This window comes from Manis javanica, chromosome X, assembly GCF_040802235.1.
Source record: "Manis javanica isolate MJ-LG chromosome X, MJ_LKY, whole genome shotgun sequence".
Taxonomy (NCBI): domain Eukaryota; kingdom Metazoa; phylum Chordata; class Mammalia; order Pholidota; family Manidae; genus Manis; species Manis javanica.
Genome location: NC_133174.1, coordinates 53,419,030 through 53,706,008, shown reverse-complemented (window position 1 = coordinate 53,706,008; position 286,979 = coordinate 53,419,030). Strand labels below are relative to the sequence as shown.

General features: G+C 37.9%; 1 protein-coding gene across 3 annotated transcripts; it reads right to left on the bottom strand.

Annotated features, from left to right (window-relative positions):
* Positions 1–81,530: 81,530 nt before the first annotated feature.
* On the bottom strand, positions 81,531–205,311 carry HEPH (hephaestin). 3 transcript variants are annotated; one of them, XM_037017061.2, is made up of 20 exons: positions 205,132–205,311; positions 203,241–203,485; positions 202,053–202,265; positions 201,171–201,353; positions 199,830–200,084; positions 197,517–197,685; positions 196,200–196,336; positions 181,534–181,665; positions 167,027–167,238; positions 159,568–159,718; positions 157,098–157,310; positions 139,755–139,968; positions 138,015–138,154; positions 125,595–125,726; positions 100,775–100,881; positions 99,505–99,730; positions 90,342–90,481; positions 89,326–89,488; positions 86,393–86,434; positions 81,531–84,100 (listed from the first exon to the last, which is right to left on the bottom strand). In XM_037017061.2, the coding sequence occupies exons 1-20, from the start codon at positions 205,305–205,307 to the stop codon at positions 83,868–83,870; spliced, it is 3,483 nt and encodes a 1,160-aa protein (XP_036872956.1). In that variant the 5' UTR covers positions 205,308–205,311; the 3' UTR covers positions 81,531–83,867. The 3 variants fall into 3 exon arrangements, with proteins under 3 accessions (XP_036872956.1, XP_036872958.1, XP_036872959.1); XM_037017063.2 differs by lacking the exon at positions 86,393–86,434; XM_037017064.2 differs by lacking the exons at positions 99,505–99,730; positions 100,775–100,881.
* Between the last annotated feature and the right edge of the window lie 81,668 nt (positions 205,312–286,979).

Sequence of the window (286,979 nt, the reverse complement as noted above, 5' to 3'; positions counted from 1 at the left end):
CTCCAAAGGGCAGATGCACTGGACAGAAAATAAATAAGGACACAGAAGCACTGAACAACACACTAGAACAGATGGACTTAACAGACATCTACAGAACTCTACACCCAAAAGCAGCAGGATAGACTTTCTTCTCAAGTGCACGTGGAACATTTTCCAAAATAACCCACATACTAAGCCACAAAAACAGCATCAGTAAATTAAAAAAGATTGAATTTCTACCAACTAACTTCTCAGACCATAAAGGCATAAAACTAGAAATAAATTGTACAAAGAAAGCAAAAAGTCACAAAAACACATGGAGGCTTTAAAACATGTTCCTAAATAATGAATAGATCAATGACCAAATTAAAACAGAGATCAAGCAATATATGGAGACAAATGACAACAACAGCATAAAGCCCCAACTTCTGTGGGACACAGTGAAGGCAGTTCTTGTTTAGAGAAAAAAACACTCAATTTGGAGGCCTCACCACCAGTTGACATCTTTCTCAGAACGAAGTCTCCCTATGTCCATAATAGGCTACTTGGGCTGATGCCCACTCCTTCACAGTGTGTCATATTTGGAAGAAAAAAAGTGCTGAGATGAGTGAAGCAATTGTCTCCTTTGGTAGCAGCCTGTATAGTCCAGAATACTGGGTGTGACTTAATCTGTAAAAACCAAGACTAGAGATAGGCTACAGTTATCCTGGGATGGGAATGCTGAAATTTCATACATATGTGGGTACAGTACTTTACAGTTTGCAATGTGTGCTCACAGCCTTCATCTCATTGGATCTTTACACAGACCCTGATGTGGGCAAGGCAAGGTTGTCATCCCCAGTTTTCAGATGAGGAAACAGACCCTGAAATGGAAAATGACTTGCCTTAAGTTACTCAATGATATAGGGATGACTAACAAGTTAGGTGCCTCCCTAATATTTTGAAGTCTTCATTTTTCTAGAAGACAGTGTTTTACAGTAGGAGGATTTGGGTTTTCTGGTGTATCTGCTACAAAAAACAACTCCAGATTGGTAAAGAGGACGTTAAACTGTCACTATTTGCAGATTACATGATATTGTACATAAAAAACCCTAAAGGGTCCACCCCAAAACTACTAGAGCTAATATCGGTATTTAGCAAAGTTGCAGGATACAAAATTAACACACAGAAATTTGTGGCTTTCCTGTACACTAACAATAAACTAATATAAAGAGATATCAGGAAGACAATTCCATTCACAATATCATCAAAAGAGTGAAATACCTAGGAATAAACCTAACCAGGGAAGTGAGATACCTATACACTGAAAACTATAAGACACTCTTAAGAGAAATTAAAGAGGTCACTAACAAATGGAAACTGATCCCATGCTTGTGGCTAGGAAGAATTAATATCGTCAAAATGGCCATCCTACAAGCAATATACAGATTCAATGCAATCCCTATCAAACTACCAACAGCATTCTTCAATGAACTGGAACAAATAGTTCAAAAATTCATATGGAAACACCAAAGAACCTGAATAGCTAAAGCAATCCTGAATCCTGAGAAGGAAGAATAAAGTGGGGGGGGGGGGACAGACCATGAATGCTCTACATTTTAATTACTGCTCAATGTTTTATGCTTTTAATGTCACAATTTATATATTTTTATTTATGTATCTATTAACAAATTATTGTATTTATTGTTATTTTTATTACTTCTGCCTGTATCCTTCATACTATTTTTAAATGATTAACCAACCAGCTGTATATTTGATTACTTTTAATTTTGCTAAATATTTACCTTTACTAATGAGATTTATACTTTCATATGCTTTCCTATTGCTATGTAGTACCCCTTTATCTCACTTTCAAGAAGACACTTTAAAAGTTCTCATAAGGCTGGTCTATTGGTAATGAAACTCTTTGGCTTTTGTGTGTCTAGAAAAGTCTGTTTTCCTTCAATTATGAAGGACAACATTGCTAGGTAGAATATTCTTGGTTAACAGCTTTTCCTTCTTTCAACACTTTGAATATATTGTGCTTCTCCCTTATGGCCTTTAAATTATCTGTGGAAAAATCTGTTGATTGTCTTATGGGGGCCCATATGTATATAAAATTTGTTTTTCTCCTATTGCTTTGAAGATTATCTCCTTGTATTTTAACTTCTGACATTTAATTCAAATGTGTCTTGTTGTCATTCTCCTTAAGTTTACTTATTTGAAAAACACTGGAATTCCTGAATCTGGATATCTGTTTCCTTCCCAAGGTTATTGAAGTTTTCAGCCATTACTCATTCACATATGAATTCTTACACTTTTCATCACTTTTCTTCTAGGACTTCTATAATGCAAATATAGGTTCATTTGTTATTTTAATAGAAATTCTCTAAGTTATTTCATTCTTTTTTTCTTTTAGTTTCACTCATTAGATGGGTTCCACTTTCCTGTCTTTAAATTCACTTATATTTTATTGTGCTTTATTAAGTCTTCTGTTGAACATGTCTATCATATATCTCAGTGCAGTTATTGGTACTTTATTGTTTTCTCTCTCTGTGTTGAAATTGTCTCTTTGCTCGTTCACTGTTCTGCTTTTTTTTTTTGACAGGGTATCTCTCATATTTATTGATCAAATGGTTGTTAACAACAATGAAATTCTGTATAGGGGAGTCAATGCTCAATGAACAATCATTAATCCACCCCAAGCCTAATTTTCGTCAGTCTCCAATATTCTGAAGCATAACGAACAAGTTCTTACATAGAGAACAAATTCTTACATAGTGAATAAGTTACATGGTGAACTGTACAAGGGTGGTCATCACAGAAACTTTCGGTTTTGATCACGCATTATGAACTATAAACAATCAGGTCAAATACGAAAATTCTATTGATTTTTATACTTGATTTATATGTGGATATCACATTTCTCCCTTTATTATTATTAATATTATTATTATTATTAAAATGCTGAAGTGGTAGGAAGATGCAAGGTAAAGGTAGAAAACATAGTTTAGTGTTGTAAGACAGCAAATGTAGATGATCAGGTGTGTCACTGTAGACTATGTGTTAATCCAAGATAGACAAGGGCAATAAAACATCCATGGATGCAGAATATTTCTCTCAAAACAGGGGGGTGAGGTTCTAAGCCTCACCTCTGTTGATCCCTAATTTCTCACCTGATGGCCCCCCTGCGACTGTGCCTGTCTTAGGTTGTTCCTCCCTTGAGGAATCTTACCCGTCTCTGGCTAACCAGTCATTTTCTGGGGCCATACAGGGAAATGTAAAGTTGGTAAGTGAGAGAGAAGCCTTATTGTTTGAAAAGGCTAACTTTTTATTTCTTTTCATATTTATGCCATGTGCCTTCTATGTCCAGCATTTGTCATGAGGTATCTTTACCACTTGGAAGAATTATGATACTCGGTAAATTCGATATAGGCATGCATTCTATTTAGGGGTTGTAATTAGGAAGGAAGAAGAAGAGCTATAGAAGTAGCAGGTGAAAGAAAACATGGGAAGATTGATTATTTCTTTGACATATCTTCTTGTAGAGTAACTTCAGCATTTATAGGTTTTAAACTACTAATTAAATTGCACACACACATTAACATAGTAGGAGTACAGTTACATAACCAAAGCAGACCTATAATTACCAGCCATCTCCAGTGAAACCAAGAAAACCAGTTAGGCACCTTAGGCATTTGTGAAAACGTATCTATGATATAGTGGATATTGTCCAACTGAACTTGAACAGTCTGAGAGAAATCAGACAAATTAAAACAACCCATTCCTGGGGACTGTTCACATCCCATATGTTCTTTTAACAGTAGATAATCTGTAGTTGTAAGATTTTGGAGCACTACAATTTGCACTTCTCCTAATTCTTCGTTTAGTTCCAACAGTATAGATCCAGTCAAATTTGTTGTTTTACTGTATGCACAGGCCAGCTTTATCTCCTTCTTCATTCCCATGGCAAGTCCAGGAACCAGTGGGATGAGTGCATCTACAGCTGTAGCAGTGTGTGGATCATTGTTGGGGTTTTGTGATAATCATCTTCTGGTATGAGTCTTCCAGAGAGTGCTGATGTTGGAAGTTCTTTTACATGTCGTATTCATTTTCTGGGTAGCCGCTTTGTTCCTCTGTATAAACACAAACAGACCCTTTGCCTACATTTTTATATGCCCTTTATACCATTGTGTAGAACTCATTGGAGGTCACCACACAGGAACTGCTTTTTTTTTTAAGAGAAAGGAATATTATCATAAAAATGTACCTCCATAGCTGATCATCTGACACCCTTTAAATGGTCAAAATTAAGGATATTTAAAGCATGCATTAATCGTTGATATACAGTAAGTTTTATCCTATCAGGGAGTAATCCCCCTTTTCTTTCTTTCATATTTATTGTTATCATTAATCTACACTTACATGATGAGTATTATGTTTACTAGGCTCTCCCATATACCAGATACCCCCTACAAACCCCTTTACAGTCACTGTCCATCAGCATAGCAAAATGTTGTAGAATCACTACTTATCTTCTCTGTGTTGTACAGCCCCCCCTTTCTCTCAACCCCCCTTGCATGCTAATCTTAATACCCTCCCTTTTCTCCCTCCCCCCCCCGTTATCCCTACCTACCCACCCATTCTCCCAGTACCTTTCCCTTTGGTACCTGTTAGTCCATTCTTGGGTTCTGTGATTCTGCTGCTGTTTTGTTCCTTCAGTTTTTACATTGTTCTTATACTCCACAGATGAGTGAAATCATTTGGTATTTCTCTTTCTCCGCTTGGCTTATTTCACTTAGCTTAATAGCCTCCAGTTCCATCCATGTTGCTGCAAATGGTAGGATGTGCCCTCTTTTTATGGCTGAGTAGTATTCCATTGTGTATATGTACCACGTCTTCTTTATCCATTCATCTATTGATGGACATTTAGGTTGCTTCCATTTCTTGGCTATTGTAAATAGTGCTGTGATAAGCATAGGGGTGCATCTGTCTTTCTCAAATTTGATTGCTGTGTTATTAGGGTAAATTCCTAGGAGTGGAATTCCTGGGTCAAATGGTAAGTCTGTTTTGAGCATTTTGATGTACCTCCATACTGCTTTCCACAATGGTTGAACTAATTTACATTCCGGCCAGCAGTGTAGGAGGCTTCCCCTTTCTCCACAGCCTCGCCAACATTTGTTGTTGTTTGTCTTTTGGATGGCAGCCATCCTTACTGGTGTGAGTTGATACCTACTTGTAGTTTTAATTTGCATTTCTCTGATAATTAGTGATGTGGAGCATCTTTTCATGTGTCTGTTGGCCATCTGTATTTCTTTCTTGGAGAACTGTCTGTTCAGTTCCTCTGCCCATTTTTTAATTTGGTTATTTGTTTTTTGTTTGTTGAGGCGTGTGAGCTGTTTATATATTCTGGACGTCAAGCCTTTATCAGATGTGTCATTTTCAAATATATTCTCCCATACTGTAGGGTTCCTTTTTGTTCTATTGATGGTGTCTTTCGCTGTACAGAAGCTTTTCAGCTTAATGTAGTCCCACTTGCTCATTTTTGCTGTTGTTTTCCTTGCCCGGGGAGATATTTTCAAGAAGAGGTCACTTGTGTTTATGTCTAAGAGGTTTTTGCCTATGTTTTTTCCAAGAGTTTAATGGATTCATGACTTACATTCAGGTCTTTGATCCATTTTGAGTTTACCTTTGAATATGGGGTTAGACAATGGTCCAGTTTCATTCTCCTACATGTAGCTGTCCAGTTTTGCCAGCACCAACGGTTGAAGAGACTGTTATTTTGCCATTGTATGTCCATGGCTCCTTTATCAAATATTAATTGACCATATATGCCTGGATTAATGTCTGGATCCCCTAGTCTGTTCCATTGGTCTGTGGCTCTGTTCTTGTGCCAGTACCAAATTGTCTTGATTACTATGGCTTTATAGTAGAGCTTGAAGTTGGGAGTGAGATCCCCCCTTCTTTGTTCTTCTTCCTCAGGATTGCTTTGGGTATTCAGGGTCTTTGGTGTTTCTATATGAATTTTGAATTATTTGTTCCAGTTCATTGACGAATGGTTCTGGTAGTTTCATAGGGATTGCATCAAATCTGCATGTTGCTCTGGGCAGGATGGCCATTTTGATGATATTAATTCTTCCTAGCCTTGAGCCTGGGATGAGTTTCCATCTGTTACTGTCCCCTGTAATTTCTCTTAAGAGTGACTTGTAGTTTTCAGAGTATAGGTCTTTCACTTCTTTGGTTAGGTTTATTCCTATGTATTTTTTTTTGATGCAATTGTGAATGGAGTTGTTTTCCTGATTTCTCTCTCTGTTGGTTCATTATTAGTGCATAGGATAGCCACAGATTTCTGTGTGTTAATTTTGTATCCTGCAACTTTGCTGTATTCTGATATCAGTTCTAGTACTTTTGTGGTAGAGTCTTTAAGGTTTTTTATGTACAGTATCATGTCATCTGCAAATAGTGAAAGTTTTTCTTCTTTACCAATCTGGATTCCGTGTATTTTTTGGTTTTGTCTGATTGCTGTAGCTAGGACCTCCAGTACTATGTTAAATAACAGTGGGGAGAGTGGGCATCCCTGTCTAGTTCCTGATCTCCGAGGAAAAGCTTTCATCTTCTTGCTGTTCAATATAATGTTAGCTGTGGGTTTATCATAAATGGCCTTTATTATGTTGAGGTACTTGTCCTCTATTCCCATTTTCCTGAGAGTTTTTATCATGAATGGATGTTGAACTTTGTCAAATGCTTTTTCAGCATCTATGGAGATGATCATGTGGTTTTTGTCTTTCTTTTTGTTGATATGGTGGATGATGTTGATGGACTTTCGAATGTTGTACCATCCTTGCATCCCTAGGATGAATCACACTTGGTCATGGTGTATGATCCTTTTGATGTATTTTTGAATTCGGTTTGCTTATATTTTGCTCAGTATTTTTGCAACAACGTTCATCAGAGATATTGGTCTGTAGTTTTCTTTTTTGGTGGGGTCTTTGCCTGGTTTTGCTTTAGGGTGATGTTGGCTTCATAGAATGAGTTTGGGAGTATTCCCTCCTCTTCTATTTTTTGGAAAACTTTAAGGATAATGGGTATTATGTCCTCCCTGTATGTCTGATAAAATTCTGAGGTGAATCCTTCTGGCCCAGGGGTTTTGTTCTTCGGCAGTTTTTTGATTACCGCTTCAATTTTGTTGCTGGTAATTGGTCTGTTTAGATTTTCTGTTTCTTTCTGGGTCAGTCTTGGAAGGTTGTATTTTTCTAGGAAGTTGTCCGTTTCTCCTAGGTTTCCCAGCTTGTTAGCATATAGGTTTTCATAGTACTCTCTAATAAATTTTGCATTTCTGTGGGGCCCATTGTGATTTTTCCTTTCTCATTTCTGATACTGTTGAATTGTGTTGACTCACTTTTCCTCTTAATAGGTCTGGCTAGAGGCTTATCTATTTTGTTTATTTTCTGGAAGTTCTGGCTCTTGGTTTCATTTATTTATGCTATTGTTCTATTCTTCTCAACTTTATTTATTTCTTCTCTGATCTTTATAATGTCCCTCCTTCTGTTGACCTTAGGCCTCATTTGTTCTTCTTTTTCCAATTTCTATAATTGTGACATTAGACCATTCATTTGGGATTTTTCTTCCTTTTTTAAATATGCCTGGATTGCTATATACTTTCCTCTTAAGACTGCTTTTGCTGTGTCCCACAGTAGTTGGGGCTTTGTGTTGTTGTTGTCATTTGTTTTCATATATTGCTGGATCTCCATTTTGATTTGGTCATTGATCCATTGATTGTTTAGGAGTGTGTTGTTAAGCCTCCATGTGTTTGTGAGCCTTTTTGCTTCCTTTGTACAGTTTATTTCTAGTTTTATGCCTTTGTGGTCTGAAAAGTTGATTGGTAGGAATTCAATCTATTGTAATTTACTGAGGCTCTTTTTGTGGTCTAGTATGTGGTCTATTCTGGAGAATGTTCCATGTGCAGTTGAGAAGAATGTGTATCCTGTTGCTTTTGGATGTAGATTTCTATAGATGTCTATTAGGTCCATCTGTTCTAGTGTGTTGTTCAGTGCCTCTGTGTCCTTACTTATTTTCAGTCTGTTGGGTCTGTCCTTTGGGGTGAGTGGTGTGTTAAAGTCTCCCAAAATGAATGCATTGTATTCTACTTCCTCGTTTAGTTCTGTTAGTATTTGTTTTAGTATGTTGTTGCTCCTGTATTGGGTGCATATATATTTGTAATGGTTATCCTCTTGTTGGACTGAGCCCTTTATCATTATGTAATGTCCTTCTTTATCTTTTGTTACTTTCTTTATTTTGAAGTCTGTTTTGTCTGATACCAGAATTGCAACACCTGCTTTCTTCTCTCTGTTGTTTGCATGAAATATCTTTTTTCATCCCTTGACTTTAAGTCTGTGCATGTGCTTGGGTTTGAGGTGAGTCTCTTGTAAGCAGCATATGGATGGATCTTGTTTTTTTATCCATTCTATTACTCTGTGTCTTTTGATTGGTGCATTCAGTCCATTTACATTTAGGGTGATTATTGAAAGGTGTGTACTTATTGCCATTGCAGGCTTTCAGTTGGTGGTTACCAAAGGTTCAGGGTTAGCTTCTTTACTATCTTACTGTCTAACTTAACTCGCTTGTTGAGCTATTATACATGCGGTCTGATGATTCTTTATTTCTCTCCCTTCTTATTCCTCCTCCTCCCTTCTTCATATGTTGGGTGTTTTGTTCTGTGCTCTTTTTAGGAGTGCTCCCATCTAGAGCAGTCCCTGTAAGATGCCCTGTAGAAGTGGTTTGTGGGAGGCAAATTCCCTCAACTTTTGCTTGTCTGGGACTTGTTTAATCCCTCCTTCATATTTAAATGATATTCGTTCTGGATACAGTAGTCTTGGTTCAAGGCCCTTCTGTTTCATTGCATTATGTATATCATGCCATTCTCTTCTGGCCTGTAGGGTTTCTGTTCAGAAGTCTGATAACAGCCTCATGGGTTTTCCTTTGTAGGTAACTTTTTTTTTCTCTCTGGCTGCCTTTAATACTTTGTCCTTCTCTTTGATCTTTGCCGTTTTAATTATTATGTGTCTTGGTGTTGCCCTCCTTGGATCCCTTGTCATGGGAGTTCTGTGTACCTCTGTGGTCTGAGAGGCCATTTTCTCCCCTAGTTTGTGGACGTTTTCAGCAATTATTTCTTCAAAGACACTTTCTATCCCTTTTTCTCTCTTCTTCTTCTTCTGGTACCCCTATAATGCAGATATTGTTCTGTTTCTATTGGTCACTCAGCTCTCTTAGAATTCTTTCATTCCTGGAGATCCTTTTATCTTTCTCTGCATCAGCTTCTCTGTGTTCCTGTTCTCTGTTTTCTAGTCCATTAATGGTCTCTTGCATCTTGTCCATTCTGTTTTGTAGTCCTTCCAGAGCTTGTTTTATTTCTGTATTCTCCTTCCTTAATTCTTGCATATTTCTCTGCAAGTCCGTCAGCATGGTTATGACTTTTGTTCTGAATTATTTTTCAGGAAGACTGGTTAAATCTATCTCCCCAGGTTCCTTCTCAGGGGAAGATGTAGCAGATGCCCAAGCTGTCTGGGTTAGTCTTGTCTGGATCATATTTTTTTGCCTTTTCATGTTGACAGGTGCTACTGACTGTCAGCTCAGAGGGCCAAGCTTTTCATTTGCTACTGGCCTTTCTTTACTGGGACAACTGCGACCCCTAGTGGCTTGTGTTGGGTAATTTTGCGTATACTGGGTCTTTGTGTCTTGCACGGCCAATATCGAAAAAGCTCCCTTTCTGAGGGCGGGGCCTGCCTTATGCTGCTTCTCTGCTTTCCAGCGCCCAGAGGGTTAATGGATGGGGAGGGGGGGCTGTTTGGCTGTTTACCTCCGTGAGGGGTCTCAGAGCAGTTGCCCAGGCAGTTAGTGCACCCAGTTTTCCCTGTAATTTCCAGCCACTGGGCTGTGACCTGTGTTGTTTCTGTCCAGCTGTTACATCCGTGGCCCTTTAAGACTTTCAAAAAGCACTCGCTTTTCTTTGTCACAGGGGCATCAGCTTTGGAACCCGCTCAGAGGTCTTGCTGCCCTGTTTCCCTAGTTTCCAGACCTCCATGCATGCACTGTGTCTGCACTCTGGTGCAGGTGGCTGGGGCTGGGTGCTTAGCAGTACTGGGCTCCCTCTCCCTCCCTGCTCCGACTCCTCTCCTCCTACCGGAAGGTGGGGTGAGATGTGCTCGGGTCCCGTCAGGCCGGGGCTTGTATCTTACCCCTTTCACCAGGCGCTGGGCTCTCACAAGTGTGGATGTAGTCTGGCTGTTGTCCTGTGTCTTCTGGTCTCTCTTTTAGGATTAGTTGTATTTGTTGTTTTTTCAAAAATATATATGTTTTTGGGAGGAGATTCCCACTGTCCTACTCATGCTGCCATGTTGGCTCTGCCTCTCCACTGTTCTGCTTTTTATTAGTATCTTTATGACTATTATTTTAAATTCTTTATAAAGTAAATCAATTATCTCCATTTCATTAATGTCTCTTTCTGAGGTTTTATCTTGTTCTTTTGTTTGAAACATACTCCTTTATTTGACTATTTTCCTTGATTCTCTGTTTCTATGCATTAGATAATACAGCCACCTCTCCCAGTCTTGAAGGAGTGGCCTCACTTAGCATATTAACTTTATCTTTCAATCCTGCTCTAGCTCTTAGTTATTTCTCAAACATTTGTGATTGTCTAAGCAGCCTATTTTAATTTAGTGACTCCCAGTAGTTGACGGTGTGCCAAGACCTGCCAGTGTCTCAAGGAGGTCTTAGCACCTAGATTCAGGCTGAACGGAAGCTAGACCCTCAAGCAGCAGCTTTTAAAGTATGAAAATTTATCCTTTTTTGGAAAATACTGGGAGATCATGATTTATTTGCTTCCTCTGCTCTGAGCTCTGATATGGTAGCTATTTAATAACTCTTTCCTTGTTTGCTATATTCCCATTGAACATGCATCACAAGTTCTGCTGGTCAAAATCAGGCTACCAAGGTATGTATCTTCTGGGTCAGCAGCCACAAAAGCCAGTGTTCCAGACAAGTACAGAAGCTCCTTTCTTAAAGATACTGATTTCATGGTATAGGATAGTAGGGGAAAACAAATATGATTTCTGCCATCTTACCCTGTCTCTGGACATGATTTTAGTCAGCACCTAGATGTGTGTTTAATTAGAAACTTGCCACTCAGAGCATAGCTGTAAAGATATGATAATAGACTTATTTAACAGAAAGACTGGGAATGCTTTTCCATTTGCTGTCCTGTATTGTGCATGGGGAAGAAGGCTGGTAATGAATAGTTTCTTAGTTTTGTTATAGTCTTACATGATTGATGAAAATAAGTCTTCCTGGCCACCAGAGCCAGGCTATAAAGGGTGTTCCTAGGGTATTCTACAAAATACAAAAAATTAGTAGAGAATGCTACAAAAAATTAAATGCTAAAAAATTGGATAACCTAGAAGAAATGGACAACATTATAGAAAAATACAACTTTCCATAGCTGATCCAGAAAGAAACAGAAAATCTGAACAGAACAATTACCAGCAATAAAATTGAATTGATAATTCAAAAAAATACCTAAGAACAAAACCCATGGACCAGATGGCTTCACTGCTGAATTTTATCAAATATTTAGAGAGGACTTAATAACTATCCACCTTAAAGTTTTCCAAAAAGTAGAAGAGGAGGGAATACTTCCAAATCATTCTATGAGTCCAGCATCACTCTACTACCAAAACCAGGCAGACACCACAAAATAAAGAAAATTATGGACCAATATCCCTGATGAACATAGGTGCAGAAATATTCAACAAAATATTAGCAAACTAAATTCAAAAACACATCAGAAAGATCATTACACATGATGAATCAGGACTTATTCCAGGGAAGCAAGGATTGTACAATATTAAAAAATCCATCAATGTCTTCCACTACATCATCAAAAAGAAGGCCAAAAACCGCATGATCATCTCCATAGATGCTGAAAAAGCATTTGACACAATTAAACATTGTGTGACAAACTCACAGCCAACATCATACTTAACAGCAAGAAGCTGAAAAGTTTTCCTTTAAGATCAGGAACAAGACAAGGATACCCACTCTCCCCACTTTTATTCAACATAGGTCTGCAGTTCCTAGTCATGGCAATCAGAGAAAACAAAGAAATAAAAGGCATCCAGATTGGTAAAGAAGTTAAACTGTCATTGTTTGCAGATGACAGGATATTGTACATGAAAAAGACCCACAAACTACTATAACTAATAGCTGAATTCAGCAAAGTTGCAGGATACCAGATTAATTCACAGAAAACTGTTGCATTACTATACACTAATGATGAGCTAGCAGAAAAGGAAATCAGGAAAGCAATTCCATTCACAATTGCATCAAAAAAAATAAAATACTAAAAAATAAAAAAATAAAAAATAAAAAATAAAAAGAATAAAATACCTAGGAATAAATCTAACCAAGGAAGTGAAAAACCTATACCCTGAAAACTACAAGACACTCATGAGAGAAATTAAAGACAACAATATATGTAAATACATCCTGTGCTCATGTATAGGAAGAATTAATATTGTCAAATGGCCATACTGCCTATAGCAATCCACAGATTCAATGCAATCCCTAACAAAATATCAATGGCATTCTTCAACAAACTAGAGCAAGTAGTTCTAAAATTCATATGCAACTGCAAAAGACCGTGAATAGCCAAAGCAATCCTGAGAAGGAAGAATAAAACTGGGAGGATTATGCTCCCTGACTTCAAGCTGTACTACAAAGCCACAATAATCAGGAAAGTTTGGTACTGCCACCTGAACACATCTATAGATCAGTGGAATAGAACACAGAGTCCAGATATAAACCCAAGCATACATGGTCAATTAATATATGATAAAGGAGTCAAGGATATACACTGGGGAAATGACTGCCTCTTCAACAACTGGTGTTGGCAAAACTGGACAGCTACATGTAAGAGAATGTATCTGGATTATTGTCTAACACCGTACACAAGAGTAACCTCAAAATGAATCAAAGACCTGAATGTAAGTACCACCCCACACCAGTTAGGGTGGCCAACATCCAAAAGACAAGGGACAACAAATGCTGGTGAGTATATGGGAAAAAGGGAACCCTCCTACACTGCTGCTGGGAATGTAAATTAGTTCAACCATTTTGAAAGCAATATGGATGTTCCTCAAAAAATTAAAAATAAGAAATATCATTTGATCCAGGAAATCTACTCCTAGGAATTTATCCAGAGTAAACAAGATCTCAGATTCAAGAAGATGTATGAACCCCTATGTTTAGCACAGCACTATTTACAATAGCCAAGATGTGGAAGCAACCTAAGTGTCCATTAGTAGATGAATGGACGAAGAAGAGGGAGTACATATACACAGTGGAATATTATTCAGCCATAAGAAGAAAACAAATCACACCATTTGCAACAACATGGATGGATCTAGGGAGTATTATGCTCAGTGAAATAATCCAGGGGGAGAAAGACAAGTACCAAATGATTTCCCTCATTTGTGGAGTATAACAACGAAGCAAAAACTGAAGGAACATAACAGTAGCATACTCCAAGAAGGAAATAGTGGTTACCAAATGGCAGAGGTGGAGGACGTGGGTTAGGATTGAAGGAGAAGGGGATTGGGGGGTATTATGATTGGTACACATAGTGTGGGGGTTCACAAGGAAGACAAGTAGTGACTCTATGGTATCTTACTTATGCTGATTAACAGTGACTTAAGTGGGGTATAAGGGGACTTGATAATATGGGTGAATGTAGTAACCACAACGTTTTTCATGTGAAGTGTTCATAAGAGTGTATTTCAGTGATTCCTTAATAAAAAAAAAACAGAAAATAAAATAAGTAAATAAATAAATAAATTAAATTAAATTAAAAAGAGATAAACAAATAAGCTTCTTTTACACAGATACTGTACACTTTTCATTTGACTGCCTCTGTGTGGAGCCCTAGGGTGGATTAGTCTGCATGGGCCCTTTAGGAACTGTTTTTTGGGCCAGTGTAACCTTGTGGACCTTGTGGATGCATGGCTCTTTGGTATTCAAAGCTTGATGTTTTGAGGAATTCTCCCTCTTGTGTAGGTTTGTAAAGTTTGGATATCATATTTGGGATTCAAACCCTTCATTCCTCAAGAAGATTGAGGTTGTGCCTTCCCTACTAACTGTGAATCACTACACTAGTGGTGTGCTTTATGGTCAGATTGTATCTCACCTTTAAAACCCCTTTCAATGTGGGATTTTTTCCTTATTCACTCAATGTGTAGGTGTCACTCAGCTAGTTTTTAGGTTTCTTACAGAAGAAATTGTTCCATACGTAGCTTTAGATTCCGTGTGTCTATGAGATGTGAGTTCAAGATCTTCCCATACCACCATCTTGAACCAGAACTTTCTCCAGTCATAACTTTCTGATTCCTTTTCCAGCTTGTATTAGAATGGCTTATTGGAAATATTATTTTTAATCTCTGCATAGTAGAAGTTGGCAGCAGTCATCAGAGTCCCTTTCTAAGTAGTGTCAGCATGACCAAGAGAGAATCTGCTCTCCCACCATCTACAAGGCAGAACAACGAAGTTCTCTGATTCTCCCTCCTGAGTGGTTCTAGTAGGGCTAAGTGGGGAATTAAACTTCCACTCCCCAGTGGGAAGAAACAGGTAGCTCTATGAGTACTCTCTTAAGTTAGTGTCAGTGGAATTCAGTGTCAAATTGAGCCTACAAGCCCACACAGAATCCACTAGATTTAATTAAGGCATGTGAAGTGTGGCTTTTCACCTCTAGACTTCAACCCCTACCCTTGTTTCAGTTTCACCCAATGGAAAGAAGCCTCTACTCTCACTCAGCATCACTTATAATAAGATACTGTAAGTTTGTTTTAGAAAGCATTGCACTTTCCCCATGATTCTGATGTCAGCAAAACCAATTGGGTAGTTGAACCTCCACACCTAGTACATGAAGGAGGTATAAAATGGTGGTGCCAGAAGAGTAGTTGACATTCTACTTCCTCCTTCCTCTGAAGAAAATGTATCCCAGAGGGGAACTGAGCCTTCAATCCCACCCAGCATCAAAGGGAACTATGCAGTGAACACTCAACTACCTTCTTTTCCTGGTGCAGCAGTCAGTGGTTAGCTGAACTTCTGCCCCTATCATTCCACAGAAAAGCAGTGATAATCCTCTATTTCTCCTTCCCATATTGTCATGAGGCCAAGGAAGTAGCTGATGTTACAACTTCAAATAGAGGCAGGGAGAAAGTGCAAAGTGGTGTCCCATTTTCACTGAGAAACTATTAGCAGATATGGGGAGCAGTTGAACTTACATTTCATTTAACTGAATAAAGGCAATACAAGTCAGGGGCCTACTTTGCAAATGCAGTGTCAGTGGGGTTCAGCAATAAATTAGCATTCACCACCATTCACACCTTGGGCTGTATCTCAACAGGGGAACTGCTTGCTAAAAAAGACTAAGTAGAATCAAAGGTCTTATAATATCATATCTAAATAATTATGGTTATAACGGAAATTCATTCATAAAAAGAAAAAAAATCACCTTCTGATTGAGAAAAGGCAATCCACAGATGCCAGCACCAAGATAACTCAGTTGTTGGAATTATCAGGAAAGGATTCTAAAGCAACCATCATAAAAAATTTTTCAACAAGCAATTATGAACTCTCTTGACACAAAAGAAAAAATAGAAAATCTCTGCAAAGGTATAGTAGTTAGAAAATAGTACAAATGAAAAATACAAAATAGAAAAAAATTTTAATTAAAAATTCGATGGATGAGCCAGACAGGAGAGTATAAATACCATGGCATAAAATCAGAGAAATTGAGGTTATAGCAATATAATTTATACAGTGATCAATAGTATGTAGGTTGAAAATAAATGAGCAGAGCCTTAAGTACCTTTGGGACAATAAAAAAGCAAACTTTTGTAGAATCAGTGTACAAAAACAGTAAACAAAGAAGAACTGAGAAACTATTTATAGAAGAAATGACTGAAAATTCCCAAATTTGGGAAACTACATTAAGCCCATTTATTCAAGAAGCTGGATGAGTATTAGATACAATAAGGTCAAAGAAATCCACACCAATGTACACCATAATTAAACTTAAAAATACACTTAAACATCTTCAAAGCAAACAAAGATATTTTCCTTAAGTAAAGACATATTCTTTACATAAGAACACCATTTGGAATAACAGTGGATTTCACATCTGAAAACAGGGAGACCAAAAGGAAGTGGCACAACCTTTTTCAAGTGCTGAAATAATATATCTGTCAACTGTGATTTGTTATCTGATGAAAATATCTTTTTAGGTGAAGGGGAATTCAGGCATTCTCATATGCGGGAAAACTAAGAGAATTTGTTGCTAAAATAATAAGAAGGTTTACCTTAAAGGAGAGAAAAGAGAAGACTTGAAGTTCCAGAAAGGAAAGAATATCTGAATAGGTTAAAAGTAATGGTAATTATAGTAGACTAATGCTATTTTAATTAATTTCTGAAATAAAATTTGATAGAAGAAGCATAAATTATCATACCATCTGACACAGCATTAATTGTATACAGAGGAAATATTTAAAATACTTTTTTCAAAGAGGGAAGGTAAAAGAACCTAAATGGAAGTAAGGCTTCTACAGTTCAATCAATAAAATGACAACAGACTTTGATAACTCATGTATGTATATTTCAATATTTAGGCAACCAGTAAGAAAAATTTACAAAATATTATACACAAAAATACTATGAATATACCTAGATGTAATCATAAAAGTATTTTAAATGATGCAAACCATAAGAAAATAGAAACAAAATTAAAAACATAGTATAATCAGAAAACCAAAACTAAACTGTTAGAGTGAAGCCCTACTATATCAATAATTACCTTAATGTAAGTATCTAAGTACACCAATTCAAAGACAGAGGTTGTCAGAGATTAAAAGTAAAGCATAATCCAGTAATATTAAGTCAATAAGAAACTCACTTCAAATATATTTTGGTTATATGCATGATGAAAATACAGAAAACACAGAGGGAATGTAGCTCAACAAATAGAGGCCACATACGACAAGGCCAAAGGTAACATCATAATGGTGAAAAGATGAAAACCTTTCCTCTGATATCAGGAACAAAGCAAAGATGCCAACTCTGTAATCACTTTTATTCAACCTAGGATTGGAGGTCTTAGCAAGACAATTAGGCAAGAAAAAGTAGTAAAAGGCATCCGTATTGGAAAGGAAGTAAATATGTCACTATTTGCAGATGACATATACATACGGAAAATCATAAACAATCCGGTAAAAAATATGTCAAAACTAATATACAAACTCAGTGAAACTGCAGGATACAAAAATCAACATACAAAAGTCTGTTACATTTTTATATACTAGTAATGAATAATCAGACATAGAAGGTAATAAAACAAACCCAGTTATAATTGCATCAAAAATAATAGAATACTTAGGAGTAAATTTAACCAAGGAGGTTAAAGACCTGTACACTGAAAACTATGACACTGATAAAAGAAACATAATATACATAAATGAAATATATACCATGCTCATGGATTGGAAGAATTAATATTGTTAAAATGTCCATACTACCAAAGCTGGTTCTCCAAGAAAATAAACAAAATAGATAAACCCTTAGCCAGATGTATCAAGAAAAAAAGAAAGTCTACACATATAAACAGAATCAGAAATGAGAAAGGAAAAGTCACTACGAACACCACAGAAATACAAAGAATTATGAGAGAATACTATGAAAATTTATATGGTAACAACTGGATAACCTAGAAGAAATGGAAAACTTTCTAGAAAAATACAACCTTCCAAGACTGACCCAGGAAGAAACCGAAAATCTGAATATACCAATTACAAGCAAATAAATTGAACTGGTAATCAAAAAACTGCCTAAGAACAAAGCTCCTGGACCAGATAGTTTCACTGCTGAATTTTATCATTTAGTAAAGACATAATACCCATCCTCCTTAAAGTTTTCCAAAAAGTAGAAGAGGAGGGAATACTCCCAAACTCATTCTATGAGCCCAACATCACTCTAATACCAAAACCAGGCAAAGACACCATCAAAAAATAAAATTACAGACCAATATCCCTGATGAACATCAATGCAAAAGTACTCAATAAAATATTAGCAAACAAAATTCAAAAACACATCAAAAAGATCATCCATCATGATCAAGTGGGATTCATCCCAAGGATGCGAGGACAGTACAACATTCAAAAATCCATGAACATCATCCACCACATCAACCAAAAGAAGGACAAAAACCACATGATCATCTCCATAGATGCTGAAAAAGCATTTGACAATATTCCACATCCATTCATGATAAAAACTCTTAACAAAATGGGCATAGAAGGCAAATACCTCAACATAATAAACACCATATATGACAAACCCACAGTAAACATTATACTTAACCACAGAAGCAAAAAACTTTTCCATTTAGATTGGGAACAAGGCAAGGATACCCACTCTCCCCACGTTTATTCAACATAGTTCTGCAGGTTGTAGCCACAGCAATCAGACAACACAAAGAAATAAAAGGCATCCAGATTGGCAAGGAAGGAGTCAAACTGTCCCTGTTTGCAGATGACATGATATTGAATATAAAAAACCCTGAAGAATTCACTCTAAAACTACTAGATCTAATATATGAATTCAGCAAAGTTGTGGGATACAAAATTAATACACAGAAATCTGTTGTATTCCTATACACTAATGATGAAGTAGCAGAAAGAGAAATCACAGAAACAATTCCATTGCATCAAAGAGAATAAAATACCTAAGAATAAGCCAAATCAAGGAAGTGAAAGACTTATACTCTGAAAACTATAAGACACTCATGAGAGAAACTAAAAAAGAAACCCGTAAATGGAAACACATCTTATGCTCATGGATAGGAAGAATTAATATTGTCAAAATGGCTATCTTGCCTAAATCAATCTACAGATTCTATACAATCCCTATCAAAATACCAAAAGCATTCTTCAATGAACCAGATCAAATAGGTCTAAAATTCATATGGAACCAGAAAATACCCCAAATAACCAAAGAAATCCTGATAAGGAGGAATAAAGCAGGGGGAATTGTGCTCCCTGACTTCAAGCTCTACTACAAAGCCACAGTAACCAAGACAATTTGGTACTGCCATAAGAACAGACCCATAGACCAATGGAACAGACTAGAGAGCCCAGATATAAACCCAAGCATATATGTCCAATTCATATATGATAAAGGAGCCATGGATATACAATGGGGAAATGACAGCTGCTTCAACAGCTTATGTTGGCAAAACTGGACAGCTACATGTAAGAGAATGAAACTGGCTTATTGTCTAACCGCATACACAAAAGTAAACTCAAAATGGATCAAAGACCTGAATGCAAGTCAAGAAACCATGAAACCCTTAGAAAAAATATAGGCAAAAATCTTTTGGACATAAACACAAGCAACTTCTTCATGAACATATCTCCCCAGGCAAGGGAAACAAAAGCAAATATGACCAAGTGGAACTATACCAAACTAAAATCCTTCTGTACAGCAAAGGGCACAAGCAGTAGAACAAAAAGACATCCTACAGTATGGGAGAATATATTTCATGAATAACATATCCAATAAAGGGTTGACTTCCAAATTACATAAAGAGCTCACGAAAGTCAACAAACAAAGAGCAAATAAGCCAATTAAAAAATGGGCAGAGGAGCTGAACAGATATTTCTCCAAAGAAGAAATTCAGTTGTCCAACAGGCACATGAGAAAATGTTACACATCCATAATCATCAGCAAAATGAAAATTAAAACTGCATTGAGATATCACATCACACCTGTTAAGGTGGTCAATATCAAAAGACAAACAACAACAAATGTTGGTATGGTTGTAGAGAAAGGGGAACTCTCCTACCCTGCTGGTGGGAATGTAAATTAGTTCAACCATTGTGAAAAGTAGTATGGAGGTTCCTCAAAAACCTCTAATATTAATACCATTTGACCCAGGAATTCCACTCCTAGGAATTTACCCTAAGAATGCAGCAGCCCAGTTTGAAAAAGACATGTGCACACCTGTTTATTGCAGCACTATTTACAATAGCCAAGAAATGGAAGCAACCTAAGTGTCCATCAGTAGATGAATGGGTAAAGAAGATATGGTGCATATACACAATGGAATATTATTCAGCCATAAGAAGAAAACCATTCCTACCATTTGCAACAACATAGATGGAGCTAGAGGGTATTATGCTCAGTGAAATAAGCCAAGTGGACGAAGACAATTACCAAATGATTTCACTCATATGTGGAATATAAGAACACAGAAAAAACTGAAGGAACAAAACAGCAGCAGATTCACAGAACCAAAGAATGGACTAATAGTTACCAAAGGGAAAAGGATTGGGGAGGAAGGGTGGGAAGGGCGGGATAAGGAGAAAAAGAGTTATTCCAATTAGCATGTATAATGTAGGGGGTGTAGGTGGGGAAGACAGTATAACACAGAGAAGACAAGTAGTGATTCTCTAGCATCTTACTGTGGTGATGGACAGTACTGTAATGGGGTATATGGTGTGGACTTGATAATGCGGGATGTCTAGTAACCATAATATTGTTCATGTAATTGTACATTGATGATAGCAAAATAAAAAATAATCATCTATGCCAAAATAAAATAAATTAAATTAAAATAAAATAAAATATAAATTAAAATAAGTTGTGTGGAAAAAAAATGTTCATACTATCCAAAGCAATCTTCAGGTTAAATGCAATCCCTATCAAAATTTCAATGGCAGTTTTCAGAGAAACATAACAAATGATACCAAAATTTGAATGGAACTGCAAGACCCCAAATAGCCAATACAATATAAGGAGGCATAACACACCCTGACCTCAGACTATATCACAAAGCTATAGCAATCAAGATATTATGATATTGGCATAAAAACAGACACACAGAACAGTAGAACAGATTTCAGCGCCCAGAAATCAACCCACACATATGTGGTCAGCTAATTTTTTTTTTTTTACCACATCTTCTTTATCTATTCATTTATTGATAAACACTTAGTTGCTTCCATATCTTGGCTATTGCAAACAGTGCAGCAATAAGCATAGGGGTGCATATATATTTTTGAACCAGGGATTTTGTTTTCTTTGGGTAAATTCCTGGAAGTAGAATTACTGGGTCAAATGGTATTTCTATTTTGAGTTTTTTGAGGAACCTCCATACTGCTTTCCACAATGACTGCATACCAGTTTACATTCCCACCAACAGTATAGGAGGGTTCCCATTTCTCCACATCCTTGCCAACACTTGTTATTTCTTGTCTTTTGGATAGTGGCCATGCTAACTGGTGTGAGGTAACATTTCATTGTGTTTTTGATTTGCATTTCCCTGACGATTAGCAATGTTGAGCATCTTTTTGTGTGCTTGTTAGCCATTTGTATCTTTTTTTAGGAAAAATGTCTGTTTAGGTCCTCAGCCCATTTTTCTTTTTTTTGAGAGGGCATCTCTCATATTTATTGATCAAATGGTTGTTAACAACAATAAAATTCTGTATAGGGGACTCAATGCACAATCATTAAACCAATCCAAACCTAATTCTCAACAGTCTCCAATCTTCTGAAACATAACAAACAAGTTCTTACATGGTGAACAAATTCTTACAGAGTGAATAAGTTCCTACATGGTGAACAGTACAAGGGCAGTCATCAAAGAAAATTTCTGTTTTGATCACGCTTTATGAACTACAGACAATCAGGTCAAATATGGATATTCCTTTGATTTTTATACTTGATTTATATGTGAATCCCACATTTCTCCCTTATTATTATTATTATTATTATTATTATTATTACTTTTATTTTTTATTTTTTTATTTTTATTTTATTTTTTTTTGAGAGGACATCTCTCATATTTATTGATCTAATGGTTAACAACAATAAAATTCAGTATAGGGGGGTCAATGCTCAATGTACAATCATTAATCCATCTCAACCCTAATTCTCATCAGTCTCCAATCTTCTGAAGCATAACGAACAAGTTCTTACATGGTGAACGATTTCTTACATAGTGAATAAATTCTTACATGGTGAACAGTACAAGGGAATTCATCACAGAAACTTTCGGTTTTGATCATGCATTATGACCTATAAACAATCAGGTCAAATATGAATATTCGTTTGATTTTTGTACTTGATTTATATGTTGATCCCACATTTCTCCCTCTATTATTATTATTATTTTTATTTTTAATAAAATGCTGAAGTGGTAGGTAGATGCAAGATAAAGGTAGAAAACATAGTTTAGTGCTGTAAGAGGGCAAATGTAGATGATCAGATGATCAGGTGTGTGCCTATGGACTAAGTATTAATCCAGGCTAGACAAGGGCAGCAAGACATTCACGGATGCAGAAGATTTCTCTCAAAGCAGGGGGGGTGAGGTTCTAAGCCTCACCTCTGTTGATCCCCAAATTCTCACCTGATGGCCCCCCTGCGACTGTGCCTGTCTTAGGTTGTTCCTCCCTTGAGGAATCTTACCCGTCTCTGGCTAAGCAGTCATCTTCCAGGGCCATACAGGGAAATGTAAAGTTGGTAAGTGAGAGAGAAGCCATATTGTTTGCAAAGGTTAGCTTTTTACTTCTTTGCAGATTTATGCCCTGTGGCTACTATGCCCAGCACGTGTCTCGAGGTATCTTTAACACCTGGAGGAATTATGATACTCGGTAAATTCGATATCAGGCACGAATTCTATGTAAGGGTTGTAATTAGGAAGGAAGAAGAAAAGCTATAGACGTAGCATATGAAGGAAACATGGGAGGATTGATTATTTCTTTGACATATCTTCTTGTATAGTACCTTAAGTATGTATAGGTTTTAAACTACTAACTAATTTGCACACACATATTAACATAATAGGAATACGGTGACATAAACAAAGCAAATCTAAAATTACCATCCATCTCCTGTGAAGCCAAGAAAACCATTTAGGCACCCTAGGCTTTTGTGAAAATTTATCTATGATATGATGGATATTGTCCAACTGTACTTGAACCATCAGACAAATTAAAGCAGCCCATTTCTGGGATCTGTTCACATCCCATATGTTCTTTTAACCATAGATAGTCTATAGTCATGAGATTTTGGAGTGCTACAACTTGTACCCCTCCCAACTCCTGGTTGAGTTCCAACAGTACAGATCCGGTCAAATTCGTTGTCTCACTGTATGCACATGCCAGCCTAGACATCTCCATCCTCATTCCAATGGCAAGTCCAGGAAACGGTGGGGTGGATGCAGCCACAACCGCAGCATCGCCCGGATCCCTGTGGAGGCTTTCTGATGATCATCCCCTGGCACGAGACCTCCAGAGAGTGCTGATGCTGGAAGCTCCTCGTCATATCGTATCTTAGTTCATTTTCTGGGTATCCAAGCTAGGCCTTGATCTTCTGCATAGAAACAAACAGACCCTTTGCCCACACTTTGACATGCCCTCTATACCACTGTGCAGAACTCTTTGGAGGTCAGCACACAGTAACTGCTTTTTTTTTTATTAAGAGAAAGGAATATTATCAGAAAAGAGTACCTCCATAGCTGATCATCTGACACCCTTTAAGTGATCAACATTAAGGATATTTAAAGCATGCATTGATCTTTGATTTACCAATAGTTTTATCCTCTCAAGGAGTAATCCCCTTTTCTTCCTTTCTTTTTTTTCTTTTTTTTTAATTTTTAATCTACACTTACATGAAGAATACTATGTTTACTATGCTCTCCCCTATATCAGGTCCCCCCTAACAACCACATTACGGTTACTGTCCATCAGCTTAGCAAAATGTTGTAGAGTCACTACTTGTCCTCTTTGTGTTGTGAAGCCCACCCTCCCCTTTCTCCCTCCCCCCCATGCATGCTAATCTTAACACCCCCCTTCTTCTTACGCCCCCTATCCCTCCCTGCCCACCCATCCTCCCCAGTTCCTTTCCCTTTGGTACCTGTTAGTTTATTTTTGGGTTCTATAATTCCGCTGCTGTTTTGTTCCTTCAGTTTTTCCTTTGTTCCTATACTCCTCAGATGAGTGAAATCATTTGGTATTTCTCTTTCTCCACTTGGCTTATTTCACTGAGCATAATACTCTCCAGCTCCATCCATGTAGCTTCAAATGGTTGGATTTTTCCACTTCTTATGGCTGAGTAGTATTCCATTGTGTATATGTACCACATCTTCTTTATCCATTCATCTACCGATGGACATTTAGGTTGCTTCCAATTCTTGGCTATTGTAAATAGTGCTGCGATAAACATAGGGGTGCATCCGTCTTTCTCAAACTTGACTGCTGCGTTCTTAGGGTAAATTCCTAGGAGTGGAATTACTGGGTCAAATGGTAGGTCTCTTTTGAGCATTTTGATGAACCTCCATATTGCTTTCCACAATGGTTGAACTAATTTACATTCCCACCAGCAGTGTAGGAGGGTTCCCCTTTCTCCACAGCCTCGCCAACATTTGTTGTTGTTTGTCTTTTGGATGGCAGCTATCCTTACTGGTATGAGGGGATACCTCACTGTAGTTTTAATTTGCATTTCTCTGATAATTAGCGATGTGGAGCATCTTTTCATGTGTCTCTTGGCCATCTGTATTTCTTTTTTGGAGAACTGTCGGTTTAGTTCCTCTGCCCATTTTTTAATTTGGTTATTTGTTTTTTGTTTGTTCAGGCGTGTGAGCTGTTTATATATTCTGGACGTCAAGCCTTTATCGGATGTGTCATTTTCAAATATATTCTCCCATACTGTAGGGTTCCTTTTTGTTCTATTAATGGTGTCCTTCGCTGTACAGAAGCTTTTCAGCTTAATGTACTCCCACTTGCTCATTTTTGCTGTTGTTTTCCTTTCCCAGGGAGATATGTTCAAGAAGAGGTCACTCATGTTTATATCTAAGAGGTTTTTGCCTATGTTTTTTTCCAAGAGTTTAATGGTTTCATGACTTACACTCAGGTCTTTGATCCATTTTGAGTTTCCCTTTGTATATGGGGTTAGACAATTGTCCAGTTTCATTCTCCTACATATAGCTGTCCAGTTTTGCGAGCACCATCTGTTGAAGAGACTGTCGTTTTGCCATTGTATGTCCATGGCTCCTTTATCAAATATTAATTGACCATATATGTTTGGGTTAATTTCTGGGGTCTCTAATCTGTTCCACTGGTCTGTGGCTCTGTTCTTGTGCCAGTACCAAATTGTCTTGATTACTATGGCTTTGTAGTAGAGCTTGAAGTTGGGGAGTGAGATCCCCCCTACTTTATTCTTCTTTTTCAGGATTGCTTTGGCTATTCGGGGTTTTTGGTGTTTCCATATGAATTTTTGAATTATTTGTTCAAATTCATTGAAGAATGTTGCTGGTAATTTGAGAGGGATTGCATCAAATCTGTATATTGCTTTGGGCAGGATGGCCATTTTGACGATATTAATTCTTCCTAGCCATGAGCATGGGATGAGTTTCCATTTATTAGTGTCCCCTTTAATTTCTCTTATAAGTGACTTGTAGTTTTCAGAGCATAAGTCTTTCACTTCTTTGGTTACGTTTATTCCTAGGTATTTTATTCTTTTTGATGCAATGGTAAATGGAATTGTTTTCCTGATTTCTCTTTCTATTGATTCGTTGTTAGTGTATAGGAAAGCTACAGATTTCTGTGTGTTAATTTTGTATCCTGCAACTTTGCTGTATTCTGATATCAGTTCTAGTAGTTTTGGAGTGGAGTCTTTAGGGTTTTTTATGTACAGTATCATATCATCTGCAAATAGTGACAGTTTAACTTCTTCTTTACCAATCTGGATTCCTTGTATTTCTTTGTTTTGTCTGATTGCCGTGGCTAGGACCTCCAGTACTATGTTAAATAACAGTGGGGAGAGTGGGCATCCCTGTCTGGTCCCCGATCTCAGAGAAAATGCTTTCAGCTTCTCGCTGTTCAGTATAATGCTGGCTGTGGGTTTATCATATATGGCCTTTATTATGTTGAGGTACTTGCCCTCTATTTCCATTTTGCTGAGAGTTTTTATCATGAATGGATGTTGAATTTTGTCAAATGGGTTTTCAGCATCTATGGAGATGATCATGTGGTTTTTGTCTTTCCTTTTGTTGATGTGGTGGATGATGTTGATGGATTTTCGAATGTTGTACAATCCTTGCATCCCTGGGATGAACCCCACTTGGTCATAGTGTATGATCCTTTTGATATACTGTTGAATTCTGTTTGCTAATATTTTATTGAGTATTTTTGCATCTACATTCATCAGGGATATTGGTCTGTAATTTTATTTTTTGGTGGGGTCTTTGCCTGGTTTTGGTATTAGGGTGATATTGGCCTCATAGAACGAGTTTGGGAGTATTCCCTCTTCTTCTATTTTGTGGAACACTTTAAGGAGAATGGGTATTATGTCTTCTCTGTGTGTCTGATAAAATTCCGAGGTAAATCCGTCCGGCCCCGGGGTTTTGTTCTTGGGTTTTTTTTTGATTACTGTTTCAATTTCTTTGCTCGTAATTGGTTTGTTTAACTTTTGTGTTTCTTCCTTGGTCAGTCTTGGGAGGTTGTATTTTTCTAGGAAGTTGTCCATTTCTTCTAGGTTTTCCAGCTTGTTGGCATATAGGTTTTCATAGTAGTCTTTAATAATTCTTTGTATTTCTGTGGAGTCTGTTGTGATTTTTCCATTCTCATTTCTGATTATGTTGATTTGTGTTGACTCTCTTTTTCTCTTAATAAGTTGGGCTAGAGGCTTATCTATTTTGTTTATTTTCTCGAAGAACCAGCTCTTGGTTTCCTTGATTTTTGCTATTGTTTTATTCTTCTCAATTTTCTTTATTTCTTCTCTGATCTTTATTATGTCCCTCCTTCTGCTAACTTTAGGCCTCATTTGTTCTTCTTTTTCCAGTTTTAATAATTGTGATGTTAGACAATTCATTTGGATTGTTCTTCCTTCTTCAAGTGTGCCTGGATTGCTATATACTTTCCTCTTAAGACTGCGTTCGCTGCATCCCACAGAAGTTGGGGCTTAGTGTTGTTGTTGTCATTTGCTTCTATATATTCCTTGATCTCTATTTTGATTTGTTCATTGATCCATTGATTATTTAGTAGCATGTTGGTAAGCCTCCATGTGTTTGTGAGCCTTTTTGTTTTCTTTGTAGAATTTATTTCTACTTTCATACCATTGTTGTCTGAAAAACTGGTTGGTAGAATTTCAATATTTTGGAATTTACTGAGGCTCCTTTTGTGAGCTAGTATGTGATCTATTCTGGAGAATGTTCCATGTGCACTTGAGAAGAATGTATATCCTGTTGCTTTTGGATGTAGAGTTCTATAGATGTCTATTAGGTCCATCTGTTCTAGTATGTTGTTCAGTGCCTGTGTGTCTTTACTTATTTTCTGCCTGGTGAATCTATCCTTTGGGGTGAGTGGTGTGTTGAAGTCTCCTACAATGAATGCATTGCAGTCTATTTCCCTCTTTAGTTCTGTTAGTATTTGCTTCACATATGCTGGTGCTCCTGTATTGGGTGCATATATATTTAGAATGGTTATATCCTCTTGTTGGACTGAGCCCTTTATCATTATGTAGTGGCTTTCTTTATCTCTTGTTACTTTCTTTGTTTTGAAGTCTATTTTGTCTGATATTAGTACTGCAACCCCTGCTTTCTTCTCACTGTTGTTTGCCTGAAATATGTTTTTCCATCCCTTGACTTTTAGTCTATGCTTATCTTTGGGTTTAAGGTGAGTTTCTTGTAAGCAGCATATAGATGGGTCTTGCTTTTTTATCCATTCTATTACTCTATGTCTTTTGATTGGTGCACTAAGTCCATTTACATTTAGGGTGACTTTTGAGAGATATGTACTTATTGCCATTGCAGGCTTTAGATTCGTGGTTACCAAAGGTTCAAGGTTAGCTTCTTTAGTATCTTACTGCCTAACTTAGCTGGCTTATTGAGCTGTTATATACACTGTCTGGAGATTCTTTTCTCTCTCCCTTCTTATTCCTCCTCCTCCATTCTTCATATGTTGTGTGTTTTGTTCTGTGCTCTTTTTAGGGGTGCTCCCATCTAGATCAGTCCCTGTAGGATGCCCTGTGGAGGTGGTTTGTGGGAAGCAAATTCCCTCAGCTTTTGCTTGTCTGAGAATTGTTTAATCCCACCATCATATTTAAATGATAGTCGTGCTGGATACAGTATCCTTGGTTCAAGGCCCTTCTGTTTCATTGCATTAAGTATATCATGCCATTCTCTTCTGGCCTGTAGGGTTTCTGTCGAGAAGTCTGATGTTAGCCTGATTGGTTTTCCTTTATAGGTGACCTTTTTCTCTCTAGCTTCCTTTAAAACTCTTTCCTTGTCCTTGATCCTTGCCATTTTAATTACTATGTGTCTTGGTGTTGTCCTCCTTGGATCCTTTCTGTTGGGAGTTCTGTGTAATTCCATGGTCTGTTCGATTATTTCCTCCCCCAGTTTGGGGAAGTTTTCAGCAATTATTTCTTCAAAGAGACTTTCTATCCCTTTTCCTCTTTCTTCTTCTTCTGGTATCCCTATAATACGAATATTATTCCTTTTGTATTGGTCACATATTTCTCTTAGTGTTGTTTCATTCCTGGAGATCCTTTTATCTCTCTCTGTGTCAGCTTCTATACGTTCCTGTTCTCTGGCTTCTATTCCTTCAATGGCCTCTTGCGTCTTACCCATTCTGCTTATAAATCCTTCCAGGGATTGTTTCACTTTTGTGATCTCCTTCTGGACTTCATTCCACTGCTCTTGCATTTTTCTCTGCATCTCATCCCATTGCTCTTGCATTTTTCTCTGCATCTCTGTCAGCATGTTCATGATTTTTATTTTGAATTCTTTTTCAGGAGGACTAGTTAGGTCTGTCTCCCTCTCAGGTGTTGTCTCTGTGATCTTTGTCTGCCTGTAGTTTTTCCTTTTCATGGTGATAGAGATAGTTTGCAGAGCTGGTACAAGTAACCGCTGGAAGAGCTTCCCTTCTTGTTCGTTTGTAGCCTTTTCCTGGGAGAATAGCGACCTCTAGTGGCTTGTGCTGGGCAGCTGTGCACAGACAGGGCTTCTGCTTCCTGTCCAGTTGCTATGGGGTTTATCTCCGCTGTTGCTGTGAGCTTGGCCTGGCTGGGGCTCTTCCTCCAAAATGGTGGAGCCCTGTTGTAGGGGGAGCGGCCGGGAGGCTACTTATCTCCGTAAGGGGCCTCTGTGCTCTCTGCTGCCCAGGGTGTTAGAGTGCCCAGAGATCTCCAGATTCCCTGCCTCTGGTCTAAGTGACCTGTCCTACCCCTTTAAGACTTCCAAAAAGCACTCTCCAAACCAAAACATCAATAGCAACAATGAGAGAGGGAACAGAAAGAAAAAAAAGGAAAAAACACGTGATTTTTTTTTTGTCCTCAGGTGCCAGTCCCAGGCACCCACTCACTGGTCCTGCTGCCCTGTCTCCCTAGCACTAGAGTCCCTGTCCTTTCAAGGCTTCCAAAAAGCACCCTCCCACCGGTCCCACTTGGAAGGAATGCTCGATATTCTTTGTCCTCAGGTGCTGGTCCCAGGCACCCACTCACCAGTCCCGCCGCCCTGCCTCCCTAGCACCGGGGTCCCTGTCCCTTCAAGGCTTCCAAAAAGCACTCACCAAAAAGAGAGAAAAAAAGGGGAAAAATGCGCGATTTCCTCCATCCTCAGGTGCCGGTCTCAGGCACCCGTCCACCGGTCCCACAGGGAAAAACGCGGGATATTCTTTGTCCTCAGGTGCCATTCCCAGGCACCCGCTCACCAGTCCCGCCACCCTGCCTCCCTAGCACCAGGGTCCCTGTCCCTTTTAGGCTTCCAAAAAGCACTCGCAAAAAAGAAGAAAAAAAAAGGGGGCTAAACGTGCGATTTTCTCCGTCCTCAGGCGCCAGTCTCAGGTACCCGCCCGCTGGTCCCGCAGGGAGAAACGCTGGATATTCTTTGTCCTCAGGCGCCAGTCCCAGGCACCTGCTCACTGGTCCTTCCACCCTGCCTCCCTAGCAACGGGGGCCCGTTCCTTTAAGGCTTCCAAAAAGCACTTGCCAAAAAAAAACCGCTCCGGTTTCTTTCCACCCGCCGGGAGCTGGGGTGAGGGGCGCTCGTGTCCCGCCGTGCCGGGGCTTGTATCTTACCCCCTTCGCAAGGCGCTGGGTTCTTGCAGGTGTGGATGTGGTCTGGATGTTGTCCTGTGTCCTGTGGTCTCTATTTTAGGAAGATTTTTCTTTGTTATATTGTCATAGCTCTATGTGTTTTCGGGAGGAGGTTTCCACTGCTCTACTCACGCCGCCATCCTGGCTCCGCCATCCATATGGTCAGCTAATTTACTACAAGGAAGGCAAGAATATACAGTGGGGAAAAGACAGTCTCTTCGATAAATGTTCATAAAACCAGACAACCACAGGCCACATAATGAAAGTAGACTATCATTTACCATACATAAAAATTAACTCAAAATGTTTCAACATAAGGTATGACATCATAAAACTCCCCAAAGAAAACATAGGCCCACTTGATATTGGTCGTGGACATGATATATTGGATCTAAATCCAAAAGCAAAGGCAAGAAAAGGAATAATAAATAAGTGAGACTACATCAAGCTAAAATGTTTATGCACAGAAAAGTTAACCATCAAAAAATGAGAATGCAAGGAAATCTAAACAGACCAATTACCAGCAACAAAATTGAAGCGGTAATCAAAAAATTACCCAAGAACCCCCGGGCAAGGTGGATTTACCTCAGAATTTTATCAGATATACAGGGAAGAAATAATACCCATTCTCCTTAAAGTTTTCCAAGAAATAGAAGAGGATGGAGTACTCTCAAACTCATTCTATGTAGCCAACATCACCCTAATACCAAAACCAGGCAAAGACCCCACCAAAAAAGAAAACTACAGACCAATATCCCTGATGAACATACCAGATGGACAGTGACTGTGAAGGGGTATGTGGGGGGGACTTGGTGAAGGGGGGAACCTAGTAAACATAATGTTCTTTCTGTAATTGTAGATTAATGATACCAAAATAAAAAAAGTTAAAATACCCCTAAAATATGCACAGTGTTTTCTATGTATAAGAATTGTTATATGCACTTACAAGAGCTTCTGTGTTTCTATCTCATTTAGTCTTTGTAAACCCCTAATGCATATATGCTTTCACCCATTTGCCGAACATCCATTAAGTGAGTTAATTGTTCAGATTATATTGATGGATATTTTTCCAGGTGTTGGAATATGTCAGTGAACCGGCAGTTCCAGAGTTTGTATTCCTATACTTTTTACTACCAATGGAAGAATATGAACCCTCACAGTTGGAAAACATGGCTTCACAGCCTCCCCAAAGCTTGTTGGAGCATAGCATAAAGTTAAGGACACTAGATCAATCTCAGGAGACTTGATTCTATGGGACTAACTCACAGCTATGTGACCTTTGTCAAATTACTTCCCCTTTTTGAGACTTGCTCATTCATTGAGAAAAATGTCTTGTTTCCCTTCCAGAGATATTAGAAGAATGATATAACAGACTTGAGGGGCTTTATAAGTTTCAAAGTACTATACATTTCTTTTTCTAGAGGCTATACTGTTTAGATCACCTAAAAAGGATAAGAAGGACCATTTCTTGTTAGTCCTGGTTGAGGAATCCTGCCCAAGTAGCCTTAGCTGCTTGTGATGGAGATTACATACAGAAAGAGAGGATGCAGATATCCTTTGTGCTGCCTATTCCTAAGGTCAATAATGTTACTGTCTGGGCTGTTCTGCCTTCCATTTGGCTTCCTACTTTTCACCTTGAAATCATTTTTATTTTTAGATACCTTACTTTGGAAAAAAGAAAATGGGTGCATATAATTTATGCCACTGGGAACTGTAATCTTCCTGGGTTTTCTGATAGGAAAGAAGAGCAACTGGAGCCATAGAACCTAAGCATGGTTCTAATTGTGGAGTATGGATCTGAATCCCAATGGAGGTAACTAAATATAAACAGCTGAGACATATTGAAAATAAGGGAAGGGAAAAGAGAAAAATGAAGAAAATATGAAAAGACCTACTCATTTAGAGCTCTGAGGCTTTGAAAGTGTGTAAGTGCCAAGTGAACCCCTTGATATTTGTTCTATCCTCCACAGTACGTTCCTTATTTTTTATTTTTTTACCTCCTCCGCTGGCATGTTTTTGTATCAATTCCATTTAGACCTTATTAAAGCCTATCAGTCTGAGATCAAACTGTTGTGAAGAGGACCTGCTTTCCTTCCATTTCTTCCCATCCTTGTTTCATCCATCAAAATTTACCTCCCTTATTCACTGGTGAAACTCATCTGAGAAATTCATCTGTGCTGACATGACCTAGCATAGACTGTAACACAAAGTATGTGTTCAATAAATATTTGTTGGGAGAATGATGGACAAAACATAATCTTAAAAACCCTTAAATAGATTAGAATAATTAGCCCCAGAGGGGGAAAACGACCTGCTTAATTTCACACATCAGGTTTCTTACAAAGCAGGGATTAATATCATGGTCTCTTGAATCTCATTCTGGTGCTCTTTTTACTACAGTACACAATAGGAAAAAGTGAAAGACTCATGCTTGGTCCAAGTTTCTTCTACATTCCAATCTTACCTCCCATCTCTGGGCCTGAATTTCAGTGAGGCTTTGCTCAAAGTGTTGAATAAATGCCCTAGGCATAGTTGTACAATAGCAGAATTGTGACTTTAGAGAAATATGACCTCCATTCTTCCCTCCACATCTTTCTGTGGAACAGGAATAAAGCTTTGTCTCTAACTTGCTTATCTAATACAAGTTATACCTTCTCAGTTTCTTCTAATATACAATTAGGAACTTGAACTAGATAATCTTTTACGTGCCTTTCACCTCAAATATTCAAGTACTTTGTAAGTCACATCATCATGGCTGTCAATGAACTTAAAAGAAATAATCTTGTCTCCACAATGTCATCTTTGAGAAACTGCAGAGAGTGGGATATGTGCCAAATAACTGTAGCTGTGCAACTGTTGTTTCTGTTTTCCAAAAGGGGTGAAATGATAATTCCAGAAGGTAATGATCAATGAGCTTGATGTCAATTGCTTGTAAATTCTTAAAAATGATTATTAAACAGATGGTTTGTGAGCAGTTGGAAAATCAATGATCACTGGAGATTCAAATGATTTCACTAGAAATAAGTCATGCCAAAACAATCACATTTTTTTTGTTGATGGGGTACATATACTGGTAAATGAGAAATAATGAAGAATTTGTGGCCTCCTGAATTCAGGAAAATATTTAACAAATTTTCTTATTGCAGGCTAGGGGAAAGTGGGCAGATTCTTATGACTGATGAACACAAAAGCGTTTGATTGAGGATTTTCCAAGTGGCAAACAATTTTAGACTTTGGCCCACTCTATTGACAATTTCTATCAATGATTTGGAGGAAGGCATTGAAATCTTGCCTGTCAAATTTGCCTCTGACACAAATCTAGGAGGGAGAGCTAATCTAAGGAATGGTAAAATTGGGATCCAAAAAAGATCTTGACTGAGACAAAAGACCAATTCTTACAAGATGAAATTTAATAGGAATAAACGTAAAATCCTATACGTCAAAAAATCAGCTAAGTACAGGATGGTCAAAATGTGGTTTATGGTCAAGATACTCATGTGAAAAAGACCATGTGAATTAAGTTTGCTGCAAAGCCTTCTATGAGCCAGGAGTGACACATTTTCTAAAAAAGCCAATATAGCTCTTCAAATATATTAATGAGGAATAGGGTCTATTCTGGAAAATGTTCCATGTGTACTTAAGAATAGTGTGTATTCTTCTGCCTTTGGGTGTAGAATTCTGTAGATGTCCGTTAAGTCTGTCTGCTCTAGTGCATTTCTCAGTGCCTCTGTTTCCCTACTTATTTTCCAGCTGGTTGATCTGTACTTTGAAGTGAGTGGTTGAAGTCTCCTAAAATGAATGCATTGCATTCTATTTCCTCCTTTAATTATGTTATTATTTGTTTCACATATGCTGGTGCTCCTGTATTGGGTGCATATATATTTATAATGGTTCTATTCTCTTTTTGGACTGACCCCTTTATCATTATGTAATGTCCTTCTTTATCCTTGTTACCTTCTTTGTTTTGAAGTCTATTTTGTCTGATAATAGTACTGCAACAACTTCTTTTTTCACCCTATTGTTTGCATGAATTATCTTATTCCATCCCTTCACTTTTAGTCTGTGTTTGTCTTTGGGTTTGAGGCGAGTCCTCTGTAAGCAGCATGTAGATGGTTCTTGCTATTGTATCCCAAAATGCGAAAGGAAAAATGAACAAGTGGGACTATGTCAAGCTGAAAAACTTCTGTACAGCAAAGGATACCATCAATGAAACAAAAATGCATCTTACAGTAGGGGAGAATATATTCATAAATGACAGATCCATTAAAGGGTTGACATCCAAAATATATAAAGAGCTCATGCACCTCAACAAAAAAAAGCAAATAATCCAATTAAAAAATGGGCAATGGATCTGAACAGACACCTCTCCAAAGAAGAAATTTGGATGGCCAACAGGCACATGAAAAGGTGCTCCATATTACCTATCATCTGTGATATGCAAATTAAAACCACATTGAGGTATCACATCACAGCAGTTAGGATGGTCAACATCCAAAAGGCAAACAACAAGAAATGTTGGTGAGGTTGTGGAGGAAGGAGAAAGCTCCAACACTGCTGGTGGGAATGTAAATTAGTTCAACCTTTGTGGAAAGCAGTATGGAGGTTCCTCAAAATACTCAATATAAGAATACTATTTGACCCAGGAATTCCACCCCTAGGAATTTTTCCTGACAATGCAGCAGCCCAGATTGAAAAAAGACATATGAACTGCTATGTTTATCACAGCACTATCTATAATGGCTAAGAAATGGAAGCAACCCAAGTCTCAATCAGGAGATGAATGGGTAAAGATGTGGTATATATACACATTGATATATTATTCATCAAAAAGAAGAAAACAAATCCTACCATTTGCAATAACATGGATGGAGCTAGAGGGTATTATGCTCAGTGAAATTAGCCAGATGGAGAAAGACAAGTATCAAATGATTTCACTCATCTGTGGAGCATAAGAACATAGAAAAAACTGAAGGAACAAAACAGCAGCAGACTCACAGAATGCAAGAATAGACTAACAGTTATCAAAGGGAGGGGCATTGGGTAGGATATGTGGGATGGGAAGGATAAGGGGGAAAAGGGGCATTATGATTAGCACACATGACGTAGATGCATGTGCACAGGGAGGGCAGTGCAACACAGAGAAGACAAGTAGTGATTCAATAGCATCTTACTAATCTGAAGACAGTGATTGTAATGGGGTATGTGGTGGAGACTTGATGTTGGGGGGGTCTAGTAAATATAATGTTGCTCATGTAAATGTACAATAATACTACCAAAATAAAAAAAATTAAACATTTTTAAAAAGGCAATACAATTTAAGGGCCAGGATGGCGGCGTGAGTAGAGCAGTGGAAATCTCCTCCCAAAAACACATAGAGCTATGAAAATATAACAAAGAAAAATCTTCCTAAAATAGAGACCACAGGACACAGGACAACATCCAGACCACATCCACACCTGCAAGAAACCAGCGCCTTGCGAAGGGGGTAAGATACAAGCCCCGGCCCGGCGGGACCCGAGCGCCCCTCCCCCCGGCTCCCGGCGGGTGGAGAGAAACCGGAACAGTTTTTTTTTTTTTTTTTGGCAAGCGCTTTTTGGAAGCCTTAGAGGGACGGGCCACCGTTGCTGGGGAGGCAGGGTGGCGGGACCGGTGAGCAGGTGCCTGGGAACAGCGCCAGAGGACAAAGAATATCCCGCGTTTCTCCCTGCGGGACTGGCGGGCGGGTGCCGGAGACCGGTGCCTGAGGACGGAGGAGGTCGCGCGTTTTTCTCCTTTTTTTTTTTTTCTCTTTTTTGAGAGCGCTTTTTGGAAGCCTTGAAGGGACGGGGACACCAGTGCTAAGGAGGCAGGGTGGCGGGACTGGTGAGCGGGTGCCTGGGACTGGCGCCTGAGGACAAAGAATATCCCACGTTTTCCCTGCGGGACCCGTGGGCGGGTGCCTGAGACCGGCACTTGAGGACAGAGGAAATCGCGCGTTTTTCCCCTTTTTTTTTCTCTTTTCTGCGAGTGCTTTTTGGAAGCCTAAAAGGGACAGGGACCCCAGTGCTAGGGAGGCAGGGCGGTGGGACGGGTGAGCGGGTGCCTGGGAACAGCGCCCGAGGACAAAGAATATCGAGCGTTCCTTCCCTGCGGGACCGGTGGGTGGGTGCTTTTTGGAAGCCTTGAAAGGACAGGGACCCTGGTGCTAGGGAGACAGGGCAGCAGGACCAGTAAGCGGGTGCCTGGGACCATCACCTGAGGAAAAAAAAAAAAAATCGCTTGTGTTTAGCTTTTTTTTTTTTTTTCTTTCTTTCTGTTCCCTCTCTCATTGTTGCTGTTGTTGTTTTGGTTTGGAGAGTGCTTTTTGGAAGTCTTAAAGGGGCAGGACAGGTCACTTAGACCAGAGGCAGGGAATCTGGGGATCTCTGGGCACTCTAACCCCCTGGGCAGCAGGGAGCACAGAGGCCCCTTACGGAGATAAATAGCCTCCTGGCCGTTCCCCCTCCAACGGGGCTTCACCATTTGGAGGAACAGCCCCAGCCAGGCCAAGCCCACAGAAACAGCGGAGATAAACTCCAAAGCAACTGGGCAGGAAGCAGAAGCCCTGTCTGCGCACAGCTGCCCAGCACAATCAACTAGAGGTCGCTATTCTCCCAGGAAAAGGCTACAAACGAACAAGAAGGGAAGCTCTTCCAGCGGTCACTTGTACCAGCTCTGCAAACTATCTCTATCACCATGAAAAGGAAAAACTACAGGCAGACAAAGATCACAGAGACAACACCTGAGAAGGAGACAGACCTAACTAGTCCTCCTGAAAAAGAATTCAAAATAAAAATCATGAACATGCTGACAGAGATGCAGAGAAAAATGCAAGAGCAATGGGATGAGATGCAGAGAAAAATGCAAGAGCAGTGGGATGAAGTCCGGAAGGAGATCACAGATGTCAGGAAAGAGATCACAGAAGTGAAACAATCCCTGGAAGGATTTATAAGCAGAATGGATAAGATTCAAGAGGCCTTTGAAGGAATAGAAGCCAGAGAACAGGAACGTATAGAAGCTAACATAGAGAGAGATAAAAGGGTCTCCAGGAATGAAACAACACTAAGAGAAATATGTGACCAATACAAAAGGAATAACATTCGTATTATAGGGATACCAGAAGAAGAAGATAGAGGAAAAGGGATAGAAAGTCTCTTTGAAGAAATAATTGCTGAAAACTTCCCCAAACTGGGGGAGGAAATAATCGAACAGACCATGGAATTACACAGAACCCCCAACAGAAAGGATCCAAGGAGGACAACACCAAGACACATAGTAATTAAAATGGCAAGGATCAAGGACAAGGAAAGAGTTTTAAAGGAAGCTAGAGAGAAAAAGGTCACCTATAAAGGAAAACCAATCAGGCTAACATCAGACTTCTCGACAGAAACCCTACAGGCCAGAAGAGTATGGCTTGATATACTTAATGCAATGAAACAGAAGGGCCTTGAACCAAGGATACTGTATCCAGCACGACTATCATTTAAATATGATGGTGGGATCAAACAATTACCAGACAAGCAAAAGCTGAGGGAATTTGCTTCCCACAAACCACCTCTACAGGGCATCCTACAGGGACTGCTCTAGATGGGAGCACCCCTAAAAAGAGCACACAACAAAACATACAACATATGAAGAATGGAGGAGGAGGAATAAGAAGGGAGAGAAGAAAAGAATCTCCAGACAGTGTATATAACAGCTCAATAAGCGAGCTAAGTTAGGAAGTAAGATACTAAAGAAGCTAACCTTGAACCTTTGGTAACCACGAACCTAAAGCCTGCAATGGCAATAAGTACATATCTCTCAATAGTCACCCTAAATGTAAATGGACTTAATGTACCAATCAAAAGACACACAGTAATAGAACGGATGAAAAAGCAAGACCCATCTATATGCTGCTTACAAGAGCCTCACCCCAAACCCAAAGACATGCACAGACTAAAAGTCAAGGGATGGAAAAACATATTTCAGGCATACAACAGTGAGAAGAAAGCAGGGGTTGCAGTACTAATATCAGACAAAATAGACTTCAAAACAAAGAAAGTAACAAGAGATAAAGAAGGACACTACATAATGATAAAGGGCTCAGTCCGACAAGAGGATATAACCATTCTAAATATATATGCACCCAATACAGGAGCACCAGCATATGTGAAGCAAATACTAACAAAACTAAAGAGGGAAATAGACTGCAATGCATTCATTGTAGGAGACTTCAACACACCACTCACCCCAAAGGATAGATCCACCAGGCAGAAAATAAGTAAAGACACACAGGCACTGAACAACACACTAGAACAGATGGACCTAATAGACATCTATAGAACTCTACATCCAAAAGCAACAGGATATACATTCTTCTCAAGTGCACATGGAACATTCTCCAGAATAGACCACATACTAGCTCACAAAAGGAGCCTCAGTAAATTCCAAAATATTGAAATTCTACCAACCAGTTTTTCAGACAACAATGGTATGAAAGTAGAAATAAATTCTACAAAGAAAACAAAAAGGCTCACAAACACATGGAGGCTTACCAACATACTACTAAATAATCAATGGATCAATGAACAAATCAAAATAGAGATCAAGGAATATATAGAAGCAAATGAAAACAACAACACTAAGACCCAACTTCTGTGGGATGCAGCGAACGCAGTCGTAAGAGGAAAGTATATAGCAATCCAGGCAAACTTGAAGAAGGAAGAACAATCCCAAATGAATTGTCTAACATCACAATTATTAAAACTGGAAAAAGAAGAACAAATGAGGCCTAAAGTCAGCAGAAGGAGGGACATAATAAGGATCAGAGGAGAAATAAACAAAATTGAGAAGAATAAAACAATAGCAAAAATCAACGAAACCAAGAGCTGGTTCTTTGAGAAAATAAACAAAATAGATAAGCCTCTAGCCCAACTTATTAAGAGTAAAAGAGAGTCAACACAAATCAACATAATCAGAAATGAGAATGGAAAAATCACGATAGACTCCACAGAAATACAAAGAATTATTAAAGACTACTATGAAAACCTATATGACAACAAGCTGGAAACCTAGAAGAAATGGACAACTTCCTAGAAAAACACAACCTCCCAAGACTGACCAAGGAAGAAACACAAAAGTTAAACAAACCAACTACAAGCAAAGAAATTGAAACAGTAATCAAAAAACTACCCAAGAACAAAACCCCGGGGCCGGACGGATTTACCTCGGAATTTTATCAGACACACAGAGAAGACATAATACCTATTCTCCTTAAAGTGTTCCACAAAATAAGAAGAAGAGGGAATACTCCCAAACTCATTCTATGAAGCCATCATCACCCTAATACCAAAACCAGGAAAAGACCCCACCAAAAAATAAAATTACAGACCAATATCCCTGATGAATGTAGATGCAAAAATACTCAATAAAATATTAGCAAACAGAATTCAACAGTATATCAAAAGGATCATACACCGTGACCAAGTGGGGTTCATCCCAGGGATGCAAGGATGGTATAACATTCGAAAATCCATCAACATCATCCACCACATCAACAAAAAGAAAGACAAAAACCACATGATCATCTCCATAGATGCTGAAAAAGCATTTGACAAAATTCAACATCCATTCATGATAAAAACTCTCAGCTAAATGGGAATAGAGGGCAAGTACCTCAACATAATAAAGGCCATATATGATAAACCCACAGCCAGCATTATACTGAACAGCGAGAAGCTGAAAGCATTTTCTCTGAGATCGGGGACCAGACAGGGATGACCACTCTCCCCACTGTTATTTAACATAGTACTGGAGGTCCTAGCCATGGCAATCAGACAAAACAAAGAAATACAAGGAATCCAGATTGGTAAAGAAGAAGTTAAACTGTCACTATTTGCAGATGATATGATACTGTACATAAAAAACCCTAAAGACTCCACTCCAAAACTACTAGAACTGATATCAGAATACAGCAAAGTTGCAGGATACAAAATTAACACACAGAAATCTGTAGCTTTCCTATACACTAACAACGAATCAATAGAAAGAGAAATCAGGAAAACAATTCCATTTACCATTGCATCAAAAAGAATAAAATACCTAGGAATAAACATAACCAAAGAAGTGAAAGACTTATGCTCTGAAAACTACAAGTCACTTATAAGAGAAATTAAAGGGGACACTAATAAATGGAAACTCATCCCATGCTCATGGCTAGGAAGAATTAATATCGTCAAAATGGCCATCCTGCCCAAAGCAATATACAGATTTGATGCAATCCCTCTCAAATTACCAGCAACATTCTTCAATGAATTTGAACAAATAATTCAAAAATTCATACGGAAACACCAAAGACCCCGAATAGCCAAAGCAATCCTGAAAAAGAAGAATAAAGTAGGGGGGATCTCACTCCCCAACTTCAAGCTCTACTACAAAGCCATAGTAATCAAGACAATTTGGTACTGGCACAAGAACAGAGCCACAGACCAGTGGAACAGATTAGAGACCCCAGAAATTAACCCAAACATATATGGTCAATTAATATTTGATAAAGGAGCCATGGACATACAATGGCAAAATGACAGTCTCTTCAGCAGATGGTGCTGGCAAAACTGGAGAGCTACATGTAGGAGAATGAAACTGGACCATTGTCTAACCCCAAATACTAAGGTAAACTCAAAATGGATCAAAGACCTGAATGTAAGTCATGAAACCATTAAACTCTTGGAAAAAAACATAGGCAAAAACCTCTTAGACATAAACATGAGTGATCTCTTCTTGAACATATCTCCCCGGGCAAGGAAAACAACAGAAAAAATGAGCAGGTGGACGTACATTAAGCTGAAAAGCTTCTGTACAGCGAAAGACACCATCAATAGAACAAAAAGGAACCCTACAGTATGGGAGAATATATTTGAAAATGACACATCCGATAAAGGCTTGACGTCCAGAATATATAAAGAGCTCACACGCCTCAACAAACAAAAAACAAATAACCCAATTAAAAAATGGGCAGAGGAACTGAACAGACAGTTCTCCAAAAAAGAAATACAGATGGCCAAGAGACACATGAAAAGATGCTCCACATCGCTACTTATCAGAGAAATGCAAATTAAAACTACAATGAGATATCACCTCACACCAGTAAGGATAGCTGTCATCCAAAAGACAAACGACAACAAATGTTGGCGAGGCTGTGGAGAAAGGGGAACCCTCCTACACTGCTGGTGGGAATGTAGATTTGTTCAACCATTGTGGAAAGCAGTATGGAGGTGCATCAAAATGCTCAAAACAGACCTACCATTTGACCCAGGAATTCCACTCCCAGGAATTTACCCTAAGAACGCAGCAATCAAGTTTGAGAAAGACAGATGCACTCCTATGTTTATCGCAGCACTATTTACAATAGCCAAGAATTGGAAGCAACCTAAATGTCCATCTGTAGATGAATGGATAAAGAAGATGTGGTACATATACACAATGGAATACTACTCAGCCATAAGAAGTGGAAAAATCCAACCATTTGCAGCAACATGGATGGAGCTGGAGAGTATTATGCTTAGTGAAATAAGCCAAGCGGAGAAAGAGAAATACCAAATGATTTCACTCATCTGAGGAGTATAGGAACAAAGGAAAAACTGAAGGAACAAAACAGCAGCAGAATTACAGAACGCAAAAATGGACTAACAGGTACCAAAGGGAAAGGAACTGGGGAGGATGGGTGGGCAGGGAGGGATAAGGGGGGGGAAGAAGAAGGGAGGTATTAAGATTAGCATGCATGGGGGGGAGGGAGCAATGGGAGGGTGGGCTGCACAACACAGAGAGGATAAGTAGTGACTCTACAACATTTTGCTAAGCTGATGGACAGTAACCGTAATGTGGTTGTTAGGGGGGACCTGATATAGGGAAGAGCATAGTAAACATAGTATTCTTCATGTAAGTGTAGATTAAAAATTTAAAAAAAAAAAAAAGAAAGAAAGAAAGAGAAGGGGGATTACTCCTTAACAGGATAAAAGTATTGGTAAATCAAAGATCAATGCATGCTTTAAATATCCTTAATGTTGATCACTTAAATGGTGTCAGATGATCAGCTATGGAGGTACTCTTTTCTGATAATATTCCTTTCTCTTAATTAAAAAAAAAAAAAGCAGTTACTGTGTGCTGACCTCCAATGAGTTCTGCACAGTGGTATAGAGGGCATGTCAAAGTGTGGGCAAAGGGTCTGTTTGTTTCTACGCAGAAGATCAAGGCCTAGCTTGGATACCCAGAAAATGAACTAAGATACGATATGAGAAGGAGCTTCCGGCATCAGCACTCTCTGGAGGACTTGTGCCGGTGGATGATCATCAAAAAGCCTCCACAGGGATCCAGACGATGCTGCGGTTGTGGCTGCATCCAGCCCACCGTCTCCTGGACTTGCCATAAGAATGAGGGGGAGATGTCTAGGCTGGCATGTGCATACAGTGAGACAACAAATTTGACCGGATCTGTACTGTTGGAACTCAACCAGGAGTTGGGAGGGGTGCAAGTTGTAGCACTCCAAAATCTCATGACTATAGACTATCTATGATTAAAAGAACATATGGGATGTGAACAGATCCCAGAAATGGTCTGCTTTAATTTATCTGATGGTTCAAGTACAGTTGGACAATATCCATCATATCATAGATAAATTTTCACAAATGCCTAGGGTGCCTAAATGGTTTTCTTGGCTTCACTGGAGATGGATGGTAATTACAGATTTGCTTTGTTTATGTCACCGTATTCCTATTATGTTAATATGTGTGTGCAAATTAGTTAGTAGTTTAAAACCTATACATACTTAAGGTACTATACAAGAAGATATGTCAAAGAATTAATCGATCCTCCCAAGTTTCCTTCATATGCTACATCTATAGCTTTTCTTCTTCCTTCCTAATTACAACACTTAAATAGAATTCGTGCCTCATATCGAATTTACCGAGTATCATAATTCCTCCAGGTGGTAAAGATACCTCGAGAGAAGTGCTGGTCATAGAAGCCACAGGGCATAAATCTGCAAAGAAGTAAAAAGCTAACTTTTGCAAACAATATGGCTTCTCTCTCACTTACCAACTTTACATTTCCCTGTATGGCCCCGGAAGATGACTGGTTAGCCAGAGACAGGTAAGATTCCTCAAGGGAGGAACAACCTAAGACAGGCACAGTCGCAGGGGGGCCATCAGGTGAGAATTTGGGGATCAACAGAGGTGAGGCTCAGAACCTCATCCCCCCTGCTTTGAGAGAAATCTTCTGCATCTGTGGATGTCTTGCTGCCCTTGTCTAGCCTGGATTAATACTTAGTCCATAGGCACACACCTGATCATCTGATCATCTACATTTGCCTTCTTACAGCACTAAACTATGTTTTCTACCTTTATCTTGCATCTACCTACCACTTCAGCATTTTATTAAAAATAAAAATAATAATAATAATAGGAGAAATGTGGGACCAACATATAAATCAAGTACAAAAATCAAACGAATATTCATATTTGACCTGATTGTTTATAGGTCATATTGCATGATCAAAACCGAAAGTTTCTGTGATGACTGCCCTTGTACTGTTCACCATGTAAGAATTTATTCACTATGTAAGAATTCGTTCACCATGTAAGAACTTGTTCGTTATGCTTCAGAAGATTGGAGACTGACGAGAATTAGGCTTGAGATGGATTAATGATTGTACATTGAGCGTTGACCCCCCTATACTGAATTTTATTGTTGTTAACAACCATTTGATTCATAAATATGAGAGATGCCCTCTCAAAAAATATATATATATAATTTAAGAAGCATTAACATCTTTTTAAAAATATGGACAGTACTGTTAGGAGACCTCTTTGGAAGTTGCACTAGAAGGCACTTTTCTTTTTACAGCCTATATTTTTTACTGTCTGAATTTTAGTAGCACGAAAGTATTTTTTTAAGCTTCAATAAAATAAAGTTTAAAAATAAACATTTTTGAATTTTGAATTGGCAGACCAAACATACATATTTCTCCACATTCCAAAATCTTACTGAGAAGGCAGAAGAAAAGAAAAATACAGTAGAAGATTAATCATCCAGGAATCCAAATACCAAAAGCTTGCAAAATAAAGGAATTGCTCTAAAAAAAAAAAAAAAAAGGCAATACAACCTTTCTTTTTGAGATTCTCTGGACAGGGATCAAAATCTTGCATATACAGAAAAAGTTCATTAATTTTTGTGGACATTGTTGTTATAAATTCTCTCTGAAAATACTCATAGTCATCTTGGGGCTAGAATGCCTCAATTTCTCCATCTAGCCTGCACCCCTGTCAAATCATAGGGCCTGGCCTTATTTTATGATTCTCAGCCTTGTCTCATATTAGCATTCCCAAAACTTCATATACTCTGGCTCAATCTCAACCCTTAGACCCATACTAAGACACAGTACCCCTATTTCAGGATATAGCAGAGCAGGGAGTCATGGGGAAGTGAGATAATAGAAAATAACAAAAGGGGGATCATGGGAAGATGGCGGCATGAGTAATTCAGAGGAAATCTCATCCCCAAAGCATATATATTTATGAAAATACAATAAATACAACTATTCCTAAAAGAGACACCAGTGGATGCAGTACAGCAGCCAGGATACAACTACATCTGTGAGAAGTCAACATCACACGGAGAGGGTAAGATACAAGCCATGGCCTGGTGGGACCTGAATGCTCCCCCACCCCAAAACCCAGCAGGGAAAAAGGAGTCATAACGGGGAGGAAGTGAAAGCCCAGGAGTGCTAAATAACCAGCTCTAGAAATCCACGCCAGGAACGCAGACGCAAGGTGCACGGGGTGCTGGATATTAGAGAAATGGAAAAGCAAAACCTGTGGGCAGTTCCCCGCAACTGGTGCCCCTGAGACAAAAGAAAAGTGAGTGATTTCTGAAAGTCTTAAAGAGACAGGGACCCCAAAGCTGGACGAACCTGTCACAGCACACTTAGCCAGCAGCTGGAAATTATGGGGAAACTTAGGCACCCTAAATCCCGGGGAGGCAGTGCAGCTCTGAAGGCCCTCATGGCACTAAGCAGCCTGCCAGTCATTCCTCCAACTGGCACGGACCCCGACACACCGGACAAGTGGCAGGAGAGTGGCAGCGCATGCCAGGGAAGGCAGCGATGGAAGGGACAGGGAGTAGATCTGTGCACCAATGGCACAGAAGGGGACCAGTAGAGGCTTGTGTGAGCCCGCAGTGGCATGACCGAACAGTCCCGGCATGGCTCAGGACCACCAGTGGCAGTGGAGACAGAGAAGCCCAGAGCCAGAGGGAGCAGGAGCACTCCCAGCAGCCGACCGGAATCCCAGCCCAAGGCACAGCTGCCCGAGCGAGACCCAAAGGCTGCTGCTGGCACAGAGCTGCCCAGAAGGGCCGCTGCAAGCATGTAGGAGTGCACCTGGCATGGCTGCTACTCCCTGCAGGGCTCCATGCTGCTCGGATGGAGGCCCCGCCCACAGAAGCTTAGGGGACTAACCTGGTGGCTGCTCCAGGAGTGTGGGTAACCATCACAGGCAGTGGAGAAGGGTAAGGCATCCAGCAAGCATTAAAGGACTTTCTTCTCCCAGCTGACACACCCGCAACCTGCCTACAGCCACTACTATCAACATGAAAAGGCAATAAAAATTTAGTCCAGTCCAAGATAGTTTAAACAACACCTGAGAAAGGTTCTGCAGAGGTAGAACTAAACAGTCTCCCTGAAAAAGATTTCAAAATGAAAATCATAAACATGCTGACAGAGCTGCAGAGAAATATGCAAGAGTTAACGGATGAAGTCTGGAAGGAGAATACAGAAATGAAACAAACTCTGGAAGGATTTATAAGCAGAATGGATAAGATTCAAGAGGCCATTGATGGAATAGAAACCAGAGAACAGGAACACATAGAAGCAGATGCAGAGAGAGATAAAAGGATCTCCAGGAATGAAACAATATTAAGAGAACTGTGTGACCAATCAAAAAGGAACAATATCAGCATTATAGGGGTACCAGAGGAAGAAGAGAGAGAAAAAGGGATAGAAAGTGTCTTTGAAGAAATAATTGCTGAGAACTTCCCCAAACTGGGGGAGGAAATAGCTGCTCAGACTATGGAGGCACACAGAAATCTGGAGAAATGTGACCCAAAGAGGAAAACATCAAGACACATAATAATTAAAATGGCAAAGATCAAGGACAAGGACAAAGCATTAAAGGCAGCCAGAGAGTGCAAAAAGGTCCCCTACAAAGTAAAACCCATCAGGCTATCATCAGACTTCTCAACAGAAACCTTACAGGCCAGAAGAGAGTGGTATGATATATTTAATGCAATGAAACAGAAGGGCCTTGAACCAAGGATACTGTATCCAGCACGATTATCATTTAAATATGAAGGAGGGATTAAACAATTCCCACACAAGCAAAAGTTGAGGGAACTTGCCTCCCACAGACCACGTCTACAGGGTATCTTAGAGGGAATGCTCTAGATAAGAGTACTCCTAAAAAGAGCACAGAACAAAACACCCAACATATGAAGAATGGAGGACGAGAAAAAAGAACAGAAAGAAAAAATCATCAGACAGTGTTTATAACAGCTCTATAAGCAAGTTCAGTCAGACAGTAAGGTAGGAAAGAAGCTAACCTTAAACCTTTGGTAACCAGAAATCAAAAGCCTGCAATGGAAAAAATTATATATCTTTCAATAATCACCCTAGATGTAAATGGACTGAATGCACCAATCAAAAGACACACAGTAATAGAATGGACAAAAAAGCAAGACCCATCTATATGCTGCTTACAAGAGACTCACCTCAAACCCAAAGACATGCACAGACTTAAAGTCAAGGGATGGAGAAAGATATTTCATGCGAACAACAGAGAGAAAAAAGCAGGTGTTGCAATACTAGTATCAGACAAACTAGACGTTGAAACAAAGAAAGTAACAAGAGATAAAGACACTACATAATGATAAAGGGCTCATTCCAACAAGAGGTTATAACCATTATAAACATATATGCACCCAATACAGGAGCACCAATATATGTGAAACAAATACTAACAGAATTAAAGGAAGAAATAGATTGCAATGCATTCATTTCAGGAGACATTATCACACCAATCACTCCAAAGGACAGATGCAAAAGACAGAAAATAAGTAAGGACACAGAGGCACTGAAATACACACTAGAACAAATGGACCTAATAGACATCTGTAGAACTCTATATCCAAAAGCAACAGGATACACATTCTTCTCAACTGCACATGGAACATTCTCCAGAATAGACCACATACTAGACCACAAAAAGAGCCTCAGTAAATTCCAAAAGATTGAAATCATACCATCCAACTTTTCAGACCACAAAGACATAAAACTAAAAATAAGTTGTACAAAGGAAGCAAAAATAATCACAAACACATGGAGGCTTATGAACATGTCCCTAATATATCAATGGATCGATGACCAAATTAAAAAGGAGATCCAGTAATATATGGAAACAAATGACAACAACAACACCAAGCCCCAACTTCTGTGGGACGCAGCAAAAGCAGTATTAAGAGGAAAGTATATAGCAATCCAGGCATATTTAAAAAAGGAAGAACAATCCCAAATGAATGGTCTAATGTCACAATTATCAAAATTGGAAAAAGAAGAACAAATGAGGCCTAAGGTCAGCAGAAGGAGGGACATAATAAAGATCAGAGAGGAAATAAATGAAATTGAGAAGGATAAAACAATAGCAAAAATCAATGAAACCAAGAGCTGTTTCTTTGAGAAAATAAACAAAATAGATAAGCCTCTAGCCAGACTTATTAAGAACAAAAGAGAGTCAACACAAATCAACAGAATCAGAAAGGAGAAAGGAAAAATCACGATGGACCCCACAGAAATACAAAGAATTATTAGAGAGTACTATGAAAACCTATATGCTAATAAGCTGGGAAACCTAGGAGAAACGGAGAACTTCCTAGAAAAATACAACCTTCCAAGACTGACCCAGAAAGAAACAATAAATGTAAACAGACCAATTACCAGCAACAAAATTGAAGTGATAATCAAAAAACTACCAAAGAAAAACACCCCTGGGCCAGATGGATTTACCTCAGAATTTTTCCAGACATACAGAGAAGACATAACACACATTCTCCTTAAAGCTTCCCAAAAAGTAGAAGAGGAGGGAATACTCCCAAACTCATTCTATGAAACCAATATCACCCTAATACCAAAACCAGGCAAAGAACCCACCAAAATAAAACTACAGACAAATATCCATGATGAACATAGATGCAAATTCCTTAAAAAGTATTAGCAAACCGAATTCAAAACTACATCAAGAGGATCATACACCATGACCAAGTTGGATTCATACCAGGGATACAAGGATGGTACAACATTCGAAAATCCATCAACATCATCCACCACATCAACAAAACGAAGGACAAAAACCACATTATCATCTTCATAGATGGTGAAAAAGCATTCAACAAAACTCAACATTCATTCATGATAAGAACTGTCAAAAAAATGGGCATAGAGGGCAAGTACCTCAACATAATAAAGGACATATATGTTGAACCCACAGCTAACATCATACTGAACAGTGAGAGGCTGAAACCTTTTCCTATGAGATCAGGAGCAAAGCAGGGATGCCCACTTGCCCCACTATTATTCAACGTAGTACTGGAGGTCTTAGCCAGGGCAATCACACAAAACAAAGAAATACAAGGAATCCAGATAGGTAAAGAAGAGGTCAAATTCTCACTATTTGCAGATTACATGATATTGTACTTAAAAACCCTAAAGACTCCACTGCAAAACTACTAGAACTAATATAGGAAATCAGCAAAGTTGCAGGATACAAAATTAACACGCAGAAATCTGTAGCTTTCCTATACACTAACAATGAACTAATAGAAAGAGAAATCAGGAAAACAATTCCATCACAACAGTACCAAAAACAATAAAATACCTAGGAATAAACCTAACCAAGGAAGTGAAGGACTAAACCCTGAAAAATGCAAGACACTCTTAAGAGAAATTAAAGATGTCATTAACAAATGGAAACTAATTCCATGCTCCTGGCTAGGAAGAATTAATATCGTAAAAATGGCCATCCTGCCCAAAGCAATATACAGATTTGATGCAATCCCTATCAAATTACCAACAGCATTCTTCAATGAACTGGAACAAATAGTTCAAAAATTCATGTGGAACTGCCAAACACCCCGAATAGCCAAAGCAATCCTGAGAAGGAAGAATAAAGTGGGGGGCATCTCGCTCCCCAACTTCAAGCTCTACTACAAAGCCACAGTAATCAAGTCAGTTTGGTACTGGCACAAGAACAGAGCCACAGACCAGTGGAACATAACAGATACTCCAGACATTAACCCAAACATATATGGCCAATTAATATATGATAAAGGAGCCATGGACATACAATGGGGAAATGACAGTCTCTTCAGCAGATGGTGCTGGCAAAACTGGACAGCTACATGTAAGAGAATGAAACTGGATCACTGTCTAACCCCATACACAAAAGTAAATTCGAAATGGATCAAAGACCTGAATGTAAGTCATAAAACCATAAAACTCTTAGAAAAAAACATAGGCAAAAATCTCATGGACATAAACATGAGTGACTTCTTCATGAACATATCTCCCTGGGCAAGGGAAACAAAGGCAAAAATGAACAAGTGGGACTATATCAAGCTAAAAATCTTCTTTACAGCAAAGGACACCATCAATAGAACATAAAGGTATCCTGCAGTATGGGATAACATATTCATAAATGACAGATCCTATAAAGGATTGACTCTAAAGAAGAAATCCAGATGGCCAACAGGCACATGAAAAGATGCTCCATATCACTAATCATCAGATAAATGCAAATTAAAACCACAATAAGATATCACCTCACACCAGTAAGGATTGCCATCATCGAAAAGACAAACAGCAAGAAATGTTGGTGAGGTTGTGGAGAAAGGGGAACCATCCTACACTGCTGGTGGGAATGTAAATTAGTTCAACCATTGTAGAAACCAGTATGGAGGTTCCTAAGAATGCTCAAAGTAGAAATTCCATTTGACCCAGGAATTCCACTTCTAGGAATTTACCCTAAGAATGCAGCACACCAGTTTGAAAAAGACAGATGCACCCGTATGTTTATCGCTGCACTATTTACAATAGCCAAGATATGGAATCAACCTAAGTGTCCATTAGTAGATGAATGGATAAAGAAGATGTGGTACATATACACAATAAAATATTACTCAGCCATAAAAATACAGATCCTGTCACTCACAACAACATGGATGCAGCTAGACGGTATTATGCTCAGTGAAATAAGCCAGGCGGAGAAAGACAAGTACCAAATGATTTCACTCATATGTGGAGTATAAGAATAAAGGAAAACTGAAGGAACAAACAGCAGCAGAATCACAGAACCCAAGAATGGACTAACAGTTACCAAAGGGAAAGGGACTGGGGAGGATGGGTGGGAAGGGGGTGGGGTAAAAGAAAGGTGACTTTACGATTAGCATGTATAGTGTGGTGGGGGGCACGGGGAGGGCTGTGCAACACAGAGAAGACAAGTAGTGATTTTACAGCATCTTACTACACAGATGGACAGTGACTGTAGGGGTATGTGGGGGGGACTTGATGAAGGGGGGAGCCTAGTAAACATGATGTTCTTCATGTAATTGTAGATTAATGATCCCAAAATAAAATTAAATAAATAAATAAAAGAAAAGAAAAAAATATTTTATGCCACTTCCCTGTCATTTTTAGTGTTCCATTCCTTTAGATTATAATATTATTACACCAAGCTATAAATTTTCAAAATGGAAAATATTAATTTTTTCCTGCTTTATTGAAGAATAAATGACAAAGTCATTTATATTGGCACGTCAGGTTGTAGAAACTGGTGATTTGATGTACATATACACTGTGAAATGATTAGCATGATAAAATTAACATATTTAACACAACACATAGTTAACTTTTTTCTTTCTGTGAAAAGAATGCTTAAGATCTACTCAGTTTGTTTCAAGTATACGATATAAAATTCGTGCTAGATATTATATTCTCAGAAATTTTTCACCTTAGAACTAAAAATGTACACCCTTTAGCCTACATTACTCCATTTCCCCCACCCACCAGCCCCTGACAAATACCACCATTCTATTCTCTTTCTATGAAATAAGTTTTTTTTCTTTTCAGATTCAACATATAAATGATATTACAGAGTATTTGTCTTTCTCTATCTGGCTTATTCCACCTAGCATTATACTGTCCAGGTTCATACATGATCTCACGTATGTTAGGATTTCCTTATTTCTCATGGTTTCTTTATATCTCTCTCTAGAGATTATGTATAATATATATATTTTATATAGTCTTCTTTATTCATCCATCAATGGAAACTTCAATTATTTCCACTTCTTGGCTATGGAGAGTAATGCTAAAATGAACATGGGGGTGCATGTATTTATTTAAGATACTGATTTCATTTCCTTTGGCTATATACCCAGTAATGGGATTGTTGAATCACATGGTATCTCTATTTTTATTTTTTAGGATCCACTATAATGTCCTCCATAATGAATGTACCAATATTTAACCCCACCATCAATGCACAAGGGTTCACCTTTCTCCACATCCTTTCTATCACTTGTTATTTATTATCTTTTTTATAATAACCATCCTACGAGGTGTGAGGTGATATCTCATGGATTAGATGTCAATTTCCCCGATGATTAGTGATATTGAGCACCTTTTCATGTATCTATTCACCATTTGTATGTCTTCATTGGTGAAATGTCTATTCAGTTCCTTTGCTCAGGACTTAATTGGGGCATTCGTTTGTTTTATATATTAACCTTGTATTTTGAAACCTTGCTACAATCACATATTAATTCTAAGCAGTTTCCGGCAATTCTATAAGATTTTTCTACAAAGATAATGCCATCTGTGAACAAAGATAATTTTATTCTTTCTAAATCTGTGTTTAATTTCTTTCCCATGTTTTATTGCATTAGTTTTCCCAATATTATGTTGAAAAGCAAAGTTGGGAGGGGACATCCTTGCCTTATCCCAAATTTTAGCAGGAAAGCTTTGAGTTTCTAATATGATGTTAGCTGAAGATATTTTGTGGATGTTCTTTATCATGTCGAAGAAGTTCTCTATTCTTGTTTTGCTGAGGTTTGTCATGTGTCAAATACTTTTTCTGCATTTGTTGATATAACCATGGGAATTTTTTTCTTAAACTTCTTGATGCAGTGGGCTACACTTCAGCTGTGGAACCAGCTTTGCACACCTGGGATAAATCAGCTTAGTCATGGTGTATAAATTTTTACATATTATTGTACTCATTTACTAAATGATTCTATTAGATGTATGTTACACTAATACCAAAATATTTCAAGAAAAAGGCATTTCAAGAAATGAAAACAGTCTCATGAAAACAGATATAAAATCTTCAACTCAACAATAGCAAAGTATTTCCTTTACTTCTATCTTTTTAAAGAGATTATACACAATTAGTAAAATTTATTTCTTATATATTGGAATTCACTAGAAGAAAGCCCCTCCAGGCCTGGTACTTTCTCTTCTGGACTACTATTAATAACTTTAATAGACAGAAACCTGTTCTGATTTTCTATTTCTTCTTGTATTAGTGTTAGCATATTGTGTCTTTCAGGAATTAATTTCACTTAGGTTATCAAATTTGTGGGCATAGCAATATTCATATTATTCATTTATTATCATTTTGTGATCCATAGATATATAGTTATATACCTTCTTTATTTATGGTATGTCATTATTATCTTCCCTCATTTCTCCTGGGTGGCTTGGTTGTTGATGTTTTCAAATACCTAGCTTTAAATTTTATGAATTTTCTCTAATGATTTCTTATTTTCAAGTTTACTGATTTCTGCCCTAATTTTTATTATTTATTTTATTTTTGATTATTTTTATTCAATTTGATTTTCTTTTTCTAGTTTCCTAAGGTTTGTGCTAAATATTTTATTTTAGTTCATTATTCTTTTCTAATATATGTATCAATGCTATAAATTTCCTTTGAAGCAGTTTTCATTGCATCTCACAGATTAGTTAAGTTGTATTTTCATTTAGTACAAAATATTTTAAAATATTTCTTTATATTTCTTCTTCACCTCATGTTACATTGAAATGTTTATTTCTTATTTTCATAAAAATATTAGAAATATCCTTTTAATTTTAACATACTTAATACAGTGTGGTATGAATGTAGAAATCTTCTGAGCAATGTCATCTCTATCTTTTTTTTCATATCCTGATTATTGCAGAATTAAAATTCCACTTCTGAAAACTTTTTTTCCTTGTGTTGGGAATTCTTAGAATCTACTCTCTTAACAACTTTCATATATACCATACAGTAGGGTTAACAATAGTCATCATGTTTTACATTACATCCCTAGTACTTACTTATCTTATAACTGAATGTTTGTACCTTTGGATCACTGTTATACAATTCCCCATCCTCCCATCCACTGTGCCTGATAACCATAAGTCTGATTTTTCTTCTATGAGTTTATTCTACCTTTTCTTTAGATTTCATATGTAATGAGATCATACAGTACCTGTCTTCCTTTTGTGACTTATTTAACTTATCATAATGCTATCAAGGTATATTTATATTGCCACAAATGGCTTCATAGCTAAAGAATATTCAAATATATATATATATATATATATATATATATATATATATATATATATATATATATATATATCATTATCCATTCATCTAGCATGGACACTTAGGTTGTTCCCGTGTATTAGCTACTTTAAATAATGTTGCTATGAACATAGGGGTACAGATATCTCTTTGACTAGTGTTTTCATTCATTTGAATATATTCCTAGAAGTGGAATTGGTGGATTATAAGGTAGGTTCATTTTTAATTTTTTGAAGAAACAACATACTGTTGTCTATAGTGGCTGTACCGATTTACAATCCCACTAAGAAATACACAAGGATTCCCTTTCATCCACATCCTCACTAGCATTTGTTATCTTTTGTCTTTTTGATGATAGCCATTCTAAAGCATGAAGTGATACCTCATTTTGGCTTGGATTTGCATTTCCTTAATGATTGCTGATGTTGAACATCTTTTAAAGTACCTGTTGGCCATCTGTACGTCTTGTCTACAAAACTATTTGTTCAGGTCCTTTGCACATTTTTAAATAGGATTATTTGGTTTTGGGTTATTGAGTTGTATATGTTCTTTTTGTATATGGGGTAGTAACCCATTATCAGATTAATCATTTGCAATTTTGTAACCATTCCATAGGTTGACTTTTCATTTTGTTAATCTTTCCTTTTGCTGTGTGGCATATTTTTAGTTTGATGTAGACATTTATTTTTATTTTGTTTCTTGTGCTTTAGTTGTTATATCCAAAACATTAATTTCCAAGACCCATCACAATGAGCTGTTTTCCTTTCTTTCCTTCTAAGAGTTTCATGGTTCCCAGTCTTAGACTTTTGTCTGTAATCCATATTAATTTATGGACATGGTGTAATATAGGGTCTACTTTCATTCTTTTACATGTGAATATCCAATTTTTCCAGCACCATTAACTGAAGAGACCATCTTTCTCTACTGAGTATTTTTGGCACTCTTGTCAAATATTAGATGACCATAAATGTGTGGGTTTATTTCTGGACTCTTGATTCTACTCCATTGTTGTATATGTCTGGTTTTATGCCAGCACTATACTGCTTTGATTACTATAGCTTAATAACAGCTTGAAAATTCATGAACTGTGATGTCTACAGCTTTGTTATTCTTTCTCAAGATGGCTGTGGATATCTGGGGTCATTTCTGGTTCCGTATGACTTTAGGACATTTTTTCCTATTTCTATCAAAATTAACATTTGGGCTTTTTAGAGTTTTCATTGAACCCATATACTTCTTTGGGTAATATGGACATTAAAATAATATTATTCTGAACCATATACACAAGATACCTTTCCATTAATTTGTGTTTTCTTCAATTTCTTTCAACAATGTCTTTACTAGTTGTCAGTACACATCTTTCACCTCTTTGGTTAAATTTATTCCTAAGTATTTTATGTTTTCCATGAGATAACTTTCTTTTCCAGGGAATTCATTTTTACTGTATGGATTCACAAGTGATCTTTCAATGTTGATTTTGTATCCTGTAACTATACTGAGATTTTTTAGTTCTAACAGTCTTTTGGTGGAGTCTTCAGAGCTATGTACAAGATCATGTTAGATGCAGAGACAATTTTAAAGCTTCCTTTATATTGTGGATGTCTTATTTATTTTTATTGTATAACTACCCTGGCTCGGAGAAGTACTAGAAATAGGACTCATGAGTGTGAAAAGTTTTCTTGTTCCTGATCTTAGAGGGAATGCTTTGATCCTTTCAATGTTATTTATGATTTTAGCTGTTGTTTTGTCATATATGGCCTTTATTATGTTGAGATATGTTCCCTCTATACCCATTTTGTTGAGTTTTTAACCACGAAAGGATGTTGAATTTTGTCAAATGCTTTTCAGAACTTATTGAGATGATCATATATTTTTATGAGTGTGATGTATTACATACATGGATTTGTATATGTTGAATCACTCTTGCAATTCAGGAATGAATCCCACCTAATCATGGTATATAATAATTTTAATGTGATGTTGAATTCTGCTTTCTAGAATTTCTTAGTAATTATTGCATCTATATTCATCATGTATATAAATCTATAGTTTTATTTTCTTACAGTCCTTACCTGGCTTTGGTATCAGTGTAATGCTGGACTCTTAAAATGTTGGGGGTGTTCCCATTTCATTTTTTTGGAGGAATTTGATAAAGATTAGGGTTAATTCTTCTTTAAATGTTTGTAGAATTCACCCATGAAACCATCTGGTCCTGACATTTTCTTTTTTAGGTGGCTTTGATTACTGCTTCAGTCTCATTAGTCATATTGCATTTTCATATTTTCTATTACTTCAAGACTCAGTATAAGTAGGTAGTATGCTTCTAAGAATTTATCTATTTCTTCTAGGTTGTCTAATTTGTTGGTATTTAATTGTTCCTAGTAGTGTCCTATGATTCTTTGTGTTTCTTTGGTATCATCTCTAATATCTCCTATTTCATTTCTGATTGATTTATGTGAGACCTCCTTTTCCCTCATGGTTAGTATAGCAAAAGTTTGGTCAAAAAGAACAAGCCCTCAGTTTTGTTAATGCTTTATTTATTGAGGTATGAGTGATATGCAATATTATATTGGTTTCAAGTAAACAGTAGAATGATTTAACAGTTATTTACATTATTAAATCTTTACAACTAGTATAGTTATTATGTGTCAAAATAGAAAAATGTTACAAAAATATTGATTATATTCCCTATACTGTACTTTCATCCCTGTGACTAATTTACAGTGTGATTGAGATTGTGAGCCTTTCTCCATCCCCTCCACCTTTTACACATGCCAACTCCAACCACACCTGCATTGTAATCAACTGTCTTTTCTCAATTCCTGAGTTTAATGCTGTTTTGTTTTGTGTTAGATTTTACACAAATGAAATCATATGATGTTGGACTTTCTCTGCCATATTTCACAATGCATAATACCCTCTAAGTCTATCCATACTGTTACAAAGTCAAGATTTATTTTCTATGGCAGAAAAATATTCCATCATGTACAAGTTCCACAACATTTTTTATTAATTAATTAATTAATTAGTTTATTTATATTATTTTATTATGGTATCATTAATATGCAATCACATGAGCTACACTGTGGTTACTAGATTCCCCCCCCTTATCAAGTGCCCACCACATACCCATTACAGTCACTGTCCATCAGCATAGCAAGATGCTATAGAGTCACTACTTTTCTGTGCTTTATTACCTTCCCTGTGTGTACCCCTATATTATGTGTGCTTAACATAATCTCCCTTAATTCCCTTATACCTCCCTTTACCCCAACTCTCTCTAGTCCCTTTCCCTTTGGTAACTTGTAGTCCATTCTTGGGTTCTTTGAGTCTGCTGCTGTTTTATTCCTTCCGTTTTTGTTGTTATACTTCACAGATAAATGAAATCATGTGGTACTTGTCTTTCTCTGACTGGCTTATTTCACTGAGTATAATACCCTCTAGCTCTATCCATGTTGTTGCATTTCTTTTTTTCTTATGGCTGATTAATACTCCATTGTGTATATGTACCACACCTTCTTTATCAATTCATGTACTGATAGACACTTACATTGCTTCCATTTCTTGGCTATTGTAAATAGTACTGCAATAAACATAGGGGTGCATATGTGTTTTTGAATCTGGGTTCCTGCATTCTTAGGGTAAATTCCAAGGATTGGAATTTCTGGGTCAAATGGTATTCCTATTTTTAGTTTTTGAGGAACCTCCATACTGTTTTCCATAACTGTTGAAATAATTTACATCTCCACCAGCAGTATATGAGTGTTCCCCTTTCTCCACATCCTTGCCAGCATTTGTTGTTGTTTGTCTTTGCATGGTGGGCATCCTTACTGATGTGAGGTGATATCTCACTGTGGTTTTAATTTGCATTTCTCTGATGATCAGTGATATGAAACATCTTTCATGTGCCTGTTAGCCATCTGAATTTCTTCTTTGGAGATATGTCTGTTCAGATACTCTGCTCATTTTTTACTCGGATTATTCGCTTTTTGTTGGTTGAGGCATGTGAGCTCTTTATATATTTTCGATGTCAGCCTCTTATGAGATATGTCATTTACGAATACACTGTCTGATATTGTAGGGCACCTTTGTGTTCTACTGATGATGTCCTTTGCTGTAGAGAAGATTTTTAACTTGATATAGTCCCACTTGTTCATTTTTGCTATTATTTATCTTGCCTGGGGAGATATGCTCATGAAAAAGTTGCTAATGTTTATATTCCAGAGTTTTGCCTATGTTTTCTCCTAAGAGTTTAATGTTTTCATGAATTACATTCAGGTCTTTGATCCATTTCGAGTTTATTTTTGTCTATGGAGATAGACAGTAATCCAGCTTCATTGTCTTACATGTAGCTGTCCTATTCTGCCAACACCAGCTGCTGAAGGGACTATCATTTCCCCATTTAATATTCATGGCTCCTTTATCATATATTAATTGACCATATATGATCTGCTTAATATCTGGACTCTCTATTGTGTTCCATTGGTCTATGGGTCTGTTCTTGTGCAAGTACCAAATTGTCTTGATTACTGTGGCTTTGTAGTACAGCTTGAAGTTGGAAAGTATAATCCCACCTGCTTTATTTTTCCTTCTCAGAATTGCTTGGCTATTCGGGGTTTTTGTGGTTCCATATGAATTTTAGAACTATTTGTTCCAGTTCATTAGAGAATGCTGTCGGTATTTTGATAGGGATTGCACTGAATCCATAGATTGCTTTAGGCAGGATGGCCATCTTGACAATACTAATCCTTACTAGCCAAGAGCATGGGATGAATTTCCATTTATTAGTGTCCTCTTTAATTTCTCTTCAGAGTGTCTTGTAGTTTTCATGGTATAGGCCTTTCACTTCCTTGGTTAGGTTTATTCCTATATTTTTATTCTTTTTGATGCAATTTGGAATGGAATTGTTTTCCTGATTTCCTTATCTGGTAGTTAATCCTTTAGTGTATAGGAATGCAACAGATTTCTGTTTATTAATTTTGTATCTGCAAGTTTGCTGAATTCAGATATTAGTTCTAGTAGTTTTGGGGTGAATTCTTTAGAGTTTTTTATGTACAATATCATGTCATGTGAAAAGAGTGACAGTTTGACTTCTTCCTTTCCAGTCTGGATGCGTTTTATTTTTTTTGTGTCGTATGAGTGACATGGCTAGGACCTCCAGTACTATGTTGAATAAAAGTGGGGAAAGAGTGCATCCTAGACTTGTTTCAGATCTTAAAGGAAAAGCTTTCAGCTTTTCACAGTTAAGTATGATGTTTGTTGTGGGTTTGACATAAATGGCCTTTATTGTGTTAAGGTACTTGCCCTCTATACGTATTTCATTGAGTTTCTATCATGAATGGGTTTTGAATTTTGAAAATGGTTTTTCAGCATTTATGGAAATGATGATGTTATTTTTATCCATCTTTTTATTGATATAGGGGATGATATTGATGGGTTTTTTAAAGTTGTACCAACCTTGCATCTCTGGGATGAATCCCACTTTATCATGATTTATGATCCTCTTGATTTTTTTTTGAATTCAGTGTGCTAATATTTTGTTGAGAATTTTTGCATCTGTGTTCATTAGGGATATTGGTCTGTAGTTTTCCTTTATTTTGTGCTGTCTTTGGCTGGTTTTGGTGAGTGATGCTGGCTTCTTAGAATGAGTTTGGACATAATCCCTCATATTTTTTGAGAAACCTTGAGGAGGATGTGTATTATATCTTTTCTAAATGTCTGATAAAATTCAATAGTGAATCCATCTGGCCTGGGAATTTTGTTCTGGGGCATTTTTTTATTACAGATTCAATTTTATTGCTGGTAATGGGTCTGTTCAGATTTTCTGTTTCTTACTGGGTCAGTCTTGAAAGGTTGTATTTTTCTAGAAAGTTGCCCATTTCTTCTAGGTTATCCAATTTGTTAGCACATAATTTTTCATAATATTCTCTCATAATTCTTTGTATTTCTGTGGTGCCCATGCTGATTTTTCCTTTCTCATTTCTGAATCTGTTTATGTGTTTAGATTCTCTTTTCTTGATACATCTGGCTAGGGGTTTATCTGGCTAGGGGTTTATTTTCTCAAAAAAGCACCTCCTGGTTTCATTAAATTTTTCCATTGTTTTATTCTTCTCAACTTTATTTCTTTCTTCTCTGATCTTTATTATATCCCTACTTCTACTGATTTGGGGCCTCATTTGTTCTTCTTTTTCCAGATTTATTAAACGTGAATTTAGACTATTCTTTTGGGATTGTTCTTCCTTTCTTAAACAGGACAGGATTGCTGTACACTTTCCTCTTAGAACTGCCTTTGCTGCATCACACAGAATTTGGGATGTTGTGCTGTTGTTTTCATTTGTTCCTTTATATTGCTTGATCTCTGTTTTATTGTTCATTGAGCCATTGATTGTGTAGGAGTATGTTGTTAAGCCTCCATGTGTTTGTGAGCTTTTTGTTTTCTTTGTACAATTTATTTCTGGTTTTATACCTTTGTGATCTGAGAAGTGAGAAGTTGGTTGGTACAATTTCAATCTTTTTTAATTTACTGAGGGTCTTTTTGTGGCCTAGTATATGATCTATTCTGGAAAATTTTCTGTGTGCACTTGAAAGGAATGTATTTTCTGCTGCCTTTGGGTTGAATGTTCTATAGATGTCTGTTAGGTCCATCTGCTCTAATGTGTTGTTCAGTGCCTCTGTGTCCTTACTTATTTTCTGTCATCTTGTCTGTCCTTTGGAGTGGTTGGTATGTTGAAGTCTTCTAAAATGAATGCACTGCATTCTACCATTTTAATTCTGTTAGTATTTGTTTCGCATATGTTGGTGTTAGTGTAGTGTGCATAGATATTTACAATGGTTATGTCCTCTTGTTCAACTGACCCCTTTATCATTATGTAATGTCTTTCTTTGTCTCTTGTTACTTTCTTTGTTTTGAAGTCTATTTTGTCTGATACAAGTACTACAACATGTGCTTTTTTCTCCCTCTTGTTTTCATGAAATATATTTTTCCATCACTTCACTTTTAGTCTGTGTATGTCTTTGGGTTTGAAGTGAGTCACCTGTAGGCAGCATATATATGAGTCTTGCTTTCTTGTCAATTCTGTAACTCTGTGTCTTTTCATTGGTGCATTCAGTCCTTTTACACTTAGGGTGATTATCAATAGGTATGTACTTATTGCCATTGCAGGCTTTGGATTTGTGGAAACCAAATGTTGAAGGGAAGCTTCATTACTATCTAACAGTCTAAATTAACTCACTTATTATGCTATTATAAACACATTCTGATGATTCTTTATTTCTCTCCCTTCATTTCTTCCTTCTCCACTCTTTGTATGTTAGGTGGCATGTTCTGTACTCTTTGTGTATACCTTGACTGACTTTGTTGTTAGCTGACTTAGTTTTGCATTTGATTAGTATTTAGTTGTTCTACTTCCTTTGGTGAGATTTTATTTTCTCTGGTAACATCTATTTAGCCTTAGGCACAATTCCATCTACAGCAGTCCCTTTAAAATACACTGTAGAGATGGTTTGTGGGAGGTAAAATCCCTCAACTTTTACTTATCTGGGAATTATTTATTCCCTCCTTCAAATTTAAATGATAATCTTTATGGTTAGAGTGTTCTTGGTTAGAGGCTTTTCTGTTTCATTGCATTGAATATATCATGCCTTTCCCTCTGGCCTGTAAGGTTTCTGCTTTGAAGTCTGATGATAGCCTGATGGGTTTTCCTTTAAAGGTGATCTTTTTTCTTTCTCTGGCTGCTTTAAATACTCTGTTCTTGTCTTTGATCTTTGCCATTTTAATTATTAGGTGTCTTGTTGTTGTTTTCCTTGGGTCCCTGGTGTTGGGAGATCTGTGGGCTTCCATGGCCTGAGAAACTATTTCCTCCCCCAGTTTGGAGACGTTTTCAGCAATTATTTCTTCAAAGACCCTTTCTATCCCTTTTCCCCTCTCTTCTTCTTCTGGTACCCCTATAATGCAAATATTGTTCTGTTTGGATTGGTCACACAGTTCTCTTAATATTCTTTTATTCCTAGAGATCCATTTTCCTCTCTCTGCCTCAGTTTCTCTGTATTCCTATTCTCTGATTTCTATTCCACTACTCAGTCTCCTCCACCTCATCTAATATGCTTTTAAATCCCTCCATTGTTTCATTTTTGTTATCTTGCTCCTGTGTTCATCCCTTAGCTCTTTATTATTTTTATGTAGCCCTGTCAGACTGCTTGTGACTTTTATTTTGAATTCTTTTTCAGAAATATTGTTAATTTCAGTCTCACTGAGTCCTCTTTCTGGTGTTTGAGGGATTTTGGATTGAACAAAAGTTTGCCTTTTCATAGTCCTTGAGCTGTGGGAGTGGTCATGGGCGAGTGGCACATATTTCAGGTGGGAGAACAAAGTCCCTTCATGCTTGCCGTTCACTGTGCCTGTCTCCATTGTCTGTGCCAGTTAACTGCGCACAGGGAGTGGCATCTGGGTTAATCCCCTAAACTGCTATGGGCAGGGTGCCCCTCAGGATGGCCTATGGCAGGGGTTGCAGGTGAGCGATGTGTGTGTCTGCTTAGAGGGCAAACCCTTTTCATACCTCCTGGTTTCAGCACCTGTCTCCACTGTCTGCACTGGTCAAATGCATGAGGAGCAGCCTCTGCGTCAATCCCCTAAGCTTCCATGAGCAGTGCTGCCCTCCGGATGGCCTAGGACACTGCCAGGGGTTGCAGTCCAGTGGCACATGTTCTGTTGTGGGAACAAAGCCCCTTCATGCTTCCCAGTCTCAGCTCCTGTCTTCACTGTCTGTGCTGGTTACCTGGGCCCACTAAGCAGTTTCTCGGTTAATCCCCTAAACTGTCATGGGCGGAGTGGACTTTGGGATTTCCTAGGGCACTAATGGGGATCGCAGGAGAGCAGTGTGGGTTCCACTGCAATAACAAAATCCCTTCATGGATCCCAGTCTCAGAGATCATCTCCACTGTCTGTGCCAGTCAACCGCATGCAGGGAAAAGTCTCTGCATTAAGCTGTGTAGTCACTGTAGGTGGGGTTGCCCTCTGGCCGGTCTCTACCAATTGTGTGGATAGCCAATTTGTGCACAGGTGCTAGCACAGAGGAAGGAATTACAGGCTGCTTATCACGGTGAGAGTCCTCAGGGCTGCATTGCCAACCAGGGTGATAAGGTGCCTGAAGTTCCTTAAAGTTCCCAGCCTGCTGGGCTGAGTGTGCCAGGACAATTTTGTCCATCTATTAAACCTTTGTCCCTTTAGGACTTTTAAAGTATCTTCTATTCTTTTTTCTGAGGGCAGCCAGCTGTGGGAATCTGCTTGCAGTCTTAGTCTCAGACTTTGCCCTTCAGCTTGCCCAATCTCCAGTGCACCATGCAATGTGTGTCTGTGCTCCTAAGGCAGATTGTTTTGACTGGGTATTTAAAAGTCCTCTGCTTACACTCACCCCCCACTCTGATACTTTTCCTCCCACTGGTGAGCTGGGGGTGGGGGGAGTGCTTGAGTCCCACTGGGTAATGGCTTTTTACCTTACCTTCTTCCATGAGATGTTGATTTCTCCCAGATGTAGACTGGCGGGTGTACTGTTACTTCTGGCCACTCTTTTATGCTTTGAATCTATTCATGCTTTGGGAAGAATGGCCATTTGGACAATATTAATTATTTGCATCCATACATGGGATAGCTTTCAATTTATTTCATCAGTGTCTTATAGTTTTCAGAGTACAGGTCATTCATCTCATTGGTTAGGTTTATTCCCAGATATTTTATTCTTTTCAATGAATTGTAAATGCAATTGTTTTCCTGATTCCTCTTTCTGCTTGCTAGTATAAAGGAATGCAGAGGCTCCTGTATATTGATTTTGTTTCCTCTGATTTTGCTGGATCCCAGGGTTTACTGTATATGGTATCATGTGACCTACAAATAATAACAGTTTTCCTTCTTCCTTACCAATTTGTATGCCTTTTATCTCTTTATCTTGTCTGATTGCCAAGGCTAGGACCTGCAATATTATGTTGAATAAAAGTGGTGGGAGTAGGCATCCTTGTCTTTTTCCTAATCTTAGAGTAAAAGCTTATAGTTTTACCCAATTAAGTAGGAAGAGAGGTGTAAGTTTGTTATATATTGCCCTTATGTTGAGGTACATACCCTCTATACCGATTTTGTTAAGAGTTTTATCGGGAATGGATGTTGGATTTTGGCAAATGCTTTTCATCTTCTACTGAGACGATGACCATATATGGTTTTTATCCTTCCCATTGCTAATGTGGTGTATCACATTGTTTTACAAGTTTTGTACCATCTTTGTATCCCTAGAATAAATCCCACTTGATCATGATGGATGACCCTTTTCACGTAATTTTGAATTTAGTTTGCTAATATTTTCTTGAGGAATTTTGTATCTATATTCATCAGATATAGTGATATGTAATTTTATTTTTTCTATTCTCTATGGTTTAGGTATTAAAGTGATACTGGACTCATAGAATGAGCTTGTAAGTATTCCTTCTTCTTCTACTTTTTGGAATACTTTAAGAGGATGGCATTTGCTCTTATTTAAGTGTTTAGTAGAATTTAGTAGAAAAAAAGGTCCTGGTGTTTTGTTTCTTGAGAACTTTTTGATTGCCACTTAATTTTCTTACTTATAATTGCTTTGTTCAGATATTCTGTTTCTTCCTGGGTCAATTTTGGAAGATTGTACATTTCTAGAAATTTGTCCATTTTCTCTAGGTTGTCCAATTTATTGGCATATCATTTTCATAGGATTCCCTTATAATTCTTTGAATTTCTATAGTGTCAGTTGTAACTTCTTTTTCATTTCTGATTTTTTTTGAGAGGGCATCTCTCATATTTATTGATCAAATGGTTGTTAACAATAAAATTCTGTATAGGGGACTCAATGCACAATCATTAATCCACCCCAAGCCTAATTCTCATCAGTCTCCAATCTTCTGAAGCATAACGAACAAGTTCTTACATGGTGAACAAATTCTTACATAGTGAATAAGTTCTCACATGGTGAACAGTACAAGGGCAGTCATCATAGAAACTTTTGGTTTTGATCATGCATTATGAACTATAAACAATCAGGTCAAATATGAATATTTGTTTTATTTTTATACTTGATTTATATGTGAATCCCACATTTCTCTCTTATTATTATTATTATTTTAATAAAATGCAGAAGTGGTAGGTAGATGCAAGATAAAGGTAGAAAACATAGTTTAGTGCTGTAAGAAAGCAAATGTAGATGATCAGGTGTGTGTCTATAGACTAAGAATTTGTGCCTCATATCGAATTTACCAAGTATCATAATTCTTCCAAGTGGTAAAGATACCTCAAGACAAATGCTGGGCATAGAAGCCACAGGGCATAAATCTGCAAAGAAGTAAAAAACTAACCTTCTCAAACAATATTGCTTCTCTCTCACTTGCCAACTTTACATTTCCCTATATGGCCCTGGAAGATGACTGGTTAGCCAGAGACAGGTAAGATTCCTCAAGGGAGGAACAACCTAAGACAGGCACAGTCGCAGGGGGGCCATCAGGTGAGAAATTGGGGATCAACAGAAGTGAGGCTCAGAACCTCACCCCCCTGTTTTGAGAGAAATCTTCTGCATCTGTGGATGTTTTGTTGCCCTTGTCTAGCTTGGATCATTTCTGATTTTGTGTTTGTCTCTTCCCTCTTTTTTTCTTGATATATCTGGCTAGGGGGTTTCTATTTTGTTCATTTTCTTAATGAACCATCTCTTGGTTTCATTGATTTTTTTCTCTTGTTTTTTAATTGTCTATTTTATTTATTTCTGCTCTGATTTTTATCATGGCCCTCCTTCTACTAACTTTGGACTTAACTTGTTTTTCTTTTCCTAGTTCCTTTAGTTGTGATGCTATATTTTTTATTTGGGTTATTTCTTAAGGTAGGCATTTATTGCTATGTGCTTCCCTCTTAGAACCACTTTTGTGGCATCCTGCATATTTTGAATCATTGTGTTTCTATTTTAATTTATCTCCATGTATTGGTTGATTTCCTCTTTGATTTGTTCAGCATGTTGTTTAGCCTCCATGTGTTTGTGTTTTCTTTAGTTTTCTTCATGTAACTGACTTCCAGTGTCATATCATTATGATCTGAAAAGATGCTTGACACATTTTCAATATTTTGAATCAGTTGAGGCTCTTTTTGTGCCCTAATATATGGTCTCTTCAGGAAAGCATTCTGTCCACACTTTAGAACAATGTGTATCCTCCTGATTTGGTGTTCAATATTTTCCACATTTCTGTTAACTCCATATGGTCTAATGTGTCACTAAATGATCTGTTTCTTTATTTATTTTATTTCTGAGTGATCAATCCATTGATGTAAGCTATATATATAATTGAAGTATAGTTGATTTACAATATTATATTGTTTTCAAGTATACAACACAGTGATGCAACATTTAAAAACATGAATAAATCCCCATCCCAACTAGTGCAGTTACAGTCAACATAGAAAGATGTTAGAGAACCACTGACTAAATTATGTATGCTGTACTTTCCTTACCATGATTAACTTTGTATTATGGTTGATATTTTGTACCTCTTTATCCCTTTCACCTATTTCACCCACCTTTGTTTTGTAGCCTCTATTTCATTTATTTCAATTGTATAATGTATTATTTCCTTCATTTTGATGAATTTGGACATAGGTTGTATTTTTTTCTAATTTCTTGAGATGTAAGGATAAGTTTGAAATATTTCCTCTTTCCTTAATGTAGGTACTGATCACCTTAAACATTCCTCCTAGAACTGTTGTTGCTGCATCCCATAAGATTTGGTGGATTGTCTTGATTTAGTTTGTCTCAAAATATTTTCTTTTGTTTTCCCTTTTTAATTATTTTGTGATCCCTTGCTTGTTCAGAAGTGTGTTTAATTTCCATGTATTTGTGTATTTTCAAGTTGTCCTTTCATTATTGAATTCTAGTTTCATATACTTGTAATCAGAAATTAAATTTGATGTAATTTCTGTTTTTAAATGTGTTGGACTTGTTTTGCAGCCTAATGTATAATTTACAATTAAAAATCACTAGTATGTACTTTGTGATGTACATTCTGCTGTTTAATGGAATGTTCTACATATGTCTGTTAGGTCCATTTGGTCAATAGTGTTATTTAAATTGTTTCCTTATTGATTTTCTGTCTGGCTTATAGTCCATTGTTGAGAGTGGAGTATTAAGTCTGTAAGCATTGTTTTCCTGTTCATTTCTTTTACTTCTATTAATATTTGCTTTATATAGTAGGTGCTCTGAGTTTGGGTGTACATTTACATTTATTATATCTTCCTGCTTAATTGTCCCCTTTATCATTATATAATGACCTTTGTCTCCTATGAACATTTTGTCTCATATAAGTATAGCTACCTGTATTTTTTTATTTTTAAATTTTATTTTGGTATCATTAATCTACAATTACATGAAGGACATTATTTTTACTAGGCTCCCCCCTTCACCAAGTCCACCCCACATCCCCGTTCACAGTCACTGTCCATCAACTTAGAAAGATGCTGTAAAATCACTACTTGTCTTCTCTGTGTTGCACAGCCCTTCCCGTGCCCCCCCACACTATACATGCTAATCATAATGCCCCCTTTCTTTTTTTTCCTGCCCTTATCCCTCCATTTCCACCCGTCCTCCTCAGTCCCTCTCCCTTTGGTAACTACTAGTTCATTCTTGGGTTCTCTGCTTCTGCTGCTGTTTTATTCCTTCAGTTTTCTTTTGTTCTTATACTCCACATATGAGTGAAATCATTTGGTACTTGTCTTCTCTGCCTGGCTTATTTCACTGAGGATAATACTCTCTAACTCTATCCATGTTGTTGTGAATGGTAGGATTTGTTTTTATCTTATGGATGAGCAATATTCCATTGCATATATGTACCACATCTTCTTTATCCATTCATCCACTGATAGACATTTAGGTTGCTTCCATATCTTGGCTATTGTAAACAGTGCAGCAATAAACATAGGGGTGCATCTATCTTTTTCAAACTGGAGTGCTGCATTCTTGGGGTAAATTCCTACAAGGGGAATTCCTGGGTCAAATGGTATTTCTATTTTGAGCATTTTGAGGAACCTCCATACTGGTTTCCACAATAGTTGAACTAATTTACATTCCCACCAGCAATGTAGGAGGGTACCCCTTTCTCCACAACCACGTCAACATTTGTTGTTGTTTGTCTTTTGAATGGTAACCATCCTTACTGGTGTGAGATGATATCTCATTGTGGTTTTAGTTTGCATTTCTCTGATGACAAGTGATGAGGAGCATCTTTTCATGTGTCTGTTGATCATCTGAATTTCTTCTTTAGAGAACTGTCTATTCAGCTCCTCTGCCCATTTTTTTTGAGAGGGCATCTCTCATATTTATTGATCAAATGGTTGTTAATAACAATAAAATTCTGTATAGGGGACTCAATGCTCAATGCACAATCATTAATCCTCCCCAGGCCTAATTCTCATCAGTCTCCAATCTTCTGAAGCTTAACAAACAAGTTCTTACATGGTGAACAAATTCTTACATAGTGAATAAGTTACATGGTGAACAGTACAAGGGCAGTCATCACAGAAACTTTCAGTTTTGATCATGCATTATGAACTATAAACAGGTCAAATATGAACATTCATTTGATTTTTATACTTGATTTATATGTGAATCCCACATTTTTCACTTATTTTTATTATTATTATTATTATTTTTTAAAATGGTGAAGTGGTAGGTAGATGCAAGATAAAGGTAGAAAACATAGTTTAGTGTTGTAAGAGAACAAATGTAGATAATCAGGTGTGTGCCTGTAGACTAAGCTTTAATCCAAGCTAGACAAGGGCAAAAAAACATCCATGGATGCAGTTTTCTCTCAAAACAGGGGGGGTGAGGTTCTAAGCCTCACCTCTGTTGATCCCCAATTTCTCACCTGATGGCACCCCTGCGACTGTGCCTGTCTTAGGTTGTTCCTCCCTTGAGGAATCTTACCCGTCTCTGGCTAACCAGTCATCTTCTGGGGCCATACAGGGAAATGTAAAGTTGGTAAGTGAGAGTGAAGACATTGTTTGAAAAGGTTAGCTTTTTACTTCTTTGCAGATTTATGCCCTGTGGCTTCTATGCCCAGCATTTGTCTTCAGGTATCTTTACCACTTGGAAGAATTATGATACTTGGTAAATTCGATATGAGGCACGAATTCTATTTAAGGGTTGTAATTAGGAAGGAAGAAGAAAAGCTATAGAAGTAGCAGGTGAAAGAAAACATGGGAAGATTGATTATTTCTTTGACATATCTTCTTGTAGAGTAACTTCAGCATGTATAGGTTTTAAACTACTAATTAAATTGTGCACACACATTAACATAATAAGAGTACAGTTACATAACCAAAGCAGACCTATAATTACCAGCCATCTCCAGTGAAACCAAGAAAACCAGTTAGGCACCTTAGGCATTTGTGAAAACGTATCTATGATATGGTGGATATTGTCCAACTGAACTTGAACAGTCTGAGAGAAATCAGAAAAATTAAACCAACCCATTCCTGGGGACTGTTCACATCCCATATGTTCTTTTAACAGTAGATAGTCTGTAGTTGTAAGATTTTGGAGTGTTGCAATTTGCACTTCTCCTAATTCTTGGTTGAGTTCCAGCAATATAGATCCAGTCAAATTTGTTGTTTTACTGTATGCACAGGCCAGCTCAGATATCTCCTTCTTCATTCCCATGGCAAGTCCAGGAACTGGTGGGATGAGTGCCTCTACATCTGTAGCAGCGCGTGGATATTTTTTGGGGTTTTTGGATGATCATCTTCTGGTATGAGTCTTCCAGAGAGGGATGATCTTGGAAGTTCTTTTTCATATCGTATCTTAGTTCATTTTCTGGGTAGCCAAATTAGGCTTTGATCCTCTGTATAAACACAAACAGACCCTTTGCCTACACTTTTATATGCCCTTTATACCATTGTGTAAAACTCACTGGAGGTCACCACACAGGAACTGCATTTTTTTAAGAGAAAGGAATATTATCAGAAAAATGTACCTCCATAGCCGATCATCTGACACACTATAAGTGGTCAAAATTAAGGATATTTAAAATTTGCATTAATCGTTGGTTTACAGTAAGTTTTATCCTATCAGGGAGTAATCCCCCTTTTCATTCTTCTTTATTTTTTTTTTTATCATTAATCTACACTTACATGAAGAATATTGTGTTTACTAGGCTCTCCCCTATACCAGTTCCCCCCTATAAACTACGTTACAGTCACTGTCCATCAGCATAGCAATGTCTTAGAATCACTACTTGTCTTCTCTGGGTTGTAAAGCCCTTCCCTTTCTCCCACACCCCCATTATGCATGCTAATCTTAATACCCTCCTTCTTCATCTCCCCCCATTATCCCACCCTACCCACCCATCCTCCCAGTCCCTTTCCCTTTGGTACCTGTTAGTCCATTCTTGGGTTCTTTGATTCCACTGCTGTTTTGTTCCCTCAGTTTTTCCTTTATTCTTATACTCCACAGATGAGTGAAATCATTTGATATTTCTCTTTCTCCACTTGGCTTATTTCACTGAGCATAATACCCTCCAGCTCCATCCATGTTCCTGCAAATGGTAGGATTTGCCCTCTTCTTGTGGATGAGTAATATTCCATTGGGTATATATACCATATCTTCTTTATCCATTCATCTATCGATGGGCATTTAGGTTGCTTCCAATTCGTGGCTATTTTAAATAGTGCTGCAATAAACATAGGGTTCATCTGTCTGTTTCACCCTTGATTGCTGCATTCTTAGGGTAAATTCCTAAGAGTGGAATTCCTGGGTCAAATGGTAAGTCTGTTTTGAGTATTTTGAGGAACCTCCATACTGCTTTCCACAATGGTTGAACTAATTTACATTCCCACCAGCAGTGTAGGAGGGTCCCCTTTCTCCACAGCCTGGCCAAAATTTGTTGTTTGTCTTTTGGATGGTAGCCATCCTTACCTGTGTGAGGTGATACCTCATTGTGGTTTTAATTTGCATTTCTCTGATAATTAGTGACATGGAGCATCTTTTCATGTGTCTGTTGGCCATCTGTATTTCTTTTTTTGAGAACTGTCTGTTCAGTTCCTCTGCCCATTTTTTAATTGGATTATTTGTTTTTGTTTATTCAGCCATGTGAACTCTTTATATATCGGATCTTTCATTTACAAATATATTCTCCCATACTGTAGGGTTCCTTTTTGTTCTATTGATGGTGTCTTTTGGTTTACAGAAGCTTTTCAGATTAATATAGTTCCAATTGTTTATTTTTGCTGTTGTTTTCCTTGCCCGGGAAGATATGTTCAAGAAGAGGTCACTCATGTTTATGTCTAAGAGGTTTTTGCCTATGTTTTTTCCAATAGTTTAATGGTTTCGTTACTTACATTCAGGTCTTTGATCCATTTTGAATTTACTTGTGTATATGGGGTTAGACAATGTTCCAGTTTCATTCTCCTACATGTAGCTGTTCAGTTTTGCCAGCAACATCTGTTGAAGAGACTGTCATTTTGCCATTGTATATCCATGGCTCCTTTATTAAATATTAAATGACCATATAAGTTTGGGTTAATGTCTGGAGTCTCTAGTCTGTTCCACAGGTCTGTGGCTCTGTTTTGTGCCAGTATCAAATTGTCTTGACTACTATGGCTTTATAGTAGAGCTTGAAGTTGGGGAGTGGCATCCCCCCTACTTTATTCTTCTTTCTCAGGTTTGCTTTGGCTATTTGGGTTCTTTGGTGTTTCCATAGGAATTTTTGAATTATTTGTTCCAGTTCATTGAAGAATGTTGCTGGTAATTTGATAGGGATTGCATCAAATTTGTATATTGCTTTGGGCAGAATGGCCATTTTGACGATATTAATTCTTCCTAGCCACGAGCATGGGATGAGTTTCCATTTGTTAGTTTCCCCTTTAATTTCTCTTAAGATGACTTGTAGTTTTCACAGTATAGGTCTTTCACTTCTTTAGTTGGGTTTATCCTAGGTGTTTTATTATTTTTGATGCTATTGTGAATGGAATTGTTTTCCTGATTTCTCTTTCTATTGGTTCATTGTTAGTGTATGGGAAAGCTACAGATTTCTGTGTGTTAATTTTGTATCCTGCAACTTTGCTGAATTCTGATATTAGTTCTAGTAGTTTTGGAGTGGAGTCTTTAGGGTTTTTTATGTACAATATCATGTCATCTGCAAATAGTGACAGTTTAACTTCTTTACCAATCTGGATTCCTTGTATTTCTTTGTTTTGTCTGATTGCCATGGATAGGACCTCCAGTACTATGTTAAATAACAATGGGGAGAGTGGGCATCCCTGTCTAGTTCCCGATCTCAGAGAAAAAGCTTTCAGCTTCTCGCTGTTCAGTATAATGTTTGCTGTGGGTTTATCATAAATGGCTTTTATTATGTTGAAGTACTTGCCCTCAATTCCCATTTTGCTTAGAGTTTTTATCATGAATGGATGTTGAATTTTGTCAAATGGTTTTTCAGCATCTATGGAGATGATCATGTGGTTTTTGTGTTTCTTTTTGTTGATGTGGTGGATGATGTTGATGGATTTTCGAATGTTGTACCATCCTTGCATTCCTGGGATGAATCCCACTTGGTCATGGTGTATGATCCTTTTCATGTATTTTTTAATTCGGTTTGCTAATATTTTATTGAGTATTTTTGCATCTACATTCATCAGGGATATTGTTCTGTAGTTTTCTTTTTTGGTGGGGTCTTTGCCTGGTTTTGGTATTAGGGTTATATTGGCTTCATAGAATGAGTTTGGGAATATTCCCTCCTTTTCTATTTTTTGGAAAACTTTTAGGAGAATGGGTGTTATGTCTTCTCTGTATGTCTGGAAAAATTCCGAGGTAAATCCATCTGGCCCGGGGGTTTGTTTCTTTGATAGTTTTTTGTTTACTGCTTCAATTTCATTGCTGGTAATATGTCTGTTTAGATTTTCTGTTTCTTTTCTGGGTCAGCCTTGGAAGGATGTATTTTTCTAGGAAGTTGTCCATTTCTCCTAGGTTTACCAGCTTTTTAGAATATAGGGTTTCATAGTACTCTCTAATAATTCTTTGTATTTCTGTGGGGTCCGTCGTGATTTTTCCTTTCTCGTTTCTGATTCTGTTGATGTGTGTTGACTCTCTTTTGTTCTTATTAAGTCTGGCTAGAGGCTTATCTATTTTGTTTATTTTCTCAAAGAACTAGCTCTTGGTTTCATTGATTTTTGCTATTGTTTTTTTCTTCTCAATTTTATTTATTTCTTCTCTGATCTTTATCATGTTCCTCCTTCTGCTGTCCTTAGGCCTCATTTGTTCTTCTTTTTCCAATTCTCATAATTGTGACATTATACTATTCATTTGGGATTGTTCTTCCTTCTTTAAATATGCCTGGATTGCTATATACTTTCCTCTTAAAACTGCTTTTGCTGCATCCCACAGTAGTTAGGTCTTTTTGTTGTTGTTGTCATTTGTTTCCATATATTGCTGGATGTCCATTTTGATTTGGTCATTGATCCTTTGAGTATTTAGGAGCATGTTGTTAAGCCTCCATGTGTTTGTGAGCCTTTTTGCTTTCTTTGTACAACTTATTTTTAGTTTTATGTCTTTGTGCTCTGAAAAGTTGGTTTGTAGGATTTCAGTCTTTTGGAATTTTCTGAGGCTCTTTTCGTGGCCTAGTATGTGGTCTATTCTGGAGAATATTCCATGTGCAGTTGAGAAGAATGTGTATCCTGTTGCTTTTGGATGTAGAGTTCTGTAGATGTCTATTAGGACCATCTCTTCTAGTGTGTATTTCAGTGCCTCTGTGTCATTACTTATTTTCTGTCTGGTGGATCTGTCCTTTGGAGTGAGTGGTGTGTTGAAGTCTCCCAAAATGAATGCATTGCATTCTATTTCCTCCTTTAATTCTGTTAGTATTTGTTTCACATATGTTGGTGCTCCTTTATTGGGTGCATATATATTTATAATGGTAATATCTTCTTGTTGGACTGTGCCCTTTATCATTATGTAATGTTCTTCTTTATATTTTGATGCTTTCTTTATTTTGAAGTCTGTTTTGTCTGATACCAGAATTGCAACCCCTGCTTTTTTTCTCTCTATTGTTTGCATGAAATATCTTTTTCCATCCCTTCAAGTCTGTGTATGTCTTTGGGTTTGAGGTGAGTCTCTTCTAAGCAGCATATGGATGGGTCTTGCTTTTTCATCCATTCTATTACTCTGTGTCTTTTGATTGGTGCATTCAGTCCATTTACATTTCATTTAGGGTGATTATTGAAAGGCGTGTGCTGAATGCCATTGTAGGCTTTAAGTTTTTGGTTACCAAAGATTCAAGGTTAGCTTCTTTACTATCTTACTGTCTAACTTATCTTTCTTATTGAGCTATTATAAACACGGTGTGATGATTCTTTATTTCCCTCCCTTCTTATTCCTTCTAATCCCTTCTTCATATGTTGGGTGTTTTGTTCTTTTTAGGAATGCTCCCATCTAGAGCAGTCCCTGTAAGATGCCCTGTAGAGGTGGTTTGTGGGAGGCAAATTCCCTCAACTTTTGATTGTCTGGGAATTGTTTAATCCTTCCTTCATATTTAAATGATAATTGTGCTGGATACTGTATTCTTGGTTCAAGGCCCTTCTGTTTCATTGCATTAAGTATATCATGCCATTCTCTTCTGGCCTGTAGGGTTTCTGTTGAGAAGTCTGATGATAGCCTGATGGGTTTTCCTTTGTACGTGACCTTTTTTTTCTCTCTGGCTGCCTTTAATACTTTGTCCTTGTCTTTGATCTTTGACATTTTAATTATTATGTGTCTTGGTGTTGCCCTCATTGGATCTCTTGTCATGGGAGTTCTGTGTACCTCTGTGTTCTGAGAGGCCATTTTCTCCCCTTGTCTGGGGACGTTTTCAGCAATTATTTCTTCAAAGACACTTTCTATCCCTTTTTCTGTCTCTTCCACTTCTGGTACCCCTATAATATGGATATTGTTCTGTTTCAATTGGTCACACAGTTCTCTTAAATTCTTTCATTCCTAGAGATCCTTTTATCTCTCTCTGCATCAGCTTCTCTGCATTCCTGTTTTCTGTTTTCTAGTCCATTAATAGTCATTTGCATCTCATCCATTCTGTTTTGAAGTCCTTCCAGAGTTTGTTTTATTTCTGTATTCCCCCTCCTTAGTTCTTGCGTATTTCTCTGCAAGTTGATCAGCATGGTTATGACTTTTGTTTTGAATTCTTCTTCAGGAAGACTGGTTAAATTTATCTCCCCAGGTACCTTCTCAGGGGAAGATGTAGAACATGTCGAAGCTGTCTGAATCAAATTTTTTTGCCTTTTCATGTTGATAGGTGCAATGTAGTGCTATTGATGTGTCTATCAGCTGGATAAAGACTCTTTCCACTTGGCTCCTGGCCTTTCTTTCTGGGACAATTGCGACCCCTAGTGGCTTGTGTTCGGCAATTGCGTGTAGATTGGGTCTCTGTATCTTGATTTGCCTGTATGGAGGAAGCTCCCTTGCTGTGGGCTTTGCCAGACTCAGGCTGCTGCTCTGCTATGATGGGGACCCAGAGGGATAATGGATGGGGTGCTGTTTGTCTGTTTACCTCCATCAGGGTTTTCAGAGCTGTTGCCCATGGGTTTAGTGTGCCCGGAGTTCCCTAGAATTTCCAGCAGCTGAACTGTGACCCGGGATGCTTCCATCCAGAGGTGGGGTCCCTGTCACTTTAAGACTTTCAAAAATCACTCGCTTTTCTTTATCCCAGGGTCGTAAGCTTTGGGACCTGCTCAAAGGTCTTACTGTCCTGTTTCCCTAGGATCCAGTACCCCACTCATTCACTGTGTCTGCACTCTGGTGCGGATGGCTTGGGCTGGGTGTTTAGCAGTCCTGGGCTCCCTCTCCCTCCCCGCTCTGACTCCTCTCCTCCCACCAGGAGCTGGGGTGAGGGGCCTCGGATCCCGCTGGGCTGTGACTTGTATCTTACCCCTTTCACCAGGCGCTGTGTTCTCACAGGTGTGGATGTAATCTGGCTGTTGTCCTGTGTCTTCTGGTCTCTCTTTTAGGATTAGTTATATTTGTTGTATTTTCAAAAATATGTATGTTTTTGGGAGGAAATTCCCACTGTCTTACTCACGTCTCCATCTTGGCTCTGCCCCCACGTGTATTTTCTTTTTGGTCACTATTATCTAAAAATACTTTTTTCTGTCCTTTAACTCTCAGACTTTGTGTGTCCTTAATGCTAAAATGAGTCTCTTGTAGACAGCATATCACTGAATCTTGTTTCCTTTTTTGCTACTCTATTTTATTGAAGAATTTACAAACTTATGTTTAAAGCAATTGCTTACATTCAATTTATTGAATTTAAGCATAAACTTATGTTTATACTTATACTTAACATAAACATGTTTAAAGCAATTGCTTTAAACATAAGTTGGGATATTGTTCAATAAAATAAATAGAATGGTAAGAACTTACTATTACCATTTTATTAATTATATTTCTGATAATTTTGTAGATCATTTGTTCATAGCTTCCTTTCATGTTGTATCCCATGATAATTTTATGACATTTTGTGACTTTTACTCTTTGCAACCTTCTTTTCTGTATATGAAATAGGTTTTTCCTTTGTGATTACAATGAGGTTTACATGAAATATATCATTGCTATAACAACCAACATTAAGCTGAAAACAAGTTAATTTCAACAGCTTACATAAATTCTATACTTTACTTCTCCCCTTACAGTTTTGTTTTCTGATGCTAAATACACATCTTTTTAATGTTGTATATCCAATAATAAGTTATTGTTGTTATGATCATTTTTAATATTTTTAACTTTTATGCTAGAGTTGTGATTTACATACCACCAGTATAATATTAGACATTCTGACCTTGACTATATCTTTACTTTTATCAGTCAGCTTTGCATATTTATTTGATTTTATGTTAATTAGCATCTTTCAGCTTGAAGAATGACTTTTAGGATTTCTTATAGGGCAAATCTTGTGGTGATGTACTCCCTCACCTTTTATTTTTTTGAAAAGTCTTCATCTCTCCTTTATACACAAATTTTTGCTATACATAGTAATCTTGTTTGGCAGATTTTTTTCTTTTAATATTTTGAATATGTCATCCCAGTTTCTCCTAGTCTGCAGTTTCTGGGTAGAAATTCACTAATAATCTTATGGGGCTCCCTTGTACATGACAAGCCACATTTCTCTCACTGGTTTCAAATTATTTGTCTTTGACATTTGGCAATTTAATCATAATGTTCTCACTGTTACCTTTTACTGGTTCATCCTATTTGGAGTACTTTGGGCCTCATGAATGTGAATGTTTATTTGTCTCTCCATGTTTGGAAACTTTTCAGTTGTTACTACTTCAAATCAACATTCTTTCCCTTTCCTTTTCTCTTTGTCTTCTGGGATTCTCAGGGTGTATATGTTGTTTCCCAAAACATCCCAAAAATCCCATAGGATTTCTTCACTCTTTCTCATTTTCTTCCTCTTTTTGCTCCCTTGACTGTATTATTTCAAAGGACCTATCTTCAAGTTCACTGGTTCTGTCTTCTTGGTTGAGTTGCTCTTGAAGCTCTCTTGAATTCCTCAGTGCCCCCATTGTATTTTTCATCTCTATGATTTATATTTTTTTATGGTTCCTTTGTTGAAGTTCTCATTTTGTTCATACATTATTTTATAGTTTTGCTGAGTTGTCTGCATATTCTTGTAGTTTACTGAAATATTTTAAATGGATTATTCTGAATTCTTTGTCAGAGATTTTTTTTAGATCTCCATTTTTTTAGGCTCAGTTATTGGAGCTTTATTAATTTCCTTTGGTGGTGTCATTATTATCTGGTTCTTCATGACCCTTGTATCATTGCATTGGCATTTACATCTTTGAATAATCAGTCTCCGCTTCCAGAATTTCCAGGTTGACTTCAGCAGGAAATGACATTCTCCAATCAGCCCTGCTTGGGGTAATGGATGGGTCATCTGGTAGCACTGATAGGCAGTTGAAGCTTGTTATCAGAGTCCCTATTTGAGTAAAACCACTGCTAGTTTTCTGAAGGGTTTACCACCAGCTGGGCTCTGTAGTTGTTTGGGTCTGTTGGCTCAGTCCTGCATTCAAGCAGGACAGCTGGGTTGACTCCCTGTTTGGGCAAGCCTGCTGGGCTCTGTAGTCAAGTAGAGCCACCAGCTGAGGTCTGCAATCACCTTTGGCTGGTGATGTTGCAGGCTTTGGTCAGTAATTAGCCAGGGCTATAGGCTTTAAGCTCCATGGATGGGCAAGTCTATAAGCAGGACCCAAAGGTCTCATGGGGAAATGGTTTAGGCTTCATGGTTATTCAGAGACAGAGGCTATGCTCAACAGTGGGCTGGACATCTGCCTTTCCTTCCTAACTGAGAGGAACTATAGTTTGGGCTGCTCAGCTTTCCAGATTCTCTTGCTAGGTATTACTGGTGGCTATATTTAGCAGTTGGGAAGGGCAGTAAGTTTGCTTCCCTACTAAGGCAGGGCTATAGTATTAGTTCCATAGTCAGTATGCTGGATACCCAAATTGGACAGAACTGCCAGCCAAGATTGTTGGCCAGATAGGGCCACCCCTTTGCTCTGCAGATAGGCAGGACTGTTGGCTGGGATCTCTGTTCAAGTGTTGCTGCAAAAAGGAATATGGTCCACCAAAATCTAAGTATTTGTTACCTCTTTCTCCATCTTTATCTGATCTCCGATGGGCAAGCCCTACAGATTTCTCAGTGATCCCAATGAGGTAATATGTGAGTGGGCCACCTGGGGAGCATCCCACATCTCTGAGTAGCTGGATTTCGTTGGGCTTCTTTTACTTTTGGAAAAGGCACAGACCCAGAGGGCCCCCTCATTGGAGCATTGTGGGAAACTCCTCAGGGAAAACTGATGTGGTTAAAGTGAAATTGTTCATCTTACCCTTCTAATACAGTCCTCCATCTCTGTGGTCCAGTGTAGTGTATCTTCCTCACCTTTGGGTTCTTGGATTTTTCAACAGTGTCTTGTCTCTGAATAGTTTATGGCTGTTTGTCTTGTGAGGGAGCCTGAAGTTGGAAGGACATGTTGCCATTTTATGATAGCACCTCACATGAATGCAAGATGCATAATGGCAACCTATTTCAATTCTGGTAATGGTGGTTGTATTTTCTCCATTTTTCTCTTTGTTAGAGTTGTTGGTTTTATCAATTTTATTTTACATTTTATTGATGTTTTTTAAGAACCAGATTTAAAATTTTTAATTAGTTTTCTCTATTATTTTCCTTTTCTCAGTTTCATGGATTTCTGCTCTTCCTGTATGTTTTCCTTCCTTCTATTTGCTTTGGGTTAATTTTCTCTTCCATTTATACTGTATGTATGTACAAATTTATCAGTTGATTAGACGTTTTCTCTTTCTAATGCATTTCAGTCCTATAAATTTCCCTTAGCCCTGCTATAGAGGCATCCCACAAATTGTGATGTTCTGTTTTCATTTGCAAACAGTTCCATGTATTTGTAAATTTCCTTTGAGGTGCTTTTGATTCATGGATTATTTATAAGTGTGTTTTTTAAATCTCTGAGTGTTTAAGGATTTTCCTATTGCCTGCTATTAATTTATAATTTGGTTCTATTGTAATCAGAGACACACTCACATGATTTTGGTTATTTTAAACATGCTGTTTGTTTTATAGTCTAGTATATGTTTTTCTTGATGAATATTCTATGTTTGTTTTAAAAAACATGGTTACTTGGTGTCAGCAGGGATTCTCATCATTCCCTTTTTTCAGTGCCTCCAAGCTCACTTGGTATTGTCACTAGGAGTCCTTTTTCATCTTGGAATACATTCTGCTAGGTTTGCTGCTGGGAAATGCCCAGTTGCTCTCTTGCTCTGTTCTTTTCCAGGTTGCCTTCTTCTTTCTATATTTTATGCCTTCTATTGTCTCCCCTTTATTTCTTTAAAGGATTTATTTATCTCCAAGGAGATATGAGTCCATGGCAACTCATCTGAACTGGAAGCCTAATTTGTATTTTTTAAAACATACTTTTCTGCATGTAGAATCTATTACAAGGACTAGACTGAATGTAAAGAAAGTAATCAGGATGCTACCACACTAGTCCAGGTAACAGATGGTTGTGTTTTAGACAGAAGTGGTAGCAGTGAAGATAGAAACAAGTGAATCAATTTTGGAGACAAAACCAACAAGATGCACTTGTGTATTGACTCTGACGACTTCTGGCTTGAACAACTGAATGGACTGAAATGCCTCTCAATTGTCAAAACCATCTTTTATGTCCTCACTGGGAGTAAACTCACCACAAAAATACATCCCTTTCTGAAATACATAGGCTTGACTTTATATTCCCAAATCTGGAGCAGAATTACACACCCAGAAGAAATGTACATCAATCCCATATAACTCTCTTCGACTCAGATTCTGGACTGGGACCAAGCTAACAACCACTCAGTTGCATGCAAATTATAACTATTGACTGGAATCTCTAGAGTGTACTAGGTTTTCAGTAACCTCCATGTTAATAGAAGGCCAAAAGAGTTATGCTGTTAAGTGTATTGATTATGTAATGCCTTAAATACTCTAACATTTCTTTTAAAAGTAGCAATTCAAATCTTTGTCTTTACCTCCTGCTGTGTTTCTGAGATTAGCAGTAAAGCCCTCCAGAAAGCCACAGAACATAGTAAAGCAAGATAACTCACAAACTCTGACTTTTTTCTCCTCCAACCTTTAACATTACATGACAACTGAATACCAGTCCTGTGAGATTTACATTTGATATTCAAAGGGATGTTAACTAAACAGACAGGTGGTCTAGAAAGACAGAAAAGTTGTAGTCAGTACAGATACAAAAGATGGAGATTAGTGAAGGTTTCCATGAAATAGTAAGAAGGAACAGATATTTGGAGTCAAGTAGAAGCCTTGAATCCCTGCTAAATTGCTAACTGAATGTCCTTGGGTAAAAACAATTGCTCTTTCTCATTCTTTGTTTACTGAACTATAAAACAAAGAAAGAACTATGATAAATCAAATGCAATCATGTATTAAATTTTGCATAAAGTGTAAAGCTCTATGTATTTCAGTTATCATCTTCACTGTCCCTGATGCCTTTTTTGTTCTCTACTTGCCATGTAAAATAGTATTGTGGGTACTGTATAGTGAGGGTGGGCTGTCATATCACATCTTTACTCTATCTCCTGCCTGTGCTCTCTGACAAAAGTTTCAGAGAGACTTCAAATTGCAGTTCACAAAGGAATACTGCTTTAAGGTATCAAAGGGAAAGATTCTCTTCTATAAAGAGGTCCCCAAAATTTCAAGTAGATAATCTCATAACTCCATCTATCTAAAGAGTTGTGCACACAAGATCTGTGCCAATTTCTTTTTGACCAGTAGATATGCCTGAGACTGTGTCAGCCCTCTATTTCCCTCTGTAACCTTTCCTGGCATTCAGAAGTTGTTTGTCATCTATGAGCCAAAAGATGGTACCTGCTCCTCTGACTTTGAGGATTCATCTGGATTTGCTTCTTCATTTCCAGAATGCAAGCTCCACAAAGGATGGGCCAACCCATACAATATTCATCCCATCGCCATACTTTCTCTCTATTTCAAATAACAGTCACAAACTCCCAGAGGTGACAGGAACCATCAAAATCACCAAGTTAACTCTTACAATGTTCGACCAAGTACTTTATTATTTTTTTATTTTGTTATCATTAATCTACAATTACATGAAGTACATTATGTTTACTAGGCTCCCACCTTCACCAAGGCCCCGACACACACCCCATTACAGTCACTGTCCATCAGTGTAGTAAGATACTGTAGAATCACTACTTGTCTTCACGGTGTTGCATAGCCCTCCCCATGCCCCCGCTACATTATACATGCTAATGGTAAGGCCCCCCTTTCTTTTTCTCTGGCCTTATCTCTCCCTTCCCACCCATCCTCCCTAGTCCCTTTCCCTTTGGTAACTGTTAGTCCATCCTTGGGTTCTCTGATTCTGATGCTGGTTTGTTCCTTCAGTTTTTTTCTTTGTTTTTATACTCCAAATATGAGTGAAATCATTTGGTACGTGTCTTTCTCTGCCTGGCTTATTTCACTGAGCATAATACCCTCTAGCTCCATCTATGTTATTGCAAATGGTAGGATTTGTTTTCTTCTTATGGCAGAATAATATTCCATTGTGTATATGTACCACAACTTCTTTATCCATTCATCTACTGATGGACACTTAGGTTGCTTCCATTTCTTGGCTATGGTAAATAGTGCTGTGATAAACATAGGGGTGCATCTGTCTTTGCCAAACTGGGCTCCAGCATTCTTAGGGTAAATTCCTAGAAGTGGAATTCCTGGGTCAAATGGTATTTCTATTTTGAGCTTTTTGAGGAACCTCCATACTGCTTTCCACAATGGTTGAACTAATTTACATTCCCACCAGCAGTGTAAGAGGGTTCCCCTTTCTACACAACCTTGCCAACATTTGTTGTTGTTTGTCTTTTGGATGGTGGCCATCCTTACTGGTGTGAGGTGATATCTCATTGTGGTTTTAATTTGCATTTCTCTGATGACTAGTGATGTGGAGCATCTTTTCATGTGTCTGTTGGTCACCTAAATTTCTTCTTTGGAGAACTGTCTGTTCAGCTCCTCTGCGATTTTTTTAGTGGATTGTTTGCTTTTTGTTTGTTGAGGTACATGAGCTCTTTATATATTTTGGATGTCAACATTTTATTGGATCTGTCATTTATGAATATATTCTCCCATACTGTAGGGTACCTTTTTGTTCTATTGATGGTGTCCTTTGATGTACAGAAGCTTTTCAACTTGATATAGTCCCACTTGTTCATTTTTGCTTTTGTTTCCCTTGCCCCGGGAGATATGTTCATGAAGAAGTCGCTCATGTTTATGTCCAAGAGATTTTTGCCTATGTTTTTTGCTAGGAGTTTTATGGTGTCATGACTTACATTCAGATCTTTGGTCTATTTAGAATTTACTCTTGTGTATGGGGTTAGACAGTGATCCAGTTTCATTTTCTTACATGTAGCTGTCCAGTTTTGCCAGCACTATCTGTTAAAGAGGCTGTCATTTCCCCATTGTATGTCCATGGCTCTTTTATTGTATATTAATTGATCATATGTTTAAGTTAATGCCTGGAGTCTCTATTCTGTTCCACTGGACTGTGGCTCTGTTTTTGTGCCAGTACCAAATTGTCTTGATTACTGTGGCTTTGTAGTAGAGCTTGAAGTTAGGGAGAGAACCCCGCCCCCCTACATTATTCTTCCTTCTCAGGATTGCTTTGGCTATTTGGGGTCTTTGGTGTTTACATATGAATTTTTCCAAGTACTTTAATGTACAGGACTTTCTTCTTAAAACATGGAAAGGACAGTCAACATTCCCTTCATTTCAAGTGTGCCATGAATTTGGAAGACTGGTTTCCTGGAAAGATTCTGGCTCCAGAAGTTATAGGTACTCATGGCAAGAATATTCTATCCAAACACTGCTCCAAAATAGTTCACTGCCAAGTATAATGAAACGAGTTTTTATCTTCAAATTCCATGCTACACATTCTCCATGATGCCTATGTTTTTCATCCTTCATTTAAATGTAGACTATCTTCACAGGGCACTTCACAGATTAGAGTGAATTTACTTATTTCGTAGAGAACAGTAGAAACCTCATTAATAAGTTTTACTCTTGTTATATATTTTTAAAAAAGGATCAACTTTTAGAAACTTTCAGACTTCCAAATCTCCATGGGTGATGTAATCTATCTATTGAAATTTGTGATATGGGATACTAGGGAACTCACCTAGTCCCAGGTGCCCAAGTGGAGCAAATAAACTAAAGAAAAGAGATAGCATATCACTTCCATGCAAATAAATAAGTGAAGAAATACTCAGACAGCTTGATTCCATCCTCTACCACTCTAATACCCATGCCCTTTTGACAGTGGGGTCAGCTGCTAGTCCATGGCTTGCTGGGAGTGCATTCTATATGTGTGGTTGTGGGATTCAGTTGTTATTGCTTGAGGGACAGAAGCTTAAAGCTGTCATCCAGGATGGATCTCCTGTTGCGCCGTCGCTTTCTCTGTTGATGCTGGTACCAGACCACACCACCAAGAGCCAAAACAATGATCAAGAGAATGACACCCATGGCAATCAAGACAGAAGCAAACATCTCGATATCCTCTACAGGGATCTCCATGCCCAGCATCCTCACATTTTCTTCTCCAATGTCTTTGGAGATTACTGCTGAAATGGAACAATAAGAAAATAGGAACTCTGAGCTGGAGAGTACTCTAAAGTAGCACCTTTTGTACTAAGTCCTGGGATAAATATGTGTATCCAAATATGACAGAGGAGCTGTCCTTATCCCACAAAAGACCACTTGAGAAAGTCAGATTCAAAGGTTACAGAGAATCAGAGTGTAAGATACCATGGATGAAAATTCCTTAGGTATCATTGAGACCCCAATACTCCTATGGAAAGAGCTAAGACTCATAGTAGAACAGGCCTTGATATATTTCTTCAAACATATAAAAGACTAGGATGTAGAAAAAATATAATTGGATTTTGTTCACATGGTTCCATAGGATAGAACTGAGAGCAATAAGTGGAAATTCCAGGGAAGCAGTTTAACTCAGTAACCTAGCTGACAAATGCTCACTTTGGTTGTTGGACCATGAAAATAGCCTTCCACTGTGTAGCCTGGTTTCTCACTTCTTTGGGTCATGATAACACTGATGTCACCCTAATCTTCCCAGGTGAAACATCTAGTTGTCTTAGCTTCTGGCATAGAAACTTTTGATGTTCTCCACAGAGTAAAGCTCATACTCAAGCCAGGCATTCCAACTCTCAAACAGGTTCTAATCTACCTTTTTAGCCTTACCTACTACCCTTCAGCTAAAGCAACTCATTCTTTATTACAAGAATAGGTCATCTTCTTTCAGTCTTTTAAGACTTTCTGAATACCCTTCCTTCCTTCTCACCTTTCTATACCCAACTTAAATGTTACAGGTCTCTGTAAAGCTTTCTTTAATTCAGATGGAAGATAATAGTCCTTTCTTCCATGTTCTCCAAGTATCTGTACTCTTTGTGTTCCCACAGGTTACTTGCTTGGGACAAGGACTTTGATACCCCCTCAGTTCTGGACTTCAGTCAGGATCACCTTTTATAAAATGGGGTTAATAACCACACTTAACCATGAGGTTTATTGTGAGTTAATATTCATGAGATGTTTATCATTGCACCTAGAATATAGCAAATGCAAATAATTAAAAGCTGTTATTATTGCTTGGCCTTTCTTACAGCATATAAAATCCAGCATTTCATTCATTGTTTATTTGTCTCATTCCAATTTTAGATACAAATCTCTTGGAAAGTAGTAACTATGTCTTCATAGTTTCAGTGTTCCTGCAACTCAGTACATATTTGATTAATGCTATTACAGAATTGGGATAAAATCAAATATAATGAGTTCAAACAGAACCTGAAAAACATTCTGAGTTTACATTCTATGATTTCTCCTCTTGTTACCTTGGACAAATCATTTTTCCATCTGTCATTTTCTTATGTAGAAAATTACAAAGGTTTATTAGATCAACAATTTTAAGGTATTTTCCCCCACTATAGAACCTTTAACAAATAAAGAGCTTGTAAGAATCCATGCGTGTGTGTACACACAAATATGCACATATGTGTATACAAATATATACATATGCATATATATCTGTGTTTGTATATATACAAATACATATATATATATATACACAAATACATATATATATATATATATATATATATATATATGGTACTCTATTCTCTCAGCCTCACCTTACCTCTACCCAACCCCTCCAGGACATATCCTAGTCCCCTGGTTGATACCTTATACGATACTTATGCAGATCAGTAGAACCTTTCCAAACACATGAAAAATCTTCCAACTAATTTGATGATCTCTAATGTCTCTTCTAGCTCTCATAACTTTCTGAATCTTTCTCAATCCAGGTAAAGATGGGGTGGAGCATAAAAGCACTATCTTGTCATAGGATTGGTAGGAAAAGAATCTCTAATTTCCTGAGGGGCAGAAATAAGTAGTTCCAAGAGTCAACTATTCAGTATTCCACAGATTCAAGAATAAAATTAGCTGGTACAAAACATATGATATTTGTTCTAGCTTCACACTGTTCCTGTGGGAATTTTTGTATCTCTTTTATAGCTCCTTTATACCCAGACCAGCAATACTTTGAATTTTCTTCCCCATCAGGCTGGAAGCTAAGATCAGCCTTCAACTGGGTATGAGGCTGTTTCCCCCAACTCAGGAAGCTGGGGGTAGGGGCTAGAAATAATCAGCCTGCTGAAGGAAGGTTAACTCTGGGTTCCTGGCTTCTGAAATCTTACAGATGCATCTTAGAAGCATCTCAGAATGCTTCCTACTAATATTGTGGTCCACATTTTGGTCATGTGCATCCCATCTTCTAAGGACACTGGACCTCCTCCCCAAATGCATACCACATATAACTACCCAGGCATCATTCTCCCTACCTTTTCTAATTTCATTTGTGATGGTGGTAGTGCTTAAGTGTTCTGGAGAAAAAAAAAGACAAGAGGTTAATACTGTTATTCTTTCTACTAATCCACAAGCATAACTTTAGGAGGTTGGCATTGGATGGAGGAATCTCTCTGTAGTATAAAACCAAAACGGAGGTGCCTAGAATTAAATAATTTATGATCAAAGTCAGTATTCATATGTGGGTTTGATTTTGAGTAGTAACACAAAATATGAGCAATATCATAGGCTTAACAGTCCAAAGGCAAGCCATACTTCTGTCATTATATACATATTTATTGGCATTTCCCTTATTGCTCATCTCATTATTGCTCTCTTTGCCAGCCTTTCCCACCCTCTCTTCAGGAAGCCCCTGCTCTTTGTCAAATATATATATCTCTACATATTCAACCTCTTCTTAATAACATTTCTTCCTTTCTTTGATTTAATGAGGCTGAACTCTTCTTTAAAGGCTATGCTTCCTTTTCATCCTTATCAATACTGCTCTGAGATTACTGTTCCTCCTTTTTTTGTAAAGATTTATCTCTTTTATAGGCACATCTGATTTATCTAGAAAAAACACCACCACTTCTTCTAACTGTGTACTCACAATTCTCTTCATTCACGGAAGTATTTGTTACCTAGCTCAGTCTTCCTATTCCTCAATTACCATCATGAATGTTGACCCTTCCAACCCTCAAGCCTCAAATTTTGGGGGCCTTTGAACTCTAACACTTTATATATCTACTCCAATTCTATTAGCCTGACCCATTGTGACATTGAACCTGTTATGCATAAATGTACCATCTCAGAAATCTAAAACCTAACATCAGCCTCCTATCCTTCCATGTTCAATGTTATTTATTCCATTTCACCTGTTATTACCCTCTCATATAGACCTCTAGCTTCTGGACCCTTCCATCTTATTCCCTACCTGCTTCATTCTGTCATTTTTCCCATGCCTGGTCAGGTTCGACTCCATGTTCTATCACTTCAACTACTATCTTACCAGGAGTGTTACAATCATCTATTGAAACCCAGCTAACTACATGTTCCACATATTTAGGCTGATATGCTGAATGCTGGTGGAGAAAAATAAAACAATTGTTCAAGATCAATATTATCTGTTTCCAAATTTAAGCCCTCAGTGTTGCCTGGCAATAATTAATTAATTTCCTATCACTCAGAGTGAACATGTTTCTATTTACCAGAGTGGTTATTTCAGACCTTTGTCCTCTCTCCTCAAACCCCTAATCCGACCACCTATCCTTCACTTTGAGCAGATGATTCTGTGTCTTCCATCACAGATGAAACAAAGACCATAAGACAGAAATATTCCACCTTTCTGTCAAGTTAATCACCCAAACCTATACACTGATCCTTCTATGTTCTCTCTACTTTTAGTAGAAAAATATACCTTATTCCAGTATAACCTTTTATTTTAGTTCTGGTTTTCATCCCCAGATTTTTCACCAGAAGCATTCTTCCAACAATTAGTCTTTTATTCCCTGTCTGTTTTCAACTCTGTCTTCTGGTTGTCCTTTTAGCACACTTGTGGCTGGAGCAATATTAAATTAGATCATAGTTGGGTGTAAACAAAGAAAAAGGCAAATGGGTAACATTTATGGGCTGGCTCATTGTCATAGATAGATATGAGCTATCCTTATTCATGGAAGTTCCGTAATGGTATGTACTGAGGTAGTCCAGATTTAGGATGACCCATTATTACACAGACACAACCTGCTGTTTTGGACCTAAGGTATCTTGATGCCACACCAATTAAGCACTTGATTTTGGTTCTAAGGACTGACAGAACAGAACAAAGAATTCTGTGTGCTTATCTGGGTTGTGGGGGGTAATACTAGCATAGCAAGTGGAAGCCACATTCTAGCGGTATGGATTAACACAAAAAGTTTTTCAAAGACATAGGAAATCATAATGTACAATTATTTGTCCCCCTCCATGTGGGTAAATAGCAGAGTTGTGTTCTACCCTGTTAAGCCTGTTGGAATATTCCAAGACAGTTTCCCACTTTCCATTACTGCTGATACAGTGTCAATGGCTGGCAATCCCAGAACACCTATCTCAGTACCACCAGTTTTCAAAGCAGCATGACATTTTTTTAAAAGCACAAGATTTAAAAAATCCCCAGATTCCTGTGGGCTACCAGAGGTTTTATAAAGCCTCTTCGAATGGAGGTGATATTAAGAACTCATTCAGGTCAAGAACACTTAGAAGTGAGACACTTAACCCTATAATGACCCAAACACAAAAATCCAACATAACCTACCCTTCTATATTATTGCTGATGAACAAAAATTGACTGGTAAAGAACTACCCCAGTTATTCCCTCTTCATATGGAAAAATAAGGGAAAAAGCTTTTTCTGCTCTTAGTAATAACTCAGTCAGGGATAAGCTGTAAGTAAAGGCCAGTATCTCTTTCCAACCTTAGACAGGGCTGTTCCAGGGCAGAAATAAATGTCTTTCACAACCCCACAAAACAAATAAATCAATTGGTGACTATTAGAATTACATTTCTCCTTTTCTATTGAAAGACTCATTGACAAGATTTCTTAAATTAGTGACTCTAATGAATTGTAAAGTAATACACTTATATTAAAATTAAATGTATTTCAAAGGACGCAAATCTGCACTAAGCACCAATGCATAGAGACCAACCAGGTTCAGGCTGGGTCAATCTATGTGAGTTCAATAGGTATCAAAGCAATTGGGAGGGAGTAGGGGTGAGAGAGCAATGGAGAATAAGAAATACTGGCTGATAAAACACTGGGGGGTTAGGGCAATGCTTGTCTTAAGTCCTGGTTCTGGGATCAGAAGAAGAGTGCAAGAGACTTCTTGGAATTATCCAATTCCTATAAGCTAGATAAAGTGATAAAATATGGTCAATCTTGGTTAGTTAGGCCTTACCTCTTTGGGACAAGACAGTAAAGAGGGTCTCCATGCCAGCATGGACATGGTCAGTAACATGGCAGTGCATCAGCCATGTACCAGGGTTACTGGCCACCATCTCCACAACCTCAAAGGTCCCTGGGAACAGATCCACAACATCTTCCCGGTAACTCTCTCCATTCTGAAAGAGACACAGAGGGTAGGAGAGAGGAAGTTATAGGTGTAGAGATCATCTCAGAGGTTATAGGAACTAAAAGACTTGGATGACCACATAAGGATCATGTGACTCCAAGAGTCCACCTTACTCATCTCCCTTATGAATCCACCCATACAAACTGAATCAACAGAGGACACACTCTCTTACTTTTTTCTTAAAGTGTCCAAAAGTAGAAGACTTTCCAGCTTCCCTGAGTGAGCTAAAAACTAGTAACTACATACTTTTAAGCAGTCTGAAATATGGAGAATTTCATTTAAGACTTGACCCCTTAGAAGGAGCCACATACTTACTTGAGGAATGGAACTCAGTTTAGTTTCTCCTCCATGCTATCTCTTTTATCAGCACATACAGGTTTTTAAGTCTGTATCAAAGACTCCAACTCTGTCTCCTTTCCCTAAGACTAAATGTTCTTCAAAACCAACATGTTGTTCTATGAAGCTCATGAATTGAAGCTCTTTTTATAATGGATTAATAACTTTCAAATATTCTGGGATGACTGTGAAATCCCTTGCCCTAAGGACCACTGCTTATTGTGTCTCAAGTCCTTGACTGAGACCTAATTACATTGATTCCTTCAATTTCCTTATACCATAAATGACTATTTATTTATTCTATTATAGAGGACAAAAGCTAAGGCCTAGAGGGAAGTGACTTATCTCTAGAGGGAAGGGATCAGTCAAACTAGAATTCCCAGCTCAGTTCTCCATGTACAAAGACCTCTCCTATTTTAATTATTATCTTGTTCCTTTCTATTCACTTATTCCTCAAAGAATTCCTCCAATCACCCCTGAGGAACTCAGCTGTCTTTCCTACTTACCCGATAGATGAAGCTCTCTGCATGGAAGTGGACAGTATGTAGGTCAATATCTTGGCCCATGGCCAGCATGTACCAGGCTACTCTGTCTCCTTGGTACATGGTAAGACCTCTAAGGTTTGCATATAGCTTTCCATTAATGGCTGTAAAAGAATAAAAAGTCTCTTAGATATTTTCTTTGATTTTTCATATAAATAGAGTTGATATATAATATTATATTCATTTCAGGTATATACCATAGTGATTCAACAGTTACACATATTATTAAATCCTCACCCCAGCTAGTATAATTATTTTCTATCAATATAGAAGGATGTTACAAAACCACTGACTATATTCTCTATGCTGTACTTTCATCCCCATGAGCAATTTATATTATGATTGAGATTTTGTGCCTTTTTATCCCCCTCACCTACTTCATTCATCCACCCCAACCCCTCTCCCATGGTATTATGCTAAGTGAAATAAGCCAGGTGGAGAAAAGACAAATGCCACATGATTTCACTTATATGTGGAATCTAAAAACTGAAAAAATAAAATGAACAAAACATCAGTAGATTGTTATATCGCTTTTTGAATATCAACTGCCACTGCCCTCGGACTAATCCCTGTCATCTTTGATGATAGCAACGACCTCCAAAATTCTCTCATCTCTATTCTGTGTTTCCTCCTCCAGTCTGTTTTCTGCATTGATGTAATCAGAGTGGTCTCCTTAAATAACTAAACTGACTATGTCATATGCTGTTTAAAATACTTTAATATCTCCCTCCTGCCCAAAAGATCAAATCCATGACTTCTTACCTTGGCCTTCCAGCAAGGTCCTTCAAAATATAGCCCCAAACCACATTCCCAGATTCATCTCCCACTATCCAACACTTATTCCAATTAGGGTGATTTCTTCACTATCTTCATATGGTCCCATATGCATGTTATTTTTGCCTTTGCTCTTGTTTCTGATTTTCCCTCCTAGAAATCTTGCCTTCCTTTATCCACTCTTTCAAGGCCCAATCTCCTCTGAGAATGCTTCCTTGATCTAGATTATCTAAGTTCTTAAGTTCTTCTCATTCTCTGCATTCCCTTCTACCTCTGAACTTCTGCAGTTTGTACTCTTTGGAACTCACTAGAAACTGCCTTCTATTTTCACCTACCTTTTAATTTGTGGAAGTTCATATTCCCAACTAGATTATAGGTTCTTAGTGAGCAGGAGATGAATGTATATACTATGTACTATAGTACTACAGTTTCTTTGTATCCTTCAGAACACCCAGCAAAAACACCTGATCTTACAATGTGTTAAAGAAAAGACTTGTCACATTCTTGGAATTAATAATGATATCAATTCATGGTTCTCATCATCTGCCTCTTCCCAGAGCACATTCAATGCTCTAAAGTTGACAAACCACTCATTGCCATGCTGATTCACACCATCAGGACTATGTCCAGGGCACATTCCCTACTTCCCATGTTCTCACAAAAGGAAGGCAATTTTCACTCTACACACCAAGAGAAAAGTAATGGAACACTTATAGTCGGCCTCTGTATGTACCCCCTCCAAACTCTGAATTTGAGAGAAGGAACTAAACATGCTTAACTCAGCCCCTTCTGAATTGTCTTTCTCTTGTATTAGTCTGACAACAGAAAGGGGTAAAAAGCAATGAACTGTTTTATTATGGGAAGAAGTCTTCCCCTGCAATGGAAGACCATCATTCTCCATCTATATCAATGATAAGGTGAAAAATCTATCCATTTGTGGGGGAGTTTTAGTACGTCCATTTAGTTGCAGAACATAATTGTTTTCCAGTAAACCTCATTAAGCTCACATTTGATCTGAAGCAACTCTGTCTCTTTCTCACTTGATTCAGGAATCTAAAAGGGAAGGAAATTATTTATTTGCCCTCAGGCTCCAAAATTTATCTTTATATCTCCAGTACAAGAACTGAGAAAGTGCTAAACAATTTCCTGATAGATAGAAAGGTACACAGATTGATACCTGAAGAGTTTGAATGAATAAATGCAAGATGGAAATGGGCATTAGTCAACCTTTGTACTAACAATATCTCACTGTGTCCTCATTTCCATTTCTTTTTTTCTGGGTAATTTATTTCACTAATGTGACAAGATCTAAAGTGTTCACGTTGTCAAGTTTCAATGTAAATCACTCATATCTTCATCAAAGGAAAATAACTAGAATTTATGTCATAATGAGATACTACTTTTGAGTTCCATTACACTCACTATTAGAGCTGCAACTTATCCTCAGATCAAAGAAATATAGCACTAGAAGGGATAGTGAGAAATCAGTTCATACATTCCACTGCAATTAAGTTCTCCCTCTTACTGGATATTTTCTCCTGTTTTGAGAAGATACACAGATCTCTAGAACAAAGGAAGGCTTGGAAGAACAATTTCCCTTAAAAATTTGTTAGAGTATCAAGAAGTTCTCCCTTGTATGTAACATAAACCCAATATACTATTATTCTCTGATGCTTTCTCCTCTAATAATTCCATCTATAAATTAAACTTTTGTTTGAAAAATAGACAAGAGAGATTCAAGATGGAGGCGAGAGAGGTGAGATAGAGAACTCCTCCCAAAACCACAAATAGTATGAAAATATAGTTAATTAATACAAGTAAACCTAAAACAGCAACAAGAAAGAAGGCTGCACCAGACTGCATACAGACCTCACAAACAGAGCAAACCTCATGAAACACAGTAACATACCAAAGCCTTGATCTGGCATGACCAGGCCCTTCCACCATGCAGCTCACCAGAAGGAGGAAGAGAAACGGAGCAGGGGATGGGTTGGAAGCCTGGGACCTGCTGTACACCCATCCCTGGAAGTCTGCTTTGTGAGCAGAAACCTACATTGTGTGGTGCTCTGGAGGATAGGGAGCTGGGAAAGGTGGAGTGCTTGAGAGACAGATTCTGGCCCTTTGTGGAGGATGGGAGCCACACCCAGCTGATCTGGGAAGAGGGAAAGGAAGGTGATCTGAAAGGCTGCCTAACAGCAAGAGGGCTGCTGAAGGGGCAAGGTTTGCATGAGGCTTGCTGCCCTTGAGAAGGGATAGGGGGCCAACGTTGACTGAGCACACTGCACAGCAGATTGGGAACTTGGAGGAGCTCCAGGCACTCCATCCCCCTGGATGGCTGTTCAGCCCCAAGGCCCCCCACTGTGACATGCAGCTTGCCGAGACTTCCTCCTGGCCAGAGAGCACTGGCTTGCAAACCGGCAGTCACTGTGCTGGCATCAGACCAACCAGAGGGAGGCTCCACCTACAACAGCTAGAGAAACCAAGCAAAGAGTCTTACACCTGTGTACTTGGCCCACTGGCTCTGATATTGGACACAGCCACCACAGACGGGAATCAGAAAACATATCTTTCCTCCCTCCAGGCACCAGCTCTACTGCCCTATGACCACCAACTTCAATCTAGTGGCTGAGCAGCTCCAAAGACTGGAGCTTCTGGGCACTAGTGGAAACCACATAGAAATATGAAATGGCCAAAGAACCTGGTTCAGACCAAAATCTCACAAGCGCCGGAAAAAGGACCAAATGAAACTGAACTCACCAATCTTCCTGAAAGACAGTTCAAAATAAAAACCATAAACATGCTATGGAGGTACAGAAAAATATTCAAGAACTAAGGAACGAATTTAAAAGAGATTTAATCATTAAGAAATTCCATAGCTGAAATGAAACATACAATGGAGAGGTTTTAAAGCAGATCCAATATAGTAGAAGAGATGGTAAATGGAACAGCAATTAGAGAAGAGGAATACAAAGAAGCTGAGGCACAAAGAAAAAAGAATCTCTAAGATTGAAAGAATATTGAGAAAACTGTGTGATGAATCCACGTGAAACAATATTAGCATTATAGGGGTACCAGAAAAAGAAGCTAGAGAAAAAGGGATAGAAAGTGTCATGGAGGAGGTAATTGTTGAAAACTTCCCCAATATGGGGAAGGAGATAGTCTCTCAAGCCATGGAGGTGCACAGATCTCCCAACAAAAGGGACCCAAGGAAGATAACATCAAGACATATAATAATTAAAATGGCAAAGATCAAGGATAAAAACAGACGTTTAAAAGCAGCTAGAGAGAGAAAAAGATCACATACAAAGGAAAACTCATCAGGTTATCATCAGATTTCTCAACAGAAACCTTACAGGACAGAAGGGAGTGACATGATATATTTAATTCAACAAAGCAGAAGGGCCTTGAACTGTGATACTCTACCTTGCAAGGTTATCATTTAAATTTGAAGGAGAGATTAAACAATTTTCAGATAAGCAGAAGCTGAGAGAATTTACCTCCCACAAACCACCTCCACAGTGCATTTTGGAGGGACTCCTATAGATGGAAGTACTCCTCAGGCTAAATAGGTGTCACCCAAGGGATAGAGAAAGAGTACAGAATATAATTCAAAACAAACAAAGAATGGTGAAATAAGAAAAGGAGGAAAAAACAAAAGAACCTTTAGGTTTTGTTTGTAATACCATACAAAGTGAATTAAATTCGACTGTTAGATAGTAAGGGAATTACCAGTGAACCTTTGGTAACCACAAATATAAAGCCTTCCATGGCAATAAAAACACACCTATCAATAATCACCCTAAACATAAATGGTCAGAATGCACCAATCAAAAGACATAGAGTCAATGAATGGACAAAAGACAAGACCCATCTATATGCTGCCTACAAGAGACTCACTTCAAACCCAACGACATACACAGACTGAAAGTAAAGGGGTGGAAAGAGATATTTCATGCAAATAATAAGGGAAAAAAGCAGGAGTTGTAGTACTTGTATCAGACAAATAGACTTCAAAACAAAGAAAGTAAGAAGAGACAAAGAAGGATATTACATAATGATAAAAAGGTCAGTCCAACAAGAAGATATAACTATTATAAATATCTGCACACCCTATACAGGATCACCTACATATGTGAAACAAATACTAACAGAATTAAAGGGTGAAATAGAATGCAATGCATTCATTTAGGAGACTTCAACATACTACTCACTCCAAAGGACAAATCCACCAGACAGAAAATAAGTAAGGACACAGAGGCACTGAACAATGTATTAGAACAGATGGATATAACAGACATCTACAGAACAGTATATCCAAAAACAACAGGATACACATTCTTCTCAAGTGCACATGGAATATTTTCAATCAGATCATATACTAAGCCACAAAAAGAATCTCCATCAATTCAAAAACATTGAAATTGTACCAACCAGCTTCTCAGATCACAAAGGTATGAAACTAGAAATAAATTACAAAAAGAAAATGAAAAAGCCTGCAAACACATGGAGGCTTAATAATATGCTCCTAAATAGTCAATGGATCAATGAACAAATAAAAACAGAGATCAAGCAATATATGGAGATATATGACAACAATAATTCAACACCACAAAAAATCTGTGGGATGCAGTGAAGGCTGTTGTAAGAGGGAAATATATTGCAATACAGGCTTACCTCAGGAAAGAAGAACAATCCCAAATGAACAGTTTAAACTGACAACTTATGAAAAGAACCACTGAGGCTCAAAGTCAGTAGGAGTGACATAATAAAGATTAAATCATAAATAAATAAAATTGAAAAGAATAAAACAAAAGAAAGAATCAATGAAAGGAGGAGCTGGTTCTTTGAGAAAATAAACAAAATAGATAAACCCGTAGCCATATTATCAAGAAAAAAAGAGAATCTACACACATAAACACAATCAGAAATGAGAAAGGAAAAATCACTAGGAACAACACAGAAATACAAAGAATTATGATAGAATACAATGAAAAATTATATGCTAACAAACTGGATAACCTAGAAGAAATGGAAAACTTTCTAGAAAGATACAATCTTCCAATGCTGACCTAGGAAGAAACAGAAAATCTGAACAGACCAATTACCAGCAAAGAAATTGAAATAGTACTAAAAAACTATGTAAGAACAAAACCCCTGGTTCAATTGCTTTCACTGCTGAATTTTATCAAACATTTAGTGACGACCTAATACCCATCCTCCTTAAAATTTTCCAAAAAGTAGAAGAGGAGGGAATACTCCCAAACTCATTATATGAGGCCAACATCACTCTAATACCAAAATCAGGCAAAGACACCAGAAATAAAGAAAATTACAGACCAATATCCCTGATGAACATTGATGCTAAAATACTCAACAAAATATTACCAAACTGAATTTGAAAATACATAAAAAAGATCATCCATAATGATCAAGTGGGATTCATCCCAGGGATGCAAGGATTATATAACATTTGAAAATCCATCAACATCATCCACTACATCCAAAAGAGAAGGAAAAAAACTATATGATCATCTCCATAGATGCTGAAAAAGCATTTGACAAAATTCAAAAACCATTCATGATAAAAACTCTCAACAAAATGGGTATAGAAGACAAGTACCTCAACATAATAAAGGCCATATATGACAAACACACACCCAACATTATACTTAACAGTGAGAAGCTGAAAGCTTTTCTTTTAAGATCAGGAACAAGACAAGGATGCCCAATCTCCCCAATTTTATTCAACATAGTTCTGGAGGTCCTAGCCACAGCAATTAGACAACACAAAGAAATAAAAGGCATCCAGATTGGCAAGGAAGAAGTCTAACTATCACTGTTTTCAGATGACATGATATTGCACTTAATCATCCCTAAAGAATCCACTCCAAAACTCCTAGATCTGTTATCTGAATTCAGCAAAGTTGCAGGATAGAAAAGTAACACACAGAAATCTTTTGCAATCCTATACACTAATGATGAACTACCTGTAAGAGGAATCAGGAAAACAATTCTGTACACAATTGGATCAAAAAGAGTAACATACCTAGGAATAAACCCAACCAAGGAAGTGAAAGACTTATACTCTGAAAACTTTAATACACCCATGAGAGAAATTAAAGAAGAAATCAATAAATGGAAACACATCCCATGCTCATGGATAGGAAGAATTAATATAGTCAAAACGGTCATCCTGCCAAAAGCAATCTACAGATTCAATGCAATCCCTATCAAAATTCCAACAGCATTCTTCAATGAACTAGAGCAAATAGTTCTAAAATTCATATGAAACCACAAAAGACCCGGAATAGCCCAAGAAATCCTGAGAAGGAAGAATAAAGCAAGGTGAATTATGTTCCCTGACTTCAGCTCTAGTAGAAAGCCACAGTAATTAAGACAAATTGTTACTGGCACAAGAACAGTCCCTTAGACCAATGGAACAGATTACAGAGCCCAGATATATCCCAAGTATGTATGGTTCATTTACATACGATAAAGGAGCCATGGATATACAATGTGGAAATGACAGCCTCTTCAACAGCTGGTGTTGGCAAAACTGGACAGCTACATGTAAGAGGATGAAACTGGATCACTGTCTAACTCCATACACAAAAGTAAACTCAAAATGGATCAAAGACATGAATGTAAGTCATGAAACCATAAAACACTTAGAAAAAACAGGCAAAAGTATCTTGGACATAAACATGAGCATCTTCTTCATGAACGTATCTCTCTGGGCAAGGGAAATAAAAGCAAAAATGAACAAGTGGGACTATATCAAACTAAAAACTTCTGTACAGCAAAGGACACCATCAGTATAACAGAAAAACATCCTATCATATGGAAGAATATATTTATAAATGACATATCTGATAAGGGGTTGACATCCAACTTATATAAAGAGCTCACGCACCTCAACAAACAAAAAGCAAATAAGCCAATTAAAAAATGGATGGAGGAGCTGAACAGACAATTCTCCAAAAAAGAAATACAGATGGCCAACATGCACATGAAAAGATGCTCCACATCCCTAATCATCAGAGAAATGCAAATTAAAACCGCATGAGATATCACCTCACACCGGTTAGGATGGCCTACATCCAAAAGACAAACAACAACAAATGTTGGTGAGGTTGTGGAGAAAGTTCCTACACTGCGGGTGGGAATGTAAATTAGTTCAACTGTTGTGGAAAGCAGTATGGGGGTTCCTCAAAAAGCTCAAAATAGAAATACCATTTGACCCAGGAATTCCACTCCTAGGAATTTACCCTAAGAATGCTGGAGCCCAGTTTGACAAAGACATATGCACCCCTATGTTTATTGCAGCACTATTTACAATAATCAAGAAATGGAAGCAACCTAAGTGTCCATTAGTAGATGAATGGATAAAGAAGATGCGGTGCATATACACAATGGAATATTATTCAGCCATAAGAAGAAAACAAATCCTACCACTTGCAACAACATGAATGGAGCTAGAGGGTGTTATGCTCAGTGAAATAAGCCAGGCAGAGAAAGACAAATATCAAATGATTTCACTCTTCTGTGAAGTACAAGAACAAAAAAAACCTGAAGGAACAAAACAGCAGCAGACTCACAGAAGTGAAGAATTGACTAACAGTTACCAAAGGGAAAGTGACTGGTGGGGATGGGTGAGAAGGGTGGGATAAGGGGGAAATAGGGGCATTACGATTAGCATGTATAATGTGTGGGAGGGGAAAAGGGGAAGGCAGGATAACACAGAAAAGACAAATAGTGATTCTATAGCATCTTACTATGCTGATGGACAGTGACTGTAATGGGGTATGTGGTGGGTACTCAATAGTAGGAGGCGTTTAGTAACCGTAATGTTGTTCATGTAATTGTACATTAATGATAGCAAACTAAAAAATATAGACAATAAGTCATACTGTCCTTTATCTGTATATTTTGGAATCTTTTGAGAAAGATCTCAGATACAGAGTGGTAAAATAATAAGATGATATTAAGAGACTAAAATCAGGATTTTGAAGTACAGGGTCTCTAACCAGCCAGCTTACCAGGCACAATAAGGGTCATAAATGTCCATCTTGCCTTCTCTAATATGTTAAAATGTGCTTGTGTTCCCACAACAACTTTACATAACCAGCTTCCTGATTTCTGGGCACTTGATTTAACGTGGACCACATATCTTCCTTTTATATATAAATGTACAATATGAGGAGAAATTCCTTCCAGTTTGTCCCCGTTCCCTCTTCCTACTTTCCCAGCTTTTCAGGAATTATGCTATCTCAGGTACTGATAGGCCTATAAGATAGCCCCATGCTACCAGTGAGGACTTCTTTGGAAGAGAGATAGGTTCTTTTCTACAGACCATGCATTTTATTGCTCTCCATGAAAGTCTCATCCTGTAGGTTAACACGGCCTGGCTCCCAGGACCCATGGGATGCCACATTCTCCTCCAGATACCAAGACTGGTTTTCATCAAAGATCAAGAATAACAAGGCAAATTCTTGGTCCATGTCACTCCGTCCTCCATGGGGCTCCAGGATGCCCTTTCGGCAGATGGCCAAAGGCCCCACCAGGCCACTGTACATATCCTGAGGATTTAAGAAAGGGGGTGAGAATAAAAGATAAGGGGTTGTTCCTGTGGGGGAGGCAGTGCTTCACAGGCAGCCAGGCTGACATCCAAGCCCACTGTGCTCTCAGCACTTCATAATAATTTCTTCATCATAACCTCTACTATGTTATCTGAATTCATCCTGACAAATATATAGAGACATAGATAAGATGCACTAATTCAATTTATGCTTTAGCTAGGTTGAACTAGTCATTGATCGCCAAACCCACCAAGTATTTTTAAAATCCAGGGCCTTTTCTCATTCTGTTTCTCCCGCCTCTATTGTATTTCCCTCTTCAATACCTCTTATCTTATGGCACACTACTATTCAACTCAACGTGCATGTACCTTCCATTGTAGTACCTTCTTTAACATCCCTCCTGCCCATCCTCTCCTTCAAAAACCTCTATTATGTGGTTTTAAGCAGCTGATCATATTATACTATATTTAAAATGTATTTTTGTTATAAATGGCTAATATTATATTTATATTTCTCTGTCTCCTCCAACTAGATCATACTCTTTGACAATGGGAGCTGTACCTTGCATCTGTATCATCCAGAGCACCAAGAAAATACCAAAAATGTAGTAGGCTTTCAATAATCATTGCTGACAGCTCTCTGTGGATGAGTGGCTAGATTGATAAACCAATTTTTCATATGAGAAAATAGGAAGAATGATTTGTCTAAAATCACTGCAGAGGCAAGATAGAACCAAATTTGAGACTAGAACCCAAATCTACTGACAACAAATCCTAGACTTTTAAAATGAGAACATATTGACTTAAAAGATCCAAGAAGAAGAAACAAGGAAGGAAATCCTCAGAACAAAGATGATGTTACCTATTCCCTTTATTCTTCCTCCTGCTTATTAAATTAAGCCCAGCATTTAAGAAAATTCATCCAAATCCTGGTCTCTAGCATTTCAGGGCTGCACTTTTTACTATACCTGTTTAATAACTTCTTTTTGTCAGGCAGTATGAAAATTTCTGAGACTAACCTTCAGGAAATCAATATTGTCTTTACCTTGATAGGATCCACTGCAGAATAATAGATCCAGGAAACACAAGCAGAATCATTGGGCCCTGGGCCAGATCTCTCTGGGATGTTCCATTGGTAAGTAAGAACCTCACCTACAAAGGGTAAGAGAAATCTCCAGTAGGGGTTAATCAAAAGTTAATACCAATTTCCAGGTCTCCCCATGAGGATGTAGTAGGTGAGTCCTAGGACCTTTAAGAACTTTCTCCATCATTTCTATACAGGTCTCCGTTTTTTGTAACTCTTTTCTACCTCCTTGGACACCCTCAGTATTTCTCTTACTGTGCCTATTTTAAATACCCAGGACCATTCATTTACTAAGGCAGCTATGCTACTGTTCTCTTTGCTTATAATGTCTGCCATTTTGGGTTCAGTTGTAGTTGCCTCTTCCTGCTGCTGCCCCTATACGCAGATATTTCCCCAAGGCTCTGTCTCAGACCTTTTCTCCTTCTTTATACTCTCTCCATGGAATATTTAAGTCACTTTTCTCATGTCAATCATGATCAATGTATTGGTGTATAGCCAGACATCCTGGTCATTAAGCTCCAATACAAAATTTTCAATTAGATACTGGACATCTTTTGAAGATTGTCATGATAGCACATCAAGAACTAAAATCATTATGAACTCACTTTGCCCCTTTTAGAAAAAAACTGTTACTCAAACTGTACTGCCAAGTGTCTAGTAATGACATCAAAACTCTCCTAGTCACTAGTCTCAAAACATTAATCTTTGTTTCCCCATCAGCATCCAAACAAATGGTAATCCCTACTGATTGTACCTCTACAATAAATTTTATTGCCATACTACCTTCTAATTCCCAACACTCTTGCCTTGGATTAGACCCTTATTTTCTGTACTGGCCTATTACAAAGCCTCATAACATGTTACTCTGCCTATAAATTTGCAGTCTCCAATCCATCTTCCAATTTATGCCATACTAATTTTTATAATGGCTTTGTGAAATATAATTTGCATACCATACAATTTGCCCACTTAATGTGTATAGTTCAATAATCTCTAGTATAACTACAGAATTTTGTAATTATCACCACAATCAATATTTTAAAAATCATTACCACCAAGAAAATCACTGCACTTCTTAACCATCATTCACTAATCCACCCACTCATTTAAACCCTGGGAAACCAATTATACAAGAGGGACGTCAGCAAGATGGCAAACTAAGGAAGTACCAGTGCTTGTTTCTATTCACAAAAATAACCAAAACAAGGATTAATAACTATATACTCTCAAAAATAGCCCTATGACAGCTAAAGAATACTAAAACCTGTAGCAGCCCAGTGAAACAATAAAGCTAAAGATGTCTATACAGAAAAGTATAGGAAGTACCTTATCTACATCACATCAAAGTGGCATAGCTGATGGCAAGAGGGAACCCCCGTGGGAGAAAAGGACAGAAGGAAGAACTTCCAGACCTCACCACCAGCCAATATTTCTTGACACTGACCTAAGATGCCTGGAGTCAATGGCCATTTACCACCTTAATAAGGAAGAGCCATCCCCTTTCTGCTCAACTGAAGAAGAATCTGTAGGTGTTCTAAGCCCCCAGAATGAGCTGCCATCACCTCAACTCCAATGAAGGAGTCTCCACCACCCTGCTTTTCCAAAAAGCAGCTGCTTCCCTGCTCCCTACCCAAGAAGCAACCTATAATCTACCCTCTTCAAAAAGAAACACAAGTGATTTGCCTTTGGCTCCACAAGGAACCACTGTTTCTGTGCATCTCCAGAGAACGAGCTGCCACTGCTCCATCATCTTAGAAGGATCCACCACCACTGCATTCTCCTGAGAAGGAGCTGTTGCCACTCCTTGCTCCCACTATCCAGAAGGAACTGCTGTCCTTCTGCCCCATCCCCCTGATAAAGAACTATCAATGCAACATTCCCCAGGAAAAGAAACCACTGATGCTCTACCCTCCACTGGAAGAAGACACTGTTGTTCCACAGCCCCCAAAAAAGGAACTGCTTAAACTCTCCAACCAAAGATCCACTGGCATTCTATTTCCACAGAAAGATCACCAACTCCCCCCAAGAATGAGCCACTGATGCCCACTTCCCTCACAAGAAGCCAGCACCTGTGTTCTCTCAAAGAAGGAGCCACTGCTGGATGCTACACTACAAGGAGCTGCTGCCACTCAGCTCCCGAAAAGGAGCTGGCTATGCTCTGGCTCCTTTACTCAGAAGGATCCACTGCTGCTCCACCCCACTGGAAGTAGCTACCACTTGGTCCTTCATACCAAACAGGAGTTGCCCCACTCCCAAGACATTTACACTACCACAGCAGTGAGTGGGTCCACACCACATAATTCTGTAGCCACAGTGACTTCATGTACATTCCGGACACAACATCCAGAGTTGCTGGATATGCACTCATAAGTTGGACATGGTGCCAAGAGGGATATCATCAGCCATGACTCTGACTTATGGGGGAGAAGCGAGCAGGAGGACTCAAATGTCTTTCACCATTACTACAATAGCTCTTTCTATTACTGTAGACACCTCCAAAGTTGATGACAGAGACCTGCAATATTCACTGACACCAACCTCAACTGATGGAGCTGCAAGGAAGCTATACCTCGTGCCATCCCCAGAGACAGAACCAATGCTGAACATCCACAGAGTCAAAGCTACTGCACCTCACTCTGCTGGCACCCTTATACCCAACCATAGGTGAAGGTATTTCTCCATGGAAACAAGCCCATAAATTCTGGAAGACATGACTGATCCCTCAAAGACAGAGATCAAATAAAGGCCAAAAGAAACATAAAAAATCAAGTAAACATAACACTCCTTGAACAAGTCTCTTTTGAACATTCTCTATTATATTTTCTACTTCATTCATATTTTACTTTCAGAATATCTATTTGTATATTTTAATATTTTTTATCTCTGTTGAACTTTCTGTTTTGTTAATGTATTGTTTACCTGATTTTGTTGACTTGTCTGTTCTACTAAATATGCCTTATGAGAAATGCATAAGGAAGCTCTTCAAATCAAAATGAAAACATGCTAGACAGCAACACCAAAGCAGAAGAAAGTGTGAATCTCACTAGTGAAGGTAAATATGTAGACATATATAAATTAATGTAATACTGTAATAAGAACAGTGCATAAATTCATTTTGAAACTAATTTAAAAAGGTAGATGATAAAAATATGCAAATTGATGTATAATATATAGAGAAGCAAACTGACTGCAAGAGCACAAAGTGTGGAGGATAGGAACTAAAAGTGTTTTTGTATGCAAATGAAATTAAATTGTTATCATTTTAAAGTGCATTATAACTACAAATATTTTATGCAAGCTGTGAATAGACACAAAGAAATGATAAATACACAAAGGATAAACAGAAAAGAGTCAAAGCAAATCACTACAAGATATCATGAAATAAAAAAGGAAGACAGCAAGTGAGGTAATAATGGCAAAATTGACAGAAAACAATGAATAAAATGGCAGTAGTAAATCATTGCTTATCAATAACTACCTTAAATGTAAATGGATTAAAACCATCAATCAAAAGGCATAGAGTACTTAAATGGATAATCAAAAAGCAAGATGCAGCTATATGCTGTCTACAAGACACTCACTTTAGTTTTAAAGATACACTTAAGTTGACAGTAAGGGGATGGAAAAAGATATTTCACAAAAACGGTAACCAAAAATAAATAAGAATTGCTATACTTATATCAAAGAAAATATATTTTAAGTCTTAAACTGTCTAGAAACAAAGAAGGTCATTATATAATGATAAAAGGGTCAGTTCAACAATAATATTTAACTATTATAAATATATACATATCCAAAATCAAATCTTAAATATGTAAAGAAAATATTGAAAGATATAAAGGTAACATTGACAGAAATACAATAACAGTAGGACATATCAACATCCTACTTAAAAATGTGGATAGTACATCTGGACAGAGAATCAATACAGAAACATGACTTAAAAAGCACTATACAGGAAGAGAGAGGAAAAGATGACAGTGTGAGCAGAGTGGCAGAAATCTTCTCCCAAAATCATATATATTTTGAAAATACAGCAAATAGAACTATTTCTATAAGAGAGACCACAAGTTACAGTACACCATCCAGTCTACATCTGTGAAAGCCCAACATCTCATGTAAAGGGTAAGATACAAAGCCATGACCAAGTGGGACCAGAGCACTCCCGCTGCACCAGCTCACCAAAGGGAGGAAAAGACTCAGAGTGGGGAGGGAGTGGAAGCACAGGACTGCTAAATAACCAGGCCAAGTAATCTGCCCCAGGAGCACAGACACACATTGCATGGTGCTCTGGATATTAGAGGAGTGGAAAAGCAAAATCTGAGACTAAGACTGAGAACAGATTCCCACAGCCAGCTGTGCTTGAACAAAAGAAAAGCAGGTGCTTTAAAAGTCTTAAAGGGACAGAGGTTTAAAAGGTGGACAAAATCGTCCTGGAGCATTCATCCCAGCAGGCTGGGAACTTTAAGGAACTTCATGTGCCCTATCCCCCTGGTTGGCAATCCAGCTCTGAGGGGCCTCATGGCAATAAGCAGCCTAACATTCCTTCATCCTTGCCTGCACCTGCAAGCAAACCGGCTGTCCCTGCCATTGCTGCAGACCAGCCAGAGAGCAGCCGCATCTACAGCAACCACACAGTTTAACAGAGAGGCTTCTGCCTGTGCAGCTAGCCAGCCCAGACCCATGCACTGCTCCATGCACACTGTTGTCAGGAACAGACAGCAGGGAGAGATGTGGAGACTGGGAGGCACAAAGGAGCTTTGTTCTTATGCCAGAACACACACTGCTTGCCTGCAACCCCTGTGAGTGCCCTTAGCCATCCCAAGTGTCACCCCAAACATGGCAGCTTAGGGGATTAACCCAGAGACTACTCCCTGCAGGCAGTTGACAGGTGGAGGTGGGCAAAGAAGGAGACAATGAAGCACGAAAAGCCTCTGTTCTCATGGCAAAACATGTGCTGTAGGGCTGCAAACCCTACCAAGTGCCCTAGACCATCTCAAGGGTCTCCCTGCCCATGGGAGCATAGAGGATTAACCCAGAGGCTTCTTCCAGCATGCAGTTGACCAGCACAGACAGCAGAGATGGGGCACAGAGACCAGGAGGCAAGAAGGCGCTTTTCTCTTGCAGCAGAACATGCACTGCTGACTGATGACTCCCGTCGCTGCCCTAGGCCATCTCGAAAGCCACCCCATACATGGCAGAGTAGGGGATTAACCCAGAGGATGCTCCCTGCACACAGTTGACCTGCACAGAGAGAGAAGATGGGTACAGAGATCAGGAGGCACAAAGTGTCCTTCTCCTTGTGGCAGACAAATGCGCTGTTGGCCTGCAACCTCAACAGTGCCATAGGCCATCCCGAGGGCTGCCCCAGCAATGGAAGCCAGGGAGATTACCACAAGCTACTCCAAGTGCACAGTTAACTGGCACAGACACTGGAGACAGGAAAGGGGACTGGCAAGCAGGAACAGACATTGTTCTCAAAGCTGACACACATGCTACTTGCTGGTGACCACTCCCATCACCATGGAAAGGCAGAAGAAACTTGTTCAATCCCAAATACTTCAAAAACCAGAAAGAGGGCTTGGTGAAACTGAAATTCCCAATATTGAAGAAAAACAATGCAAAATAAAAGTCATAAGCATGCTGATGGAGCTACAGAGAAATATTCAAGAGCTAAGGGATGAATTTAGAAGGGAGATAACAGAAATGAAACAAATGGAAGGATTTAAGAGCACAGTGGATGAAGTGGAATAGACTGTTAATGGACTAGAGATCAGGGAACAGGAATACAGAGAAGCTGAGGCAGAGAGAGATAAAAGGATCTCCATGAATTAAAGAATATTAAGAGTACTGTGTGATCAATCCAAATGGAACAATATTCACTTTACAGGAGTAACAGTACAAGAAGACAGAGTAAAAAGGATAAAAGTGTCTTTGAAGAAATAATTGCTGAAAACTCCCCCAATCTGGGGAAGGAAAGAGTCTCTCAGGCCATGGAAGTCTGCAAATCTCCCAACACAAGGGACCGAGGAGGAAAACACCAAAACATATAATTAAAATGGCAAAGATCAAAGACAAGGACAGAACATTAAAAGCAGCCAGAGGGAGAAAAGAGATCACCTACAAAGGAAAACCCATTAGGCTATCATCAGTTTTCTCAGAGGAACCTTACAGGCCAGAAGTGAGAGACATGACATATTCAATGCAATGAAACAGAAGGGCCTCAAACCAAGAAACCTGTATCCAGTAAGATTATCATTTAAATTTGAAGGAGAGATGAAATAATTAACAGATAAGAAAAAGTTGAGGTAATTTACCCCTAAAAAAAAACCTTCCCTACAGAGTATTGTAAAGGACTGCTCTAGATGGAAGTGAACCTCAGGTTAAATAGCTGTCACCAGAGAAAATAAAATCACAGCAAAGAAAGTAGATCAGCTAAATTCTAACCAAATGCAAAATAAAATCAGCAATACACAAAGTCAGTCAAATGAAACAGAAAGAGTACAGAATATGACACCTAACATATAAAGAGTGGAGGAGGAAGAATAAGAAAGGAGAAAAATAAAGAATCATCAGATTGTGTCTATAATAGCATAATAAGTATGGTATGGTATATTGATAGAGAGTGAAGAAGGTACCCTTGAACCATCGGTAACCACCAATCCAAAGCCTGCAATGGCAATAACAACATATCTATTGACAATCACCCTATATGTAAATGGAATGAATGTACCAATCAAAAGACATGGAGTTACATAATGGATATATAAGCAAGATTCATCTATATGCTGTCTATAAGAGACTCACTTCAAACCCAAAGACATACACAGACTAAAATGAAGGAATAGAAAAAGATATTTCATACAAACAATAGGGACAAAAAGCAGGAGTTGCAGTACTTGTATCAGACAAAATAGACTTCAAAACAAAGAAAGTAACAAGAAACAAAGATATAACATAATGATAAAGGGGTCAGACAAACAAGAGGATATAACCATTATAAATATGTATGCACCCAACACAGGATCACCTACATATGTGAAATAAATACTAACAGAATTAGAGGAGGAAATAGAATGCAGTGCATTCATTTTAGAAGATATAAACACACCACACGCTGCAAAGGACAGATAAACCAGACAGAAAATAAGTAAGGACATAGAGGCACTGAACAACACATTAGAACAAATAGGCTTAACAGACATCTATAGAACATTCTACCCCAAAGCAGCAGTATACACATTCTTCTCAAGTGCACAAAGAACATTTCCCAGAATAGAACACATACTAGGCTACCAAAAGAGCCACAATAAATTCAAAAAGATTGAAATTCTACCAATACATATAACAAAGGTATAAAACTGGAAATAAATTGTAAAAAGAAAACAAAAAGGCTCAAAAACACATGGAGGCTTAACAACATGCTCCTAGATAATCAATGACTCAATGACCAAATTAAAACACAGATCAAGAAATATATGGAGACAAATGACAAGAGCAGCACAATGCCCCAACTTCTGTGGGACACAGCAAAAGCAGTTCTAAGAGGAAAGTATATAGCAGTCCAGACCTATTTAAAGAAGGAAGAACAACCCCAATGAACAGTCTAAATTCACAATTATTGAAACTGGAAAAAGAAGAACAAATGAAGTCCAAAGTCAGTAGAAGGGGGGATACAATAAACATCAGAGAGGAAACAAATAAAACTGAGAAGAATAAAAAAAAATAGAAAAACTAAATGAAACCAGGAGCTGGTTCTCTGTAAAAATAAACAAAACAGATAACCCCTAACCATATTTACTAAGAAAAAAAGAGAATCTTCACACATAAACAGAATCAGAAATGTGAAAGGAAAAATCATTACACCACAGAAATACAAAGAATTTTTAGAGAATATTATGGAACACTATATGCTAACATACTGGATAACCTGGAAGAAATGGACAACTTTCTAGAAAAATACAACCTTTCAAGACTGACCCAGGAAGAAACAGAAAACCTAAACATACCAATTACCAGCAAATAAATTGAATTAATAATCAAAATACTACCCAATAATAAAATTGCTAGGCCAGATAACTCCACTGCTGAATTTTATCCAACATTTAGAGAATACAAAATACACATTCTTCTTAAAGATTTACAAAAAGTAGAAGAGGAGAGAATACTTCCAAACCCATTCTAGGAAGCCAGCATCACTTTAACAACCAAACCAGGCAAAGACACCACAAAAAATGAAAACTACAGACCAATATCCATGATGAACATAGATGCAAAAATACTCAACAAAATATTACCAAACCAAATTCCAAAATACATCAAGAGGATCACACATCATGATCAAGTGGGATTCATCCCAGGGATGTAAGGATGTTACAACATTCAAAAATCCATTAACATCATCCCCTATATCAATAAAAAGAAGGACAAAAATCATATGATAATCTCCATAGACGCTGAAAAAGAATTTGACAGAATTCAACATCCAGTCATGACAAACACTCTCAACAATATGGGTGTAGAGGGCAAATACCTCAATATACTAAAGGCCATATGTGACAAACACGCAGCCAAAATCATGCTAAACAGTGAGAAGCTGCAAGGTTTTCCTCTAAGATCAGGAAGAAGACAAGGATGCCCACACTTCCTGCTTTTATTCAATATAGTATGAAGGTCCTAGCATGGCAATCAGACAACACAAAGAAATAAAAGGCATCCAGATTGGCAAGGAAGAAGTTAAACTGTCCCTGTTTGCAAATGACACGATATTGTACATAAAAAACCCTAAAGAATTCACTCCAGAACTACTAGATCTAATATCTGAATTCAGCAATGTTGCAGGATACAAAATTAATACACAGAAATCAGTTGCATTCCTATACATTACTGACGAAATAGCTGAAAGAGAAATCAGGAAAACAATTCTATTCACAACTGCATCAAAAAGAAAAACATACCTAGGAATAAACCTAACCAAGGAAGTGAAAGACCTACACCCTGACAACAACAAGACACTCATGAGAGAGATTAAAGAAGACACTAATAAAAGGAAATTCATCCCATGCTCTTGGGTAGGAAGAATTAATATTGTCAAAATGGCCATCATGCCTAAAGCAATCTATAGATTCAATGCAATCCCTATCAAAATTCCTACAGTAATCTTCAACGAACTGGAACAAATAGTTCTAAAATTCATATGGAACCACAGAAGACCCCGGATAGCCAAAGCAATATTGAGAAGGAAGAATAAAGCAGTGGGGAATCTCGCATCCCAACTTCAAGCTGTACTACAAAGCCACAGTAATCAAGACAATTTGGTACTGGCACAAGAACAGATGCACAGAACAGTGGAACAGAATAGAGGGTCCAGATATTAAGCAGAGCATATATGGTCATTTAATATATGATAAAGGAGCCATGGATATACAATGGGGAAATGACAGCCTCTTCAACAGCTGGTGCTGGCAAAACTGGACAGCTACATGTAGGAGAATGAAACTGGATCATTGTCTAACCCCATACACAAAAGTAAATTCGAAAGGGATCAAAGACCTGAATGTAAGTCATGAAAACATAAAACTGTTAGAAAAAAACATAGGAAAACTCTCTTGGACATAAACACGAGCAGCTTCTTCGTGAACGTATCTCCCCAGGCAAGGGAAACAAAAGCAAAAACGAACAAGTGGGACTATATCAAACTAAAAAGCTGCTGTACAGCAAAGGACACCACCATAAGTAGAACAAAAAGATGTTCTACAGTATGGGAAAATATATTCATAAATGATGTATCCAATAATGGGTTGACATCCAAATTATATAAAGAGCTTATGCAAGTCCACAAACAAAAAGCAAATAAGCCAATTAAAAAATGGGCAGAGGAGCTGAACAGACATTCTCCAAAGAAGAAATTCATATGGGCAACAGACACATGAAAAGATGCTTCACATCACTAATCATCAGAGAAATGCAAATTAAAACCACAATAAGATATCACCTCACATCAGTTAGGAGGGCCACCATCCAAAAGACAAACAACAACAGATGCTGGCGAGGATGTGGAGAAAAGGAAACTTCCTACACTGCTGGTGGGATGTAAATTGGTTCAACCATTGTGGAAAGCAGTATGGAGTTTCCTCAAAATACTCAAAACAGAAATACCATTTGACCCAAGAATTCCACTCTAGGAATTTTCCCTAAGAACGCAGTAGCCCAGTTTCAAGAAGACATATGCATGCATGTGTTTATCACAGCACTATTTAAAATAGCCAAGAAATGGAAGCAACCTAAGTGTCCATCAGTAGATGAATGGATAAAGAAGATGTGGTATATACACAATGGAATGTTATTCAGCCATAAGAAGAAAACATATCCTACCATTTGCAACAACATGGATGGAGCTAGAGGGTATTATGCTCAATGAAATAAGCTAGGTGGAGAAACAGAAGCACCAAATCATTTCACTCATTTGTGGAGTATAAGTACAAAGAAAAAACTGAAGGAACAAAATAACAGCAGACTCACAGAATCAAGAAATGGAGGAATGGACTAAAGGTTACCAAATGGAAAAGGACTGGAGAGGGTGGATGAGAAGGGAAGGAGAAGGGAATTAAAAGGTGTTATGACTGGTGCACATAATGTAGGGGGCACAGGGAAGGCAGTATCACACAGAGAAGACAAGTAGTGACTCTATAGCATCTTACTATGCTGATGGACAGTGACTCTAGTGGGGTATGTCGTGGGGACTTGATAATTGGTGGGATCTAGTAACCACAATGTTGATCTTGTGATTGTATATTAATGATACCAAAGAAAAGTGGCGGAGTTGTCAGCATAAAGGTGGATTAGGTATCTCTTAATTACTATCAATCCCCTCAAAAAAATGGAAAAGCAAGAAAAAAATTTCATAGACAACTTTTCCAGAATACTGGAAAACAGTTAATGGTTTACAGTCACCTCATGAATACTGAATCAAGAACTTAGAAACCCTAATACATATTTATAGATTTTTCATGGCTTTTTGCCACCCATCAGAAGTTGTGAAGACTTGAGTCCAGTATGCAGTGTGGGAACCTGGTGTCTGGTTCTAGCAAAATTATTTTTGCAGTTGTTTACAAGTCTTTATAACAATATTCTGAAAGTGATAACTTTCATAAAAAGTACTTATCTATATACTTAACATTAGTATTTTCACTTTTTAGAACCTTAATATGTTGGCTTGTTTTGGTTCATCATATAGCATTTTTCACAGAAGGAAGTATTAAAATCAACTATAGTTCTTATTTTTACTCCCTGAAGTCTTTTCAGGTGTTATTTGATATATTTTGGGGCATGTATTATTTTATGCATATGTATGGTTATATCTTCTTACACTATTTTTTTTACTAGTATGTACTTAGAATTTTTAATTCAAAACTTATTGTGTTTATATGTTCCATTTGCAGGAGAGAATGGGCATTGAATGGGCCTCTTGGTGAACATGTATTTTTATAGGATAAATACTGGAAATACAACCAATGTTTGTAGAGTACAGTCTAGGGCTACCTGAAGGAATGATACAGGGGGTTTGTCTCTGATTCAGCTAACTCTGAATTAATCCAGGATGGAAAAGTAACAGCCATTGTTTACATATATTGTATAGTGAGTAGATAACCCAGAGACACCTGGGACAAAATATTATGGTTCAGAAATACAAAAAGTCATCATGGAAGGAAAAGCCTGAGAGACAGCTTCATTTGGCAATTAGGGCAATCAATAACCTATGAATGTTGGGGAATTTATAAATCCCAGGGCAAAATACATGCTCCAGAAGATCTGAGAAGACTCTACGGTCATACCTTAGGCTGATCTGTAGGTTCAGGGAAAATTTAGCAAGTGCTGAAAGAGAGCCCTATCACAGAGCCAACCTGAAAATACTAGAAGAACTGTTCTATCTCTTAATTTCTGGCATTCAAGAAAATCTCTGTCAAAGCACTAGTTAAATAAAAGTTAAGGAAAAAGGATTCCAGTGATCATGCAAAACAAAGAATACAGTCTTTGCAAAAACTGTTGGGAAAATTCACTATAAAATGAATATTACAACCTTCAGTAATGAACAGACACAAACACAGTAAACCTTGGTGAAGAGGAGCTAACTTAATTTCCACATTTACCACATTATATTCAAGCACCCAATTTTCAACAAAAGTATGCAAAGTATAAAAAAAGAGGAACATATGACCTATTCAAAGAAACACAATAAATTCTCAGATCACACTGAAGGAGCCCAAACATAGGAATTACTAGATATGTACTTTATAACAGCTGTTTAAATATGCTCAAGGGGCTAAAGGAAAATGTTGACAAAAACTAAGGAATTTTAAAAGTATGCATGAACAAAATTGGAATATTAAGAACAAGACATAAATTAATAGGAACAAAATAGAAATTCTGGAGTTGAAAAGTACAATTAAAATTCAATTCACTATAAGTGTTCAACAGCAGATTTGAGTAGGCAGAATACACAATCTCAAACTTAATGATTAGACTACTGAATGTATGCAATCTGAAAAGCAGGAAAAAAATGAAGAGAAGCAGAATACAAGGAACATATGGGACATCAAGCGACAAATGAACAATTTATGGGAGTCCCTGAAAGAAAAAAGAAAAAGTAACAGAAAGAATATCTGTAGAAATAATGGCTGAAAACTTCGCATATCTGATTAAATGATTTGACACACCCAAGAAGCTCAATTGACTTCATGTAGGGTAAATTAAAAGTCCTCCACACAAAGACACATCATCAAACTGCAGCAAAAAAAGAAAAAATACCAAGAAAGAATCTTAAAAGCTAGAAGGAAAAGAGACTTATCATATGGAAAACATCCTCAATATTAACACCTGATTTTTCATCAAAAAACATTAAGGCCAGAAGGAATTATGTTGACATATTTAAAATGCTAAAATAAAGAACTGTCAACTAAGATTCTATATCTGGAAGAAATGATCCCTCAAAAATGAGGAAGAGGCAGGAATAGTAGTAGTGGCCAGGCAGCCCACCTTCATGAAGGTTTTCAGTGGGCTGCAGCCCACAGACACCTGGCATGTGCCTACCCCACTGTCATGATGTCAAAAAGGAAGGTCAATTTCACTGAGAACATGGCAAAAGAAGAGCCTGAGGGGGGATCACTGATGTTTTCAGCTAAACCTGCTCCTTAAAAAATGGAAATGAAGCTAAAAAAGGTGGTAGGAAAGGATAAATCTTCAAACAAAACAGTGCAAATGAAAGGGAAAAGGGGAGAAAAGAGAAAACAGACTGAACCTGGAAATTAAAGAAATGGAAAATCAGGAAACTAAATACGATTTACCTACAGAAAATAGAGAAACTAAAAATGAAGAGAGTCCAGCCCCTGATGAAGCAACAGAGAAAGAAGCCAAGTCTTACCAACATCATATACCATGTCTTATCAGTGGTCTTTCTCTCCCATCTTGTACAGTCCAACATAGAAAGATAATGGTGCTTGATCACCAACTAAGGAAAATTTGCCTCAAAAGATTAAGCTGGAAAGTCACTGCAATGACTCATTAGAAAAGAAACAAGACCACATGGTTTTTTAGATATTTGGTATGTACATTAAGAATTGTGTACAAATCGAAATGTCTTTGTACTGATCCCCCAAACAAATAAAACCCCAGCTCTAAAAGAAAAAAAATGAGCGAGAAATTATGACACTACCAGTTAAACAAAAGTTGAGGGAGTTCATTACGACTAGATCTGTCTATCAAGAAGTGCCGAAGGAAGACCTTCAAGTTGAAATGAAAGGATACTAGATATTAATTCAAAGACAAATGAAGAAATAAAGACTTCTGTTAAAGGAAACTATATAGGCAAATAAAGAGAAGTCAGTACTACTGTACATGGGGTTTATAACTCCAATTTTTTATTGCCTATATGATTTGAAATAAAAATCCATAAATAATTATAGCAGTATGTTATTAGGCACACAAAGTATAAAGATGTGATTTGTGAAGGAAAGAAATGGAAAAGATGGCAGAGTAGGAAGCCAAGACAGAAACCTCCTCCTACATACACACCAAGCAAGCAAATACAGCTTACTCTGAAAATGACCTGAAAACTGTGAAACAAACCATCTACACCTGGTGAAGAGAAGACCACAAAGAGAAAGGTAAAGTGGAAGAGTTGCAATTAGCTGGGACTCAAGCCCTTACCATATACCAGCAAAAAGCATGACGAAGAGGAATGGAAAGGAGAGGGAATAAGCCCTCAGGAACCCTACACAACTGGTCTGGAGATCTGCTCTGGGAACACAAGTCCACACTGCATTGGGCTTTTGTGATTAATGAGGATGACAAAAGGGAGAGTTGGAGCATTTTGGAAGCCTGAAACTCTCACTTTTGAAGGACATACATATTCCATTGGACCTATGGATACCCAACACAGAGGCAACTATTTCAAAGATTTACCAGCAGCAGGAACTGTGACATAGGGGAGTGGTTGGAATGAGCTCTCTCTGGAGGACAAAGGGAAGGTGGATAACACTTAGCTAGCCTTCACTCAGCCCAACTGATTGGGTGCTCATGGAATCCAGTTCCAAATGCTCCATCTCCCTCACTGATGGCTCAGACCCATGGTGTAATTCCCTGTGAAACCATCCCACTTAGCCAGCTCAGCCCAGCAGTTGTCATACTTTGCTGTCAGGCAGGCAGAGTGAGAATTTGCTTCCTTGATGAAGGGAGGCTTTCCCAGGTTTCCCAGCCCTCTCTCAGCCCAAGTGGTGGGAAAAGTGTGGGAGTGAGTACCAAATGCACCACGAGTGTGGCTGAGACCCATGGTAGCACCCTTGGGTACACATTCTCCACTCACACTGCTGGCCCAGAAGTGGCCACTGTTGCCTAACAAGCAGAGGGTGGTCCTGCCCACAATGATCCCAGAAGAAGCAACACATGTTACACAAAGGACATGCAGAGGTGAACTGTTAGTCTCTTATGACAGAGATCAGGCACAGACAGCAGACAGGCAGAAAGGTAGCCCTGCCCATAGCCCACCAAAAGCAACAGTGTCCCCATGACAGAGGAGAATCATACACTGGTGTACAAAGAGTCTTGAGTTTCTGGGAAATACAGGATGCCTACTTCATAAAGCCATTATTTTTTAGACCAGGAGGCAGAAGATCTATCTAATACAAAGGAAGAAACACAGAAATCCAGACAAAATGAGGGGGCAGAGGAATATGTGTGAAGCAAAAGAACAAGATAAAACACCAGAAAGAAGGCTAACTGATATAGAGAGTGCCCATCTTCTTATAAAGTTTTCAAATTAAGTGATAAAAATACTCACTGATCTGAGGAAAATAATTGATGATTTCAGTGAGAACTTCAACAAAAAGATTTGAAAAAGAGCCATTCAGAGCTAAATAATGTAATAATTGAATAAAATATATAATGCAAAGAATGAATAGTAGATTGATGGAAGAGGAAAGAATCAATGAAATGAAAAATATAGAACAAGAAAACAACCAAGTTGAGGAATAGAGAAAAAAAAGAATTTCTAAAAATGAAAAGATGCCAAGAGAGCTGTGTGACAACTCCAGATGGAGCAATATTTGCATAATAGGAGTCCTGAGAAGAGTCAAATGAGTAGACAGTCTATTGGAAGAAATAATACCTGAAAAATCCCCCAATCTGGATAAGGAAACAAACACCCATGTCCTTGAAGTGAAGAAATCCCCTAAAAAAGGAACTACAACAAGATAACATGAAGACATACAGTAAATAAAATGGCAAAGAATAAAGATAAAGACAGAATCTTAAAAGCAGCAAGAGAGAGGCAGTTACCTCTACGTAAAACTCCATTAGGCTATCAGCAGATTTTGTAGCAGAAACTTTACAGGAGAAAAGGTAGTGCCATAAAATATTTAATGTATTGAAAAGGAAGAACCTACAACCAAGAATACTCTATCCAGCAAGGTTATTCAAAATTGAAGGAGAGATCAAAAGTTTCCCACATAAACAAAAGTTAAAAGAACTGAATACCACTAAATCAGATTTACTGAAGAAATTACAGGGACTTCTGTAGATGGAAATGATATTAAGCTTAAATATTTTGAATCAGTAAAAATAAAGCTACATTAAAGGTAGTAAACCAGTTACTTACTAAACAAGTATGAAGTTAAAGAAACAAAAGTAGTAAAATCAGCTATACACAAAATCAGTCAAGGGATAAACAAAAGATGCAGGTTTTGACATCTTATACAAAAAGTCCGGAGGAAGAAGAAGAAGAAAAAGTACTTTTAAATTGGGTTTGAAATAAAGTGACCATCAACTTAATATACACTCATATATTTAGGAAAATTTCTATGAACCTCATTGTAACCACAAACCTAAAGCCTAAAATGGATACAAAAAAAATTTTAAAAATAAAACAAATCCAAGCATAACACCAAAGAAAACATCAAATCACAGGAGAATAGTATAAGAAGGAAAGAAAAGGACAGAGGAACTACAAAAAGAACCAGAGAAAGGCCTGAAATATATGGCAGAGTAATAAGACAAAGTGTAAAATACCTCCCACACACACAACAAGGAAGCAACTACAGCAAAATCAACTAACCATGAAAATGACCTGTACAACAGAAGACTGTACAACAGACCACCTACACTTGGAGAAGAAGAGAAAACCACACAGAAAATGGTAAGGTGACTAAGAAATGATTGATCAGGACCCAATCTCTTAACCCCATCCCAGCTCACAGCATGAGGGAGAGGAATGGAGCAGGGAAAGGATAAGTGTTTAGGAATTCTGCACACTTGGCCCTGGAGATCTGCTCTGGGAATATGAGTCCACAGTGCATTGGGCTTTGGTGGTTAATGGGACTGGACACCAGGAAGAATTGAAGTACTCTTGGAGACTGAGACTCCTACCAATTGTGGAAGACAGGCACACTCCATCGGTCCCACAGACACAATACAGAAGCAGCAGGTTGAAAGATTTACCAGCAGTGGGAAGGTTGTCAAAGTGTCAAGGGTTGGACAGGTCTCTCTGCAGAAGAATCGGAAAGTAGATGATGCTTTCCCAGGCCTCTCTCAGCCCAACTGTTTGGATGCTCATGGGAGTCCCAAACACTCCATCCCCCTTGCTGGTAGTTCAGCCCCAAGGCACTTCCCTGAGCACCCACCCACCTTCCAGAACTGTACTGCCAAGCAACAGATACATTTTGATGCCTGGCAGAAACAGGGACTCTGCTGCCTGGCAGGCAGAGGGGTGATTTCCCAGATTTCCTGGCCCTCTCTCAACCCAACTGGTGAGGTGTCTGAATTAGCCATCTCTGAGTGCTACTTCCACCTCTCTGGTGGCTCAGCCAGGAGTGCACATGCTTCAACCTCATAGGCCAACCCTGTCCACTCATTGGACCAGCAGTACCCACATTTCTGCAGGTCAGGCAGAGGGTGTTCTCACCTTCAATGATCCAAGCACAAGTTCTCATGCTTGGCGCACAAAGGGCTGGATGAGGCAAGCTGCCACCCACCCATGAAGGACTAAGATAGGCCACTACCAGCAGATAGAAAGGTGGCCCCAACCATAGTCCACCAACAGCAACTGGGGATCCACTACAGAGGAGAACCAGACATTGGTGACTAAAGAATATTGAACTTCTGGGCACTACAGGATGCCGTCTTCATAAAGCCATTACTCCCTGGACCAGGAAGCATAGTAGATCTATCTAATATAAAGGAAGAAACAAAAAAATCCAGAGAAATAAGGAGGAAGAGGGATATATTCCAAAGTACAGAATAAGACACAAGAAAAAGGGCTAAATGAAATGAACACCAATATTCTTAATAAAAATTTCAAAGAAACAGTCATAAATATGCTCACTGATCTGCAAAAAGGTATTAATGATCTCATAGAGGACTTCAAAAAACAGAAGGCTGAAAAAGCTCCAATAAGAGCTGAGGTATGCAGTAACTGAAACAAAAAATACAAAATGAAAAATACAAATAGATTGCTGCAAGTAGAGGAGACAAACAATGAGATGGAAGTTAGAGAACAGAGAAGCAACTAATGACAAGAACAGAGAGAAAAAAGAACCTCTAGAAAAGAGGATGCTAAGAGACCTGTGTGACAACTCCAAGCAAAACAACATTTGCATATTAGAGGGATGAGAAGGAGAAGAGAGAGACAAAGGTGTAGAAAGTCTGTGAAGAAATAAATGTTGAAAAATCTCCAATCTGGGAAAGGAAATTGAAACCAATGTCTTGGAAGTACAGAGAGCACCTAACAAAAGTAACCCCAGAAAGACAACACCAAGACATATAATAATTAAAATGACAAAGATTAAGGATAAAAAGAGGGTATTAAAAGCAACCAAAGAGAGAAAAAATTACAAATAAGGGAAAAACCATCAGAATATTAGCAGATTTCTCAGCAGATATTTATAGGCCAGAAGGGAGTAGCATGAATTTAAACAGAAGACCTTCAACTAAGAATACCCTACCTAGCAAGGTCATCATTCAAAATTGAAGTAGAGATTAAATATTTCTGAGGTAAAGAAAGGCTGAAGAAATTCACCAAGAATTGTTATTACAGTATATGTTAAAGGAACTTCTGTAGAAAGAAATGTCCTTAATCCTAAATATTTTTCTCCAGTGAAAATAAACCCACAGTAAAGGTAGTAACCAAATATTTACAGCACAAGTATGAAATTAAAACAAAACAAAAACCAACTATACACAAACGTAGTCATGGGATACACAAAATATGCAGACTATAACATCTAATATGCAAAGTATGGAGGAGGAAGAATAAAAGTGCAGTACTCTTAGATTGTCTTTGAAATTAAGTGATAATCAACTCAATATAAATTGTTATGTAGTTGGGAAACCATCCATTAGCCCTATGGTAACCACAGACCTAAAGACTATAATAGATAGACAAAAAAATCTTAAAAAGAAATCCAAATCACAACACTAAAGAAAACCATCAAATAACGAGAAGAGTATAAGAGAAGAAAAAAGAAAGACGAATTACAAAAACAACCAGAAAACAATAAATAAAATGTCAATAAGTACATGTTTAATAATTACCTTAAATGTAAATGGACTGCATACACATATCAAAAGATGCAGAGTGGCAGAATGGATAAAGAAACTGGACCCATTTATATGCTGCTACACAGACTCATTTTAGACCAAATGTATACAGAGACTGAAAGTGGAGGAATAGAAAAAGATATTTCATGCAAATAACAGAGGAAAAACATCAGAAGAAGCAGGACTTACATTGGAAAAAACAAACTTCAAAATAAAGTTATAGACAAAGAAGGACATTACATAATAATTCAGGGATCATTCCAAAAAGAGGATATAACAATTACAAACATCTACGCATACAGATAGGAATACCAAATATGTAAAACAAATACTAACATAATGAAATGGGGAAATAGACTGCAACTTACTCATATTAGGGGACTTTAACATGGCAGTTACATCAATAGACAGATCAACCAGATTGAAAATAAATAAGGAATGAGAGGTACTGAAAGATAGATTAGATAAGATGGACTGAACAGATATTCACACAAAATTCCACCCAAATGCAGCAGGATACACATTTTTCTTAAGTGTACATGGAATGTTCTCCAGAATTTATCACATACCAGGTCACACAAAGATCCTCAATAAATTCAAAAAGATTGAAACTGTATCAAGAAGATTCTCAGACCACAGTGGTATAAAACTAGAAATAAATTACACAAAGAAAACAGAAAAGCCCACAAATATACAAGCTAAACAACATGCTTTTAATTAATCAATTGATAAGTAAACAAACTAAAACAGAAATCAAACAACACATGGAGACAAAATAAAACAAAAATTCAACAGTTCAAATTTAGTGGGATGTTGCAAAAGCGGATCTAAAAAGAAAGTATATGGCAATACAGGCCTACCTCAAGGAACAATAACAATCCCAAATAAACAGTATAAATTCACAATTAAAGAAACTAGATAAAGAAGAAGAAATGAAACCCAAGTTAGTAAGAGAGACATAATAAACATCAGAGCAGAAATAAATGAAATAGAGATAGAAAAAAATCAGTGAAACCAAGAGCTGAAACTTTGAAAATATAAACAAAATAGACAAACCCCTAGCTGGATTTATCAAGAAAAAGAGTGAGAACACAAATAAAATCAGAAATGAAGAAGGAATGGTCACAACAGACACCACAGAAATACAAAGAATTATGAGAATACTATGAAAAATTATATGCCAGTAAATTGGACAACCTAGAAGAAATGTACATATTCCTAAAAACATGTAATCTTATGAAGACTGACACAAGAAGAAATAAAAAATCTGAGCAGACCAATTACCAGCAATGAAATCAAACTGGTTACCAAAAAAAACTAGCTAAAAACAAAAGTTCAATTCCTGATGACCTCACAGCTGTAATCAATCAAACATTTAAAGAAGAGCTAAAATCCATCCTACTTAAAGTATTTCAAAAACAGAATAGGAGGAAATGCTTACTAACTCATTCTATGAGGCCAACATCTCTCTAATACTAAAACCAAAGGCACTACAAAAAAAGAAACTTATAGACCAATATCCCTGATGAACATGGATGAAAAATTCATCAACAAAATATTAGCAAACCAGATTAAAAAATACATCAAAAACATCAGCCATCATGACCAAGTGACATTTATTCCAGGGATTCAAAGCTGCTATAATATTCATGAATCAATCAGTATCATACAACATGTAAACTAAAATAAGGATGAAATTTACATGAACATCTTAATAGATGCTGAAATAGCATTTGAAAAAATTCAACATCCATTTCATGATAAAAACTCTTAACAAAATGTTTATAGAGGTTATGCATAATAAAGGCCATATATGACAAATCCATAATGAACATCAAAGTGAAAGTTTTCCTCTAAGATCAGGAACAAGACAAGGATGTATACCGTCACCACTTTTTTCAACGCAGTACTGGAGGTCCTAGCCCTGGCAATTAGACAACACAAAGAGATAAAAGACATCCAAATTTGTAATGACAAAGTTAAACTGTCACTATTTTCATATGACATGACATTATATATAGAAAACCCTAAAGACTTCACCAAAAACTATTAGAACTAATAACTGGATTCATCAAATTTTCAGTATACAAAATTAACACACAGAAAACTGTTGCATCCTTATATATTAACTAGAAAATATCAGAAAATCAGGAAAACAATTCCATTCTCAATTGCATCTAAAAGAATAAAATACCTAGGAATAAACCTAACCAAAGAGGTGAAAGATATGTACTCTGAAAAGTATAAGACACTCATAAGAGAAATTAAATATTACTCAAAAACAGAGAAATATATCCTGTTCACATGGATAGGAACAATTAATATTGCCAAAATGGCCATCTTACCTAAAGCAATTTACAGATTCAATGCAATCCCTATCAAAATTCCCACAGCATTTTTAACTGAACTTGAACAAATACTTCTAAAATTCATCAGAACAACAAAGGGCCATAAATAATCAAAGCAATCCTGAAAAAGAACAAAGTTGGGGGTATTATGCTCCCAAGCTTCAAGCTCTACTACAAAGCCATAGTAATCAAAGCAATTTGGTACTGCCACAAGAACAGACCCATAGATCAATGGAATGGAATAGAAAGCTCAGATATAAACCCACAAATACATGGTCAATTAATATATGATAAAGGAGCAATGAATATACAATGGAGAAAAGACTGCCTCTTCAGTTAATAGTGTTGGGAAAACTAGACAGCTACATGCAAGAGAATGAAGTTGGATTATTGTCTAACTCCATACACAAATGTAAACTCAAATCAAAGACCTGAATGTAAGACATGAAACCACAGAACTCTTAGAAAAAACACAGGGAAAATACCTTAAACATAAATATGAGCAATTTTTTCCTGCACATATATATCTCTGTGCAAGGGAAACAAAATAAAAAATGAACAAATGGGACTATATCAAACTAAATAGCTTCTATACAGCAAAGGACATCATCAACAGAATAAAATGGCAACCTAGCATATTAGAGAATATGTTAATAAACTATTTATCCAATAAGGGTTTGACATCCAAAATATTTACAGAACTCATACACCTCAATACCAAGATAAAATAACCCAAATAAGGAATGGGCAGAGGACCTTAACAGACATTTCTACAAATAAGAAATACAGATGGCCAACAGGCACATGAAAAGATGCTCTACGTCACTAATCATCTGGGAAATGCAAATTAAAACCACAATGAGATATCACCCCACACCTGTTATAATGACCACTATCCAAAAGACAAAAAATAAGTGTTGGGGAGGATGGGGAGCAATGGGAACCCTCTACGCTTTTGGTAGGAATATAAATTGGTACAACTGTTGTAGAATGTAGTATTGAAGTTCTTCATGAAAAATAAAAATAAAAACAAAAAAATGCCATTCAATCCAGTAATTCCACTTCTAAGAATTTAACTGAAGAAAACAAAATACCTGATTCAAAAAGATATATGCACCCCTCTGTTAATCAGTGCATAATTACAGCAGGCAAGAGATGGAATCATCCTAAGTGTTCATTTATAGACAAATGGATAAAGATATGATACATATACACAATGGAATGTTATTCAGCCAAAAAAAAGAAAGAAATCCTGCCATTTGCAACAACATGGATGGAACTATCAAAGCATTACAGTAAGTTAAATAAGGCAGGCAAAGATAAATACCATATGATCTCAGTTATATATGAAATCTAAATACAAAACAAAATGAAAAAAACAGCAGGAGACTCATGGGCACTGAGAAGTGACTGGTGGTTACCACGGAGTGTGGGTTGGGGTGTGTGTGTGAAGGGGATAAAGTGGCAAAAAATCTCAATCATAATATTAGCTGGTCATGGGGATGAAAGTATAGCATATGGAATATAGTCAACAGTTTTGTAACATATTTCTATATTGACAGTAACTACATTAGGTGGGGTGTGAATTTAATAATGTATATAAATGTTTTGTACTTGAAAACAATATAATACTGTGTATCAACTATACTTCAATAAAAATCACCAGCCAATACCCTGTTGCTATATCCAATGGGAAATTAGCTGTTCTTACCTTACTTATCTTTTCTGAAGGAGCTAAAATCTTGACCTTTTCATCTTTGAAACGATCTTAACATCTTTGATACCATCTTCTCCTGGTTTACCTTGTAACTTCTGGCCCACTTTTTCTCAGGCTTAATTTTTAATCAGTACCTTCTTTAAAGAATTGGTCTTCAGGTCTTATCCTAGGATTCCTAATGTCTCATTTAATATACTCTTCCAGGGTGAATGTTTTCATTATTAGCCTTCAATTAAAATTTAAATGTTGATGCCTTTCACATCTATTCCTTAATCTAAACCTTTCTCTGGAGCTCCAGACCTTATGTCCATTAGATAACTCTCATTGTTTTACAGACATATCAAATTAAACAAATTCAAGGGTAAACTCACCATCATCCAATCTCCTCCATCCCAAATCAGCTTCCTTCCATATTCTTTATCTTGGTGAATGACTCCACTGTTAACCTGGTTGTCAAAGCCTAAACTCTGGGTATTGTTTCTGAAATTTCTTCCAAAACTATTGGTGTCATTAAAGTATCCTTCTCTTCTCACTTTCAATATCCCTTTAATCACTTAATATTTTTTATTCCACCTCACTGACCTTTTTAGAACCTATCTATCTCCTTTCCCATATTCCATTTTTCATTTTTCTTACTACTGGAAATTTACACATTGCATTCCCTGCATCTGAAACTTCGTTTTCATTGCTTTTCTTCCATGCTATCCCTTTACCTGTGGGCTCATTTCTCATCTTTTAGATCAATAATTCCTTATTCAGAAACATCAGAATCACATGGGAACTTGTTTGAAATAGCAAATTCTTGAGCTCCATTCCAAGACCTACTGAATCAGAGGCTCTGAGGTTTGATCCCTGCAATCTATAGTTTAACAAGATTTTCAGATGATTATGATGCATGCTAAAATTTGAGAACTACTGACTTAGGTCTCATTTGTGGTGTCACCTACTCTAAGAAACCTTCCTTGACCACACTTTTAAAAACCCTATTTAACACTTAAAACACTGCATTATAGTAAGCAGTTTACTTGTCTGTCATAACAGCCAAAATTAATAAAGTATAGGAACACATATTACTTCCCACTGCATCCATAACTTCTAAAATTGTTCCTGTGCCAAGTAGGCCTCCAGGAAGCATTTATTCAATAAATGAATGGGTAAAAGAGAATGTGGTCAAAATGAGAATCATTCTATATTTAGTATTAGGAGCTTAGTATGTGACTGTAGTTAGGATTTTCTCTGTAGTAAGGTAACAAGAATTTCCTCTATAGTTGTGGTTAAAGATCAGTTTTGGTCTGGTCAGGTCACTCTGTAGCCATGATTAGGTGCTCAGACTACAGCCAAGGTACACCTCAAATCTAGAGAGGGTTAGAAGCTCAATTTGTACTCAGGGTGAAAGCCAGTATAAGCCTCCAGTGTTAAGGATGTCTTTGATGAAACAAGACACCTAAGGTATGTAGCCTGTTCTCAGATTTAGAGAATGAGTATTTCATAGATGAACTCAGTCTATGGCTTAGTCCTGGCTAATATTCCCTTTTTCAATTATCTAGGAGCATTTTTTTAAGAAAGGGAAATATAGAGGACTAAAGCAGAGGTGCTGCACATCTTTTGTCCATTAATTGTTCCCACTCACCAGGCTCAGCAGCCAGTGGCCAGCTAATGCTAGATTCCAGCACTCCATGGGCATGCACAGAGTAGGGCCGGCTGGCATTATTCTTGAACACCACGGTGAGAATATCACCAACCTCTCCTCTGAGAAGTGGACCTAATATGCATGAAAGAAGGAAAAGTCTCATTAATAGTGGAGTAGAACAGGGACATTAAGGCATTAAAGAAAGAAGCATATATAGGAGCTCCCTAGAATTAGGGGTTATCCCTGAGAAAGTATCCTTCTGAGACTGAAAGCCATGACTGGCTCCATTTTTAAATTCAGAAGCTCTTAAACTTATACTTCTACCAACAGGATGAGGACACTGCAGAAACAGGATTCTATCTCTAATTACCCCCAATTTTCTCACTTCAATTTTCTATATATATAATAGCTCAAGTTTCTAGATAATCAAGGCTCTGTGGAATCGTTGTTGGTAAGAAGTGAGAGTTTGGCAAAGAATACAGAATTTCTGGAGTCTTTTTAAGGGCCAGTGTGTCTGTTCTTTGTGAAGATAAGAATGAGGAAATTCATTGGCCCCTACAAAAGCGAATAAACTGCAACAATAATTAAAGTGGGTGCTGTTCCTAACTTACCATGCCTTTAGTATTTTTTTATCATGGCATCATTAATATACAATCACATGAGCAACATTGTGGTTACTAGATTCCCCCCATTATTAAGTCCCCACCACATACCCCATTACAGTGACTATACATAGTAAGATGCTATAGAGTCACCACTTGTCTTCTCTGTGCCTTACTTCCTTACCCATGCCCCCCCTATACTATGTGTGCTAATCATAATGGCCCTTAATCCCTTTATCCATCCCTTCCCACCCACCCTCCCGAATCCCTTTCCCTTTGGTAAATGTTACTCCATTCAAGGGTTCTGTGAGTCTGCTGCTGTTTTGTTCCTTCAGTTTTTGCTTTGTTCTTATACTCCACAAATGAGTGAAATCATTTGGTACTTGTCTTTCTCCATCTGGCTTATTTCACTGAGCATAATACCCTCTAGCTCCATCCATATTGATGCAAATGGTAGGATTTGTTTTCTTCCTAGGGCTGAATAATATTCCATTGTGTATATGTACCACATCTTTATCCATTCATCTACTGATAGACACTAATGTTGCTTCCATTTCCTGGCTATTGTAAATAGTGCTGTGATAAACATAGGGGTGCATATGTCTTTTTAAATCTGGGGTCTTGTTTCCTTAGGGCACATTCCTAGGAGTCAAATGGTATTTATACTTTCAGTTTTTTGAGGAACCTCCATACTGCTTCCCACAATGGTTGAACTAATTTACATTCCCACCAGCAGTGTAGGAAGGTTCCGCTTTCTCCACATACTCACCAGCATTTGTTGTTGTTTGTCTTTTGGATGGTGGCCATCATAACTGGTGTGAAGTGATATTTCATTGTGGTTTTAATTTGCATTTCTTTGATGATTAGTAATGTGGAGCATCTTTTGATGTGTCTGTTGGCCATCTGAATTTCTTCTTTGGAGAAGTATCTGTTCAGATACTATGCCCATTTTTTAGTTGGATTATTTGCTTTTTGTTTGTTGAGGTGCATGAGCTCTTCATATATTTTGGATGTCAACCCCTTGTCATATATGTCATTTATGAATATATTCTCCCATACTGTAGGATGCCTTTTAGTTTTACTATTGGTGTCCTTTACTATATAGAAGCTATTTAGCATGATGTAGTCCCACTTGTTTATTTTTGCTTTTGTTTCCTGTGCCCGTGGAGATATGCTCATGAAAAAGTTGCTCATGTTTATATTCCAGAGAGTTTTGCATATGTTTTCTTCTAAGAGTTTAATGGTTTCATGACTTACACTTATGTTTTTTATCCATTTCGAGTTTACTTTTGTGTATGGAGTTAGAAAGTAATCCAGTTTCCTTCTCTTGCATGTAACTGTCCAGTTTTGCCAACACCAGCTGTTGAAGAGGCTGTCATTTCCCCACTGTATAACTGTCCAGTTTTGCCAACACCAGCTGTTGAAGAGGCTGTCATTTCCCCACTGTATATCCATGGCTCCTTTATTATATAATTACTTGACCATATATGCTTGGTTTAATATCTGGGCTCTCTATTATCTTCCATTGATCTATGGGTCTGTTCTTGTGCCAGTACCAAATTGTTTAGAATACTGTAACATTGTAATATAGCTTGAAGTTGGGAAGAAATAGCTACCCTGCTTTATCTTCCCTCTCAGAATTGCTTTGGCTATTTGGGGTCTTTGTGGTTCCATACGAATTTTAGAACGATTTGTTCCAGTTCATTTAAGAATGCTGTCAGTGTTTTGATAGGGATTGCATTGAATCTGTAGATTGCTTTAGGCAGGATGGCCATTTTGACAATATTAATTCTTTCTACCCAAGAGCATGGGAGGTGTTTCCATTTATTAGTGTCTTCCTTAATTTCTCTCAAGACTGTCTTCTAGTTTTCAGGGTACAGATTTTTCACTTGCTTGGTTAGGTTTATTCCTAGGTATTTTATTCTTTTTGATTCAATTGTGAATGAAATTGTTTTCTGGATTTCTCTTTATGCTAGATCATTCTTAGTGTATAGGAATGCAACAGATTTCTGTGTATTAACTTTGTATCCTGCAACTTTGCTGAATTTATATATTAGTTATAGTAATTTTGGAGTTGATTCTTTAGGTTTTTTTAAATTTTGGTATCATTAATCTGCAATTACAGAAAGAACATTATGTTTACTAGGTTTCACCCTTTAACAAGTCCCCCCCCCACATACCCCTTCACAGTCACTGTCCATCTGCGTAGTAAGATGCTCTAAAATCACTATTTGTCTTCTCTGTGTTGCGCAGCCCTCCCCGTGCCCCGCACACACTATACATGGTAATTGTAATGCCCTCTTTCTTATTCCCCGCACTTACTCCTGGCTTCCAACCCATCGTCCCCAGTCCCATTCCCTTTGGTAACTATAATCCATTCTTAGGTTCTGTGATTCTGCTAATGTTTTGTTCCTTCAGTTCTCCTTTGTTCTTATACTCCACATATGAGTGAAATCATTTGGTACTTCTCCTTCTCTGCTATGCTTATTTCACTGAGCATAACACGCTCTAGCTCCATCCATGTTGTTGCGAATGGTAGGATCTGTTTTTTTCTTATGGCTGTGTAATATTCCATTGTGTATATGTACCACATCTTCTTTATCCATTCATCTACTGATGGACATTTAGGTTGCTTCCATATCTTGGCTATTGTAAACAGTGCAGCGATAAACATAGGGGTACATCTGTCTTTTTCAAACTGGAGTGCTGCATTCTTAGGGTAAATTCCTAGAAGTGGATTTCCTGGGTCAAATGGTATTTCTATTTTGAGAATTCTGAGGAACCTCCATACTTTAAACAATGGTTGAACTAGTTTACATTCCCACCAGCAGTGTAGGAGGGTACCCCTTTCTCCAAATGCTCACCAACATTTGTTGTTGTTTGTCTTTTCAATGATGGTGATGCTTACTGGTGTGAGGTGATATCTCATTGTGGTTTTAATTTGCATTTCTCTGATGATTAGCAATGTGGAGCATATTTTCATGTGCCTGTTGGCCATCTGGATTTCTCCTTTAGAGAACTGTCTTTTCAGTCCTCTGCCCATTTTTTAATTGGATTATTTGCTTTTTTTTGTTGAGGCATGTGAGCTCTTTATATATTTTGGATGTCAATACCTTATCGGATCTGTCATTTATATTTACTGATCAAATGGTTGTTAACAACAATAAAATTCTGTATAGGGGAGTCAATGCTCAATGCACAATCATTAATCCACCCCAAGCCTAATTTTCGTCAGTCTCCAATATTCTGAAGCATAACGAACAAGTTCTTACATGGTGAACGAATTCTTACATAGTGAATAAGATCTTACATGGTGAACAGTACAAGGGCAGTCATCACAGAAACTTTCGGTTTTGATCACACATTATGAACTATAAACAATCAGGTCAAATATGAATATTCTATTGATTTTTATACTTGATTTATATGTGGATCCCACATTTCTCCGTTTATTATTATTATTATTATTATTATTATTATTATTATTATTATTATTATTATTATTATTATTAAAATGCTGAAGTGGTAGGTAGATGCAAGATAAAGGTAGAAAACATAGTTTAGTGTTGTAAGAGAGCAAATGTAGATGATCAGCTGTGTCCTGTAGACTATGTGTTAATCCAAGCTAGACAAGGGCAATAAAACATCCACAGATGGAGATTTCTGTCAAAACAGGGGGTGTGAGGTTCTAAGCCTCACCTCTGTTGATCCCCAATTTCTCACCTGATAGCCCCCTGCGACTGTGCCTGTCTTAGGTTGTTCCTCCCTTGAGGAATCTTACCTGTCTCTGGCTAACCAGTCATCTTCCAGGGCCATACAGGGAAATGTGAAGTTGGTAAGTGAGAGAGAAGCCATATTGCTTGAAAAGGTTAGCTTTTTACTTCTTTGCAGATTTATGCCCTGTGGCTTCTATGCCCACCATTTGTCTTGAGGTATCTTTACCACTTGGAGTAATTATGATACTCAGTAAATTCGATATGAGGCATGAATTCTATTTAAGGGTTGTAATTAGGAAGAAAGAAGAAAGCTATAGAAGTAGCAGGCAGAAGAAAACATGGGAAGATTGAATATTTCTTTGACATATCTTCTGGTAGAGCAACTTAAGCATGTATAGGTTTTAAACTACTAAATAAATTGTGCACACACATTAACATAATAGGAATACAGTTACATAACCAAAACAAATCTATAATTACCAGCCATATCCAGTGAAACCAAGAAAACCAGATAGGCATCCTAGGCATTTATGAAAATTTATCGATGATATGATGGATATTGTCCAACTGTACTTGAACAGTCTGAGAGAAATCAGACAAATTAAACCAACCCATTTCTGGGAACTGTTCACATCCCATATGTTCTTTTAGCAGTAGATAGTCTGTAGTTGTAAGATTTTGGAGTGCTACAACTTGCACTTTTCCTAATTCTTGGTTGAGTTCCAACAGTATAGATCCAGTCAAATTTGTTGTTTTACTGTATGCACAGGCCAGCTTAGATATCTCCTTCTTCATTTCCATGGCAAGTCCAGGAACCGGTGGGATGAATGCCGCTACAGCAGTAGCAGCACCTGGATCTTTGTTGAGGTTTTTTGATGATCATCTTCATCTATGAGCCTTCCAGAGAGGGATGATGTTGGAAGTTCTTCTTCATTTCGTATCTTAGTTCATTTTCTGGGTAGCCAAATTAGGCTTTGATCCTCTGTATAAACACAAACAGACCCTTTGCTCACACTTTGATATGCCCTTTATACCATTGTGTAGAACTCATTGGAGGTCACCACACAGGAAATGCTATTTTTCTTTTAAGAGAAAGGAATATTATAAGAAAAATGTACCTCCACACCCAATCGTTTGACACACTTTAAGTGATCAAAATTAAGGATATTAAAAGCATGCATTAACCGTTGATTTACAGTTAGTTTTATCCTATCAGGGAGTAATCCCCCTTTTCATTCTTTCTTTCTTTTTCTTTCTTGTTATCATTAATCTACACTTCCATGACGAATATTATGTTTACTAGGCTCTCCCCTATACCAGGTCCCCCCTATAAACCCCTTTACAGCCACTGTCCATCAGCATAGCAAAATGTTGTAGAATCACTACTTGTCTTCTCTGTGTTGTACAGCCCTCCCCTTTCTCCCCCCCATTATGCATGCTAATCTTAATACACCCCATCATTTTCACCACCTTATCCCTCCCTTCCCACCCAGCCTCCCCAATCCCTTTCCCTTTGGTACCTGTTAGTCCATTCTTGGGTTCTGTGATTCCACTGCTGTTTTGTTCCTTCAGTTTTTCCTTTGTTATTATACTCCACAGATGAGTGAAATCATTTGGTATTTCTCTTTCTCCACTTGGCTTATTTCACTGAGCATAATACCCTCTAGCTCCATCCACGTTGTTGCAAATGGTAGGATTTGTTTTCTTCTTATGGCTGAATAATATTCCATTGTGTATATGAAACACAGCTTCTTTATCCATTCATCTACCAATGGACACTTAGGTTGCTTCCAATTCTTAGCTATTGTAAATAGTGCTGCAATAAACATAGGGGTGCATCTGTCTTTTTCAAACTGGAGTGCTGCATTCTTAGGGTAAATTCCTAGGAGTGGAATTCCTGGGTCAAATGGTAAGTCTGTTTTGAGCATTTTGAGGAACCTCCATACTGCTTTCCACAATGGTTGAACTAATTTACATTCCCACCAGCAGTGTAGGAGGGTTGCCCTTTCTCCACAGCCTCGCCAGCATTTGTTGTTGTTTCTCTCTTGGATGGTAGCCATCCTTACTGGTGTGAGGTGATACCTCATTGTGGTTTTAATTTGCATTTCTCTGATAATTAGCGATGTGGACCATCTTTTCATGTGTCTGTTGGCCATCTGTATTTCTTTTTCGGAGAACTGTCTGTTCAGTTCCTCTGACCATTTTTTAATTGGGTTATTTGTTTTTTGTTTGTTGAGGCGTGTGAGCTGTTTATATATTTTGGACGTCAAGCATTTATCGGATCTGTCATTTACAAATATATTCTCCCATACTGTAGGGTTCCTTTTTGTTCTATTGATGGTGTCATTTGCTGTACAGAAGCTTTTCAGCTTCATATAGTCCCACTTGTTCATTTTTGCTGTTGTTTTCCTTGCCCAGGGAGATATGTTCAAGAAGAGGTCACTCAAGTTTATGTCTAAGAGGTTTTTGCCTATGTTTTTTTCCATGACTTACATTAAGGTCTTTCATCCATTTTGAGTTTACTTTTGTATATGGGGTTAGACAATGGTCCAGTTTCATTCTCCTACATGTAGCTGTCCAGTTTGCCAGCATCATCTGTTGAAGAGACTGTCATTTTGCCATTGTATGTCCATGGCTCCTTTATCAAATATTAATTGACCATCTGTGTCTCGGTTCAGGTCTGGAGTCTCTAGTCTGTTCCACTGGTCTGTGGCTCTGTTCTTCTGTCAGTACCAAATTGTCTTGATTACTATGGCTTTATAGCAGAGCTTAAAGATGGGGAGTGAAATCTTCCCAACTTCATTCTTCTTTCTCAGTATTGCTTTGGCTATTCGGGGTCTTTGGTGTTTCCATAGGAATTTTTGAATTATTTGTTCCAGGTCATTGAAGAATGTTGCTGGTAGTTTGATAGGGATTGCATCAAATCTGTATATTGCGGGCAGGATGGCCATTTTGATGATATTAATTCTTCCTAGCCCCAAGCATGGGATGAGTTTCCATTTGTTAGTGTCCACTTTAATTTCTCTTAAGAGTGACTTTTAGTTTTTAGAGTATAAGTCTTTCACTTCTTTGGATAGGTTTATTCCTAGGTATTTTATTCTTTTTGATGCAATTGTGAATGGAGTTGTTTTCCTGCTTTCTCTTTCTGTTGGTTCATTGTTAGTGTATAGGAAAGCCACAGATTTCTGTATGATAATTTTGTATCCTGCAACTTTGCTGTATTCCGATATCAGTTCTAGTAGTTTTGGGGTGGAGTCCTTAGGGTTTTTATGTACAATATCATGTCATCAGCATATACTGACAGTTTACCTTCTTCTTTACCAATCTGGGTTCCTTATATTTCTTTGCTTTGTCTGATTGCCGTGGCTAGGACCTCCAGTACTATGTTAAATAACAGTGGGGAGAGTGGGCATCCCTGTCTAGTTCCCGATCTCAGAGGAAAAGTTTTCAGCTTCTCACTGTTCCGTATAATGTTGGCTGTGGGTTTATCATAAATGGCCTTTATTATGATGAGGTACTTACCCTCTATTCCCATTTTGTTGAGTTTTTATAATGAATCGATATTGAATTTTGTCAAATGCTTTTTCAGCATCTATGGAGATGATCATGTGGTTTTTGTCTTTCTTTCTGTTCATGTGGTGGATGATGTTGATGGATTTTCGAATATTGTACCATCCTTGCATCCCTGGGATGAATCCCACTTGGTCATGGTGTACGGTCCTTTTGATGTATTTTTTAATTCAGTTTGGTAATATTTTGTTGAGTATTTTTGCATCTACGTTCATCAGGGATATTGGTCTGTAGTTTTCTTTTTTGGTGGGGTCCTTGCCTGGTTTTGGTATTAGGGTGATAGAGTTCATAGAGTGAGTTTGGGAGTATCCCCTCTTCTTCTATTTTTTGGAAAACTTTAAGGAGAATGGGTAGTATGTCTTCCATGTTTGATAAAATTCCGAGGTGAATCCATCTGGCCCAGGGATTTTGTTCTTTGGTAGTGTATTGATTACTGCTTCAATTTCGTTGCTGGTAATTGGTATGTTTAGGTTTTCTGTTTCTTTCTTCGTCAGTCTTGGAAAGTTGTATTTTTCTAGGAAGTTGTCCATTTCTCCTAGGTTTCCCAGCTTGTTAGCATATAGGTTTTCATAGTACTCTTTAGTAATTCTTTGTATATCTGTGGGTCGGTCATGATTTTTCCTTTCTCGTTTCTGATTTTGTTGATCTGTGTTGACTCTCTTTTCCTCTTAATAAGTCTGGCTAGAGGCTTATCTATTTTGTTTATTTTCTCAAAGAACCAGCTCTTGGTTTCATTGATTTTTACTGTTGTTTTATTCTTCTCAATTCTATTTATTTCTTTTCTGATCTTTATTATGTCCCTCCTTCTGCTGACCTTAGGCCTCATTTGTTCTTTGTTTTCCAATTTCGATAATTGTGACATTAGACCATTCATTTGGGATTGTTCTTCTTCTTTAAATATGCCTGTATTGCTATATACTTTCCTCTTAAGACTGCTTTAGCTGTGTCCCACAGTAGTTGGGGCTTTGTGTTGTTGTCGTATGTTTCCATATATTGCTGGATCTCCATTTTGATTTAGTCATTGATCCATTGACTATTTAGGAGCATGTTGTTAAACCTCCATGTGTTTGTGAGCCTTTTTTCTTACTTTGTACAGTTTATTTCTACTTTTATGCCTTTCTGGTCTTGAAAGTTGATTGGTAGGATTTCAATCTTTAGGAATTTACTGAGGCTCTTTTTGTGGCCTAGTATGTGGTCTATTCTGGAGAATGTTCCATGTGCACTTGAGAAGAATGTGTATCCTGTTGCTTCTGGATGTAGAGTTCTGTAGATGTCTTTTAGGTCCATCTGTTGGAGTGTGTTGTTCAGTGCCTCTGTGTTCTTACTTATTTTCTGTCTGGTGGATCTGTCCTTTGGAGTGAGTGGTGTGTTGAAGTCTCCCAGAAGGAATGCATTGCATTCTATTTCCTCCTTTAGTTCTGTTAGTATTTCTTTCAGATATTTTGGTGCTCCTGTATTGGGTGCATATATATTTATAATGGTTATATCCTCTTCTTGGACTGAGCCCTTTATCATTATGTAATGTCCTTCTTTATCTTTTGTTACTTTCTTTATTTTGAAGTCTGTTTTGTCTGATCCTAGAATTGCAACAAACTGCTTTTTTCTCTCTGTTGTTTGCATGAAATATCTTTTTCCGTCCCTTGACTTTTAGTCTGTGCATGTCTTTGGGTTTGAGGTGAGTCTCTTGTAAGCAGCATATGGATGGATCTTGCTTTTTTATCCATTCTATTACTCTGTGTCTTTTGATTGGTGCATTCAGTCCATTTACATTCAGGGTGATTATTGAAACGTATGTACTTATTGTCATTGCAGGCTTTAAGTTTGTGGTTACCAAAGGTTCAGGGTTAGCTTCTTTACTATCTTACTGTCTAACTTAACTCGCTTGTTGAGCTGTTATAAACACAGTCTGATGATTATTTCCTTCCCTTCTTTTTCCTCCTCCTATATTATTCATTTGTTGGGTCTTTTGTTCTGTGCTCTTTTTAGGAGTGCTCCCATCTAGAGTAGTCCCTCAAAGATACCCTGTAGAGGTAGTTTGTGGGAGGCAAATTCCTCAACTTTTGCTTGTGTGGGAATTGTTTAATCCCTCCTTCATATTTAAATGATAATCGTTCTGGATACAGTATCCTTGGTTCAAGGCCCTTCTGTTTTATTGCATTAAATATATCATGCCATTCTCTTCTGGCCTGTAAGGTTTCTGTTGAGAAGTCTGATGATGATAAGGTTTCTGTTGAGAAGTCTGATGATAGCCTGATGGGTTTTCCTTTGTAGGTGACCTTTTCACTCTCTCTGGCTCTCTTTAGTCCTCTGTCCCTGTACTTGATCTTTGCCATTTTAAGTGTTGGTGTTGACCCCTTTGGATCCAGTCTCTTGGAAGTTCTGCGTGCCTCCGTAGTCTGAGCAACTAATTCCTCCCCCAGTTTGGGGAAGTTCTCATCAATTATTTCTTCAAAGACACTTTCTATCCCTTTTTCTGTCTCTTCCACTTCTGGTACCCAGCATGCGCTGCTACTCTCATGCTACTGGGCCCATGTGTCAGTGTCTGCGCCAGTTGGAGGAATGACTGTCTGGCTGCCTAGTGGTGTGAGGGGCTTCAGAGCTGCACTGTCTTGGTTTAGGGTGCCGAAGTTTCCCTGGTATTCCCAGCTGCTGGGACAACTTCGTCCAGCTATGGGGTCCCTGTCTCTTTAAGACTTCCAGAAAGCACTCGTTTTTCTTTTGTCTCAGGGACACCAGTAGCAAGGACCTGCCCACAGGTTTTGCTTTTCTGTTTCTCTAATATCCAACACCCCGTGCATCTTGTGCCTACATTCTGGGTTTAGATTTCTAGAGCTTGTTGTTTAGCAGTCCTGGGCTTTCACTCCCTCCCCATTCCAACTCCTTTCTTCCCACCGGGTTTTGGGGTGTGGGAGCATTCGGGTCCCGCCTGACCATGGCTTGTATCTTACCCCCTTTGTGTGATGCTGAGTTCTTGCAGATGTAGATGTATCCTGGCTGTTGTACTGAATCCACTGTTGTCTCTTTTAAAAATAGTTGTATTTATTGTATTTTCATAAACATATATGTTTTGGGGAGGAAATTTCCTCTGAACTACTCATGCCGCCATCTTCCCATCTCTTTAAGGTTTTTTTTATGTACAATACCATGTCATCTAAAAAGAGTGAAGGTTTGACTTCTTCCTTACCTATCTGGATGCCTTTTATTTCTTTGTGTTGTCTGATTGTCTTGGCTAGGACCTCCAGTACTATGTTGAGTAAAAGTGGGTGAATGGGCATTATTGTCTTTTTTCCGATCTCAGAGGAAAATCTTTCAGCTTTTCATTTTTAATAATGATGTTAGCTGTGGGTTTGTCATATATGGCCTTTATTATGTTGAGGCACTTGCCATCTATACCCATTTTGTGGACTTTTTATCATGAATGGGTGTTGAATTTTGTCAAATGCTTTTTCAACATCTATGGAGATGCTGAAAGATCATTTGATTTTGGTCCTTTTTGTTGATATAAGGGATGCTGTTGATGGATTTTTTAATGTTGTACCATATTTGCATTCCTGAGATGAATCCCACTTGATCATGATGTATTATCCTCTTGATGTATTTTTGAATTTAGTTTGCTGATATTTTGTTGAGTATTTTTCATCTATGTTCATCAGAGGTATTGGTCTGTATTTTTCTTTTTTTGTGGTGTCTTTGCCTGGTTCTGGTATTAGAGTGATTCTGGCTTCACAGAATGAGTTTGGAAGTATTCCCACCTCTTCTTTTTTTTGGAAAACTTTAAGGAGGATGGGTATTATGTCTTCTCTAAATGTCTGATAAAATCCAGTGGTGAAGCCATCTGGTCTGGGGGTTTTGTTCTTGTGTAGCTTTTTCATTACAGATTCAATTTCATTGCTTCTTCTTGGTCTGTTTAGATTTTCTGTTTCTTCCTGGATCAGTCTTGGAAGGTTGCATTTTTCTAGAAAGTTGTCCATTTCTTCTAGGTTATCCACTTTGTTAGCATATAATTTTTCATAGTGTTCCCTAATATTTCTTTGTATTTCTGTGGTGTCTGTAGTGTTTTTTTCTTTCTCATTTGTGATTCTGTTTATGTGTGTAGATTCTCTTTTTTTCTTGATAAGTTTGGCTAACAGTTTATCTATTTTGTTTATTTTCTCAAAGAACCAGCTCTTGGTTTTATTAATTTTTTCTATAGTTTTATTCTTCTCAATTTTATTTATTTATTGTCTGATCTTTATTATGTCCCCTTTCTACTGACTTTGGGCACCCTGACTTTAGTATTAAAAAAATCTGTCATGCTCAGAAATCTATAGATATAGAAGCCTGGAAAAACCTGGTTCATGATGCAGCAGAATTCATGAATTTCCCCCCTTTCATTCTTATTTTCATGGCTGATTTGTAAAATATGACTATATTTCTAGTATATCATCATGAAAACTTATAATGGGGAATGGGGAGGACTCCTGATATGACATAGTCTTCCTACTAGTTGCACAGCTTTTCTATATACAAAGAGGGAAGTGAAAGCACCTTACCTAAAATTCCCAAGTGCTCCTCTGGTCCAGTCCTTGGCTGAGGGATCCTAAATGTACCATCAGTATATTCCCTGAATACAGCTTTCTTGTATCTGGAACCCAGAAGTCCATCCTTGTTGCTCAGGAAGATGTTACCATAACTAAATGAATCCAAAAGACTGGTATTAGCACTTGGACCTCAAACCCTCATTTTCAGGTATGGAAAGCTAAGTCAGATCCAATATCATATCAGATAGAAGAGGGATGGGACTTACTCTTTCTAATGTCAGATTTCCCACAACATTGCCTGCATCACTACAACTAAAGATGGAAGATTTCAATATCTATTTATGTTTTCTTCTTTGCCATCATCTGATAGTAATTTTACATACAATTAATATTACAAGAACAATGGGATAAGAGTCAGAATCCCCAGACTCTGGCTCCAGCCTTAATGTTGTCTTACATGGAATTAGTCTGGCAAAAGGACAGTGTACAAGGAAGCAGGATAGTAGTAACTGCTTCTGCTGCTGGAGGTTAAGGGATGGGAAGACGTAGATAGGAAATGTAATCTCGCAAATTTTTTCCTTATGGGATGCATTCCTGTTTACAAAGGGCTTTATTATTCATATTAATCATTTGACATTTCTAATAGGCTGATAATGTAGGTATGTCCCAGAGGTGGAATCAGTGATCCAGAGGTAATGGGACTTGTTTTCATTGATACTGTCATGCAGAAAGGTAACCCAGATGTGGATTCAAGTCTTGTGTTCCTTACCTACCTCATTCTAGTCAAGCTCTCTCAAGTATATCACATTACTTTAAAGATGAGTAAACCAAGGCCCAGAGAATATAAATCACTTTTTCTAGGTTTCAGAACAAGTTGGCAAGAAGGCTTCAACTTTCAACAACCAACATAGAGACAAGAATTGACAAAGGATAATGACAGCACAAAAATGAACTGTAGTGGAAATTGCCACTGTACCTTAGTTTTCATTCTCCCCTCCTTCCTTTTCAGTAATAAAATTACCTATGTTTTAGCTAAGCACATGGCTGCCTAATCGGAGATTACATTTCCTAGACTTTCTTGCAGGTAGATATGGTCATATGAATAAATTCAAGATGATGGGGGTATTAGAAAGTGATGTATATAACTTCCAGGTCATACTGTTACAGACAATACTGCTTGCCATGGATTTCTTTCCCCTTTCTTAATAGCTGGGAATGACTACATCTGAAACGGGCATCTTAGTTCCCAAGATAAAAGCAGTCGTTATGGGTGACTAGTTAACCTACTATCCCGTGACTGCTAATATTTTTGTTGTTATGTGAGCAAGACATAAAACAAATATAATTTATATAAGCCACTCAATTTTGTGTTTTTGCTGTTATACAGCTTACCTGTAAATTAACGACATTTTGTCAAGAGGCAGCTGAGTTTGGCATATTCAGTCCCTTGAGTAAGTCCTCTAGAAATTTTAAGTCTCAGTATAGGTACTTCTGGGTAACCAGAGGAAAGGAAAGATTAAAAGCATGAAGAAGTGGGAAAAGTATTTTATTTCAGCACCACAGTACAGTAATACAGAAGAAGCATGGACTTCCAGATTATGTACATACAAGTCTCTGCTTTAGAATTCTTGGTATCTTGTTAGGTGACTTTAGATAAGTGCATCCACACCACAGAATTTCAGTAACTTTCTAATCTGTAAAATAGTCAAGAATCTATTAAAGTGTGGTCTCTTTTTCTTTTCTTAAGCCTACCTGTCCTTCTCAGACTGGTTGTGCCATTCCAGTTCCCAGCTCCTGTCAGGGCAATAGTCCCACTCCACCTCTTCTGCCATGATGTAGTAGATTCTTGCAGCTTGGTAGTGTTGGCGATGGGTAGCTTGATGGCCAGGACACTGGGATACATTATATATTGCCCTCATCCCTGCTTCTCTATGGCTGCCTGCTTGGCAGTAAATCTCAAATGTGCCTGAGGAAGGAAGAGAGAGCAAAACCTGAATCAGAATACCACCGTGTAGTGCCTGGGGAATTTCTTTGCCTCTTTCTACACATACTGCAGAGAGTAGATAGTTTCAAATAAGGTTCTTCTATGCATTAGATAAAATATTGTTATAAGTTTATTGAAAGCAATGAGCATATAGGTTAAATCTCTGGCTCAGAAATTTCACTGCCTGAGTTTAAAACTAACTCTGCCACTAAGATGGCCAACTCTTCCCTGTGTACTGAGGGCTTTCCCAGTTTTAGTACACAAAGTTCCATATCTCTGGAAACTCCTCAGTTCTGAGAAATTGGAGTGGTTGATCACCCTTTCTGACATTAGTTAGAGGCAAGATTTATATGTTTCACTTCCTTCATGGTAAAGTGGGGAACATTTCACATATTTCTTCAGATTATTTTAAAATTAAAGAAAAAAGTATATACACATTGATTGCCACAGAACACAGTAAATATTTAATAAGTGAATCTATAAATAAGTAAATAAAGGTGTAGTAATTACTTTCCAAGGAAGGTACTTACCGGCAGTCTCACTTTTCTACCAAGAGTCAAAGAAACAAAGGGTGAGCTTAAATAGGTCTTTTTAAAAAGTGCATCTTGGGATCACGGAAAGATGGCAGCATGAATAGTTCAGAGGAAATCTCCTCTCCAAAACATATATATTTATGAAAATACAATAAATACAACTATTTTTAAAAGAGACACCAGTGGATGCAGTACAACAGCCAGGACACATCTACATTTGCGTGAACTCAGCATCACATGAAGGGGGTAAGATACAAGCCACAGTCAGGTAGGACCTGAACGCTTCCCCACTCCAAAACCTGGTGGGAAGAAAGGAGTCAGAACAGGGAGGGAGTTAAAGCCCAGGACGGCTAAACAAGCAGCTCTAGAAATCCGCACCCGGAACGTGGACACAAGGTGCACGGGGTTCTGGATATTAGAGAAACGGAAAAACAAAACCTGTGGGCAGGTCCCCACAACCAGTGCCCCTGAGACAAAAGAAGAGTGAGTGCTTTCAGCAAGTCTTAAAGAGACAGGGAACCCATAGCTGGATGAAGTTGTCTCAGCAGCTGGGAATACCAGGGAAACTTAGGTGCCCCAAATGGAGGCAGTGCAGCTCTGAAGCCCCTCACACCACTAGGCAGCCTGCCAGTCATTCCTCCAACTGGCACGGACCCCGACACATGGGCCCCATAGCAGGAGAGAAGCAGTGCGCGCTGGGGGCGGAAGCGCTGGAAGGAACCCAGAGCAGATCTGTGAGCCATAGGAGAGGCTTGTGTTAACCCGCAGTGGTGCGACCAAACAGCCCGGGTGTGGTTCACATGCACCGGTAGCAGAGATACCAGAGCCCAATAGAAGCCTGCATGGAAGAGCCCCATGCACACCTTCAGCATAGCCAGAGTGAGCAAGCATCTTTCCAGGAGCCAAAGGGAATCCCAGCCCAATGCACAGCCACCCGGTCCAGACCCAAAGGCTGCTGCTGCCACACAACTGCCTGGCAGGGTCTCCACTAGCATGGAGGAGCACATCTGTCATGCCTGCCACTCCCCACAGGGCTTTGTGATGCTCTGACGGACACCCCACCCACAGCAGCCTAGGAGATTAACCCGGTGGCTGCTCCAGGAGTGCAGGTAGCCATCACAGGCAGCGGAGAAGGGCAAGGAATCGAGAAAGGAGGACAGAACTTTCTTCTCCCAGCTGACACACCCACAATGAGCCTACAGCCATGGCTATCACCATGAAAAGGCAAAAAAATCTGGTCCAGTCCAAGATAGTTACACCTGAGAAGGGATCTGCAGAGGCAGACCTAACCAGTCTGCCTGAAAAAGAATTCAAAATAAAAATCATAAACATGCTGACAGAGCTGCAGAGAAATGTGCAAGAGCTAAGGGATGAAGTCCAGAGGGAGATTACAGACATCCGGAGGGAGATTACAGATGTCCGGAGGGAGATTACAGAAGTGAAACAAACTCTGGAAGGCCTTATAAGCAGAATGGATAAGATGAAAGATGCCATTGATGGAATAGAAACCACAGAACAGGAACACATAGAAGTTGATGCACAGAGAGATAAAAGTATCTCCAGGAATGAAAAAATATTAAGAGAAATGTGTGACCAATCCAAAAGGAACAATATCCGCATTATAGGGGTACCAAAGGAAGAAGAGAGAGAAAAAGGGATAGAAAGTGTCTTTGAAGAAATAATTGCTGAGAACTTTCCCAAACTGGGGGAGGAAATAGTTGCTCAGACTACGGAGTCAAGCAGAACTCCCGAGAGACGGGATTCAAAGAGGTCAACAACAAGACACATAATAATTAAAATGGCAAAGATCAAGTACAGGGACAGAGGACTAAAGGCAGTCAGAGAGAGTAAAAAGGTCACCTACAAAGGAAAACCCATCAGGCTATCATTAGACTTCTCAACAGAAACCTTACAGGCCAGAAGAGAATGGCATGATATATTTAATGCAATAAAACAGAAAGGCCTTCTCTTACAGCACTAAACTATGTTTTCTTCCTTTATCTTGCATCTACCTACCACTTCAGCATTTTATTAAAAATAAAAATAATAATAATAATAGAGGGAGAAATGTGGGATCAACATATAAATCAAGTACAAAAATCAAATGAATATTCATATTTGACCTGATTGTTTATGGGTCATAATGCGTGATCAAAACCGAAAGTTTCTGTGATGAATGCCCTTGTACTGATCACCATGTAAGAATTTATTCACTATCTAAGAATTCATTCACCATGTAAGAACTTGTTCCTTATGCTTCAGAAGATTGGAGACTGACGAGAATTAGGCTTGAGATGGATTAATGATTGTACATTGAGCATTGACCCACCTATACTGAATTTTATTGTTGTTAACAACCATTTGATCAATAAATATGAGAGATGCCCTCTCAAAAAAAAGAAAAAAAAAGAAGGGCTTTGAACCAAGGATACTGTATCCAGAACGATTATCATTTAAATATGAAGGAGGGATTAAACAATTCCCACACAAGCACACGTTGAAGGAATTTGCCTCCCACAAACCACCTCTACAGGGTATCTCAGAGGGACTACTCTAGATGGGAGCACTCCTAAAAAGAGCACAGAACAAAAGACTCAACAAATGAAGAATATAGGAGGAGGAAAAAGAAGGGAAAGAAATAATCATCAGACTGTGTTTATAACAGCTCAATAAGCGAGAGAGGTCAGACAGTAAGGTAGTAAACAAGCTAACCTTGAACCTTTGGTAACCACAAATCTAAAGCCTACAATGGCAGTAAGTACATATCTTTCAATAATCACCCTAAATGTAAATGGAATGAATGCACCAATCAAAAGACACAGAGTAATAGAATGGATAAAAAAGTAAGACATCTATATGCTGCTTACAAGAGACTCACCCCAAACCCAAAGACATGCACAGATTAAAAGTCAAGGGTTGGAGAAAGATGTTTCATGCAAACAACAGAGAGAAAAAAGCAGGTGTTGCAAGACTAGTATCAGACAAAATAGACTTCAAAATAAAGAAAGTAACAAGAGATAAAAAAGGACATTACATAATGATAAAGGACTCAATCCAACAAGAGGATATAACGATTATAAACATATAGGCATTCAATACAGGAGCACCAATATATGTGAAACAAATACTAAAGAATTAAAGGAGGAAATAGAATGCAATGCATTCATTTTGGGAGAATTTAACACACCACTTACTCCAAAGGACAGATCCACCAGACAGAAAATAAGTAAGGACACAGAGGCACTGAACAACACGCTAGAACAGATGAACCTAAATGACATCTGTATAACTGTACATCCAAAAGCAACAGGATACACATTCTTCTCAAGTGCACATGGAACATTCTCCAGAATAGACCACATACTAGCCCACTAAAAGAACCTCAGTGAATTCCAAAAGATTGAAATCTTACCAGCCAACTTTTCAGCCCACAAAGGTATGAAACTAGAAATAAATTGTACAAAGAAAGCAAAAAGGCTCACAAACACATGGAGGCTTAACAACATACTCCTAAATAATCAATGGATCAATGACCAAATTAAAATGGAGATCCAGCAACATATGGAAACAAATGACAACAAGAACACAAAGCCCCAACTTCGGTGGGACGCAGCAAAAGCAGTCTTAAGAGGAAAGTATATAGCAATCCAGGCATAATTAAAGAAGAAAGAATAATTCCAAATGAATAGTCTAATATCACAATTACCGAAATTGGAAAAAGAAGAACAAATGAGGCCTAAGTTCAGTAGACGGAGGGACATAATAAAGATCAGAGAAGAAATAAATAAAATTGAGAAGAATAAAACAATGGAAATAATCAATGAAACCAAGAGCTGGTTCTTCAAGAAAATAAACAGAATAGATAAGCCGCTGGCCAGACTTACTTAGAGAAAAAGAGAGTCAACACAAATCAATAGAATTAGAAATGAAAAAGGAAAAGTCACGACGGACCCCATAGAAATACAAAGAATTATCAGAGAATACATGAAAACCTACATGCTAACAAGCTGGAAAACCTAGGAGAAATGGACAACTTTCCAGAAAAATGCAACCGTCCAAGACTGACCCAGAAAGAAACAGAAAATCTAAACAGACCAATTCCCAGCAATGAAATTGAATTGGAAATCAATAAACAACTCAAGAACAAAACCCAGGGCCGAATGGATTTACCTTGGAATTTTATCCGATATACAGAGAAGATCTAACACCCATTCTCCTTAAAGTTTTCCAAAAAATAGAAGAGGAAGGAATACTCCCAAACTCATTCTATGAAGCCAACATCACCCTAATACCAAAACCAGGCAATGACCCCAGAAAAAAAGAAAAGTACAGACCAATATCCCTGATGAAAGTAGATGCAAAAATACTCAACAAAATATTAGCAAACCGAATTCAAAAATACATCAGGAGGATCATACACCATGACCAAGTGGGATTCATCCCAGGGATGTAAGGATGGTACAACATTCGAAAATCCATCAACATCATCCACCACATCAACAAAAAGAAGGAGAAAAACAAGATGATGATCTTCATAGATGCTGAAAAAGCATTTGACAAAGTTCAACAACCTTTCTTGATAAAAACTCTCAACAAAATGTGCATAGAGGGCAAGTACCTCCACACTATAAAGGCCATATATAATAAACCCACAGCTAACATCATATTAAACAGCGAGAGGCTGAAACCTTTTCCTTTGAGATCGGGAACAGGACAGGGATGCTCACTCTCCCCACTGTTATTCAACGTGATACTGGAGGTCCTAGCCATGGCAATCAGACAAAACAAAGAAATACATGGCATCTAGATGGGTAAAGAAGAAGTCAAACTGTCACTATTTGCTGATGACTTTAAATTGTACATAAAAAACCCTAAAGACTCTACTGCAAAGCTACTAGAACTAATATCGGAATTCAGCAAAGTTGCAGGATACAAAACACACAGAAATCTTTAGGTTTCCTATACACTAACAATGAAGTAATAGTAAGAGAAATCAGGAAAACAATTCCATTCACAATAGCATCAAAAAGAAAAAAATACCTAGGAAGAAACCTAACCAAGGAAGTGAAAGACCTATACCCTGCAAACTATAAGACACTCTTAAGAGAAATTAAAGAGGTCACTAACAAATGGAAACTCATCCCATGCTCCTGGATAGGAAGAATTAATATAATCATAATGGCCATCATGCCCAAAGGAATCTACAGATTCTATGCAATCCCTATCAAATTATGAACAGCAATCTTCAATGAACTGGAACAAATAGTTCAAAAATTCATATTGAAATACTAAACACCCCGAATATCCAATGGAATCCTGAGAAGGAAGAATAAAGTGGGGGGATCTCACTCCCCAACTTCAAGCTATTCTACAAAGCCACAGTAATCAAGACAATTTGGTACTGGCACAAGAACAGAGCCACAGAACAGTGGAACAGAATAGAGACTCCAGACATTAATCCAAACTTATATGGCCTATTAGTATTTGATAAAGGAGCCATGGACATACAATGGGGAAATGACAGTCTCTTCAACAGATGGTGCTGGCAAAACTGTACAGCTACATGTAAGAGAATGAAACTGGATCACTGTCTAGCCCCACACACAAAATTAAACTCCAAATGGATCAAAGACCTTAATGTAAGTCATGAAACCATAAAACTCTTAGAGAAAAATATAGGCAAAAATCTCTCAGACATAAACATGAGTTAACTGTTCTTGAACATATCTCCCCAGGCAAGGGAAATAAAAGCAAAAATGAATAAATGGGACTATATCAAGCTGAAGAACTTCTGTACAGCAAAGGACACCATCAATAGAACAAAAAGGTATCCTACAGTATGGGTGAACATATTCATAAAAGACAGATCCGATAAATGATTGACATTCAAAATATATAAAGAGCTCACACGCCTCAACAAAGAAAAACCAAATAGTCCAATAAAAAATGGGCAGAGGAGCTGTATAGACAGTTCTCTAAAAAAGAAATCCATATGGCCAACAGGCACATAAAAAGATGCTCCACATCGCTAATCATCAGAGAAATGCAAATTAAAACCACCATGAGATATCACCTCACACCCGTAAGGATCGCCATCATCGAAAAAACAAACAACAACAACAAATGTTGGCGAGGTTGTGGAGAAAGGGGAACCCACCTACACTGCTGGTGGGAATGTAAACTAGTTCAACCATTGTGGAAAGAAGTATGGAGGTTCCTCAGAATGCTCAAAATAGAAATACCATTTGACCCAGGAATTTCACCTCTAGGAATTTACCCTAAGAATGCAGCACTCCAGTTTGAAAAAGACAGATGCACCCCTATGTTTATCGCTGCACTGTTTACAATAGCCAAGATATGGAAGCAACCTAAATGTCCATCAGTAGATGAATGGATAAAGAAGATGTGGTACATATACACAATGGAATATTTTGCAGCCATAAGAAAAAAACAGATCCTACCATTAACAACAACATGGATGGAGCTAGAGGGTGTTTTGCTCAGTGAAATAAGCATAGCAGAGAAGGAGAAGTACCAAATGATTTCACTCATATGTGGAGTATAAGAACAAAGGAAAACTGAATGAACAAAACATCAGCAGAATCACAGAACCCAAGAGTGGATTATAGTTACAAAAGGGAAAGGGACAGGGGACGATGGGTGGGAAGGGAGGGATAAGTACGGGGAAAAGGAAAGAGGGCATTACGATTACCATGTATAGTGTGTGGGGGGCACGGGGAGAGCTGCGCAACACAGAGAAGACAAATAGTGATTTTACAGTATCTTACTATGCAGATGGACAGTGACTGTGAAGGGGTATGTGTGGGGGACTTGGTGAAGGGGGGAACCTAGTAAACATAACGTTCTTTCTGTAATTGTAGATTAATGATACCAAAAAAAAACCCCTACAAGTAGCTGCTTCACACTTGAGTTGAATAGATGTTTCTAACATTAAAATAGATTTGTAATCAAAATATTCATGCAACATTATAAGGATTACATTATTTTTAATGCATTCAAAATTTTTTTTGATAGGGTGTGGTGTGAAATTGCACTTTCCAATGAAAAGATTTGCCCAAATTATTGACTCAGATAAATCACAGTCAATCCCCAAGTTTTATTTTTACAGAATAAATCCATGAAAGTAAGTCTGAAAAAAAACCCTACTAGTAGCTGCTACACATTTGAGTTGAATAGATGTTTCTAATATTAAAATAGATGTGTAATAAAAATATTCATGCAGAATTATAAGGTTTACGTTATTTTGAATGCATTCAAAAATTTTTTGGACAGGGTGTGGTGTGAAATTTCACTTTCCATTGAAATGTTTTGCCCAAATTATTGACTCAGATAAAGCACAGTCAATCCCCAAGTTTTATTTTTACAGAATAAATCCATGAATATAAGTCTGAAAAAAAAAAGTGCATTTAGATCACGAGGATTCTTACATTACAGAGTATTGGACTGGCCTTCCCTAGGTTTTTAAAATGGAATATTTGGATAGCAGTCTTAATCATCTGAGTTGTAGTGCTGCCTGGACCTGATCTCAAGCTCCCGGTTTCTATGTGAAGAACATTAAAATTTACAGAACACTGATCAGGAGAAAGTAAGATCCTTGAAACATTTTTTTTCATCATTCCTTTCATTGATACCAACTGCCTATCCCATCACTATAACTCTTCTTGCTGGATTTTAAAGCTTCTATAACTGTACTCCAAACTATCAACTCAATCCTCCATCCTTCCTGCATTATTAGCGGCTGTCCTGACCTCTTGCAAAAGAATCCTGTTTTGCCTTACTGTAAACCTTATTTCTTGGTATTCCTCAACAGGGCTTATGTTAGGATTTTGCATGGAATTATTCTTCATTGTTTGAGATTGTCCTATATATTGCAGAAAATTTAGCATCTCTAACTCCCACTGTCCAAATGACAGTATCAGTTCCTCCATATTGTGAGTCATGTGACAACTAAAAGTGCTCCCACACCTTTCAAAATAACATTTAGCATACTGCCTTGAGTTGAGAACCACTGAATCAAATTAGTTTACACAACTTTCTCAAGGAAGACACTACTTCAAATCGCACCCACATGGTTTGTACTGCCTATAATGTCCTCTGCATCATCCATGCCTTTTCTTTGCCTGGTGAGAGATACTCATCCTTAAAAGATCACTGTTAATGTCTGCTTTCTAGGAAAGTTTTACTCCACAAGTCAGGGAGAATTTGTTATAAATTCCTTTGTATTGCCATAGCTCTTGCAGATAGCATCACCATAACTTTGTGAATAAATGCCTATATCACTTTCACACTAATTGTGAGCTGCCTCATTTATTCTCATATTCCTAGCATCTAGGCCAATGAATGGAAGAAAACATGTTTACTACATTTGGGGAAGTGTAATTGTAAAAGAAAAGGAAAATAAAAATAATTTAGAAAAAAAGAGGGAAAAACAGAGAAGACAAGGAGAGGGGAAACAAAACATACAAATGAGAGGAAAAGGAAAAGAAGAAAAGGAAACAGTAGGAAGGGTAAAGGAAAAAGAAATAAATAAAAAATAAGAAAGGAAGATAAAGACATAGAAATAAAGGGAGGGGAATGGAGTGAAGGGAAGTCAAAACATGGGATGGAAAATCAAAGAAAAAAATTAAGAAATACAAGGGAGAAAAGAGAAAGAAAGGGAGGAAAAAAGAAAAAGAAGGAAGGTAAGAAAGAGTAGGTACAAAAAGAATGGGATGAGGGACTGTGATAGAAAAGATGGCAGAGTAGGACTGCATGGTGGGAACCACCTCTCACATACACAAAAAGAAAGGAATTATAGCAGATACAACTAACCCTGAAAGTGACCCAAAGACTGCAGAACAGATTCTATACACCTGGTGAAGAAGAGAAGATGACAATGAAAAGGGTAAAGTGGCAGAGCCATAATTAATTGGGACTCAAGTCCTTCCCTCATCCCAGCCCACAAGCAGGAGGAAGAGGAACACAGAGGGCAGGGGATAAGCACTCAGAAATCCTGTATACCTGGCACTGGAGACCTTCTCTGAAAACATAAGTCCACATTGCAATTGGGATTGGTGATTAATGGAGCTGGACACCAGGGTGAGTTGGAACACTCTGGGAGGCTAAAACTCCTGCCCCTTGTGGAGGACAGACACACTACCTTGGTTCCTTTAAGACCCAACACGGAGTAAGCAGTTTGAAAGATTTGCTAGCAGGAGGAAGTGTGCCAGAAAGGTGATTGAAGGAAGCTTGCTCCAGAGAAGAAAGATCAGGTGGATGATGCTTCAGACCAACTTGTTGGGTGATTGAGGGAGACAGCTCTAAATGCTCTATCTTCCTCAATGGCAGCATAGCCCTGTGGCACACCACCCTATGCCCTCAACATACCCAACATGCCTGGTCCAGCAAAGCTACTATTGCTGACCAGAGAGCAGAGGGCAACCCCACCCACAATGAATTACATCAGAAGTTCCTCAAGGCACACAAAGAGGAAGCTGAGGTGAGCTGATAGCCTCTGCTGACAAAGATGAGCAACTAATGGCAGCCAGGCAGAAAAGTTTCTCTACCCACAGCCCACCAACAATTTCAGCTCCACTGCAAAGGGGAACCATGAACTGGTGAGAAAAGAGTCTTGAGTTTCTGGGCAACAAAAGACGTCTACTTCATAAAGTCATTACTTTCTAGAGCAGAAGGAATAGCTGATCTAATAAAAAAGAAGAAACACAGAAACCTTGACAAAATGAGGATGCAGAGTAATATGTTCTAAACAAAAGAACAAGAAAAGACACCAGAATAGAGCTAAATAAAAATGGAAATTACCAGTCTTCTTGATAAAGGTTTCAAAGTAACAGTCACAAAAATGCTCACTGACCTAAGAAAATAATTGATGATCTCAGTGAAAATTTCAATGAAGGAATAGAAGGTCTGAAAAAGAACCACTCAGATCTGAATATAATAACTGAAATGAAAAATACAGTGGAAGTAATGAATAGTAGACTTCTGAAAGACGAGAAAAGAATCAATGAGATGTAAAATAGAGAACAGGAAAACAACCAAGCTGAGGAACAGAAAGAAAAAATTCAAAAAAGAAGATGCTAAGAGAGATGTGTGACAACTCCAAATGAAACAATATTCACATAACAGGAGTCCCAAAAGGAGAAGAGAGAGGCAAAGTAGTAGAAAGTCTATTTGAAGAAATAATAGCTGAAAAATTCCCCAATCCATGGGAGAAAGTAGACACCCACGTCCTGGAAGTACTGAGATCCCTTATCAAAAGGAACCCCTAGCAGACAACACCAAGAACTATGATAATTAACTGGCAAAAATTAAAGATAAAGAGAAGGTACTGAAAGCAGCAAAAGAGAAGCAGACACTTAACTACAAGAGAAACTCCATAAAGCTAGCAGCAGATTTTGTAGCAGAAACTTTACAGAACAGAAGGGAGTAACATGAAATATTAAGTGTTTTGAAAAGGAAGAACCTGCAACCAATTATCCTCTATCCAGCAAGGTTATCATTTATAATTTAAAGAGAGATGATGAGTTTCCCAGATAAATGAAGGTCAAAATAATTCACCCCCAATAAACCAGCCTTATAGGATATGATAAAAGGACTACTATAGATGGAAATGTGCTTGAGCCTAAATATCTTTAATCAGTGAAAATAAACCTATGGTAAAGGTGGTAGACCAATTACTTACCAAGCAAGTATAAAGTTGACAAAAAATAGTAAAATCAACTATATAAAAAATCTGTCAAGGGATACACAAAAAAATGTAGAGTATGACATCTTATATATAAAGTGTGGAGCAAGAAGAATAAAGAAACAGTAATTTTCTCACAAGGTATGAAACTAGAAATAAATTTCTATTTCAAATAGAGCAACCATTAACTTAGTATAGATTGTTATATGTTTAGGAAACTGTCGATGAACTTTATGGTAACCACAAACCTAAAGCATATAATAGACACACAAATTTTTTTTAAAAAAAGGAAATCCAAGCATCACACAAAGAAAACCATCATATCACAAGAGAAGAATGTAACAGAGGAGGAAAGGAACTACAAAAACAACCAGAAAACAATTAATAAAGTGGCAATAATTATATAACTATCAATAATTACCTTAATGTAAATGGACATAATGGACCAATCAAAAGACACAGGATGGCAGAATGGGTAAAGAAACAAGAAACATTTATATGCTGCCTCCAAGAGCCTCATTTCAGACCTAAAGACATACATAGACTGAGAGTGAAGGGATGCAAAAAGACGTTCTGTACAACAAAAAAAGAAAAAAGCAGGAGTAGCAGTACTTATATCAGACAAAATAGATTTCAAAACAAATAAAACAACAAGAGGGAAAGAAGGACATTACATAATGATAAAGGAGTCGGTCTAACAGTAGGCTATAAAAACTCTAAATATATATGCTCCCAAAAAAGAAGCAACTAAATATGTAAAAATTTAACAGACCTAAAGTGGGAAATAGATTGAAATTGTATCAAGCAGCTTTTTAGCTCACAATGGTATGAAACTAGAAATAAATTACATGAAGAAAATGAAAAAACACCCTACAAACACAAGGAGCCTGAACAACATACTTCTAAATAATCAATGCATCAATTAATAAATCAAAGAAAATAAAAAAATACACAAACACAAATGAAAAGAGAAACACAACAGTTCAAAATATGTGCGATGCAGCAAAAGCACTTCTAAGAGGGGGTAACAGCAATACAAGCCTACCTCGAGAAACAAGAAAACACCCAATAAACAATCTGAACTCATATCTAAAGAAAGTAGCAAAAAAAGAACAAATGAAACCCAAAGTTAGTAGAAGGAGGGATATAATAAAATTCAGAGCAAAAATAAATAAAATACAGAAAAATAAAACAATAGAAAAGAAAATGAATGAAACCATGATATGGTTCTTTGAGGAGATAAACAAAATAGACAAACTCTTAGCCAGACATTAGGAAAAAGACAGAAACTAAGAAGGAATAGTCACAACACATATCACAGAAATAAAAATAATTATGAGAATTCCATGAAAAGTATATGTTAATAAATTGGACAACCTAAAAGAAATGTACAAATTCCTAGAAAAGTATGATCTTCCATGTCTGACCTAGGAAGAAACGAACTATTTGACCAGACTAATTACCAGTAAGGAAATTGAATTGGAAATCAAAAGCTCCCAACTAACAAAAATCCAGGACCAGATGGCTTCACAGCTGAATTCTATGAAAAACTTAAAGAAGAGCAGATACGCATCCTTCTTAAAGTATTCCAAAAAGTAGAAAAAGAGAAAATATTTACAAACTCATTCTATGAGGCCATCATACTAATGCCAAAACCAAAGACACTACAAAAAAGAAACTTATAGACCAATATCCTTGATGAACATAGATGCAAAAATCATCAACAAAACTTTAGCAAACCAAATTCAAAAATATGACAAATTCAAAAAATATGATGGATGGGTTGTCCATCATAACCAAGTGGGATTTATTCCAGAGATGCAAGGATGATGGAACAATATTCATAAATCCATCAATATCATATACCACATTGACAAATGTAAGGATAAGAACCATATGATCATCCCAATAGAAGTTGAAAAATCATTTGACAAAATTCAACATCCATTCATGATAAAAACTCTCCATAAAATGGGTATAAAGGTATGTACCTCACTATAATAAAGACAATATAATAAGTCAAACTCACAGCTAACATCATAATGAACAGTGAAAAGATAAAAGATTTTCTTCTAAGATCAGGGACAAGACAAGGATATCCACACTCACCACTTTTATTCAACATAGTACTGGAAGTTTTAGATATGGCAATGAGACAAGATAAAGGGATAAATGCCATCCAAGTTGTAAGGAAGAAGTAAACCTGCCACTGTTTGAAAATTACATGACACAGTGTATAGAAAACCCTGAAGACTTCACCAAAATCTGTTAGAACTAATAACTGGATTCAGCAGAATTGCAGGGAAAAAAATCAATATACAGAAATCTGTTGCATTCCTGTATACTAACAACAAACAAGCAGAAGGAGATATCAGGAAAACAATACTATTTATAATTTCATCAAGGAGAATCAAATACTTAGGAATAAACTTAACCAACAAGGTAGAAAACCTGTACTGTAAAATCTATGACACTGATGAAATAAATTGAAGACACAAATAAGTAGAAATCTACTACATTCTCATAGATAGGAAGATTAATATTGTCAAAATGGCCATCCTGCTCAAAGCAATCTACAGATTCAATGAAATCCCTACCAGAACACCAATAGCATTTTCAATAAAGTAGAAAAAATAGTCCTAAAATTTATATGGAACACAGAAGTCCCCAAATATTCAAAGTAATCTTGAGAAAGAACAATTCTGTGGGTATCATGCTCCCTGACTTCAGACTATACTACAACACTATAGTACTCTAAACAGTATGGTACTGGCATAAGAACAATCTCATAGATCAATAAAACAGGATAGAAAGCCCAGAAATAAACCCATGTATATATGGCCAATTAATACGCAACAAAAGAGCCATGAATATAAAATGGAGAAAAGATATGCTCTTCAACAAGTGGTGTTGGGAAAAGTCAACAGCTACATGCAAGAGAATGAAACTGGATAACTGTGTAACTCTATATGCAAAATTAAACTTGAAATGAATTAGAGATCTAAATATAAGACATGAAACCATAAAACTCTTATAAGAACACAGAGGCAATAATCTCTTGAAAGGAAGCATGAGTAATTTTTTTTTTCCTGGACACCTCTCCCCAGGCAAGGAACACAAAAGTAAAAATGAACAAGTGGAACTACATCAAACTAAAGAGCTTCTGTACAGCAAAGGATACCATCAACAAAACAAAAAGCCAACCTATGTTATTGGTGAATATATTCATAAGTGATTCATCCAATATGGGTTTAACATCCAAAATATATGAAGTAATATGAATCAATAACAAAAATAAATAAATAACCTGATTAAAAACTGGGCAGAGGACCTGGATAGACACTTTCTAAAAGAAGAAATACATATGGCCAAAAGGCACATGAAAAGATGCTCCACATAATTAATCATCAGGGAAATGCAAATGCACAATGAGATATCACCTCATACCAGTTAGAATGGTCCATACCTAAAAGACAAGAAATAACAAGTGTTGCCGAGGATATGGAGAAAATGGAACCCTGCTACCCTTTTGATTGGAATGTAAATAGGTGCAGCCACCATAGAAAACAATATGGAGGTTCTTTGTAAAACTAAATGTAGAAATACCATATGACCAGTAACTGCACTTCTAGGGATTTATACAATGAAAACATACCTAATTTAGACAGATCTAGGCTCCCCTATGATTATTGCCTTATTATTAACAATAGCCAAGATATAGATGCAACCAGAGTGTCCATCAGTAGATGAATGGATAAATAAGATGTGGTAAATATACACAATGGAATATTATTCAGCCATAAAAAAGAATTAAATCCTGCCATTTGCAACAACATGGATTGACATAAAGTATATTATTCTAAGGTAAATGTGTCAGGCAGATGAAGACAAATACCATTTGATTTCATTTATATGTGGAATCTAAAAACAAAACAAAAGAGAATGAATTGATTCTGGTTCTGGCTTTTCCATTAACTCAGTACTTTTGCCCTGCCTTTGGAAAGCTAATCACAATGGTCTCTCTCAACATTAATCAGAGACCAAGCCTCTAGGGACAGAATGAAGGAAATGTCTAAGAAATCATCTAGGAGTAATAATCAATAGTACTTGATAAAGAAGACAGAAGAGGAAATTCAGATAAACTAGAACCAACATTTCTAACCTAAGCAAATAATTTTCATTTTCCCCATCCAGGTCTCTGTCTTTTTCTCCCATTAGCAAAATAAGTGAATAAAGATTATATGAAATGGGATATGCCATTCCTACTGTTTTTTGGCCATCTACAGCTACCCACCTTGGGCCCCAGGGGAGCTTGGCTAATTTTGCAAGAAAGAGATTAAACCTATGTTTTGGCTTTGGAACCAAAGCTACACAGAAGGGTTTTACTCAGAAGTACCCTACCTCAGGCCTCACTGCAAGCACTGTTTCTATTTCAGATCCATTAACTGTTGTTTCTAATTTGCTAACAACACTCCTTGACCAAGAAAGTATCCCAGGTGTCTGGTTAGAAATGTGGATCTAAGAATTCTGCAGAGACCAGCTTTATGTCAAGTGTTTGTCAAACCTAGTGACAGGCTGCAGTTATTAAATTGTTTGAAAGAGTTTGAAAGGTTTGGAAAATGCTCACTCTCCCCACACCCTCCATAAAAATGTTTTAAAGCCATCTACAGCTACCCACCTTGGGCCCCAGGGGAGCTTGGCTAATTTTGCAAGAAAGAGATTAAACCTATGTTTTGGCTTTGGAACCAAAGCTACACAGAAGGGTTTTACTCAGAAGTACCCTACCTCAGGCCTCACTGCAAGCACTGTTTCTATTTCAGATCCATTAACTGTTGTTTCTAATTTGCTAACAACACTCCTTGACCAAGAAAGTATCCCAGGTGTCTGGTTAGAAATGTGGATCTAAGAATTCTGCAGAGACCAGCTTTATGTCAAGTGTTTGTCAAACCTAGTGACAGGCTGCAGTTATTAAATTGTTGAGGAGACTTGTTTTGTTTAGAGATTTTTTTCTCCAAATATGAATGGAATTTACAGAACTTAAATAAAGGTTTAGTGGAAGCTGCATGGAACTGGCAGGTTTTCCTTAAAAACCCTATTGCCATTTACTGTTGGAAAAAGTATATACTGAAGGAATTGCAAAGAGAAATTACTGCTACATTATGAAATGTCAGACATATATGGAATCTGAAGAAACATTCTAGTAAAATTTCTCCATGAAAGAAATGCAGAGAGAAGGAAAGGGAGAGAGAGAGAAAAGAAAAGGGATGGAGGGAAGGAGAAGGAGAGGAAAGGAAGAGGAGGGACTGAGGGTGGGGGAGGGACAAACAGAAAGATAAAAAGGAAGAGATCTAACCACAGAGAGGGGTAGTGATTGGACAAAAATTGAACAGCAAGTTACTGAAAGAGCCTACACTAGAAGTTCCTATGTTTTGATTCCTGGGAAGAAACTGTTACCGTATACCCCACCCACTGTAGCAGAAGTCTGCAGAAATCCTCATACAATATCAGAGTTGGAAGTGCTTATAGTTATATTTAATGGACCTCCATCCCAATGCAAGGACTGTGTCTATAGATTCTCTGTGTAGCTGCTGAGAAGTCTATCCTCTGTAAGATCTGTGCTGATGTTGAGCAGTATCCTTACTTCTCTCCTGTTGTTCGAAAATAGAGCTTCTTCAGCTCTTTATTCTGCCTGCAGCTGAGAAGAGAATACAAATAACCAGAACATGGTGAAAACTGAGGATGGAGAAGGCATAAGTGTTTTGAAAATTTCTCAAGGACACTCACCATGACTCTTGTTTTCTTTTCACCAGGTTCCCTCTTATCCAGCCGCATACCCAACAGTGTCCGAACCTAGGGCCAACTGATGAAGCACTTACCAGGATTGTCAGGCTGCATGATGGCCATGACAAAGGTGTGAGGAAAGAGCATGGCTGCACTCTTCCTCATGCCCTGAAGCTGCACAGTGTTGCCCTGGAACATGACCCCATGCACATCAGTCTCTGTGCCCAGGCCAAGCAGGTGCCAGGCCACTGTGTCACCCTTGCACATGTCCAGCCTGGGCAGGTTAGAGAACAGAAACCCGTTAATGGCTGGAAAACAAAAAACACAAGACAGGACGGGGAGATGAAACCAGAATACCCAGGTACTGGCCAGCCACATAGCATCAGCTTTGTACTATGGTTTCCCACAATTTCAAATTTCTGAGTCATCCTCAACATCTTTGCCTTCTTCCATAAACCACATTAGTTCTACTTATGAAAATCTACCTCTTTTGGATAAGAGCCTAACTGGCATCTCCGGCCTCACTTTCTGTCCCCTCATCCACTCTGCTCCACATCTTTGCAAAATTGAATTATTCCCATGACCAGAATTCCTTCATAAACACACACAAAACTATCAATCTCTCCTATTCCCACTCTCTTGAAACTCTCCTCCTTTGGCTTCTGTTAGCATCACACTTTTCTGGTTCTCTTACCACCTCTCTGATTGTTCCTCCTCCATCTTGTTCTCAATTTCAATCCCTCTGTAAAGTGTAGTGGTTCCCCCAAGGTTCCATTATCAGTTTTCAATCTGTTCCCTCCTCTTCATCCTCACTGCTACTTCCATGGTTCTGGCCCTCATTATTTATGGATTGAACTCCTGCAATAGCACTTCCCAGGTACACCTGCTTACAGTCTGCCCTCTCTTAGACACTCATACCACTATCCTGTTAGCTTTATTTGCCTTTGCATCTCCAAGGCTTTAAACATGGCAGGTGCTTAGAAAACACTTGTTAACTTTCCATATGCTTCTCCCTCTTACTGGAATAAACGTTTCCTCTAGTGTCTCTCTATTGCAAACTGATACTCATTCTTCATGCCCCAGTTCAAATAACACCTCTGGAATGAAATATTCCTCCCAACAAAATTCTTCTATATCACTACCCACATAGTTCAACTCTAATCTATCTTCCACACTAGACTGACCTTGCAGGAAACACATCATTTTTCTTCATGTTTCCTGGTACTAATAAGATGGTCCATAAATTCAAAATGGAATGAACATGTTTTGAACAATAATTACCTTTTACAGCTGATAAAACTGACTTGATGGGAACCAATAAATGGAGCCAAAAGATAACACCCTTAGCCATGATCCCCCTTCTGCCCTCCACATTCCCCTCAGATATACAGGGAAGTCTGCTTGAAGCTGACCCTTTTTCAATATCCACTGGAACCAGCTTTAATGAGTAACCTTATTTGGTAGTTCCCTGGAATGCTGACAGAAATACTGCTAACCTACTGATTTTGCTTCCCTTAACTGTAATGTCTAATTACAATCCTGTCTAGCCTTCAACCTTCAACTTAAGTATTCCCTTCTTCCAGGAATATTTTACTTGGATTCTTTCTCATTAATTTTCTCATCTTCTGAACTCTATGTCAGTTAAAAGCTGTTTCACACAATTTAGAACTTAATTATAGTCTGTCTTGGATTTCTTTACAATTGTTTCATGGTTGTTATTAGTCGTATTGCAAATGCTGGGAGCTCCTTGGAAAGTGGGACCTTTATCTTACCATTTATTTATTCACCCACCCACTCATTAATTTGATAGGTCACTGATTCAATAAACATTTACCACGTATGAAACAGTGTAGCAAATAAAAAGGTAAGCAACAAACAATATTTACCTTCAAGGAGAATACACCCTAGCAGAAGTAAAAAGCCATGTAACAAACAACTACAATATTAAGTAGTGTATAGAATTTTCTATTAAAATAGTCTGATAAAAATGCATTAGTAATTCAGAAGGTGTCATCACCCTGAAATTAGGTGATAAAAAATGGTTGCATGAAGGAGGTAGCTTTTGAGTAGGGCTTCAAAGAATGGGAAGAATTTCCACAGGCTGAGGGCAAAGATGTAAGGTGGGGCATTTATAGTGGAAGGAAAATGACTGCAAAATCATGAAATCATAAAAATAGAATGTTTTTCCACATATAGAAAAAATTAACCCTTTTTGTTTGTAGTATGAGTTTGGGGAGTGAGGGTAGTGGGTAATAAGAGAGAATGACATAAAACTGGTAAGTATCATCCCAGCTCACACTCCTCATTCTCTTGTCAATTCAGTGTTTGCAATCCTCACTTCACAGTACCTTTTTTCAGTGTATTTTATACATGTAACATAGGACACAGCAGAAATAAAGTGTTAAGTATAAGACTGTCTTGGGTTTGATCTCTCAATGTAGCCCTTCTCTTAGTCAAACTTGACCAATGGGATCAGTGTTTTCAGAGATGGATCATGATTAAGTTTAAGTTAGATTTTACTTGTAACGTCTCAATTGTAGTTCAGGGCAAAAGTACTCCCCATACCATGCATCCTATTGGAGTCTTGGAAACCCTTGATGTCCTCTAAGAGCAGCCGGGAATCCAACATAGCAGCCACTTGATTGGCATTGCTGTACCAGCTCTTGTTCTCATCCAACACAGTGAAAAGGAGGAAGAATTCTTTATCCACTCCTTTCTGAAGGCCCAGTGGAAGAGAACAGAGGGAGGAATGACAATGGTTTCAGTAGTTGTGGACTGTGCAGCTCCTGAAGCAATGATCCCTGATTCTTCCTCAATCTTCCCAGAGAAGAGGCAAGCCCACATCTCCTGCCTAGAGCTGAAATTGTTGCTAGGTAGTTTTCCCTCAAGTAACCTCAAACCACAAGTGGGTGAAGGAATCAGAATAATGTGACAAGATGGGAGAGGAGAAATGTATGAAAGGGGGCAGGGAAGAAGTAAAAGATGAGGACTATAGAGAAGAGGTACAGAGTTATTAAAGAGAACCTGAAGTCACCTGGGAAGAGGAGTGGCGAAAAGTGGCTAAGAGATCAGGGCAGAAAAATTATTATTATTATGGATATACTATTATTTTTATTATTGTTAATTATTATTATTATTATTACTGCTAAAATGTACTGAGTGCTTGCTATATAACACTCTGCTAAGTACTTTATATGGATTATTTTAATTAATCTACACAGAAACCCAAGATACCTTCTTCCATTTTTAACCTATAACTACAGATGAGGAAACTAAGGAAAAGCAAGGTTAAGGAACTTGCCCAAGGTTACACAAGTGGAAATAGTGAGCTATATATGAAATAAGACAACCAAATATTGAAGTATATATAGAAATTAGGAGCAAGGTTTAGAGGCTAATAAGGTTTTTTTTTAAAATGAGGAGATGATAGAAGGATATAAAATAGAAAAGAGAGATCATTTGTGGAGTATAACAATGAAGCAAAACTGAAGGAACAAAATAGCATCAGATTCACAGACTCCAAGAAGGGACTAGCAGTTACCAAAGGGGAGGGGAGGGGGAAGGTGGGTGGCAAGGGAAGTAGAAGGGGATTGATGGGTATTATGATTAGTTCACATGGTGTAGAGGAGGTCAAGGGGAAAACAGTATAGCACAGAGAAGACAAGTAGTGACTCTGTGGCATCTTCCTATGATGATGGACAGTGACTGCAATGGGTTATGGGGGGAACTCAATAATATGGTTAAATGTAGTAACCACATTGTTTTTCTTGTGAAATCTTCATAAGAGTGTATATTAATTATACTTTAATAAAAAATAGAGTGGAGAGAGCACGATGGAATTAATGATGGTGGCATGAGAGGTGAGACAGAAACCACCTCCTAAAACCACATATAATATATAAATATAGCAAATACAACTTATACATAGTGCTCTAGAGATTAGTGGGATTGGAAAGCTAAAACAGGCAGAATATTTGGAGAGACTGAGATTCCAGCCACTTGTGGAGATCAGTTACCCACACCAGCCACTCTGGGATAAAAGAAAGGTGAGCATTCTGAGAGACCTTCCAACAGCAGAGGGCTTCTAAATTGAGAAGGATTGCACAGAGATTGTTGCTCAGGAGAAAGGATAGGTGGATGAAATTGCCCCAGCACACTCAGCCCAGCAGGTTGGGAATGTTCAGGAGCTTCAGACACTCCATCCGTCTGACCGGCAATACACCTCTGAGGCCCCACTCCTTCCTACCACCTGGCACTATCTTGGAGACCTGCTGACCCCACCATTAAGCCAGGCCACCTAGAGGGTAGCCCTGCCTAGGGAAGTTACTGTGGTGTAGCATAGACTCCTTGCATGCTCAGTGCACTGGCCCTGGGAGTGGAAACAAGTACTCTAGGCATGAAGCAGGAAAGAGCTCTTTCTTCCCAGCAGGTACCAGAACTAGTCACCTGTGACACCCACCTTTGCTCAAGGGGATAAGCAGATCCAAAGAGTAGACATTCTGGGCAGTCGAGGGTGCCACCTACACCAAATTATTGCAAATAATATCAAAAGAACCTGGTACAAACAAAAGTCCCACCAACATCAGAAAGAGGGCAAAGTGAAACTGAACTCACCAATCTTCCTGGAAAAGATTTCAAAATAAAAATCATAAACATGCTAATGGAGGTACAGAAAAATATTCAAGAACTCAGGAATGAATTTAGAACAGAGATCCAACAATTGAAGAGCACAATGGAGGGTATTAAAAGCAGATTACATATGGTGGAGGAAACAATAAATGAAATAGAAACTAGGGAAGAGGAATATAAAGAAGCTGAGGCACAGAGAGAAAAAGGATCTCTAGGAATGAAAAGAATACTTTCATAACTGTGTGACCAATCCAAACAGAACAATATTCGTATCATAAGGGTATGAGAAGAACAGGAGAGAAAAAGGGATAGAAAGTGTCTTTGAGGAGGTAATTGCTGAAAACTTCCCCAATCTGGGGAAGAAGACAGTCTCTGAGACCAGATCTCTCAACAAAAGGGACCCAAGGAAGACAACACCAAGACATAAAGAAATTAAAATGGCAAATATCAAGGATAAGTACAGAGTATTAAAAGCAGCCAGAGAGAGAGAAAAATGATCACATACAAAGGAAAACTGATCAGGCTATCATCAGAATTCTCAACAGAAACCTAACAGGCCAGACAGGAGTGGCATGATATTTTAATGTAATGAAACAGAAGGGCCTCAAACCAAGAATATTCTACCTGGCAAGATTATAATTTAAATTTGAAAGAGGGATTAAACAATTTCCAGATAAGCAAAAGTTGAGAGAATTTACTGCCCAAAAACGATCTCTACAGTGTACTTTGGAGGGACTGCTATAGGCAGAAGTGTTCCTAAAGCTAAATAGCTGTCAGCAGAGGAAATGAAACCACAGTAAAGGAAGTAGAAAAATTAATTATGAAGCAAATTCAAAATTAATTCAACTACCTCACTCAATGGATATACAAAGAGTACAGAATTTGATACCTAAAACATAAAGAATGGAGAAGGAAGAAAAAATAGAACTTTTAGATTGTGTTTGTAATAGCATACTAAGTGAGTTAAGTTATACTGTTAGATAATAAAGAAGCTAGTCTTGAACCTTTCATAACTATGAATCTAAGCCTGCAATGGAAAGAAGTACTTATATCTATAATCACCCTAAATGTAAATGGTCTGAGTAAACGAATCAAAACACATAATGGCACTGAATGGATAAAAAAAAGTCCCGTCCATATGCTGCCTACAAGAGACTCACTTCAACTGAAAGACACACAGACTGAAAGTGAAGGGATGGGAAAAATATTTCATGCAAGTAGTAGGGAGAAAAAAACAATAAGTGCAGTACTTGTGTCAGACAAAATAGACTTCAAAACAAAGTAACAAGAGACAGAGGACATTACATAATGATAAGGGGGTCAGTCTAAAAGGAGGATCTAACCATTATAAATATGTATGCACCCAATATAGGAGCACCTACATATATGAAACAAATACTAACATAATTAAAAGAGGAAATAGAATGGAATACATTCATTTTAGAAGACTTAAACACACCACTCATTCCAAAGGACAGATCAACCAGACAGAACATAAGTAAGCAGAAAGAGGCACTGAACAACACATTAGAACAGATGGACCTAACAGACATCTACAGAAAAGCAGCAGGATGCACATTATTCTCAAGTGCACATGGAACACTTTTAAGAATAGATCATTTACTAGGCCACAACAAGAGTCTCAGTAAATTCAGAAGAATTGAAGTTTTAAAAACCAGCTTCTCAGACTAAAAAGGTATGAAATTAGAAATAAATTATGCAAAGAAAACAAAAAAGCTCACAAACACATGGATGCTTAATAACATGCTCTAAAATAATCAATGGATCAATGACCAAATAAAAACAGAGATCACACAATATATGGAGACAAATGAAAGCAATAACTCAACACAGCAAAATCTGTGGGATTCAGTGAAGGCTATTCAAACAGGGAAGTATATATATTGCAACACAGACCTACTTGAAGAGAGAAGAACAATCCCAATCATACAGTCTAAACCCACAATTTATAAAACTAGACAAAGGAGAATGAGGCCCAATGCCAGTAGAAGGTGGGACATAATAAAGATTAGAGTAGAAATAAATAAAATGGAGAAGAATAAAAGAATAGAAAGAATGAATGAAACCAGGAACTGGTTCTTTGAGAAAATAAACAAAATAGATAAAACCCCTAGCCAGACTTATCAAGAAAAAAGGAAAGTCTACACACATAAACTGAATCAGAATGAGAAAGGAAAAATCACTATGAAAACAACAAAAATACAAATAATTATTAGAGAATACTATGAAAATTATATGCTAACAAATTGGATGACCAAGAAGAAATGGACCACTTTCTAGAAAACTACAAACTTCCAAGGGTGACTGAGGAATATACAGAAAACTTGAACAGACCAATTACCAGCAATGAAATGGTATTGGGAATCAAAAACTTCATAAGAACAAAATGCCTGGACTTCACCATTGAATTTTATCAAATATTTGGTGAAGGCCTAATACCCATTCTCCTTAAAGTTTTCCAAAAAGTAGAAGAGGGAACACGTCCAAACTCATTCTATGAGAGCAGCATCACTCTAATACCCAAACCAGGCAAAGACACCATAAAAAAAGAAAATTACAGACCAATATTCCTGATCAACATAGATGGAAAAATACTCAGCAAAATATTAGCAAACTGAATTCAAAAATATATCAAAAAATCATCCATCATGATCAAGTATGATTTATTGCAATCATGCAAGGATAGTACAATATTCAAAAATCCATCAACATCATACACCACATCAAAATAAGACAAAAATCACATGATCATCTCCATAGATGCTGAAAAAGCATTTGACAAAATTCAACATCCTATCACAATAAAAACTCTCAACAAAATGTGTATAGAAAGCAAGTACCTCAACATAATAAAGCCTATATATGACAAATCCACAGCCAACATCATACTTAATAGTAAAAATCTGAAAGCTTTTCCTTTAAGATGGGGAACAAGACAAGGATGCCCACTGCCTCCACTTTAATTCAACATAGTACTGGAGATCCTAGCTATGGCAATCAGACAATGCAAAGAAATAAAAGGCATCCAGACTGGTAAGGAAGAAGTCAAACCGTTACTGTTTGCAGATGACATTCTATTGTACATAAAAAACCCTAAAGAATACACTCCAAAACTACTAGATCTAATATCTGAATTCAGCAAAGTTGCAGGATACAAGATTAATAAGCAGAAATCTGTTGCATTCCTATACACTAACAATGAACTAGCAGAAAGAGAAATAAAGAAAACAATTCCATTCGTAATTGCATCAAAAAGAATAAAATACCTAGGAATAAACCTAACCAAGGAAGTGAAAGACCTATAGCCTGAACATTACAAGACACTCATTAGAGAAATTAAAGAAGACACCAATAAATGGAAATACATCTGTGCTCATGGATAGGAACATTCAATATGGTCAAAATGGCCATGCTACGTAAAGCAATCTACAGTTTCAATGCAATCCCCATCAAAATACCAATGACATTCTTCAAATAACTGGAACAATTAGTTCTAAAATTCATATGGAACCACAAAAGTACACAAATAGCCAAAGCAATCCTGAGAAGAAAGAATAAAGCTGGTAGGGTTATGCTCCTCGACTTCAAGCTCTACTACAAAGCCACAGTAATCAAGACAATTTGGTACTGGCACAAGAACAGACCCACACATCAATCGAACAGATAAAGATCCCAGATATAAGCCTAAGCATATATGGTCACTTAAAATACATAAAGGAGTAATGGATATACAATGGAAAAATGACAGCCTCTTCAACAAGTGATGTTGGCAAAACTGTACAGTACATATAAGAGAATGAAACTGGATTATTGTCTAACTCCATACTCAGAAGTAAACTTGAAATGGATCAAAGACCTGAATCTAAGTCATGAAACCATGAAACTCTTAGAAGGAAACATAAGTAAAAATCTCTTTAATATAAACATGAGAAAATTTTTCCTGAACATATCTACTAGGGCAAGGGAAACAAAAGAAAAAATGAACATATGGGACTATATCAAACTAAAAAGCTTCTGTACAGAAAAGGACACCAACAGCAGAACAAAAGGCATCCTACAGTATGGGAGTATATATTCATAAATGACATATCCAACAAGGGGTTAGCATACAAAATATATAAAGAACTCAAATGTTCAACACCCAAATATCAAATAACCTTATTAAAAAATGGGTGTAGGATCTGAACAGACACTTTCCAAAGAAGAAATTCAGATGGCCAAAAGGCACATGAAAATATGCTCCGCATTGCTAATTATCAGAGAAATGCAAATAAAACCACAATGAGATATTATCTCACACCAGTTAGGATGGCCAACATCCAAAAGACAAGGAACAACAAATGTTGGCGAGGTAGTGGAGAAAGGGGAACCCTCCTGCACTGCTGGTGGGAATGTAAACTAGTTCAACCATTGTGGAAAGCAGTATGGAGGTCCCTCAAAAAACTCAAAATATAAGTATCATTTGACCCAGGAATTCCACTCCTAGGAATTAACCATAAGAATGCAGCAGCCCAGTTTGAAAAAGAAATATGCACCCCTATGTTTATCGCAGCACTATTTACAATAGCCAAGAAATGGAAGCAACCTAAGTGTTCATCAGTAGATGAATGGATAAAGAAGAAATGGTACAAATACACAATGGAATATTATTCAGCCATAAGAAGAAAACAAATCCTACCATTTGCAACAACATGGATGGAGCTAGAGGGTATTATGCTCAGTGAAATAAGCCAGGCAGAGAAAGACAAGTACCAAATGATTTTCCTCATTTGTGGCATATAACAACAAAACAAAACTGAAGGAACAAAACAGCATCAGACTCACAGACTCCAAGAAGGGACTCACAATTACCAAAGGGGCAGTGTGGGAGATGGTAGGTGGAGAAGGAGGTAAAAGGGGATTGAGTGGTGTTATGACTGGTACAAATGGTGTGGGGTGGTCACGGGAAAACAATGTAGCACAGAGAAGACAAGTAGTGACTCTGTGGCATCTTACTATGCTGATGGAAAGTGACTGTGTGGGGTGTGTGGGGGGGACTTGATAAAATGGGTGAATGTAGTAACCACAATGTTTTTCATGTGAAACCTTCATAAGAGGAAGTCTTCATATCGATGAAGCCTTTATTAAAAAAAAAAACTTTACAGCAACACCCACAAAAAAAAGAAAGGAATAGAGACTAAGAAAGAAGTGTATTTGTGAGTGTAAGAACAGCATGCGAGATAGCATGAAGTCACCAACTATTATTTTTTTATTCCATAGCTGTTTTCTTTCTATTTCCTCACCTCTAGAACCCAGTTTCATGCTTAACTTCTATTCACCAAATCAGCCCTATCCTCCTCCCAGCCAGCCTTGCAACCAGAAATCCTGGAAGTACCTGTTTGCCATCTGCACCCAAGACACCAGCCTTGCACACCAGCAGGGGGCCCACCAGGCCAGAATTTGTATCTCTTACTGGATCTGCAGCAGAAAAGTATATCCAGGTGAGACAGGCAGGATCCTGAGCAGCGGGACCAGCATGTGGGGGTACTGTCCAGCGATACGTTACTTTCTCAAAGGGCTTGGCCACCATGGCATGGTGGGATGAGCCTGCAGGGAAAACATGGGACTCATTTATTTACAGTGGCTAAAGTGAGCATCATTAGTTTCAAACAGCAGAAGTAGCAGCAATAAGGACTTTTAATACCAAAAAGGATCATTGGTAGGTTTCGAGAGACTAGTTTGGTCTCTGGTTCTACTGCTCCTTGTTATTTGAACTAGGGAACTTTAAATCTCCCAGTTTATAATTTTCCAAACTTATAGTACCTAAGTATTAAAAGGGCCTTTAAAACTTATTTGGAACACCCCTCACTTGAAAGCACACATTCATCTGCTCTTATATCTCTACCTCTGTTTAAAAATCTCTAGCAATGGGAGATTCACTAACTAATATCATAGCCTGTTTCATCTCTGAATGGTTCTGATTGTGGAACACTTTCTCCTTTCTTTATGTGTGCATGTATGTGTGGATGTGCTTATGTTATGTATTTATGTGTGTATATATGTAAAAAACACTAAGGTTAAATTTTCTGAAAAGGACACAAGTCATGTTCAGACAATGCACAGAAATTTTATTTAAAATTTACAAATTTATTAGAAATCAAAAAAGTACAAATGAAAATAGCTAGATAATATCTTGCCTATCAAGTTAGGAAAATTTTACAAATTATAATAATCAGGGCTGGGGAGAAGTCACTCAGATGGCATCTACTCCTTTCACTAACCTGTAAAGAGGGTAAATGTAAATGAGAATATTCTTTCTAGGAAAAATGTTAACAAAATGGATCAAAAGCATTAAGAAGGTTCATACCCACAAAAAAATAAGACCTTCAGTACTGAAAACAACGTTCAACCTAGCGCAAATCAAAAGAGCTGAGTTTTGTTGTTTACCTAAAAGACGGAAATTTTGTTAAATATTAAAATGGATGCTCTATGCTAGTGAAATTATAAGAAAATTGGTCCTTCCTCTTAGCTACTGTTGATGGAACTCCAAATGGATGTGACTGGAAATTTTTCTGGAGAGCAATTTGGACATAGATAACCAAAAATTTTAATGTGTGTACCATCTGCTACAGAACTCCACATCTTAAATATATATTCTGAAGAAATAATCATAAATGTGTTCAAGGAAGCATTCAGAAGGTAGTATAATTTAGAATGGTTTAACTTATCTATTCTTTATTTTCTTTTTTTTCTTTTTGTATCATTAATCTACAGTTACATGAAGAATATTATGTTTACTAGGCTCCACCTTCACCAAGTCCCCCCAACATACCCCTTCACAGTCACTGTCCATCTACGTAGTAAGATGCTGTAAAATCACTACTTGTCATCTCTATGTTGCACAGCCCTCCACGTGCTGCCCACCACACTATACATGCTAATTGTAATGCCCCCTTTCCTTTTCCCTGCCCTTATCCCTCCCTTCCCACCCATCCTTCCCAGTCCCTTTCCCTTTGGTAACTGTTAGTGCATTCTTGGGTTCTGTGATTCTGCTGCTGTTTTCTTCCTTCACTTTTCCTTTGTTCTTACACTCCATATATGAGTGAAATCATTTGGTACTTCTCTTTCTCCACCTGGCTTATTTCACTGAGCATAATCCCCTCTAGCTCCATCCATGTTGTTGCAAAAGGTAGGATCTGTTTTTTTCTTATGGCTGAGTAATATTCCATTGTGTATATTTACAACATCTTCTTTATCCATTCATCTACTGATGGACATTTAGGTTGCTTCCATATCTTGCCTATTGTAAATAGTGCTGCGATAAACATAGGGGTGCATCTGTCTTTTTCAAACTGGGATGCTGCATTCTTAGGGTAAATTCCCAGAAGTGGAATTCCTGAGTCAAAAGGTATTTCTATTTTGAGCATTCTGAGGAACCTCCATACTGCTTTCCACAATGGTTGAACTAATTTACATTCCCACCAGCAGTGTAGGAGGGTTCCCCTTTGTCCACACCCTCACCAACATTTGTTGTTGTTTGTCTTTTCGATGATGGGGATCCTTACTGGTGTGAGGTGATATATCATTGTGGTTTTAATTTGCATTTCTCTGATGATTAGTGATGTGAGCATCTTTTCATGTGCCTGTTGGCCATCTGGATTTCTTCTTTAGAGAACTGTCTATTCAGCTATTCTGCCCATTTTTAAATCAGATTATTTGCTTTTTGTTTGTTGAGGTGTGTGAGCTCTTTATATATTTTGGATGTCAACCCTATATCGGATCTGTCATTTATGAATATATTCTCCCATACTGTAGGATAACTTTTTGTTCTATTGATGGTGTCCTTTGTTGTACAGAAGCGTTTTAGCTTGATATAGTCTGACTTGTACATTTTTGCCTTTGTTTCCCTTGCCCGGGGAGATGTGTTCATGAAGAAGTCACTCATGTATATGTCCATGAGATTTTTGCCAAGGATTTTTTCTAATAGTTTTATGTTTTCATGACTTACATTCAGGTCTTTGATCCATTTCGAATTTACTTTTGTGTATGGGGTTAGACAGTGATCCAGTTTCATTCTCTTGCATGTAGCTGTCCAGTTTTGCCAGCACCATCTGTTGAAGAGACTGTCATTTCCCCACTGTATGTCCATGGCTCCTTTATCATATATTAATTGGCCATATATGTTTGGGTTAGTGTCTGGAGTATCTGTTCTGTTCCACTGGTCTGTGGCTCTGTTCTTGTGCCAGTACCAAACTGACTTGATTACTGTGGCTTTGTAGAAGAGATTGAAGTTGGGGAGCGAGATCCCCCCACTTTATACTTCCTTCTCAGGATTGCTTTCGATATTTGGGGTCTTTGACGGTTCCATATGAATTTTTGAACTATTTGTTCCAGTTCATTGAAGAATGCTGTTGGTAATTTGATAGGGATTGCATCGAATCTGTATATTGCTTTAGGCAGGATGGCCATTTGATGGCATTAATTCTTCCAAGCCAGGAGCATGGGATGAGTTTCCATTTGTTAGTGACCTCTTTAATTTCTCTTAAGAGTGTCTTGTAGTTTTCAGGTCTTTCACTTCCTTGGTTAGGTTTATTCCTAGGTATTTTATTCTTTTTGATGCTATTGTGAATGGAATTGTTTTCCTGATTTCTCTTTCTATCAGTTCATTTTTAGTGTATAGGAAAACTACAAATTTCTGTGTGTCAATTTTGTATCCTGCTAATTTGCTGAATTCCAATATTAGTTCTAGTAGTTTTGCAGTGGAGTGTTTAGGGTTTTTTATGTACAATATCATGTCATCTGCAAATAGTGACAGTTTGACTTCTTCTTTACCAATCTGGATTCCTAGTATTTCTTTGATTTGTCTCATTGCCATGGCGAGGACCTCCAGTACTATGTTAAATAACAGTAGGGAGAGTGGCTATCCCTGTCTTGTTCCCGATCTCAGAGGAAAAGCTTTCAGCCTCTCGCAGATCAATATGATGTTAGCTGTGGGTTTATCACATATGGCCTTTATTATGTTGAGGTACTTGCCCTCTATGCCCATTTTGTTGAGAGTTTTTATCATGAATGGATGTTGAATTTTATCAAATGCTTTTTCAGGGTCTATGGAGATGATCATGTGGATTTTCTTCTTCTTTTTGTTGATGTGGTGGATGATGTTGATGGATTTTCGAGTGTTGTACCATCCTTGCATACCTGGGATGAATCCCACTTGGTCATGGTGTATGATCCTCTTGATGTATTTTTGAATTTGGTTTGCTAATATTTTGTTGAGTATTTTTGCATCTACATTCATCAGGGATATTGGTCTGTAGTTTTCTTTCTTTGGTGGGGTCTTTGCCTGGTTTTGGTATTATGGTGTTGTTGGCTTCATAGAATGAGTTTGGAAGTATTCCCTCTTCTCTTTTTGGAAAACTTTAAGGAGAATGGGTATTATGTCTTCTCTGTTTGTCTGATAAAATTCCGAGCAAATCCATCTGGCCCGTGGGTTTTGTTCTTCGGTAGTTTTGTGATTACTGATTCAATTTCATTGCTGGTAATAGGTCTGTTTAAATTTTCTGTTTCTTTCTGGGTCAGTCCTGGAAGGTTGTATTTTTCTAGGAAGTTGTTCATGTCTCCTGGGTTTTCCAGCTTCTTAGCATGTAGGTTTTCATAGTATTCTCTAATAATTCTTTGTATTTCTGTGGGGTCTGTCATTATTTTTCCTTTCTCATTTCTGATTCTGTTGATGTGTGTTGACTCTCTTTTTCTCTTAATAAGTCTCATTAGAGGCTTATCTCTTTTGTTTATTTTCTCGAAGAACCAGCTCTTGGTTTCATTGATTTTTTTTGTTTTATTCTTCTCAATTTTATTTATTTCATCTCTGATCTTTATTATGTCCCTCCATCTGCTGATCTTAGGCCTCATTTGTTCTTCTTTTTCCAGTTTCGATAATTGTGATGTTAGACTATTCATTTGGGATTGTTCTTTCTTCTTCAAGTGTGCCTGTATTGCTATATACTTTCCTCTTAAGACTGCTTTTGCTGCGTCCCACAGAAGTTCGGGCTTTGTGTTGTTGTTGTCATTTGTTTCCATATATTCTTGATCTCTATTTTAATTTGTTCATTGATCCATTGATTATTTAGGAGCATATTGTTAAGCCTCCATGGGTTTGTGAGCCTTTTAGCTTTCTTTGTGCAATTTACTGTTAGTTTTATGCCTTTGTGGTCTGAAAAGTTGGTTGGTAAGTTTTCAATCTTTTGGAATTTACCGAGGCTCTTTTTGTGGCCTAGTATGTGGTCTATTCTGGAGGATGTTCCATGTGCACTTGAGTAGAATGTGTATCCTGTTGCTTTTGGATGTAGAGGTCTATAAATGTCTATTAGGTCCATCTGTTCTAGTGTGTAGTTCAGTGCCTCTGTGTCCTTACTTATTTTCTGTCTGGTTGATTTGTCCTTTGGAGTGAGTGGTGTGTTAAAGTCTCCCAAAATGTCTCTCTGGTTTCTATTTCATCAATTGCATTCTATTTCCTCCTTTAATTCTGTTAGTATTTGTTTCACATATATTGATGCTCCTGTATTGGGTGTATATATGTTTATAATGGTTATATCCTGTTGTTGGACTGAGCCCTTTATCATTATGTAATGTCCTTTTTCATCTCTTGTTACTTTCCTTATGTTGAAGTCTATTTTGTCTGATACTAGTATTGCAACACCTGCTTTTTTCTCTCTGTTGTTTGTATGATATATCTTTCTCCATCCCTTGACTTTTAATCTGTGCATGTGTTTGGGTTTGAGGTGAGTCTCTTGTAAGCAGCATATAGATGTGTCTTGCTTTTTTATACATTCTATTACTCTGTGTCTTTTGATTGGTGCATTCAGTCCATTTACATTTAGAGTGATTATATGAAGATATGTACTTATTGACGTTGCAGGCTTTAGATTCGTGGTTACCAAAGGTTCAAAGTTAGCTTGTTTACTACCTTACTGTCTAAAATGACTAGATTATTGAGCTATTACAAACACAGTCTGATGATTATTTCTCTCCCTTCTTATTCCTCCTCCTCCTTTCTTCATATGTTGGGTATTTATTTTATTCTGTGCCCTTTATAGGAGTGCTCCCATTTAGAGTATTCCCTATAAGATACCCTGTAGAGGTGGTTTGTGGGGGGCAAAATCCCTCAACTTTTGAATGTCTGGGGATTGTTTAATCCTTCCTTCATATTTAAATGATAATCGTGCTGGATACAGTATACTTGGTTCAAGGCCCTTCTGTTTCATTGCATTAAATGTATCATGGCATTCTCTTCAGGCCTGTAAGGTTTCTGTTGAGAAGTCTGATGATAGCCTGATGGATTTTCCTTTGTAGGTGACCTTTTTTCTCTCTCTGGCTGCCTTTAATACTCTGTCCTTGTCCTTGGTCTTTGCCATTTTAATTATAATGTGTCTTGGTGTCATCCTCTTTGGGTCCCATCTCTTGGGTGTTCTGTGTGCCTGCGTAGTCTGAGCAATTATTTCCTCCCCCAGTTTGGGGAAGTTTTCCACAATGATTTCTTCAAAGACACTTTCTATCCGTTTTTCTCTCTTTTCTTCTTCTGGTACCACTATAATGTGGATATTTCCTTTTGGATTGGTCTCACAGTTCTGTTAATATTGATTCATTCTTGAAGATCCTTTTATCTCTCTCTGCATCAGCTTTTATGCATTCCTGTTCTCTGGTTTCTATTCCATCAATGGCCTCTTCCATTATGCTTATAAATCCTTCCAGAGTTTGTTTCATTTCTGTAATCTTCCTCCAGACATCTGTAATCTCTCTCTGGACGTCATCCCTTATCTCTTGCATATTTCTCTGCAGCTCTGTTAGCATGTTTAAGAATTTCATTTTGAATTCTTTTTCAGGGAAACTGGTTAGGTCTGTCTCTGCAGATCCTCTCTCAGGTGTTGTCTGAACTATCTTGGACTGGACTAAACTTTTTTGCCTTTTCATGGTGATAGCAGTGGATGTAGGCAGGTTACAGGTGTGTCAGCTGGGAGAAGAAAGTTCTTTCCTGCTTGCTGGATGACTTGCCCTCCTCTGCTGCCTGTGTCAGTTAACTGCACTCCTGGAGCAGTCACCAGGTTAGTCCCCTAAGCTGCTGTGGTCGGGGTCTCTCAGAGCAGCACGGAGCCCTGCAGGGAATGGCAGGCATCCCAGGTGTGCTCCTCCATGTTAGTGGCACCCCTGCCGGTCAGCTATGTGCCAGTAGCAGCCTTTCGTTCTGGCCCAGGTGGCTGTGCATTGGGCTGGGATTCCGGTTGGCTGCGGGGAGCTTGCCTGCTCCCTCTGGCTCTGCTTCAGGTGCGCCCAGGGCTCTAACTAGCGGGCTTCTACCGGGCTTCCCTGGCTCCACTGATGCCAGTGCATGCAAGCCACACCTGGCCTGTTCTGTCACTGCCACTTCAGGCTTGCACAAGCCTCTCCTGGTCCCCTCTGGTGCTGTTGGTGCATATGATCTGCTCCCGGTCCCTTTCGACCCTGCTGCTCCTGGCACACACTGACACTCTCCCGCTACTGGGCCAGTGTGTCAGGGTCTGAGCCAGTTGGAGGAACGACTGGCAGGCTGCTTAGTGCTGTGAGGGGCTTCAGAGCTGCACTGCCTCCCCAGGGTTTAGGGTGCCTAAGGTTCCCTGGTATTCCCAGCTGCTGGCTAAGTGTGCCGGGATGACTTTGTCCAACTATGGGGTCCCTGTCTCTTTAACACTTGCAGAAAGCACTCGCTTTTCTTTTGTCTCAGGGGTGCTGGTTGTGGGACCTGCCCACAGGTTTTGCTTTTCCATTTCTCTAATATTCAGCATCCCGTGCACCTTGTGTCTGCGCTCCAGGTGTGGATTCCTAGAGCTGGTTGTTTAGCAGTCCTGGGCTTTCACTCCCTCCCCGTTCTGACTCCTTTCTTCCTGCTGTGTTCTGGGGTGGGGGAGCATTCAGGTCCCACCTTGCCATGGCTTGTATCTTATTCCCTTTGTGTGATGTTGAGTTCTCGCAGATGTAGTTGTATCCTGGCTGTTGTACTGCATCCACTGGTGTCTCTTTTAGGAATAGTTGTATTTATTGTATTTTCATAAATACATATGTTTTGGGGAGGAGATTTTCTCTGAACTTCTTACACCACCATCTTCCCATGATCCTCTAACTTATCTTTTCTTATTTAACATAACAAGGTAGTATAATTTAAAATTGTATAACTTGTCTTTTCTTTTTTTTCATAATTTTATTTTGGTATCATTAATCTACAATTACATGAAGGACATTATGTTCACTAGGCTCACCCCCTCACCAAATTCCCCCCACATACCCGTTCACAATCACTGTCCATCAACATAGTAAGACATTGTAAAATCACTACTTCTCTTCTCTGTGTTGCCCCCTTTCTTTTTTCCCACCCTTATCCCTCTCTTCCCACTCGCCCTCCCCAGTCCCTTTCCCTTTGGTTGCTGTTAGTCCATTCTTGGGTTCTGTGCTTCTGCTGCTGTTTTGTTCCTTCACATTTCTTTTGTTCTTATACTCCACATATGAGTGAAATGATTTGGTACTTGTCTTTCTCCGCCTGGCTTATTTCACGGAGCATAATGCCCTCTAGCTCCAGCCTTGTTGTTGCAAATGGTAGGATCTGTTTTTTTCTTATAGCTGAGTAATATTCCATTGTGTATATGTACCACATCTTCTTTATCCATTTAGGTTGCTTCCATATCTTGGCTATTGTAAATAGTGCAGTGATAAACATAGGAGTGCATCTGTCTTTTTCAAACTGGAGTGCTGCATTCTTAGGGTAAATTCCTAGAAGTGGGATTCCTGGGTCAAATGGTACTTCTATTTTGAGCATTTTGAGGAACCTCCATAATGCTTTCCAGAATGGTTGAACTAATTTACATTCCCACCAGCAGTGTAGGAGGGTTCCCCTTTCTCCGCATCCTTGCCAACATTTGTTTTTGTTTGTCTTTTGGATGGTAGCCATTCTTACTGGTGTGAGAGTATACCTCATTGTGGTTTTAATTTGCATTTCTCTGACGACAAGTGATGTGGAGCATCTTTTCATGTGTCTGTTGGCCATCTGAATTTCTTCTTTAGAGAACTGTCTATTCTGCTCCTCTGCCCATTTTTTAATTGAATTATTTGCTTTTTCTTTGTTGAGGTGTGTGAGCTCTTTATATATTTTGCATTTCAACCATTGTCAGATCTGTCATTTATGTATATATTTTCCCATACTGTAAGATACCTTTCTGTTCTATTGATTTTGTCCTTTGCTGTACAGAAGATTTTCAGCTTGATATAGTCCCCTTTATTCATTTTTGCTTTTGTTTCCCTTGCCCAGGGAGATATGTTCAAGAAGAGGTCACTCATGTTTATGTCTAAGAGATTTTTGCCTATGATTTTTTCTAAGAGTTTTATGGTTTCATGACTTACATTCAGGTCTTTGATCCATTTCGAATTTACTTTTGTGTATGGGGTTAGACAGTGATTCAGTTTCATTCTCTTGCATGTAGCTGTCCAGTTTTGCCAGCACCATCTATTGAAGAGACTGTCATTTCCCATTGTATGTCCATGACCCCTTTATCGAATATTAGTTGACCATATATGTTTGGGTTAATGTTTGGAGTCTCTATTCTGTTCCAGTGGTCTGTGGCTCTGTTCTTGTTCCAGTACCAAATTGTCTTGATTACTGTGACTTTGTAGTAAAGCTTAAAGTTGGGGAGTGAGATCCCCCCACTTTATTCTTCCTCCTCAGGATTGCTTTCGATATTCAGGGTCTTTGACGGTTTCATATGAATTTTTGAACTATTTGTTCCAGTTCATTGAAGAATGCTGTTGGTAGTTTGATAGGGATTGCATCAAATCTGCATATTGCTTTGGGCAGGATGGCCATTTTGATGTTATTAATTCTTCCTAGCCAGGAGCATGGGATTTGTTTCCATTTGTTAGTGTTCTCTTTAATTTCTCTTAAGAGTGTCTTATAATTTTCAGAGTATAGATCTTTCATTTCCTTGGTTAGGTTTATTCCTAGGTATTTTATTCTTTTTTATGCTATTGTGAATGGAATTGTCTTCCTGATTTATCTTTCTATTAGTTTATTGTTAGTGTATAGGAAAGCCACAGATTTCTGTGTGTTAATTTTGTATCCTGAAACTTTGCTGAATTCTGATATTAGCTCTAGCATTCAGAGTGGAGTCTTTAGGGTTTTTTATGTACAATATCATGTTATCTGCAAATAGTGACAGTTTAACTTCTTCTTTACCAATCTGGATTCCTTGTATTTCTTTGTTTTGTCTGATTGCCGTGGCTAGGACCTCCAGTACTATGTTAAATAACAGTGGGGAGAGTGGGCATCCCTGTCTTGTACCCGATCTCAGAGGAAAAGCTTTCAGCTTCTCACTGTTCAGTTTGATGTTGACTGTGGGTTTATCATATATTGCCTTTATTATGTTGAGGTACTTTCCCTCTATACCCATTTTGTTGAGAGTTTTTATCATGAATGGATGTTGAATTTTGTGGAATAGTTTTCCAGCATCTATGGAGATGAACATGTGGTTTTTGTCTTTCTTTTTGTAGATGTGGATGATGTTGATTGATTTTCGAATGTTGTACCATCCTTGCATCTCTGGGATGAATCCCACTTGGTTATGGTGTATGATCCTTTTAATGTATTTTTGAATTTGGTTTGTTAATATTTTGTTGAGTATTTTTGCATCTATGTTCATCAGGGATATTGGTCTGTAGTTTTCTTTTTTGGTGTTGTCTTTGTCTGGTTTTGGTATTAGGGTGATGTTGTCTTCATAGAGTGAGATTGCCAGTATTCCCTCCTCTTCTATTTTTTGGAAAACTTTAAGGAGAATGGGTATTATGTCTTCTCTGTCTGATAAAATTCCAAGGTAAATCCATCTGGCCCGGGGATTTTGTTCTTTGGTAGTTTTTGATAAGTGTTTCAATTTTGTTTCTGGTAATTTGTCTGTTTAGATTTTCTGTTTCTTTCTGGGTCAGTGTTGGAAGGTTGTATTTTTCTAGGAAGTTGTCCATTTCTCCTATGTTTCCCATCTTGTTAGCATATAGGTTTTCATAGTACTCTCTAATTATTCTTTGTATTTCTGTGGGGTGCATCGTGATTTTTCCTTTCTCCTTTTTGATTCTGTTGATGTGTGTTGACTCTCTTTTCTCAATAAGTCTGGCTAGAGGCTTATCTATTTTGTTTGTTTTCTCGAAGTACCAGCTCTTCGTTTCACTGATTTTTGCTATTGTTTTATTCTTCTCAATTTTATTTATTTCTTCTCTGATCTTTATTCTGTCCCTCCTTATGCTGACCTTAGGCCTCATTTGTTCTTCTTTTTCCAATTTTGATAATTGTGACATTAGACTATTCATTTGGGATTGTTCTTCCTTCTTTAAATACTTTCCTTTTAAGACTGCTTTTGCTGTATCCCACAGTAGTTGGGGCTTTGTGTTATTGTTGTCATTTGTTTCCATATATTGCTGTATGTCCATCTTAATTTGGTCATTGATCCATTGATTATTTAGGAGTGTGTTGTTAAGCCTCCATGTGTTTGTGAGCCTTTTTGCTATCTTTGTACAGTTTATTTCTAGTTTCTGCCTTGCAGTCTGAAACGTTGGTTGGTAGGATTTCAATATTTTGGAATTTACTGAGGTTCCTTTTGTGGCCTAGTATGTGGTCTATTAGCAAGAATGTTCCATGTGCACTTGAAAAGAATGTGTATCCTGTTGTTTTTGGATGTAGAGTTCTGTAGATGTCTATTAAGTCCATCTGTTCTAGTGTGTTATTCAGTGCCTCTGTGTCCTTACTTATTTTTTGTCTGGTGAATCTGTCCTTTGGGGTGCGTAGTGTGTTGAAGTCTCCCAAATGAGTGCATTGCATTCTATTTCCTCCTTTAATTCTGTTAGTATTTGTTTCACATATGTTGGTGCTCCTGTATTTTGTGCATATATATTTGTAATGGTTATATCCTCTTGTTGGACTGAGCCCTTTATCATTATGTAATGTCCTTCTTTATCTTTTGTTACTTTCTTAGTTTTGAAGTCTATTTTGTCTGATACTAGTATTGCAACCCCTGCTTTTTTCTCTCTGTTGTTTGCATGAAATATCTTTTTCCATCCCTTGACTCTAAGTCTGTGTATATATTTGTGTTTTTGGTGAGTATCTTGTAAGCAGCATATGGATGGGTCTTGCTTTTTTATCCATTCTATTACTCTGTGTCTTTTGATTGGTGCATTCAGTCCATTTATATTTAGGGTGATTATTGAAAGGTATGTACTTATTGCCATTGCAGGCTTTAGGTTTCTGGTTACCAAAGGTTCAGGGTTAGCTTCTTTACTATCTTACTGTCTAACTTAACTTGCTTGTTGAGCTATTATAAACATGGTGTGATGATTCTCTATTTCTCTCCCTTCTTATTCCTCCTTTTCCCTTCTTCATATGTTGGATGTTTGGTTCTGTGCTCTTTTTAGGAGTGCTCCCATCTAGAGAAGTCCCTGTAGAATTCCCTGTAGAGGTGGTTTGTGGGAGGCAAATTCCCTCAACTTTTGCTTGTGTGGGAATTGTTTAATCCCTCCTTCATATTTAAATGATAATCGTGCTGGATACAGTAGTCTTGGTTCGAGGCCCTTCTGTTTCATTGTATTAAGTATGTAATACCATTCTCTTCTGGCCTGTAGAGTTTCTGTTGAGAAGTCTGATGATAGCCTGATGGGTTTTCCTTTGTAGGTGACCTTTTTTCTTCTCTCTGGCTGCCTATCAGCATGGTTATGAGTTTTGTTTTGAATTCCTTTTCAGGAAGATTGATTAAATCTATCTCCCCAGGTTCCTTCTCAGGGGAAGATGTAGAAGATGTCAAAGATGTCTGGGTTAGTCTTGTCTGGATCAAGTTTTTTTGCCTTTTCATGTTGATAGGTGCAGTGTTATGCTATTGACTCATCTGTCAGCTGGGAGAGCCAAGACTTTTTCCACTTGCTCCTGGCCTTTCTCTACTGGGACAACTGGGACCCCTAGTGGCTTTTGTTGGGCAATTGCATGTAGACTGGGACTCTGTATCTTGCCCGGCCAGTATGGAGGAAGCTCCCTTGTTGTGGGCATGGCCAGCCTCAGGCTGCTGCTCTGCTATGGCGGGGCCCTGGAGGGGTAATGGACGGTGGGCTGTTTGGCTGTTTACCTCTGTGAGGGTTCTCAGAGCTGTTGCCCAGGGGGTTAGTGTGTCCAGAGTTCTGTGGAATTTTCAACTGCTGGACTGTGACCCGGGATGCTTCCATCCAGTTGTGAGGTCTTTCATAAAGCACTCGCTTTTCTTTCTCCCAGTAGCACAAGCTGTAGGACCCACTCACAGTCTTACTGTCCTGCTCCCCTAGTTTCCAGCACCCCACGCATGCACTGTGTGTCTGCGCTTTCGTGCAGATGGCTAGGGCTGGGTGTTTAGCAGTCCTGGGCCCCCTCTCCCTCCCTGTTCCAATTCCTCTCTTCCTGCTGGGAGCTGGGGTGAGGGTCCTCAGGTCCCGCCAGACTGCAGCTTGTATCTTACCCCTTTCACCAGGCACTGGGTTCTCACAGGTGTGGATATAGTATGGCTGTTGTCCTGTGTCTTCTGGTCTCTCTTTTAAGGATAGCTGTATTTGTTGTATTTTCAAAAATATATATGTTTTTGGGAAGAGATTACCACTGTACTACTGACGCCGCCATCTTTGCTCTGCCCTCCTATCTTGTCTTATTAATTCATTTTTTTCTCACTAAATTTTCAAACATATAGAAATATTTAAAAGATAGTACAATAATTACCCTACCATCTGGAGTTGATCATTTGTCTTTTGCCATCTTTAGTTCATCAATATTTATGTGTATATCTACACACACACAATTTTTATTTGCTTTTGCTATATCATTTGGAAGTAAAATACAAGCATCATGACATATTATTACTGTATACATCAGTAAGCATCCCCTATATGACTACAATAACATGGCCACACCTAAGAAAATACTCTAAAATCATGTAATATCTAATCTATATAAAGTATTTCCAATTATCTCCAAAATATACCTTAAGGCTATCTTTTATAAACAGGATCAGATGAGTTTTATGTGTTGCCCTTTGTTTTGTCTCTTTAATTTTTTTCCTTGTGTCATTAACTTCTTTAAGAGACTAGACAAATTGCCTTGTAGAATGTTATTTTATTCTAGATTTGTCTGTAACATTGCCTTTTATGCTTTCACTATTTTAAAAAATATGTTGCCTTGAGATTAGTGTATATTAGTATTTTTCTCAGAGAAAATAAGAAATTAATTACCCAATAATCCCACTTCCAGCATTCTTTCCTGATACAGTAATCCAAAACAAATGTATGCATCCATTCACTACAACATATTTACAATATTGAAAAATTGAAAAAAACTACATGTGCAAACAATAGAGAACCAGATGAATAAATTATAGCAGAGCCATGTGATAGAATATTATATAGTACTTAAAATGTTTATAACATTATGATGGCTTGGGACAATGGACATAATATAATGATAAGTTAAAGTAGTATGATACAAAATTATATAAATCATATGACCACAAATCTGTAAATATATTCATTTTTATAAGCACATAAAAATATTAAAATGTATATGGAAATGTAATGGTGTTTATTTATTTTATATGAATGATGTTTATTTGTTTTATAATTTTCCACGCTTTTCAAAATTCCATCATATGTACATGTTACAGTTATTATCAGAATATATTTACACATATTTAAAATAAGTTTTCCCTTAATGAGCACATCTCTACATGCACAGCAACTAATTCTGCCTTTTCTCCCTCTTTCCCTCCCCTATTGACCTGTGCTCTAGAGCTACCTGCTTTTAGCTAAAGGTGACATTGCTTAGAAACCCTGCATGCTCACCATCATTATACACAGTTCCCTCGTAGTCTTTCTCATAAAAGACCCCATGAGGCTGTATGCTGAATGGCTGGGAGGCACGGTTGTAGAAGGTTACCTGGATGGTGTCACCTACTTCAGCCCTGATAACTGGTCCTGCAAAATGGCAGGGAGAGACAATGGGAATGAAAACAGGATGACCAGAGAGGAAGGAAACAGAAGAAGGAAGGAAAGAAAAGCGAAGTGAAAAAAATCACACCTCTCTGAAAAAATAAGAATAATCCTTTTCAAGTATATTGCAAGTTTCAGTTATAAGAAAAACACTTTAAAATCTATTATCTCATTAAACATCATTCCAAAGAATACAGGGCACAGGAAATCTTCATTGCATAGATGAGGAAAATGCTGCTCAGAAAGGTGGAATTCATCTGTGCAAATTCAAATGACTGATTAGTAACAGAGCCAGTACCTGAAGAATGTGCTTCCTCCCACTCCACTGTCAGATCCAATCCTATTTTCCCTACCTTTATTGCCTCACTTCCATTGCTACATTTCCTGGTTGGATCCATCTAAATATCTGATCATGCTTCAATCCTAAACCAATTCTGAAGATATAAAATTATTATGTCCTCTATCCAGGCCCTGAACTAAGTAATCTAGTTCTGGACTTACCTTTGCTCTACTAACCACTACCTCTAACCTAGCTTTGGTCACCTTAGAGACCAACCAGAAATACCAAGACAATATCCTGAACACTTATGCTGCCTCTAACTCTAGTTCAGAGTTTCTGGCTTGGTTTCTACTTAATTTCCATACCTAATACTCCACGTCTTCTCAAAGACTAGGGACCAATACCCCACTTACAATAATGGATACAACAACTAGACAGACGATAAGTAAGGAAATAGAAGACGTAACAGAAAAAAACAACTAGATCTAATATATACAGAATACTCTCCCAACAACAACAAAATGCACATTTTTTTACGTGCACATGGGATACTTTCCAGGATAGGACATATACTAGGCTGCAAATTAAGTCTTAATAGATTTTAAAAGATATCATACAAAGCATTTCCCCCAACACTATGGAATGAAGATAGAAACTAATAACAGAAAAAGAAAACTCACAAAATTTTAGAAATTAAACAACACAATTTTAAACAACCAATGAATCAAAGAAGAAACCAGAAAGGAAATTAGAAATATTCAAATGCAAATTAAAATGAAAATGCAATATACTAAAATATGAGATGCAATGAAAGCAGTACTAAGGGGCAAATTTATAACTATATACACAAAAAAAATCAAATTAACAATCCAAATTTAGCTAGAAGAAGGAAGACGGTAATAAAGATTAGAGCAGTGGTAAATAAAAAAGAGAATTGAAAAGCAATAAATAAAATTAGTGAAAACAAATGTTGATTCTTTGAAAAATCAACAGAAATGACAAATCTGTAGCTATAGGGACTAAGAAAAAGGATGACTCAAATAAAATCAGAAATAAATGTGGGAACATTACTAAGGACTTTTCAGAAATGAAAAAGATTATGAGAGCAGTATGAAAAATTGTATGTCAACAAATTGGATAACCTAGATGAAATAAACAAATGCCTAAAACAGAAATCCTAACAAGACTAAATCATAAAGAATTAGAAAATCTGAATACATCTGTAACTAGTAAGGAAGTTGAATCGCTATATAAAAATCTCCTAACAAAGAAAATCCCAGGACCTGATGACTTCCCTGGTGACTTTTAGTAAACATTTAAGGAAATAATGCCAGTACTTCTCAAATTTTTCAAAAAAAAATTTAAGAGGAAGGAGTACTTCCAAAATCATTCTATGGGGCCAGCATTACCCTGATACCAAAGTCAAAGACATTTCAAAAGAAAACTATATAGCTATTAAGATACAAAAATTTGGCAGCGTGAGAAGTGAGGCAGAAAGCTCCTCTAAAAACTACATATAACATGAAAATACAGCAAAAACCAACTAATCCTGAAGGAGTGATCCGAAGACTGCAGAACAGACTGCCTATATCTGGGGAAAAGAGAAGACCTCACAGAAAAGGGTAAAGTAGCAAAGCCATGCTCCAGCAGGACCCAAGCCCTCCCCCAAAACCCAGCTCACAGGCAGGAGGAAGAGAAACAGAGCAAGGAGGGAGTAGAAGTCCAGGCCTGCTAAACACCCAGCCATGGAGATCTGTTCCAGGAGCACAAACCCACATTACATGGTGCTCTAGAGATTAGAGGGGTTCCAAAGCGAAGACAGGCAGAATACTCAGAGAGACTGAGATTCCAGCCACTTGTGGAGAACAGGTACACATAATGGGCCACTCTGGGACAAAAGAAAAGCAGGCACTTTGAAAGACTTCACAACAATGAGAGGGGTGCTAAAGGGGCAATGATTACACAGAGCTTGATGCTCAGGAAATAGTGCAGGTGGGAAAAATCACCCTAGCACAGTCATCCCAGCAGGTTGGGAACTTTCAGGAACTTCAAATGCTCGATCCCCCTGGCTGGCAACACAGCCCCAAGTTCCCCAATGAGACATTCAGCCTGCTGCTCCTTCCCCCTGGCAGTCAACAGTCCACACACCTGCTGCCCCAGCCATTGTTCCAGGCCAGCTGGAGGATTGTAATGTGTAGGGCAGCAACAAGGGCATAATGCAGAGGCTACTCCCTGCATGGTCAGCCCACTGGCCCTGAGAGTTGAGGCAGGCAATGCAGCCAGGAAGCAGGAAAGAGCTCTTTCCTCCTGGCAGGCACTGGTGCTGTTGACCTGCTATCCCCACCATTGCTCCAGGTGCTCAGCAGATGGAGAGAGTAGAGCATCTGGGCACTAGAGGGCACCACCTTCACAGTTATTATTCCACAGGAATCACTGGAAAAATGAATCAGCAAAAAAATGTGTACAAACAAAAATTCAGCAGATTCCAGAAATAGAGCAAAGTGAAACAGCAATCACCAATCTTTCTGATAAAGTTTTCAAAATAAAAACATAAACATGCTCACAGAAATACCCAAAAAATATGTAAGACCTCAGGGAGGACTTCAACAGAGATGGAAAATTTGAAAAATACAGTATTTGAAATGAAACACACAATGGAGGAATTTAAAAGTAGATTAGATGAGGTAGAGGAGACTGTAAATGAAATAGAAATTAGAGACCAGTAAACCAAAGAAACTGAGGCACAGAAAGAAAAAATAAGAGAACTGTGCAACCAACCCAAACTGAACAATATTCATATTGTACAGGTACCAGAAGAAGAAGAGAGAGAAAAAGGGATCTAAAGTCTATTTGAGAAAATAATTGCTGAAAACTTTCCCAATCTGGGGAAGGAAGTCTCTCAGGTCATGTAAATGCAGAGAGCTCCCAACACAAGGGACCATAAGACATAATAATTTAAATGGCAAAGATCAAAGAAAAGGAAAGAGTATTAAAAGCAGCCAGAGAGAAAAAAAGATCATGTGTAAAGGAAAGTCCATCAGGTTATCAGCAGACTTCTCAGAAGAAACCTTACAGGCCAGAAGAGAGTGGCATATTTAATGCAATGAAACAGAAGGGGGATGAGCAACCAAGAATATCTACTCAGCAAGAATATCATTTAAATTTGAAAGAGGGATTTAACAATTTCCAAATAAGCAAAAATTGAGTGAATTTACCTCCCACAAACCATCTCTACAGTGTATTTTAAAGGGATTTCTGTAGATAGAAGTTCTCCTATGGCTAAATAGGTGTCACCAAAGAAAATAAAATCACAGTAAAGGAAGTAGACCAATTAATTACTAAGCAAATGCAAAATTAAATGAACTACCCACAAAGTCAGTCAAGGGATACACAAAGAGTACAGAATATGACATCTAATGTATAAAGAGCAGAGGAGGAAGAAGGGAGAAAAAAAGAACCTTTAGATTGTGTTTGAAATAACATAATGACCAAGTTAAGTTAGACTGTTAGATAGTAAGGAAGTTGCCCTTGATGGGCCAAAGCAATGTACAGATCCAATGAAATCCCAGTGATTCTTTTGCAGAAATAGACAACCCATCATAAAATTCCTATGGAATCTTAAGGGACCTCAAATAACCAAAACAATCTTGAAAAAGAAAAGAACTAGAAGACTCACACTTCAAAATTTCAAAACTTGTTACAAAGCTACAGAGATAAAACAATGTGGTACTAGCATAAAGACAGATATATAGAAAAATGGAATAGAGCAGAGAGCCCAGAAATAGACCTTCACATATTTGAGGACAGTCTTTTAAACAAACTGTGCTGGGAATACTGGATTTCCACATGCAAAAGAATGAAGTTGGACTCTTGCCTAACACCATATATAAAAATTAACTCAGAATGAAAGGAGACTGGTGATTACCATGGGGGAGTGTTCAGGTTGGGTGGGTGAAATGGGTGAAAGGGATAAAAAGGCAAAAAATCTCAATTATAATATAAATCATTTATGGGGATAAAAGTATAGCATAGAAGATATAGTCAATAATATTTTAATATCTTTCTATGTTGACAGGTAGCAACTACAACTTTTGGGATGAGCATTGAATAATGTAGATGACTGTTGAATCACTATGATATGTACTTGAAACCAATATAATATTGTATATCACCTGTATTTCAATAAATAAATAAAAATTAATTAAGAATCATAAAAATGAACAAAAATTTTCTCAGAATGGATCAAAGACCTAAATGTAAGACCCAAAACAGTACAACTCTTGCAAGAAAACATAGTACAACATAATCACAACACTGTGTTTAGCAATGATTTCTTGGATGTGACACCAAATGAAAAGGTAACAAAAAAATAGATACACTGTACTTCATAATTTTTTTTATTGAATGGCAGTTGACACATAGTATTACATTAGTTTCAGGTGTACAACACAGTGATTCAACATTTATATACATGATAATTCTAGCTACCAGCTATCACCATACAAAGTTGTTACAATATTTTGACTATTTTCCTATGCTATACATTACATCCCGGTTACTTATTTATTTTACAACTGGGAGTCTGTACATTTATTTTTTTAGAGGGCATCTCTCATATTTATTGATCAAATGGTTGTTAACAACAATAAAATTCTGTATAGGGGAGTCAATGCTCAATGCACAATCATTAATCCACCCCAAGCCTAATTTTCGTCAGTCTCCAAATTTCTGAAGAATAACGAACAAGTTCTTACATGGAGAACAAATTCTTACATAGTGAATAAGTTACATGGTGAACAGTACAAGGGCAGTCATCACAGAAACTTTTGGTTTTGATCATGCATTATGAACTATAAACAATTAGTTCAAATATGAATATATGTTTGATTTTTATACTTGATTTATATGTGGATACCACATTTGTCTCTTTATTATTATTATTTTTAATAAAATGCTGAAGTGGGAGGTAGATGCAACATAAAGGTAGAAAACACAGTTTAGTGTTGTAAGAGACCAAATGTAGATGATCAGGTGTGTGCCTGTAGACTAAGTGTTAATCCAAGCTAGACAAGGGCAATAAAACATCCACGGATGCAGAAGATTTCTCTCAAAGCAGGGGGGGGGGGGGTGAGGTTCTAAGCCTCACCTCTGTTGATCCCCAATTTCTCACCTGATGGCCCCCCTGCGACTGTGCCTGTCTTAGGTTGTTCCTCCCTTGAGGAATCTTACCCGTCTCTGGCTAACCAGACATCTTCCGGGGCCATACAGGGAAATGCAAAGTTGGTAAGTGAGAGAGAAGCCTTATTGTTTGATAAGGTTAGTTTTTTACTTCTTGGCATATTTATGCCCTGTGGCTTCTATGCCCAGCATTTACCTTGAGGTATCTTTACCACTTGGAAGAATTATGATACACGGTAAATTCAATATGAGGTACAAATTCTATTTAAGGGTTGTAATTAGGAAGGAAGAAGAAAAGCTATAGAAGTAGCAGGTGAAAGAAAACATGGGAAGATTGATTATTTCTTTAACATATCTTCTTGTAGAGTAACTTCAGCATGTATAGGTTTTAAACTACTAATTAAATTGTGCACACACATTAACATAATAGGAGTACAGTTACATAACCAAAGCAGACCTATAATTACCAGCCATCTCCAGTGAAACCAAGAAAACCAGTTAGGCACCTTAGGCATTTGTGAAAACGTATCTATGATATGGTGGATATTGTCCAACTGAACTTCAACAGTCTGAGAGAAATCAGACAAATTAAAACAACCCATTCCTGGGGACTGTTCACATCCCATATGTTCTTTTAACAGTAGATAGTCTGTAGTTGTAAGATTTTGGAGTGCTGCAATTTGCACTTTTCCTAATTCTTGGTTGAGTTCCAACAGTATAGATCCAGTCAAATTTGTTGTTTTACTGTATGCACAGGCCAGCTTAGATATCTCCTTCTTCATTCCCATGGCAAGTCCAGGAATTGGTGGGATGAGTGCCTCTACATCTGTAGCAGCGGATGGATATTTGTTGGGGTTTTTTGATGATCATCCTCTGGTATGAGTCTTCCAGAGAGTGCTTATGTTGGAAGTTCTTTTTCATATCACATCTTAGTTCATTTTCTGGGTAGCCAAATTAGGCGTTGATCCTCTGTATAAACACAAACAGACCCTTTGCCTACACTTTTATATGCCCTTTATAACATTGTGTAGAACTCATTGGAGATCACCACACATGAACTGCTTTTTTTTTTTAAGAGAAAGGAATATTATCAGAAAAATGTACCTCCATAGCCAATCATCTGACACCCTTTAAGTGGTCAAAATTAAGGATATTTAAAATTTGCATTAATCATTGATTTACAGTTAGTTTTATCCTATCAGGGAGTAATCCCCATTTTCATTCTTTCTTTCTTTTTTTGTTATCATTAATCTACACTTACATGAGGAATATTATGTTTACTAGGCTCTCCCCTATAACAGGTCACCCCTATAAACCCCTTTACAATCACTGTCCATCAGCATAGCAAAATGTTCTAAAACCACTACTTGTCTTCTCTGTGTAGTACAGCATTGCCCTTTCTCCCACCCCCCATGCATGCTAATCTTAATATGCCCTTCTTCTTCCCCCCCCTTATCCCTCCCTACCCACCCATCCTCCCGAGTTCCTTTCCCTTTGGTACCTGTTAGTCCATTCTTGGGTTCTGTGATTCCGCTGCTGTTTTGTTCCTTCAGTTTTTCCTTTGTTCTTATACTCCACAGATGAGTGAAATCATTTGGTATTTCTCTTTCTCCGCTTGGCTTATTTCACTGAGCATAATACCTTCCAGCTCCATCCATGTTGCTGCAAATGGTAGGATTTGCCCTCTTCTAATGCTGAGTAGTATTCCATTGTGTATATGTACCACATCTTCTTTATCCATTCATCTATCGATGGACATTTAGGTTGCTTCCAATTCTTGGCAATTGTAAATAGTGCTGCAATAAACATAGGGGTGCATCTGTCTTTCTCAAACTTGATTGCTGTGTTAATAGGGTAAATTCCTAGGAGTGGAATTCCTGGGTCAAATGGTAAGTCTGTTTTGAGCATTTTGATGAACCTCCATACTGCTTTCCACAATAGTTGAACTAATTTACATTCCCACCAGCAGTGTAGGAGGGATCCCCTTTCTCCACAGCCTCTCCAACATTTGTTGTTGTTTCTCTCTTGGATGGCAGCCATCCTTACTGGTGTGAGATGATACCTCATTGTAGTTTTAATTTGCATTTCTCTGATAATTAGCGATGTGGACCATCCTTTCATGTGTCTGTTGGCCATCTGTATTTCCTTTTCGGAGAACTGTCTGTTCAGTTCCTCTGCCCTTTTTTAATTGGGTTATTTGTTTTTTCTTTGTTGAGGCGTGTGAGCTGTTTATATATTTTGGACGTCAAGCCTTTATCGGATCTGTTATTTACAAATATATTCTCCCATACTGTAGGGTTCCTTTTTGTTCTATTGATGGTGTCTTTTGCTGTACAGAAGCTTTTCAGCTTCATATAGTCCCACTTGTTCATTTTTGCTGTTGTTTTCCTTGCCCAGGAAGATATGTTCAAGAAGAGGTCACTCATGTTTATGTCTAAGAGGTTTTTGGCTATGTTTTTTTCCATGACTTACATTAAGGTCTTTCATCCATTTTGAGTTTACTTTTGTATATGGGATTAGACAATGGTCCAGTTTCATTCTCCTACATGTAGCGGTCCAGTTTTGCCAGCACCATCTGTTGAAGAGACTGTCATTTTGCCATTTAATATCCATGGTTCCTTTATCAAATGTTAATTGACCATTTATGTCTGGGTTCACGTCTGGAGTCTCTAATTTGTTCCACTGGTCTGTGGCTCTGTTCTTGTGCCAGTACCAAATTGTCTTGATTACTATGGCTTTATAGTACAGCTTGAAGTTTGGGAGTGAGATACCCCCTACTTTATTCTTCTTTCTCAGGAATGCTTTGGCTATTCGGGGTCTTTGGTGTTTCCATATGAATTTTTGAATTATTTCTTCCAGTTCATTGAAGAATGTTGCTGGTAGTTTGATAGGGATTGCATCAAATCTGTATATTGCTTTGAGCATGATGGCCATTTTGACAATATTAATTCTTCCTAGCCCCGAGCATGGAATGAGTTTCCATCAGTGTCTCTTTTAATTTCTCTTAAGACTGACTTGTAGTTTTCAGAGTATAAGTTTTTCACTTCTTTGTTTAGGTTTATTCCTAGGTATTTTATTTTTTTTTGATGCAATTGTGAATGGAGTTGTTTTCCTGATTTCTCTTTCTGTTGGTTCATTGTTAGTATATAGGATAGCCACAGATTTCTGTTTGTTAATTTTATATCCTGCAACTTGGCTGTATTCCGATATCAGTTCTAGTAGTTTTGGGGTGGAGTCTTTAGGGTTTTTTATGTACAGTATCATGTCATCTGCATATAGTGACAGTTTAACTTCTTCTTTACCAATCTGGATTCCTTGTATTTCTTCATTTTTTCTGATTGCCGTGGGTAGGACCTCCAGTCCTATGTTAAATAACAGTGGGGAGAGTGGGCATCCCTGTCTAGTTCCCGATCTCAGAGGAAAAGCTTTCAGCTTCTCGCTGTTCAGTATAATGTTGGCTGTGGGTTTATCATAAATGGCCTTTATTATGTTGAGGTACTTGCCCTCTATTCCATTTTTCTGAGAGTTTTTATCATGAATGGATGTTAAACTTTGTCAAATGCTTTTTCAGTATCTATGGAGATGATCATGTGGTTTTTGTCTTTCTTTTTGTTGATGTGGTGGATGATGTTGATGGACTTTCGAATGTTGTACCATCCTTGCATCCCTGGGATGAATCCCACTTGGTCATGGTGTATGATCCAGTTGATGTATTTTTGAATTCGGTTTGCTAATTGAGTATTTTTGCATCTACTTTCATCAGGGATATTTGTCTGTAGTTTCTTTTTTGGTGGGGTCTTTGCCTGGTTTGGTATTAGGGTGATGTTGGCTTCATAGAATGAGTTTGCGAGTATTCCCTCCTCTTCTATTTTTTGGAAAACTTTAAGGAGAATGGGTGTAATGTCTTCTCCTTATGTTTGATAAAATTCTTAGGTAAATCCATCTGGCCCAGGGGTTTTGCTCTTGGGTAGTTTTTTTATTACCGATTCAATTTTGTTGCTGGTAATTGGTCTGTTTAGATTTTCTGTTTCTTTCTGGGTCAGACTTGGAAGGTTGTATTTTTCTAAGAAGTTGTCCATTTCTCCTAGTTTTTCCAGCTTGTTAGCATATAGGTTTTCATAGTATTCTCTAATAATTCTTTGTATTTCTGTGGGGTCCGTCTTGATTTTTCCTTTCTTGTTTCATATTCTGTTGATGTGTGTTGACTCTCTTTTTCTCTTAATAAGTCTTGCTAGAGGCTTATCCATTTTGTTTATTTTCTTGAAGAACCAGCTCTTGGTTTCATTGATTTTTGCTATTGTTTTATTCTTCTCAATTTTATTTATTTCTTCTCGGATCTTTATTATGTCCCTCCATCTGCTGACCTTAGGCCTCATTTGTTCTTCTTTTTCAATTTCGATAATTGTGACATTGGACCATTCATTTGGGATTGTTCTTCCTTTTTTAAATATGCCTGGATTGCTATATAGTTTCCTCTTAAGTCTGCTTTTGCTGTGTCCCACAGTAGTTGGGGCTTTGTGTTGTTGTTTTCCTTTGTTTCCATATATTGCTGGATCTCCATTTTGATTTGGTCATTGATCCATTGATTATTTAGGAGCATGTTGTTAAGCCTCCATGTGTTAGTGAGCCTTTTTGCCTTCTTTGTACAGTTTATTTCTAGTTTTCTGCCTTTGGGGTCTGAAAAGTTGGTTGGTTGGATTTCAATCTTTTGGAATTTACTGAGGCTCTTTTTGTGGCCTAGTATGTGGTCTATTCTGGAGAATGTTCCATGTGCACTTGAGGAGAATGTGTATCCTCTTACTTTTGGATGTAGAGTTCTGTAGCTGTCTATTTGGTCCATCTGTTCTAGTGTGTTGTTCAGTGCCTCTGTGTGCTTACTTATTTTCTGTCTGGTGGATCTGTCCTTTGGGGTGCGTAGTGTGTTGAAGTCTCCCAAAATGAGTGCATTGCATTCTATTTCCTCCTTTAATTCTGTTAGTATTTGTTTCACATATGTTGGTGCTCCTGTATTTTGTGCATATATATTTGTAATGGTTATATCCTCTTGTTGGACTGAGCCCTTCTTTATCTTTTGTTACTTTCTTAGTTTTGAAGCCTATTTTGTCTGATACTAGTATTGCAACCCCTGCTTTTTTCTCTCTGTTGTTTGCATGAAATATCTTTCTCCATCCCTTGACTTTTAATCTGTGCATGTGTTTGGGTTTGAGGTGAGTCTCTTGTAAGCAGCATATGGATGGGTCTTGCTTTTTTATCCATTCTATTACTCTGTGTCTTTTGATTGGTGCATTCATTCCATTTACATTTAGGGTGATTATTGAAAGGTATGTACTTATTGCCATTGCATGCTTTAAGTTTGTGGTTACCAAAGGTTCAGGGTTAGCTTCTTTAGTATCTTACTGTCTAACTTAACTCACTTGTTGAGCTATTATAAACATGGTCTGATGATTCTTTATTTCTCTCCCTTCTTATTCCTCCTCCTCCCTTCTTCATATGTTGTGTGTTTTGTTCTGTGCTCTTTTCAGGAGTGCTCCAATCTAGAGCAGTCCCTGTAGGATGCCCTGTAGAGGTGGTTTGTGGGAGGCAAATTCCCTCAAGTTTTGCTTGTCTGGGAATTGTTTAATCCCTCTTTCATATTTAAATGATATTCGTTCTGGATACAGTAGTCTTGGTTCGAGGCTCTTCTGTTTCATTGCATTAAGTATATAATATCATTCTCTTCTGGCATGTAAGGTTTCCGTTGAGAAGTCTGATGATATCCTGATGGGTTTTCCTTTGTAGGTGACCCTTTTTTTCTCTCTGGCTTCCTTTAATACTTTGTCCTTGTCTTTGATCTTTGCCATTTTAATTATTATGTGTCTTGGTGTTGCCCTCCTTGGATCCCTTGTCATGGGAGTTCTGTGTACCTCTGTGGTCTGAAAGGCCATTTCTTCCCCTAGTTTGGGGACGTTTTCAGCAATTATTTCTCCAAAGACACTTTCTATCCCTTTTTCTCTCTTCTTCTTCTTCTGGTACCCCTATAATGCAGATATTGTTCTGTTTTGTTGGTCACTCAGCTCTCTTAGAATTCTTTCATTCTTGGAGATCCTTTTATCACTCTCTGCATCAGCATCTCTGCATTCGTGTTCTCTGTTTTCTAGTCCATTAATGGTGTCTTGCATCTCGTCCATTCTGTTTTGAAGTCCTTCCAGACCTTGTTTTATTTCTGTATTCTCCTTCCTTAGTTCTTGCATATTTCTCTGCAAGTCCATCAGCATGGTTATGACTTTTGTTTTGAATTCTTTTTCAGGAAGACTGTTTAAATCTATCTCCCCAGGTTCCTTCTCAGGGGAAGATGTAGCAGATTTTGAAGCTGTCTGGGTTAGTCTTGTCTGGATCATATTTTTTTGCCTTTTCATGTTGACAGGTGCTAATGACAGTTGGGAAGGCCAAACTTTCCACTTGCTCCTGGCCTTTCTCTACTGGGACAACTGTTACCCCTAGTGGCTTGTGTTGGGTAATTGCGTGTAGACTGGGTCTTTGTGTCTTGCCCGGCCGGTTTGAAGGAATCTCCCTTTCTGAGGACATGGTCTGCCTTAGGCTGTTTCTCTGCTTTTGCAGCACCCATAGGGGTAATGGACAGGGGTGCTGTTTGGCTGTTTATCTCCATGAGGGTTCTCAGAGCTGTTGCCCAGGGGGTTAGTGCACCCAGTTTTCCCTGTAATTTCCAGCCACTGGACTGTGACCTGTGTTGTTTCTGTCCAGCTGTTACATCCTGGTCCCTTTAAGACTTTCAAAAAGCACTTACTTTTCTCTGTCACACTGACATCAGCTTCGGAACCCACTCAGAGGTCTTGCCGCCTGTTTTCCTAGTTTCCAGCCCTCCACGCATGCACTGTGTCTGCGCTCTGGTGCGTGTAGCTGGGGCTGGGTGTTTAGCAGTCCTGGGCTCCCTCTCCCTCCCACCGGGAGCTGGGGGGAGGCATGCTCAGGTCCCGCTGGGCCAGGGGTTGTATCTTACCCCTTTCACCAGGCGCTGGGCTCTCGCATGTGTGGATGCAGTCTGGCTGTTGCCCTGTGTCTTCTGGTCTCCTTTTAGGATTAGTTGTATTTGTTGAATTTTCAAATATATATATGTTTTTGGGAGGAGATTCCCACTGTCCTACTCATGCCGCCATGTTGGCTTCACCTCCTGTACTTCATAATTTTTAACTTGTTCATCAAAAGACATTATCAACAGAGCAAAAAAGCAACACACATAATGGCAGAAAATATTTGCAACTCATATATCTATAATATCCAGTATATAGAGAGAACCCCTGAAACTCAACAAAAAAATAACGTAAGCAACCCAACTACAGATGGGCAAAAGACTTAAACAGATATTTCTCAAGAGAGGATATATAAATGGCCAACAGACACAGAGAAGATGCTCAACATCACTAAACATTAGGGAATTGTCAATCAAAACCACAATGAGATACCATCTCACTCCCATTAGGAAGGCTATCAGAAAAAGAGAAATCAAGTGTTGGCAAGGATGTGGAGGAATTGGAATCCTTGTTCACTCCCAGTGGGAATGTAAAATGGTACAGCCACTGTAGAATATGGGATGGTGGATCCTCCAAATATAAAAAGAGAATTACCATATGATTCAGCAATTCCACTTCTGTCTATATACCCAAAAGAATTGAAAGCATGTCTCAAAGAGATATTTGTACACCCACACTCAAAGCACCATTGTTTCCTATAACTAAAATGTGGAAACAACCCAAGTGTCCATTGATGGATGAATGTATAGGCAAAGCATAGTATATACACACAATGGAATTCAGCCTTTAAAAGGAAGGAAATTCTGCATATTGTAGAATATGGATGAAACTTGAGGATATTATGCTAAATGAAATAAGCCAGTCACACAAAGAAAAATATTGTATTCCATTTATATATGAAGTACTTAGAGTAGTCAAAATTATAGACACAGAAAGTAGAACAGCAATTGCTCCTTTCTTAAGAAGATAGCGGAAAAGCCCTGCAGGAAGCTTTGGCAGGGCAGAGGTAGAGAATGGGTAGTTAGTGTTTAATGAGTATAGAGTTTCAGTTTTATAAAATGAAGAGAGTTTTTAAACTGGATGGTAGTGATGATTGTACAACATCATGAATTCATTTAATACCATTGCACTGTAAACTTAAAAATGCTGAATATGGTAAATTTCATGTTATGTATTTTTACCCTAATAAAATATTAAAGAAAACCTGGGGACCCATACTGAACACCAGCTTATTATAACTCCTTAATAGTCCCTGCCAACCCTCCTTCTCCAGGTGGGTTTCTGCTTCTTAAATCTCCATATTCATCTGATGTTAGGACTATTGCCCATGCTCAGATCTCCTAGAATCAACTGACATACACCTATTCCCAGAATATGTTCCATTACATTACTTTTGTTTCCAAAGTTTTCTTCCATCTGATCTATTTATTTCCTGGATCCACCAAGTGAGTACACCACACCCAACATTGCTACATATACTATTTCAATACTGTGCTATACTATTTCAATAGACCTTCTGGATGTCTTCTTCAATGTCAGTCTCTAAGTCTTGTTCTGCATCCTGTACCATATATAGCAAGCATGTCAGCATATCACATCAATCTGTTCCTGGCTCCATACTTCCAAGAACCTGGAGAGTGTCACTGTCTTATACACCTTCAGAAATACACCTAGAGTAGAACTTCTAAAGGTGTGATCTGTACAACAGTGCTACTGGAAGATATTCACTGAGAAAAGGTCCAGTAGTAAAGTACACAGTCCATTCCGGTCTTGGAGATTCATGATAAACGAAAATACATCCAAGTCTCAGAAATGCCCTGCAGCAAAGAACACTATTTGCTGTGTTTAATCTAGTGTTTTGAAAACACATTCATAGCCATAGCCCTTTTACACCAAACACTTGTCTCTTGGGACTCATTTTGGAAAATGCTGGTCTTAAGTGCTCCTCTGAGCTGCCCCCAGGCTCCAGTTTCTAAGTCCTCCCCAGTTCTCTGGCTCTAGTCAACGAATTTAATAAGTTAAGGATTCCTCACCCAAGATTCCAAGATGCTTATCTTCCTCTAGCTGCAGCTTTTCCTGGAATGTCTCATCTAGGAAGGCTTCATATCGAACTTTCCAGTATGTACCCCCAATTCGACTGGAGCTCTTCTGGAAGAATTTATTTGAGCCGCTGGCACATAAGGAAGCAAATGACACGTGATTCAATTATGTGTGAAATAGACTCTCCACTCACCCTTGGTCTAATCACGTTATGGATATTTATGGTTAGGAAGGTCCTCAGAGATCATCCAGGTTAAATTCTAGCCAGTGAAGGTATCTCCTCTGGTGACACCACTAATAAGTAATATACATCTTCTGCTTGAGCCTTCCCAATGTCAGGGAACTTATTTTCAGATAAAGCAATCCCTGTTACTGCTGGATAGTTTTAATGATTGGGCTGAAATCTTGTTGCTTGTAAGTTCCAACCACTGGGACCAGTTCTTCCCTCTGGAATATAAATGTAGCCTTATATCTGTCCTAATCATCCTCAGATACTCAAGATCCTTTCTTCCCTTAATCAAGAATATCTTTCTTTCTAAAATGAAAGCCCATTAACTTAGCAAGTACAACTGAAATGCAAGTGCCTACTTTCTTATATTTTCTATAGATTTGTTCCATTATTTCCTGATAGAAAATAAGCATGGTGGGTGCCCTAAGATATACCCCCACAACTCTCCTTTTCATCTACCAAGTGCCTTTTCTGTGAAAGACCTGAAGTCAGTGATATCGCAGTGAGTCAGTATAACTTAAGGCCTATCAACTGAATAGAGCACTAACCTTCTCTATTTTGCCCACATCTGAGTTATGGATGAGGCAGAAGAATTTAGAGAAATTCCTCCACGAGGCTAGGCATTGAATGGTCACAAGGCAGATTGTTTCCCCTCTTCCTATATTTTTCAGAGTTCTTTATACACTCCTGCTTAAATACTTCCTTTGGGCTATGGAAGAGAAAGCAAGGAGCAAGGAGTTAAGTAATGGGTAAAATAAAGAGGAGTTAGAGAAATGACATTTTAACTGATCTGGTTCCACTTGGGCCTTCTTCTCTGAATGCATTCTTCTTCTGGGAATACAGCAGGACCAATTTAAAATATATTTAGTCCCTTCTCTAGGAATATGGAATAATCCTACATACAGTTTTGTAGATCCCAAAGAGCAAGCTCTTTAAGGGGCCACAAGAATTTAGCTAACAGTTATGTCCTATAACTCCAGATAGACAATAATTGTGACTCCTAAGTGAAAAATGTATGAAGGAGTAATAGGTGTTTGGGGCTTGGCTCAGAAGTAGGGAGAGGAAGCCCACTGACTCTTACCTGCCTGGCTCCCTCAAATTCTTCCCAGTACTCCCATCATGCCCCATTGGGCCATAGTCCCATTGAATCTCACGGGCCTCAATGAAGTACTGTCGGACTTTGCCTGTAAGTTGGATCATGGGAGGGGCCATGGAGCAAGAGTTGACCTTGTAGATTGCTTGCATGCCATCTGGAGGAAGAACATCATGGATAGCCCCATTTCACCCAACAGTTCTTTTATCCAGATGACCCACCTTCTACCTTCTATTTTCCCCTTCCATCCTCTGCTAGGCTCTTTACCCATACCTTCAAATGGAACACGTTTTCTCACTCCTCAAGATCCTGGCTGGGAAAGAGAGCCCAGGTAGGAATTCAAGTACCTCCACCTGTTCACCACCACTAACTCATTACCAGATCTTCATTCCTGCCTCTGCAAAAGGTTTACATTGTAGCAACATTACAGAGCTTGAAGTCAGAATATCTGAGTTTAAGTCCAAGCTTTATCAGTTTTCTAGTTTTCTTTCCATTGCCTCATCTGTAGAACCTTGGGCAAGTCACTTCTTAGATCTGAACAATAACTATTGTTTTGTAAATAGGGAGAATAGGAAAATCTACCACACTAGGCTGGTAGGAACATCAAATTTAAAAAAATATAGGAGTAAGTTATTTATAAAGTGCTAAGCGCCAAAAATAATGGAACATCTTCTATATACAACTATGAAACTTCAGACTTACGACTGTCAGAAAAATGTAGATCCTAAGTAGTGTTTCCAAATGTAGATGCTGCTTTGATACATAGTGGTAATAGTAGTGGTAATAGGTGATACTGCCTTATATTTGCTTGGCAACTTATAGAGGTCATTCAGGTACTCTATCTCATTTGAGTTTCACAATATCCCAAGGATATTTGAAATTTGTAAATATGAGTCTAAAGTACAAAGAAGGAGGAGGAAAGGATATTCATTTTTGATGAATATGCATTACATGCCAAGCCCTGTGTCAGGTGGTTTACATATGTTATCTACTTAAATCTCCATAACCTCCATGTAAAATTTATTTTTAAAGTCCTCTTTTGCAGACGAACACAACTAAGGATCAGAGCAGTTAAGTTCACAGCTGGTCAGTGATGAAGTTGAGACTAATGTCAAATTTGAGTGCTCATTTTCTTCTCTTATATCCACTACCTTGGTCTTATCATTCCACTAGTCTGTAAGCTCCAAAATTACATTAGCTCTCTGAAACCTCATTACAACTTTATGAGGTAGGAATCATTATTGCAATTTTCAGATGAGAAAATAGAGTCTCAGAGAAATGATATGACTTACCAAAGGTAACTAAACAACTGGCAGAATCAGGATTTGAATCCTGGCTTTTCTGGCTCTAAGGCCCTTACTTGTTCCACCATTGTGCTGCATCCCTAACCTCCATCCACATTCATACTCTCTGACTCAGGCACCTTTGAGACCAAGGGCAGACCCTGGATGATGGAACGTGGGTAACTAGCCCCTATTGGGTCAAACCTACCATCCTAGACTCATTATCCCACCAGTCTATGACTCCTCACCTACTCAAATCCACTTTCACATACTCATGTATCACTTTCCTGGCACCCATGTAATTTACCATACATAAAATAATTCTAGAAAGTGAGAACTGAAGAGGATCTTAGAAACTATTTAGACTAAATTCTCCATTTCATAGATGTGTCAAATGAGGCCTAGAAATGAGAGGGAATTTTCTCAAAGTTATACAGTGAATTTTTCAGAGAGCTGAGACAACAATTCAAATCTTCTAACCACTTATCTAGTTTTCTTTTCATTGCCTCATATGTGTCTCCTCTCCTCTGGTACTCTTCAATGCACTATGCCATCATTTAACCACTATCTCTCTGAAAACCAAACCTTCTACCTCTGTTGTTGGGTCCCAACTAAAGTGTCACTATTTTCCTAATATTCCATGATCTTCTGCAGAAGCCTTACTCTTCTTTAACTAGTCTCTCTTTTATTCCCTGTTCAATCAGTTACAAATACCTCCAGGTATAAATTCCTTAGAATTCTGAGCAAAAAAAAAAAGGCAGCTTAAAAGTCCACTTATTCATCCTTATACCATCTTATGTTAGAGATAGGAATGATGAAACCTGGAGAATTGTGCGCAGTGTCACCTTGCAAGTTAACGACTAAGCCAGGAGTTCTAGTCTGATGTTTCACCCTTCATAACTAGCCATCTTTACCTGAAAGAACTATCGTACAGCTCCGGGCCAGAAACCCAGGTCCCTGATGACCATTATTGCCACCTCCCTCCTATACCTCAAGGGTCAGAGATGTTGGATCTCACCGTGTAAGTGACTATTCACTTGACAGCTAATTAACCAGGAACCAGGTTCGTGGGGAACCATCTCAGCAGTCACAAAAGTGGCTGGAAAGATGTGAGCCACATCAGTGCGGTGGCCCCGGATTGTCAGTATCTGTCCATGGAAGAAAGCTGTGTGGACATCTACTTCATTGCCCATACCAAATAAGTGCCAGGCCACATGCTTCTGTGTACACATGCTCAGTTCTGGTAAGTTCCCAAAGACAAATCCATTAATTGCTGAAAAAGAAAACCCAAAAAAAAGTATCAGAGTTTAGAAAGGGCAGCCCAATGGGAGAAGGCTTACCTTCTTAGAATAATAATAGATCACATTTAAATGATATTTTAAAGACAATGTGCTGACCATATGCATTAGCTCATTTGAATTTCATAAAGACCCCTGGGAAACAGGTAGATGTCATTGATCTCATCCCAAAAAAATGAGACAACCAAGGCTCAGAGAGATAAAGTTAATTTCTTCCAAGACCACAGAGCTGTTAAATGGTAGAACCAAGATTCCAACTTAGCAGACTGAGGAAGGTTTCTAAGGAATGAAGTTTATATTGCAAGCTCTTCTTTCCTGCCAGGCCAATTTCCTCCTGAAATTTCAGCAGGCAATTGTCAAGTCAGCTGACTAATAACCCTGGTGATTATAAGCAATTGGTATAAAATCTAAGAAATTTAAGCTGTCCAAACTATCCCTTACATCTTACCTCTATGTCTTCACCTCCCCTTGGAACTGTCTGGCTTTGAGTCCTCCTTTGTCACCAAAGGTAAATCATTCTCTTAATTAGACAAAAGCAAATCAATGTGCTTCTATTTCTAAAATGAGTTTGTCTATGCCTCATGGCCTGTGTGCCTTTAGTTTGTTTTAAATTTAATTAAGATGATCAAATCCCTTACATGCAATCATTTTTTTTCATATAGTGGGTAATTCTTCTAGCTGGCATCCATTTTAGAATAAAGAAATGTTAACTAATTATATCAGTGGGAATCCTCACCAAAGTGACTGAGCACATGTATGACTCTGAGTCAATAACCTGGGCTACTCCACATTAGGAGACAGGACACCTAATGGCAAGAACACAACTTAAATAGTCAGATCAGTCAGATCAGGGTTGGAATTTTATCTGTGCTGTTTATATGCTGTGTAAACCTGGAGCCTGCTGCCTCATAGGTAAAACATGGAAAAGCCACCTAATACTCCTGGTCCTTGTGAGGATTAAAAAGGACCAGGTATGTGAAAGCACCCACCAAATGCTAGGCCCATTAGAGACCCTCCATCAGCATTCACTGTCATGGTATAGCCACCTCCTTCCAGCTCACCATGCATCCTGTTGCTCTCCTGAAAGGCCTCATCCTCTTTGTCCACTGAGGCAGGGTCCGAGCAGTAAGTGGCAATGTTTTCATCAATATGCCAGCTAAGGTTCTCATCTACCACACTGAAGAGCAGGAAGAAATCACTGTCCACATCCTGACGCCGAGGAGGGTAATTCCTATCCAGGGTTCCTAGGGCAAGTAAGAAAGGTGCCCTTGAGAACTTCTTTTCCTTAGTAGCAGTAAGCTGCAAGGGGATACTCATAAAATAGGAATAGAAAGAGAGGCGCATTTAAGAGTCTGTCAGCAAAAGAAAAGCAGGTAGAGCCTTCTGCTGCTAATTGCTATTTCTAAATTCCCCAGATAAAGCCACCAATTCAGCTGAGCCTAAGTCTTGAAGATGGGTCACATAATATCTAGACTAATTCCCTTTCACCATCTCCACTTATGCCTCCAACTCAGAATCTTAACCTGACAACACCTTTGCAACACCCAGGTCTTCAGGCCTGACTACACCTTAAATATATCCTACTTCCAACCAAATCCACAATCCTCCCCAAATATGATGCTACACCTTCAATGCTATCCACACTTACTCTTATCACACACCTTACTTTTTTGTGTAACTTTCATCATTACTACTTTGAGTTTTTAAAGGAAAAAATATGAAGATAGAAAATTTGTTTTGTTTTGTTTTAGAGAAAAAGGAAATGAAATAGGGGAAAAGAGTAGAAATGGAGTTTGGCTGGGTTTGGTTTGTTCCTGTTAATAAACAAGGGTGCTGAGTTAACATTTCTCAGCAGCTGTTCAGTATGTAGGTGATTCTCCCCTATCACTGCATCCCCTAACTATCCCAAATTGTATCGCATAGCTCACCCTTGGGTTCTGTACCTCTTTTACATGTGATAAGTGGTCCAATGAGGCCAGCTGCAATGTCTCGTGGAGCATCTACATGAGAATGGTAGATCCAGGTGAGGCAAGTTGGGTCAGCATCAGTGGGTGCATGACCTTCTGGAATGGTCCAGTTGTAGATGTGGCTGCCTCCCGGGGGAACAGAGTCATCAGCTTTCTGCCAACCAGAGGAACCATCTGGGTATAGGGAGCCTAGAAAATTAAATTGCACATATCCAATCCCAGGGTGAGTTAGAGGGAGCCTAAAAGATATAGAAACCAAGACAGGGCCAACATATGGGACACCAAGATATAGTATTGTGGAAGATAGAGTTTTAGGGTCCAGCGCAGTGTTCCTCACAACATGAGGAGGGCACAAATTCAAATAATATCTAGCCAAAGAACCCCAGACCTCACATCAATAAAGGCAGCCATGGGGAAAGAATCTATACACATAGAAAGGCTGCACAGCCTGATCTAGCAGTGCCCTAGGGCAAAGCTGGTGGCACAAAGGCAAGGGAGAAGACAGATTTCCCTCCCTTCAAGTATTTACTTTGGAAAACAGAAAACAGACAATCACAGAATTTTAGTCTAAAGGCAATTAATGATTAGTTGGTCCACTTCCCCATTTTACAAAAGATATAACAGGAATAGTAACTTACCCAAGGTCATATCGAGAATTAGTGGTCAAGTCAGGGATTTCTGACATCCCGCTCTATTTCCCTCCCTAATTATTGTGTCAATATTATAGGCCACTGGGCCTGGGATAGTGGAATGTACAGATGAGTAACTAACTCACTCTCAAGAAAAAAAGATGGACCTTTTGAAAGACTGTGGCACTAGAATAATACTTACATTCACAGAACACTCTTCTTTTTACAAAACACAGTTAAATATTTTATGGAACTGTCATGCAAGTAATTATTTGTGATAAAAGGCAGATTGAATGTCCACATTCCTAATGAAGAATCTGAGGCCCAGGGAGGGACAGTGACTCACCCAAAGTCAAGAGTATATGAATAGCATAACTGATAACAGTACCCAACCATAGTTTCTCTGAGGAGAGTTCATGCCACCTCAGATCAATAAAGAAGAAAAGAGTATCCTCACTCCCAGCTCCTCTCTCTGGCAGAAAAGGAAAAATGATATTTGTTGTGGGCAGAAGACAGAAAGGATGAGCTGATTTACCTTCTGAGTCCTTCTTATAGAAAACACCATGGGGGTGGATAGTATAGGGACGAGTGGCAAAATTCTTCAGGTGGATAAGGATAACATCTCCCACCTCAGCCTGCAACACTGGCCCCAGGAAGCCCAACCAGGCAGGCTGGGCCATTTCATCTTTATATGAGCCATCCCTGTATTCCTTGTAGATGGTCTTCTTGTAGCTGCTCCCTATACGATTCCTGCCAGACTTTAGGAAGCTGGAAGCTACTCTGGGAAAGAAGGAAAGAGAGAGTCACAATTTTGCTACAATCTTCAAACCTCTGGAGAGTTCTTTTCCAGAGGAGGCTGACCAAAAAGTGTCCATCTCTGTTCAGGGCAAAAGAAGAGGAAATGGTATTGTACTGATCAAAATATGAAAGTCTTAGGTTAGAGTCTAATTTTAAGACAATGGTAAGTATTAAGTTAAAGCATATGAAATTGCTAATGTTTAACCACTTTTAACCTAAAAAAGGCAATTTCACATGGTTCAACCTAATATGTAGTAATGTGGAGACAACCAACTATGGATTGACTTTTTAAGTGATCAACTCCCTATCCATGTGGCCTGCTATATATGAGAAGTCTTATAGCATGGTGGTTAATATCACAAGCTCTGGACACAGGATGGCTTGATTAAATTCCAATATTGCCACTTCCAAGTCTGTGAAACTGAACAAGCTACTTAACTGTCCTGTGAACAATTTCCCTGTCTGTAAAATGGATATAATCATTGTCCAAACTGAGACAGTTGTTACTGGTGACTAAAATTATTAAAATACATTGTGTATATTATGAGATTAGGACAATGACTAAAAACATAGTAAAAACAATAAATGTTAAATATTACTTCAAAGTATAGGATGGAAGATAACAAAGATATCTCTCAAAGACACTTTTACTAGAAAGACTCTGTGACTCCAAAACTAGATGGGTAGGGAGATGGCTTGCCAAAAAAAAAACAAAAAAAGTAACTGCTCTTCTTATTCTAATTCTCCCTTGAGAGCTCTGAGATTTTATAGTCAACTTTGGAAAAGTCTGAGACCTTGGAGAGACAAAGCTATTCATGATCACAAAAGATTCTTTAATCCATTCATTCATTTTTTTTTCAACAAATATTTGTGGAGCACCTGCAAGCCTCTAAGATTAGAGAAGGTTAATTATATGGGATATGTATAAGACAGAATGGTGAAAAAAGTATCAGTTTTGCATCCACATTACCCAGGTTCAAATACTAGCTCTTCCATTTACTAGCTATGGGACTGAGGCAAGTCACTTGACCTCCCTGAGCCTCAGGTTTCTCGCCAATAAGATGAAGATATTTATACTCAACTCCTAGAGCTTTTGTAAGAATAAGGTGAGACAAAGTATGTAAACTAGTATGGTGCCTTTCACAGAGTGTTACATAAGTGGTAGCTATTATTGTTACTTCCTTAATTCTAAGGCTTACCTTGTTTTCTCATATTTTCACACTTTCTAAAAATCACTATATTTCCACTGAACTGTGGAAGCATAGTTCTACCACACACACCTTTTAAACACTGTATATGTTTCATGTTTACTTCTTTTTTTCAAAGCTAAACTGTTATTATTAAAACAGCATCATAGGTATCATCTTAGAATCAAGGGAATATGAAATTACCTTTAGGACCCTGTAAATGTTGAGGCACCTCAGTGTAGAAAAACAGACTCCATATGGGATGCTGGATCTTAAGTCAACTAGCCCTATTCCCAGGGAACATACCACTGGCTGTACAGCCCAGAGAGATCAGGAGCCAGCTGCTACTACATCCTGACAAAAGTCCTCAGGAGGCTACCTCCTAACCTCAAGAGTGAGCCCCCCAACTCCAACTGTAATTCCACAAGAGATTAAACCTACGTGTCATTGTCCAGAGGCTGGTTTGTGATGACATTCCTGCCTTTGGGAGCATAGTTCCACTGCACGTCCCAGATGCCCAGGTAGTAGACTCGAGTGGCCCCATCAGCCAGTTGGGAACACAAGGATTGTATGAACAGCAGAGCCCAGAGGAGATGGCCTGGCTCCATGGCCCTCATTACTCTGGGAAACAGGCAAATGAATAGCTGCTGTTGTGGAAGAAAAAGAACAAAGGGGTTCTGCATGTGTCTGGAAAACTAAAGAGTCGAGACCCAGACTAAATGACTGACATAGCAAAAAGCAATTAGCCCAGAATCTCTACCTTACCTGATTCCTTTCAGTTCAATAAGAATTCAATGACCTCTACATTTTGGACTTTGTAAGGCAAAGTTAAAGTCACTTATACTGATAATTATATATCACTTCTTCAGAAGAGAAATTTGAATCCAGTTCCTTCAGCAGTGCAGAAGGAAGAATGTACTTGTGTGCAAGAATCAGGTAATAGGCACCAGAAGCCTGATTAGACCACTCAGTTCCTGAATCAAATCACTAATTTTCCCGTGCCAGTTTTAATTTTTGCCATTTTCAATCCTCTATGAATTGTGTTTAAAAACAAATGAGAATTCACCAAAAGACATTTAGAGAATGTTAATAAACCTAAAGTTGAAACAGCCAAAATGTCTATTAACACTGAAATGAGTGAGTTAATTGTATTTTATTCATACGATGGAATTCTATACAGCAATGATAATGAACAAACTACAAGTACACACAAAAATATGGATACCTCTCACAAACATAATGTTGCAGAAAGAAATCAGACACAAAGAGTATATACTGTGTGATTTCATTTACATAAAGTACACAATCTGGTAAAACTAATCTATGCTGTTAGAAGCCAGGATAGTGTTTGCCTTTGAGAGAGATATCAATGACTTGGAAGTGAAGAGAAGGAAGGCTTCTTAATAATTTTTTGTTTCTTTTTTTTGGTATTATTAATCTACAATTACATGAGGAACACTATGTTTACTAGACTCCCCCCATCATCAAGTCCCCCCCACATACCCCATTACAGTCACTGTCCATCAGCGTAGTAAGATGCTATAGAATCATCTCTTGTCTTCTCTGTGTTGTACAGCCCTCCCCGTGCACCCCCCCTACATTATGTGTGTTAATTGTAATGCCCCTTTTTCCCCTTTATCCCTTCCTTCCCACCCATACTCCCCAGTCCCTTTCCCTTTGGTAACCATTAGTCCATTCTTGGGTTCTGTGAGTCTGCTGCTGTTTGTTCCTTCAGTTTTTTTCTTTGTTCTTATACTCCACAGTGAACATATATAAATGGAATATTATTCAGCCATAAGAAGAAAACAAATCTTATCATTTGCAACAACATGGATGGAGCTAGAGGGTATTATGCTCTGTGAAATAAGCCAGGTGGAAAAAGACAAGTATCAAATGTTCTGTTTCTTAATCCACATACTTGATTATGCAGGTTTATTCAGTCTGTGAAAATACATTGAGCTATGTGCTTAGCATTTGTGCATTTTTTTGCATATATATTTCAACAAAAGTGGAAAATGAAACAAAATATAATAAGAATATTGGGGAATATTATTAACTTCTGAAAAGAAATGTTCTCTGTTATGCACAAAACCATTTCACAGATCCAATGCTGAGTCAGAGTCAGAACTAAGCCTCTAGCCTCTCATTCTTGTACATCAGCCAGGAGGATAGACTTCTTAGGGCTGGGATAAAGCACTCAGTTATACCACACACAGCTACAGTTAAACCAAGAAATACAGAAAACATAAAATAAACATACATATACAGATACTTGCATACATATAGGCACATATATTTCTTATCTACAAGCAGAGATGCATACATTTGTATCTGCACATAAAACCACACCATCATATAGAGCCTTAGTCATTTTCAGAATGATAATAATAATAATAAGTCAATATTTATTGTGTGTGCTGGCATGCCAGACACTATTCTAAGTGTTTCACAAAGGTTAAATTGTTTAATCCCCACAACCACATTAGGAAGCAGATGCCACTATTATCCCCATACTGTAGAAGGAGAAACAATAGAACAGCAGTGCAAAAGTCACCTAGATAACAATCAGTAAAGTTGGGTTCTGAGCCCAAGAATTATGGCTCTTAATCACTATGCTATACTACCTTCCATAAAACATACTTACACACTCACATGCATATACACAGAGAACACATATATACCCATAGTTATAGCCATATCTGGGAAAATCCCAAACACTCAGAAGCATGCAATCACATGTATTTATGATCACTTCTAGAAATGGACATATATACTCATACAGGCAGAGATACACATAATTGATAATATCCATGATAATAATAGTGGTAACTGCCATTCATTGAGAGATTAAAACATACTGAACACCATGTTCAGTGGTTTATATAAATTATTTCACTAAATCCTCATCCTAACCATATGAGATAGGGATTATTGATCAAAAATAGAAGTTCAAAGATAATGTAGACTCACATACAGATAGGAAATTCCCAGATATGTACCCTGACTAGGTCTATATATTTATTCTGATTAATAAGCAGACATACAGAATTCCCTAAAAAATCTCAGGCCCCTGCACACACACAGTAGTGCTCTAAGTGTTAATCAGCAGTCTCCATATGACATTTGGTAGAAATTCCTTAATATAAGGGAGGTTCCTATTTCCAAAACCTGGCTTTCCCATTGACCAGTTGTGTAGCCTTGGGTAATACTTAAACACCTAAACTTGTTGTCTTATCTATAAAATATGTATAATAAAATAATATATAAAAATATGTTTAATAATATAACACGGGAATGGAGAAGTATATTAGAAAACTTACATGAAAGGGCTCCAGAACAATTAGTGTTTAGAACATGACAGTAACGACTGGTTTACTTCCTCTCTCTTCTCCTTCCTGTCTACAGTTGGTTAACTTATCATTACTGTCTACCCCACATAATACATTCTATATTTCTACTCTAAGGGCTAACTTAAATCCTAACTGACCCAGAAGGCCTCCTCTAGCCTCTGTCCTCTGAAGGGTTATTTAGTCTCTGTAATACCCAATGGCATTAAGTCAGACTTTGTATTATTTTTACCTTCTGTCTTATGAACTGTCTCATAACCTGTCTTTATTTACCAGATTCAACTATAGACTCTTTGAGTATGGATATTGTGTCTTAGAAGTCTTTGTATATCTATTGCCAGACATGCTAATGAGGGTTCTGTGGGTGTTCCATAAACAGCTACTATTAAAGTGACATAAAGTGACACAAACACAAACACACATTTTCCCACCAGTTGACTTTAGTTCCCATTCACCACTTACACAAAGAGTGGCTTTAGGCAAGTTACTTCACCTGAGTTTCCCCATCTATAAAATAATAGAGCTGGAATATATAGTTCTTGTGTTTTGTGGATTAACTGATGAAACTCAGTTGCATTCACATAAACCTACATATAGTAGCACATACAGACATACAAATAGCCACGTGTTGGAACCCGCAACAGGGAGGGAGTGCCCTTGTTAAATGGGCATTTGAATGCAACATGGAACTTCATACTTCCTTCTTAAAGAGGTGCCAGCAAAGCCATTGTGACTTAAACTCACTTATCTAGAGAGAAAACCGTCCCAGGTAAAACTTTCACAATTGGAGAAAAGCATGAAAAACTTGGAAATATTCTAACTTTAGAAAGAGAAACTGGTACCAACCTTCATCATACAATGAACAAGCATTTAAAGGTGGTCACTATGCCCAAAAGGGCTACACAATAGAACATAGGAAAAAATGCTACCTAACATTTGCCAAGCATTTATCACTTTACATTATGTTTTTCACACCTTCCATCTTATCTAATTCTCAAACTCTGGGGAGATAAAGATCATCTTCCTCACTTTACATCCAGGGCATGGGCTTTAGAATCAGACTACCTAAATGAATCCTGGCTTCACTTTTCCTTGCTGTTTGACTTGATAAACTGCTTCACTTCTCTATCTATAGTGTTTTCACTTTGAAATTGAATTAATACTATCAGCTACATCTCAGAATAGTTGTGAGGATTAAATGAATTAAGATCAGATCTGTAAATACATAGAACACAAATAAGTGCTCAAGTACACAAGTGATCAAAAGTGTTAATAGCATTATTATAGATGAGGAAATAGGTTTAGAAGTGAAACTTGCTGGGATCACAAAACATTTAACATCTTATGGATAGCCACAGCATGTACACACTCATAAGTTCTTATATACAGTAAAATATACTAAGCATACAAGCACATGTATATGGTTGAAATGAGTCTCTTTGGAAGCAACATGATATAATGAAAAGAACAAGAACTTTTGAGTCAGATAAACTTAGGCTTCAGTACTGTTTTCAGCTGTGTTTGAATGTGATAGCTTCATGGACTTAGTAGCCACCTGATCAATACTTTTTTTCCTTTCCTTCTAATCACTGACTTCCTTTATTTCTTCCCAAAGCTGCATTTGTTGCTGCTGTCATTGTTGTTATTTTTAATTTGGTTTTGTCATACACTATAAGAACAGAAGAATGGGAAAACACATACAGTTTCGTTGGAGTCATTTGGATATTTCATGGTAAAATTGAAAGACTTCAGATCTTTAAGAAAAATAGATTCTAGTTCTATATTCATCATTTATTACTTGTATGACATTGAACAAGTCACCTAATTTCCTGAGTTTCCTTATCTCTAAAAGGGAGATAATGTCTGCTTTGGAATCCTTATTAGCTTGTTGTGAAGATCAAATGAGATGAATGATGTGAAAGACCTTTGCAAATTTCTAATGGGCAAGGCCTTTTATCAGAGCTAAGTCCGCAGAAGGGAGTAACAGAAAGGCCAGAATGAGAAGAGAAAACAAAAGGGAAAGGGAAAAAGTAAAACAGAGGGGAAGAAGGAAAAGGTGCTCAAAGGAAGTTGGAGAAAGAGAGAGGGAATAAATTTCTGGGCTACTTGGAATCAGACATAGTTTGGTTAGTATCCACTGAAACTAGCACAGGGAGAAGGTCAACCAGCATCAAGTCTCCCCTACTTTTACCTTACCTCCCTGTCATTCCAATGCCTCCAGGACCTCGTCCCTATCATCTATGACAATTTGCATTACTGTTTTCTCTAGAATTTGCATGTTTTCCTTTTAATGTAATCATGCTCTTCTCTCTCCCTCCATCTCCCTTCCTGTGTTGTGCTAGACTGGGCTGGACAGGCTCATCCTAGACAAAGAATCACTCAACTCAACACAGGTATGCTGAGCTATCCTTACAGTACTGTTTCCAATCTCAGCAGCCTTCCTAATAGAACCCTCCACAAAGATTGATAGTTTGGTCCTCTACTTCCTTAATACTTTGTGGTTCTTCCTTCACCCTGTGACCCAAAAGAGGCCCCAGATGGGGATTTTCTCATCTTTCTGTGCTGGGAGGGAAAATGCAGAGTGTTGAAATCCCCACAGGGTTCCAGATTGTATAATTTATATTATTCTTTAATCGTTATCATTGTATCCTAGCATACCAGAGGCAGGGAAATTGAGGCCCAGAGAGGCAGATACTCACCTGAAGTCCTGAGAGCTAGTGCTAGAACCTAAGTTTTGGGGCCTAATCCCACAGCCTAGCAATCACATCAAATATATCATCACCATACCATGCCTGGGACAATATGATTTCACTACATATTTGCATTTATATTATAGAGACTGCTCTATTTCCTCACATCCCAGTTGTGGTTTCATAGAAAGTACACTGATTTGAAATTAGAAGACCTGGATTCAAATCCTGTCTCTTGACTATAATAGCTATGTAACCATTCAACAAATCAGTTCCTCTATTTGAGCCTCAGTTTTCACATCTCAAAATGGGGATGATATTTAGCTCACAGGATTGTTTTGAGGCTCAAACAAAATAATGGATATCTGAGCCCCCAGCAAAGGGTTTTTAATACAATAGATGCTCACTAAAAATCGAGTGCATTATAGATTCATTCACCAACAAAGACTTTTAGAAACCACTTTTTTCAACCTCTTGATGTGATGTATAGAAAACTGAGGCATAGAGGTAAAGGGGTTTGTTCAAACAGCCAATTAAAACCAATGCAAGAATTTGTACTCATATTTTCTAAAATATTTCTGCTATTTAGACACTAAGCATAAGAAATCATTCAGATTTTAAGCTTATAGCTTAGTTCAGCTATCACTTATTGGCTTACTCTATGCCAATCAGCATCTCAAAATATGAAATCAAGGGCTTTTCTTAAAGTGTCTGGGCTTCCCATTACTGCAGTGCTCAGATCTGTCACATCAATAAACCCCTCAAACTTTGAGAGACAAAATAAATATACTATTTCAACAGGAAAATTAATTACTCTCTATAACTCCAGGATTGTCTCTGAAGCAGCAAGCCAGTGTGGTCCTGGCCATTTTGGCAAGAGGAACAAATGGAGCCTATTGTCCATTTTAACTTCCCTGCATGCCCAGCCAAGCTTTCTCCAACCTCTCAGCCACTGACCTTGTCTTCCAATGGCCCAGAAATCCTTATTCCCAGCAGATTAAAGGTTTTTGCAAAGTAGGGAGGTGAAGCACGGTTTGAAAGGTGAGGAAAGAAGGCTTACCTTTGCTAAAGAAAATCCTTCCATATTCATGGCAGCAGTCTAGAGATGCTGAACTGCAGACCCCAGCCTGAGTCTGCCAGCCCTGTTCAGTCAGTATCCTGGGTTACAGGGCCTTTCTCATAAATTAAGTCTGGGGCTCCAGTTTGGCTGGTGTTGCTTGGGTGGGGTGAGTGGAGGAGGGGGCAGTGCTGGGTGCCCTCTTTTTCAGGAACTAAACTCCTGTAATGTCTTGTTCCCGCCTGATTTTTTACAAAACCTGGGATGGTTCTTTAACCATATCCGGGTATTTTCCAAATCCCAGTTAGGATCTCAAGAGGAACTGCAAGGGGGAGGGCTGCATTTCTGTTACTGCAGTTGGTTTTAGCTGAGAGGAGGAGGAGAATTCACTGTCAGTGTGGCCAGTCATAGCTCAGAGACATATTCCAACAGCCCCATTTAATAAATGGGGTCCTTTGCTAGGGTTAGTAGGTGGAAAGAGCCCACATTCACCAACTTTTTCCCTTCTTGCTGTGAAGCAATTATCAGCCCTGTCTTTTATTCTGAAGCCATGAGTACTTGCTTATAAAGTAAAATAAAACTGGTAATAAAGAGATTTCTACATATCAGGCCATATGCAACCACTGCATTATTTCATTGAAGTCTCATAATTATCTTGTGAAAGGGATACTCTAATTCTTGTCATTTAACAACTGAAGAAAACCAGCCTCTGAGAGGGAAGGTAATTTTTTGAAGCCCACACAACTGGAAAGTAAAAGAGGGGAGAATTTTACTAGGTCTGTCTGGACTTTGAACAACCATACTACCAATAATCCTGCTGAAGGGAGAAATATAGACAGCCCTTTTGAGATGAGGGAAATAACTTCAAATTTATTGAGTGCCTGATGTCCATCAGTCACTGCTAGACTTTTTAAATGTACATTAACTCTGTCCCATTTCTAGCAGCTCCTAGAGTGAAACCGTAGGGATGTACTACCAATAACTTCCATCGAGGAGACTGGGTGTAGCTAGAGGATACTGTGGATTAACATGGGGCAACATCCTAAAAACTAAGAAGACCCAGAAAAGTTGAAAATACTAAACTGAAAATAAAAGCAAAAAATGGGCCCTAAAATTTCTGGGTGAAACTTGAGTCTATGTTTGTTTAAAATTGAAGGATGTCCTTGTTCCTCCTGGAAATAGAGGGTAGTGAAAAATTACTGGCCTGAGTTAAGTGACCTAAGTTCCAGCCCCAGCTTGTTTTGGCAGTAATCAGGCCTTGACCCAGTTCCTTCTTTTTTCTGGGCCTCAGTCTTTCCATTTGTAGAGTGAGGGCCTTGAACTAGACAAGGACCCTCCCAGCTGTATAAATTTATGTATCTGGGATTACATGAAAAAGACACATTCTTGAGACAAAGAGAAAGATGTTTCAAAGATGTAAAGTATGAGGAAAGAATGGGTACAAAGTAATTCATGGAGGAAAGGTAGAGAAGTCTGTGCCTCTTTGGAAAGGATGGATATACCCACCAGACCCAGGTATAGGAAGGAGACAGGTATGATGGCGGTTCACCGCCTAGTATCCTTACTTTGTGGTGAGATCTTGGCTAAGAGCAGATGCTGTTCTCCAGGAAGGCTCAACACATTTTTCTCTCCTGGATTTAAAGTGTCTGGAGCAGGGTCCAGGGAGGAAGACTTTCAAAGATTAAGCTGGTGGGGCAAAGTCTGGGTCATAAAACACTGGAAGTACGTAAGGGTGCTTAAACACTTAGGAGCTGCTCCCACAGACTGCACCTCAGCCAAGCCAAATAGAAGCACCAGTAGAGACAGGGGAGGAGCCACCAGCCTCAACTTCCTCAGAAATGCTCAGCGATCAAGAGAAGCTGGATGAGGCCACAGCAGCCCTTGGGATTATCAGTCTCTTCCCCTACTTGGCACAGATGTGGACATTGAAACTGGAGGGGGAAGGTGGGGACCAAACCCATTAAGTTGGGATCCAAGTCCAGGCTCTAAGGAATTTATGACAGGGAGGGGAAGGGATAAGACCTCTGCTCTGACTCATGAAAGACAACAAGTAACAGGCCATGTAGACACACTTGAGTCAATACAGTGAAGGCTGCAGCAGGCCAGATAGGCAGGTTTCTGAGCTTGTATTATTCATTCAGTAATTCACAGAGAGGGCACACAGTGCCTACATCTTCTGCAAATCCTGGGCATATCTCTGATATCTTTCCTCAGGAGTCACATAAAGAAAGGTTAAGCTGATATCTATAGAACAGGGGTTGGCAAACTATTTTCAGTAAAAGGCCAGTTAGTAAATATTTTTTGAAGAACATGCAGCCTTTGTATATCATACTAAAGCATGGCACCATAACATATTGGGTACATCTCTGTACCAATAAAAGTTAATTTAAAAAGGCAAGCAAAAGACCATATGTTGCACATGAGGTGTAGTTTGAAATTTCTGCTATAGACTATTTTGCAATGCAGACATTACAATATGGCAACATTATTAAGAGAGTGGACACTAGAATTAGACGTCCTGAAGTGAAATCCCAAATCTGCCACTACCTGGTTCTGTGACCTTAGAAAACTTATTTAATCTTTCTAAATATCAGTTTTGCCCCTGTAAAATGAGGGTAATGAGTACCTGTTTCATAGGGCTTCTATGAGGACTGAAATAAAATTGTATGCATGAACTATTTAACTCAATGACTGGCATGTAGTAAATGCCCAAAAAGTAGTTATCATTTTTAAATTTTCAACAACTAAATCTAAATTTTTCTTTCCTCATGCCTTAGGAAAGAGATTGTATTATTCATAGAGAAAGGAAGAATGCCTCATGAATCCTGGCTTTTAGGTTCTAGTTAGGCCACCAAAAAATAAATGAGCTTGGAAATGTCATTTTCCATTTCTGGAACTCAGTTCCCTCCCCTGTAAAATGAAGAAGATGGTCTATATTTGTCATTTTTCAAAGTTATTTTTTCGCAGCAGAACTATTTCCCCAAGTGGAATCTTGTAGTAAACAGACACTATTTATGAAAATGAAACTGGAGCTCTTCTGGTAAGGCTAGAAAAAATAAAGTAAATGAGCAGGGTTTAGGGAACCCAGGGACCTGTTCACTTTTATGTGTGCCCACACGAAAAATGTGGTTAACCCTGGAGAACAAGCATGGAAGTTCAGTGGCACTGAGAGAATGTTAAGAAGGGCAAGACCAGAATATGTTAAAGAACCATTTAATTATTAAATTCTGTCACTAACCCTTCCCTCATTTATTAACTTACTCAATCAATATTTCCAGGTTACCGGTGTATAGACAACCACAAAAGTATAATCCTGCAATGGCAACAGCTATGAGAGGATTACAGGGTCCCTCATGTTAGGGGAACAGTATCTAGTATTAGAAGCATGAGGTTTGAAGTCAGAAAGACCAGAGTTTCTGTCATGTGTGGCTCCTTCTGAGCTGTGTGACCTTGGCGAAGCATTTGATCTTTCTGAGCTTCTGGTTTGTCATCTGTAAAATAGGAACAATAATATTCCCATGACTGGAATTAAGTGAGCTGGTATTTGCACCATTAGCACAGTGTTCAACACCTTAAGGACCTTCCATAAATGCTCTTTTTCTTTCCATCTTCCCCACAGTCAAATTAAGTGACTGCATCAGGTACCTAGTGAAAATTAAAAAGCCACAGTCCATGCCCTGGCATGGATAGACTACCCGCTTTATCTCAGGACCCTCTGATGCGCCTGCCCTTAGCAGTTCTGAAAAGAAGGCCTCTGTGAAAAGGTGCAAGTAAAAAAGGGTTCTCCTCCAGAGACCACACATCTGATGTCACTGTCCACCCACGCTTCTTTCATTTTACACCACTTCTGATCTGCAGGCTCCATTCTGCTTGCAAAGGATTGATCTACACTGCTGTAATGTGTGACTGTCCTGGGTTCCCTTGGGGGAAACTGGCTGATTCTTAAACTCTGGTTCTTGAATTCTACTTGCTGGTCTCTTTAATCCTCCAAGGTAGTGGGTCTCATACTGAGCATACATCAGCATTCCTTGGAACATATGTTAAAATAACAAGTATCGCTTTGGTAAATCTGCAGCGTGACCTGATAATTTACATTTCTAACAAGTTTCCAGGTGACGCTGCTGCCGCTGCTCTGATGACCATACTTCAAGAACCACTGGTCAAGTCTGAGGGTTTCTTGCTCTGAGCCACACCCATCCATTTTCATCTGCAGACTGATCCTTGAGCTCTCAACAATGCTGATCTTCAGGTATCCAATCTTTGGTCCCAGGACAAAGGTATACTTACTTCAACCTCCTGGTACCTTACTCATGTGGAGTCTCCCTCCCAACACTTATTTGCCCACTCCCTTTGCCCCACACCCTTCCTGCCTTCCTGTGTGAACTTTCCTTTCCCCTCCATGGTCAGTTAACATGTATTTTCTGACTGCCTTCCTTGAACAGCTCTATAAATGGCATCAGGGGCTCCTTTCAACACTACTTTACATTTCTTTTGCTTTACTGCTCATGGGCTCAGTTTGAATCTTGTCTCTGCCAGTCCCTAAAGTGTGTGATCCTGGGAAAGTCACTAGAGTCATTGGAGCCTCAGTTTGTCATCTGTAAAATCAGGCTGTGAAAAATAAAATGTAAGAATGTCTGTAAAAAATGCCTAGTGCAATACCTGTCACAAAGTAAAGAATCAGTAAACGCTAGTTTCTTTGTTCTTACTTACTCTACTTTACTCACTCCTACCTACACCGCCCCTGCTACTTAGGAGCTGTCAGCAAATAAGAAGAATAAACAATGTAGAAATGAAGTCTTTCATTAGAATAAAAGAACATGGTAAGTGAGAGAAAAGAGACACACAAAATCACATAACGTTTAGAAGAGAGTGGTCATTTTCAATTGGTGGGCATCAGGATGTTTCATCAATCACTGAATGATATTCCCTTCCCTCCCTTTCCATTTATCAAACCAGGAACCTTAGTATCAGTCAAGATTCTTGCTTTCTCTCTCACTCTCCACAGCCTTTCTGTAAGCAAATCCTGTCATATTCTAAATTATCTTTGCAATCCACCCACTTCTCTCCAACTTCACTGCCATAGACTTAATCTAAGCCACAGTAATCTCTTAATTAGATCACTCTAATAACTTCATTCTCTTTTATTTTGCCTTCATTCCTGCCCCCCACAATATGCTTTTCAAATAAGAGCTAAAGCTATTTTTGCCAAAACACAAAGGGGATTATATCTCCCCCTTGCTTAAAACCCTCCAGCAATGCTTGCCTTATTGACTGAAATTAGAGTAATACAGAAACTAGAGGGCACCCTGGGCATGGATGCCATCCGAGGATGTGTGTGTGTGTGTGTGTGTGTGTGTGTGTCTACATTTGAAAATATCTCCAAGGTATATCATTAAGTAAAATGAAAGATACAGAAGAGTGCACATCTTGTATTTGTTTCAAACAAATACACCCCCCCCCACATGCACACATTTATAGGTAGACACTTGTATGAGAGGATAAGGACTTTTTCTCCTGGAAGCCATAACAAAAATATTTTTAACAGTGGTTTCCTAAACAGTGATGTGGTTGGGAAGGAGGATGACCCGTTTTTCATTTTGAACTATTGGAATTTTTTCAAACCTCATACATTAATTTTTAAAGGTTATCTGGAAAGTGAATATCAACACACTGTTGTTTCTTTGTATTTCTATACAAGAGAAAGAAACTTATAACTGTCACATTAAGAAAATTAGTGACTTCTCATTTTCACTAGGATAAATATCAGACTCTTTAACATAGCTTATATGGCTCTTGTGATCTTCCCCCTCCTAATCTTTCTAGTTAACTGCTTGACCTTCCTCACCTCTTACTCTATGCTCTACCCATGCCAGGGTTCTGTCAGTTTTTGTCAGCTTTCCATGGTACTATGTGTTTCTCTTACTTCCGTATCTTGTATGTAGTTCCATCTAGCTGAAACACTCTTCCCCCTGTTTTTTTTCCCCTCTCATCTTTTGGGTCTCAGTTTAAAACTCCTTTCCTCAAAGAGGTCTTCCCTGACTTCCTGTGTTTCTCAATTAAGCACTCTTGACATGTGCTCTCCAGGGATCCTGAATATTTAACCACAGTTTATTGAAATTTCTTGTTTAACTGCCTGTTTTCACAGCTAGTAACAGAAGCTTTGTGATGTCAGGGATCACATCTTTCTTGCTTCCTGTTGTAGCCTGACAACCTAGTGTAGCACTTGATACAGGCTTGGTACTCCATAAATATTTGCTAGATAAATGAATGCATAAATAATGAATGAAAGAATGAATAAGCCTTTGTTCTGGTTCTCATGGTCAGCAAAATCTTACTAGAAAACAGCTGTACTTGTAACCTTAATGTTTGGGAAGATGACTTAGGTGGGGCTTTTCCAGCTTTAAGGTTGATTTAGTTGAACCTGATAGTTTTACTGTTTGCAACTCAGTTCAGCAAAGTCTGGTGCCAAAAGGCCTGTCTGTGTATGTGTCACTGTCAGTCTCTATACTATTTTAATTGACACATCCCAAACTGGCCCAGCTCTGTTCTTTTAAGCAGCTGACCCCTAATCTTCTTGGGTTACTTTGGGTAGAACTGTGAACAAAAAGAGATCTTAGAAGGCTTGGACGGTGTTTGCTTTCAGATTAAGTTACCTCACAGGGCTATTAAAGAAGGATCTGAATTTACCTGTTTTATATTCTAAGTTAGGAAGCCATGTAGACTTTCTATTTTTTTTTTTGAGAGGGCATCTCTCATATTTATTGATCAAATGGTTGTTAACAACAATAAAATTCTGTATAGGGGACTCAATGCACAATCATTAATCAACCCCAAGCCTAATTCTCAACAGTCTCCAATCTACTGAAGCATAATGAACAAGTTCTTACATGGTGAACAAGTTCTTACATGGTGAAGAGTGCAAAGGCAGTCATATAACAGAAACTTTCGGGTTTTGATCATGCATCATGAACTATAAATAATCAAGTCAGATTTGAATATTCATTTGATTTTTATACTTGATTTATATGTGAATCCCACATTTCTCCCTTATTATTATTATTATTACTTTTAAATAAAATGCTGAAGTGGTAGGTAGATGCAAGATAAAGGTAGAAAACATAATTCAGTGCTGTAAGAGGGCAAATGTAGACTAAGTACTAATCCAAGCTAAACAAGGGCAACAAAACATCCACGGATGCAGAAGATTTCTATCAAAGCAGGGGGGGTGAGGTTCTAAGCCTCACCTCTGTTGATCCCCAGTTTCTTAACTGATGTGGCACCCCTGCGACTGTGCCTGTCTTAGGTTGTTCCTCCCTTGAGGAATCTTACCCGTCTCTGGCTAACCAGTCATCTTCCAGAGACATACAGGGAAATGTAAAGTTGGTAAGTGAGAGAGAAGCAATATTCTTTGAAAAGGTTAGTTTTTTACTTCTTTGAAGATATATGGCCTGTGGCTTCTATGCCCAGCATTTGTCTTAAGGTATCTTTACCACTTGGAAGAATTATAATACTTGGTAATTTTCTATATGAGGTACGAAATCTACTAACGGGCTGTAATTAGGAAAGAAGAAGAAAAGCTATAGAAGTAGCAGATGGAAGAAAACATGGGAAGATTGATTATTTCTCTGACATATTTTCTTGTAGAGTAACATAAGCACATATAGGTTTTAAACTACTAATTAAATTGCGTACACACATTAACGTAATAGGAATACAGCTACATAACAAAAGCAGACCTACAATTACCAGTCATATCCAGTGAAACCAAGAAAACCAGTTAAGTACCCTAGGCATTTGTGAAAACTTATCAATGATGGATATTGTCTAACTGAATTTGAATAGTTTGAGAAAAATCAGACAAATTAAAACAACACATTCCTGGGAACTGTTCACATCCCATGTGTTCTTTTAACAGTAGATAGTCTATAGTCACATGATTTCAGAGCACTGCAACTTGCACTTCTCCTAATTCTTGGTTGAGTTCCAACAGTATAGATCCAGTCAAATTTGTTGTTTTACTGTATGCACAGGCCAGCTTAGATATCTCCTTCCTCATTCCAATGGCAAGTTCAGGAACCAGTGGGATGAATGCAGCTACAACTGCAACAGTGCCAGGATATTTGTTGAAGTTTTTTGATGATCATCTTCTGGAATGATTCTTCCAGAGGATGTTGATGTTGGAAGTTCTTCTTCATATCGTATCTTAATTCGTTTTCTGGGTAGCCAAATTAGGCTTTGATCCTCTGTATAAACACAAACAAACTCTTTGCCCACACTTTGATATGATTTTTATACCATTATGAAGAACCTATTGGAGATCACCACACAGGAACTGCTTTTTTTTAAGAGAAAGAAATATTATCAGAAAAATGTACTTCCATAGCTGATCATCTGACACCCTTTATAAGATCAAAATTAAGGAAATGTAAAGCATGCATTAATCGTTGATTTGCAGTTAGTTTTGTCCTATCAGGGAGTAATCCCCTTTTTCTTTCACTCTTTTTTTTTTTGTTATCATTAATCTACAATTACATGAAGAACATTATGTTTACTAGGCTCTTCCCTATACCAAGTACCCCCACAAAACCCTTACAGTCACTCTCCATCAGCATAGCAAAATGTTGTAGAATCACTAATTGACTTCTCTGTGTTGCACAGCCTTCCCCTTACCCCCACCCCCCACATTATGCATGCTAATCACAATACCCCCTTTCTTCTTTCCCCCCCCCTTATCCCACCCTACCCACCCATCCTCCCAGTCCCTTTCCATTTGGTACCTGTTAGTCCATTCTTCGGTTCTGTGAATATGCTGCTGTTTTGTTACTTCAGTTTTTTCTTTGTTCTTATACTCCACACATGAGTGAAATCATTTGGTATTTGTCTTTCTCCACTTGGCTTATTTTACTGAGCATAATACCCTCTAGCTCCATCCACGTTGTTGCAAATGGTAGGATTTGTTTTCTTCTTATGGATGAATAATATTCCATTGTGTATATGAAACACAGCTTCTTTATCCATTCATCTACCAGTGGACACTTAGGTTGCTTCCAATTCTTGGCTATTGTAAATAGTGCTGCAATAAACATAGGGGTGCATCTGTCTTTTTCAAACTGGAGTGCTGCATTCTTAGGGTAAATTCCTAGGAGTGGAATTCCGGGGTCAAATGGTAAGTCTATTTTGAGCATTTTGATGAACCTCCATACTGCTCTCCACAATGGTTGAACTAATTTACATTCCCACCAGCAGTGTAGGAGGGTTCCCCTTTCTCCACAGCCTCGCCAGCATTTGTTGTTGTTTCTCTCTTGGATGGTAGCTATCCTTACTGGTGTGAAATGATACCTCACTGTGGTTTTAATTTGCATTTCTTTGATAATTAGCAATGCGCAGCATCTTTTCATGTGTCTGTTGGCCATCTGAATTTCTTTTTTGGAGAACTGTCTGTTCAGTTCCTTTGCCCATTTTTAATTGGGTTATGTGTTTTTTGTTTGTTGAGGTGGGTGATCTCTTTATATATTTTGGATGTCAAGAGTTTATCAGATCTATCATTTACAAATATATTCTCCCATACTGTAGGGTACCATTTTTTCTTTTGATGGTGTCTTTTGCTGTACAGAAGCTGTTCAGCTTAATACAGTCCCACTTGTTCATTTTTTTATTTTGCTTTCCTTGCCCAGGGAGATATGTTCAAGAAGAGGTCACTCATATTTATGTCTAAGAGATTTTTGCCTATGTTTTTTTCTAAGAGTTTTTTGGTTTCATGACTTACATTCAGGTCTTTGATCCATTTCAAATTTACTTTTGTGTATGGGGTTAGACAGTGGTCCAATTTCATTCTCTTACATGTAGCTGTCCAGTTTTGCCAGCACCATCTGTAGAAGAGACTGTCATTTTGCCATTGTATGTCCATGGCTCCTTTATCAAATATTAATTGACCGTATATGTTTGGGTTAATGTCTGGAGTCTCTATTCTGTTCCACTGGACTGTGGCTCTGTTCTTGTGCCACTACCAAATTGTCTTGATTATTATGGCTTTGTAGTAGAGCTTGAAGTTGGGGAGTGATATCCCCCCCCCACTTTACTCTTCTTTGTCAGGATTGCTTTGGCTATTTGGGATCTTTGGTGTTTCCGTATGAATTTTTGAACTATTTGTTCCAGTTCGTTGAAGAATGTTGCTGGTAATTTGATAGGGATTGCATCAAATCTGTATATTGCATTGGGCAGGATTGCCATTTTGATGATATTAATTCTTCCTAGCCAAGAGCATGGAATGAGTTTCCATTTGTTAGTGTCCCTTAATTTCTCTTAAGCGTATCTTCTAGTTTTCAGGGTATAGGTCTTTCACTTCTTTGGTTAGGTTTATTCCTAGGTATTTTATTCTTTTTGATGCAATTGCGAATGGAGTTGTTTTCCTGATTTCTTTTTCTATTGGTTTATTGTTAGTGTATAGGAAAGCCAAAGATTTCTGTGGGTTAATTTTGTATCCTGCAACTTTACTGTGTATTCCTATATCAGTTCTAGTAGTTTTGGAGTGGAGTCTTTAGGGTTTTTTATGTACAATATCATGTGATCTGCAAATAGTGATTGCTTAACTTCTTCTTTACGAAACTGGATTCCTTGTATTTCATTGTTTTGTCTAATTGCCGTGGCTAGGACCAACAGTAGTATGTTAAATAACAGTGGGAAGAGTGGGCAGCCCTGTCTTGTTCCCAATCTCAGAGGAAAAGCTGTCAGCTTCTCACTGTTCAGTATGATGTTGGCTGTGCGTTTATCATATATGGCCTTTATTATGTTGAGGTACTTGCCCTCTATTCCCATTTTGCTGAGAGTTTTTATCATGAATGAATGTTGAATTTTGTCAAATGCTTTTTTAGCATCTATGGAGATGATCATGTGGTTTTGTCCTTCTTTTTGTTGATGTGGTGGATGATGTTGGTGGATTTTCGAATGTTGTACCATCCTTCATCCCTGGGATGAATCCCACTTGGTCGTAGTGTATGATTCTTTTGATATATTTTTGAATTTGGTTTGCTAATATTTTATTGAGTATTTTTGCATCTACATTCATCAGGGATATTGGTCTGTAATTTTATTTTTTGGTGGGGTCTTTGCCTGGTTTTGGTATTAGGGTGATGTTGGCTTCATAGATTGAGTTTGGAAGTATTCCCTCCTCTTATATTTTTTGGAAAACTTTAAGGAGAATAGGTATTATGTCTTCTCTGTATGTCTGATAAAATTCGGAGGTAAATCCATCTGGCCCAGGGGTTTTGTTCTTGAGTCGTTTTTTGATTACCATTTCAATTTTTTTGCTCCTAATAGGTTTGTTTAACATTTGTGTTTCTTCCTTGGTCAGTCTTGGAAGGTTGTATTTTTCTAGGAAGTTGTCCATTTCTTCTAGGTTTTCCAGATTGTTGGCATATAGGTTTTCATAGTAGTCTTTAATAATTCTTTGTATTTCTGTGGAGTCTGTTGTGATTTTTCCCTTCTCATTTCTGATTCTGTTGATGTATGTTGATTCTCTTTTTCTCTTAAAAAGTTTGCCTAGAGGCTTATCTATTTTGTTTATTTTCTCAAAGAACCAGCTCTTGGTTTCATGGATTTTTTCTATTGTTTATTCTTCTCAATTTTGTTTATTTCTTCTCAGATCTTTATTATATCCCTCCTTCTGCTGACTTTAGGCCTCATTTGTTCTTTTTCCAGTTTCAATAATTGTGAAGTTAGACTACTCATTTGGGATTGTTCTTCCTTCTTTAAGTGTGCCTGGATTGCTACATACTTTCCTCTCTAGACTGCTCTCACTGCTTCCCACAGAAGGTGTTGTGGTTTTGTGTTGTTGTTCTCATTTGTTTCCATATATTCCTTGATCTGTATTTTAATTTGTTCGTTTTTCCATTGATTATTTAGGAGCATGTTTTTAAGCCTCCATGTGTTTGTGAGCCTTTTTGTTTTCTTTGTATAATTTATTTCAAGTTTTATACCTTTGCGGTCTGAAAAGTTGGTTGGTAGAATTTCAATCTTTTAGAATTTACTGAGGCACTTTTTGTGAGCTTGTATGTGGTCTATTCTGGAGAATGTTCCATGTGCACTTGAGAAGAATGTATATCGTGTTGCTTTTGGATGTAGAGTTCTATAGATGTCTATTAGGTCTATCTGTTCTACTGTGTTGTTCAGTGCCTCTGTGTCCTTACTTATTTTCTGCCTGAAATTTTGCCTTTTCATGCTGATAAAGATAGTTTGCAGAGCTGGCAGGAGTGATAGCTGGAAGAACATCCCTTCTTGTTGGTTAGTTGCCTTCCTCTTCTGGGAGAACAAGGAGCTCTAGTGGCTTGTGCTGGGCAGCTGCATGCAGATGTGGCTTCTGATTCTTGCCCGGCCGCTATGGAGTTTATCTCTGCTGTTGCTGTGGGTATGGCCTGCCTCAGGCTGCTGCTCCAATATGGTGGAGCCACATTGGAGGGAATATGGCTGGGAGGCTATTTATCTCCATGAGGGGCCTCCGTGTTCCCTTCTTCCCAGAGGGTTAGAGTGCCCAGAGTTCCCCATATTCCCTGCCACTGGACTAAGTGTCCCAGGATGCTTCTGTCTGGCAGTGGGGTCCCTGTCCCTTTAAGAGTTCCAAAAAGCACTCACTTTTCTTTGTCCCCAGAGCACCAGCTGCAGGAACCCGCTCACAGATCTTACTGTCCTGTTTCCCTATTATCCAGGACCCCATGCATGCACTGTGTCTGTGCTTTGGTGCAGATGGCTAGGGCTGTCTATTTAGCAGTCCTGAGCTCCTTCTCCCTCCAAGCTCTGACTCCTCTCCTCCAGCCCAGAGCTGGGGTGTGGGGTGCTAGTGTCCCACCGGGCTGGGGTTTGTATCTTACCCACTTCTTGAGGCACTGGGTTCTTACAGGTGTGGATGTGGTCCGGATGTTGTCCTGTGTCTTCTGGTCTCTCTTTTAGGAAGAGTTGTCTTTGTTGTATTTTCAAAAATATATGTGGTTTTGGGAGGAGATTTCCACTGCTCTACTCATGCCACCATCTTGGCTCCGCCTCCCCATGTAGACTTTCATTCAAAGAAATAATTATTGCAACATAAACTTGAAAACACTCAATGCAGCACTATTTTCAAATGGCTATACAAACTCTTCTTGGATGCCTCCAATAACTGAGAGTCCATGATCTCTCAAAGTAACTCATTCAACTTCTGAATTATTTTTCCCTATATTAAATATCTGAACATATGTCTTATTCTGCCTTCTGTTTATTGGTTCCCTTTTCTATTGAACTCAGGACTCTTGAGCAAAAATTCTAGTCAGTGCCACTGTAACTTTTTTTAATAGCAAAAGAACCACCTCTTTTGTGAGAGTAATTCTCCTCCTGGATAGTTACAATGCACTGCTGTTTCCCAAATCCCATCTTTGTTCTCTTGCCAAATACTTTCTCATTCCCAGAGAACTGTGGTAGAAAATGCCACGACGGTGGCTGACCTAACCACTGGCTGGAGGAAGTGATAGATGATATGATTTAAAGGGCTAAAAATCCCCAGCATGTCTCCAAAAATGACAGCTTAGTTTGGTGAAATTGGAGCTAATAGTGAAGACTACATACCAGTCATCACTACACCATAATCTCATGTGTGACCTTGGGGAGGCTATTTCTCTTCTTTGGCCTTAATATTTTCACTTGTAAAATGAGATCCTTGTATTAGCTGGACTTTGAGACCCATTCCAGCTGCCACATCCTATATTTCTATGATTCAGACTTTAATTAGAACCCACCAGCATCCAGAAATCATGTGCAGGTATCTGAATACAATTTATGTCCCTCTGTGTGCGCATGAGTGACTTTATGATAAGTTCACTATTCAGGAAAATGGATTGCATGCAATTTCAAACCATGGATCTCTGTTTACACAGGCACTCTTACAAGGTAAAACTGATTTTTCAGGAAAGGTGAATACAGTCAAAACTCAGGGTATAACTCAGGCTGCAACAGATGGGTCCTTCTCAGCCCTATTTTCCAAACTTATTTATCTACTCATTGGGCTGCTTATTTATCTGTTACAGTGGAAAAGACATTAGATTATAAGGGAGCGGTGTTAAAGCAGGGAAAATAATGTTTCCTCCAAAGATTTTTTGTCCTAATCCCTGGAATTTGTGAATATGCTATATTACATGACAAAGAACAATTAATGTTGATGGTAGAATTAAGGTTCCTAATCAGCTGATAAGCTATAGATTATCCCATATTATCTATGTGGCCACAATGTTATTTCAAAAGTTCTTTCAAGTAAAAGAGGAAGGTCAGTGTGATGAGAAGGGCTCACCCCACTGCTGCTTGGCTTTGAAGCAAGGGGAAGGGAGTCATGAGCCAAGAAATTCATATCTCTAGAATTTGGAAAAGGCAAATGAATGGATTTGCTAGTAGAGCCTCCAAAAGGAATGCAGCCCTGTTGACACCTTGATTTTAGGCCAGTGAGGCCCATTTTAGACTTCCAACCTATTAGAATTACAAGATAGTAAATATGTGTTGTTTTAAGCAATCAAGTTTGCTTATTTCTTACAGCATCAATAGGAAACTAATACAGAGGCCAATAGACTCAACTTTGATTCCTGCTATTTCCATAAATCAGCTGTGTGACATTGGGAAGATTTCTTCACCTAAGATTCAGAGTCCTCATTTTTAAAATGAGAAAAAAATACCTTTCTTGATAACATTATAAATAACCCTGAAGTTCAAATAAAGTAAAAGTGCCATAGAAACATAAGATCTGCATCTCCGTTCACAGAAGAATGGAGTTCACAAAAGAACATAAGTGAAAAGGTGAGCAACAGACCAAGAAAAATATATGACAGATAAATAACTCACATATAACAGATAATGAATTATGATCCAGAATATATGTTTATGAATAAAAAAGAAAATCCAAGTGGAAAATAGACACATTAAAAGATAAAAATCACTAGTAATCATGGAAATACAAATGAAAATTGAAAAACAAAGCAACTAATCATACCAGTTTTCATCAACAAATATATTGGTTAATATTATTAAAACATTTCAAAATTGATAGAAGTGCATGCAAAAGTGTGAGGAAATACACAGTTTCATACTCTAAGGAGAACTATTATTGATAAAACCACCATGGAGAAAAATTTCTTAGTATATATTTATATTTAAAATGTATAAACCTCATACCAGAGCAATTCTTGCTATTAGATATTCACCAAAATGGACACAGATGTACAAGAATGTTAATTGCAACATTCCCTACAATACTAATAGCCTTGAATGAATAAACTGTGTTATCACAGTACTATGATTACTATGAAGCAGTTTAATGAGGCAGAAGACTGAAGATGGATTAATGAGAAGATATAAGAATGCATAGATAGACATGTGATTAAGCATAGTAAAATGTTAATGGTAGAATCTAGAATCTTGTTTGAAGGTTTATAGATATTCTCTGTAAAAGTAACTCAAGTTTGCTGTATGTTTGAACTTTTTTGTCACAATGTAATGGGAGGAAAAATATATTTTGATTAGATGAAGAAAAAACATCAATAACAAAAATTAATGATACATATTTGTGTTACAAAGATAGAGTTACGACAGAGTAGAGCAGGTTCAGAATATTATGGTACCTCTTCTGTTAAAAAATATACTAATATCAAGAGAGGATTAAAGATGGTGGCGTGAGATGAGAGACAGAGGCTTCCTCCTAAAACTGGATACAATTAGAAAATATAGTTGGCACAACTAATATTGAGAGAGCAACAGGAAAGAGGATGGCATTAGACTGCATACATCTGGAGAAAAGAGCAGACCTCACTGAATGGGGTAATGTACCAGATCTGTGGCTCCACACGACCTGAGCCCTTTCCCTACCCCAGCTCACCAGCAGGAAGAAGAGAAATGGAGCACAGAGGGAGTGGAAGGCTTCAGACTACTGAATACCTAGCTCTGGAGATCTGCTCTGGGAGCACAAACCTACATTTCATTGTGCTTTCATGAGACTCACATGACTACTGCGTTGGAAAGTTAATACAGGCAGAGATCCTGGGGAGACTGGGAATCCAGCCACTTGTGGAAAGCAGGGATACATATCTGGCTGCTCTGGGACAAAAACTTATACCTGTGTGACCAGCCCACTGGCTCAGGCAGTGGAGACAGGCACAGCAGCCAGGAGGCAGGGGACAGCACTTTCTTGCCCCTAGGCACCATTACTGCTCCCCTGAAACTCCTGACATTGCTTCAGGGGCTGAGCAGCTCCAGAATAGAGCTTCTGGAAACTAGAGAACAGCATATACAAACATGAAATGCCAAAGAAACTTTGTCCAGAGTAAAATTATTAATACAACTGCTGAGAAAGATTTAAATGATATGGACCTCGTGACTCTTCCTGAAAGGGAGTTCAAAATAAAAATCATCAACATTCTAATGGAGGTATGGAAAGACATCCAAGAACCCAAGAACAAATTCAGGTCAGAGATCCAGTCATTAAAGAGCACGATGGAGGTTATTAAAAGCTGGTTGGATACGGTGGAGTAGACAATGAATGAAATAGAAACTAGAGAAGAGGAATACAAAGAAGCTGAGGCACAGAGAGAAAAAGGATCTCTAAGAATGAAAGAATATTGAGAGAACTATGTGACCAATCCTTATATTCACATTATAGGGATATCAGAAGAAGAGAAAGAGAAAGGGATAAAAAGTGTCTTTGAGAAGGTAATTGCCGAAAACTTCCCCAATCTGGGGAAGGAGATAGTCTCTCAGGCCATGGAGATCCACAGATCTCCCAACACAAGGGACCCAAGGAAGACAACACAAAGACACATAGTAATTAAATTGGGAAAGATCAAGGATAAGGACAGACTGTTAAAAGCAGCCAGAGGCAGAAATAAGATCACATACAAAGGAAAGCCCGTCAGACGAACATCACACTTGTCAGCAGAAACCTTACAAGACAGAAGGGAGTGGTATGATGTATTTAATGCAATAAAGCAGAAGGCCCTGGAGCCAAGATTACTTTATCCAGCAAAATTATCATTTAAGGCAGGTGGAGTCAAGATGGCGGCTTGAGTAGAGAAGCGGAAAACTCCTCCCAAAACCACATATATTTTTGAAACTACAACAAAGAAAACTCTTCCTAAAAGAGAGACCAGAAGACACAGGAGAACAGCCAGACCACACCCAGTGCCTCGTGAAGGGGGTAAGATACAAGCCCCAGCATGGCGGGACCTGAGCGCCCCACACCCCAGCTCCTGGTGGAAGAAGAGGAGTTGGAGTGGGGAGGGAGAGGGAGCCCAGGACTGCTAAATACCCAGCCCCAGCCATCCACACCAGAGTGCAGACACAGTGCATGTGTGAGGTGCTGGAAACTAGGGGAAAAGGACAGTAAGACCTGTGAGTGGGTTTCTGCAGATGTTGCACCCAGGACAAAGAAAAGCGAGTGCTTTTTGGAAGTCTTAAAGGGACAGGGACCACATGGCAGGATGGAAGCATCCTGGGACACTTAGTCCAGCAGGAGGGAATCTGGGGAATTCCGGGCATTCTAACCCCCTGGGCAGCAGGGAGCACGTAGGCCGCTCATGGAGATAAATAGCCTCCAGGCCATTCCCCTCTAGTGCGGCATCACGGTATCAGAGCAGCAGCCCGAGGCAGGTCACACCCACAGCAACAGCAGAGATAAACTCCATAGCAAATGGGCAGGAAACAGAAGCCCTTCCTGCATGCACAAGCCACTAGAGCTCACTGTTCTCCCAGGAGAGGAAGGCCACAAACCAACAAGAAGGGAAGTTCTTCCAGCCATCACTTGTGCCAGCTCTGCAAACTATCTCTATCAGCATGAAAAGGCAAAATAAGAGGCAGACCAAGATCACAGAGACAACACCAGAGAAGGAGACAGACCTAACCAGTCTTCCTGAAAAAGAATTCAAAATAAAAATCATAAACATGCTGATGGAGATGCAGAGAAATATACGAGAGCTAAGGGAGGAAGTCCGGAGGGAGATTACAGATGCCAGGAAGGAGATTACAGACGTCCAGAAGGAGATTACACAACTGAAACAAACTCTGGAAGGATTTATAAGCAGAATGGATAAGATGCAAGAGGCCATTGATGGAATAGAAACCAGAGAACAGGAACGTATAGAAGCTGACACAGAGAGAAATAAAAGGATCTCCAGGAATGAAACAATATTAAGAGAACTGTGTGACCAATCCAAAAGGAACAATATCCGTATTATATGGGTGCCAGAAGAAGAAGAGAGAGAAAAAGGGATAGAAAGTTTCTTTGAAGAAATAATTGCTGAAAACTTCCCCAAACTGGGGGAGGAAATAATCAAACAGACCACGGAAATACACAGAACTCCCAACAGAAAGGACCCAAGGAGGACAACACCAAGACACAGAATAATTAAAATGGCAAAAATCAAGGACAAGGAAAGAGTTTTAAAGATAGCTAGAGAGAAAAAGGTCACCTATAAAGGAAAACCCATCAGGCTATCATCAGACTGCTTGACACAAACCTTAGAGGCCAGAAGAGAATGGCATGATATATTTAATGCAATAAAACAGAAGGGACCTGAACCAAGGATACTGTATCCAGCACGATTATCATTTAAATATGAAGGAGGGATTAAACAATTCCCAGACAAGTAAAAGCTGAGGGAATTTGCTTCCCACAAACCACCTCTACAGGGTACTTTAGAGGGACTGTTCTAGACGGGAGCACTCCTAAGACTAAACAGATGTCACCAGAGAAAACAAAATCACAGCACAGAATGCAGACCAACCAAATACTAACTAAAGCCAAAAAGTAAAATCAACTACCCACTAAAAGCAGTTAAAGGAAACATGAAAGAGGACAGAATAAAACAACCAACTTATGAAGAATGGAGGAGGAGGACTAAGAAGGGAGAGAAGAAAAGAATCCCCAGACAGTGTATACAACAGCTCAATAAGCGAGTTAAGTTAGGCAGTAAGATACTAAAGAAGCTAACCTTGAACCTTTGGTAACCACAAATCTAAAGACTGCAATGGCAATAAGTACATATCTTTCCATAGTCACCCTAAATGAAAATGGATTGAATGCACCAATAAAAAGATGCAGAGTAACAGAATGGATAAAAAAGCAAGACACATCCATATGCTGCTTACAAGAAACTCACTTCAAACCCAAAGACATGCACAGACTAAAAGTCAAGGGATGGAAAAACATATTCCAGGCAAACAACAGAGAGAAGAAAGCAGGGGTTGCAGTATTAATATCAGACAAAATAGACTTCAAAACAAAGAAAGTAACAAGAGATAAAGAAGGACATTACATATTGATAAAGGGCTCAGTGCAACAAGAGGATATAACCATTCTAAATATACATGCACACAACACAGTAGCACCAGCATATTTGAAACAAATACTAACAGAAGTAAAAGAGGAAATATAATGCAATGCATTCATTTTAGAATACTTCAACAAACCACTCAGCCCAAAGGATAGATTCACTGGGCAGAAAATAAGTAAGGACACGGAGGCACTGAACAACAAATTAGAAAAGATGAACCTAATAGACATCTATAGAATTCTACATCTAAAAGCAACAGGATACACATTCTTCTCAAATGTACATGGAACATTCTCCAGAATAGACCACATACTATCTCCGAAAAAGAGCCTCAGTAAATTTCAAAAGATTGATATTCTACCAACCAGTTCTTCAGACCAAAAAGGTATAAAACTATAAATAAATTCTACAAAGAAAACAAAAATATTCACAAACACATGGAAGCTTATCAATATGCTCCAAAATAATCAATCAATCAATGAACGAATTAAAATAGAGATCAAGGAATATATGTAAACAAATGAGAACAACAGCACAAAGCCCCAACTTCTGTGGGATGCAGCGAAAGCAGTCTTAAGAGGAAAGTATATAGCGATCCAGGCACACTTAAAGAAGGAAGAACAATCCCAAATGAATAGCCTAACATCACAATTATGGAAACTGGAAAAAGAAGAACAAATGAGGCCTAAAGTTAGCAGAAGAAGGGACATAATAAAGATTAGAGAAGAAGTAAACAAAATTGAGAAGAATAAAACAATGGAAGAAATCAATGAAACCAAGAGCTGATTATTTGAGAAAATAAAGAAAATCGATAAACCCCTAGCTAAACTAATTAAGAGAAACAGAGAATCAACATACATCAACAGAATCAGAAATGAGAATGGAAAAATCACGATAGACTCCACAGAAATACAACGAATTATTAAAGACTACTATAAAAACCTATATGCCAACAAGCTGGAAAACCTAGAGGAAATGAACAACTTCCCAGAAAAGCACAACCTTCAAAGACTGACCAAGGAAGAAACACAAAAGTTAAACAAATCAATTATGAGCAAAGAAGAAATGGTAATCAAAAAACTACTCAAGAACAAAACCCCTGGGCCAGACGGAATTACTTCGGAAATTTATCAGACATACACAGACGACATAATACCTATTCTTCTTAAAGTTTTCCAGAAAATAGAAGAGGAAGGAACACACCCCAACTCATTCTATGAAGCCAATATCACCCTAATACCAAAACCAGGGAAAGACCCCACCAAAAAATAAAATTACAGATCAATATCCCTGATGAATGTAGATGCAAAAATACTCAATAAAATATTAGCAAAACAAATTCAAAAATATATCAAAAGAATCATACACTATGACCAAGTGGGATTCATCCCAGGGATGAAGGATGGTACAACATTTGAAAATCCAACAACATCATCCACCACATCAACAAAAAGAAAGACAAAAACCACATGAACATCTCCATAGATGCTGAAAAAGCATTGGACAAAATTCAACATCCATTCATGATAAAAACTCTCAGCAAAATGGGTATAAAGGGGAAGTATCTCAACATAATAAAGGCCATATATGATAAACCCACAGCCAACATCATACTGAACAGCGAGAAGCTGAAAGCTTTTCTCTGAGTTTGGGAACAAGACAAGGATGCCCACTGTTATTTAACATAGTACTGGAGGTCCTAGCCACAGCAATTAGACAAAACAAAAAATACAAGGAAATCAGATTGTTAAAGAAGATGTTAAACTGTCACTATTTGCAGATGACATTATATCATACATAAAAAAAACCCTAAAGACTCCACTCCAAAACTACTAGAACTGATATCAGAATAGGGCAAAGTTGCAGGATACAAAATTAACACACAGAAATCTGTGGCTTTCCTATATACTAACAATGAACCAATAGAAAGAGAGATCAGGAAAACAACTACATTCACAATTGCATCAAAAAGAATAAAATACCTAGGAATAAACCTAACCAAAGAAGTGAAAGACCTATACCCTGAAAACTACAAGTCACTCAAGAGTAATTGAAAGGGACACTAACAAATGGAAGCTCAAACTATGCTCCTTGCTAGGAAGAATTAATATAGTCAAAATGGCCATCCTGCCCAAAGCAATATACAGATTTGATGCAATCCCTATCAAATTACCAGCAACATTCTTCAATGAATTGGAACAAATGATTCAAAAATTCATATGGAAACACCAAAGACCCCGAATAGCCAAAGAAATCCTGAGAAGGAAGAATAAAGTGGGGGATCTCACTCCCCAACTTCAAGTTCTACTACAAAGCCATAGCAATCAAGAAAATTTGGTACTGGCACAACAACAGAGCCACAGACCAGTGGAACAGATTAGAGACTCCAGACATTAACCCAAACATATATGGTCAACTAATATTTGATAGAGGAGCCATGGACATACAATGGGGAAATGACAGTCTCTTCAACAGATGGTGCTGGCAAAACTGGACCGCTACATGTAGGAGAATGAAACTGGACCATTGTCTAATCCCATATACAAAAGTAAACTCAAAATGGATGAAAGACCTTAATGTAAGTCATGGAAAAAAACATAGCCAAAAACCTCTTAGACATAAACATGAGTGACCTCTTCTTGAACATATCTTCCTGGGCAAGGAAAACAACAGCAAAAATGAACAAGTGGGACTATATGAAGCTGAAAAGCTTCTGTACAGCAAAAGACACCATCAATAGAACAAAAAGGAACCCTACAGTATGGGAGAACTTATTTGTAAATGACAGATCCGATAAAGGCTTGACATCCAAAATATATAAAGAGATCACCCACCTCAACAAACAAAAAACAAATAATCCAATTAAAACATGGGCAGAGGAATTGAACAGACAGTTCTACAAAAAAGAAATTCAGATGGCCAACAGACACATGAAAAGATGCTGCACATTGCTAATTATCAGAGAAATGCAAATTAAAACCACAGTGAGGTATCATTTCACACCAGTAAGGATGGCTACCATCCAAGAGAGAAACAACAACAAATGCTGGTGAGGCTGTGGAGAAAGGGGAACCCTCCTGCACTGCTGGTGGGAATGTAAATTAGTTCAACCATTGTGGAGAGCAGTATGGAGGTTCATCAAAATGCTCAAAATAGACTTACCATTTGACCCCGGAATTCCACTCCTAGGAATTTACCCTAAGAATGCAGCACTCCAGTTTGAAAAAGACAGATGCATCCCACCGGTTCCTGGACTTCCCATTGGAATGAAGAAGGAGATATCTAAGCTGGCCTGTGGATACAGTAAAACAACAAATTTGACTGGATCTATACTGTTGGAACTCAACCAAGAATTAGGAGAAGTGCAAATTGTAGCACTCCAAATCTTACAACTACAGCTATCTACTGTTAAAAGAACATATGGGATGTGAACAGTCCCCAGGAATGTGTTGTTTTAATTTGTCTGATTTTTCTCAAACTATTGAAATTCAGTTAGACAATATCCATCATATCATTGATAAGTTTTCAAAAAAGCCTAGGGTACCTAACTGGTTTTCTTGGTTTCACTGGATATGACTGGTAATTGTAGGTCTGCTTTTATTATGTATCTGTATTCCTATTATGTTAATGTGTGTGCACAATTTAATTAGTAGTTTAAAACCTATATGTCCTTATGTTACTCTACAAGAAGATATGTCAGAGAAATAATCAATCTTCCCATGTTTTCTTCCATCTGCTACTTCTATAGCTTTTCTTCTTCCTTCCTAATTACAACCCTTAAATAGAATTCGTGCCTCATATCGAATTCACCGAGTATCATAATTCCTCCAAGTGGTAAAGATACCTCAAGACAAATGCTGGGCATAGAAGCCACAGGGCATAAATCTGCAATAAAGTAAAAAGCTAACCTTTTCAAACAATATGGCTTCTCTCTCACTTGCCAACTTTACATTTCCCTGTATGGCCCCGGAAGATGCCTGGTTAGCCAGAGACGGGTAAGGTTCATCAAGGGAGGAACAACCTAAGACAGGCACTGTCACAGTGGGGCCATCAGGAGAGAAATTGGGGACCAACAGAGGGGAGGCTTAGAACCTCACCCCCCCTGTTTTGAGAGAAATCTTCTGCATCCGTGGATGTCTTGTTGTCCTTGTCTAGCTTGGATCAATACTTAGTCTATAGGCACACACCTGATCATCTACATTTGCCCTCTTACAGCACTGAATTATGTTTTCTACCTTTATCTTGCATCTACCTACCTACCACCTCAGCATTTTATTAAAAAATAATAATAATAACAATATGAGAGAAATATGGGATTCACATATAAATCATGTATAAAAATCAAATGAATAATCGTGTCTGACTTGATTGTTTATAGTTCATGCATGATGCGTGATCAAAACCGAAAGTTTCTGTGATATGACTGCCCTTGCACTGTTCACCATGTAAGAACTTATTCACTGTGTAAGACCTTGTTCACCATGTTGGAACTTGTTTGTTATCCTTCAGAAGATTGGAGACTGTTGAGATATAGGCTTCGGGTTGATTAATGACTGTGCATTTAGTCCCCTATACAGAATTTTATTGTTTTTAACAACCATTTAATCAATAAATATGAGAGATTCCCTGTCAAAAAAAAAAAAGATTATCACTTAAATTTGAAGGAGGGATTAAACAATTTCCAGATAAGCGGAAGCTGAGAGAATTTACCTCCCACAAGCTATCTCTGATGTCTATTTTGGAGGGACTGCTATAGATGGAAGTATTCCTATGGTTGAATAGCTGTCACCAGAGGTAATAAAACCACAGTAAGGAAAGCAGAACAGCTAATTATGAAGCAAATGAAAATTAAATTAACTATCCCCAAAGTCAATTAAGGGATAGACAAAAAGTACAGAATTTGATACCTAATTTATAAAGAAAGGAGGAGGAAGAAATAGGAGGAGAAAAAGAAAAGAACCTTTAGATTGTGTTTGTAACAGCATACTAAGTGAGTTAAGTCAGACTCTTAGATAGTAAGGAAAGTAACCTTGAACCTTTGGTAACCACGAATCTAAAGCGTGAAATGGCAGTAATTGCATACCTATCGATAATCACCCAAAATGTAAATGTACTGAATGCACCAATCAAAAGACATAGAGTCACTGAATGGATAAAAAAACAAAACCCATCTATATGCTGCTTACAAAAGACTCACCTCACACTCAATGACATGCACAGACTAAAAGTCAAGGGATGGAAAAAATATTTCATGCAAACAACAGGGAGAAAAAAGCAGGTTTTGCAGTACTAGTATCAGACAAAATAGACTTCAGAACAAAGAAAGTAACAAGAGATAAAGAAGGATATTATATAATGATAAAGGGGTCACTCCAGCAAAAGGAAATAACCATTATAAATATATATACACCCAACACAGGAGCACCAGCATATGTGAAACAAATACTAACAGAATTAAAGGAGGAAATAGAATGAAAAGCATTTATTTTAGGAAACTTCAACACGCCATTTACTCCAAAGGACAGATCCACCAGACAGAAAATAAGTAAGGACACAGAGGCCCTGAACAACACACTAGAACAGATGGACCTAATAGACATCTACAGAACTCTACATCCAAAAGCAACAGGATACACATTCTTCTCAAGTGCACATGGAACATTCTCCAGAATAGACAACATACTAGGTAACAAAAAGAGCCTCAGTAAATTCCAAAATATTGAAATTCTACCAACCAACTTTTCAGACCACAAAGGTATAAAACTAAAATTAAATTCTACAAAGAGAGCAAAAAGGCTCACAAACATGTGGAGGCTTAACAACATGCTCCTAAATAATCATTTGATCAATGACCAGATTTAAATAGAGATCAAGCAATATATGGAAACAAATGACAACAACCACACAAAGCCCCAACTTCTGTGGGATGCTGCAAAAGCAGTCTTAAGAGGAAAGTATATAGCATTCCAGGCATATTTAAAGAAGGAAGAACAAACACAAATGAACAGTCTAACATCACAGTTATTGAAATTGGAAGAAGAAGAACAAATGAGGCCTTAAGTCAGCAGAAATAAAGATCAGAGAAGAAATAAATAAAATTGAGAAGAAAAAGACAGTAGAAAAAATCAATGAAACCAAGAGCTGGTTCTTTGAGAAAATAAACAAAATAGATAAGCCTCTAGCGAGACTTATTAAGAGAAAAAGAGAATCAAGACACATCAACAGAATCAGAAATGAGAAAGGAAACATCACGATGGACCCCACAGAAATACAAATAATTATTAGAGACTACTATGAATACCTATGTGCTAAGAACCTGGAAAACCTAGAAGAAATGGACATCTTCCTAGAAAAATACAGCCTTAGAAGACTTACCAAGGAAGAAACACAAAATCTAAACAAACTACCTCTTCAAACCCCTTTCTCTTTCTCTTCTTCTTCTGGTATCCCTATGATGCAAATATTGTTCCATTTGGATTGGTCACACAGTTCTCTCAATAATCTTTCATTCTTAGAGATCCTTTTTTCTCTCTGTGCCTCAGCTTCTTTGTATTCCTCTTGTCTAGCTTCTATTTCATTTATCATCTTCTCCACAATATCCAACCTGCTTTTAGTACTCTCCATCATGCTCTTCAATGATTGGATCTCTGACCTGACTTCATTCCTGAGTTCTTGGATGTCTTTCCATACCTCCATTATCATGTTGATTTTAATTTTGAACTCCCTTTCAGGAAGTCATAAGGTCCATATCATTTAAATCTTTCTCAGCAGTTGTATTAATAATTTTACTCTGGACAAGATTCCTTTGGCATTTCATGTTTGTATATGGTACCCTCTAGTGTCCAGAAGCTCTATTCTGGAGCTGCTCAGCCCCTGAAACAATGTCCGGGGTCACAAGGGAGTGGTATTGGTGCCTGGGGGAAGGAAAGAGCTGTCCCCTGCTTTTCGGCTGCTGTGCCTCTCTCCACTGCCTGAACCAGTGGGCCAAGCATCCAGATATAAGCTTTTGTCCCAGAGGAGTCGGATATGGATCCCTGCTTTCCACAAGTGGCTGGAATCCCAGTCTCCCCAGGAACTACCCCTGTCCCAGCTTTCCAACCCTGTAATCAGAGGAGTATGATGAAATCACCATGAAATGTAGGTTTGTGCTCCCAGAGCAGATCTCTGGAGCTAGATATTCAGCAGTCCCAGGCCTTCTACTCCCTCCCTGCTCAGTTTCTCTTCCTCCCGCCAGTTAGCTGGGGTGGGGGAAGGTCTTGGGTCCCACTGAGGCACAGCTCTGGTATGTTACCCTATTAGGTGAGGTCTGCTCTTTTCTCCAGGTATATGCAGTCTGGTGCCATCATCTTTCCTGTTGCTCTTTCAGGATTAGTTGTGCCAACTATATTTTCTAATTGTGTCCAGTTTTAGGAGGAAGCCTCTGTCTCTCCTGTCATGCTGCTGTCTTTAATCCTCTCATTGAAATTTTATAAGAAATTTTAGGAGACTTTTCTTTCTAAGGGAATGATTACATATAAAAGTAGTTTAAAGCAAATGGTTATATATGCCAAAAGGCAATGTTAGTTTATACTCCGAGCCTAGTTTAGGAGTATAATCATGTTTTACTCCCTCTTCCCCCAATACCTCAACTGAAATCCTCTTCCTCTCACTTCCCACTAATCTAGATCCTTCCTATCATTTGAGGACAAGTTAAAATCCTAAATTGTCCTGAAAGTCTTTTCTGACTCTAGTTGTCAGGAATTGTTTCCTCCTCCAAATTCATAGAACATTTTCAGTTGGTGTCAAGCACTGAAGCTTGTAGTCTAATAATGTCTCATATTACTTTCTAGTAATTCAAAGTGGGAGTTTTGTCTTAGATATGAGGATGAGATATTTATCACCTCCCTAATCACCAAGACTGAACCACATGACTCACATGGCAGGTTCCCTTTCCTTCCTTATTACTCCTGATGATGGAAATAAATGCAAGGGTCACCATGAAACGGTATTATTGTTAAGCCCAATGGGAAAGGAAATGTATGGACATTCTTTAAAAGTAGGTTTACTGGGCTCTTTACTGGGATCTCTTAGTGTCTGACATAATGTTCTGACATAATACATAACTGTTGAATGGATGCATCAATGAATAGTAATGTTGGCATACATTACAAAAAGTATAAACTATATCCACTAAAGTGTAATGAATATTTATATTAAAATAACTATTCTGGCAAAAGGTATATTTTCAGGGAATGCAAATATTTTGCTTCAATTTTTTAAAACAAACTTTCTACAGGATAAATCTTGATCAAGAGAGAAATATTTTTGGTAGCATTCCCATGAATCTCTCTGGTCCTGAGATTTATTTGTCAGGAGATTTTTGATTATTGATTCAAGCTTTCCCATTACTGGTTGTGTTCCAATTTTCTATTACTTCATGATTCATTCTTGGTAATTGTATTTTTCTAGGAAGTTATCCATTTCTTCTAAATTATCTAATTTGTTGGCATATAATTGTTCATAGTAGCCTCTTATGATTCTTTGTATTTCTGCGTTGTCAGTTGTAATATCTCCTCTTTCATTTATAATGTCATTTATTTGAATAATCTCTTTTTCTAAGTCCAGCTAAGGTTTGCAATTTTGTTTATCTTTTCATAAAACCAACTCTTAGTTTGGTCAGTCTTTTCTATTGTCTTTCTAGTCATTAATTAATTTATTTCAACTCTAATCTTTATTATTTCTTTCCTTCTGCTAAGAAATTGCCAGACAGAAAAAGAGAAATTCTGTATGGTTTCAGTTATATGTAGAATCAACAATAAAAAAAGCTAACTTAGCGGAAACAAAGCATAGAATGGTGGTTTCCCAGAGCTAGAGGAAGAGGGAAATGGGGCTGTGTAGGTCAAAGTTTACAAACTATCATTTATGAGAAGATAAAGTTCTGAGGGTCTACTGTACGGCATAGTGATTATAATTCATAATATAGTACTGTAAACTTGAATGTTTCTGAGTGTAGATTTTAAGCATTCTTACCATCAAAAAAATAGTTAAGTATGTTAACTAAATGAGGTGATGTATGTATGTATTAATAATCTTAATCTTGGTAGTTTTGAAATTCTACAGTGTATATGTATGTCAAATTATCACTTTATACACTTTAAATATATACAACTATGTTTGTCAGTTATTCATCAGTAAAGTTGAAAAAGACAATCTGTGGAAAGAAAATTTTTTTAAGTTTTTGGAAATAAGGATGATCCCCTATTATATGATAGTTTTGATCATTTCTGCAACACTTCTGGAAACAAGGGCCCTGTGCTGTGATCTGAAATGAGAACTCATTAGCATAAAATACAGAATCCAATTTGCTACCAATCACAGGTATGACTTAGGACTAAACAAAGCACTTCATTCTATTAGAAAACTGAAAATAAAAGCACTGATATAATGTTTAAATATATGCAACTATGCTTTGCATTTTTATATCAGTTTCCTTGCAAGACCCCTTTAAATTTACTTTTTCTTTTAGGGTTCTCAGCTAGAAAAGTTAAAGGAAAAAGGTTATACTATCTGGACACCCTACGTAAGTAATTTCTATGAGATCATGTGTTTGAGTGGCTTTGTAAATTTTAATGTGATTAAAGTGATAATTAAACACAAGGGATCTTCTTAGTATTTCTCCACTGCTCACCACTCCCAGTCACCTATATGTCATTCTGTAGCCATGATTATGAACACAGTTCAGTGCCTGATTACACACAGCTCTGTCTAAAATGCATTTTTTCAAAAATGAAAACAAAAAGGACCAAATGACCTCTTTTTATGATTCATAGATCTCTAACTTTTTAAAATTTTTCCTTCTCCTTTTCTATATGTCTGCTGTCCTGTTTCTCACTCATTCCTCTCTACCACTAATTCCAATTCCTTGTACACCTTTCTACTATATTTTTCTTTTCTATCCATATTGTTTCTTTCTCTTTTCCTTCACTCATTCCCATTTTCTCTCTATTCATCAACCTGGTTTCCTATATCAATCACTCCCTTCTCTGAAATTTCTTACATCTCTCCCTTTTTTTATGTTCTGCCTCTTTTTCTCTGTGTATCTGTAGGTCTGTCTGTTACTGTCTCTTCTTTCTTCAGCTGACTTTTAACACATCCAACTGAGCTCAGATGTTTCAAATGCTAGATTAATCACTAGGAACTATAACCTAAACTTTCTGACATGTAACTTTTCATCAACTTGTAGTGTTTCAAGGCAATCTTCACCCTTCATAGAGCTACATGCTGTTACTTATGGTGATTTCAAATAATCTCTCCATAAAAAAATAATTTTATTGTTTTATGAAGTTAGTGACACTTTAAATGGAATTGATCTAGTTGTCACAACAAGCAAGATGGGAAATAACTCCCCAGGCTCAACCAAGGTATTCAAGAAAACTGCTTCAGAAGATTAAGTAAACACTAAGAAATTAAGACTCTAGGTATTTGTGCTTCATTTGCTCTTTCCCCCTGACATCAAACAGAAGGTGGTCTATATTTAGTCCCAACTTTGGCATTAACATTTTTCTTCTCTTTATGACATCATAACTTTCACTTAATATCAACAGCCTCAAAGACTACCATCTCATAAATGACAAATAAATACCTCTGGTCATCAGACTCACATCTAATCTCTTCAAGATCAAATTAAGATGATGGATATGAAATTGTTGTGAGAAAACATAAAGACTTTTACATAAACGTTCCAGATTCTTAAGGTCTCTGATGGGTAGCTCTTCTGAGAAAGGGTCTAGGATCCTTATCTAAAAATTTGTTTCACCATCATAGACACTGAGTGAAAGGATTCTGAAATGGAGACCATAGTTAACTCTGAGATGAACATATTTCCAAGCCTGAATCCACATCCAAGTTTGGAATAGTGAAATTCTCCTTGATGACTTTTACTTTGATGAATTGGCTGACAGTTGACAAATGGATTCCTTAAACTGATATTGGAGAGGGAATAAGCCTTTGCTCTTTTTTCTTCCTTTCAATTTCCTGTCATTATCTTCAAAACAGGAATGATTATATACCTTGTTTTCCTTCTTGGTGCCATGTCAAGCCCGGTATGAATGTAAGTGCCCTCTGATCACTTACAAGCTAATACAAACAATGCAAGTGAAGGTTTTTTTTTATTGACATTCAAAAATAATAAGGAACGTAGGTGAGAGAGGCAATGTGGCTTAGTGAAAAGGGCTTAGAATTCAAATTCTTGGTTTATATTTATAATACAATTCCTTATTTTTAAAATCAGGTTATTTGATTTTTTGGTATTGAGTCATACGAGTCCTTTATATATTTTGAATATTAACCCTTTATCAGATGAATCATTTATGACTATACCCTCCCATACTGTATTCTATTCTACGTTTTTGTTTTGTTGATGATGTCCCTTTGTTACAGAAGCTCTTTAGTATGACGTAGTCCCATGTATTCATTTTTTATTTTGTTTCCCTTTCCTGGGAGATGTGTCTAGAGAAAAATTGCTCATGCTTATGTTCAAGAGTTTTTTGCCTTTTTCTTATATGAGTTATATGGTTTCAGGTCTTATATTAAGGTCTTTAAACCAATTTGAATTTACTCTTGTGTACATATTAGGGAGTAATCTAGTTTCATTCTCTTGCATGTAACTGTAGTTTTCCCTAAACTACTTGTTGAAGAGACATTTTTCCAAAGAAGAAATAGATGGCCAAAAGACACATGAGAAGATGCTCTGTATTACTAATCATCAGGGACATGCAAATCAAAACCACAATGAGATATCACCTCACACCAGTTAGAATGGCCTCTATCCAAAAGGCAAGAAATAACAAGTGCTGAAAAGAATGTGGAGTAGAGGGAACCCTTCAACTCTTCTGATGGGAATTTAAATTTGTGCAGCCACTACAGAAAGATCTATGGATGTTCCTCAAAAAACTAAAAATAGAAATACCATATAACCCAGTAACTCAACTTCTTAAAATTTACCCAAAGAAAACAAAATCTCTGAATTGAAAGTAAATATGCACCCATATGTTTATTGCTGCATAATTTACAATAGCCAATATATGGAAGTAACCAAAGTATTCACCGAAAGATGAATGGATAAAGAAGATGTGGGGCATATGCACAATAGAATACTGTTCAGCCATAATAAAAAAAGAAATTCTGAACAGGAAAAGACCCAAACAAAAAAGAAAATTACAGACCAATATACCTGATGAACATAGACAAAAAATACTCAACAAAATATTAGCAAACCAAATTCAAAAATATATCAAAAACATCATACACCATGACCAAGTGGGATTCATCTCAGGGATGCAAGGACAGTACAACATTCTAAAATCCATTAACATCATCCACCACATAAAAAACAAAAGCAAGGACAAAAACCACATGATCATCTCCATACACGCTGAAAAAGCATTGGACAAAATTCAACATCCATTCATGATAAAAACTCTCAACAAAATGGGTATAGAGGGCAAGTACCTCAACATAATAAAGGCCATATATGATAAACCCACAGCCAACATCATACTGAACAGTAAGAAGCTGAAATCTTTTCCTCTGAGATCGGGAACAAGACAGGGATGCCCACTCTCCCCACCGTTATTCATCATAGTACTGGAGGTTCTTGCCATGGCAATCAGACAAAACAAAGAAATATATGGCATCCAGATTGGTAAAGAAGAAGTCAAACTGTCACTATTTGCAGATGACATGATATTGTACATAAAAAATCCTAAAGACTCCACTCCAAAACTACTAGACCTAATATCGGAATTCAGTAAAGTTGCAGGATACAAAATTAAAACACAGAAATCTGTGGCTTTCCTATACATTAACAATGAACTAACAGAAAGAGAAATCATGAAAACAATTCCATTCACAACTGCCTCTAAAAGAATAAAATACCTAGGAATAACCTTAACCAAAGAAGTGAAAGACCTATAACCTGAAAACTACAAGACAGTCTTAAGTGAAACTAAAGAGGACACTAACAAATGGAAACTCATTTCATGCTCTTGGCTAAGAAGAATTAATATTGTTAAAATGGCCATCCTGCCCAAAGAAATCTACAAATTCAATGCAAATCCTATTAAATTACCAACAGCATTCTTCAATGAACTGGAACAAAAAAGTTCAAAAATTCATATGGAACCACCAAAGACCCTGAATAGCCAAAGCAATCGTGAGAAGGAAGAACAAAGTGGAGGGAATCTAGATCACCAAATTCAAGCTCTACTACAAAGCCACAGTAATCAAGACAATTTGGTACTGGCACAAGAACAGAGCCACAGACCAGTGGAACAGAATAGAGACTCCAGATATTAACCCAAACATACATGGTCAATTAGTATATGATAAAGGAGCCATGACATACAATGGGGAAATGACAGCCTCTTCAACAGTTGGTGTTGGCAAAACTGGACAGCTACACATAAGAGAATGAAACTGGATCAGTCTCTAACATCATACACAAAAGTAAACTCAAAATGGATCAAAGACCTGAATGTAAGTCATGGAACCATAGAACTCTTAGAAAAAAACATAGGCAAAAATTTTGGACATAAACATGAGCGACTTCTTCATGAACATATCTCCCTGGGCAAGGGAAACAAAAGCAAAAATGAACAAGTCAGACTATATCAAGCTGAAAAGTTTCTGTATACCAAAGAACACCATGAATAGAACAAAAAGGCATCCTACAGTATGGGAGAATATATTCATAAATGACAGATCCAATAAAGGGTTGACATCCAAAATACATAAAGAGCTCATGCACCTCAACAAACAAAAAGCAAATAGTCCAATTAAAAAATGGGCAGAGGAGCAGAACAGACATTTCTCTAAAGAAGAAATTCAGATGGCGAACAGACAGGAAAAGATGCTCCACATGCCACCATCCAAAAGACAAACAACAACAAATGTTGGCAAGGGTGTGGACAAAGGGGAACCCCCCTATCACTGCTGGTGGGAATGTAAATTAGTTCAACCATTGTGGAAAGCAGTATGGAGGTTCCTCAAAAAACTCAAAATAGAAATACCATTTGACCCAGGAACTCCACTTCTAGGAATTTACCCTAAGAGTACAGCAGCCCAGTTTGAAAAAGGCAGATGCACCCCTATGTTTGTTGCAGCACTATTTACAATAGCCAAGAAATAGAAGCAACATAAGTGTCCATCAGTAGATGAATGTATAAAGAAGAGGTGGTACATATACAAAATAGAATATTATTCAGCCTTGAGAAGAAAACAAATCCTACCATTTGCAACAAAATGGATGGAGCTAGAGGGTATTATGCTCAGTGAAATAAGTGAGGCAGAGAAAGACAAGTACCAAATGATTTCACTCATATATGGAGTATAAGAACAATAAAAGAAACTGAAGGAACAAAACAACAGCAGAATCACAGAACCCAAGAATGGACTAACAGTTACCAAAGTGAAGGGGACTGCGGAGGATGGGAGGGAAGGGAGGGATAAGGGGGTGGGAAATAAAGGGGGTATAATATTAACATGGATAATGTGGAGGGAGAGGTGGAGCCAAGATGGTGGCATGAGTAGAGCAGAGGAAATCTCCTTGCAAAATCACATATATTTATGAAAATATAACAAAGACAACTCTTCTAGAATAGAGACCATAGGACACAGGACAACATCCAGACCACATCCACACCTGCGAGAACACAGCGCCTCATGAAGGGGTGCTTTCTTGAAGTCTTAAAGGGACAGGAACCCCAAAACTGGATGGAAACATCCTGGGACACTAAGTCCAGCAGCAGGGAATCAGGAGAACTCTGAGCACTCTAACCCCCTGGGAAGCAGGGAGCATGGAGGCCCCTCACAGAGATAAATAGTCTCCAAGTGGCTCCCCCTCCAATGCAGGTCCACATTATCTGAGCAGCAGCCTGAGATAAGCCACACTCACAGCAAGAGTGGAGACAAACTCCATAGCAGCCGGGCAGGAATCAGAAGCCCTGTCTGCATGCAGCTGCCAAGCGCAAGGCACAAGAGGTCACTGTTCTCCCAGGAGAGGAAGGCCACAAATCAACAAGAAGGAAAGTTCTTCCAGCCGTCACTGGTGGCAGCTATGCAAACTATCTCTATCACCATGAAAAGGCAAAATTACAGGAAGACAAAGATCACAGAGTCAACACCTGAGAAGGAGAAAGACCCAACCAGTCTTTCTGAAAAAGAATTCAAAATAAAAATCATAAACATGCTGACAGAGATGTAGAGAAATATACAAGAGCTAAGGGATGAAGTCCAGAGGGAGATTTCAGATGCCTGGAAGGAGATCACAGAAGTGAAACAAACTGGAAGGATTTATGAGCAGAATGGATAAGATGCAAGAGGCCATTGATGGAATAGAAACCAGAGAACAGGAACGCATAGAAGCTGACATAGAGAGAGATAAAAGGATCTCCAGGAATGAAACAATATTAAGAGAACTCTGTGACCAATCCAAAAGGAATATCTGTATTATAGGGGTACCAGAAGAAGAAGAGAGAAAAAGGGGACAGAAAGTGTTTTTGAAGAAATAATTGCTAAAAACTTCCCCAAACTGGGGGAGGAAATAATCGAACAGGCCACGTAAATACACAGAACTCCCAACAGAAAGGACCCAAGGAGGACAACACCAAGACATATAATAATTAAAATTGCAAAGATAAAGGACAAGGAAAGAGTTTTAAAAGCAGCTAGAGAGAAAAAGGTCACCTATAAAGGAAAACCCATCAGGCTATCATCAGACTTCTCAACAGAAACCTTACAGGCCAGAAGAGAATGGCATGATATATTGAATGCAATGAAACAGAAGGGCCTTGAACCAAGGATACTGTATCCAGTACGATTATCATTTAAATATGAAGGAGGGATTAAACAATTCCCAGACAAGCTAAACTTGAGGGAATTTGCCTCTCACAAACCACCTCTACAGGGTATTTTAGAGGGATTGTTCTAGACGGGAGCAATCCTAAAACTAAACAGATATCACCAGAGAAAATAAAATCACAGCGAAGAATGCAGACAAACCAAATACTAACCAAAGGCGAAAAAAATAAAATCAACTACCCACTAAAAGCAGTTAAAGGAAACACAAAAGAGCACAGAAAAAATCAACCAACATATAAAGAATGGAAGAGGAGGACTAAGAAGGGAGAGAAGAAAAGAATCTCCAGACAGTGTATATAACAGCTCAATAAGCGAGCTAAGTTAGGCAGTAAGATACTAAAGAGGCTAACCTTGAACCTTTGGTAACCACGAACATAAAGCCTGCAATGGCAATAAGTACATATCTTTCAATAGTTACCCTAAATGTAAATGGACTTAATGCACCAATCAAAAGACACAGAGTACTAGAATGGATAAAAAATCAAGAACCACCTATATGCTGCTTACAAGAAACTCACCTCAAACCCAAAGACATGCACAGACTAAAAGTCAAGGAATGGAAAAACATATTTCAGGCAAACAACAGAGAGAAGAAAGCAGGGGTTGCAGTACGAATATCAGACAAACTAGACTTCAAAACAAAGAAAGTAACAAGAGATTCATGTCCTTACATTCATGTCCTTACATTACATAATGATAAAGGGCTCAGTCCAACAAGAAGATATAACCATTCTAAATATATATATGCACCCAACACAGGAGCACCAGCATATGTGAAACAAATACTTACAGAACTAAAGCGGGAAATAGAATACAATGCATTCATTTAAGGAGACTTCAACACGCCACTCACCCCAAAGGATAGATCCACTGGGCAGAAAATAAGTAAGGACACGGAGGCACTGAACAACACAGTAGAACAGATAGACCTAATAGACATCTATAGAACTCTACATCCAAAAGCAACACGATATACATTCTTCTCAAGGGCACATGGAACATTCTCCAGAATAGACCACATACAAGCTCACAAAAAGTGCCTCAGTAAATTCCAAAAGATTGAAATTCTACCAACCAACTTTTCAGACCGCAAAGGTATAAAACTTGAAATAAATTATACAAAGAAAACAAAAAGGCTCACAAACACATGGAGGCTTAAAAACATGCTCCTAAATAATCAATGGAAAAACGAACAAATTAAAATACAGATCAAGGAATATATGGAAACAAATGAGAACAACAACACAAAACCACAACACCTTCTGTGGAAAGCAGCGAGAGCAGTCTAGAGAGGAAAGTATATAGCAATCCAGGCACACTTAAAGAAGGAAGAACAATCCCAAATGAATAGTCTAACTTCACAATTATTGAAACTGGAAAAAGAACAAATGAGGACTAAAGTCAGCAGAAGGAGGGATATAATAAAGATCTGAGAAGAAATAAACAAAATTGAGAAGAATAAACAATAGAAAAAAATCAATGAAACCAAGAGCTGGTTCTTTGAGAAAATGAACAAAATAGATAAGCCTCTGGGCAAACTTATTAAGAGAAAAAGAGAATCAACATACATCAACAGAATCAGAAATGAGAAGGGAAAAATTACGACAGACTCCACAGAAATACAAAGAATTATTAAAGACTACTATGAAAACCTATATGCCAACAATCTGGAAAACCTAGAAAAAATGGTCAACTTCCTAGAAAAACACAACCTTCCAAGACTGATCAAGGAAGAAACACAAAAGTTAAACAAACCAATTACGAGCAAAAAAATTGAAAACGTAATAAAAAAACTACCCAAGAACAAAACCCCCGGGGCCAGATGGATTTACCTCATCACCCTAACACCAAAACCAGGCAAAGACCCCACCAAAAAAGAAAATTACAGGCCATTATCACTGATGAATGTAGATTGAAAAATACTCAATAAAATATTAGCAAACCGAATTCAAAAGTATATCAAAAGGATCATACACCATGACCAAGTGGGATTCATCCCAGGGATGCAAGGATGGTACAATATTCGAAAATCGATCAACATTACCCATCACATCAACAAAAAGAAAGACAAAAACCACATGATCATCTCCATAGATGCTGAAAAAGCATTTGACAAAATTCAACATTCATTCATGATAAAAACTCTCAGCAAAATGGGTATGGAGGGCAAGTACTTCAACATAATAAAGGCCATATATGATAAACCCACAGCCAGCATCATACTGAAGAGTGAGAAGCTGAAAGCTTTCCCTCTGAGATCGGGAACCAGACAGGGATGTCCACTCTCCCCACTGTTATTTAACATAGTAATAGAGGCCCTAGCCATGGCAAACAGACAAAACAAAGAAATACAAGGAATCCAGATTGGTAAAGAAGAAGGTAAACTGTCACTATTTGCAGATGACATTATATTGTACATAAAAAACCCTAAAGACTTCACTCCAAAACTACTAGAACAGATATCGGAATACAGCAAAGTTGCAGGATACAAAATTAACAGGCAGAAATCTGTGGCTTTCCTATACACTAACAATGAACCAATAGAAAGAGAAATCAGGAAAACAACTCCATTCACAATTGCATGAAAAACAATAAAATACCTAGGAATAAACCTAACCAAAGAAGTGAAAGACCTATACCCTGAAAACTACAAGTCACTCTTAAGAGTAATTGAAGGGGACACTAACAAATGGAAGCTCAAACTATGCTCCTTGCTAGGAAGAATTAATATAGTCAAAATGGCCATCCTGCCCAAAGCAATATACAGATTTGATGCAATCCCTATCAAATTACCAACAACATTCTTCAACAAACTGGAACAAATAATTCAAAAATTCATATGGAAACACCAAAGACCCCGAATAGCCAAAGCAATACTGAGAAAGAAGAATGAAGTAGGGAGGATTTCACTCCCCATCTTTAAGCTGTGCTATAAAGCCATAGTAAACAAGACAATTTGGTACTGGCACAAGAACAGAGCCACAGACCAGTGGAACAGACTAGAGACTCCAGACCTGAACCGAGACATACATGGTCAATTAATATTTGATAAAGGAGCCATGGACATACAATGGCAAAATGACAGTCTCTTCTACAGATGGTGCTGGCAAAACTGGACAGCTACATGTAAGAGAATGAAACTGGACCACTGTCTAACCCCATACACAAAAGTAAATTTGAAATGGATCAAAGACCTGAATGTACATCATGAAACCAAAAAACTCTTAGAAAAAAACATAGGCAAAAATCTCTTAGACATAAACATGAATGACCTCTTCTTGAACATATCTCCCTGGGCAACGAAAGGAAAAACAAAAATGAACAAGTGGGACTATATTAAGCTGAACAGCTTCTGTACAGCAAAAGACACCATCAAAAGAAAAAATGGTACCCTACAGTATGGGAGAATATATTTGTAAATGACAGATCTGATAAACTCTTGACATCCAAAATATATAAAGAGCTCACCCACCTCAACAAACAAAAAACAAAATATCCAATTAAAAAATGGGCAGAGGAACTGAACAGACAGTTCTCCAAAAAAGAAATACAGATGACCAACAGACACATGAAAAGATGCTCCACATTCCTAATTGTCAGAGAAATGCAAATTAAAACCACAATGCGGTATCACCTCACACCAGTAAGGATGGCTACCATCCAAAAGACAAATAACAACAAATGTTGCCGAGGTTGTGGAGAAAGGGGAACCCTCCTACACTGCTGGTGGGAATGTAAATTAGTACAACCATTGTGGAAAGCAGTATGGAGGTTCCTCAAAATGCTCAAAATAGACTTACCATTTGACTCAGGAATTCCACTCCTAGGAATTTACCCTAAGAATGCAGCACTCCAGTTTGAAAAAGACAGATGCACCCCTATGTTTATCACAGCACTATTTACAATAGCCAAGAATTGGAAGCAACCTAAGTGTCCATCAGTATATGAATGGATAAAGAAGATGTGGTACATATACACAATGGAATATTATCCATAAGAAGAAAACAAATCCTAGCATTTGCAACAACATGGATGGAGCTAGAGGGTATTATGCTCAGTGAAATAAGCCAAGCGGAGGAAGAAAAATACCAAACGATTTCACTCATCTGTGGAATATAAGAACAAAGGAAAACTGAATCAACAAAACAGCAGCAGAATCACAGAACCCGAGAATGGACAATCAGGTACCAAAGGGAAAGGGACTGGGGAGGGTGGGTGGCTAGGGATGGATAATGGGGGGGAGAAGAAAGGAGGTATTATAATTAGCATGCATTATTGGGGGGTGGTAGAAAGGGGAGGGCTGTAAAACACAGAGAAGACAAGTAGTGATTCTACAACATTTTGCTATGCTGATGGACAGTGACTGTAAAGGAGTTTGTGTGGGGGACCTGGTATAGGGGAGAGCCTAGTAAACATAATGTTCTTCATTTAATTGTAGATTAATGATAACAAAAAGGAAAAAAAGAATGAAAAGCGGGATTACTTCCTGATACTATAAAACCAACTGCAAATCACTGATTAATGCATGCTTTAAATATCCTTAATTTTGATCATTTATAGGGTGTCAGATGATCAGCTATGGAAGTACATTTTTCTGATAATATACCTTTCTCTGAAAAAAAAAAAGCAGTTCCTGTGTGGTGATCTTTAATAGGTTCTTCACAATGGTATAAAGGTCATATCAAAGTGTGATCAAATGGTTTGTTTGTGTTTATACAGAGAATCAAAGCCTAATTTGGCTACCCAGAAAACGAATTAAGATACGATATGAAGAAGAACTTCCAACATCAACATTCTCTGGAAGAGTCATTCCAGAAGATGATCATCAAAAAACTTCAAGAAAGATTCTGGCGATGTTGCAGTTGTAGCTGCATTCATCCCACTGGTTCCTGGACTTGCCATTGGAATGAAGAAGGAGATATCTAAGCTGGCCTGTGCATACAGTAAAACAACAAATTTGACTGGATCTATACTGTCGGAACTTAACCCAGAATTAGGAGAAGTGCAAGTTGCAGTGCTCCAAAATCTTGCGAGTATAGACTATCTACTGTTAAAAGAACATATGGGATGTGAACTGTTCACAGGAATGTGTTGTTTTAATTTGTCTGATTTTTCTCAAACTATTCAAATTCAGTTAGACAATATCCATCATATCATTGATAAGTTTTCACAAATGCCTAGGGTACTTAACTGATTTTCTTGATTTCACTGGATATGGCTGGTAATTTTAGGTGTGCTTTGGTTATGTAGCTGTATTCCTATTATGTTAATGTGTGCATGCAATTTAATTAGTAGTTTAAAACCTATACATGCTTATGTTACACTGTAAGAAGATATGTCAAAGAAATAATCAATCTTCCCATGTTTTCTTCCATCTGCTAATTCTATAGCTTGTCTTCTTCCTTCCTAATTGCAATCCTTAAGCAGATTTCGTGCCTCATATCGAAATTACCGAGTATCATAATCTTCCAAGTGGTAAAGATACCTCAAGACAAATGCTGGGCATAGAAGCCACAGGGCATAAATCTGCAAAGAAGTAAAAGGCTAGCCTTTTCAAAGAATATTGCTTCTCTCTCATTTGCCAACTTTACATTTCCCTGTATGGCCCCGGAAGTTGACTGGTTAGCCAGAGACGGGTAAGATTCCTCAAGGGAGGAACAACCTAAGACAGGCACAGTTGTAGGTGGGCTGTCAGGTGAGAAATTAAGGATCAACAGAGGTGAGGCTTAGATCATCACCCCCCCTGTTTTGAGAGAAATCCTCTGGATCCGTGGATGTTTTGTTGCCCTTGTCTAGCTTGGATTAATACTTAGTCTATAGGTACACACCTGATCATCTACATTTGCCCTCTTACAGCACTAAACTATGTTTTCTACCTTTATCTTGCATCTACCTACCACTTCAGCATTTTATTAAAAACAATAATAATAATAATAATAATAATAATAATAATAATAATAATGGAGATATGTGGGATTCACATATAAATCAAGTATAAAAATCAAATGAATAATCGTATTTGACCTGATTGTTAAAAGTTCATGTTGCATGATCAAAACCGAAAGTTCATTATTCTTCAGAAGATTGGAGACTGTTGAGAATTAAGCTTGGGGTTGATTAATGATTGTGCATTGAGTCCCCTATACAGAATTTTATTGTTGTTAACAACCATATGATCAATAAATATGACAGATGCCCTCTCAAAAAAAAATTGTAAGAAGGGGAAAGAAGAACCCTTCAAGAAAAATCTGATTCCCATATCTTAAAGACCTGAAAAATAGTAGGCTAACAACAGAAACTCTTTCTGGAAATTTCTACTATACTCTAGCCAAACACCAATGGAAAGAAAATTACAACCATATATGCCAGCTTATCTTCAAAGCCACCTCATTCTCTCCTCCCCAATATTAAGGAAGCAAGTGGCATTCTCTCCCACTGAGTGATGTCAGCAGGGCCAAGCAGGGAGCTAACTTACTGTTGTCTAAAGGAGAGCTAATTTTCCATCCCCTGCTTAACAGAGACAAAGGTGTTGGGTAATTTTCACTTGGTGATGCCAGTGGAGCCCAACATGGAACTGATATTCCATCTTTTCTGAAGAAGCAAGCAGAGTGCTCTGATTCTTCCCTCAGGGTAGTGCCAGTGCTACAGCAGAAACTGAGTCAACTAAGTGGAATAGTGCAATGGTGAAGTGACATGAGCCTCCATCTTTACCAGCAGCAGTAACAGTTAATTAGGTCACCATTAGTTTTTACCCTCATCTCTTTCCCAGATGTGGAGAGCTGAGACTCCATACCCACTCAATATCAGCAAGGAAAAACAAAGTAGTACAAACTCGGGGTAGTAAAAGCACATTTCCTCCCAACCCTGGTATTAGTGAAGCCAAATAGGGAGCTGAATCTCCACCATCACACAGCATCAAGGAAGCAGAATGAAGTGGAGAAGGTTGGGTAGCAATAAGCAAGGTGAAAATGAAATTAGAAAATAATCCTGTATATAATATAATCAGAAAGAATAATATTTAGAAATAAATTTAACAATAGATGTGAAGACTTTTATTCTGAATAAACCTCTTTTGCAAAAATGAGACCTATGTAGTGAGAAGATATCTCATGCTCATTGATCACATTATTTAATATTTTAAGATTGCAATATTCCCCCAAATTGGCCTTCAGTTTTAAGCACAATCCCTATTGTAATCTGACCTGGCTTCTTTGCAGTAACTGAAAGTTGTTTTCTAAAATTTACATGGAAATTTAAAGAACTCAAAAAATTAAAAAAATCTTGAAGAAGAGAACAAAGTCGATGAACTCACACTTCACACTTTTTAAAATTCACTACAAAACAACAATCATCAAGATTGTGAAGTAATGGTGTAAGGACCTACATATAGATCAATAGAACAGAATTAGGAGTCCAGAAACAAACCCACATATACATATGGCCAGTTGATTTTCAACTGGGTGTCGAGAAGATTCAATAAGAAAAGAATGATATTTACTCTGAAAATTGCTGGGACAACTGGATATTTAGATGCAAAAGAATGAATGTGGAACCTTACATTGTACCATATGCAAAATACTAACCCAAAACTTTTGGAGAAAATAAAGGCTTAAATTTTGGATTAGTCAATAATTTCATATACATAACACCAAAAGCAAATGAGACAAAATGGAAAAAAAATAGGGAAGTTTGACTTCATCAAAATGAAAACATTTTGTGTTTTTTTAAAGACATCAAGAAAGGGAAAAGTAACCCACAGAATGGAAAAAAATATTTGACAGATCATATATATGTGCCTTGTATCTAAAATATATAAAAACTAATATAACTCAACAATTAAAAGACAAATAATGCAACTAAAGTATGGACAAAAAATCTAGATGGACATTTCTCCAAAGGAAATATACAAATGACCAATAAGAAAAAAAAGTCTCCAATCATTAGTAATCAGGGAAATACAAAACAAAACCAAAATACAGACTGACAGGCAGAGGGAGCACGACACACTCCAGGGTTTTCCAGCCTTCTCTTAGCCAGCCAGCTCTGAACCATCCATCTCCCCAACTGTCAGTTCAGCCTCACAGCAGTAAAGTGTCATCTGAGCTGTATCAGACAGGCACACTCAGCCTTGCAGCAGTCTAATTTTGCACTGGCAGACTGAGGGCAGATTACACTTTTCCATCTCTCTAGACCCTCCTTCAGCTCAACTGGCTAAATTTTTCTGGGATCCAGCACTAAACTCTCCACTGGCCTTATTGTCTCAATCCCAGTGCCCCACAGCATGCTCTTCCAGCAAGCACGCTAGGCACAACAGTCATCTGCCATTGCTGAGCTACAGGCAAAGGGAGACCCCATCCATAATGAGTCTCAGCAGAATAACCTCATGTCACACAAAGAGCATACAGAGGAAAGCCGTGGGCATTAGCCATTCCTTGCAGAAGAGAAGAAAGTTGGACCTTGCCCATAGCCAACAAACAGCAACTGTAGTTCAGCTGCAAGAGAGAATCAGGCACTGGTGAGCAAAGAGTTTTGAGCTTCTGGATTACCATAGGTTGCCTTTTTCATAAAGCCATTGCTTTCTAGATGAGGAGGCATAGTTGATCTATCTAATACAAAAGAAGATACATAGAAACCAAGACAAAATGAGGATGTAAAGGAATATGTTCCTGACAAATAAAATAAAATAAACACCAGAAAAATGGCTAAATGCAATGGAAATTAGCAATCTTCCTGAAAAAGATTTCAAATAGTCATGAAGGTGCTCACTGACATGGTGGAAAGAATTGATGATCTCAATGAGAACCTTAACAAATAGAAAGGAAATATGAAAAAATCCATTCAGAGGTGAAGAGTGCAATAACTGAGAAGAAAAATAGAATAGAAACAATTAAAAGCAGACTTCTGGAAAGAATCTCTGTGGTGGAAAATAGAAAACAGCAGAGTAACCAGGCTGATGGAAAGGGAAAGAATAGAATTTCTAAAAATGAGAAGATACTAAAAGAGGTGTGACAACTTCAAAAGAAGCAATATTCACATAATATAGGTCCCAGAACAAGAAGAGAGAGACAAAGAAGCATAAAGTCTGTCTGAAGAAATAATAGCTGAAAACTTCACCAGTCTGGGGAAGGGAATAGATACCCAGGTCCAGAAGCACAGAGAGCCCTTACCAAGGTGAACCTCAGGAAGAAAACACCAAGATATACAGTAACTAAAATGGTAAAGATAAAGAAGGAATCTTAAAAGAAGCAAGGGAGAGGCAGGCAGTAACCTATAAAGGAAACTCCAAACAGCAATAGTCTCATAAACAGTTAGAAGTGACTGGTGTTTACCATTGAAGATGGGATGGATTGGGGACATGAAATTGGTGAAAGGGGCAAAGAAGCACAAAATCTCAATCATAATGTATGTAGTTGTGGGGATGAAAATACAGCATAGAGAATATAGTCAATAATTCTTTTATATCTGTATTGACAGTAACCATACTAGTTGGGGTAAGGATTTAATATTGTAGATAATTATTGAGTCACTATGTTATATACTTGGCAACAATATAATAATGTACATTAACTATACTTCAGTTAAAAAACTCAGTGCAAAGATAATGGGAACAAGGTGAGTAGAGAGAGCTTGAATCCACTTTCTCCCATCTACATTCTGAATTTATACCTACACACAGAACATTTGTTCTTGATAAAAAACAGAGGCAAAAGTGAATGCCTTCTATACAAAGAGAGATAAACAGTTCACATTTTTAATAAATATCAGGAGAGACAGAGACATGGTAGTATGGGGACCTAAGTACAGAATCCAGCATAAGGTAGGGGGAGGGATATCACTGAGAGAGCCAGACACAGAGGCCCTGCCTTGAGGCATAGGAAAAATCCTTGAAGTTTAAAGTGTTATTAGACCATAAATGAATCAACACAAGTTTCAGAACTAAACATATGCCATTTGGCAAAGAAAACTTTTGATGCAATCAGGGTTCAAATGAACCAGCCATTGCCATTCTTTGCCTTTTTTCTGCACATCTTAGTGCTGCAGAGAACAAGATCTGGGTACACACACCAATCTCATACTTTTTCAGGCAGCCTCCTTATCCTTTCCCTTAGAGTATATACACACTGCTGGGGAACATGCAGGTGGAGGAACTCTGCCAACAAGACTGGCAGGGGCCCATACAGGATTTCCCTGGTGTGACCCAGAGCATACACAGGCCTATGGGTGAGGAGGTGTGTGGGACTCAGCTGGTGACAATCTTGGTATTACCTACAGTGCACCCCAGACATGAAATAGGAGCACACCCCTTCCTCTATTAGCACAAAACCCACAGGTGTCCACCCTAGAACCTTTCCAACAGGCCTCCAAGTCTGTGTCCCCAGGGATATACCCTGGGATCCCCAGTACCAGGAAAAGCCCATCCCGCACTCACTTGACCTCCATCTTGCTAAAACCATGAGATATATACACTCTACACAGGGGACCACCCCTCCTACACAAGTCTAATCCTTTAACACTGGAAGAGTGAACACTTTCAATTAATTCATAGAATCAAACATAGGAACTCATAAAAAATGGGAAGACAGAGGAATATGCCCCAAATAACAGAACAAGTAAAAAAGCAGAAATATAACTAAATGAAACAGAATTAGCCAATACACCTGATAAAGAGTTTAATGCAGTGTTTACAGAGAATTTCACTGAACTTGGAAAAACAATAACAGAGCTCAAGGTGGACTTTAACAAACAGATATAAAGTGTATAAAAATAATAAGGGGTGAGGGTTTGATAATTTTAGTAACTATTGAACCACTGTGCTGTATACTTGAAACCAATATACATCATATATCAACTGAACTTCAAAACAAAAAATAACCAATCAGAGATGAAGAATTCAATAAATGAAATAAAAATACACTGGAGGGAATGAACAGCAGAATAGACATGGAGAAGAACATATCAGTAACTTGGAAGATAGAATAGTGTAAAGCACTCAAGCTGAATAGCAGAAGGAAGAGAGAATTAAAAAAATAGGATAGGGTAAGAGGACTCTGGGATAGCATTAAATACCTTAATATACACATTAGAGGAGTCCCAGAAGGAATAATAGAAAAGCAGTAGAAAACTTATTTGAAGACATAATAGCTGAAATCTTCCCTAACCTGAGGAAGGAAACAGTCAGCTAAGTCAAGGAAGCACAGGGATCCCCAAACAAGATGAACCAAAGGAGGTCCACACCAAGACATATATTGATTAAAATGTCAAAGATCAAAGACAAGGATAGAATCTTAAAATCAGAGATAAAAACAACAAATTACATATAAGAGAAATCCCATGGAGTTATCAGTTAATTTTTCTTTGGAAACTGTAAAGCCCAGAAAGGAATGGCATGATGTATTCAAAGTGCTGATGTGAATAAAACCTCCAACCATGAACAATCTACCCAGCAAGGTTATCATTCAAAATTGAAGGAGAGATAAAGAGCTTTACAGATAAACATGTTAAAACAGTTCACAACTAAACCAGCTTTATAAGAAATGTTAAAAGGACTTTTTTGAGACAAAATTTAAAGACCTTAATTTGAAGCAAGAAACTTAAGAAAGGGAAAAAATTTTCACATGAAAAGCAAGCATATGACAGAATTAGATCCATACTTAAAAGCCAGTATGAAGGTCAAAATGAAAGTAGCACTAGTAATTATATCTAAAAATTAGTTAAGGGAATCACTAAACAGAAAGGTATAAAAGAATATATTATATACATAAAAGGTGGAGGAAGGGGGAATAATAAATGTTGTATTGTTAGAATGAATTTAAACTTAACTGACCATGAGCTTAGTATAGATTGACATATCCATAGGATGTTATCTAAGAACCCCTTGGAAACCACAAGCCAAAAACTTATAATAGATATACAAAAAATAAAGGGAATCCAATCATAAGACTAAGAAAATCATAAAACACAAGAGAAGAGAGCAAGACAGGAAGAAAAGATCAGAGAACAAAAACAAAAGTGAGGAAACATTTATCAAAATGGTAGTAAGTACATACACACCAATAATTATTTTAAATGTAGACAAAATGCTCCAATTAACACATTAGATCAGATAGACAAAACAGAACATTGCACCCAAAAGCAAGAGAATACACATTTTTCTCAAGTGCACATAGATAAAGAGATTTTTTATAATGTTCTCCAAAGTATATTAGGACACAAAACTAGTCTCAACAAATTAAAGAAGATTGAAATTGTATCAAGCATCTTCTCAGACAACAATGGTATGAAACTAGAAATAAATTACAAAAAAATTGGTAAAAACACTAATATGTGGAAGCTAAACAATGAGCTTCTAAATAATAAATGGAGCAAATAGGAATTCAAACAATGCATGGAGAAATACAACAGCTAAAAATATGTTGGATATGGCAAAGTGGTTCTAATAGGGAAGTTTATAGCAATACAGTCCTACCTCAAGAAATAAGAACAATCTCAAATAATCTAACCTAATACCAAAAAGGACTAGAAAATGAACAAAGAAGCCCAAAGTTAGTAGAAGGAAGGGCATAATAAAAATTAAAGTAGGAATAAATACAATAGACATTAAGAAAACAATAGAGAAAAATCAATGAAACCAACAGTTGGTTCCTCGAGAAGATAAAATAGAAACACCCTTAATCAGACTTTTCAAAAAAAAAAGAGAGAACACGAAACCAGAAATGAAAAAGGAGAAGTTACAACAAACCAACCAAAAATTCAAATAAGTATAAGACAATTCTTCTAAAAATTATATGCCAATTGGAAAATCTAGATGAAATGGATAAACTTCTAAAAACATACAATTTTTCAAGACTGACCCATGAAGAAACAGAAAATCAGAAGAGACTTATTACCTATAGCAAAATTGATAATCAAAAAACTCTCTACAAGCAAAAATCCAGGAACAGAAAGATTCACAGGTGAATTCTACGAAATATCTAAAGATTAGCTAATACCTATTCTTTTTAAACAATCCCCAAAAAACAGATCTGAGAAGGGAATACTTCCAAACTCATTCTACAAGACCAGTATTACTCTAATATCAAAATGAGATAGTCTACAAAAAAGAAAACTATAGACCAATATCCTTCATGAACATAGATGTAAAAATCCTCAGCAATATATTAGCAAACCAAATTCAAAATTACATCAGAAAGATTATTTATCATCACCAAGTGGAATTTATTCTAGGTGTGCAAAGATGGCAAAATATCTACAAATCAATCAATATGATATATCACATTAATAAAAAGAAAGATAAAAACAAACGACCAACACAATAGAAGCTGAAAAAGTATTTGACAAATTCAACATCGAATCATGATAAAATCCCTCAACAAAATGGGTATAGAGGCAACATACCTCAACATAGTAATTGTCAAATATAGGACAAACCCACAGATAATATCGTACTCAATGGTGAAAAGCTGAAAACTTTTCCTATTAGATCAGGAACAAAACAAGGATGGCCGCTCTCACCACTTTTCAATTCAACATAATACTGCAAGCCCTAGCTATGGCAATCAGAGATGGAAAATGAATAAAAGAAATACAAATTGGTAAGGAAGAAGTAAAACTGTCACTATTTACAGATGACATGATACTCTGTATAGAAAACACTAAAGATTCCACCAAAAAACTATTAGAACTAACAACTGGATTCAACAAAGTCACAGGATACAAAATCAATATTCAGAAATCTGTTGTATTCTTATATAGTAGTAATGAACTAGCAGAAAAGAAATCAAGGAAGCAATTCCATTTAAAATTACATCCAAAAGAATAAACTACCTAAGAAAAAACCTAACTGAAGAGGTGAAAGATACTGATGAAAGAAATTGAAGAAGACAGAAATAAATAGATAACTATCCCATACTAATGGACAGGAAGAATTAATATTGTCAAAATGGCCATCCTGTCCAAAGTAATTTACAGATTCAGTGCAACCTGTCAAAATAGCAGTGGTATTTTTCAATGAACGAGAGCAAATTCTCCTAAATTTTATGTGGAATCTTCAAAGACTCCAAATACCCAAATCAATCTTGAGAAGGAAGAACAAAGTTGAGGATAACATGCTCCCTGACTTCAACTATACTACAAAGGTACAGTGATTAAAATTGTATGATACTGGTAAAATAATAGATATGTAGATCAATGGAACAGAATAGAGAGCCTGGAATTAAACCCATGCACATATGGTCAATTAACATATGGCAAAGGAAGCAATAATATACATTGGAGAAAAGACATTCTCTCCAATTAACAGTGCTAGGAATACTGGACATGCAAGAAAATAAAACTAAATCACTGTCTTACACTATACACAAAAGTAAACTCTAAGTGGATTAAAGACCTAAATGTGAGACATGAAACCATAAAACTCTTAAAAGAAAACATAGGCAACAATCTTATGAAGATCAATATGTGAAAATGTTTTTGGATATGTCTCCTTGGGTAAGGGAATCAAAAGCAAAAATAAGCAAGTAGGTCCACATCAAACTGAAAAATTTCTGCATAGCAGAGGACACCATCTGCAAAACAAAAATGCAACCTACAGTATGGGAAAATATATTTGAAAATAATATATTTGATAAAGGGCTAATATCCAAAATATACAAAGAACTCAAATAACTCAACAGGACATGAATAGACATTTTCCAAGGAAGACATACAGATGACTGATATAGGTGCTTTGCATCACTAATCAACAGGAAAATGCAAAACCAAACCGCAATGAGGTGTTGCATCACACCAGTAAGAATGGCTATTATACAAAAGACAAGAAATAACAAGTGTTGGTAAGGATGTGGAGAAAAAAGAACCCTCTTTTTCCACAGTGGTCACTGTGGAAAATAATATGGAGGTCCCTCAAAAAATTAAAAACTGAAATATCATATGACACAGCAATTCTACTTCTTGAAATTTACTGAAAGGAAACAAAATCACACCAATTTTCATTGAAGCATTATTTAAAATATCCAAGATATGGAAGCAACCCAGTAGATGAATCAATATAGAAAATGTGGCACATATGCACAATAGAATACTACTCAGCCATAAAAGAAGTAAATCTTGCCATTTGTGACAACATGAATGGGCCTAGAGTATATCATGCTAAGTGAAATAATTCTGATAGAGCATTACAGATACCATACTTTCTCATTTATATGTGGAAATTAAAAACAAAGAAACAAAAAAGAAATAGATCCATAAATACTAACAACAGACTTGGCTACCATAGGGGGGAGCTGGGTGGATGGGTGAAATAGGTGAAGGAGACAAAGAGGTACAATCTTGAATTTATAAATTAATTAGTCATAGGACTGGAAGTACAACATACCAGTAATATTGTAGTATCTTGGTATTGTAACAGGCAGTAACTACACTAACTGTGGCAAGCATTAAGTAATGTATATATTTATTGTTACTGTTGCACATCTAAAATGGATATATCAACTATATTCCAATATAAAATAAAATAAAAGATTTGCAAATAAATAGTACAAATGCAGTAAAATAGTGCTTCACACCCTCTAGGATGACAATAATAATAATAATAATAATATAATAACAAGTGTTGGAAAGGAGTGGAGAATCTGGAGCACTCAACGGTCACTGATGGCAATATAAAATTGTGCAACCATTGTGGAAAATAATTTGAGTCACCAAAAGAGCTAAAGACTGAGTTAGCACTGACCCGGAAATCCATTCCTAGGTATATACCCGAGAAGAGAAAACGTACGTCCACACAAAATCTTGCACATAAATGTTGATACTAACATTATTCTTATTAACAGCCAAAAATAGAAACAACCTAAGTGTACATCAACTAATGATTGAATAAAAATGTGTTGTATATCCACGCAATGTACTATCACACAGATACGAAAAGGAATGATGTATTGATACATGGTACAACATGGTTAAACCTCAAAAGCATTATCCTAAGTGAAAGAAGCCAAAGTCAAAGGACCTCACATTGTATGACTACATTTATATGAAATTTCTAGAATAAGAAATTCATAGATATAGCAAGTAGATTAGTAGTTGCTTAGGCTTTGTGGGTTGGGGATAGGTGTAGAATGAATGCTAATGTGTACAGGATTTATTTCTGTGGTAATGAAAGTATTCTAAAATGTATTCACATAACTATGAAAATGCTAAAAAACATTGAGCTATACGCTTTAAATGAGTGAAATGTTTAAATTATATCTGAGTAAGTCTGTTATTTGAAAAGTTAAAAAAGTACCAAAAACTGAATGAAAATAAAGATCATATAAAGTATGTGGAATATAGCTTAGAGATAAGCTTATACACTAATATTTATGTTAAAAAAGTGAAAAGTTCTCAAGTCAATAATCTAAACCTCTACTTATGAAACTAGAAGAATAAAATAAAACTAACATGAGTAGGAAGGTAATCATAAAGATAGGGTAAAAATAAATGCAATTTAATCAAAAAATAATACAGAAAATCAATTAAAGAGCTGGTTGTTCAAAAAAGTAATAAAACTGTATACCTTTAGCAAGACTGAAAAAAAGATTTAAAAACAGACGATACAAATCTGTAGAATGATAACTGAAATGCAATAACTCTATAGAGCCTACAGACATAAATATAAGGGAATACTACAAACATTTCTACACATGTAAAATTGACAACCTAGATTGAATAGACCAAATAATTGATAAATACAAACTACTGAAAGTCAATATGAAATGCAACACGTGAATAGTCCTATAATCATAAATGTAGCACAGTCAAATCATATAATCATAAACCAGGAAACAGAATTTATAGTAAAAAAAATTGAAGTGGAAGATAATTTCACTGGAGAACTCTAACAAATACTTAAAGGATAATTAATTTTACTTACTTATCTTTACTTAAATAATAAATTAAGAAATTTTACAAAATCTCTTTTAGAAAAAGGAAAAGGGGAAACACTTCCCAAATCATTTTATGAGCTTAGTATTACCTTGAAACTAATCCAGATGAATACAGTACAAAAAAAAAAAAAAGGAAAGTGGTGGGGAATGAAGGAAGGAACTACAGAGCAATATCTGTCATGTTCTTAGATGCAAAATATTAGCCAATTAAAACCAGCAATAGAAGCATATATTGTTTTACTGTGCTCTACTCTATTGGGCTTTTCAGATGCTGTGTTTTTTGCAAATTGAAGGTTTTTTGGCAACCACACTTCAAGAAAGTCTCTCGGTGCCATCTTTCTAACAGCATTTATTCATTTCATATCTCTGTCACAATTTGGTAATTTTAGAAATATTTCAAATGTTTTCATTATTACATTTGTTATGGTGATCTGTAATTAGTGATTACAGCTCACTCTAAGCAGAGATGATAGTTTATTTAGCAATAAATTATTTTTAAATTAGAGTCTGTATTTTTTAGATATAATGCTATTACACATTTAACAGACCATAGTATAGTATAAATATAAATTTTATGCACATAGGGGAACAAAAAAATTCACCTGACTCTCTTCATTGTGACATTTACTTTCTTATGATGGTCTGAAACTGAACCCATAATATTTCTCAGATAGGCCTAAACATAGAGAGAATTTTGTGGCATGACCAAGTCTGTGTCAACATTAGTAACTCAATGTTTTCCAACATATAAAAAGGGTAAAAATAAAAAAATCATGATCATCTCAAATGACATTGAAAATGTTTTAAAAAAATCTAACCTCCATCTGTGATAAACACTCTAAACAAACTAACAATACTACCACAGAAAGTGCCTCAACTTGATAAACAGCATCTACACAAAGAATACAGTTAACATTATACTTACCAGTGAGAAACTGACATTGAGAAGGGAAGAATAACTGAAGTCTGCTTACATTCTTCTTATTTGACATAGGACCAGATGTTCTGCCAGCATTATAAGGCAAGAAAAATAAGTAAAAGTCAAACATTTTAGAAAATAAAAAATAAAACCATTCCCATTTGCATCTGACATTGTCTAATCTACACATTATAGGAGAGATTAAAGATGGCAGCATGAGAGCTGAGGCAGAGGCCTCCTGCAAAACCACATATAGTACAAAGATATAGTTAATACAACTAATCCTAAAAGAGCAACAGGAAAGTAGGCTGTGCCAGACTGCATGCTACCAAAGTCGTGATCTTGTGGAACCTAAGCCCTTTCTGCACCCCACCCAGCTCAGAAGCAGAAGGATGAGAAATTAAGTGGGAAGGGGGTGGAAGCCTAGGACTGCTGAACACACAGCCCTGGAGTTATGCTCTGGGAGCATGAACCTACATTGCAATGGCGCTCTGGAGATTAGTGGGGATGGAAAGCTAAGACAGGTGGAAGACTTGGAGAGATTGAGTTTCCAGCCTCTTATGGAAAGCAGGAATCCACATCCAGCTGCTCTGGGACAAAAGAAAGGTAGTCAATCTGAGAGATTTCCTAACAGAGAGGGCTGTTAAAGGGTCAAGGGTTGCACAGAGCTTGCTGCTGAGGAGAAAGAAGAGTTGGAACAAATTGTTTGGGTACACTCTGTCCAGCAGGTTGGGAATTTTTAGGAGCTTCATGTGCTCCATCCCCTGGATGGCTATGCAGCTCCAATGATCCCCACAGTGAAATGCAGCCTGGTGTACCTTCATCCCAGCTGGCACCAGCTCACAAAATAGCAGACCCAGACCTGGCATCAGGCCAGGTAGAGGGTGGACACGCCTACAGCAATAACAAATGCAAAGCATAGAGGCTTAAACCTGTGCACGTGGCCCACTGGTTCCAGCAGTGGAGACAGACACAGCAGCTTGGAAGCAGGAAACAGCTCTTTCATCCCCCCAGGCACCAGTGTGTTTCCCTGCAGCCCCCGACACCACTTCAGTGACTGAGGAGATCCAGAGAGTAGAACTTCTGGGCACTAGAGGGTACCACACAAAAACATGAAACTTCAGAGGAAACTGGTTTGAAAAAAAATACCACAAACACCAGAAAAAGGACCAAGTGAGAATGAGCTCATCAATCTTCCTGATAGATTTCAAAGTAAAAATCAAAATGATGCTCATGGGGATACAGAAAAATATTCAAGAACTCAGGGTAAAATTCAGGACTGAGATTCAATCATTAAGGAATACATTACTTGAAATGAAACACACAATGGAGGAATTTAAATGCAGATTAAATGTAATAGAGGAGACAGTAAATGGAATGGAAATTATAGAAGAGGAATACAAAGAAGTTGAAGCACAAAGAGAAAAAGAGATCTCTATGAATCAAAGAATATTGAGAGAACTGTGTGACCAAACCAAACAGAACAATAATTGCATTATAGGGGTACCAGAAGAAGAAGAGAAAGAAAAGAGATGGAAAGTCATTTTGAGGCAGTAATTGCTACAAACTTACCCAACCTGAGGAAGGAGATAGTCTCTCAGGCTGCTGAGATGCACAGATCTCCCAACACAAGGGACCCAAGGAAGAAAACACCAAGACAAATAATAATTAAAATTGCTAAGATGAAGGATAAGAACAGAATATTAAAAGCAGACAAAGAGAGAAAAAAGATGACAAACAAAGGAAAATCCATCAAGCTATCATCAGACTTTTCAACAGAAACCTTACAGGCCAGATGAGGTGGCATGATATAATTAATGCAATGAAACAGAAGAGCCTCAAACCAAGAATACACTACTCAGAAAGATTATCATTTGAATTTGAAGAAGGGATTAAACAGCTTCCAGATAAGCAAAAGCTGAGACAATTTACCTCCCACAAACTGACTCTAGAGTGTACTTTAGAGGGACTGCTCTAGATGGAAGTACGCCAAGACTAATTAGCTATCACCAAAAGAAATAAAACCAATGTAAAGAAAGTAGAAGAATTAACTACTAAGCAGATGAGAAATCAAATCAACTACCCCCAAAGTCAGTCAATGGATAGAGTACAGAATATGATACCTAATACATAAAGAATTCATGAGGGAAAAAAAATAACCTTTATACTGTGTTTATAACAGCATACTAAGTGAGTTAATTTAGACTGTTAGATAGTAAGGAAGTTACACGTGAACCTTTGGTAACCACGAATCTAAAGCTTGCAATGGCAATAAGTACATACCTATCGATCATCATCCTAAATGTAAATAGTCTGAATGCAACAATCAAAAGACACAGAGTCACTGAATGGATAAAGAAACAAGATCCGTCTATATGCTGCATACAAGAGACTCATCTCAAACCCAAAGACATACACAGATTAAAAGTGAAGAAATGTAAAAAGATATTTCCTGCAAACAATAGGGATTAAAAAGCAGGTCTTGCAGTACTTATATCACACAAAAGAGACATCAAAACAAAGAAAGTAAAAAGAGACAAAGAAGGGGTTAGTCCACCAAGAGGATATAACAATTACAAATATCTATGCACACAGAGAAGCCAAAATGGCGGTGTGAGTAGGGCAGCAGAAATCTCCTCCCAAAACCATATATATTTTTGAAAATACAACAAATACAACTATTCCTAAAAGAGAGACCAGTGTATACAGTACAACAGCCAGGCTACATGTACATCTGTGAGAACTCAGTATCTCACAAAGGGGGTAAGTTACAAGCAGTCGCCCGGCAAGACCCAAGAACTCCCCCCACCCTGGTTCCCCAGTGGGAGGAAATGAGTCAGAGCAGGGAGGGAGTGAAAGCCCAGGACTGCTAAACAACCAGCTCCAGTAATCTGCACCAGGAGTGCAGACACACACAGCATGGTGTGCTGGATATTACATAAACCAAAAAGCAAAATCTTGGAGTGGATCCCCACAACTGGCTCCCCTGGGAAAAAAGAAAAGTGAGTGCATCTTGAAAGTCCTAAAGGGACAGGGACCTCACAGCTGGATGGAATCATCCTGACACACTCAGCCCAGCAACTGGGAATCCCAGGGAACTCAAGGTGCCCTAAACCCCTGGGTGGCAGTGCAGCTCTGAAACCCCTCACAGCAATAAGCAGCCTGCCAGTCATTTCTCCCTGCTGGCACGGCCCCCAAAACAGTGGACCAGTAGCCTGAGAGCAGCCGAGCACACCTGTGGTGGTTGCCAAGTGACCCATTAGTGGCTGTGCCTTCAGCAGCTGCCCAGAATGTCCTCCTGGTGCACAGCCAAATGGGAAAGACCCAAAGGCCACAACCAGTGTGCAGCCACCTGGCACAGGCAGAAGAAATTGGGGCAAGGGGTGAAGGGGTGCTGCTCTCACAGTGGAGTACACCTGGCACACCTGCCACTCCCTGCAGGGTTCTGGGCTACCCTGATGGTGACTCCACCCATGGCAGCTTAGGGGATTAATCCGGAGGCTGCTACAGAAGTGTGGGTAAATGACACAGGCATCAGAGAAGGGCAAGGTGAACAGCAAATGGGAAAGTACTTTGTTCTACCACATATGATAACTAACACATACGATACATGACTACAGCTATCTCTATTGCCACAAAAAGGCAGAAGAATTTGGTCCAGTCCAGAATTACCTAAACAATCCCTGAGAGAGGGCCTGGGGAGATAGATCTAAAAATCTCCCTGAAAAATAGTTCAAATTAAGGTCAAACCATGCTGATGAACCTGCAGAGAATTACGCAAGAGCTAAAGAAACATGTAGTGAGGAAGAACACAGAAATAAAACAATCTCTGGAACAGCTTAAGAGCATGGTGGATGAGATGCAAGAGGCCGTTAATGAAATAGAAATCATAGAAAACGAATACACAGAAGCTGAGGCAGAGAGAGATAAGAGGATCACCAGGAATGAAAGAATATTAAGAGAACTGTGTGAACAATCCAAACGGAACAAGATTCGCATTATAGGCATACCAGAAGAAGATGAGAGAGAAAAAGGGATAGAAAGAGCCTTTTAAGAAATAATTGTGGAAAACTTCCCCAAACTGGGGGAGGAAATAGTCTCTCAGACCATGGAGGCCGACAGAACTCCCAACACAAGGGACCCAAGGAGGACAACACCAAGACATATAATAAATAAAATAGCAAAGATCAAGAACAAGGACAGAATATTAAGGGCAGCTAGAGAAAAATGGACACCTACAAAGGAAAAGCCATCAGAAAGCCATCAGTCTATCATCACACACTTCTCAACAGAAACCCTATAGGCCAGAAGAGAATGGCATGATATATTTAATGCAATGAAACAGAAGGGCCTAGAATCAAGAATACTATATCCAGCATGATTATCATTTAAATATGAAGGAGTGATTAAACAATTCCCAGACAAACAAAAGTTGAGGGAATTTGTCTCCCACAAACCACCTCTACAGGAAATTTAAAAGGGACTGCTCTAGATGGAAGCACTCCTAATACTAAATAGATGGCAACAGAGAAAATAAAATCAAACCAAAGAAAGCAGACCAACAAAATACTAACTAAAGGCAAAAATAAAATCAACTACTTACAAAAACAGTCAAAAGAAACACAAAAGAGTACAGAATAAAACACCTAATATATAAAGAATGGAGGAGGAAGAATAAGAAGGGAGAGAAATAAAGAATCATCAAACTGTTTAAAAAAGCTTAATAAGAGAGTAAAGTTACATGGCTATATAGTAAAGAATCTACCCTTGAACCCCTGGCAACAATGAATCTAAAGCCTGCAATGGCAATAAGTACACGTCTTTCAATAATCACCCTAAATGTAAGTGGAGTGATTGCACCAATCAAAAGATGCAGAGTAACAGAATGGATAAAAAAGTAAGACCATCTATATGCTGCATACAAGAGATGCACCTCAAATCCAAAGACAAACACAGACTAAAAGTGAAGGGATGGAAAAAGATATTTCATGCAAACAATAGGGAGAAAAAAGCAGGTGTTGCAGTACCAGTATCAGACAAAATAGACTTCAAAACAAAGAAAGTAACAAGAGATAAAGACGGACATTGCATAATGATAAACTGGTCAATCCAACAAGAGGATATAACCATTATAAATACAGGAACACCAACATATGTGAAACAAATACTAACAGAACTAAAGGAGGAAATAGAATGCAATGCATTAGTTCTAGGAGACTTCAACACACCACTCACTCCAAATAGATTCACCAGACAGAAAATAAGTAAGGACACAGAGGCACTGAACAACACACTAGAACAGATGGACCTAATAGACATCTACAGAACTCTACATCCAAAAGCAACAGGATACACATTCTTCTCAAGTGCACATGGAACATTCTCCAGAATAGACCACATGCTAGGCCACAAAAAGTGCCTCAGTAAATTCCAAAAGACTGAAATCCTACCAACCAACTTTTCAGACCACAAAGGTATAAAACTAGAAATAAATTGTACAAAGAAAACAAAAAGGCTCACAAACACATGGAGTCTTAACAACATGCTCCTAAATAATCAATGGCTCAATAACCAGATTAAAATAGAGATCAAGCAATATATGGAGACAAATCAAAATGACAGCATCAAGCCCCAACTTGTCTGGGACGCAGTGAAGGCAGTTCTAAGAGGAAAATATATAGCAATCCAGGCTTATTTAAAGAAGGAAGAACAATCCCAAATGAATAGTCTAAAGTCACAATTATTGAAACTGGAAAAAGAAGAACAAATGAGGCCCAAACTCAGCAGAAGGAGGGACAAAAATAATGAACAGAGAAGAAACAAACAACACTGAGAATAGTAAAACAATGTAAAAAATCAATGAAACCAAGAGTTTGCACTTTGAAAAATAAACAAAATATATAAGTCACTAGCCAGACTTATTAAAAGAGAAAGAGAATCTATATACATCAACAGAATCAGAAATAAGAAAGGAAAAATCATGATGGACCCCAGAGAAATACAAAGAATTATTAGAGAATACTATGAAAATCTATATGCTAACAAGCTGGAAAACCAAGAAAAAACGGACAACTTCCTAGAAAAGTACAATGTTCCAAGACTGAACAAGGAAGAAACAGAAAATCTAAACAGAACAATTACCTGCAAATAAATTGAATCGGTAATAAAAAAACAACCCAAGAACAAAACCCATGGGCCAGATGGATTCACTGCTGAATTTTATCAGACATACAGAGAAGACATAATACCCATCCTCCTTAAAGTTTTCCAAAAAATAGAAGAGGAGGGAGTACTTCCAAACACATTCTATGAAGTGAGCATCACTCTAATACCAAAATCAGGCAAAGACCACACCAAAAAAAAGAAAATAAAAGACCAATATCCCTGATGAACATAGATAGAAAATAATCAACAAAATATTAGCAAACCGAATTCAAAAATACATCGAGGATCATACACCATGATCAAGTGGGTTTCATCTCAGGGATGAAAGGGTGGTACAACATTCAAAAATCCATCAACATCATCCACCACAACAACAAAAAGAAGGAAAAACACCACACGATCATTTCCAAAAACACTGAAAAAACATTTGACAAAATTCAACATCCATTCATGATAAAAACTCTCAACAAAATGGGTCTACAGGGCAAGTACCTTTACATTAAAGGCCATATATGAAAAACCCACAGTCAACATCATACTTAACAGTGAGAAGCTGAAAGCTTTCCTGTAAGATCAGGAACAAGACATGGATGCCCACTCTACCCACTGTTATTCAGCATAGTACTGGAGATCCTAGCCATGGCAATCAGGCAAAACAAAGAAATACCAGGCATCCAGATTGGTAAAGAAGAAGTTAAACTGTCACTATTTGCAGGTGACATGATGTTGTACATAAAAATCCGTAGAGACTCCATTTTAAAACTACTACAACTAATATCTGAATTCAGCAAAGTTGCAGGATACAAAATTAGTACACATAAATCTGTTACTTTCCTATACACTAATGACAAACTAACAGAAAGAAAGGTCAGGAAAACAATTCCATTCACAATTATATCAAAAAGAATAAAATACCTAGGAATAAACCTAATGAATGAAGTGAAAGACCTATACACTGAAAAGTGCAAGACACTCTTAAGAGAAATAAAATGGACAGTAAAAAATAAACTCATTCCATGCTCTTGGCTAGGAAGAATTAATATTGTCAGAATGGCCATCCTGCCTAAAGCAGTCTACAGATTCAATGCAATGCCTATCAAAACACCAACAACATTCTTGGACAAACTGGAACAAATAGTTCTAAAATTCATAAGGAACCACCAAAGACCCCAAATAGCCAAAGCAATCCTGAGAAAGAAGAATAAAGCAGGGTGCATCTCGCTTCCCAACTTCAAGCAGTTCTACGAAGCCACAGTAATCAAGTCAATTTGTTACTGTCACAGCAACAGAGCCACAGACCAGTCTAACAGAACAGAGACTCCAGACATTCACCCAAACATACATGGTCAATTAATATACAATAAAGGAGCCATGGGCATACAATGGGGAAATGACAGTCTCTTCAACAGATGGTGCTGGCAAAACTGGACAGCTACATGTAAGAGAATGAAACTGGATCACTGTCTAACCTCATACACAAAAGTAAATTCGAAATGGATCTAAGACCTGAATGTAAGCCATGAAACCATAAAACTCTTAGAAAAAAACATAGGCAAAAATCTCTTGGACATAAACATGAGTGACTTCTTCATGAACATATCTTTCTGGACAAGGAAAACAAATGCAAAAATGAACAATTGGGACTACATCAAACTGAAACGCTCCTGTAAAGAAAAGGTCACAACCAATAGAAAAAAAAGGCATGCTGCAGGATGGGAGAATATATTCATAAATGACAGATCCAATAATGGGTTGACATCCAAAACATATAAAGAGCTCATGCACCACAACAAACAAAAAGCGAATAATCCAATAAAAAAATGGTCAGATGATCTGAACAGACAGTTCCTCAAAGAATCAATTCAGATGGCCAACAGACACATGGAAAGATGCTTCACATCACTAGTCATCAGAAAAATGCAAATTAAAACCACAATGAGGTATCACCTCACACCAGTAAAGATCGCCACCATCCAAAAGACAAACAACAACAAATGTTGGCGAGGCTGTGGAGAAAGGAGAACCCTCTTACACTGCTTATGGGAATGTAAATTAGTTCAACCATTGTGGAAAGCAGTATGTAGGTTCCTCAAAAAACTAAAAATAGAAATACCATTTGACCTAGGAATTCCACTCCTAGGAATTTACCCTAAGAATGCAGCAGCCCAGTTTGAAATAGACGTATGCACTCCTATGTTTATCACAGCACTATTTATAATAGCCAAGAAAGAGAAGCAACCTAAGTGTCCATCAGTAGATGAATGGATAAAGAAGCTGTGTTACATATACACAATGGAATATTATTCAGCCATAAGAAGAAAACAAATCCTACCATTTGCAACAACATGGAGATAGAGGGTATGCTCAGTGAAATAAGCCAGGTCGAGAAAGACAAGTATCAAATGATTTCACTCATCTGTGGAGTATAAGAACAAAGGAGGAACTGAAGGAGCAAAACAGCAGCAGACTCACAGAACCCAAGAATGGACTAATAGTTACCAAATGTAAAGGGACTGGGGAGGATGGTGGGAAGAGAGGGATAAGTGGGGAGAAAAGAATGGGGGCATTACCATTAGCATTCATAATGTGGGGGGGCATGGGGAAGGCTGCATAGCATGGAAAGGACAGGTAGTGATTCTACAGCATCTTACTACACTGATGGACAGTGACTGCAATGGGATATGTGGGGGAACTTGATAATGGTGGTGAGTCTAGTAAACATAGTCTTCTTCATGTAATTGTACATTAATAATACCAAAATTAAAAAAATACATCAAAAAAAGAATCTATGCACCTACGTATGTGAAAGAAATATGAACAGAATTAAAGGAGGTAATGAAATGCAATGCTTTCATTATAGGAGACTTCAACACACCACTCAATCCAAAGGGCAGATGAACCAGACAGAAAATAAGTAAGGAGACAAAGGCACTGAACAACACATTAGAACAGTTGGACATAACAGACATCTAAAGAACACTCCACTCTTAAGCATCAGGATACACATTATTCTCAAGTTCATATGGAACATACTCAAGGATACAGCATATATTTGGCCACAAAAAAAACCTCAGTAAATTCAAAAAGTTTGAAATTGTACCAACCAGCTTCTAAGACCACAATGGTATGAAGTTAGAAATCAATTATGCAAAGAAAATGAAAAAACCCACAAACACATGGAGGCTTAACAACATTCTCTTAAATAATCAATGGATCAATGACCAAATAAAAACAGGGATCAAGAAGTATATGGAGACAAATGACAACAATAATTCAACAGCACAAAATCAGTGGGAAGCAGAGAAGGCTGTGCTAAGAGGGAAGTATATTGCAATTTTGGCCTACCTCAGGAAAGAACAATCCCATATGATCAGTCTAAACTCAGAATTAAGGAAACTAGAAAAAGAAAAAATTTGTGGCCCAAGTCAGTAGAAAGAGGGACATAATAAAGAACAAATCAAAAATAAATAAAATCAAGAAGAATAAAACAAGAGCAAGAATCAAAGAAACCAGGATATGGTTCATCAAGAAAATTAACAAAACAGATAAGCCCTTAACTATACTTACCAAGAAAAAAGGAGAGTCTACTCACATAAAAAGAATCAGAAGTGAGAAAGAAACAGTCACCATAGACACCAAAGGAATACAAAATATTATTAGAGAAAATATGAAAAATTATATGCTAAAAAATTGGATAACCTAGAAGAAATGGACAACTTTCTAGAAAAATACAACTTTATAAAACTCACCCAGGAAAAAACAGAAAATCTAAACAGACCTATTATCAGCAATTAAATTGAATTGGTAATCAAAAAGCTATGCAGGAACAAAACTTCCAGCCAGATGGATTTACTGCTGAATTTTATGAGACATTTAAAGAAGACAAAACACCCATCCTCCTTAAAGTTTTCCAAAAAATAGAAGAGAAGGGAATACTTCCAAACTCATTCTATGAAGCCAGCATCAATCTACTACCAAAACCAGGCAGACACTACAAAAAAAGAAAACTACAAATCAATATCCCTGATGAACACAGATGCAAAAATATGCAACAGAATATTAGCAAAATGAATTTAAAAATACTTCAAAGACATTATCCATCATGATCAAGTAAGATTTATTCCAGGAATGCAAGGATGGTAAAATAATAAAAAATAATTCAACATCTTCCTCCACATCAAATTAAAGAAATATAAAAACCAAATTATCATCTCCATTGATGCCAAAAAAGCATTTAACAAAATTAAACATCCAGTCATGATAAAAACTCTGAACAAAATGGGTATAGAGGGCAAGTACCTCAACATAATAAAAGCCATATATGACAAAGCCACAGCCAACATCATACTTAACAGCAAGAAGGTGGAAACTTTTCCTTTAGATCAGCAACAAGACAAGGTTGCTCACTCTCCCCACTACTATTCAACATAGTTCTGGAGATACTAGCCACAGCAATCATACAACACAAAGAAATAAAAGGCATCTAGACTGGTAAGGAGGAAGTTAAACTGTCACCGTTTGTAAATGACATGATATTGTACAGAAAAATCCCAAAAGAATCTGCTCCCAAACTCCGAGATCTGTTATCTGAACTCAGCAAAATTTGAGGACAAAAAATTAATACACAGAAATCTGTTGCATTCCTATAGACTAACAATGAACTAGCAGATAGAGAAATCAGAAAAACAATTCAATTTCCAAGTTCAAGAAAAAGAATAAAATGCCAAGGAATAAACCTAACCAAGGAAGTGAAAGACCTATGCCCTGCAAACTACAAGACACTTATGAGAGAAATTAAAGAAGATACCAGTAAATGGAAATACATCCCGTACTCATGGTTAGGAAGAATTAATATTGTCAGAATGGCGATCCTGCCTGATGCAATCCAGAGATTCAATGCAACCCCTATCAAAATACCAATGGCATTCTTCAATATACTTGAACAAAGAGTTCTAAAATTCATATGGAACTACAAAAGACCCCGAATAGCCAAAGAAATCCTTCAAAAGAAGAATAAAAGACTTCAAGTTCTACTACAAAGCCACAGTTATCAACACAATTTGGTACTTGCACAAGAACAGACCCATAGACCAGTGGAACAGATTAGAGAGCCCAGATATAAATGCAAGCATATGAGGTCAATTAATATATGATAAAGGAGCCACGGATATACAATGGGGAAAGGACAGCCTCTTCAACAACTGGTGTTGGAAAAACTGGACAGCTACATGCAAGAGAATGAAACTGGATTATAGTCTAACTCCATACAGAAAAGTAAACTTGAAATGGATCAAAGACCTGAATGTAAATGATGAAACCATAAAAATCTTAGAAGAAAACATAGGCAAAACTCTCTTGAATATAAACATGAGCAACATTTTCATGAGCATATCTCCCTGGGCAATGGAAACAAAAGCAAAAATGAACAAGTGGGACTATATCGAACTAGAAAGCTTCTGTACAGCAAAGGACAGCATCAGTAGAACAAAAGGCATCCTACAGTATGGGAGAATATATTTGTAACTGACTTATCCGATAAGGGGTTAACATCCAAAATATATAAAGAACTCACATCCTCAACACTCAAAAAGCAAATAATCTGATTAAAAAATGGGCACAGAATATGAAGAGACAATTCCCCAAAGAAGAAATTCAGCTGACCATCAGCTACATGAATAGATGCTCCATATTGCTAATTATCGGGGAAATGCAAATTAATACCATAATGTATTATCACCTCACACCAGTTAGGATGGCCTTCATCAAAAAGACTAGCAATAACAAATGCAGGCAAGGATCTGGAGAAAGGGGAACCCTCCTACACTGCTGGTAGGAAGGTAAACTAGTTCAACCATTGTGGAAAGCAATATGGAGGTTCTTAAAAAAACTAAAGGTAGACATCCCATTTGACCTGGGAATTCCACTCCTAGGAATTTACCCAAAGAAAGTGAGATCTCATATTCAAAGAGACATATGCACTCCTATGTTTATTGCAGCACTGTTTACCTGTTTACAATAGCCAAGATATGGAAGCAACCTAAGTTTCCATCAGTAGATGAATGGATAAAGAAGATGTGATACATATACACAATGGAATACTATTCTGCCTTAAGAAAGAAAGAAATCCTACCATTTGCAACAACATGGATGGACCAAGAGGGTATTATGCTCAGTGAAATAACTTAGGCAGAGAAAGACAAATGCCAAGTGATTTCCCTCAGTTGTTGAGTGTAACAATGAAGCAAAACTGAAGGGACAGAACAGTAGGAGAATCACAGACTCCAAGAAGGGACTAACGGTTACCAAAGGGGAGTGGTGGTGGAGGGTTGGTTGGTAGGGAGGGAGAAGTTTGTGGGGTATTATGATTAGTTTACATGGTGTGGGAATCCCTCCATATTTGTGCAGGACCACACTGAAAGTTCTCTCCTGTGTCTACAGTTCCTCCAGTGGGAACTCAGGGTAGACACAGATTCCCAAAAACTGTGAGCCACGTTTTGGGAGTCCCCACTTTGGCCTTATCTCATGGGTATTGTGGAGGAATTTTCTGGGCTTAACCACTGGAACTTTGATTGTGATGAGAAGTGGGGAGAAACTTGCAGGAACCCGTGCATATATCTCAGTTCCTATCTCAAGTTCCTAGCATCCAAGTAGCAGTCCCAACCAGTGTCTTTACTCATCTGTATAACCAAGACAATAGTACAGTCTAGCCAGGGAACTATGAGGGTGCAAGTCTGCCTGATTTGGGTCCTCAAAATGCCTTCCCATCCTGGAACATGGTCCATTCTCCCTCAGCCAGACAGGGTAGGTGAGTCACAGCCCAGTCCTCTGTTGAGTGTAGCTCCCAAACCTGTGAGACCAGGAAGTGTGGACAGAACACCTGGAAGCTGTATAACCCAGCAATGCTTGAGCAGAGGGTATGACAGGCAGAGCTGCTCATCTGTAGAGCAAAGCCAGTGGGACTGTTTAGCTAGGGAGCTTTGGGTGTGGGATGGCTTTAGTAAAGACTGCAAGCAGTGAGTGATGTCATCAAGATGACAACATAGTTTATTCCTAACTTTGGTACTACTTACAAGAACAACTATCAACTATTCAAGAGTAAGACACTCATGAGAGAATTCTAGGATACTGGGGTGAGACCAAACCAACCACCCTCTGCATCACAGAGATTAAGACATACAGCACTAGAAAGGTAAGAGAAGCAGATACACCTTGATCACATTGCCCCTTCCCCAGGCCAGTGTATCACCACACAGAGATCCTTCCTGAGCCTACAGTTTCTCCAGTGATTAAAAAAGGACCTAGAGGAGGAATCCAGCCTACCCAGCATTGTGGGTCACTTCTTGGAAGCCCCTACTCTGATCTCACACAACAGGGATTGCAGAGGAATCTGTAGGGCTGAATCACTAGAAATCTGTCACAGAGAAGGGGAGAGGGGCTTGAAACAACCAGAACACAGACCTTGGCAGACCAAATTCATACCTGCTGTGCCTGATTGGTAATCCCAACCACAGGCTTTGCTCATCTGTAGAACCAAGTTGGGGGCACACTGACCAGGGAACACAGCAGGGTACAGATCTGTCTGATTCATATCCTCAAACAAAGAGTTGTGCTGGCCCTAGAGACTGGTTTGCCCACACCCAGGCAAGAAGGTAAGTCATAAACCCACCTGCTGTGGAGAGTGTCTCCCAGCCATATCTGACAAGAGGAACTGGTGGGAATAGCTGAAAGTGGTGTAATCTAGCAATGTTCAAGCCAAGAGATCAGTAGACAGAGCTGACTGTCCCCATAGAAATGGTGTGGAAAGATCCCTTTCTAGGCTTAAGCAGAACTAATTCATAGCCAAGTCCGAGGGTAGCTCCTGTTCACTCCAAGATGTAGATCCTATTTGGGAAATTGAGAGTTGCCTGGACTCACCCTTCCCTTCTCATCTCGTCACAAGAGCTGAAACGTAGATCTACCAGCTGTGGCTCCCAGCCCCATGTTACCTAAATGGCTGGCTAGAATACCTGAAAACTGTGCAACCCAGCAGCACTTGAGCAGAGAGTTGGGTGGGCAGAGCTGATTGTCTCCACAGAAAATCAAGTACCAGGCATGGAGTGTTCCTGTGTGCCACACAGGAAGTTAATTCATACCAAGGTTGACAGTAGCTCCTAGCTCATCCCAACTGAATTCTTAGGGAAAGAGTTGCATGTAGAAACCCCTCCCCAACCCAGTCAGGGAGGGAAGTTGACACATAGCCCAACCTTCTGTGGCTTCTGTCCCCATGTGAACAGAAAAGAGTTGTTAAGAACACCCAGAAGCTGTGAAGTCCAACAGCTCTCAAGCTAAAGGAAGAGCAGACAGAGTGGATAATTTGCAAGGCAAAGCCACCAGACCTGTTTGGCCAGGGAACTTGAGGCATGGATTAGTTTAAGTTAAGACAACAAACAGAATTTCAACAACTTTGGATATGCTTCTCCCACTGCACTTGGGCAGAAAAACTAAGTTATAACTCACTCATTGCTGAATACAGCCTCCAGATTGCCCAACCATGGAAACTAATCAGAGCTCATGGTAAACTATGTAGCCCATCCAACATTCCTGCTTACAATGAACCTTAAACAGAGAGCACATCATGCAGCTTTCCCTGTTTGCAGAGGAAAAACCAGTTGTCTCCTCTGAACAGGGAATTCAGTGCACATTCAGGCCTAATTTGCCCACCCGAACAAGAATTACAGGGGCTGACTCCCACTCTGCTGCCCTGCTAGAGAATAAAAAATAATTCATAGTTCCACTAAAGCTGAATACATTACCCAGTCCTGATATTCTAGCAAGCCTGATCAGAGAACCCAGGCAACTTCAGGGAACATCCTACAGCCTCAGTTGAACAACGAACCAAGCCAACCATCATATTCAGAAGTTCTCAGTCAGTGGCAAACCTACCCATCCCCAACCTAATAACTAGAACAGCTCCTTTACCCAAAAATAGACCATAATAGCAGGACTCACCTGCACAGGGAATTTATCAGCGGATGTGCCCCAAGACCCAAACTTAGCTGACCAGTGAAGATCTGACTTTCAAAGAAAATCTGTAAAGTCTGGAAAAGGAACCCACTTACTCAAATGCTCACATACCAACATAAGGAATCAAGGATCATGAAAAAACAGGTATGTCACCACCAAAGAGAACTAATAAGGCTTCAATGAATAATCTTAAATAAATGGATATCTATGAACTTTCAAAGAATTCAGAATCATCCTCTTAAAGTTTAGTGAAATACAGACACACAGACAGATAACAGAATTAGGAAATTGCATGAACAAAGTGAGGAGCTTGATAAAACAATAGAAACCACTTTAAAAAACGCAGAAATCCTAGAGTTTAAAAACTGATTGAATTGAAGGATTCAATAGAGAGTTACAAGAACAGACTCAACCATGCATAAGAAAGAATCAATGACCAATAGGATAAAGTCGCTAGAAATTATCCAACCAAGGAGCAAAAAGCTAAAAGAATGAAAAAGAGTGAGGAAATCCTATGAGAGCTATAGAAAACAGAATAACAAACAATATTTGCATTATGGGAACTCCAGAACAAGAGAAAGAGAAAGGGAGGTAAACTATACATAAAGCAATAATTGCAGAAAATTCCCAAACCTGGGGAGTAAAATGGACATGCAAATCCATGAGGCTTGAAGAACCTCAGACAGGTTTACCTGAATAAGATTATGCTAAGACACATTATAGTTGTCAAAAGTCAGATAAAGAAAGAATTGTAAAAACACCAAGAGAAAGAAAAAGTTACATACAAGGGAAACCCAATAATATTATGGGTGGATTTCTAAACAGAAACATCTCAGACAGAGAAAGAATGGGATGACATAGTAAAATATTTAAAGAAAAAAACACTGTCAACCAAAAACACTATACCCAGTGAAGCTGTGTTTCAGAAATGAAGAAAGGATAAAGACTTTCTTGAACAAACAAAGATGGTGGAATTTATTGCCATTAGATATTCCTTTCTAGAAGTCCTAAATAGGATTATTTGATTGGAAGTAAAGGGACACTAATTAACATAATAAAAACTTTTAATTTAGCATAAAACAGTGGTAATGGTAACTATATAGTTAAGTAATAAACTGTAACTTGTTAATGGTGCATAATTCACCTACAACTACATTTTAAAACTTAAAATGAATGTTGTAAAAACAACCATAACTATAATAATCTTATTAATTATACAATATAAAAATACATAAATTGTAACAGCATAACATAAGTGCGAGAGAGAGGAGAAGTAGGAGTGCAGCTTAAGAATTCTATCAAAGCTAAGTTGTTATCAGCTTAAAATAGGGTGTTATAATTTTAAGATGTTTTACACAAGCCTCATGGTATCTACAAAGGAAAAACCTATACTAGCAACAAAAAATAACACGATAATGAAGTAAAAGCTTATTTATATCAATAGACATTAAATCACAAAAATTCAGGATAGGAAACAAGGAATAGGAGCTACAAGAAATCATAAGAAAGGCGTTGAAGAAGGTGGAGTAGGAAGGCACAGTGGAGAACTCCCACACACACACCAAGGAAGCAACTACAGCAAATACAACAAACCATGAAAATGACCTGAAGACTGCAGAACAAACCACATACATCTGGTCAGATAAGAGTACACAGACAATGGTAAAGTGGCAGAGCCATCATCAGTAAGTCACGAAACAAGCCATTCCCCCATCCCAACCCACAAGTGTGAGAGAGAGGAATGGAATAGGGAGGGGATAAGACTCAGGAACTCTGCACACCTGGCCCTGGAGATATACTCTGGGAACATGAGTCAATATCGCACTGGGCTTTGGTAATTAAAGAGACTAGACATCAGGAAGAATTGAAGCACTCTGGGAGACTGTGACTTCTGATACTTCTGGAGGACATGCATGCTCTGTTGGTCCCACTGAGACCTAACACAGAGTCATCAGCTTAAGAGATTTACCAGTAACAGGAAGGGTGCCAGAAGGGCAAGGGTTATCTGGAGCTCTCTCTGCAGGACAAAGGGCAAGTAGATGATGTTTCCCCAATCTTCCCTCAACCCAGATAATCAGGCAATCATGGAAGCCCCAAATACTCCAACTCCCTCAGTGGTGGCTGAGCCCTGAGGTGCTTCCCTACACAGAGGCCTGGCCTGCTTAGCCCAGCAGCTTCAGACTTTACCACCAGGCAGGCAGAGGGAGGATTTCTCAGGTTTCTCAGCACAGCTGGAAAGTCCCCTGTAGGATTCAGCTCTGAACACTCCTTTACCTCACTGACAGCATAACCCAGTGCAGGGCACTTGCCCCACCCACCCTTTTAGCACAACAGCACCACCATCACTACAGGTCAGGCAGAGGGTGACTCTACCCAAAATAATCCAAGCATGAGCTCCCCAACCTGGCTCACAAAGGGTGGGCTGGGGCAAGCTGTCACCTCACCTGTGAAGGACTGAGATAAGCCACTGCCAGTAGAGAGACAGAAAGGTGTCCCTGCCCATACCTCACCAACAAAAAATAGGGCTCCACCACAAAGAAAAACCAGGAACTGGTGAGTAAAGAGTCTTAACCTTCTGGGCACCACAGATGCCATCTTCATAAAGCCATTACTCCCTAGGCCAGGAAGCATAGCAGATCTATCTAATACAAAAGAAGAAACACAGAAACCCTGAAAAAATTGGGAGGCAGAGGAATATGTTCCAAACAAAAGTAAAGGATAAGATACCAGAAAGAGGGCTAAATGAATGGAGATGACCAATCTTCTTAATAAATATTTCAAAAGAAGAATCCTACATATGCTCACTAATCTGCAGGAAAGCATTGATGATCTCAGGGAAGACTTCAATGAACAGGAGAGTTAAAAAAGAGCCACTCAGAATTGAGGAATACAGTAACTGAAATGAAAAATAGGAATGAATGATAGATTTTTGCAAGTAGAGGAGACAATGAGATGAAAATTAGAGAACAGGGAAAAAACAAAGCTAAGGAACAGAGAAAAAAGAATCTCTAGAAATGAGATGATACTAGGAGACCTGTGTGATGACTCCACAAAAAACAGTATTTGCATAATATGGGTATCAGAGGAATAAGAGAGGGACAAAGTAATATAAAGTCTCCTAGAAGAAACAGTAGCTGAAAACTTCCCCAATCTGGGGTAGGAAATAGACATTCAAGTCCTAGAACTTCAGAAAGCCCCTAACAAAAGGAACCCCAGAAAGGCAACATGAAGACATATAATAATTAAAATGACAAACATTAAGGATAAGGAGGGTAGTTAAAGCAACCAAAGAGAGAAGAATTGCTTATTAGGGAAACTCAATAAGAACATCAGAAGGTTGCTCAGCAGAAACTTTACAGGCGAGAGGGACAGGCATGAAATATTTAAAGTATTAAATTCTTTTCCCCAGAAAGATTATAATTCTGAATTTAAGGACACATCAAATATTTCCCATATAAATGAAAGTTAAAAGAATTTATCACCACTAAGCCAGCCTTGTAGGAAATGTTAAAGGGACTTCTGTAGATGGTAATGTTCTTTAGCCTAAATATTTTTCATCAGTGAAAATAAACCCACAGTACAGGTACCATAACAATTATTTACTAAGCAAGAATGAAGTTAAAAAAAGTACTAAAATAAAGAATAAACAAAATCAGTCACAAGATACACAAAAATATAGATTGACATCAAATACATAAAGCATGGTTGAGTAAGAAGAATAAAAAAGCAGTGCTTTGAGACTGTTCAAAATAGAGTGAACAGCAACATAATACAGACTCTTAGATATTGAGAAAATCATCTATGAACTTTATAGTAACCACAAACCTATCACCTAAAATAGATACAGAAAAAAATTAACAAAGAAATCCAAATATAACACTAAGGAAAACCATCAAATCACAAGAGGAGAGTGTAAGACAGGAAGAAAGCAACTGAGAGGAACTACAAAAACAACCAGAAAACAATGAATAAAACAGCAATAAGTGCATACCTATCAATAATTACTTTAAATACACATGGCCTAAATGCACCAATAAAAGACACAGGATGGCAGAATGGGTAAAGAAAGAACACCTATCTACATTCTGCCTATAACAGATTCATTTCATACACAAAGGAATACATAGACTAAAGTGAAGGGATGGAAAAAGATACTTCATGCAAATAATAGAGGGAAAATAACAGGAGTAGCTGTACATATATCAGACAAAATAGACTTCCAAAAAGAAAGTAACAAGAGGCAAAGAAGGACATTCCATAAAGATAAAGAGATTAGTCCAGCAAGGGGATATAACAATTTTAAATATAAATGCACCCAAATTAGGAACACCTGTTATGCAAAACAAATAGTAACAGAACTAAAGGAAGAAATACACTGAAACTCAATCATATTAGGAGACATAAACAGAAGACTTACATCAATGGACAGATAAGCCAGACAGAAATAAATAAGGGAATAGTGGTATTGAATGCCAAACTAGACCAGGTAAACTTTATAGACATAAACAGAACATTCCACCTCAAAGCAGCAGGGCACACATTTTCCCTCAAGGGCACATAGAACATTCTCCAAAAGTAATCACATACTAGGACAGAAAAAAGCTTCAATAAATTCAGAAAGAGTGAAATTGTCTCCAGCATCATTCAAATCACAGTGCTCTAAATCTATAAGTCAATTACCTCAAGAAAGCAAACAAAAAGCATAAATACATGGAGATCAAACAAGCTTCTAAATGATCAATGGATCAATGAACAAGTAAATGAGGACAACAATCAATACATAAAGACAAATGACAATAAAAATACAGTTCAAAATATGTGGGATACCACAAAAGTAATTCTAAGAAGGAAGTACATAACAATTCAGGCCTATCTCAAGAAATAAGAACAACCCCCAATAAACAGTCTAAATTCACAAATAAAGAAACTAGAGAAATAACAGCAAATGAAACCCAAAGTTACCAGAAGGAGGTACAGAAAAAAGATCAGAGCAGAAATGAACAACAGAGAGAAAAACAAACAATAGAAAGAAAACAAGAAACCAAGAGGGTGTTCTTTGAGAAGATAAACAAAATAGACAAACCCTTAGCAAGACATCTTAGGAAACAAAGAGGACATAAATACACAAAATCAGAAGAGGAAAAGGAGAAGATACAACTGAAAACACAGAAATACAAAGAATTATAAGAGAATTCTATGAAAAGTTATATGACAATAAATTGGACATCATAGAAGAAATGTAAAAATTCTTAATAAGTACAGCCTTCTAAGAATGACCCAGGAAGAAACAGAAAATCTGAACCAAACAATCACCAGCAATAAAATTGAATTGGGAGGATTAAAGATGGCGGTGTGAGAGGTGAGACAGAGGCTAGCTCCTAAAACCACATATAATACGAAAATATAATTACTACAACTAATCCTTAAAGAGCAACAGGAAACAGGGCTGCACCAAACTTCATACACCTGGAGAAAAGAATAAACCTCATGGATCAGGATAACATACCAAAGCCATGGTCTGCCAGAATTCAACCCCTTTCCCCCACCCCAGCTTACCAGCAGGAGGAAGAGAAATGGAGCGGGGAGGGAGTGGAGGCCTGGGACTTCTGAATACCTAACTCTGGAGATCTGCTCTGGGAGCACGAACCTACATTTCATGGGGCTTTCATGGTACTTTTGTGATGAAGGGGTTGGAAAGCTAAGACAGGCAGAATACCTGGAGAGATTGAAATTCCAGACACTTGTGGAAAGCAGGGATCCATATCCAGCTGCTCTGGGACAAAAGAAAGGTGGGCAGCCTGAGAGACTTCCTAACATAATGAGAGCTGCTAAAGGGACATGGATTTCACAGAGCTTATTACTGTTCAGGAGAAAGGACAGGTAGACAAAATTGTCTGGGTGAACTCTGCCCACCAGGTTGGGAACTTAAATGATATTCAGGTGTTCCATTGCCTGAATATCCTCTGAATCTTTCTCAGGTGTGCTACACAGCTCAAAGGACCCCCTCAGTGTTACACACCCTACTGCACCTTTCCCATGGCCAGCACCACCTGCCTCACAAATAAGCAAATCCTACCCTGGTGTTAAGCCAGACTGAGGGAAGCCCAGTCTACAGCAACTACAAATGTAAAGCATAGAGTTTTATACATGTGTGCTCAGCCCACTGGCTCTGGCAGTGGAGACAAGCCTAGCAGCAGGGAAGCAGGAAACAGCTCTTTCCTCCCACCAGGCAACAATACCACTCCCTTGTGATCCCTGACATTCTCTCAGGGGCTGAGCAACTCCAGATAATAGAGCTTATGGGCACCAGAGGGTGCCATATACAAATATGAAATGCCAAAGAAACCTGGTTTAAAGTAAAATTATGAATACCGCACCTGAGAAAGACTTCAAATGAAATCGACCTCATGAATTTTCCTGAAAGGGATTTCAAAATGAAATCATTAACATGCTCAAGAGGGACAGAAAAAGATTCAGGAACTCAGAAATGAATTCCGGTAAGAGATCCAATCATTGAAGAGCACAATTGAGGGTATTAAAAGCAGATTAGGGACTCGCACGGGAAGATGGCAGCATGAGTAGTTCAGAGGAAATCTCCTCCCCAAAACATATATATTTATGAAAATACAATAAATACAACTATTCCTAAAAGAGACACCAGTGGATGCAGGACAACAGCCAGTATACATCTACATCTGTGAGAACTCAGCATCACATGAAGGGGGTAAGATACAAGCCATGGCCAGGTGGGACCTGAATGCTCCCCCACCCCAAAACCTGGTGGGAAGAAAGGAGTCAGAATGGGGAGGTAGTGAAAGCCCAGGACTGCTAAACAACAGCTCTAGAAATCCACACCTGGAATGCAGACACAAGGTGCACAGGGTGCTGGATATTAGAGAAACAGAAAAGCAAAACCTGTGGGCAGGTCCCTGCAACTGGCGCCTCTGAGACAAAAGAAAAA

What these genes read in the sequence shown, in the direction of transcription:
- HEPH (XM_037017061.2), bottom strand. Translation starts at nt 205,307, where the DNA reads ATGAGGGCCATGGAGCCAGGCCATCTCCTCTGGGCTCTGCTGTTCATA. An exon ending in ACTTATCACATGTAAAAGAG is followed by an intron (nt 201,354 to 202,052) that starts GTACAGAACCCA and finishes TACTTGCCCTAG; the next exon opens with GAACCCTGGATAGGAATTAC. An exon ending in TAAGCATCTTGGAATCTTGG is followed by an intron (nt 181,666 to 196,199) that starts GTGAGGAATCCT and finishes GCCATTTTGCAG; the next exon opens with GACCAGTTATCAGGGCTGAA.